This window comes from Haematobia irritans, chromosome 1, assembly GCF_050003625.1.
Source record: "Haematobia irritans isolate KBUSLIRL chromosome 1, ASM5000362v1, whole genome shotgun sequence".
NCBI classification, from domain to species: domain Eukaryota; kingdom Metazoa; phylum Arthropoda; class Insecta; order Diptera; family Muscidae; genus Haematobia; species Haematobia irritans.
Window position 1 is genome coordinate 252,608,916 of NC_134397.1, and position 215,684 is coordinate 252,824,599.

At 27.9% G+C, this 215,684-nt stretch overlaps 2 protein-coding genes and 1 long non-coding RNA gene across 5 annotated transcripts in view; 2 read left to right on the forward strand and 1 right to left on the reverse strand.

The window, feature by feature from the left end:
* LOC142220379 (uncharacterized) overlaps window positions 1-8,967 on the reverse strand; it is a 195,253-nt gene extending 186,286 nt beyond the window's left edge. For all 3 annotated transcript variants that reach the window (XM_075289482.1, XM_075289500.1, XM_075289491.1), the window contains exons 1-2: window positions 8,833-8,967; window positions 7,382-8,157 (exon numbers count right to left, since the gene is read on the reverse strand). The gene's annotated coding sequence lies outside the window, so the exon portion shown is untranslated. The remainder of the gene's footprint in view (window positions 1-7,381; window positions 8,158-8,832) is intronic.
* A 125-nt stretch (window positions 8,968-9,092) lies between these two features.
* Window positions 9,093-9,561, forward strand: LOC142220396 (uncharacterized). Its single transcript, XR_012717864.1, has 2 exons — window positions 9,093-9,228; window positions 9,308-9,561. It is a non-coding gene; the product is annotated as an uncharacterized LOC142220396 (long non-coding RNA).
* A 31,274-nt stretch (window positions 9,562-40,835) lies between these two features.
* LOC142220402 (protein Skeletor, isoforms B/C) lies at window positions 40,836-215,025 on the forward strand. Its single transcript, XM_075289517.1, has 12 exons — window positions 40,836-42,210; window positions 114,966-115,042; window positions 115,256-115,407; window positions 176,654-176,765; window positions 192,621-192,839; window positions 199,288-199,488; window positions 207,080-207,404; window positions 207,785-207,999; window positions 208,112-208,383; window positions 214,012-214,142; window positions 214,205-214,368; window positions 214,443-215,025. Exons 1-12 carry the CDS (start codon window positions 41,967-41,969, stop codon window positions 214,623-214,625), a joined length of 2,295 nt encoding a protein of 764 aa, XP_075145632.1. The 5' UTR covers window positions 40,836-41,966; the 3' UTR covers window positions 214,626-215,025.
* Window positions 215,026-215,684: the final 659 nt, after the last annotated feature.

Below are 215,684 nucleotides of genomic sequence, written 5' to 3' on the forward strand. Positions count from 1 at the left end.
GAATAGTGCACCAGTGGGAGGTTAAGGAGAAAACGGGGCCTATAAAATTTTTTGTATTTTGTATTTTTTTGCTTTTGTTCTATTATACATTTTCAACGGTGAAGTTACATTTTCAAATTCTATCACGCCACAAATATCAATCTATGTCTATTGTACTATACTTAGAAAATAAATAAAAATAAATAATACTGACTATATAAAAAAATGTACATACACATACAAAATACTAATAATTAGTATAAAAATTATATAATTATGACCTGAAGAAGCATACATGTTATTTTCGATATAAACGTAAAAAAAAAGTGATTTATTAATTTATTTTTTTTTTTATAAATATTAAACATTTTGTTAATATATTTCTTTATGGTAAACTATAAAGTGGATAAATTATAAGCAATTGTCTTCCGAACAAGTGTCACTAATGGATTTAAAATTGTGCTAAATGACTAAATAAAAATTAAATGTTAAAGATTTAATTTTATTATTACCCTAATGTTACCAATCAACCAGTTTCTTTTTTTAGTGATAACTTTTATAAATATTTCAATCTTTTTAATGGCTTGGTTGGTAGACACGCTTTGCTTATTAATCGGCATTTGATTTTTTAAAATCGAAATAAATAAAATAACTTTAAACTTTAAAAAATCGCCACATCAAAATTGAAGACTTCGATCCAGACTTTTTGATTCTTATGAAGAATCTCTACAAGTAATCTTTCAGGTGTCTAGACATTTAAGGCAAAACAATCAAGTCCATGAAATTGGTCTTATACCCTATATACATTACACTTCCAAAATCCACTGTAACTAGATTTCAACTATCATTTACTTCATAAAAAAAGGGATTCCAATCCACTGTAACTAGATTTCAACTATCATTTACTTTATAAAAAAGGGATTCCAATCCAGGTTAGGTTAGGTTAGGTATGGTGGCAGCCCGATATTTTCAGGCTCACTTAGACTATTCAGTCCATTGTAATACTGCAGTGGCGAACTTCTCACTTATCACTGAGTGCTGCACGATTCTGTGCAAGTCTCAAAAAAAAAAAAAAAAAAAATAAAAAAGCTGAATGTTATCAAAAAAAAAAAAACATTTCACAAATTGATTCATTTTTCAAGTTATTCTTAAACTGAAATCCTGGCTGGATCAGTGAAACTCTTTGTCTATACCAATATGGCAAATATATATTAATTATCACAAAATTGCTTAAATCATTTAAATTTTTATCGAATTTATTTCAATGATTGATATATGTCAGCTAATTGTTACAAATGTTTACTGGAAGTCATTAGTGTACTCCAAAAATCCAGCCAAAGGGAGCCATCGAGACATCTCATCTCACATTTCAGAAATAGAGAAGTTGTGAATATTCAACAAATATGAAGTTTCTGGTCCTCTGGGGTAGTGATAAGAGCTCGCCCGAAGCATCGGCTTCGACATTCGCCCAAAAATCGATAATTGGCCTTCGGCGTCAAGAAGCCGAGGCTTTTTGAACAATTTATTGAATTGTCCAAATGTTGAATTTGTCTCAGTTAAAACACCCAGTACAAATAATACGTAGAAAAAATTATAAAAAATCTGTTTTTGTCACTATAATATCAAATGAATTACCTTTTATTTTGGTATTTATGCATTTGTTAAAAAAAAATATTCTAACATTGAACTAAAAAACACCAAATTTATTTAATTACAAATTTGAGGAAAATAATCAGCTTCGGCCAATTATTGCTTTTTTTGCCGAACAACGACTTCGGCCAAACGAACCCGCTTCGGTTGAGCTCTAGTAGTGATATTATACCCACCTCGGTTTACGTCAAATATTCACCAAGGCTAGTAAACACATATGACTTCGAACAGGCCCTCAATAAAAGTTATTGGAAAATTTTGTCAAAATTTTATTTCTATAGAAAATTTTTATCATAATTTTATTTCTATAGAAAATTTTTATCATAATTTTATTTCTATAGAAAATTTGGTCAAAATTTTATTTCTTCAAAAAATATTGTCAAAATTTTATTTCTTCAAAAAATTTGGTCAACATTTTATTTCAATAGACAATTTTGTCAAAATTTTATTTCTATAGAAAATTTTGTCAAAATTTTATTTCTATAGAAAATTTGTCAAAATTTTATTTCTATAGAAAATTTGTCAAAATTTTATTTCTATAGAAAATTTTGTCAAAATTCTTTAGAAAATTTTGTCAAAATTTTATTTCTATAGAAAATTTTATTTCTATAGAAAATTTTGTGAATTTTTTTATTTCTATATTATTTTTATTTTATTTTTTATTTCTATAGAAATTTTTGTCAAAATTCTTTAGGAAATTTGTCGAAATTTTAATTCTACAGAAAATTTTGTCAATTTTTTTTTTCTACAGAAAATTTTGCCAAAGTTTTATTTCTAAAGAAAATTTTGTCAAAAATTTATTTCTAAAGAAAAATTTTGTCAAAATTTTATTTCTATAGAAAATTTTGTCAAAATCTTATTTCTATAGAAAATTTTTATCAAAATTTTATTTCTATAGAAAATTTGGTCAAAATTTTAGTTCTTCAAAAAATTTTGTCAAAATTTTATTTCTATAGAAAATGTTGTCAAAATTTTATTTCTATAGAAAATTTTGTCAACATTTTATTTCTTCAGGAAATTTGTCGAAAATTTTGTCAAAATGTTATTTCTCCAAAAAAAAGTTTTGACAAACCTTTATTTTCTAAAGAAAATTTTGTCAAAATTTTATTTCTATAGAAAATTTTGGTAAAATTTTATTCATTCATTCATTCATTTTACTTGTTCAGAAATTTTTGTCAAAATTTTATTTCTTCAGAAAATTTGGTCAAAATTTTATTTCTATAGAAAATTTTTTTTAAAATTTTATTTCTATAGAAAATTTTGTTAAATTTTATTTCTATAGAAAATTTTACAAAATTTTATTTCTGTAGAAAATTTTGTCAAAATTTTATTTCTATAGAAAATTTTGTCAAAATTTTATTTCTATAGAAAATTTTGTCAACATTTTATTTCTACAGAAAATTTTGTCAAAGTTTTATTTCTAAAGAAAATTTTGTCAAAAATTTATTTCTAAAGAAAATTTATGTCAAAATTTTATTTCTATAGAAAATTTTGTTAAAATCTTATTTCTATAGAAAATTTTGTTAAAATTTTATTTCTTCACAAAATTTTGTCAAAATTTTATTTCTATAAAAAATTTTTTATCAAAATTTTATTTCTATAGAAAATTTGGTCAAAATTTTATTTCTTCAAACAATTTTGCCAAAATTTTATTTCTATAGAAAATTTTGTTAAAATTTTATTTCTATAGAAAATTTTACAAAATTTTATTTCTGTAGACAATGTTGTCAAAATTTTATTTCTATAGAAAAGTTTGTCAGTTTTATTTCTAAAGAAAATGTTGTAAAAATTTTGTCAAAATTTTACTTATATAGAAAATTTGTCAATATTTGAATTCAAGAGAAAATTTTGTCAGTTTTATTTCTATAGAAAATTTCGTGAAAATTTTATTTCAATAGGAAATTTAGTCAAAATTTTATTTCTATAGAAAATTTTGTCAAAATTTTATTTCTATAGAAAATTTTTTTAAAATTGTATTTCTAAAGAAAATGTTGTCACAATTTTATTTCTGTAGAAAATTTTGTCAATATTTTATTTCTATAAAAAAATGTTGTCAACATTTTATTTCTGTAGAAAATTTTGTCAAAATTTTATTTCGATAGAATTTTTTTTTAATTTTAGTTCTATAGATAATTTTGTTAAAATTTTAGTTCTATAGAAAATTTTGTCAAAATTTTATTTCTGTAGAAAATTTTGTCAAAATTTTATTTCTATAGAAAATTTTGTCAAAATTTTATTTTTATAGAAAATTTTGTAAAATTTTTATTTCTATAGAAAATTTTGTCAACATTTTATTTCTATAGAAAATTTGGCAAAATTTTATTTCTATAAAAAATTTTTTCAAAACTTTATTTCTAAAGAAAATTTTGTCAAAATTTTGTTTCTATAGAAAATTTGTCAAATTTGTAATTATACAGAAAATTTTGTCAGTTTTATTTCTATAGAAAATTTTGTCAAAATTTTAATTCTACAGAAACTTTTGTCAAAATTTTATTTCTATAGAAAAGTTTGTCAAAATTTTATTTCTAAAGAAAATTTTGTCAAAATGTTATTTCTATAGAATATATTGTCAGAATTTTATATCTATAGAAAATTTTGTCAAAACTTTATTTCTAAAGAAAATTATGTCAGTTCTATTTCTAAAGAAAATTTTGTAAAAATTTTGTCAAAGTTTTATTTCTATAGAATATTTTGTCAAAATTTTATTTCTATTGAAAATTTGTCAAAATTTTAATTCTACAGAAACATTTGTCAAAATTTTATTTCTATAGAAAATTTTGGCAACATTTTACTTGTTCAGCAAATTTTGTCAAAATTTTATTTCTTCAGAAAATTTGGTCAAAATTTTATTTCTATAGAAAATTTCGTCAAAATTTTATTTCAATAGAAATATTTGTCACAATTTTATTTCTATAGAAAATTTGTCGAAATTTTAATTCTACAGAAAATTTTGTCAAAATTTTATTTCTATAGAACATTTTTATCAAAATTTTATTGCTATAGAAATTTTTATCAAAATTCTATTTCTACAGGAAATCTTGTCAAATTTTTATTTCTATAGAAAATTTCGTCAAAATATTATTTCTATAGAATATGTGGTCAACATTTTATTTCTATAGAAAATTTGTCGAAATGTTAATTCTACAGAAAATTTTGTCAAAATTTTATTTCTATAGAAAATTTTTATCAAAATTTTAATTCTACGGAAAATTTATCAAAATTTTATTTCTTAAAAAAAAAAAAAGTTTTGTCAAAATTTTATTTCTAAAGAAAATTTTGTCAAAATTTTATTTCTACAGAAATATTTGCCAAAATTTTATTTCTACAGAAAAGTTTGCCAAAATTTTATTTCTATAGAATATTTTGTCAAAATTGTATTTCTATCGAAAATTTGTCAAAATTTTATTTCTACAGAAAATTTTGTCAAAATTATATTTCTATAAAAAATTTTGTCAAAGTTTTATTTCTAAAGAAAAATTTGCAAAAAATTTCCATGCTATAGGAAATTTTATCAAAATTTTATTTCTTTTTTATTTTTCAGTTTCTTTGGTATTTCCTATATATTTTGTCCAAATTTCATTTCTGCAAGAAATTTCGTCAAAGATTCTTTGCAATAGGAACTTTTTTAAAATATCATTTCTATAGGAAATTTTGTCAAAAGTACATTACTAAAGAAAATTTTCTCAATACTTTTTCTATAGAAAATTTGTGAAGTTCCTCTTAGTTGAAGAGAAATATTTTGCAAAATCTACCAAAATATCAAGAACTCTACCAATTTACCAAACAGTAAATAATCTACCAAATTCGGTAGAATTCTACCAAGCATGATGGCAACTCTTGAAATGAAATACGCCACGATCAGCTGTTCAATTGTTAGCAATTTGTTGCTTAAAAGTGAAATAGATTGACTTTCACTGCGAAAACCTAACAGTTCCAGTCGAATAATCAATATCCATATTCATAACAATTTACGGACAATTTATCGAAAGAATTGATAATGTTTAATCGTACCTAAGAGCCAATATAAAATAAAAAACAGCTTCTCAAAAATTTAAACTAATTTTTTTTACTGAGATAGTTTGTGTTTGAATAATTATCAACGACTTGTATCGACTTGGCAACATATTGGTATTGGTATTGCATAATAATTTCCATGACAAAAACATTTTGGATAATGCAACAAATGTGGTGATCAATAATAGCAACCAAATCAGATAGCAGCTAAATAATTAATATAATAGTGCTAAACAAAATAAACTTCTCAAAAAAACTCATTTCATATCTATCGACAACAACAAAATTGTGCTGTCATCATCATCGTCTCTATATATCTCACCTGATGAATAGTGTGTGTAGCGTATGGCTTATGAACGTATGTGTTCTGGCTTAGCTACGTGGAATTTAACAAAACAAAATTGGAGTAAACTGCATATGGAGATTGAACTAAGTTAAAGATAAATACAAATCATTGAATAATTTATAGGAAAAAAAATACATTTATACTTTATGATTATTTGCATAATTCTCATGGCTATTTGGAAAGGTTAAAATAAAAAACAGGGGCGGCAAATAAAAAGTCATAACAAAAATAAAACACACACACACAGAGCCTTCGTGGGAATGTGAATTGTTATTGTTCTTGTTATTGCTGTTGCTGTTGGTTTTCTCCGTTGACAGCCCAAAAACAGAGCTGCCACCTTTCTTGTGCTAATGTAATCTAGTTTCATATGGCCTTGGTTGTCGGTCGATCCCCAACAACCTACAGTAACAACAAAAAAGAGACAACTAGAGAACGCAACAAACAAGGAAAGAAAGAGAAAAGGGGAGAATACAGAAAATAAAAACACAATGTACACACAAACGCTGACACAAAGGTATATCAAATGTGATCCACGTGTTTTTATCACACAACGACAAAAAGTCATATGGCACACCGCCGTCACTATCACTAAGCTTTTGTTTTTTTTTTTTTACAAAAATGCGAGATTTTCACATCAACGCCTTTTTGCAAAGTTGGGAGGGGAAATAAATCTTGCGAATATGTATATAATGATAAGGTTACTTTAGGAATGCACCAAAACAAATAGAGATGTAACAGATGTTTTTGCTTTCTTATAATAAAAACCTGCTAAAATGATATACTTAAAATTGCTATATACAAAGAAAATATACAACAACAAAAACATAACAAACATCCAATTGGTGAAAATCAAATGTCCCAAATATGTTTGTTACCAATTTTCCCCTAGTGAATGACAAATTGTTTCTGTATTTTTTTTTTTAAATTTTTATTTGGACAAAATAAAATATATAAAAAGAGATAACTTTGTATGCTTCTTCCTAAAGGTGAGTACTATGTTCGAGTTTTTCACCAAAACACTAAATTAAAAGTGCAAAAATGTATATGAAGACGATAATATTTTTATCAAGTCTCTTCAAATTATGGATGGAAAAGATCCATTGTATTGATTGCCAACCATTTAATATTTCGAAATTAATTGATTAAAAAAAGTAACCGTGAAAATAAGCTGGTTTTCAGCTTGAAAACTGAACATAGTACTCAGCTTAAGTCATAAATAATATTTTCTTTAGTGTAATTTACACAACAACATGTCACACAAGTTTTTCTTTCGATGTCTTGTTTTAATTTTTTTTTTTTTTTAATTTTATTGGAAGAGAATGGGAATCGAGTTGTCAAATCAATACTAATAATTTTCTTCTATTTTCGAACAAAGAATTAAGACAAACTTACCGCTTCCTTTTTGGTTTCTTAGTTTTGGATTTGTGTGGTGGTGTTGTTGCTTTTGGTGGTCTTCTCTTTTTCTTGCTTAGACAGCAGTAATTATTCGCAGTAGTCTTGCAGAGTAGTAAGAATAGATCTCCCGATTTGTTGCGCGTTTATGAGGGAGTATTTTATGTTGAATAGAGGGGGAGTTGCCCGAAAGTAAATACAAAGAGGGGGAGTAGTAGTAGTAGGAGAGTATATAGAAGGTGTAGGAGAAAATTGCAACGAAAGTAACGGTAACAAATGTGCAATGTAATGCTGTCGTTGCAATCGTTTTTGTTGAACCACCAAATTCTTCTTCTTCTTCTTTCTACTCTAAACTTGAGTTTCTTTTCTGCTCTAATATCCTCTGTTTGAAGGGGAGCGAATATTTCCTCAAATTTCCCGTATTCTACTTCTTCGCACACTCACACACAATCTCTGCTCTCACAATTTTGTACGTTTGTTGCTGATGATGATGTTATTTTGCAATATTTTTTTTCAAATTGCTTTTCGTATTTTGCTTCGCCTTATAAAAAAATTTCTTTTTTACACTGCAGCAAACACAAAAACTCAGATTTCCCCAACTTATTTCTTTGTTGTTTGGTTTTTTTTTTACAAAAAAATCTTTCTCGTATCTTTTATCACTTCGTTGAGTGCAAATGATTTTTTTTATAATCTTATTTTTTAAATTATTGTTTCGTGTTTTCTTCGATTTGTTTCAAATATTTGTGATATTTTTTTCTTTATGTCACGTTCTTCTTCTTTTTCGTTTTAGATTTATATGTTCACAATTATAATGAAATGTCAAACAGAAGGAAGAGGAAGAAAATGCAAAAAAATTACAAAAAAAACAAGAAATTAATATCGTGTAAAAAAAAATTAAAAGAAAAACACCAATACATATATCCCTTCTTATTGTGACGGAGATTAATTGCATGGACTTTTCCAATTGTAAACGTTGGCAATTTTAAGAAACGTGTTGTTGCAGTCGTTGTAGCTGCTGCTACTTTTGTGGGGAGATTACCAGTTTATTCAACTTGCGAAATCCCCACATGGAGTCTCTCACTAAATTTTTGCAAAATAAAAATATCTAAGAAAAAAACTGTTATTTGCTTGAACTTCTTCAAAAAAAAAATTAACTAAAAATTTCAGTAAAATATAATTAAAAAAAAAAAGAAATCGAAATGCCGACAAGGCAGCAAGCACACCAACAAAGCAGGCGTTGTTTTTTTTTATTCTACTCGTGAATTTCCAGTTCCCCTCCGCCCATACTACGTTTCTTGCAATGCTGTTTGTCTTTTGACAGTTGGTTGGTGTGTGCGTGCCTTGCTTTTTAGGCTTTTCGCTTGTGGGTTTGTGTATGTGTGTGTGTGAGTTTGCTATGAATTTTTATTTCTTCATGCTTTTCTCTTCTCAATCTTGCTTTGCTGGATTACTTTTCGTTTCGTTTCTCTTTTTACTATCTTCTTTCGTGATTCTTTTTACATATTCACGTTGCGTTTGCTGGTGGTGTTGTCGTCGACGTCGAATGTACTTCTTAGCAGGTTTTTTCATTGAATTATCTTAAATATTTAGTTGGACTTTTTCTTTTCGGCAAAATTAAAAAAATTATATTCTTTAAGTTGACAATATGAACAATATCTGGTCGACTTTCAAATGGTTTGTTAAAAAAAAAAAACTTTTATCGGTTGCCGATTGTTGAATTGTTACACCACACAAACTACTAATAGACATATAAAAAAACGACACTTGAATAATGCACACGTTGAATGATGTTGGTGATGAGGTGACGAGACGCCCGTCCCATTTCCTTCTTGCAGTTTTTATTTCACGTAACTATTTTTCTGTTTGATTTTTTTCTTTTTATTTTTGCTTAGTTCCCTTTAATTGAACAATTTTTTTTTGTTTTAGGGGTTTTGGGTTTTTTTATTCAGCGCAATGGAGCACACACGTTTTTCACGTTTCTTCGTTTTCAATTTGTTGGAATTTCTCTAGGGATTTTGGAATAGGTGTTTTATCCGAGCAATATATTAAACTAGTTGTAGTTGGTTTCTTTACATTGTTTTATTAAAAATGATTTTTAATATTTCTTGGTTGGGTTTCTTTGTTCACTTTTATTTCATGTGTGAAATAAAAAAAAAACTATATAAGCGTTAGTAAGAAAATCGTTTTCTTTCCGTGCACGACAATAGTAAATAAATGAACGAATCAATTCGGCTCTATGCAGAACGTGTGCATGTGGCAACACCACATGGATTGTGTTGCCATAGGTGTCAATTGTGATGATTCAATGAAAGACCATGAGGTCTGAGCAATCAAAGCTGATTAAGAGATAACGGCGTTGAGCCGCCACATTCATTGACAAAGTTATACTTAGGTCGTGTCAGAAAAATGCCTTCAATGTATTAAAATATTAAAAGGTAAATTAAAAGAAATTAAAAATCGACAAATTTTATCGATGATTCCATAAAGCATTAATTGTATTCCGGTCAATATTGAAGATTTTTATAGAAAAGTTGGAGAATGTCATAATAATGATAAGCTACCTGCTACAATTCATATTAAAAGTTGTCACTATGTCCAGTTTTCACACTTACATGTGACTGCACTTGCCTATATGGTTATTGACAGCAGTAAACTCCAATTGAAGTTTAAAAGAATAATTAAATTGTCAAGCAGTTAAGAGGCACCGGCAACGGCCAACGCAAAACCCAAACCTTTACGCCGTCGTATATATGTTGTGCAACTTTGTTTGACAAAATTTGCAAAGTTGTCGTATTGTTCTAATTATTATTGTAGTTGCCATCTAGTTTTCAAGGGGAATGACGGAATAGAACACGATTTGTTCGAAAGAAACAACAATAGTATGTTAAATTTGACGTTTATGTCATACTCGCATAAGCGCCATGTGAGTGAAAGGAACAAACAGACAGAGGGACCGTAATTTATTCTTACAACCTGAATCATGTGTTGCCACACTGGTCACTGTCATGTTCACATGTCCGCGAATAAGGTAGTATTTCTAATGTACACATTACACGCCAATACGTGTATTCAATTACAATTCAGATACATACATTTATCCATTCCAAAAACAATTATACCCAATAAACGCAAACGTTTGAAAAATGCTCAAATTCAACCAAGATTAGGGTTATATTAAAGTTGAGAACATATCCCATTTATTGTGCACATTATGAGTTAAGTCCGAAGGCATAATCGATACTGCTGCATGTTTATGGGATCGATAACACATTTACCGATTATTTAGTCATCGCCGACAAGTCGTATCGATCCGACACACTGTAAGATTCTATACAAACACTGACATTCCGTCCGGAATAACTGATAGTCGAAGCCGGAATTGAACCCACCACCTTGTGTATGCAAGGCGGGCATGCTAACCTTTGCACCACGGTGGCTCCCAAACTCTGGTATAAACTCTTGTATAATTTATTCGGCAAAGAGATAATCCCTGCCAGAATTTCAAAGCTAAATTTCATCTTCATCGCTACCACAGACACGTAAATGATACTACAACAATCGCCAACTGTGATGGGGGAAGCGTATCAAAAAGTACGAAATAACAATAGTGATGGCAAAATACCTTCATGTAGTATTTTGCCTTCACTATTATTACAAGAGCCATTTAATATTTTGTGAAGCGCTAAGCGCAACTAGCTTATTATAATTTATTTAATTAAAAACGAAAATGAAGTGCTGAAAACATAGTTATTTCGCTTAAAATTGTGAAAGGTATATTGGTGAGCCATTTTCGAATCGGGTTCGATTCCTGCTACGATGGAACACCAAAAATTTTTCAGCGGTGGATTATCCCACCTCAGTAAGTGTGTAAATATAACCATAGCGATAGGCGGTAGGCGAACACTTATTTACGTGTATTTCTTATGGGAAGCCCAAAATCCGCGACGGAATACCGTGACGGCTAGCGGCGTGTCGCTAAATTAAAACTTATTCTAACTCCTTGGCGAAAACTGGTATAGTGTTGCCATCGCTTATCAATTTTTTTTAACTCACCACTAGGAATTGCTGTTGCCTGGACACGTGTAGATTATTTTTTCCTGAAATAACTCAACAAATAACAAGCCATTGTATGTTTTTATTCAACTTCATTGTTTAATATTGTCAAAGCATGCTGTATTGACAACTAAAACGCTAGGAAACGTGAAAAAGGGAATTATTCGCCGTCAAGCTTATTGTATTTGCCGTTGCGGCAAAAATGTTTCGCCTACCGCCTATCGCTATGGTTATATTTACACACTAATGCTGGTGACATTTCTGAAGGTTTCAAAGCTTCTCTAAGTGATTACACTGGAATGTGGAACGCCGTTCGGACTCGGCTATAAAAAGGAGGTCCCTTGTCATTGAGCTTAATATGAACTCGGGCAGCACTCAGTGCTAAGAGAGAAGTTCACCACTGTGGTATCACAATGGACTGAATAGTCTAAGTGAGCCTGATATATCGGGTTGCCACATAACCTAAACAAACCTTCCCCCATCACAGTTGACGATTGTTGCAGTGTCACTTACGAGTCTGTGGTAGCGATGAGGATGAAATGGAACTTTTAAATGCTGGCAGGGTATATATTCTGGGTCGTGGTAAAATTCTGAGTCGATGTAAGTATGTCCGTCTGTCTGTTGAAATCACGCTAACATCCGAACGAATCATTCTATCGACTTAATGGCAACGGGAGAGAACGCCAGAGAATAAAAGAACATTAAATAGGCTAATTAATGAACTGAAACAGTTGACCAATAAATCCAAAAATAATACCATGTCTATGTATTTGGGCAATCTTTCATCAACTAAAGAGACAAATTATAGTCTTTGGAAAGCAACACGCCAATTTAATCAGACACCTCCAAAAATACCACCAATTAAAAAAGAAGATGGCACCAGGGCTCGATGAAATGAAGAGAAGGCTGAATTATTCGCAAATCACTTCTCAAACATATTCAAACCTTTAGATAGTAGAACTAGCAACGAAGATATTCGCCTAATAGATAAAATAGACAGTGTTAAGGCCGGTACTATGTTCATTCTTGCGAAAAATTTTTATGGAAACCATTATTTCGCACATAGAAAGCGGCGTTTTTTTAGGTAGCTTGGAGCGCTATTTTACAGGGAGCGAGATTGGATTAAGTTGGTGGTTGTTGCTTGTTTTTACAAAATAACATTTTATTTTTCCTTGGGCAATTGATCTGCTATTCCTTTGATGCTTTGTATAGTTTCGGAACAAAAATATGGTCCGTGTTTGATTTATAAACCCGCACAAATAGTTTTTAATAAATAAATTATTTCTTAATTCACATTGCAAATGGCGCCGTGCTATAAACGTCAGTTTTTCAACACGAAAAAACAAAGTATCACAAATGGAAAAAATTTCGCAAATTTTTCGCATTTTTTGGTTTTGTATGGAGTTTCAACGCGAAAACCGAACAGAGTACCGGCCTTTACTATAAAACCAGCAACTCTTAAAGAACTTGAATTCATTATTTCAAAGGATTTAAGTTCTAAAAAAGCTCCTGGGTATGACTTACTGACCGGAAATATATTTAAAAAACTCCCACAAGTAGCCACAAAAAATTATTATACATAATAAATGCATGCTTTAGACTTAGGCACGTTCCGCTCGAATGGAAAGTAGCTGAAATCATAGTTATCCAAAAACCTGACAAACCTGAAAACGAATTAACTTCTTTTAGGCCGATATCCCTGCTTCCAGTTATGTCAAAAATATTTGAAAAGCTTCTTCTAAAAAGATTACGACCAATTCTAAGCAGTAGACTTTTGATTCCAGATCACCAATTTGGTTTCAGGAATAACCACTCGACAATACAACAAGTGCATCGCATAGTCGATGTAGCAGAAATAGCTCTAGAAAAGAAATGCATTTGTTCCGCCGCATTCCTACACCCTCACAAAAAATCGCTTCTGTAACATATTTTCCCAAACATATTTTGCTTCAAGCATATACATTTTAGGGTATTGCCCAAACATTTATATGTTTGATCTCTACCAATATATAATATGTTTGAAAGCATATTGGCCTAAACAATATATGTTTGGGTAGTCTAAGTTCCAAACATTTTGTATTTTTGCATCCAAATTCAATATTGTTGTCTTCCAAAAAACAATATGTTATTATGTGACCATATAATATGTTTGGAAGCATTTTGCACCCAAAAATATTATATGCTTAAAAAAATTCTCCCAAACAATATTGTGCTCAAAATTTTATTTATTTATTTATATATTTACAATCATAATGAATTATGAAAATAAACAGGTAATATAGGTGCTAACAACGTAGGTTTTCGACCTGAATGCTCAAAATTTTGTTTCTGCCCAATTGTATATTCCCCGACATCTTTCTCACTTCCACGAGATTTTTTAGTTCTTAGCACCTTTTTCTGTAATACAAACATTGTAGAAGAAATTATTCAATTTTATGATTTTTTTTATTTTAATTTTACCTTTTGCCGGACGGGGATTCGAACAGCGGACCACACAGTTTGTACGGATCAAAGAAGTAGCTGATCAATTGCTCAAGGAAAAATAAAATGTTAATTTTGTAATAACAAGCAACGACCACCAACTTAATTCAATATCGCTCCCTGTTAAATAGCGCTCCAAGCTACTAAACACATATATGTTTATAGGCTATTTCTAAATTAATATATGTTTGCATCCAAGCATCTTATATTTACAAACATTTTATGTCCCAAACATAATATGTTCTAACATATTAACATATATGCCCCAAACATGTTATGCTAGTTTATGAACATTATATGCTTGCACTCAAAAATATTGTGTTTAAAAGTTTGTGTTCCAAACATATAATGTTTATAGCCAAACATATGAAAAACAGTCTTTTTCAACCGTGTAGATGTAGGCCAAGCTTTCGATAAAGTTTGGCATCAAGGGATTTTGGCTAAACTACAAAAAGATCTACCAAAAGAATTTTATGAAATTCTAAAATCATACCTTCAAGACAGATACTTCAGAGTAAGAATAGAAAGTAAATATTCAAAACTCTATCCAATAAAAGCTGGTGTACCCCAAGGGAGTGTACTTGGTCCAATATTGTATCTATTATACACTAGAGATATACCAACCCACAACGATGCAGTAATTGCAACATTTGCCGATGACACAGCCGTACTTACAATAGCAAATACAGAAAAAGAAGCCACAAATAAGTTACAAACGATTTTATCAAGCATCCTGCTTTGGATAAACAAGCGGAGAATGCACTTAAATGAGAGTAAATCGGTACACATGTTATTCACAAACAGGGAAATTATTCATACACCACTATACATAAACGGTACTGTAGTACCCTATGCAAATACAGCAAAATATCTGGGCATGACTCTTGACACCAAATTAAAATGGAAAGAGCATGTAAAGAAGAAAAATAAGGAAATGAAAATAAAATTCTCCGAGATATATTGGATGTTAGTGGACCACAGGGTATCAATACAAAATAAAATCTTACTATACAATCAGATAATTAAACCAGTGTGGACCTACGGAATTCAGCTCTGGGGTTGTGCTGCTAAAGAACACTTAGCGAAGATTCAAAAAACCCAAAACCAAATTCTTTGTACCATTACTCATGCCCCTTGGTACATTCGCAACCAGGACCTTCACCGTGACCTGGGAATTCGAACAATTGAGGAGGAAATAACCCTCAACGCACAAAAATATGCAGAAAAACTAGTACTGCATGAAAATTTGGACTTGAATAATATTGTCCGCAATTATCAATCTGACAGAAGGACAATTCCCATGGACTTAGTTCTTTCGAATATAATATAGAATTCATTATTTGAGCTTAGTAATTGTACTATACTCAACAAATATATACATACTTGGTTAAAATTTCTAGTATAAGACTTATACATTATGTTATCAAAAAATTACTAGATGAGTAAGGACTCAGTTGTAATAAATTCCAAATAAAAAAAAAAAATCTATCGACTTGAAGCTTGGCATAAGTAGTTGCTATTGATGTAGGTCGAATGGTATTGCAAATGGGCCATATCGGACTACTTTTACGTATAGCCCCCATATAAACCGACCCCTAGACTTGGCTTGCGTAGCCTCTTGGAGGAGAAAAATTCAACCGACCCGTTAAAATTTCGTATGTGGTGTAAGTATATGGTCTCTAACAACCATGCAAAAATTGGTCCATATCGGTCCATAATTATGTATAGCCCCCATATAAACCGATCCCCAGAGTTGACCTTCGGTGCCTCTTGAAGGAGCAAAACTCATCCGATCTGGTTGAAAATTAGTATGTGGAGTTAGAATATGGTCTCCAACAACCATTCAAAAATTGGTCCATATCAGTCCATAATTATATATAGCCCCCATATAAACCGATCCCCAGATTTGACCTCCGGAGCCTCTTGGAGGAGCAAAATTCATCCGATCTGGTTGAAATTTCATACGTGGAGTTAGTATATAGTATCTAACAAGCATGCAAAAATTGGTCCATATCGGTCCATAATTATATATAGCCCCATCATAAGCGTAGGAAGGCCTCTTGGGAGGGGGCTTAGACCCCCCAGAAAAATTTTAGCCCCCCCCCAGAATTTGAAACTCTATTTATGATTTTCCATTTTTCAATAAATGTCAATAGTTTTATAACAATTAAACAATTATATACAATCGAACAAAGTTCCGCTAAAGACTTTCACGAACAATCGAATTATTTGGGTTGTGGTAGAAGTTGCCGATGGCAATGTTTGAAGTCAGATATTTATGAAATAAAGCTGTGGTTGACCTTTTGATTGATTTAGTTTAGTCAATTTAATTAAAAAAATAGTAATTGATATTAAAACTATTCTTTCATAAATTAATATCTTAATAATGCTGCGAAAAAGCGTCGCCAAAAAAGTAGTGAAAATGTTCTTTTTGGGTCTAGAAGTGGTGCAAAATTGGCGGAGAAGTAATTAATGTAGTATGAGCTTGTCATAGGACAAATGTCCACCATTTCAACAGCCGTTGCAATGAATTTGCATCACTTCTTAAGGTGAGATCCGAATTCAGTGTTTTGAATGTGAATTAAAAAATTTTGTGATATTTTCCCAAATAAATATTTTTTTTATTGTTTTTATGATTTTTAATGCATTCTGACGCTTGTTTGAAACGTTTTTCCTCGAATAATTTCCAAAATTATCGATTTTTCTATAATGGATTTAGCAGTTTTAATGCAAAATTTGAATAATTTGTACCAATTTATTTATTCTTACTCTTTTTTTAAACTATTTGAAAAAAAAAGAAAACAAAAAATGACACACCAAAATATGAAAAAAATGAAGTAAAACAAACTTCCTGGGTAGTTAAAATAATTGAGGACATTTTTGGAAGTGCTTTTAAAGTTGTGCCTTTAGAACAACTCACAATTTCTGGGAAAAGTGTGGAACTACTTTTAGTTGCTTTATTATAAATTAATTGTCGAGTTATTTTGATGTCTAATTTTTATTCAATTTTATGAAATAAAACATTAATTGAACCTATAAGTTCAGTCTATAAATTTTAAGCTAGGGGGGCTATATTGGCAGCCCTGGATATGACGATTTCCAATGTTCTCGCTAATTGGCCTACAACCTTCTAGATTAATCTACTACTATCTGGTACGCACATATTTATCGGCTTATGCTCTTTGTCTTGGCTAATAATCTAGCGCATTATACTATCTGGTAGATGTCGTGCAGGCATAATGATCATATTACTACAACTATAACAATAAGTAAAACAAAAGGCGTTACTTTTACAATCAACGATTGGAAAACTAAAAACACAAAAGATGTTTAGGAAAATACTACAAAATAAAGAAATGACTCTAACATGTTATGACGTAATTTTATCGTTACAATTTGAAATTTAAATGAACGGAAACTAATTTAAATAAACTTAAATCTAGAAATATCACATTCGTAACAATAAAGGGTGATACGGTCAAAATTTTGTCAAGGGAAACGCGTGTAAATCGGTGAAGTCGTTTATTTAAAAAACCAAATTAAATTTCTTTTTCAAGTTCAATTAGTATAAAATTCAGGAAAAATATTCAGTTAGGCTTTCGCCTCACGCTTGACACATGCCATCAGATTTTGTACAGCCACCATGTCCGCCTTCTTCGCCGCAGAAAGCCAGTTTGCCTTGAACTGCTGCTCGTCCTTAGCAGTTTTTTGGTCTTCTTCAGGTTCCGCTTGACAATAGCCCAGTATTTCTCAATTGGGCGGAGCTCTGGCGTGTTGGGAGGGTTCTTGTCCTTGGGAACCACCTGCACGTTGTTGGCGGCGTACCACTCCATGGCCTTTTTACCGTAATGGCAAGATGCCAAATCCGGCCAAAACAGTACGGAACAACAGTGTTTCTTCAGGAAAGGCAGCAGACGTTTATTCAAACACTCTTTCACGTAAATTTCTTGGTTGACAGTCCCGGAAGCTGTGGAAATGCTGCTTTTCAAGCCACAGGTACAGATGGCTTGCCAAACCAGATATTTCTTTACGAACTTTGACAGTTTTATGTGCTTGAAAATATCTGCTACCTTTCCCCTTCCTTTTGCCGTATAAAACTCCTGTCCCGGAAGCTGCTTGTAGTCGGCTTTGACGTAGGTTTCGTCGTCCATTACCACGCAGTCAAACTTCGTCAGCATCGTCGTGTACAGCCTCCGGGATCGCGCTTTGGCCGTCGTATTTTGTTTATCATCGCGATTTGGAGTCACTACCTTCTTGTAAGTCGATAGTCCGGCTCGTTTTTTGGCTCGATGCACGGTTGTAGACGATACACGCAGCTTATTTGCGGCATCTCGGAGAGAGAGGTTAGGGTTTCGCTTGAAACTACCGGCAACTCTCTTTGTCGTCTCAGCGGCTTCCGGTTTTCGATTTCTCCCCGATCCAGACTTCCTGGCTGTCGACAAACGTTCCCCAAACACTTTAATTACATTTGTAACGGTTGATTTGGCAACTTTTAGCGATTTTGACAGCTTTGCGTGCGAGTAGCTCGGATTTTCGCGATGCGCGAGCAAAATTTTGATTCGCTGCTCTTCTTGCTTGGACGGCATTTTGACAACTGAAGAGTGAATTCCAAAATCAAAATAGGAGCAACATTCTACACACATACACCTTAAAAATGAGGGGTGTTCAGGTTTTTTAAATGCAAAATTGAAAGAAATACATCAAGTTTATATTGACCAAATTTTGACCGTATCACCCTTTAGCCCCCAACACATTTGACGGATGTGATATGGTATCGAAAATTTAGATCTACAAAGTGGTGCAGGGTATAATATAGTCGACCCCGCCCGACTTTAGACTTTCCTTACTTGTTAGGGTAGTGCTTTGTCAAAGTTTTCTCATAATATCTTCAACACCTTTTCAAGATTTCGTCCACATTTTGGCAAATTGGAAGCAATTCGCAAACAATTTGAAGATGTATTGACGATGAGCTTTTTCAAGTCAAGTTGAATTTATGTTGAAAATTACATTTACCCTTAAAGGCCGGTATGCACCTCTAGCGAAATTTTCGGTAGCAAAAATTTATTTAAGTCTACAACAAAAAAACAGGGCTGTGTAAACAAATTTTAAACCAGCTAATCGCTTTTAAAAATTGTGAATATATGTTCTAAATATTCCTCAAATAAATTGTTTATTATTTACAGACCTTTTAAAACTTTTACGCACACACTGATTGTAATAAATTAAATGTTTGCTGCCAAAATATGCCTTTGACAACCCTGTTATTTTCATTAGAGGTGCGTACCAGCTTACGAAATTGAACGCTACCGAAAATTTCGTTAGCATAAATAGCAATGCATTTCTTATGGGAATGAAATTTTTCGCTAGAGGTGCATACCGGCCTTAAACTGAAAAGTTGTTGCATTTAAAAAACGCTCATCCTGTGTTTAGTGGGATGGCACAAAGTACTGTATAGAAGTTTTTGATTAACTGTAAAAAGCAACCGAATGATGACTACCTTAAAGATTGTGTTATTATATTTTCGTCAGAGTTGTTTTATATTCATCTTTAGGTTGTATGTCACAAAGTCCTGTTGCAAGTGACGATAAAAATAAAAACTAACATTGTTGGTTTAGTTAGTTTAGTTAGTTGCAAGTTTATTGGGATGGCACAAAGTACTGTATAGAAGTTTTAGATTAACTGTAAAAAGCAACCGAATGATGACTACCTTAAAGATTGTGTTATTATATTTCCGCCAGAGTTGTTTTATATTTATCTTTAGGTTGATTTTGGTAACGGAAACGGGACCACATATGTCACAAAGTACTGTATCCAATGGCGATAAAAATAACAAAAATCAACATAGTGATGACTACTGTACTGTATGCGTTTTTTTTTCGATTAACTGTAAAAGCAACCAAATGATGACTACCTTAAACATCGTGTAATTATACTTCCGCCAGAGTTGCATATGTTCATCTTTAGGTTGTATGTCACAAAATACTGTAGCAAGTGACGATAAAAATAAAAACCAACATAGTGATGACTACCTTTACGTGAAGTGTTGTTGTTAGCACGTTATGTGATCACAAAGAAACCCAAAATCAACATAGTGATGATGACTTTAACACTGAGTACTAATAATTCTGCTATGACTCAGAGATGTATTTGTTCATCTTTGGGTTGTTTTGTAGACTGTAAGAAAACCAAATAACGGAGGTTTACATTTATGAGAGGGGAGAGAAATGTGGCTTAGGCAATGTTTCCATATTCTAAACTCTAAATACCCAGCAAAAACTAGGTAACCACATCTCATTACAATTGACATTACCAGGAGTAAAGCTGTCATTACACGTTCACCCAGAAAAAAGTGTCTTCGAAACTAAAGAAAAAAATGTTCATCAATTTAGTTTAGTCATTTTATTTCCACTCAGTTAATGTTTTGTGTGAAATAATAAAATTTACTTGTTTCAGTAAAAAATCCTAAACTGAAAGCAGTTAGGGATTGTTCATTAACTAGAATAGGGCATGGAATTTTACTAATACTGTTTTCTTCGCTGGGTATAAAAATTTACTACTGAAAAAGAAAATTTTATTCACTGATAACAAAGCATTCATAAAAATAAACAAAAACCGAACTAAAACCAAGTTTCCTCAAATTTAGTAAAATTTCTTATAAAACGATAATACTGACTTCCTTTATTATATAAAGCTTATCATACATACGAATAACACTTGGCATAGAAAAATATTTTAGTTCATTCGTACTAAGAAGTATTCAATCCTTTCAAAACTTAAGGAAACACACTTGTTAGAATATAGGAAAATTTCCTACATTTCTTTTATTTACCTGTAATCGATACCTGTCTTTGATGTAATCGATATGTTTGCGCGTGGGTTGTTTTTTTAGTTGGAATCGCGTTTTTATGGTATACGGAGAGATTGTTAAAAAATAATATAGTAAAATAATATTATAAAAACAAATAAAATATATAAAATATTTGTTATTTTAAATTAGTGAGAAAAATGTTCGTTTTTTGAAAATTGGTTTATAAAAAAGAAAACACCAGCAGAATAACAACCCCTTCATTCGACTTCATTTTGGAATCTTCAATTATCAGGTAATATTCAGTGACGCTAACCTTTTGTGAAAAAATTGGTTTTGGATTTTTTTTTTGTTTATATTTGTAGGTATTGAAATTGTAAAAGGTGGACAAAATTGCTAGGCAGCAAATTATTCAAAGTGAAAGGTACTACAAGAAGAAAAAATGTGTTTTAATATTTCAAGGCCAGTCAATGCTGTTGATTCTAAATAAATATATTTAATATATTAATAAAACATGTCTTTTATTGAAAGAAAAATTGCTTATATAAATACATAAAATTGTATTTAAAAACGAAGGTAAGCAGATCTAAATTTGAAGTAAAAGGTTTGTCACAAATATGTAAGATTTGTCCAAATGAATGAAAAAAGTTCAATAAAATCATTCCATATATGAATTCAATTCAGTTAATTTTTTTCATTCTGTAGTATAGTGGTACATAAATATAGGAAAATGTTAACTAATATACGGAATGCATTCTACGTAATTTCTACGAAAATCACATCATTCAAACAAATAAAAATGTCTTTGGCGCTATACGAAGTTCAACTTTCTTCACAATGAGTTCATTTTAACTTAAAGAAGGGGTCACTTTTTTCTGGGTGCATGGATTGCGTAGAAACTTCTACGAAAGACTGTCATCCACAATCGAATTACTTAGGTTGAGGTAATACTTACCGATGGTAAGATATTAACATCGTCCTCTAAATTTTAAGTTACTCCATACGTGGTATATATTAGACAAAAAATGTATATATAGATAACATAAGTCTACAAATAATTATGAATCGATATGGACTTTTGGACGGTACTTATAGAGCCAGAATTGAAATATGGGACCTATATATAATTATGAACTTGATATGGACCAATTTTTGTTCGATTTATCTGAGGGCTATATATAGACCGATATGACACTAGTTAGGCATGGTTGTTAAAGACCATATACTAGCACGATGTACCAAATATCAACTGACTAGGATGAAATTTGCTCCTCAAAGAGGCTCCAAAACCAAACCAAAATTTTCTATAGAAATAAAATTTTGACAAAATTTTCTATAGAAATAAAATTTTGACAAAATTTTCTATAGAAATAAAATTTTGACAAAATTTTCCATAGAAATAAAAATTTGACAAAATTTTTTTATAAAAATAAAATTTTGACAAAATTTTCTATAGAAATAAGAGTTTGTTTTAGACATACAATTTTGGCAAAATTGTCTATAGAAAAAAAAATTGTCAAAATTTTCTATAAAAAATTTCTATAGAAATTTTGACAAAATTTCATATAGAAATAAAATTTTGTGTTTTTTCGAAACTTTTATTTGAAATAAAATTTTGACAAAATTTTCTACAGAAATAAAATTTTGACAAAATTTCATATAGAAGTAAAATTTAAAAAAAAAATGTATAGAATTAAAATTTTGACAAAATTTTCTGTAGAAATAAAATATTTACAAAATTGTCTATAGAAATAAAATTTTGACAAAATTTTCTATAGAAATAAAAATTTGACAAAATTTTCTGTAGAAATAAAATGTTGACAAACTTTACTGTTGAAATAAAATATTGACACAATTTTCTATAGAAATAAACTTTTGACAAAATTTCATATAGAAATAAAATTTTGACCAAATTTTCTATAGAAATAAAATGTTGACAAACTTTTCTGTAGAAATAAAATTTTGATAATTTTTTCTTTAAAAATAAAATGTTGAAATTTTTGTTTCTATAGAAATACAATTTTGATAAATTTTTCTGTAGAAATAAAATAGTTACAAAAATTTCTATAGAAATAAATAGTTGACAAAAATTTCGATAGAAATACAATTTTTAAAAAATTTTCTATAGAAATAAAATTTTGACAAACTTTTCTATAGAAATAAAATTTTCTTTTAGAAGTACAATTTTGGCAAAATTGTCTATAGAAAAAAAATTGAAAAAATTTTCTATAGAAATAAATTTTTGATAAACTTTTCTATAGAAATAAAATTTTGACAAATTTTTCTATAGAATTTAAACGTTGACAAATTTTTCTGTAGAATTTAAATTTTGACAAAATTTTCTGTAGAATTAAAATTTTGACAACATTTTCTATAGAAATAAAATGTTGACAAAATTTTCCATAGAAATAAAATTTTGATAATTTTGTCTTTAAAAATAAAATGTTGAAATTTTTTTTCTATAGAAATAAAATTTTGATAAATTTTTCTGTAGAAATAAAATATTTACAAAAATTTCTATAGAAATAAATAGTTGACAAAAATTTCGATAGAAATACAATTTTTAAAACATTTTCTATAGAAATAAAATTTTGACAAACTTTTCTATAGAAATAAAATTTTGATAAACTTTTCTATAGAAATAAAATTTTGACAAATTTTTCTATAGAATTTAAATGTTGACAAATTTTTCTGTAGAATTTAAATTTTTACAAAATTTTCTGTAGAAGTAAAATTTGGCAACATTTTCTATAGAAATAAAATGTTGACAAAATTTTCCATAGAAATAAAAATTTGACAAAAATTTTTTTATAGAAATAAAATTTTGGCAACATTTTCTATAGAAATGAGATTTTGTTTTAGAAATACAATTTTGGCAAAATTTTCTATAGAAAAAAAATTTACAAAATTTTCTATAGAAATAAAATTTTGACAAAATTTCATATAGAAATAGAATTTTGACAAAATTTTCTGTAGAATTTAAATTTTGACAAAATTTTCTATAGAAATAAAATGTTGACAAAATTTTCTATAGAAATAAAATGTTGACAAAATTTTCTATAGAAATAAAATTTTGACAAAATTTTCTATAGAAATAAAATTTTGGCAAAATTTTTTATAGAAATAAAATTTTGACAAAATTTTCTATAGAAATAAAATTTTGACAAAATTTTCTATTGAAATAAAATGTTGACAAAATTTTCTATTGAAATAAAATTTTGACAAAATTTTCTATAGAAATAAATTTTTTCCATTTGTTTTGTTTTGTTATTGTTGGTTTTGTTCTTTAAGCATTGTTGTTGTTTTTTTATTTCAGCTTAAAACCATACATTGACTAAACTACAAGAGTAGCTTAACCAACAGAGGAAAAGAATGTTTGTCAAATTTATTTGGGCAAAGCCCTATAGACTGCAAGATGGTTGGATGGACGCACGTTTCGGAATTACCACATTCCTCATCAGCATCCTCTACTGATGAGGAATGTGGTAATTCCGAAACGTGCGTCCATCCAACCATCTTGCAGTCTATAGGGCTTTGCCCAAATAAATTTGACAAACATTCTTTTCCTCTGTTGGTTAAGCTACTCTTGTAGTTTAGTCAATGTATGGTTTTAAGCTGAAATAAAAAAAAAAACAACAACAACAATGCTTAAAGAACAAAACCAACAATAACAAAACAAAACAAATGGAAAAAGAAGAGGAGGCCCGCTCAAAATAAACCCAGCCATGTGAATTCAAATCGATGATTTGACAGTGGCATAGGAAAAGAGATATGTTTGTTTCGAATTTATTTCGGCATAAGCCGGCTATCAATGTAAAACCTTTTTTCGGAGGGTTCAAGTGTGGTTTTTGTTGGGTTTAATAAACTGCCTGAATTTATTCTGATAATTGGTTGATAGTTTTGCTGCAAGTAGAGGATGCTGATGAGGAATGTGGTAATTCCGAAACGTGCGTCCATCCAACCATCTTGCAGTCTATAGGGCTTTGCCCAAATAAATTTGACAAACATTCTTTTCCTCTGTTGGTTAAGCTACTCTTGTAGTTTAGTCAATGTATGGTTTTAAGCTGAAATAAAAAAAAAAACAACAACAACAATGCTTAAAGAACAAAACCAACAATAACAAAACAAAACAAATGGAAAAAGAAGAGGAGGCCCGCTCAAAATAAACCCAGCCATGTGAATTCAAATCGATGATTTGACAGTGGCATAGGAAAAGAGATATGTTTGTTTCGAATTTATTTCGGCATAAGCCGGCTATCAATGTAAAACCTTTTTTCGGAGGGTTCAAGTGTGGTTTTTGTTGGGTTTAATAAACTGCCTGAATTTATTCTGATAATTGGTTGATAGTTTTGCTGCAAGTAGAGGATGCTGATGAGGAATGTGGTAATTCCGAAACGTGCGTCCATCCAACCATCTTGCAGTCTATAGGGCTTTGCCCAAATAAATTTGACAAACATTCTTTTCCTCTGTTGGTTAAGCTACTCTTGTAGTTTAGTCAATGTATGGTTTTAAGCTGAAATAAAAAAACAACAGAAATAAAATTTTGGCAAATTTTTTTATAGAAATAAAATTTTGACAAAATTTTCTATAGAAATAAAATTTTGGCAAATTTTTTTATAGAAATAAAATTTTGACAAAATTTTCTATAGAAATAAAATGTTGACAAAATTTTCTATAGAAATAAAATTTTGACAAAATTTTCTACAGAAATAAAATTTTGACAAAATTTTCCATAGAAATAAAAATTTGACAAAATTTTTTTATAAAAATAAAATTTTGACAAAATTTTCTATAGAAATAAGAGTTTGTTTTAGACATACAATTTTGGCAAAATTGTCTATAGAAAAAAAATTGACAAAATTTTCTATATATAATTTTGAAAATATAGAAATTTTGACAAAATTTCATATAGAAATAAAATTTTGTGTTTTTTCGAAACTTTTATTTGAAATAAAATTTTGACAAAATTTTCTACAGAAATAAAATTTTGACAAAATTTCATATAGAAGTAAAATTAAAAAAAAAAATTTATAGAATTAAAATTTTGACAAAATTTTCTGTAGAAATAAAATATTTACAAAATTGTCTATAGAAATAAAATTTTGACAAAATTTTCTATAGAAATAAAAATTTGACAAACTTTTCTGTAGAAATAAAATGTTGACAAACTTTTCTGTTGAAATAAAATATTGACACAATTTTCTATAGAAATAAACTTTTGACAAAATTTCATATAGAAATAAAATTTTGACCAAATTTTCTATAGAAATAAAATGTTGACAAACTTTTCTGTAGAAATAAAATTTTGATAATTTTTTCTTTAAAAATAAAATGTTGAAATTTTTGTTTCTATAGAAATAAAATTTTGATAAATTTTTCTGTAGAAATAAAATATTTACAAAAATTTCTATAGAAATAAATAGTTGACAAAAATTTCGATAGAAATACAATTTTTAAAAAATTTTCTATAGAAATAAAATTTTGACAAACTTTTCTATAGAAATAAAATTTTGTTTTAGAAGTACAATTTTGGCAAAATTGTCTATAGAAAAAAAAATTGAAAAAATTTTCTATAGAAATAAATTTTTGATAAACATTTCTATAGAAATAACATTTTGACAAATTTTTCTATAGAATTTAAATGTTGAAAAATTTTTCTGTAGAATTTAAATTTTGACAAAATTTTCTGTAGAATTAAAATTTTGACAACATTTTCTATAGAAATAAAATGTTGACAAAATTTTCCATAGAAATAAAATTTTGATAATTATTTCTTTAAAAATAAAATGTTGAAATTTTTTTTCTATAGAAATAAAATTTTGATAAATCTTTCTGTAGAAATAAAATATTTACAAAAATTTCTATAGAAATAAATAGTTGACAAAAATTTCGATAGAAATACAATTTTTAAAAAATTTTCTATAGAAATAAAATTTTGACAAACTTTTCTATAGAAATAAAATTTTGAAAAATTTTTCTATAGAATTTAAATGTTGACAAATTTTTCTGTAGAATTTAAATTTTTACAAAATTTTCTGTAGAATTAAAATTTGGCAACATTTTCTATAGAAATAAAATGTTGACAAAATTTTCCATAGAAATAAAAATTTGACAAAATTTTTTTTATAGAAATAAAATTTTGGCAACATTTTCTATAGAAATGAGATTTTGTTTTAGAAATACAATTTTGGCAAAATTTTCTATAGAAAAAAAATTTACAAAATTTTCTATAGAAATAAAATTTTGACAAAATTTCATATAGAAATAGAATTTTGACAAAATTTTCTGTAGAATTTAAATTTTGACAAAATTTTCTATAGAAATAAAATGTTGACAAAATTTTCTATTGAAATAAAATTTTGACAAAATTTTCTATTGAAATAAAATTTTGACAAAATTTTCTATAGAAATAAAATTTTGGCAAATTTTTTTATAGAAATAAAATTTTGACAAAATTTTCTATAGAAATAAAATTTTGGCAAATTTTTTTATAGAAATAAAATTTTGACAAAATTTTCTATAGAAATAAAATGTTGACAAAATTTTCTATAGAAATAAAATTTTGACAAAATTTTCTATAGAAATAAATTTTTTCCAAATTTGCTATAGGAATAAAATTTTGACAAATTTTTCTATAGAAACAAAATTTGGACAAACTTTTCTGTAGAAATAAAATTTTGATAAAATTTTCTATAGAAATAAAATTTTGACAAAATTTTCTATAGAAGTAAAATTTTGAAAAAAAAATTTTATAGAAATAAAATTTTGGAGAAAGGGAGAAATTGTTAGACAATATGGGAGCCACCGTGGTGTAATGGTTAGTTTTACAGCGGTGGATTATCCCACCTCAGTAATGTTGGTGACATTTCTGAGGGTTTCAAAACTTCTTTAAGTAGTTTCACTGCAATGTGGAACGCCGTTCGGACTCGGCTATAAAAATGAGGTCCTTTGTCATTGAGCTTAACATGGAATCGGGCAGCACTCAGTGATAAGAGAGATGTTAATTACTGTGGTATCACAATGGACTGAATAGTCTAAGTGACTCTGATACATCGGGCTGCCACCTAATCTAACCTAACCTAAGACGATATAAGCATGTCTGTTGTAATCACGCTACAGTCTTCAATAATGGCGCTATCGTCCTGAAATCTGGCACATATTCATCTTTTGTCTGCACGCAGAATGTGGTGTGTATCAGTCCAAGGATTGGTTTAGCCTCCGTATAGCTATTTCTCCCGATTGGACTTCTTGAGCGTCTAAACATCTTTTAAAAACTTTTATTCCATCTGCCTGAAATTCAAAATCTAGAGGTATTTTGGGATCATAAATAAGTGTGCCGAATAGGGTGTGTATCGGTCCACGGTTTGATGTAGCCCCAAATAGCCCGATCTCCCGATTATAATTCTTGGGCTTCTAGATACCACAATTTTGACCTCTTAAGTACTCGTATGTAGACCTCCCAATTTTTATGAGATTTGCTTGAAATTCAAAATCAAGAGGTATTTTGGGTCCACACTTAAGTAAGTCGAATATGGGGCGTATCGATCGATTTTGATATACCCCCCATAGAGACCTATCTCCCGATTTGACTTCGAGACACCGCAATTTTTATGCGATTTGCTGGAAATTCAAAATTTAGAGGTATCATCGGTCTGTAAGTGGGTGTAGCGAATATGGCGGGGATCGGTCCATGATTGGGTATAGCGTCCATTTGTTAAGTCTCCCGATTTCCTTGTATATATGTTTGCTTGGCAGAGTATCTGTCATCAAATCCATTCTATATATGTACTTGCAAGTAACCTGGCAAAGAGTTTTCTACGGAAACAATTATATTTTTTGATTCATGGTGGTGAGTATTTAAGAGTCGGCCCGGCCGATCTTTAGTCCGTATATACTTGTTTTTTTTTTTTTTGTATGTCATCTTCCAGTTCATTTCTTTTTAAATTGGGCTTCTTCTCTCACGATGAAGTTTTTTTAACAATTTATTTTAAAGAAAGAAAATCTTTTGAAATGGGGGGCAAAATTTGATCTTATTTTTATTTTTTTTTCACTTTTGTTTTTAATAGTCACCGCTAAATACCATCTGGAAGTAAGCCATCCACATTTTCAATGTTTTACATGTCTACAAAGTTTTTATTTTTAATATACAAACATTTGTGGAACTTCAAATACCACATTTGATTAATAAAAAAATCACTTTAATTCAAACTAATTTTTGAAATTCTTAGTAATTTTATAATAGCCCTCCATCCAATTACACGAATTTTACCACCAGTTGCCCCTTTTTCTCGTTTTTTGATATCCATGCGCTTAAATTAAGGCATGTCTTAGTCCTGTCATGGCCAATAAGTGAATAAACCCACAAAAAGGTTCGATGTTCTCAATGCAATATTATGATGGAGTTGTAATGTCCGCCCCCTTTTGCTGGAAAAACTCACACACACACACTGATAAAAGAGTATATCATTGCTTGGCCTTGTATGTCAACAAAATATATATGAATTTACCGTTATATGTATATATTCTCCATGTATTTCATATGAATATTCATACCTTGGTATTGGTTGTTTATATGAATTGAAACTTGCGCTCTGAGATGTTTCCATTGTCATGCAATGCATATATTCACTCTCACTCAATGTTCTTACTCTCCCATTATAATGTTATATACCTCACCCTGTATTTGCTGGCAAAGCTTTTATGTTTGCGTGAGTGTGTGTGTTTGTTTGTATCAGGCAATGAGTAAGTTTTGTAGTAAAAATCATACCGTTAACTCACATGTAGCTGGGTCCAGTATTGCCAGTATTGCGGATATTTTGGGGACGGAATAGGGACAAAATTTCTGAGTTCGGAACTTGGGGAATTGATGGGGAATTTCCATAAATTTGTGGGGATTTTTTCGAGAAATCGGTTTAAACTTTTCTAACAAAATTTTATTTCTATAAGAAAGTTTGTCAAAATTCTATTTCTATAGAAAAATTTGTGAATATTTTATTTCTGTTGAAAATTTTGTCAACATTTTATTTCTATAGAAATTTTTTTCAAAATTTTATTTCTACAGAAAATTTTGTCAAAATTTTATTTCTATAGAAAATTTTGTCAAAAATTTTATTTCTATAGAAAATTTTGTCAAAATTTTATTTCAAAAGGAAATTTTGTCAAAATTTTATTTCTATAGAAATTTTTTGCAAAATTTTATTTCTATTCAAAATTTTGTCAAAAATTTTGTCAAAATTTTATTTCTGTAGAAGATTTTGTCAAAGTTTTATTTCTATAGAAAATTTTGTCTCAAATTCTATTTCTATAGAAAACTTTGTCAAAATTTTATTTCTATAGAAAATGTTGTCAACATTTTATTGCTATAGAAAATGTTGTCAACATTTTATTTCTATAGAAAATTTTGTTAATTTTTATTTCTGTAGAAAATTTTGTCAAAATTCTATTTCTATAGAAAATTTTTTCAAATATTTATTTCTATATAAAATGTTGTCAACATTTTATTGCTATAGAAAATTTTGTTAAATTTTATTTCTATAGAAAATTTTTTCAGAAATTTTTATTTCTATAGAAAATTTTGTCTGAAATTTATTTCTAATGAAAATTTTGTCAAAATTTTATTTCTATAGAAAAATTTGTCAAAATTTTATTTCTACAGAAAATTTTGTCAAAATTTTATTTCTATAGAAAGTTTTTGTCAAAAGTTTTTGTCAAAATTTTATTTCTATAGAAAATTTCGTCATAATTTTATTTCTATAGAAAATTTTGTCATAATTTTATTTCCATAGAAAATTCTGTCAAAATTTCATTTCTATAGAAAATTTTGTCAAAATTTTATTTCTATAGAAAATTTTGTCAAAATTTTATTTCTATAGAAAATTTTTTCAAAATTTTATTTCTATAGAAAATTTTTTCAAAATTTTATTTCTATAGAAAATTCTGGCAAAATTTTATTTCTATAGAAAATTTTGGCAAAATTTTATTTCTATAGAAAATTTTGGCAAAATTTTATTTCTATAGAAAATTTTGCAAAATTTTATTGCTATAGAAAATTTTGTCAAAATCTTATTCGATAGGAAATTTTGTCAAATTTTCATTTCTATAGAAAATTTTGCCACAATTGTATTTCTGTAGAAAATTTTGTCAAAATTTTATTTCTATAGAAAATTTTGTCATAATTTTATTTCCATAGAAAATTTGTCATAATTTTATTTCCATAGAAAAATTTGTCAAAATTTTATTTCTATAGAAAATGTTGTCAACATTTTATTTCTATAGAAAATTTTGTCAATTTTTATTTCTGTAGAAAATTTTGTCAAAATTCTATTTCTATAGAAAATTTTGTCAAACATTTATTTCTATATAAAATGTTGTCAACATTTTATTGCTATAGAAAATTTTGTTAAATTTTATTTCTATAGAAATTTTTTTCAGAAATGTTTATTTCTATAGAAAATTTTGTCAGAAATTTATTTCTATAGAAAATTTTGTCAAAATTTTATTTCTATAGAAAAATTTGTCAAAATTTTATTTCTACAGAAAATTTTGTCAAAATTTTATTTCTATTGAAAGTTTTTGTCAAAATTTTATTTCTATAGAAAGTTTTTGTCAAAATTTTATTTCTATAGAAAATTTCGTCATAATTTTATTTCTATAGAAAATTTTGTCATAATTTTATTTCCATAGAAAATTTTGTCAAAATTTCATTTCTATAGAAAATTTTGTCAAAATTTTATTTCTATAGAAAATTTTGTCAAAATTTTATTTCTATAGAAAATTTTTTCAAAATTTTATTTCTATAGAAAATTCTGGCAAAATTTTATTTCTATAGAAAATTTTGGCAAAATTTTATTTCTATAGAAAATTTTGGCAAAATTTTATTTCTATAGAAAATTTTGTCACAATTTTATTTCTGTAGAAAATTTTGTCAAAATTTTATTTCTATAGAAAATTTCGTCATAATTTTATTTCCATAGAAAATTTGTCATAATTTTATTTCCATAGAAAAATTTGTCAAAATTTTATTTCTATAGAAAATTTTGTCAAAATTTTATTTCTATAGAAAAATTTGTCAAAATTTTATTTCTACAGAAAATTTTGTCAAAATTTTAGTTCTATAGAAAATTTTGTCAAAATTTTATTTCTACAGAAAATTTTGTCAAAATTTTAGTTCTATAGAAAATTTTGTCAAAATTTTATTTCTACAGAAAGTTTTGTCAAAATTTTATTTCTATAGAATTTATTTTTCAAAATTTTACTTCTGTAGCAAATTTTGTCAAAATTTTATTTCTATAGAAAATTTTGTCAGAAATTTATTTCTATTGAAAATTTTGTAAAAATTTTATTTGTATAGAAAATTTTGTCAAAATTTTATTTCTATAGAAAATTTTGTAAAAATTTAATTTCCATAGAAAAATTTGTCAAAATTTTATTTCTATAGAAAATTTTGTCAAAATTTTATTTCTATAGAAAATTTTGTCAAAATTTTATTTCTATAGAAAATTTTGTCAAAATTTTATTTCTACAGAAAATTTTGTCAAAATTTTAGTTCTATAGAAAATTTTGTCAAAATTTTATTTCTACAGAAAGTTTTGTCAAAATTTTATTTCTATAGAATTTATTTTTCAAAATTTTACTTCTGTAACAAATTTTGTCAAAATTTTATTTCTATAGAAAATTTTGTCAGAAATTTATTTCTATTGAAAATTTTGTAAAAATTTTATTTGTATAGAAAATTTTGTCAAAATTTTATTTCTATAGAAAATTTTGTAAAAATTTAATTTCCATAGAAAAATTTGTCAAAATTTTATTTCTATAGAAAATTTTGTCAAAATTTTATTTCTATAGAAAATTTTGTCAAAATTTTATTTCTACAGAAAATTTTGTCAAAATTTTAGTTCTATAGAAAATTTTGTCAAAATTTTATTTCTACAGAAAGTTTTTTCAAAATTTTATTTCTATAGAATTTATTTTTCAAAATTTTACTTCTGTAGCAAATTTTGTCAACATTTTATTTCTATAGAAAATTTTGTCAGAAATTTATTTCTATTGAAAATTTTGTAAAAATTTTATTTGGATAGAAAATTTTGTAAAAATTTAATTTCCATAGAAAAATTTGTCAAAATTTTATTTCTATAGAAAATTTTGTCAAAATTTTATTTCTATAGAAAATTTTGTCAAAATTTTATTGCTACAGAAAATTTTGTCAAAATTTTATTGCTACAGAAAATTTTGTCAAAATTTTAGTTCTATAGAAAATTGTGTCAAAATTTTATTTCTACAGAAAGTTTTGTCAAAATTTTATTTCTATAGAATTTATTTTTCAAAATTTTACTTCTATAGCAAATTTTGTCAAAATTTTATTTCTATAGAAAATTTTGTCAGAAATTGATTTCTATTGAAAATTTTGTAAAAATTTTATTTCTATAGAAAATTTTGTCAGAAATTGATTTCTATTGAAAATTTTGTAAAAATTTTATTTGTATAGAAAATTTTGTCAAAATTTTATTTCTATAGAAAATTTTGTAAAAATTTAATTTCTATAGAAAATTTTGTCAAAATTTTATTTCTACAGAAAATTTTGTCAAAATTTTAGTTCTATAGAAAATTTTGTCAAAATTTTATTTCTACAGAAAGTTTTGTCAAAATTTTATTTCTATAGAATTTATTTTTCAAAATTTTACTTCTGTAGCAAATTTTGTCAAAATTTTATTTCTATAGAAAATTTTGTCAGAAATTTATTTTTATTGAAAATTTTGTAAAAATCTTATTTGTATAGAAAATTTTGTTAAAATTTTATTTCTATAGAAAATTTTGTAAAAATTTAATTTCTAATTTATTTCTATAGAAAATTTTGTCAAAATTTTATTTCTATAGAAAATTTTGTCAAAATTTTATTTCTACAGAAAATTTTGTCAAAATTTTAGTTCTATAGAAAATTTTGCCAAAATTTTATTTCTACAGAAAGTTTTTTCAAAATTTTATTTCTATAGAATTTATTTTTCAAAATTTTACTTCTGTAGCAAATTTTGTCAACATTTTATTTCTATAGAAAATTTTGTCAGAAATTTATTTCTATTGAAAATTTTGTAAAAATTTTATTTGGATAGAAAATTTTGTAAAAATTTAATTTCCATAGAAAAATTTGTCAAAATTTTATTTCTATAGAAAATTTTGTCAAAATTTTATTTCTATAGAAAATTTTGTCAAAATTTTATTGCTACAGAAAATTTTGTCAAAATTTTATTGCTACAGAAAATTTTGTCAAAATTTTAGTTCTATAGAAAATTGTGTCAAAATTTTATTTCTACAGAAAGTTTTGTCAAAATTTTATTTCTATAGAATTTATTTTTCAAAATTTTACTTCTATAGCAAATTTTGTCAAAATTTTATTTCTATAGAAAATTTTGTCAGAAATTGATTTCTATTGAAAATTTTGTAAAAATTTTATTTCTATAGAAAATTTTGTCAGAAATTGATTTCTATTGAAAATTTTGTAAAAATTTTATTTGTATAGAAAATTTTGTCAAAATTTTATTTCTATAGAAAATTTTGTAAAAATTTAATTTCTATAGAAAATTTTGTCAAAATTTTATTTCTACAGAAAATTTTGTCAAAATTTTAGTTCTATAGAAAATTTTGTCAAAATTTTATTTCTACAGAAAGTTTTGTCAAAATTTTATTTCTATAGAATTTATTTTTCAAAATTTTACTTCTGTAGCAAATTTTGTCAAAATTTTATTTCTATAGAAAATTTTGTCAGAAATTTATTTTTATTGAAAATTTTGTAAAAATCTTATTTGTATAGAAAATTTTGTTAAAATTTTATTTCTATAGAAAATTTTGTAAAAATTTAATTTCTATAGCAAACTTTGTCAAAATTTTATTTCTATAGAAAATTTTGTAAAAATTTTATTTCTATAGCAAACTTTGTCAAAATTTTATTTCTATAGAAAATTTTGTCAAAATTTTATTTCTACACAAATTGTTGTCAAAATTTTATTTCTATAGAATTTATTTTTCAAAATTTTACTTCTATAGAAAATTTTGTCAAATTTTATTTCTATAGAAATTTTTTTAGAAATTTCTTTCTATAGAAAATTTTGTCAAAATTTTATTTCTATAGAAAATTTTGTCAAAATTTTATTTCTACAGAAAATTTTGTCATAATTTTAGTTCTATAGAAAATTTTGTCAAAATTTTATTTCTATAGAATTTATTTTTCAAAATTTTACTTCTGTAGCAAATTTTGTCAAAATTTTATTTCTATAGAAAATTGTGTCAGAAATTTATTTCTTTTGAAAATTTTGTAAAAATTTTATTTGTATAGAAAATTTTGTCAAAATTTTATTTCTATAGAAAATTTTGTAAAAATTTAATTTCTATAGCAAACTTTGTCAAAATTTTATTTCTATAGAAAATTTTGTAAAAATTTTATTTCTATAGCAAACTTTGTCAAAATTTTATTTCTATAGAAAATTTTGTCAAAATTTTATTTCTACACAAATTGTTGTCAAAATTTTATTTCTATAGAACTTATTTTTCAAAATTTTACTTCTATAGAAAATTTTGTCAAATTTTATTTCTATAGAATTTTTTTTTAGAAATTTCTTTCTATAGAAAATTTTGTCAGAAATTTATTTCTATAGAAAATTTTTTAAAAATTTTATTTCTATAGAAAATTTTGTCAAAATTTTATTTCGATAGGAAATTTTGTCAAATCTTTATTTCTGTAGAAAATTTTGTCAAAATTTTATTTCTATAGAAAATGTTGTCAAAATTGTATTTCTGTAGAAAATTTTGTCAAAATTTTATTTCTGTAGAAAATTTTGTCATAATTTTATTTCTATAGAAAATTTGTCAAAATTTTATTTCTATTGAAAATTTTGTCATAATTTTATTTCCATAGAAAATTTTGTCATAATTTTATTTCCATAGAAAATTGTGTCAAAATTTTATTTCTATAGAAAATTTTCTCAAAATTGTATTTCTATTCATTTATGTTTTTTTTTTTTTTTTAAATAAACTTGTCAAAAATGTACTGTGAGGAATTTAAGTTTAAATTGGGTATTTTTGGGGATGAAAACATCACAAGTGCCAGAATAATACTGGCAACTCGGGCTGGTCATCGTTTACATTTCAATTCACCACAACCATTCTGGCCGAGATATTGTTTATATTTGTACATATATAGTATGTATTCCTATACCATGGGGGGAGTATGGTGAATTTCTCCATGTTGAGATCTAATAGCCCAATAGCTTATATCCTTGAATTATGTACTATTTCTTTTTGCTCTGGGTCGGTGTGTCGTAGTCCTTGTTCTTTTTTCGCATAATGCCTTAATAATTATTTTGTTAGTTTTTATTTTCTCTCTTATCTACCCAACCAGCAACAAAAACAACACCAACAACATAAGAAGAATCCTTGTGATTACACACTCAATCTGTTGTTGCCTCCTATGGACATGACTTTTTGTCCTGTTTGTTTGTTTTTTTTTGTCGGAATTTTTTGTTACTTACTACTGATACTATTGTTAATGTTGCTTTTGTTGGTGTTATGATACTTGTTAGCTTTGTTCAGTTTTGCCTTGTGGTTTCTTATGTAATTCATCCTTTGTGCTTGTGGTTTCTTATAAGGACCTCTTTTGTTTCATTGTAAGCCTTTTTTTATTCGTTATTTTTTTTTCATTTAATTTTAAATTGAGTTAAGAATGACTCAATGCCATGATGTCCGTGGTCATGTTAAGTTAATTAAATATAGAAAAATCTAACAAAAAAACTTTCTTTCAACTAGATTTAGTGTAAGGATTTTATGGGGTTGTTTGTGGATAAGAGACAAAAAATTCAGAATATACAGTGAAACCTTACAGATTTGGGAACTCTGAAAAGCGGGCTCTTATCACTTCACAAATTTTCAATAGAAATAAAATTTTGACAAAATCTTCTATTGGAATAAAATTTTGATACAATTTTCTATAGAAATACAATCTTGGCAAAATTCTCTATAGAAATAAAATTTTGACAAAATTCTCTATGGAAATACAATTTTGACAAAATTCTCTATAGAAATAAAATTATGCCAAATGTTTCTATAGAAATAAAATTTTGACAAAATTTTCTATAGAAATAAAATTTTGACACAATTTTCTGTAGAAATAAAATTTTGACAACATTTTCTATAGAAATAAAATTTTGACAAAATTTTTTATAGAAATAAAATTTTGACAAAATTTTCTATAGAAATAAAATGTTGACAAAATTTTCTACAGAAATAAAATTTTGACAAAATTTTCTATAGAATAAAATTTTGACAAAATTTTTTATAGAAATAAAATTTTGACAAAATTTTCCACAGAAATAGAATTTTGACAAAATGTTCTAGAGAAATAGAATTTTCACAAAATTTTCTATAGACATAAAAATTTGGTAAAAATTGACTATAGCAATAAAATTTTGACAAAAATTTCTAGAGAAATAGAATTTTGACAAAATTTTCTATAGAAATAAAATTTTACAAAATTTTCTATACACGTAACATTTTGACAAAATTTTCTATAGAAATAACATTTTGACAAAATTTTCTTTAGAAATAACATATTGACAAAATTTTCTATAGAAATAATATTTTGACAAAATTTTCTATAGAAATAAAGTTTTGACAAAATTTTCTATAGAAAAAAAAAATTTACAAAATTTTCTTTAGAAATAAAATTCTGACAAAATTTTCTATAGAAATAAAATTTTGATAAAATTTTCTATTGAAATAAAACTTTAACAAAATTTTCTATAGAAATAAAATTTTGACAAATTTGTCTATAGAAATAAAATTTTGACAAAAATTTTCTATAGAAATAAAATTTTGACAAAATTTTCTATAGAAATAAAATTCTGACAAAATTTTCTATAGAAATAAAATTTTGATAAAATTGTCAATAGAAATAAAATTTGGACAAGATTTTCAATAGAAATAATATTTTGACAAAATTTTCTATAGAAAAAAAATTTTGATAAAATTTTCTATTGAAATAAAATTTTGACAAAATTTTCTATAGAATAAAATTTGGACAAAATTTTTTATTGAAATAAAATTTTGACAAAATTTTTTATAGAAATAGAATTTTGACAAAATTTTCTACAGAAATAAAATTTGGACTAAATTTTCTATAGAAATAAAATTTGAATAAAATTTTCTGTTGAAATAAAATTTTGACAAAATTGTCTATAGCAATACAATTTTGCCAAAATTTTCTATTGAAATAAAACTTTGACAAAATTTTCTATAAACTGAAATTTTTACAAATTTTTCTATAACATAAAATTTTGACAAAATTTTCCAAAAAAGTAAAATTTTGACAAAATTTTCTATAGAAATAAAATTTTGACAAAATTTTCTATAGAAATAAAATTTTGACAAAATTTTCTATAGAAGTAAAATTTTGACAAAATATTCTATAGAAATAAAATTTTGACAAAATTTTCTATAGAAATAAAATTTTGACAAAATTTTCTATAGAAATAAAATTTTGACAATTTTTTCTATAGAAATAAAATTTTGACAAAATTTTCTACAGAAATACAATTTTGACAAAATTTTCTACAGAAATAAAATTTTGATTTTTCCTATAGAAATAATATTAAAAAAAAAATTATAGAATTAAAATTTTGCCAAAAATTTTGTACAGAAATAAACTTAAAAAAATGTTTGTATAGATACAAAATTAGCCAAAAATTTATAAATATTTAATATAGAAATAAAATTTTGCGATAAGTTTCTATAGAAATAGAAGTTTCACAATATAGAAATAAAATTTGGACAATATTTTCTATAGAAATGAAATTTTGACAAAATTTTCTTTAGAAATCAAATTTTGACAAAATTTTCTATAGAAATCAAATTTTGACAAAATTTTCTTTAGAAATCAAATTTTGACAAAATTTTCTATAGAAATAAAATTTTGACAAAATTTTCTTTAGAAGTAAAATTTTGACAAAATTTTCTATAGAAATACAATTTTGACAAAATTTTCTATAGAAATAAAATTTTGTTACAATTGTCTATAGAAATACAATTTTGCCAAAAATTTCTATTGAAATAAAACTTTGACAAAATTTTCTGTAGAAATAAAATTTTGACAAATTTTTCTATAGAAATAAAATTTTGTCAAAAATTTTCTATTAGAAATAAAATTTTGACAAAATTTTTCTATCGAAATAAAATCTTGACAAAATTTTCTATAGAAATAAATTTTTGACAAAATTTGGAAAAAAAAATTCTATAGAAATAAAATTTTGACAAAATTTTCTATAGAAATAAAATTTTGACAAAGTTTTCTATAGAAATAAAATTATGACAAAATTTTCCACAGAAATAACATTTTGACAAAAAGTTTATATAGAAATAAAATTTTCTATAGAAATAAAATTTTCTATAGAAATAAAATTTTGACAAACTTTTCTACAGAAATAAATTTTTGACAAAATTTTCTACAGAAATAAAATTTTGACAAAGTTTGCTATAGAAATAAAATTTTGACAAAATTTTCTATCGAAATAAAATCTTGACAAAATTTTCTATAGAAATAAATTTTTGACAAAATTTTCTATAGAAATAAAATTTTGAAAAAAAAAATCTATAGAAATAAAATTTTGACAAAGTTTGCTATAGAAATAAAATTGTGACAAAATTTTCTATAGAAATAAAATTTGGACAACATTTTCTATAGAAATAAAATTTTGATACAATTTTCTATTGAAATAAAATTTGGACAACATTTTCTATAGAAATACAAAAAATTTAATAGAAATTAAAATTGGACAAAATTTTCAATCAAAGCAAAATTTTGGAAAAATTTTAACTTTTAAATTATATTAATTTAATTTGATAAAATGGTCTGCTGGTACGAATTTTGGTTACAATTTTGAAAAAACGTTGGTCCAGAATAAAAATACATTGTGTCAACGCTGATAACAATGGACTGAATAGTCTAATAGAAAAGTGAGCCTGAAATATCAAGCTGCCATTAACCTAACCTAGCCTAATTATCACACGGTTGACTACTGTTCTACCCTATTTAACATATTATCACTACGAAAATAAAACCACTGTTCCGCCGCTATTCAATAAGTGAGACAATATTTTGTTTTTATTCCATTACACATGAATTGCATTTCTAGGCGTATAAACTAACAATACCCATAAGATTCTCATGTCTAGGATTATAAAGGAAGATGTATTGACGCTGTGTAACGTTATATTGTTGAAAATTTTGTACTGTGGTTGCTTTATACATTTTAGTCATAGTTTTTATGCTGAACCCAATAGTATAGAGTTTTAAACGAAGAACAACAAACAATAAAAACACCAACAAAACAAAAAAAAATAACTGCAATCGACAGGCATCAACCATCAGAATCAAGAACAACAAACATGGTTTAATACAAAAGGAATACACGAGGGGAGAAAACACGAGCATCATTTTCAGTTGAATGCTTTTGCGACAATAACAACAACTTCTGTTTATGTTGTTATTCATAACTCTGTGCATTTCCGCTTTTTTTGAGTGTTTGTGTAGTGGTAGTGGTGATGGCAATGGTGTGTTTGCGGTATTGGTGATTTTATATTTTTTCGTTAATACAAGACAATTTCTCTCACACACACATATATTCCCTTCCTGGATATATCATTTTATGCAACGAACTATCTCGCTCTCCATTGGCTTCAGCTCATTTCATGTATATATGGTCTCTTTATTTTCTTATAATCTCTTTACAGTTTTCCTGGATATATCAATTTATACAACTAACTGTCTCTCTCTATTTGCTTTAGCTCATTTCATTTATATGGTCTCTTTATTTTTTGTATACTCTCTTTACAGTTTGAAAGCTTTTCACCACCCCACAAATGACTTACTTGCCCACTGTGCTCTGATGGCTGTCTCTTTTGCTAACAGAATTGCTGGTAGAGCTGAATGCTTGTTTGTTTGAATGTTCATTGCTGTTATGTGTGTGGTGGAATTTTTATTTATGGTGCGGCGGCAGTGATTTAGAAATCTCTGGTGTACTGGAATTACAAGCATTTCGCTGGTTTTTGTGGGTTCTGCAACTCTTTAGTCCGATATCAACCGACCAACTAACCTGACGAGTGTTTTGGCATAAATAATATAACGCGAAGCGCGGTATTATATACGCACACGCACACACATATATATAATATCAAAATTTTAAATCTCTTCTTATTTACTTCTTGAAAATAAAAAAACGGAAAAAATTCATGAAAAAAATGTTTTAAGATATAAATAATTTTCTTAAAAAAAAAAAAAAAAAAAAAACAAAAAAATATTTTGCGAAACGGATAAATCTTACAAATACTTCTCCCAGATGAGGGAAAAAACTAATTTCGGGTTTCCTTAGAAATTTTATTTATTTTTTTATTTTTGTTCAACAAAAAAATAAAAGTGGAAAATTTGGTGTGAAAATTAAATTGAATAAAAATTCTATAAAAAAAAAAAATATATATGAAAAATTTTTATAAAAGTTTTAAAATTTGAAAATAAAAATTTTTGTTGTGTAAAAACTTCTGCTAAAGTCCTTAAGCGATACAAGAAAATTTATACATAAATTGTGAGAAAACAAGGAGGATTACACAATTACACACAAAACGCCATTTTGGATTTTTGTCTTTGGCTGGCTGGCTGGCTGTTTGCTGCTACTGTTTGCTCAATCCCCCTCCATCACCCTCTCGCCCGACAAAAGGACACAACCCACCTTCCCTATATATATATAGAGTAAGAGGAGCAAAAACCCCACAATAAAAGAGAGAGAGAAAGAGAGCTTGGGTTGCTCTAAAACATTAGCAACAGTAGCTGAAGCAAAGTGAAGGGAGTAGGAGAAGGATCCAACACCCCCATACTCGTTCACCACGAATCCCTCCCTTCATAGATAAATCAAAAAGCTTATCACCCCAAAAAAAAAAAAAAACAAAAAAAGGACGAGCCCACAAAAAAATTAAAGTTTGCCTATTTTTTTTTTGCGTTAAAATTTATAAATAAAACCATTAAAGACAACATAATTAATTCATCGAATATTTCGTTGTACTCATTATCGTTACACTGAAGATTCCCATGATATTTTGAGTATCTTGCTGCGCCTTTGTCAAAGTTTACATAGAATTTCTCTCATCACATTTCTGCATCACATGGTCGTTGGTGTCTAACATCACCAACACCAACACCACCACCACTACGTCGAAATGGTGTTTTATCAAAATTTCACATTATCATCAATTCTGGATTATGATGGTGATGATGATGCTCATGATTGCAAACCCACAGATGCATCATCATTTGGTCGCTTCAAACATCAACAATTTATGAAAACATCTCGTCAGGTCATCAACACGGCAATATGTAAAAAATTATCCTCATCATCATCATCATCTCTACTATATTGTGGATTACTAATTGCCGTAACGTTAAGTTGTTGCGTTAATAATGGTAAGTTACGTTATGTTTACAAATTTTCTTATTATGATCGTTTTTAAGATACAGCATTTGATTCTGTGAGGCAAAATAAAATAAATAGAAGTTTAGGAATTTTTAGGAATTGTGATGATGTATAAAATACACTTAAAAAAAATAAACTGTCATAACACACCAAGATTTCATGTATGAATGCAATTTTTGTGTAGCATAGAATACGCATTTCTCTGAAGCAAAGATTTTTTTTAGTTGTAGGCGTTTTGTTCTTACACTCAAAACAAAGTTTGTATGGATCCAAGGTTAGGTTAGGTATAGTGACAGCCAGATATTTTTGTGATCCTACACAGAAAAAAAATTCACGAAAACTTTTTCAATTAAGGTCTTAATAGAGTTTAAACAAACTTTTTAATTGAAACAAAAATCAAACAAAAACAAGTATATACGGCCGTAAGTTCGGCCAGGCCGAAGCTTATATACCCTCCACCATGGATTGCGTAGAAACTTCTACTGAAGACTGTCATCCACAATCGAATTACTTGGGTTGCGGTAACACTTGCCGATGGCAAGGTATCTTAAAACTTCCTAACACCGTAATATATACCATATATTAAACTAAAAAGGCCGATTAATTAAGTTTAAAGTTTCTATAGAAATAAAATTTGGAAAAAAATTTCTATACAATTAAAATTTCAAAAAAAAAAAAAATCTATAGAAATAAAATTTGGAAAAAATTTTCTATAGAAATAAAATTTGAAAAAAAAATTCTATAAAAATAAAATTTTGACAAAATTTTCTATAGAAATAAAATTTGGAAAAAATTTTCTATAGAAATAAAATTTGGAAAATTTTTTCTATAAAAATAAAATTTTGACAAAATTTTCTATAGAAATAAAATTTGGAAAATTTTTTCTATGGAAATAAAATTTTGACAAAATTTTCTATAGAAATAAAATTTCGAAAATTTTTTCTATGGAAATAAAATTTTGACAAAATTTTCTATAAAAATAAAATTTTGACAAAATTTTCTATAGAAATAAAATTTGGAAAATTTTTTCTATGGAAATAAAATTTTGACAAAATTTTCTATAGAAATAAAATTTTGACAAAATTTTCTAAAGAAATAACATTTTTACAATATTTTCTATAAAAATAAAATTTTGGTAGATTATTTTTGGCTCGAGTGGCAACCATGATTATTGAACCGATATGGATCAATTTTTGTGTGATTGGGGATCGGCTATATATAACTATAGACCGATACGGACCAATTTTGGCATGGTTATTAGCGGCCTTATACTAACACCACGTTGCAAATTTCAACCGGATCGGATGAATTTTGCTCCTCCAAGAGGCTCCGGAGATTAAATCTGGGGAACGGTTTATATGGGGGCTATATATAATTATGGACCGATATGGACCAATTCTTGCGTGTTTCGTAGAGAGCACATTCTTACACCATGTTCCAAATTTCAACCGGATCGGATGAATTTTGCTGCTCCAAGAGGCTCCGGAGGACAAATCTGGGGATCGATTTATATGGGTGCTATATATAATTATGGACCGATATGGACCAATTCTTGCTTGGTTGTTAGAGACCATATACTAACACCACCACCAAACACCAAATTTCAACCGGATCGGATGAAATTTGCTCCTCTACACAGAAAAAAATATCACCAAAATATTTCCAATTAAAAAGTTAATTGAAGTTGAAAATTTTTTCAATTAATAAATTAATTGATACAATTAACTTTTTAATCATGATAGAAACATTAAGTTAATTAAGTCAATGATTGAAATTTTTAAAATGTTTAATTAAAAAATTAATTGATACAATTAACTTTTTAATCAAATTCGGAAGACTAATTCAGTTAAAAAAAGTGCTGATTTTTGTTTACTTTTTTATTTAAAAATGTATTTCAAACAATCATTTGTTAATCCAAATAAAAACTCTAAGCCAATCTAACTAAGTAATTAAAAATAATTACCTTTTTTAATTAATAAATTAATTGCGTTTTGCAATCAACATCAATTAAATTTTTAATTGAATAAATTAAAAAATTAATTGAATTTTGCTGAAAAAATCAATTAATTTTTTAATCAAGAATTTTTTTATGCCCAATTAAAACTGTGATTGATACTATCATTTTCGTGATTGAAGACATTTCAATTAAAAAATTAATTGGATCAATTAATTTGGTGATTGAATCACAGAAAAAATTTTTGTGTGTAAAAGGCTCCGGAGGTCAAATCTGGGGATCGGCTTATATGGGGGCTATATATAATTATGGACCGATATGCACCAATTTTGGCATGGTTGTTAGAGACAATATACTAACACCACGTACCAAATTTCAATCGGATCGGATGACTTTTGCTCCTCTAAGAGGCTCCGGAGGTCAAATCTTGGGATAGGTTTATATGGGGGCTATATATAATTATGGGCCGATGTGGACCAATTTTTGCATGGTTATTAGAGAACATATACCAACACCATGTACCAAATTTCAGCCGGATCGAATGAAATTTGCTTCTCTTAGAGGATCTGCAAGCCAAATCGGGGGATCGGTTTATATGGGGGCTATATATAATTATAGACCGATGTGGACCAATTTTTGCATGGTTGTTAGAGACCATATACTAACACCATGTACCAAATTTCAGCCGGATCGGATAAAATTTGGTTCTCTTAGAGGCTCCGCAAGCCAAATCGGGGGATCAGTTTAAATGGGGTATATATGTAATTATGGACCGATATGGACCAATTTCTGCATAGTTGTTAGAGACGATATACTAACACCATGTACCAAATTTCAGCCGGATCGGATGAAATTTGCTTCTCTTAGAGCAATCGCAAGCCAAATTTGGGGGTCCGTTTATATGGGCGCTATACGTAAAAGTGGACCGATATGGCCAATTCGCAATACCATGCGACCTACATCAATAACAACTACTTGTGCCAAGTTTCAAGTCGATAGCTTGTTTCGTTCGGAAGTTAGCGTGATTTCAACAGACGGACATGCTCAGATCGACTCAGAATTTCACCACGACGCAGAATATATATACTTCATGGGGTCTTAGAGCAATATTTCGATGTGTTACAAACGGAATGACAAAGTTAATATACCCCCATCCTATGGTGGAGGGTATAAAAAGCGTCACCAAGTAAGTATGTGTTAGATGTGGAAGTGGTGCAAAATTGGAGCAGAAGCAATAAATTTAACATGGACTTGCCCTACACCAAAAAAAAATGTTGTCTTCAATTACGAAATTATTGATTCAATTAATTTTTAATTGGAATATCTTCAATCACAGAAATGATAGTATCGATTGAAAGTCAATTGATCTAATTAAAAAATTAATTAATACTATTGATTTTGTGATTGATTTTTGTTTTAATTTAAATATTTTTTTTTAATTTTCAATTAAATTCTTAATTGAATATTTTTTTAAACGCAATTAAGACTATAAACGTAAAAATTTTCGTGAATTTTATTGTTCCTTCTTTACAAATTTCATAACGACCACTTAAATTTCCAAATTCGAACTCGATTTCTTTAAGATAAGGTATTAACAAAAAAAAAAACATCTCCTATTTTGAAAGCTTTTTTGCTTTGTAGTCAAAATAACATACAAAAATTTTGAAGAATTTTTCAGTATTACAATTTGACCTTAGCAAAACGGAATTTTCTTTCATGTCAAGATATCCAGATTTAAGTCGAATAAAGGGTGATACGGTCAAAATTTGGTCAAGGGAAAACGCGTGTAAATCGGTGAAATCGTTTATTTAAAAAATCAAATTAAATTTCCTTTTCAAGTTCAATTAGTATAAAATTCAGGAAAAATATTCAGTTAGGCTTTCGCTTTTCCAAATCCGAATTGCCGGGCCTCACGCTTGGCACCTGCCATCAGATTTTGTACAGCCACCTTGTCCACCTTCTTCGCCGCAGAAAGCCAGTTTGCCTTGAACTGCCGCTCGTCCTTAGCAGTTTTTTGGTCTTCTTTAGTTTCCGCTTGACAATAGCCCAGTATTTCCCAATTGGGCGGAGCTCTGGCGTGTTGGGAGGGTTCTTGTCCTTGGGAACCACCTGCATGTTGTTGGCGGCGTACCACTCCATGGCCTTTTTACCGTAATGGCAAGATGCCAAATCCGGCCAAAACAGTACGGAACAACCGTGTTTCTTCAGGAAAGGCAACATACGTTTATTCAAACACTCTTCACGTAAATTTCTTGATTGACAGTCCCGGAAGCTATGAAAATGTTGCTTTTCAAGCCACAGGTACAGATGGCATGCCAAACCATATATTTCTTTGCGAACTTTGACAGTTTTATGAGCTTGAAAATATCTGCTACCTTTCCCCTTCCTTTTGCCGTATAAAACTCCTGTCCCGGATGCTGCTTGTAGTCGGCTTTGACGTAGGTTTCGTCGTCCATTACCAAGCAGTCAAACTTCGTTAGCATCGTCGTGTACAGCCTCCGGGATCGCGCTTTGGCCGTCGTATTTTGTTTATCATCGCGATTTGGAGTCACTACCTTCTTGTAAGTCGATAGTCCGGCTCGTTTTTGGCTCGATGCACGGTTGTAGACGATACACCCAGCTTATTTGCGGCATCTCGGAGAGAGAGGTTAGGGTTTCGCTTGAAACTACCGGCAACTCTCTTTGTCGTCTAAGCGGCTTCCGGTTTTCGATTTCCCCCCGATCCAGACTTCCTGGCTGTCGACAAACGTTCCCCAAGGTTGTATCAGGCTCACTTAGACTATTCAGTCCATTGTGATACCACAATGGTGAACTTCTCTCTTCTCACTGAGTGCTGCCCGATTCCATGTTAAGCTCAATGACAAGGGACCTCCTTTTTATAGCCGAGTCCGAACGGCGTTCCACATTGCAGTGGAACTACTTACAGAAGTTTTGAAACCCTCAGAAATGTCACCAGCATTACTGAGGTGGGATAATCCACCGCTGAAAAACTTTTTGGTGTTCGGTCAAAGCAGGAATCGAACCCACGACCTTGTGTATGCAAGGCGGGCATGATAACCATTGCACCACGGTGGCTCCCAAACGTTCCCCAAACACTTTGATTACATTTGTAACGGTTGATTTGGCAACTTTTAGCGATTTTGCCAGCTTTGCGTGCGAGTAGCTCGGATTTTCGCGATGCACAAGCAAAATTTTGATACGCTGCTCTTCTTGCTTGGACGGCATTAGGACCAACATTCTACACACACACACGTTCAAAATGAGGGGTGTTCAGATTTTTTAAATGCAAAATTGAAAGAAATTCGTCAAGTTTATATTGACCAAATTTTGACCGTATCACCCTTTAAAACAAACAAAACGACTTCATTGAATAGTTTATCGACTTTTGGGCAAGGAACAAAAAACTTTATATCAGAGAAATTTGTCTTCAATGCTTAGCACATATCGCATTCGTATTTTAAGGACAAGAAATCTTTAAACTCACAACAATTTTCTTTTAGTGTATTTAAAAATTACATATTTTTCTTAACAGAAACTTCAGCAAATTACAATAATTATATTTTGAAAATTTTATTCACATCGTTAGTATATCCACAAGTCATTACAATAATTATTCTTTATAGCAATGGGAATGATATGACATTAACAATATTTGCCCCTCAAATTTAAATGCTCAAAAAAAAATTTAGCTATTATTTTTATAGAAATTACTCTGAATTGACTATCGAAATTAAAACCAGTTTTCAAACAATTGATATCAGTTAATTACTCATTGAGTGACGGTAGAAATCAATCAATTGCAATGACAGAAAACAACATTTTGTCCCAATGATTTTGCCTTCAAAATTTATTTTGATATCTATAGAAAAATTTGTCAATATTTTATTTCTAAAGAAAATTTTGACAAAATTTTATTTCTATTAAAAATTTTGTCAAAATTTTATTTCTTTACAAAATTTTGTCAAATATTTATTTCTATAGAAAATTTTGTCAAAATTGTATTTCTATAGAAAATTTTGTCACAATTTTATTTCTATAGAAAATTTTGTCAAAATTTTATTTCTATAGAAAATTTTGTCAAAATTTTATTTCTATAGAAATTTTTGTCAAATTTTTATTTCTATAGAAAATTTTGTCACAATTTTATTTCTATAGAAAATTTTGTCAAAATTTTATTTCTATAGAAAATTTTGTCAAAATTTTATTTCTATAGAAATTTTTGTCAAATTTTTATTTCTATAGAAAATTTTGTCAAATTTTTATATTTTTAGAAAATTTTGTCAAAATTTTGAGAAAATTATTTCTATACAAAATTTGTCAAAATTTTATTTCTATAAAAATTTTTGGGAGAATTTTATTTTTATAGAAACTTTTGTCAAAATTGTATTTCTCCAAAAATTTTGGCAAAATTTTATTTTTCTAAAAATTTTGTCAAAATTTTATTACTATAGAAAATTTTGGCAAAATTTTATTTCTCTAAAAATTTTGTCAAAATTATATTACTTTGGAAAATTTTGTCAAAATTTTATTTCTATCGAAATTTTTTCAAACATATTTTCTATAGAAAAAAGAAAACGTCAACATTTTATTTCTATACACATAGACAGTTTTCACAAAATTTTATTTCTATAAAAATTTTTAGGAGAATTTTATTTTTATAGAAACTTTTGTCAAAATTTTATTTCTCTAACAGTTTTGGCAAAATTTTATTACTATAGAAAATTTTGGCAAAATTTTATTTATCAAAATTTTATTTCTATAGAGAATTTTATCAAAATTTTGTTTCTATAGAAAATTTTCTCAAAAATTTATTTTTACACAAAAATGTTGTCAAAATTATATAGAAAATTTTGTCAACATTTTATAATGTACAAAATTTTGTTAAAATTTTATTTCTATACAAAATTTTGTCAACATTTTTTTTCTATAGCAAATTTTGTCAAAATTTTATTTCTATAGAATTTTTTTTAAATTTTATTTCTATAGAAAATTTTATCACACTTTCATTCTATAAAAATTTTTATCAACATATTATTTTTATAAAAAATTTTGTCAAAGTTTTATTTCTATAGAAAATTTTGTCAACATTTTATTTCTATAGAAAATTTTCTCAAAATTGTATTTCTGTAGGAAATTTCGTCAAAATGTTATTTCTATAAAAAATTTTCTCAAAATTGTATTTCTATAAAAAACGTTCTCAAAATTTTCTATTGAAAATTTTGTCAAAATTTCATTTCTATAGGAAATGTTCTTAAAATATTATTTCTACAGAAATTTGTTTTTCATAATCTCTTTCTATAGAAAGTTTTGCCAAAACTTTATAGCTATAGAAATTTTTTGCAAAATTTCATTTCTATATATGTTGTTAAAATTTTATTTCTATATAAAATTTTGTTAAAATTTTATTTCTATATAAAATTTTGTTAAAATTTTATTTCTATATAAAATGTTGTTAAAATTTTGTTTCTATAGCAAATTTTGTCAAAATTTTATTTCTATAGCAAATTTTGTCAAAATTTTATTTCTATATAAAATTTTGTAAAAATTTTATTTCTATAGAAAATTTTATCACACTTTCATTCTATAAAAATTTTTATCAACATATTATTTTTATAAAAAATTTTGTCAAAGTTTTATTTCTATAGAAAATTTTGTCAACATTTTATTTCTATAGAAAATTTTCTCAAAATTGTATTTCTGTAGGAAATTTCGTCAAAATGTTATTTCTATAAAAAATTTTCTCAAAATTGTATTTCTATAAAAAACGTTCTCAAAATTTTCTATAGAAAATTTTGTCAAAATTTCATTTCTATAGGAAATGTTCTTAAAATATTATTTCTACAGAAATTTGTTTTTCATAATCTCTTTCTATAGAAAGTTTTGCCAAAACTTTATAGCTATAGAAATTTTTTGCAAAATTTCATTTCTATATATGTTGTTAAAATTTTATTTCTATATAAAATTTTGTTAAAATTTTATTTCTATATAAAATTTTGTTAAAATTTTATTTCTATAGAAAATTTTCTCAAAATTTTGTTTCTATAAAAAATGTTCTCAAAATTTTTTTTTATAGAAATTTAAGTCAAAATTTAATTTCTATAGGAAATGTTTTCAAAGTTTTATTTCTGTTTTTTAAAATTATATTTCTATAGAAAGTTTTGTCAAAATTTTATTTTGATAGGCAATTTTGTCAAAATTTTATTGCTATATAAAATTTGGCCAAAATTTTATTGCTATAGATTTTTTTTTGGAAAATTTTAATTCTATAGAAAATTATGTCAAAATTTTATTTCTATAGAACATTTTCTCAAAATTTTAATCTACAAAAATATTTTTTCGAAATTTTATTTCTATAAAAAATTTTGTCAAAATTTTATTTCTTGTTGTTGTTTTTGATTTCAGCTTAAAACCATGCATTGACTAAACTACAAGTGTAGCTTAACCAACAGAGGAAAAGTACGCTTGTCATGATGTGGTAATTCCGAAACGTGCGTCCATCCAACCATCGTGCAGTCTATAGGGCTTTGCCCAAACAAATTTGACAAACATTCTTTTCCTCTGTTGTTTAAGCTACACTTGTAGTTTAATCAATGCATGGTTTTTAAGTTTAAATAAAAAAAAAACAACAATGCTTAAAGAACAAACCCAACAATAACAAAACAAAACGAATGAAAAATTTTATTTCTATAGAAAATTTTGTCAACATTTTATTTCTATAGAATTTTTTTTTTAAATTTTCTATAGAAAATATTATCAACATATTATTTCTATAGAAAATTTCAAATATATATAGAAAACGTCAAAATTTTATTTCCATACACACTTTTATCAAACATTTATTTCTATAGCAAATTTTGTCAAAATTTTATTTCCATAGCAAATTTGGTCAAAATTTTATTTCTGTAGAAATTTTTTTCAAAATTTTATTTCTATAGATTTTTTTTTTCAAAATTTAATTTAATAGAAAATGTAGTCAAAATTTTATTTCTATAGCAAACTTTGTCAAAATTTTATTTCTATATCAAATTTTGTCAAAATTTTATTTCTATAGAAAATTTTGTCAAAATTTTATTTCTATAGCAAACTTTGTCAAAATTTAATTTCTATAGAAAATTTAGTCAAAATTTAATTTCTATAGAAAATTTAGTCAAAATGTTATTTCGATAGGAAATTTTGTCAAATTTTTATTTCTATGAAAATGTTGTCAAAATTTTATTTCTATAGAAAATTTTGTTAAAATTTTATTTCTATAAAAAATTTTGATAAAATTTTATTTCTACATAAAATTTTGTTAAAATTTTATTTCTATATACAATTTTGTCAACTTTTTTTCTATAGCAAATTTTGTCAAAATTTTATTTCTATAGACATTTTTTCAAAAATGCTTTTCTATAGAAAATTTTGTCAACATTTTATTTTTATAGAAAATTTCAAATATATATAGAAAACGTCATAATTTTATTTCTATACACACTTTTATCAAAAATTTATTTCTATATAAAATTTTGTCAAAATTTTATTTCTATAGAAATTTTTTTCAAAATTTTATTTCTATACAAAATTTTTTTCAAAATTTAATTCTATAGAAAATTTAGTCAAAATTTTATTTCTATAGCAAACTTTGTCAAAATTTTATTTCTATAGCAAATTTTGTCAAAATTTTATTTCTATAGAAAATTTTTTCAAAATTTTATTTCTATAGAAATTTTTTTCAAAATTTTATTTCTATAGAAAATTTTGTCAAAATTTTATTTCTATAGAAAATTCTGTCAAATTTTTATTTCGCCAAAATTTTTATTTCTATAGAAAATTTTGTTAAAATTTTATTTCTATAGAAAATTTGGTCAAAGTTTTTTTTTTCTATAGAAAATTTTGTCAAAATTTTACTCTCTAACAATTTAGTCAACATTTTTTTACAAAAAAAAATTTGGCAAAATTTTATTTCTATAGAAATTTTTTCAAAATTTTTTTTTTTCTACAGAAAATTTTGTCAATATATTATTTCTATAGAAAAATTCAAATGTATATAGAAAACGTCAAAATTTTATTTCTATACACAGTTTAATCAAAAATTTATTTCTATAGCAAATTTTGTCAAAATTTTATTTCTATAGCAAATTTTCTCAAAAATTTATTTCTATAGAAATTTTGTCAAATTTTATTTCTATAGAAAATTTTGTCAACATTTTATTTCTACAGAAATTTGTTTTTCAAAATTCTATTTCTATAGAAAGTTTTGTCAAACTTTTATTTTTATAGAAAATTTGTCAAAATTTTATTTTTATAGACAATTTTGTCAAAATTTTATTGCTATAGAAAATTTTGCCAAAATTTTATTGCTATAGAAATTTTTTGCAAAATTTTATTTCTATAGAAAATTTTGCCAAAATTTTATTTCTATAGAAAATTTTGTCAAGATTTTATTTCTATAGAAAATTTTCTCAAAATTTTAATCTACAAAGATATTTTTTCGAAATTTTATTTCTATAAAAACTTTTGTTAAAATTTTGTTTCTATAAAAACTTTATTTCTATAGAAAATTTTCTCAAAATTTTAATCTATAGAAAATCTTTAGAAACGGTCATCTTATTTTTCAGTGCAGAAATGTGATTGGTCCAAAAGAGGAATGGAAATTGGATTAACCATATCTGTATCCCTTAAAAATGACTTCATTTTAAAGAAGTAGCATCTTTGCCTCGGAATCAAAACAATATCCTTAAAGGAAGGTCAAACTCTTTGGATCCAATAAACTTTGTTTTTGAGCATATTGGATTGAAACGGGTTTGAAAAAAATTTGTTAACATTGCTTGTGTACTGAATTAATCAAAGCGTTCGTGTACTTTAACACAATATATACTCTCCTCAAATATTATGCAAATTTTAAATGTTTGCATAAAATATGATTTCAGTCATCATAATAATACTCATAAAATAATTGTTTTAATAATCCTTATAAATTACGATTAAGTTATTGTGGTATTAAATTACCAACAACAAAAAAAATACTTTTTAACCTTTTTGAATTTTGTAACAAACACACTTTCACTTCTCATTGCATTTCTTGTTGTAAATTTTGCAAATGAAATATGTAAACAAAATAAATTATAATTAAAATCATAATCAGTAATAATCTGAAATTATATCAGCCAACGGTTAATTGATCGATACAATTTGAAAAATTAAATAATAAAATTTATTTACAAATTGTTTATTATTTGAAAGTTAACACCTTGAAACAATCACTTTTGCAAATTCATTGATATAGCAATGGGAGTAGCCTCAAAATACCAAAAAAAAAACACTTTTTCGAATCATGATTGTTGTCAATTTTGTGACTTAATGTTTTAAAAGTACGAGTAATTTGTCAAAGTACTCGTGATTGTAAGAGCAAAGAAAATTCTAAAAGTTACAGGTTAAGAGAGTGTTGCGGTGTTGCTTGCACCTTTCACAAATTACAAATAATTGCCATAATAATCATTGAGTAATTAAACAAAAAAAAAAAAAAATACCAGTAATAACTACAATGTTTCAAGCATTTACACAAAACATTGAGCGGACACACTATTTCTCAAATGAATTTTATTTATATGTGTGAAAATAATTTTGGAAAAATTATATTTTAATTTAAAGTAAAATTCAAATATTAAAAACATTTTATCGAAAATGTTAAATGACTCACTACTTCAAATGGTAATAAATGGATTTGAGTTACGAAAACGGTTGCCACTTTAATTATTTTGATTTTCAAATTTTGAGAAAATTATCTATAGAAATACAATTTTGACAAAATTTTTTTATAGAAATAAAATTTTCGGAAAATTTCCAATAGAATTAAAATTTTGGCAAAATTATCTATAGAAATAAAATTTTGGCAACATTTTCTATAGAAATAAAATTTTGGCAAAATTTTCTATAGAAATAAAATTTCGACAAAATTTTTTATAGAAATAAAATTTTGAGAACTTTTTCTTAGAAATAAAATTTTGGGAAAATTTTTTATAGAAATAAAATTTTGACAACCTTTTCTATAGAAATAAAATTTTCACCAAATTTTCTATAGAATTAAAATTTTGAGAAAATTTGCAATAGAATTAAAATTTTGGCAAAATTTTCTATAGAAATAAAATTTTGGCAAAATTTTCTATAGAAGTAAAATTTTGGCAAAATTTTCTATAGAAATAAAATTTTGACAAAGTTTTCTATAGAAATAAAATTTCGACAAAATTTTTTATAGAAATAAAATTTTGAGAACTTTTTCTTAGAAATAAAATTTTGACAAAATTTTCTAAAGAATTAAAATTTTGGCAAAATTTTCTATAGAAATAAAATTGTTACAAAATTTTCTAGAATTAAAATTTTGAGAAAATTTCCTACAGAAATAAAATGTTGACAAAATTTTCTATAGAAATACAATTTTGACAAAATTTTCTATAGAAATAAAATTTTGGGAACATTTTTTTACTGAATTAAAATTTTGAGAAAATTTCCTATAGAAATAAAATTTTGGCAAAAATTTCTATAGAAATAAAATTTTGACAAAATTTTCTATAGAAATAAAATTTTGAAAAAATTTTCTATATAAACAAAATTTTGAGAAATTTTTCTTAGAAATAAAATTTTGACAAAACTTTTTATAGAAATACAATTTTGAGAAATTTTTCTATAGAAATAAAATTTTGACAAAATTTTCTATAGAAATAAAAATTTGACAAAATTTTCTATAGAAATAAAAATTTGACCAAATTTTCTATAGAAATAAAATTTTGACAAAATTTTCTATAGAAATAAAATTTTGACAAAATTTTCTATTGAATTAAAATTTTGAGAAAATTTCCTATAGAAATAAAATTTTGGCAAAATTTTCTATAGAAATAAAATTTTGACAAAACTTTTTATAGAAATACAATTTTGAGAAATTTTTCTTGGAAATACAATTTTGAGAAATTTTTCTTGGAAATAAAATTTTGACAAAATTTTCTATAGAAATAAAATTTTGACAAAATTTTCGATAGAAATAAAATTTGGGAAAAATTTTCTATAGAAATAAAATTTGGCAAAATTTTCTATAAAAATAAAATTTTGGCAAACTTTGCTATAGAAATAAAATTTTGACAAAACTTTTTATAGAAACACAATTTTGAGAAATTTTTCTATAGAAATAAAATTTTGACAAAATTTTCTATAGAAATAAAAATTTGACAAAATTTTCTATAGAAATAAAAATTTGACAAAATTTTCTATAGAAATAAAATTTTGACAAAATTTTCTATAGAAATAAAATTTTGACAAAATTTTCTATTGAATCAAATTTTGAGAAAATTTCCTATAGAAATAAAATTTTGGCAAAATTTTTTATAGAAATAAAATTTTGACAAAACTTTTTATAGAAATACAATTTTGCGAAATTTTTCTTGGAAATACAATTTTGAGAAATTTTTCTTGGAAATAAAATTTTGACAAAATTTTCTATAGAAATAAAATTTTGACAAAATTTTCGATAGAAATAAAATTTGGGAAAAATTTTCTATAGAAATAAAATTTGGCAAAATTTTCTATAAAAATAAAATTTTGGCAAAATTTTCTATAGAAATAAAATTTTGACAAAACATTTTATAGAAATACAACTTTGAGAATTTTTTCTGTAGAAATAAAATTTTGAGAAAATTTGCTATAGAAATAAAATTTTGAGAAAATTTTCTATAGAAATAAAATTTTGAGAAAATTTTCTATAGAAATAAAATTTTGAGAAAATTTTCTATAGAAATAAAATTTTGAGAAAATTTTCTATAGAAATAAAATTTTGACAAAATTTTCTATAGAAATAAAATTTTGACAAAACTTTTTATAGAAATACAATTTTGACAAAATTTTCTATAGAAATAAAATTTTGACAAAATTTTCGATAGAAATAAAATTTGGGAAAAATTTTCTATAGAAATAAAATTTGGCAAAATTTTCTATAAAAATAAAATTTTGGCAAACTTTGCTATAGAAATAAAATTTTGACAAAACATTTTATAGAAATACAACTTTGAGAATTTTTTCTATAGAAATAAAATTTTGAGAAAATTTCCATAAAAATAAAATTTTGGAAAAATTTTCTATAGAAATAAAATTTTGAGAAAATTTTCTATAGAAATAACATTTTGAGAAAATTTTCTATAGAAATAAAAATTTGACAAAACTTTTTATAGAAATAAAATTTGAGAAATTTTTCTTAGAAATAAAATTTTGACAAATTTTTTTAACAAAATTTTCTAAATAACTACTTTTTATGCCCTTCACCACTACTGTGGTACAGGGTATAATAAGTTTGTGCATTTGTATGTAACGCCAAGAAGGAAAATTCTGAGAAAATTCTGAGTCGATTTAGCGATGTCCGTCCGTCTGTCTATCTGTTCATGTATTTTTGTGTGCAAAGTACAGGTCGCAGTTTAAGTCCGATCGTCCTCAAATTTGACATAGGGTGGTTTTTTGGGATAGAGGCAATCGCTATCGATTTTGGAAAAAATCGGTTCCGATTTAGGTATAGTTCCCATATATATCGTTCATCCGATTTGCACTTATAAACCAGAGTTTCGCCCTGATTTGCTTTAAATTTTGCACCAGGAGTATGTTTAATAGTATCGTTAATTGTGCCAAAATTTGGTTGAAATCGGTTCAGATTTAGATATAGCTCCCATATATATCTTTCGCCCGATTTACACTCATATGACCACGGAGGCCAAAGTTATACTCCCAATTACGTGAAATTTTGCAAAGATTGCAGAATTATTATTCTAACTATGCATGTCAAATTTGGTCAAAATCGGTTCAGATTTAGATATAGCTTCCATGTATGTGTACACCAGAGTTGGGGAAATAGGGTAGAATGTTTCATATTTTAATCCCATTTTTAATGGCATTTTCCTCCAATTGACTTGATAGTTTCTACAGAGAATATATTTTTATATTCGCTTTTTAAGTGTGTCAAGTGTGATCTAATTTAGTTCAGATTTAAATAAATCCTCAATATAGTTGTTCTTCCGGTTTACACAAATATGACCAAAATGCCCACATTTTACACAAAATTCTGTGATGATTTCCCAATATCGTAATCATATCCTACACACTGTAATGCCAGACTTTCCGGAGAATGGTTGAGTTTTAAATAAGGCTCCGACTTGTGGAAATATTGCCCGACTTGGCCAAATAATATATCATAACCCACAAAACGTAGACCATATATCTTCAAATCGCTTAAGATATAGATATTTGAATATGGGCATATAAACCTTCATAATATAGTTCACAATTTCTTAAATTTTTAAAATTTTACCAATAATATGTCCACCGTGAACTTAGTATGGTAGTAAAGACATTTTTGCAATTTTGAACGCCAATTTTTTCCTTCAAAGCACAAACAAGTGAAGAAAAATAATTATGTCTAATACATTTTATTGGATTTATCGAAAAATATTTAATTATTTTTGTGAAATCGGTGCGGTTGTAATACAGTTTATTTAGAACTTGTTAAAATTAACCAAAATTTTCTAAAATAAACCAAAATTTCCCTTCCAATAGATCAACATTATTTTGTAACCTTGTAAACAATAAAAACAACTGTCATTGGAATAAATCTCTTAGCTATCAGACGAGCTGTTTAGAAATAATAACAACAATATCAGTCACCCTGTAAATCTAAATATTCTTCGGTATAAAGCAGCATTCATCATTAGAGTTAATAAATTTTTATTAAAATTTCCCCTGCTAATATTTCATTCACAGAGAATTTTATGGTTTTGTGAAATATAATTAAGGGTTATTAAAAAAAACAAAAACAAAAAAAAAAACAAGATCGATGAAACGTTTACTCCAAACGATTCTTTACTGTTATATAATAATTTTAAGATCATTGATCTTAAATGTTTTTTCAAATAAATTTACATTATTCAAATGACTTGCTGAATAGGAAATTAATGGCCATTGGTTGGAATAATTTATAGGTTTTCATTAGCTTTTGGTTTTTTTTCGATATTGGTAGTTTTAGCTTATAAGAGAATCCTATGGTTGTAAAGAAAACACAAAACACTTGCCTAATATTTTTCTTGGAAATGACATATTAACAATTTTGGGATATTTATATATAAAAAAATAAAATTAAAATTAAATATAAAAAAATAATTTTTTTTTCCTTGTATAAATTATTTTTTCAATGGCTTTATTGTCCAATTGTTCTTTATCAAAATTTTTGACAAAATGTTATTTCTCTAGAAAATTTTGTCAAAATTTTATTTCAGAAGAAAATGTTGTCAAAATTTTATTTCAGAAGAAAATTTTATCAAAATTTTAACTATATAGAAAATTTTGTCAAAAATTTATTTCTATAGGATTTTTTTTCAAAATTTTATTTTTAACGAAAAATTTGTCAAAATGTTATTTCTATAGAAAATGTTCTTAAAATTTTAATTTAATTTTGTCAAAATTTTATTTTTATAGAAAATTTTGTCAAAATTTTATTTCTATAGAAAATTTTGTCCAAATTTTATTTCTATAGAAAATTGTGTCAAAACTTTATTTCTATAGATTTTTTTTTGTTTTCAAAATTTTATTTCTATAGAAAATTTTATCAACATTTTATTTCTATAGAAAATTTTGTCAAAATTTTATTTCTATAGACCATTTTGTCAAAATTTTATTTTTATAGAAAATTTTGTCAGAATTTTCCATAGAAATAAAATTTTGATAAAATTTTATTTCTATAGAAAATTTTATGAAAATTTTATTTCAATAGAATATTTTGTCAAAATTTTATTTCTATAGGAAATTTTGTCAAAATTGATTTCTCTAGAAAATTTTGTCAAAATTTTATATTTATAAAACACATAGTCAAAACTTTATTTATATAGAATTTTTTTTTTTCAAAATTTTATTTTTAAAGAAAATTTTGTCAAAATTTTATTTCTATAGGAAATTTTGTCAAAATTTTATTTCTATAGAAAATGTCAAAATTTCATTTCTATAGAAAATTTTCTTAAAAAATTATTTCTCTAGAAAATGTTGACAAAAGTTTATTTCTATAGAAAATTTTGTCAAAATTTGATTTCTATAGAAAATTTTCTTAAAATTTTATTTCTCTAGAAAATGTTGACAAAAGTTTATTTCTACAGAAAAGTTTGTCAAAATTTTATTTCTATAGAAAATGTTGACAAAAGTTTATTTCTATAGAAAATGTTGACAAAAGTTTATTTCTATAGAAAATTTTGTCAAAATGTTATTTCTTTGAAAAATTTTGTCAACATTTTATTTCGTTGGAAAATGTTGTCAAAATTTTATTTCTTTGGAAAATTTTGTCAAAATTTTATTTCGATAGGATATTTTTTTTAAATTTTGTTTCTATAGAAAATTTTACCAAAATTTTATTTCTGTAAAAAATTTTGTCAAAATTTTATTTCTATAAAAAATTTTGTCAAAATTTTATTTCAATAGAATATTTTGTCAAAATTTTATTTCTATAGGAAATTTTGTAAAAAAATTTATTTCTCTAGAAAAGTTTGTCAAAATTTTATATTTATAAAACATTCAGTCAAAATTTTATTTCTATAGGTTTTTTTTCAAAATTTTATTTCTATAGAAAATTTTGTCAAAATTTTATTTCTATAGAAAATTTTGTTAAAATTTTATTTCTATAGAAAATTTTGTCAAAATTTTATTTTTATAGAAAATTTTGTCAAAATTTTATTTCTATAGAAAATTTTTTCAAAATTTGATTCCTATAGAAAATTTTCTTAAAATTTTATTTCTCTAGAAAAGTTTGTCAAAATTTTATTTATATAGAAAATTTTGTCAAAATGTTATTTCTTTAGAAAATTTTATCAAATTTTTATTTCTGTAGAAAATTTTGTCAAAATTTTATTTCTATAGGATTTTTTTTTTTAATTTTATTTCTATAGAATATTTTGTCAAAATTTTATTTCTATAGGAAATTTTGTAAAAAAATTTATTTCTCTAAAAAAGTTTGTCAAAATTTTATATTTATAAAACATTTAGTCAAAATTTTATTTCTATAGAAAATTTTGTCAAAATTTTATTTCTATAGAAAATTTTGACACAATTTTATTTCTAAAGAAAATTTTGTTAAAATTTTATTTCTATAGAAAATTTTGACACAATTTTATTTCTAAAGAAAATTTTGTCAAAATTTTATTTCTATAGAAAATTTTGTCAAAATTTTATTTCTATAGAAAATTTTGTCAAAATTTGATTCCTATAGAAAATTTTCTTAAAATTTTATTTCTCTAGAAAAGTTTGTCAAAATTTTATTTATATAGAAAATTTTGTCAAAATTTTATTTCTATAGAAGCTTTTATCAAAATTTTATTTCTATAGAAAATTTTGTCAAAATTTTATTTCTATAGGATTTTTTTTTAATTTTATTTCTATAGAAAATTTTGTCAAAATTTTATTTCTATAGGATTTTTTTTAAATTTTATTTGTAAAGAAAATTTTGTCAAAATTTTATTTGTATAGAATATTTTATCAAATATTTATTTCTATAGAAAGTTTTATCAACATTTTATTTCAATAGAATATTTGGTAAACATTTTATTTCCATAGAAAATTTTGTCAAAATTTTATTTCTATAGAAAATTTAGTCAAAATTTTATTTCTATAGAGAGTTTTGTCAAAATTTTATTTCTAAAGTTTTATCAACATTTAATTTCAATAGAACATTTGGTAAACATTTTATTTCCATAGAAAATTTTGTCAAAATTTTATTTCTATAGAAAATTTAGTCAAAATTTTATTTCTATAGAAAGTTTTGTCAAAATTTTATTTCTATAGAAAATTTTGGCAAAATTTTATTTCTATAGACAATTTTGACATTAAAAATTTTGTCATAATTTTATTGCTATAGAAAAGTTTGTAAAAATTTTATGTCAGTAGAAAGTTTTGTAAAAAAATTGTTTCTATAGAAAATTTTTTCAAAAGTTTATTTCTTTAAAAGATTTATTTCTATAGAAAATTGTGTCAAAATTTTATTTCTACAGAAAATTTTATCCAAATTTTATTTCTATAGAAAATCTTGTCTAAATTTTATTAAAATTTTATTTCTATAGAAAATTTTTTAAAAATTTTATTGCTATACAATATTTTGTCAAAATTTTATTTCTATAGAAGATTTTATCAAAATTTTATTTCTATAGAAAATTTTGTCAAAATTTTGTTTCTATAGAAATTTCCACATTAAAAATTTTGTCAAAATTTTATTTCTATAGAACATTTTGACAAAATTTTCTTTCTATAGACAATTTTCACATTAAAAATTTTGTATAAATTTTGTTTCTATAGAAAATTTTGTCAAAATTATATTTCAGTAGAAAGTTTTGTAAAAAATGTATTTCTGTAGAAATTTTGTCAAAAGTTTATTTCTATAGAAATTTTATTTCTATAGAAAATTGTTTCAAAATTTTATTTCTATAGAAAATTTTGTCAACATTCAATTTCTATAGAGAATTTTGTCAAATTTTTATTTCTATAAAAAAATTTGTCAATATTTTATTTCTATAGAAAATTGTGTCAAAATTTTATTTGTATAGAAAATGCTGTCAAAATTTTATTTCTATAGAAAATGTTGTCAAAATTTTATTTCTATGGAAAATTCTGTTAAAATTTTATTTCGTTGGAAAATTCTGTCAACAATTAATTTGTATAAAAAAAATTTGTCACCAATTAATTTCTATAAAAAATTTTGTCAAAATTTATTTCTATAGAAAATTTAATCAAAATTGTATTTCTATAGAAAATTTTGTCAAAATTTTATTTCTATAGAAAATGTATTAAAAATTTTAATTTTATAGAAAGTTTTGTCAAAATTTTATTTCTATAGAAAATTGTATCAAAATTTTATTAAAATTTTATTTCTATAGAATTTTTTTTTCAAAATTTTATTTTTATAGAAAATTTTGTCAAAATTTTATTTCTATAGAACATTTTGTCAAAATTTTATTTTTATAGAAAATTTTGTCAAAATTTTATTTCTATAGAACATTTTGTCAAAATTTTATTTTTATAGAAAATTTTGTCAAAATTTTATTTCTATAGGAAATTTTGTTAAGATTTTATTTCTTTTGAAAATTTTGTCAAAATTTTATTTCTATTGAAAATTGTGTCAAAATTTTATTTCTATAGAAAATTTTGTCAAAATTTTATTTCTTTGGAAAATTTTATCAAAATTTTATTTCTATAAACAATTTTGTCTAAATTTTATTTCTATAAAAAATTTTGTCAAATTGTTATTTCTATAGGAAATTTTGTTAAAATTTTATTTCTATAGAAAATTTTGTCAAAATTTTATATCTGTAAAAAATTTAGTCAAAAGTTTGTTTCTATAGAAAATTTTCTCAAATTTTATTTCTATAGAAAATGTTGTCAAAATTTTATTTCCATAGAATATTTTGTCAAAATTTTATTTTATAGAACATTTTCTCAAAATTTTAGTTCTATAGAAACATTTATCAAAATTTTATTTCTGTAGAAATGTTGTTAAAATTTTATTTCTATTAAAAATTGTGTAAAAATTTAATTTCTATAGAAGTTTTTGTTTTGGGTGTATTAGTTGTTATTTTATTTTTTTGTCAGAACCTTTCTGTCTGCGTTTTTCTTCACTGTGTTTTTGTCTCTAGATCTAATCAAGGATGCTGACTCATCGATCAGAATGTCTACAATACAATGAGCTTACACATTGAATTGTGTTTGCGTTTGTAAGAGTGCCATCATTATCGATCTGTGGCTTAGCCTTTAAAATCCCGGCACCTTATTGCCAAAACATAGACGTCAACACCAACTTGAGGTTTTAACTCCTCATGCCCCCTCATGAACATAGGTAGCCACAGCCGCAGCCACAGCATCCGCATCGTCATACAAAGACAATCATTACAAACATTCCCAATACCATAGGAGATTCTGGAAATGTTAATTGACTGACTTTAACACCTCATCCATGAAATGAAGGCCAACAACCTTTCACTCAAAAATATATTTTGTTGTTGGCCTTTTTTGTCCCCCCCCCAACACATTTGTAAGCTGTTTTTATGCTATGGCGGAAATTTTTGAAAGTTAGTAAAGCATGAGCACATGATGCAAGTAAATTTTGTTGAGAATCGTTTATCTTAAAATAATAAAATTGAAAAAATCTGGAGTTTGATCTGTATCACTATAAAAATTATAAATGGATGATCCCCATTGAATACAAAAAAAAAAACAAACTTACAGATTTTTTTTTTTCAAAAAAAAATTACCACCATGAAAATTTGAAATTTTCGCCTCAAATATTTTAAATGAAAAAAAAAAACATTGGCGTGATAAATAAAATTAGACGTACTTAATTTTATACATTTTTTGTGAATAATTTAGAGAGGAATTATCCAAAAATTTTACGTCTACAGTCTGCAGACAAACTCTTTGAAACTGGGTATGTAATTTTGCACTGAGCACGTATTAATTCAAAAATTAATATTTCTATAAAATAGAACTGCTTAATTCCACCTCCTCAGGACCCTCTTATGTTAGCTACGTTAATGCTCACGACTAGAGGTGTGCACATGAGTAATAGTTTACTCACGCTCACGCACACTCACGACTGAAAAATCATACTCACGCACACTCACGCACGATATTTTTTGGTAGGACTCACGCTCACGCACACTCACAAAAAGAAAATTTGTACTCACGCACGAAAACGTCGTGACTCAGGAAAAATACCGTGACTCACGAAAAATATCGTCACACACGAATAATTTTATGATTAATTTACCTTACCGAAGTGTCTGAAAACATGAGCAATATTAAAATCGAGATGTTATTAAACTCTTAACATCCCAGGTGTCACTAAAATTGTAATTGAATTTGACTCTTAATCGTTTTATGTTGGTGAGCAGGAATATTTTCGTGAGTGTAATTCGTTACTCACGCACACTCACGAAGATATTATTTTCGTGACTCACGCTCACTCACGACATTTTGGTTTGTTAATCACGCTCACGCACACTCACGCTGTTGTCATGAGCGTGACTCACGGCTCACGCACGAATCACGAACATTTTCGTGAGTCACGACAATTTCGTGTCACGTGCACACCTCTACTCACGACAATATGTTTTCAGTGTGATTTTTAATATTAATATAAAATATTCCTAACAAATTGAAATCAAATGATTTACAAATTACTTTTAATTAGCAAATTGTGTGACTATGATTTGATTAGAGTTGTACAATTGCATAAATGAAAATATGAATTTTACACAGGCAATCGAAATGAATTTAAATGATATGTCAACCAATAAGCCAACTGTCCATTTTGATTCAATAGATTTCAACTGTAAAGTCATAAAAAAAACACATTTATTGCCATTGTATTTCTCAATCTCATGTAAACGAATGAATGAATGAGTGGATGAATTGAAGGTGGTTGTAAAGTAACTTCACAGGCGCTCGCTCGCATCCATCCATATTTGAGTTCAAACCACCTCACACCCGACCACAAATGTAAACCAAAGTGGTTTTTAAAAATAAAACAAAAGCCGCCTAAAAGCTATGAATAAATTGTATTTTTCTGTTAGATATGCATGCAGACTATGCAAAACATTTAGTTGGTATACGAGTACAAGTTGTGCTAGAGTATATTGGGATGGAATTACATTTTTATATAATTAATAATTTTTTATTGTTATTTTTTCTTTAATTTATGATTAGCTCTGTTACAAAAAAGAATGAAAGATAAACTTGCCTTTCATTAATGTCTTTTTTGAAGGCATATAAAAACAAGTAAGGAAAGTCTAAAGTCGGGCGGGGCCGACTGTACACCCAGAAAAAAGTGACCCCTTCTTTAAGTTAAAATGAACTCATTGTGAAGAAAGTTGAACTTCGTATAGCGCCAAAGACATTTTTATTTGTTTGAACGATGTGATTTTCGTAGAAATTAGGAATAATGCATTCCATATATTAGTTAACATTTTCCTATATTTATATACCACTATACTACAGAATGAAAAAATTTAACTAATTTGAATTCATATATGGAATGATGTTATTGAAATTTTTTCATTCATTTCGACAAATCTTACACATTTGTGGTAAAACTTTTACTTCATAATTAGAACTGCTTATCTTCGTTTTTAAATACAATTTTATTTATTTCTATAAGAAATTTTATCTTCAATAAAAGACATGTTTTATTAATATATTGAATATATTTATTAAGAATCAACAGCATCGAATCTCTTTGAAATATTAGTTTATTAATCCACTATTTCCAATTTCCGTGTGATATTGTCAACTGTAAAACGCACTTTTTCTTCTTCTTGTACTTTTCACTTTTAATAAGTTGCTGCCTAACGATTTTGTCCTCCTTTTACAATTTCAATACCTACAAATATAAAAAATCATAAAACATTTTTGTTGCAAAAGGTTAGCGTCACTGAATATTACCTGATAATTGAAGATTCCAAAATGAAGACAAATGAAAGGGTTGTTATTCTGCTGGTGTTTTCTTTCTTTATACACTATCACAAACATTGATAGATTTATTTAAAAAAACGAAAATTTTTCTCACTAATTTAAAATAACAAATATTTTATATATTTTATTTGTTATTTATTATATTATTTTACCATATTATTTTTTAACAATTTCTCCGTATACCAAAACAACGCGATTCCAACTAAAAAAACAACCGACGCGCAAATATATCGATTACACCCACGCGCAAACACATCGATTACGATGACAGGTATCGATTACAGGTAGACAATAGAAATTTAGGAAAATTTCCTATATTCTAACAAGTGTGTTTCCTTAAGTTTTGAAAGGATTGCATACTTCTTAGTACGAATGAACTAAAATATTTTTCTATGCCAAGTGTTGTTCGTATGTATGAAAAACTTTCTATTATAAAGGAAGTCGCAATTATCATTTTATAAGAAATTTTACTAATTTTGAGGAAACTTGGTTTTAGTTCGGTTTTTGTTTATTTTTACGAATGCTTTGTTATCGGTGAATAAAATTTTCTTTTTCAGTAGTAAATTCTTATACCCAGCGAAGAAAATAGTATGAGTAAAATTCCATGCCTTATTCTAGTTAATGAACTATTCCTAACTGCTTACAGTTTAGGATTTTTTTACTGAAACGAGTAAATTTTATTATTTTTCACAAAAATTTACCTTAATGGAAATAAAATGGATAAACTATATTGATGAAAATTTTTTCCTTTAGTTTCGAAGGCACTTTTTTCTGGGTGTATTATACCCTACACCACTTTGTAGATCTAAATTTTCGTTACCATATCACATTCGTCAAATGTGTTGGGTGCTATATATAAAGGTTTGTCCCAAATACATACATTTAAATATCACTCGATTTGGACAGAATTTGATAGACTTCTACAAAATCTATAGACTCAAAATTTAAGTCGGCGAATGCACTAGGGAGGAACACAATGTTAGTAAAAAAATATGGGAAACATTTAAATCTGAAGCAATTTTAAGGAAACTTCGCAAAAGTTTATTTATGATTTATCGCACGATATATATGTATTCGAAGTTTAGGAAAATTAGAGTAATTTTTACAACTTTTCGACTAAGCAGTGGCGATATAACAAGGAAAATGTTGGTACTTTGAACATTTTTGTCGAAATCAGAAAAACATATATATGGGAGCTATATCTAAATCTGAACCGATTTCAATCAAATTTGGCACATATGACTATATTATTAATTGTACTCCTAGTGCAAAATTTCAACCAAATTGAGCCAAAACTCTAGCTTCTGGGGCCATATAAGTCCATATCGGGCGACAAATATATATGGAAGCTATATCTAAATCTGAACCGATTTCAATCAAATTTGGCACGCATAGCTACAATGCTAAATCTGCTCCCTGTGCAAAATTTCAACCAAATTGGGCCAAAACTCTAGCTTTTAGGACCATATTAGTTCATATCGGGCGAAAGATATATATGGGAGCTATATCTAAATCTGAACCGATTTCAATCAAATTTTGCACACTTGACTATACTACTAATTGTATTCTTAGGGCAAAATTTCAACCAAATACGGCCAAAAATCTGGCTTCTGGGGCCATATAAGACCATATCGGGCGAAAGATATATATGGGAGCTATATCTAAATCTGAACCGATTTCTTCCAAAATCAATAGGGTTCTTTTCTGACCCAAATTAGGAACATGTGCCAAATTTGAAGGCGATTGGGCTTAAATTGCGACCTAGACTTTGATCACAAAAATGTGTTCACAGACAGACGGGCGGACGGACGGACGGACAGACGGACATGGTTATATCGACTCAGGGACCCACCCTGAGCATTATTGCCAAAGACACCATGTGTCTATCTCGTCTCCTTCTGGGTGTTACAAACATATGCACTAACTTATAATACCCTGACCCACAGTGTGGCGCAGGGTATAAAAATATGGAAAACATTTAAATCTGAAGCAATTTTAAGGAAACTTCGCAAAAGTTTATTTATGATTTATCGCTCGATATATGTTATATGTATTATAAGTTTAGGAAAATTAGAGTCATTTTTACAACTTTTCGACTAAGCAGTGGCGATTTTACAAGGAAAATGTTGGTATTTTGACCATTTTTGTCGAAATCAGAAAAAACATATATATGGGAGCTATATCTAAATCTGAACCGATGTCAACCAAATTTGGCACGCATAGCTACAATGCTAATTCTACTCCCTGTGCAAAATTTCAACTAAAGTTAAAAATTGGCCTCTGTGGTCATATGAGTGTAAATCGGGCGAAAGCTGTATATGGGAGATATATCGAAATCTGAACCGATTTCAACCAAATTTGGCACGCATAGTTACAATGCTAATTCTACTGCCTATGCAAAATTTCAACTAAATCGGAGCAAAAAATTGGCCTCTGTGGGCAAATGAGAGTAAATCGGACGAAAGCTATATATGGGAGCTGTATCTAAATCTGAACCGATTTGGCTGATATTTTGCAAGTTTTTCGAGACTCATAAAATATTCGGATGTACGGAATTTGAGGTAGATTGGTTGATATACACGCCAATTATGACCAGATCGGTGAAAAATATATATGGCAGCTATATCTAAATCGGAACCGATTTTTTCCAAAATCAATAGGGATCGTCTTTGAGCCGAAGCAGGACTCTATACCAAATTTTAGGACAATCGGACTAAAACTGCGAGCTGTACTTTGCACACAAAAATACATCAACAGACAGACAGACAGACAGACGGACAGACGGACAGACAGACGGACATCGCTAAATCGACTCAGAATTTAATTCTAAGCCGATCCGTATACTAAAAGGTTGGTCTATGATTACTCCTTCTTGGCGTTACATACATATGCACAAACTTCCCCTCAAAAAAATTTGGAAGTTCTTCCAAAGGCACAACTTTAAAAGCACTTCCAGAAGATGTACTCCCAACGATGTTCTTTATTTTAACTACCCAGGAAGTTCTTTTAATTCAATTTTTTATAACTTGTTTTTTTTCATACTTGTAATGGGTAATTTTAACTTTTTTTGTTTCAAAATAGGTTAGAAACAGAGTAAGAATTCATAAAATGGTGCAAATCATTTAAATTTTGTCGACAAAAATGCTAAATCCAATCTGAAAAAATTCTGCATTTTTGAAAATATTGAAGTCAAACGTTTCCGACAAGCGTTAGAATCCATTAAAAATTATAAGAATTTATAAAAAATATTTATTTGACAAAATATCACAGAATTTTTTAATTTACATCCAAAACATTGAATTCGGATCACACCTAAAGAAGTGATGCAAATTCATTGCAACGGCTGCTGAAATGGAAGACTTCCCACCTATGACAATCCCATGTTAAATTCATCGCTTCTGCGTCAATTTTGCACCACTTCCGGATCCAAAAAGAACATTTTCATTACTTTTTTGGCGACGCTTTTTTTGCTGGGTTATTATACCCTGTACCACAGTAGTGGTGAAGGGTATAAAAGGTATATCTATAAAAATAAAATTTTTGGCCAAATTTTCCGTATATAAAATTTTGGCAAAATTTTCCGTATATAAAATTTTGGCAAAATTTTCCGTAGATAAAATTTTGGCAAAATTTTCTATAGAAATAAAATTTTGACAAAAATTTCTACAGAAATAAAATTTTGGCAGATTATTCTATAGAAATAAAATTTTGACAAAATTTTCTTTAAAAATAAAATTTTGAAAAAAATTCATATAGAAAAAATGTTGACAAAATTTTCTATAGAAATAAAATTTTAAGAACATTTTCTATAAAACAAAATTTTAAGAACATTTTCTATAAAATAAAATTTTAAGAAAATTTTCTATAGAAATAAAATTTTGACAAAATTTTCTAGAGAAGTAAAATTTTAAGAAAATTTTCTATAGAAATCAAATTTTGACAACAATTTCTATAGCAATGCAATTTCTCCAAAATCTTCTATAGAAATAAAATTTTGCCAAAATTTTCTATAGAAATTTTGACAAAATTTTCTATAGAAATAACATTTTGACAAAGTTTTCTATAGAAATAAAATTTTGGCAAAATTTTCTATAGAAATAAAATTTTGGCTAAATTTTCTATAGAAATAAAATTTTGACAAAATTTTCTATAGAAATAAAATTTTGGCAAAAGTTTGCATAGAAATACAGTTTTAAAAAAATTTTGCATAGAAATAAAATTTTGACAAAATTTTCTATAGAACTAAAATGTTGACAAAATTTTCTATAAAAATAAAATTTTGACAAAATTTTCTATAGAAATAAAATTTTCTTTTTGTTTTGTTATTGTTGGTTTTGTTCTTTAAGCATTGTTGTTGTTTTTATTGCAGCTTAAAACTATACATTGACTAAACTACAAGTGTAGCTTAACCAACAGAGAAAAATAATGTTTGTAAAATTTATTTGGGCAAAGCCCTATAGACTGCAAGATGGTTGGATGGACGCACGTTTCGGAATTACCACATTCCTCATCAGCATCCTCTACTTGCAGCAAACCTATCAACCAATTATCAGAATAAATTCAGGCAGTTCATTAAACCCAACAATGAACCACACTTGAACCTCCCGAAAAAAGGTTTTGTATGATAGCCGGCTTATGCCGAAATAATATAAAAGAGATATGTTTGTTTTGAATTTATTTCGGCATAAGCCGGCTATCATACAAAACCTTTTTTTCGGGAGGTTCAAGTGTGGTTAATTGTTGGGTTTAATGAACTGCCTGAATTTATTCTGATAATTGGTTGATAGTTTTGATGCAAGTAGAGGATGCTGATGAGGAATGTGGCAATTCCGAAACGTGCGTCCATCCAACCATCTTGCAGTCTATAGGGCTTTGCCCAAATATATTTGACAAACATTCTTTTCCTCTGTTGGTTAAGCTACACTTGTAGTTTAGTCAATGTATGGTTTTAAGCTGCAATAAAAACAACAACAATGAGAAATAAAATTTTGGCAAAAATTTCCATATGAATAAAATTTTGCCAAAGGTTAAGTTAGGTGGCAGCCCGATGTATCAGGCTCACTTAGACTCTTCAGTCCATTGGTGAACTTCTCTCTTATCACTGAGTGCTGCCCGATTCCATGTTAAGCTCAATGACAAGGGACCTCCTTTTTATAGCCGAGTCCGAACGGCGTTCCACATTACAGTGAAACCACTTAGAGAAGCTTGGACAATCCACCGCTTAAAAAACTTTTTGGTGTTCGGTCGAGGCAGGAATCGAACCCGCAACCTTGTGTATGCAAGGCGGGCATGCTAACCAATGCACCACGGTGGTTCCAAAATTTTCTATAGAAAGAAAATTTTGGCAAAATTTTCCATAGAAATAAAATTTTTACAAAATTTTGTATAGAAATAAAATTTTGTCAACATTTTGTATAAATTCTATATTGTTAAAAATTTTAATTTCAATTCCTTTATTGTAAGATCTACCTAGTCAAGAGATATTTATACACCCAAAAAATTTTCGCTTATAGGATGGCTCCTAATATATGATATAATAATATTCTTTCGAAGAAAAAACATTTTTGTTCATACTAACTACACAGAAAAAAATATCACCAAAATATTTCCAATTAAAAAGTTAATTGAAGTTGAAATTTTTTTCAATTAATAAATTAATTGGTACAATTAACTTTTTAATCAAGATAGAAACATTAAGTTAATTAAGTCAATGATTGAACATTTTAAAATTTTTAATTAAAAAGTTAATTGATACAATTAACTTATAATCAAATTCGGAAGACTAAGTCAGTTTATGATGATGATGAACATTTTTTTTAAATTTTTAGTTAACATTTTTTTTCAAACAATCAATTGTTAATCCAAATAAAAATTCTAAGCCAATTCAGAATGTAAATGAAAATAGTTACCTTTTTTAATTAATAAATTAATTGAGTTTTGCAATCAACATCAATTAAATTTTTAATTGAATCAATTAAAAAATTAATTGAAATTTGGCAATGAAATCAATTAATTTTTTAATCAAGAATTTTTTCTATGCCCAATTAAAACTGTGATTGATACTATCATTTTCGTGATTGAAGACATTTCAATTAAAAAATTAATTGGATCAATTAATTTCGTGATTGAATCAGAAATTTTTTTTTGTGTGTACAAGAATTTGATCAAAATAATAAATAAGAAGTATTTTTGAAATTTGGTCGATTTTGGTAAAATTTTCTTTAAATATTGGTATAATATTTTCGGCACGATTGGTAATCGTGCTTATGATTCGGAAAATTATATATAAAAATAAAATTTTGACAAAATTTTCTATAGAAATAAAATGTTTACAAATTTTCTATAAAAATAAAATGTTGACAATTTTTTCATAGAAATAACATTTTGGCAAAATATTTCATAGAAATAAAAATTTGACCAAATTTTTGTATAGAAATAAAATTTTGACAAAATTTTTTTATAGAAATAATATTTTGACAAAATTTTCCATGGAAATAAAATTTTGACAACATTTTCAATATAAATAAAATGTTGGCAAAATTTTCCATAGAAATATTTGTTTGGTAGATTTGTGGTAAAATTTTCTTCAAATTTTGATAGATTATTTTTGGCACGAGTGGTAACCGTGGTTACAATACATTGTGTTAAAGATCAAGCCTAGCCGGCTTCTAATTTGTTGCTCTAGAGCCACCAAAATGTAAAAATTATTAAAAATTGTGTTGAGTGAAAAAGTCCCTACATTGTGTCCCTACAAGACGCTAAATATTAGAAAAAAACCTATATGTAGGGAATTTCCCCTACTTCTGGCAACACTGAAGACGACTGATACAGAGAGTATTAAGAAAACAAGAGAACGAAACTGTCAAGCGAAACTGCGACAGTAAGTGGCAGTCATGAGGAAATTTCTCTAATATCATGCAGTTTTTGTCGATGCTTCTCTCAAATATCATACAGTTTGCGTCGGCGTCACCCAGTTCATTTCTCTGCAGGCCTTATGAAACGTAAGACAAATAGGATTTAGAACCTAATTTGTAGTAACAAATGTTCTTTTGTTCTTTTTTCTCTGACTGATACATATACAAATTAGAACTGAAGCACCAGAGAACTCTGCCAACAAAATATCATGCGTCGGCGTGTCTCTCAAATGTGCCGCCGTTTGCGTCGGAAAATATCATAACATTTGTGTTTTTCATAAATTTCTGTATTAAAACCCATAAAACGATTATAGAAAATTAAAATAAAACGTATGTATATGGTAAAGCGAACATTTATTATGGTTTTATGTGAATATTGCTGTTTTAATTTATTACTGGACAGAGCTGCTTTGGAAAAAATTTACAAATAAAACAATTTTTTCTCGTAGACCTCCATGTTACACCTTGACATTTGCTTTCTCTTTATAAGAGCACAAGGCTTAATTTTGTTATTCTCAATTATCTTTGACTGATATCTATTGCAAACCACTCTCTACATTCATACTGTTCTCTCAAGCAAAAGTATTTAACAGAGTTGCAGAAAGAGAATAGCCCTTTGGCAAATTCTCCGAGTTAGGAGAACAAGGCGTAGGATATGTTTAGAAGAATCTCCATACATACATAGTGTATGGGACAATATCTTTACGGTCCGTAGGGTAGTAGGTAATAGAGGTCTGCACAATTCCATTTGTAGATGCAGAGTACACGTGTACTTGCTAAATGAGTACATCTATTTGAGAGAGTCGCAAAACAATTGGTACACATTTTAATGAACACCAAAAGCCACGAGCAACTTCTTGTTGCTACTCTGATGTCTTCACTGCCAACAAACACATATTCCTCTTTCTCTCTTATTGAAGTGTACTCAGAGTGATCACGTCGAGTATGTTGCGAGAACAAAACTTCATAGAGTACTCCATGTACCACGTGCAGTTTCAGAAATACAAGAAAACAGTTACTCTCCATAATATATGCTTTCGGATTGATATAAAGAACGGCAAACGTTAAGGTAAGTGTATGACATACATAAATATATGAAATATGTGACATAAATACATATCTATGATTAATAATAATGGAAAGTTTAGCTTCGCACATAACTGATAAATACTTGTTGTACCACGTGAAGTGAAGAGAATCCATGTTGTACTTTTTCTCAAGAACTTACATTTTTATTGTTCCTTTTTTTCGGAACACATATTGTTTCGGATAAGTACTTGGTGGTGTTTGACAAGCAAGTGTTCTCTTCACTTCACTACTTGCGCTCTGAGAGAAAGACAGTGTATGTACTATATTCGGCAGCGAATTGCATACATGTAGTGAAAAGTTATTCGATGCAGACCTCTAGTAGGTAAGATGAGATTTAGTGAGAGTAAGAGCATCTCCCAATTTGGAGCAAGCTCAAAGAAGAGTTGTTAGGAGTGCTCTGCATAAATATCATAGACCAACAAATCTTTATGTAGATTTCTCGAGTAAAATTAACAGCGCTGTTAATTATCTACACACAGTGATTAAACATTACCGATTCACTAAGCATCTCTTTGGAGAATAAGCATTGCCGTAAAAATCAATCAATTTTTCTGTATTGTTAATAATTTACACAAAAGTATTGCAAGTTTTTGGCATTACACTCTAATGTTCGAGTGTTGTAGTATTTAAATCAATTACTCGTTTTGGCCAAGTTGATCGGGCATGAAATTGATATTCTGATAGTTTCCAAAACACTTTTTATATGCCACGCCACATAAACACAATATTTAATAGATTAGTCGTGTAGCGCTAGTCGGTATTATGTAAGAGAAGTGCGTGTAAAAAAAACCAAATGGACTTTTAAATCGAACAAAAACAAAAATGCCAAAATACACTCTTACTTTTCTTTTGAGCTCATGTTGATCAAATCTAAATTAAGGTCAACTTCTTCTTGTTGTACTCTAGGTCTGATGAATGCATACAAAGCAATGCGTAATTATAGACTTTTGTGTCACTGGAGGCAAATAAGACTCACGCACGTAGTAGTAGAAACAGGAGGTTTGGCAGGTTTACCCAAAAAAAATATATATTATCATTTTTTAGTGGAATTGTTTTTTTGTATAGCTTGTATGGTTATATTTTCGTAAATGCTTACATATGAGAATGAACCGGTAACGACCAGACAATGGCTTTATTACTAAACAACAAACAAACAAAAAGACAACAACAAATAGTTTCCTAAAGTTTTGTAGACATACTAAAAAAAACCTAAAGCAGACAATGTTGTGAGATAAAGTGATGGAAGTGGTATCGCCTAAAACTTAAACAAGGCCTACGAATGTCTGAGCGTGAGAGAGAGAGAGTGTGAGAAAATACTCCATTAGCAAGTCAAGTCAAACATATACGAAAGAATTTTAAAGTTTCAAAGGGTGGTACAAATGTAAGGCATAATATGAAATGTATTGTATATGGGAGACAGAGAGGGATCTAATAATTGACTTCAAAACTATGGAGAGATCGAAAAATGTTACTCTTCACTGTCAGTTCAATATTCAAACCGAAAATGGTCTCTTCAGGATACTTCACTATTCTTAAACAACAAACAAAATATGAAGAGAGCAAACAATGTTAGTTCAATTGATATGTCGATATGTCTTCCAATGAACCCATTGGATTTATGGTTGGATCACTTTTGTAGGTTGTTGGTATGATTAGCAATGAACTGCCTAACAGTTAAGTCTACTTACCATTGAAGCTCACAAAACAAAAGCTCCCTCTGCCCTCCCTCTGGTTAGCATACTTACTTACGTACTCTTATCTTCCAAACAGTGCAATATAGACAGCCAGTCAGACAAATGACTATCTTTTTTCATTACAATGCATTACATTTACTATGCGCGCGCACTAGGCATACACCTTCACATCATTAAACACAAGAGTATAACAGTGAGTGAACTAATTTATCTCCACCTCTCATTGTACGGATGACACACACACTCTCATCATAATAGTCATAGTGCAAAATTTTACTTACCAATTCATTGATTATAAAATGGAACAACAATGACTACTCTTTGTTTCTTCTTCTTCTTATGGCACCGATGGTAAAGGCAGTAAGTGGGTGGATGAATGCGTTTTTCGTATTGTTCGGTGTAGTAAGACTAGTTTGAATTTACCCATCGCTATTGTCGTGGTTGTCGTCTTACTTTAGTTTTTTTTTATATTTACTTACAACGAATTCGTCTCGCGTAATAACGGTGAGAGCTAATGGCAAAAACTTACATAACAATAATAAAAACAACAAAAACAACAGCAGCAGCAGTACACAATATCCGGCCGGCATTACAAATATGAGAGATTTTTTTTGTGGTAGTTTGATTTTGTGGTTTTTCGTTATTGCGATTAAATGCAGCCTTACAGCATTCTCTGATTGCCATGCAGTTCGCATTTGAACTCATTTTCCTTTTCATTCACATGCCTATAAGAGTTTATGCTCTGCATAAAAAAATTATTTTTTGTCAAAATTCATTTGTCGTTTTTAGCATTTTTCAGACACTTTTTTTTTGTTTTCGTTGTTGTTGAATTATTACGAAATAGTATAACCCAAAAAAGGAATAGGCAGACGCAGACAGCATTTACAATTCACAGTATGTTAGTTGGGCTCAATTTGATAACTCTCAGGCTATTTTCGTGGCATGTCATAGGGAGGCAAAAATAATTTTGAATCTTTGTTGTCTGTGGTATAGTATGAGTATAACAAACTATTAAAGCCACTATATGTTGCAATCGTTAGCATGTCTGCATTGTAAATAGAGAGTAATTGGTTTAATCCCACAAAAAAAAAAAAACAAAAAAAGTTAATCCTAGCTCTGGCACTATTTATAAATGTAAACATTTAATAATGTAAAAAAAAATTGAAACCAGAGTTAATTGAGAGGTGAGAACTGAGAATTCTTCCCATACCAACGAAAGAATGCTCTTCGTAAAAGAATGAAATATGTCATTGTTTTACAACCAGAGAACAACTTTGCATTAAATGATATGTTACTGTCACTCTCATTTTATCTAAGCTCAGCTTATGTTTTTCAAACTGTTTACTTTATGTTAAGTAAAAGGAACTACTACTACACAGAATATTTCAACAGTGTCTGGACCAATTAGTAATTTAAAAGCGAGGCCGGAGAGAATTGAGATTTCTTCGCATACAAATGAGACCGAAAGAATTATCTTCATTACAAGTAAGAGATGTTAGTCTCACTCTGATTTTATCTAAGCTTAGCTTATGTCTTTTAAACTGCATTCTTTATATAGACTAAAGTAGACAAATGCAACCTAGCATTTATCAAATTCTAGCCATATATCTACTTGATTAAATTACAAATAAATTAATAAATAACAAGTATATAGGGCCGTAAGTTCGGCCAGGCCGAATCTTATGTACCCTCCACCATGGATTTCATAGAAACTTGTACTAAAGACTGTCATCCATAATTGAATTACTTGGGTTGAGGTAAGACTTGCCGATGGCAAGGTATCTTAACCCTCTAATGCCCCAATTTTTTTGCCAGCTGATTACATTTACAATGTTAACGACACAAAAGCAAGAGAACTAAGCAAGAAAAATGTATACCGTAAAATTCAGCATATGCTGCAAAGCCTCTTTCAAATAATATTTCTTTTTATTTTGCCCATTTTTGTTGTCTTAAGGTGTGTTTTACTAAAAGCTTCCTTATTAAATGAAGCCCGCCTAAAGGCGGGCTTGGGCATTAGAGGGTTAAAACTTCTTAACCCCGTATTCTCAATTGTAAGTTAGTCCATACAGGGTATATATTAAACAAAAAAGGCCTTTTAAATATGTAAATAATTCAGTTTGACAAAATTTTTACAAAATTTTCTATAGAAATAAAATTTTTACAAAATTTTCTATAGCAATAAAATTTGACAAAATTTTATAAAGAAATAAAATTTTGACAAAATTTTCTACAGAAATAAAATCTACAAAATTTTCTATAGCAATAAATTTTGACAAAGTTTTCTATAGAAATAAAATTTTGACAAAATTTTCTATAGAAATAAAATGTTGACAAAATTTTCTATAGCAATAAAATTTTGACAACATTTTCTACAGAAATAAAATTTTGACAAAATTTTCTACAGAAATATAATTTTTACAAAATTTTCTATAGAAATAAAATTTTTAGAAAATTTTCTATAGAAATACAATTTTCGTAAAATTTTCTATAGGAATAAAATTTTGACAAAATTTTCTATAGTAATAAAATTGTGACAAAATTTTCTATAGTAATAAAATTTTGACAAAATTTTCTATAGTAATAAAATTTTTATTGTAGTTTTTGATTAAATTCGTAAATAATTCAGTTTGACAAAATTTTTACAAAATTTTCTATAGCAATAAAATTTGACAAAATTTTCTATAGAAATAAAATTTTGACAAAATTTTCTATAGAAATAAAATCTTTACAAAATTTTGTATAGTATTAAAATTTTGACAAAATTTTCTATAGAAATAAAATTTTGACAAAATTTTCTATAGAAATAAAATTTTGACAACATTTTCTATAGAAATAAAATTTTGACAAAATTTTCTATAGTAATAAAATTTGACAAAATTTTCTATAGAAATAAAATTTTGACAAAATTTTCTATAGAAATAAAATCTTTACAAAATTTTTTTATAGTATTAAAATTTTGACAAAATTTTCTATAGAAATAAAATTTTGACAAAATTTTCTATAGTAATATAATTTGGTAGATTATTTTTGGGGATCGGATATATATAACTATAGACCGATATGGCCCAATTTTGGCATGGTTGTTAGCGGCCATATACTAGCGCAATGTACCAAATTTCACCACGTACCAAATTTCAACCAGGTCGGATGCATTTTAAATAGGGGTTATATATAATTAAGACCGGTATGGACCAATTTTTGCATGATTGTTAGAGACCATATACTAACAACACGTACCCAAATTTCAACCGGATCGGGTGAATTTTGCTCTTCCAAGGGGCTCCGGAGGCCAAATCGGGGGATCGGTTTATATGAGGGCTACATATAATTATGGACCGATATGGATCAATGCCTGCATGGTTGTCAGAGACCATATACTAATACCACGTACCAAATTTAAACCGAATCGAATGAAATTTGTTTCTCTTAGAGGCTCCGCAAACCAAATCTGGGGATCGGTTTATATGGGGGCCATATATAATTATGGACCGATGTGAACCAAAATTTGCATGGCTGTTACAGACCATATACTTACACCATGTACCAAAGTTCAGCCGGATCGGATGAAATTTGCTTCTCTTAGAGGCTCCGCAAACCAAATCTGGGGATCGGTTTATATGGCGGCTATATATAACTTTGGACCGATTTCGACCAATTTTTGCATGGTTGTGAGATACCATATACTAACACCATGTACCAAATTTCAACCGAATCGGATGAATTTTGCTCATCCATGAGGCTCCGCAAGCCAAATCTGGGGATCGGTTTATATGGAGGCTATATATAATTATGGACCGATGTGGGCCAATATTTGCATAGTTGTTAGAGACCATATACTTATACCATGTACAAAATTTCAGCCGGATCGAATGAAATTTGCTTCTCTTAGAGGCTCCGCAAGCCAAATCTGGGGATCGGTTTATATGGGGGCTATATATGATTATGGACTGATGTGAACCAAAGTTTGCATGGCTGTTACAGACCATATACTTACACCATGTACCAAAGTTCAGCCGGATCGGATGAAATTTGCTTCTCTTAGAGGCTCCGCAAACCAAATCTGGGGATCGGTTTATATGGCGGCTATATATAACTTTGGACCGATTTCGACCAATTTTTGCATAGTTGTTAGAGACCATGTACTTACACCATGTACCAAATTTCAACCGAATCGGATGAATTTTGCTCATCCATGAGGCTCCGCAAGCCAAATCGGGGGATCGGTTTATATGGGGCTATATATAATTATGGACCGATGTGGACCAATTTTTGCATAGTTGTTAGAGACCATGTACTTACACCATGTTCCAAATTTCAGCCGGATCGAATGAAATTTGCTTCTCTTAGAGGATCACCATGCCAAATCTGGGGATTGGTTTATATGAGGGCTATATATAATTATGGACCGATTTGGACCAATTTTTGCATAGTTGTTAGAGACCATATACTTACACCATGTACAAAATTTCAGCCGGATCGAATGAAATTTGCTTCTCTTAGAGGCTCCGCAAGCCAAATCTGGGGATCGGTTTATATGGAGGCTATATATAATTATAGGCCGATTTGGACCAATTTTTGCATGGTTGTGAAAGACCATAGACTAACACCATGTACCAAATTTCAACTGGATTGGATGAATTTTGCTCCTCCAAGAGGCCCCGCAAGCCAAATCTGGGGATCGGTTTATATGGCGGCTATATATAATTATGGACCGTTGTGGACCATTTTTTGCATGTTTTTTAAGACAATCTACTAATACCATGTACCAAATTTCGGCCGAATCGGATGAAATTTGCTTCTCTTAGAGGCTCCGCAAGCCAAATCGGGGGATCGGTTTATATGGAGGCTATATATAATTATGGACCGATGTGGGCCAATATTTGCATAGTTGTTAGAGACCATATACTTATACCATGTACAAAATTTCAGCCGGATCGAATGAAATTTGCTTCTCTTAGAGGCTCCGCAAGCTAAATCTGGGGATCGGTTTATATGGGGGCTATATATGATTATGGACTGATGTGAACCAAAGTTTGCATTCTTAGAGGCTTCTTTATGGGGTCTTAGGTCAATATTTCGATGTGTTACAAACGGAATGACAAAGTTAATATACCCCCCATCCTATGGTGGAGGGTATAAATATACGATATTATATACGATATTTCGATGTGTTACAAACGGAATGGCAAACTAATTAAACCCCCATGACTATCCTACGGTCATGGTGGGTATAACTAATTGAGTTGATAAAAAGTTCTAATGGAATGTATTAAAAAATTAAGTTCCCAAGAAGTTCCCAAAAAATCAAATAAATAAGGTTGAAACAATTTCATTACAAATAAAAATTAATTCGAACAATGATTGAATCAGAAAAAAATTTTTCCAGTGTAGTTAAAAAAAAATAAACAATTTAAAATATTCCAATTACTCCATGCAAACTCCAAAAAAAACATTTCATTTATTTATTTTAGCTTAAAACTGAATCACTTTTCATCTCATTACACTTGCTGATCAATGGAATTCAGATCAAATAGCCGCTTTTGTATTGAACGTGCGAAAGTGATGTGATTTTGGTAATGAAGGCGTTTTCAATTGTTGTTTTTTGCTGATTTTAAGAAGCTGGTTTACAGTCAGCAACAATTTTTAGCCTTGTGAAATACAAACGTTTGAGAACAAGTTACTTTATTGGATGGAGATCGGTTTTAATGAAATGCCTTATTTATATGTTTTGTTTTTAATTCAATGGCCTAATTATGCGATATTAATTGAATTTATGGTATATGGAATAAGACGATCAATGATCGCTGGTGATACAGAGACTTGCTGTGTTTTTTCGGATATAAATGAAATTTTTGTTAAAATGTATTTATTTTTATTTATTTATTTATAATTATAGTTTTGAAAACTTTATCAAATTTAAGATTTTTTTTAGAAATTTTGATTTTATTCGATCTTTCTTTTTTATAATAATTTTCTATTTAATATTTTTTTTTATAAAAAATTTATAACTTAATGACCTACATTTTAATTCATTAATTAATTCCTATATTCCTACAAATTTAAAGTACAAAATGTTTATTATAAAGTCTATATCTTATTATAAAATTTTGCAATACTATCGTGGTGTTTTCCATCTACCCCTCGTTCTATTCTTCGAGCACACTCCATTTGAAATATTCCCATACTCGTATCTCTAGCGACAAATTGAATAATACGAAAAATATAAATTTAATATTGAGAGAATTGAAATTAGTAGCATGTAGCGTATTTGCATGGGGTGTTGATGGTGAAGAAATTATTTCGAATGCCACATAATAAAATTGCAGTGAACACGTCCCAACGTTTAGCTACGCATTTGGAAAACAACAACGCCCATTATAATCCACCCAACATTACCTATAAAACAGCGTGCGTTGCCCCCCCTCCCAACCCACTTTCACTACACTAGATTTTGTATGTTACTCTCTTTCATATCAATTTGTCTGGGCATCATGAGAGATAACATTTTTTTTGGTGGGGGGAGGCCTTTATTCTAATCCAGAGCAGATTGTTAGACAATTTGCTAAGATTAAATTAGCTCCCGGTAAAATGAGCGCCATATTATTTACCACTCTATTTTAATACTTATGGCTTGTATGTGTGTGTGTGTATACACTCTGAGTGAGTGAATGAATTTTGGGTCCTATTAAATGTATACATACATATATAGCATATCATGTTTCAGTGAGTATGTGCTATGGATGTGAGAGTAAATAAAGTAATCCATTAATCCAAATGTGACAAGAATTTCTCTCATCATCAACATTTACCACTAACGCGATGACTTGTCATTGCTACATTCATTGATATAAATATGTCCACATGCATGTATCACTGAGATAGCATACAGGTCCTTGGCACAGTGACTTTATTGCATAAAATAGAGTCATAGAATTTATGAAAAAAAATATTTATATATGATATTTGATTTTGTTCAAAAATTAAAGCATTTATAAAAATTTCAACCGGATCGGATGAATTTTGCTCCTCCAAGAAGCTCCAGAGGTCAAATCTGGGGATCGGTTTATATGGGGGCTATATATAATTATGGACGGATATGAACCAATTTTTCCATGATTATTAGAGATCATATACTAACACCACGTACAAAATTTCAACCAGATCGGATGAATTTTGCTCCTCCAAGAGGTTCCGGAGGTCAAATCCGGGGAACGGTTTATATGGGGTCTATACGTAAAACTGGTCCAATGTGGCCCATTTGTAATACCATCCGACCTACATCAATAACAACTACTTATGCCAAGTTTCTAGTCGATAGCTTGTTTCGTTCGGAATCGTGGTTTCCACAGACGGCTGTACGGACATATATGCTTACATCGACTCAGAATTTCACCACGACCCAGAATATATGGCATCTTCTAGCAATATTTCGATGTGTTTCAAACGGAATAACAAAGTTAATAATTATAAATATATAAAAATACAATAAATAATTATGATAAAATAAAATAATACAATAAAAAATTAATTGAGTTTTTCGATCAAAGTAAATTAATTTTTTAATGGAACCAATTTACTTTTGGAACGTAATTTTTATGCCCTCCACCATAGGATGGGGGGATATCCTATGTATAAAATTTACGTTCCAAAAATAAATTGGTTCCATTAAAAATTTAATTTACTTTGATCGAAAAACTCAATTAATTTTTTATTATACCCTCCATCATAGGATGGGGGTATATTAACTTTGTCATTCCGTTTGTAACACATCGAAATATTGCTCTAAGACCCCATAAAGTATATATATTCTGGGTCGTGGTGAAATTCTGAGTCGATCTAAGCATGTCCGTCCGTCCGTCCGTCTGTTGAAATCACGCTAACTTCCGAACGAAACAAGCTATCGACTTGAAACTTGGCACAAGTAGTTGTTATCGATGTAGGTCGGATGGAATTGAAAATGGGCCATATCGGTCCACTTTTACGTATAGCCCCCATATAAAGGGAGAAGCATATTTCTAACAGAAGCATATTTCATCCGATCCGGCTGAAATTTGGTATATGGTGTTGGTATATGGTCTGTAACAACCGTGCAAAAATTGGTTCACATCGGTCCATAATTATATATAGCCCCCATATAAACCGATCCCCAGATTTGGCTTGTGGAGCCTAAAAGAGAAGAAAATTTCATCCGATCCGGCTGAAATTTGGTACATGGTGTTGGTATAGGGTCTGTAACAACCGTGCAAAAATTGGTTCACATCGGTCCATAATTATATACAGCCCCCATATAAACCGATCCCCAGATTTGGCTTGCCGAGCCTCAAAGAGAAGAAAATTTCATCCGATCCGGCTGAAATTTGGTACATGATGTTGGTATATGGTCTCTAACAACCATGCAACAATTGGTCCATATCGGTCCTTAATTATATATAGCCTCCATATAAACCGATCCCCAGATTTGGTTTGTGGAGCCTCTAAGAGAAGCATATTTCATCCGATCCGGCTGAAATTTGGTACATGGTGTTGGTATATGGTCTCTAACAATCATGCAAAAATTGGTCCACATCGGTTCATAATTATATATAGCCGCCATATAAACCGATCCCCAGATTTGGCTTGCGAAGCCTCAAAGAGAAGCAAATTTCATCCGATCCGGCTGAATTTTGGTACATGATGTTGGTATATGGTCTCTAACAACCATGCAAAAATTGGTCCACATCGGTCCATAATTATATATAGACCCCATATAAACCGATCCCCAGATTTGGTTTGTGGAGCCTCTAGGTTAGGTTAGGTTAGGTGGCAGCCCATCAGGCTCACTTAGACTATTCAGTCCATTGTGATACCACATTGGTGAACTTCTCTCTTATCATTGAGTGCTGCCCGATTCCATGTTAAGCTCAATGACAAGGGACCTCCTTTTTATAGCCGAGTCCGAACGGCGTTCCACATTCCAGTGAAACCACTTAGAGAAGCTTTGAAACCCTCAGAAATGTCACCAGCATTACTGAGGTGGGATAATCCACCGCTGAAAAACTTTTTGGTGTTCGGTCGTAGCAGGAATCGAACCCACGACCTTGTGTATGCAAGGCGGGCATGCTAACCATTTTTGGCTTGCGAAGTCTCCAAGAGAAGCAAATTTCCATTCCATTCCATATCAGTTCATAATCATGGTTGCCACTGGAGCCAAAAATAATCTACCAAAATTTTATTTCTATAGAAAATTTTGTCAAAATTTTATTTCTAGAGAAAATTTTGTTAAAATTTTATTCGGTTCATAATAAAATTTTCATCATTGTCAGAATTTTATTTCTATAGAAAATTTTGTCAAAATTTTATTTCTATAGAAAATTTTGTTCAAATTTTATTCGGTTCATAATCATGGTTGCCACTCGAGCCAAAAATAATCTACCAAGATTTTATTTCTATAGAAAATTTTGTCAAAAGTTTATTTCTATAGAAAATTTTGTTAAAATTTTATTTCTGTAGAAATTTTTGTCAAAATTTTCTTTCTATAGAAAATTTTGTCAAAATTTTTATTTCTATAGAAAATTTTGTGAAAATTTTATTTCTATAGAAAATTTTGTTAAAATTTTATTTCTGTAGAAAATTTTGTAAAAATTTTATGTCTACTTTGTCAAACTGAATTATATACGTATTGGATTGATCTTTTTTGATTTAATATATACCACGTATGGACTTACATACAATTTAGAAGATGGTGTTAGGAGGTTTTAAGATACCTTGCCATCGGCCAGTGTTACCGCAACTTAAGTAATTCGATTCTGGATGGCAGTGTTTAGAAGAAGTTTCTACGCAATCCATGATGGAGGGTACATAAGCTTCGGCCTGGCCGAACTTACGGCCGCATATACTTGTTGTATTATTTTATTTTATCGTAATTATTTATGGTATTTTTATTTATTTATTTATTTTTTTACATATAGACGATATAACATATAGTTTTCTTGGGATTTTATATATCATTTTCTAAACTGATTTTATTGTTTTGTATTTGATTAAAAATTTTAATTGTAACAGATAATTATTTCGATTAATTTTTCAATTTCTTTCAAATTTTTAATTGAAAATATTTTTCTGTGTGACATAAGGTTTATAGGCGATAAATTTGTGCTTAGAGTTAGGTGATTTGACGTATTCAAAAATAGGAAATATAAGATTTAACAAATTACTATTAATGTAAAGAAGAGATTTTTGAAACAGGTCAAACTTTTTTCAGTGTAAGGAAACACTGTGTTCCATTCACCAGTCACCACAAAACAGCAGGTACATTTGTCTATAGAACAGAACTCTTCACCACAACCATATACATTGTTGTGGTATGCCTTTAGTTATGGTTTCGAGAGTGTGCCTACGTGTGGCTCTGTATGTGTGTGTATATTGGTGAATATGCCCTCAGACAAAGTTACCATTATTTCTCCCACCACCTTTTAACAATTTTGTGGTTTATTCCCCTCGATTCTATAGTGAATACGCAGGGAAAACTGACTCGTTTTAAGCATCCTTGAAACAACAACAACATTGCAATCGTATATATGTGACAACAACAACAATGTAAACAAAATAAAATACATATAAAACCACCCCCATATATACAATTCGTATTTATTCAGCAAAAAAAAAAAAACAAAGTCTCACAATGGGAGGCCAAATCAAACTCCCACCATTGAGCTTAAGTTTCTCGCAGTTTTTACCACATTTCATTGAATATCCTTCATTGCAGGTTGTTTATGTTGTTAAAAGTGTCTTTGCTTCTGGTTTCGATTTTGGGGGCTTTTTTTTCTGATTTGAAAACTTCATCGTTCAGCAATTTTCTAATCTTTTTGGATTTGCACCAAAACGTTTACTGCTCAACAATTCCAAGTTATCCTTGCCGACTTGGCCATTACATTAAATCCTCTCTTAATGTTATCACCATCACCATCATCACCGTCGTCGTCGTCAGCATCATTGTCGTTCGTCCTTGTTGCCCTTTCTTTGCCAAGAATAAAAAAGAATGCCAGAAATGTATGATTCCTGCTGAACGGCATGAAATCATTGGTTCCGCCTATAAAATCCCGCTGTGAAATATCCATAAATCATCATCATAAAATTCTACCACAAAAACGAAATGAAAAATATTTCCTTGGCTTCTTAGCCACTGTTGCATTTTACTTCCAAGCAATTCGTTTACTATATAAGCGTGTGATAGCTTTTTGATTTGAACAAACTTTACTGGTTTAGTTGAAGAGAATAGAGGAGGTGAGGAGGTCCTGTAGCTTTACTGATATGGTTTAGTGTAGCAAGTGGGGATTTATGATGGTATGGTCATTCTGGCCGGGGGGGTTAATAATAATAATTTGCACATTGATGATATCTTATCATCATTAGATCTTAACGAAAATTATTACAAATTATTTGTGTGTGTGCGTGATGTGAGTATGTATGTTGCCCAAAAGATTAAGGGAAGGGAATGGAATCATTAAGTTTGAGTTATAAAACTTTTACACTTCAATTTTCCCTTAGAGTAGGCAAACGATTTCCCCCTTTAATGCCATATTACGAATATTAATTTTACTTAAAGATCTCTCTTTTATGTTTCATGTACATTTCAAGTAAATCGGTTCAATTTTACCGATATAAAAAACAAGAGCAACTGGGCCTTAGTTCGTGTGATATTGTAACATTTGGGAAATTTCACATATCTTGCTTCTCACCTCCATGAACAGTTTCTGTATATTTATGTTATGGGAAGCTAAGAGCATGCCCCCCGCCCCCCAAATTATGATATAAAAACAACATATTTTGCTCTCAATAAATATCTTGAAGTTTTTGGCTCTCTCTGTATGTTTTGAAGCTCAACGATGAAGCACAATAGACAATACATCCTCCTAAATAGTAGAAGTGGCAACGAAACCCTCATAAACAAATAAAATACAGCAAGCCATAGTGTAAATGATCCCATATCTTGCTACTCTCTCACACTCTCAGGATGTGTCATATTATAAAATAGTTTAATCTCTTCATATTTTCGGGAAATTATGTTACAAGTAACTTCGTTGTTGGTATGTAAAATAACAGCTAGATTCACCGTAAGAACACTCTCTGTAGTGAGACATGCATTTGAATTCTGAAATAAGAGGGAACCTATGTTCTTCTCAAGAATTACCACTAAGTTTTAAGCTCTCTGGATATTAATGGGTTTATCTTATGAGAGAGCTAAGTGAGACATGCCAATCAATTCTGAAAATAAGAGGCAACCTATGTTCTTCTCAAGAATTACCACTAAGTTTTAAGCTCTCTGGATATTTTGAAACATGATCTCAAAATTGAGATTAACTTTATTCATATGGGTTGTGCATATGTGTGCCCTTTAGAAAACTGATTAGAATATGAAAATCCATAAGTGTTCAAGGGTTGCCTTTTATATTTCGGTATTCGAGAACAAAGAGAAATATTAATCATCAAAAATCGAGTTATTGTTTTTCAATCTATACACTTTTATATGCGTTTGAAACAATTATCGAAGAAATGTCGCCAATCTGATTGAGGTATCTTCAAAAATGTGCATTCCTGAGCGCATCAACTGCTTCTTTAGGTGTCGAAAAACGTTTATCTCTCTTTTTATTTTTTAAGTACGGGAGTACAAAGAAGTCACTCGCTGCCAAGTCAGGACTATGTGGCACATGACTAATCAAAATGATGTTTTGAGTGCTCAAAAATGCAGTTGTGCATTGTCATGGTGAAGAGTGGTCCGTCTTCGGCAGTTAGTTTTCCTGATTTCTTTGAAGACAACTGGCAAACAAATGGTTATGCACCACTCAGAATTGAATGTTCTATGTTATTCTTTTTTTTTCGAAAAAACAGGCGGTAATTTGCATGGAAGTGCTTTGAGAAAATTTTCTATAGACATCAAATGTTGACAAAATTTTTTCATAGAAACAAAATTTTGACAAAATTCCCTATAGAAGTAAAATTTTGAGAAAATTTTCTATAGAAATAAAATTTTGAAAAAATTTCCCACAGAAATAAAATTTTGACAAAATTTTCTATAGAAATAAAATTTTGACAAAATTTTTTTATAGAAATCAAATTTTGAAAAATTTTTATATAGATAAAATTTTGACAAAATTTTCTATAGAAATCAAATTTTGACAAAATTTCCCATAGAAATAAAATTTTGGCAAAATTCCCTATAGACGTAAAATTTTGAGAAAATTTTCTATAGAAAAAAAATTTTGACAAAATTTTCTATAGAAATAAAATTTTGACAAAATTTTCAATAGAAATAAATTTTTTTTGTTTTGTTATTGTTGGTTTTTGTTTGATTTCAGCTTAAAACCATACATTGACTAAACTACAAGTGTAGCTTAACCAACAGAGGTTGGTTAACCTCTGTTTTGACAAAATTCCCTATAGAAATAAAATTTTGACAAAATTCTATAGAAATAAAATTTTGACAAAAATTCCCATAGAAATAAAATTTTGACAAAATTTTCTATAGAAATCAAATTTTGACTAAATTTCCCATAGAAATAAAATTTTGACAAAATTCCCTATGGACGTAAAATTTTAACAAAATTTCCTATAGAAGTAAAATTTTGAGAAAATTTTCTATAGAAATCAAATTTTGACAAAATTTTCTATAAAAATAAAATTTTGACAAAATTTTCTATAGAAATAAAATGTTGACAAAATTCCCTAGAGAAGTAAAATTTTGAGAAAATTTTCTATAGAAATCAAATTTTGACAAAATTTTCCCATAAAAATAAAATTTTGACAAAATTCCCTATAGAAGTAAAATTTTGAGAAAATTTTCTATAGAAACACAATTTTGAGAAAATTTTCTATAGAAACACAATTTTGACAAAATTTTCTATAGAAATAAAATTTTGACAAAATTTTCTATAGAAATAAAATTTTGACAAAATTTTCTATAGAAATAAAATTTTGACAACATTTTCTATAGAAATAAAATTTTGACAAAATTTTCCCATAGAAATAAAATTTTGACAAAATTCCCTATAGAAGTAAAATTTTGAGAAAATTTTCTATAGAAACACAATTTTGACAAAATTTTCTATAGAAATAAAATTTTGACAAAATTTTCTATAGAAATAAAATTTTGACAAAATTTTCTATAGAAATAAAATTTTGACAAAATTTTCTATAGAAATAAAATTTTGACAACATTTTCTATAGAAATAAAATTTTGACAAAATTTTCCCATAGAAATAAAATTTTGACAAAATTCCCTAAGAAGCAAAATTTTGAGAAAATTGTCTATAGAAATAAAATGTTGACAACATTTTCTATAGAAATAAAATTTTGACAAACATTTCTATGGAAATGAAAATTTGACAAAATTTCTATGAATATAAAATTTTGACAAAATGTTCAATAGGAATAAAATTTTGAGAAAATTTTCTATAGAAATAAAATGTTAACAAAATTGTATCTAGAAATAAAATGTTGACAAAATTTTCTATGGAAATACAATTTTGAAAAAAATTTTCTATAGAAATACAATTTTGACTAAATTTTCTATAGAAATACAATTTAGCAAAACTTTCTATAGAAATAAAATTTTCAGATTTTTTTTTAGAAAATTTTCTATAGAAATAAAATTTTGACAAATTTTCTATAGCAAAAAAATTTTGACAAGGGTTTTTATAGAAATCTACATTTGACAACGTTTTCTATAGAAATCAAATTTTTTATAGAAATAAAATTTTTACAAAATTTCATATAGAAATAACACTTTGACAAGAGTTTTTATAGAAATAAAATTTTTAAAAAATTTCCATAGCAATAAAATGTTGACAAAATTTTCTATAGAAATGCAACTTTGAGAACATTATTTATAGAAAAACAATTTTGAGAAAATTTCTTATAGAAATAAAATTTTGACTAAGAGTTTCTATACAAATACAAATTTGACAACATTTTCTATAGAAATAAAATTTTGAGAAAATTTTCTATAGAAATAAAATTTTGAGAAAATTTTCTATAGAAGTAAAATTTTGACAAAATTTTCTATAGAAATAATATTTTCACAAAATTTTCTATAGAAATAAAATTTTGACAAAATTTTCTATAAATATAAAATGTTGACAAAATGTTCTATAGAATTAAAAATTTTACAAAATTTTCCAAAGAAATAACATTTTTACAAAATTTTCTATGAATATAAAATTTTGACAAAATGTTCAATAGGAATAAAATTTTGAGAAAATTTTCTATAGAAATAAAATACTGACAAAATTTTATATAGAAATAAAATGTTGACAAAATTTTATATAGAAATAATATGTTGACAAAATTTTCTATAGAGATAAAATTTTGACAAAATTTGCTATAGAAATAAAATTTTCAGATTTTTTTTTTGAGAAAATTTTCTATAGAAATAAAATTTGGAGAAAATTTTTCATAAATTCAATATTGTTAAAATTGTTACTTTACATGTGAAGTTATACTATTAAAGTCCATTGTAATCCCTTTGGTAGAATTCTACCAGATATGGCAGATTTTTTACTGTTTGGTAGATTTCCTATAACTAGAAATAAAATTTTGACAAAATTTCCTATATAAATTACATTTTGACAAGAGTTTCTATAGAAGTAAAATTTTGAGAAAATTTTCTATGCACAAATAATTTTGACATAATTTTCTATAGAAATGAAATTTTGATAAAGTTTCAATAGAAATAAAATTTTGACAAAATTTTCTATAGAAATAAAATTTTGACAAAATTTTCAAAAGAAATAAAATTTTGAGTAAATTTTCTATAGAAATAAAATTTTCAGAAAATTATCTATAAAAATAAAATTTTGACAAAATTTTCTATAGAAATAAAATTTTGACAAAATGTTCAATAGAAATAAAATTTTGACAAGAGTTTCCATGGAAATAGAATATTGAAAAAATTTCCATAGCACTAAAATGTTAACAAAATTTTCTATAGAAATAAAATTTTCACAAAATTTTCTATATAAATAAAATTTTCACAAAATTTTCTATATAAATACAATTTTGACAAAATTCTCTATAGAAATAAAATTTTGACTAAACTTTCTATAGAAATTAAATTTTGACAAAATTTTCCAAAGAAATAACATTTTGACAACATTTTCTATGTATATAAAATTTTGGCAAAATGTTCAATAGGAATAAAATTTTGAGAAAATTTTCTATAGAAATAAAAATTTTGACAAGTGTAAAATTTTGAGAAAATTTTTTATGCACAAAAAATTTTGACATAATTTTCTGTAGAAATGAAATTTTGCAAAAATTTCCTATATAAATAAAATTTTGACAAAATTAAATGCTATAGGAATAAAATTATGACAAAATTTTCTATAAAAATAAAATTTTGACAAAATTTTCTATAGAAATAAAATTTTGACAAAATGTTCTATAGAAATAAAATTTTGACAAGAATTTCTATAGAAGTAAAATTTTGACAAAATGTTCTATAGAAATAAAATTTTGACAAGAATTTCTATAGAATTAAAATTTTGAGAAAATTTTTTATGCACAAAAAATTTTGACATAATTTTCTATAGAAATGGAATTTTGATAAAATTTCCTATATAAAAAATTTCCTATAGAAATAAAATTTTGAATTTTTTTTTTTTAATAAAAATAAAAATTTTGAGAAAATTTTCCATAAATTCACGGACGAAACCGTAAATATTCCATTTTGATTTTTTGTAAACGTTTCCGTATCATTTTGTTTCCGTCCGTACACGATTTTGGAGCGTTAGTTTCTTTCTATTAGTACACGGACGAAAAAGACTGTTTTTCATATGTTTGGGTGTAAAAATAATATGTTTGGAACTCAAATTTTTAGCATACAATGTTCATAAACTAGCCTAACATGTTAATATGTTAGAACATATTATGTTTGGGACATAAACTGTTTGTAAATATAATAAGCTTAGATGCAAACATGTATTAATTTAGAAATAGCCTATAAACATACATGTGTTTAGAAAGAGAGACCTAGACAATATGCTGCAAGTAAAATAATGGAAGTAACCAATTGGCGCCGTAAAATTATATCCACACAAAGAAAATTTCATTAAAATTTTTTTCTACCAGTGTATACCCTAAGGTGAAACATAATATTTTTGAATTTTGAAACAAACAATATTTTGTATGGACCAATGCTGAATATATATATATATTTTGAATTTTGAAACAAACAATATTTTGTATGGACCAATGCTGAATATATATATGCTTGAAGCAAAATGTGTTTGGGGTATATGTTACAGAAGCGATTTTTTTTTAGGGTGTATAGAGCTGTTAGTTGGCAGATTGCTATACTAGGATTGTCCAATCCCTAATTATGAAAGGCAACCCCCGCATATTATATTTTTATCACCTCATTTATCCATTTGAATGTCTATTTAAAATTGTTATCTATCACAATAATCGCCAGGATATCTGGCTAAAGACGTCATAATAAAATTTAATTCAATTGAATTTACACATCTAAATTCATCATTTGATTAAACAATACCTACCATATCTATTTGATTATCTCTTCGAGTCTATACAATAAATAAACCAAATAAAGACATATAACTCTAATAAAATAAAAAAATATCATCATGATATATATAGTACGTGACTTGATTATAGGACATGAGTTTATAGCAACATTGAGTATGAGGGAGAAAAAGGTTCGGGCAGTTCTATATTGTTTTTTTTTCAGATAATTAAATTCGTTATAATCTTGCAGTAATTTATTTATATTATCAGTTCCATAGCCATCTCTAGCTCTCCATTGTCACATTACCAAACAACGACAATGACGGTGGCGGTGACAATGCTGATGCTTCTTATACGATTATCAAAAACAACAGGAGCAACAATACTCGTATACCAATACCATTAACCAGTATAGCAACAGGGATAACAGGGGGAAACTGATTAAGTCGTCGTCGTCGTCGACATCGTCATCGTTGTAGTCATTGTCAATGATATTAAAAAGTTCATTACTTCCTTCTTCTAAGCATCCAGCAAACAAAGCCGGTGAGGAAAATAACAAACGCAGCAATATTCCCCCCTTAAATGTAGCTTTGCAAAAATACATATGGATGCTTTGTCTTTGTTACATACATAAGCAAACATATTCTCTCATACTCTATCACTCTCTCTCTCTTTCTCATCTATAGACATATCTCCATGGTAGACAAGACAGTTAAGCATAGATATTCAGTTGAAGATAGGAAAACAATCTACTTAGCTTAAACTTAAAGCATTGAACAGAAAATAGGAAGTTGCTTAAGTAAGGTGTTATTATGAGGGGGAGGGGAGGCGAGGCGAGGGGGATGGAATGGGTAAAGGACCTTTCCACCCTTAAAATAAAGTCAGTTAAATATATGAACTACATAGTCAAGATATGGAATGAGAATTTCCAAATCGATGTCAATGTCGTTGGTAGCTTCCTTTAGACTTCCAGAGAGTGTTGGGGAGGGGTGGTGGATTAAATGAGGAAAAATCTTTACAGGAATACCCAAATAAATGATAATAACGATGAAACAAAATAGACAACCCCCCCCCTCCACCATAAATAGAAGAAGCGGCAACGAAAGACTCATAAACAAACAAAAAATATACAGCTCAGCCACCGAATAAAAAGACCCCATATCTGCCTGCTCTACCACACTTTCTCCCACTCTCTCTGTTTCTTTCTCCCACTCTGTTAAATTAGACATTTATTTTGGCTGACTCGATAAAAATCAAAGACCATGAATTGCTAACGTTATGAATTTAACTTAAACCGACCGTTTAAATATTGGAAATTCATGAACAATGGAAAAATTTAAATGAATAAAATAGGAGGAGGTGGACGAGGAGGAGGTAGTAAAGGTGGAGTGTTAATGGCTATGAATAAATTTGTCCTCTTCAAAATTAACCTAGGAGGCTTCACAATATCTTCATCCTGATGAATAGGAATTTGTGTTCAGTTTTTTAATTGGGCCAGTATTTAAAAGTTAACTAAAATGTTTATTTTAGATCATTAAAAAAAGTTTCCACATATATTTCTGTGGCTCATAAAAATGGGTATTTAGTAAAATGAAATTTTGAAAAGGTCTCAACCACAAGTTTTTAAGTATTAATTTAGAGAAGACGAAAAGAAACCAAAAATAATGAGGTTTTTTTTGTCTTGTTCGAGGGAATTGTTTATTATTGTGAGCTGGGAGGGTATTTCGTATAAGTTTCTTCTGAAATACTATTTGAAATTTGTTATTGAATTTTTTCGTAATAACCCCCAACTCCTGTATGTGTATATGCCTTACCAATAGCAATTAATTGTAAATAGGCATGGGACAATTTTAATTTTAGTTACCCCTTTCCACCATAACCACATCATTTAACGTTTGTAACACATCAAAATATTAGCCTCAGACCCTATGAAGTATGTAGATATATTCGGGAGTCGTGGTGAAATTCTGAGTCGATCTGGCAATGTCCGTCTGTTGAAACCACACTAACTTCCGAACTAAATAAGCCATCGCTTGGCACAAGTTGCTATTTATTGTTGATATAGGTCGGATGGCAATGCAAATGGGCCACGTTGGACCACTTTTGGCCATACGAAGGTTTTGAGTTATTTATTTATTTGTTTTTAATTTATTTGAATTGTACCACTAAATAAATATAATAAAATTTTTTACTATACTTCTTATTGACATTGTTTGATAAAATTTTCCATAGAAATAAAATTTTGACAAAATATTTTATAGAAATAAAATGTTGACAAAATTTTTTATAGAAATAAAATTTTGAGAAAACTTTCTAAAGAAATAAAATTTTAACAAAATATTATACAGAAATAGAATTTTGAAGAAAATTTTCTATAAAAATAAAATTTTGACAAAATTTTCTAAAGAAATAAAATTTTGACAAAATTTTCTATAGAAATAAAATTTTGAGAAAAGTTTCTATAGACATAAAATTTTGACAAATTTTTCTATACAAATATAAAATTTGACAACATTTACTATAGACATAAAGTTTTGACAAAATTTCCTATAGAAATAAAAATTTGAAAAAATTTTCTATAGAAATAAAATTTTGAAAAAATTTTCTATAGAAATAAAATTTTGAGAAAATATACTATAGAAATTTAATTTTTGACAAAATTTTCTATAGAAATCAAATCTTGAGAAAATTTTCTATAGAAATAAAATTTTGACAAAATTTTCTATAGAATAAAATTTTGAAAAAATTTTCTATAGAAATAACATTTTGACACAATCCTCTATAGAAATAAAATTTTGACAATGTTTTCTATAGAAATAAAATTTTAAATAAATTTTCTATAGAAATAAAATTTTGACAAAATTTGCTATTTAAATTTTGACAAAATTTTCTATAGAATTAAAATTTGGACAACATTTTCTAAAGAAATAAAATTTTAACAAAATTTACCATAAAAATAAAATTTAATAAAATGTGCTATATAAATTTAATTTTGACAACATTTTCTATAGATATAAAATTTTGATGAAATTTTCTATAGAAATAACATTTTGAGAAAAGTTTCTATAGAAATTAAAATTTCACAATTTTTTTTTGTAGAAATAAAATTTTGTCACAATTTTCTATAGAAATAAAATTTTGTCAAAATTTTCTATAGAAATAAAATTTTGACAACATTTATTATAGATATAAAATTTTGACAAAATTTTTCTATAGATATAAAATTTTGACAAAATTTTCTATAGAAATAATTTTTTTACAAAAATTTCTATAGAAATAAAATTTTGACAAAATTTTCTATAGAAATAAATTTTTTACAAAAATTTCTATAGAAATAAAATTTTGACAAAATTTTCTATAGAAATACAATTTTGACAAAATTTTCTATAGAATAAAATTTTGAGAAAAGATTCTATAGAAATAAATGTTTAATAAAATTTACTATAGAAATTTAATTTTTGACAACATTTTCTATAGAAATAAAATTTTGATAAAATTTTCTATAGAAATAAAATTTTCTATAGAAATAAAATTTTGACCAAATTTTCTAAGAAATAAAATTTTGACCAAATTTTCTATAGAAATAAAATTTTCACAAAAATTTCTATGGAAATAAAATTGTGAAAAAATTTTCTATAGAAATAAAATTGTGACAAAATTTTCTATAGAAATGAAAATTTGCGAAAATTTTCTATAGAAATAAAATTTTGACAAAATTTTCTATAGAAATAAAAGTTTGACAAAATTGTCAATAGAAATAAAAGTTTGACAAAATTGTCAATAGAAATAAAATTTTGACAAAATTTTCTATAGAAATAAAATTTTGGCAAAATTTTCTATTGAAATGAAATTTTGATCAAATTTTCTATAGAAATAAAATTTTGACAACAATTTCTATAGACATAAAACTTGACAAAATTTTCTATAGAAATAAAATTTTGACAAAATTTTCTATAGAAATAAAATTTTAACAAATTTTTCTATAGAAATAAAATGTTGACAACATTTTCAATAGAAATACAATTTTAACAAAATTTTCTATAGAAATAAAATTTTGACAAAAATTTTTATAGAAATAAAATTTTGGCAAACTTTTTCTATAGAAATAAAATTTTGACAAAATTTTCTATAGAAATAGATTTTTGACAAAAATTTCTATAGAAATAAAATTTTGACAACATTTTTTGTAGAAATAAAATTTTGACAACATTTTATATAGAAATAAATTTTTGACAAAAATTTCTATAGAAATAAAATTTTATAAATTAATGTTTCTTCAAGCTCGAGGTTTTTTAAATATTTTATTTATTGTTCCCAATATTTCGCGATAACGATATTGTATCGCTTCCTCAGGGGTCTACAATAGATTTATAGATATTACATTTTATAAATATCACAGTATTAGACATTTTATAATTTAAATAAATGTAAATATTAATTACTTTTAGTTAATAATTTAAAATGGTATTATAAAATAATATAATTGTACAAAATTCGGACAGACATATCTGTGTAATAAAAAAATGAAATCAAATTTTTACAAAATTTCTATTAAATTAAATTTTGACAAAATTTTCTATAGAAATAAAATTTTGACAAAATTTTCTATAGAAATTAAATGTTGACAAAATTTTCTATAAAAATTAAATGTTGACAAAATTTTCTATAGAAATAAAATTTTGACAAAATTTTCTATAGAAATAACATTTTAACAAAATGTCTATAGAAATAAAATTTTGGTTGATTATTTTTGTTTCAAGTTTCAAACCGCCATTGTAATGGTTCGCATTATTTTAGTACGCGATCAATAACTTCATATCTAAAAAGTGTTTGTGTGAAAGCTTATTATAGAATCACATGCTTTTTCTGACCTAATATTCAATTCCGGCTTGAAATTCCAGAAAATCGTGGTTTTCGCTCTGGCTTTTACAAAATAGAGATTTTCTTCCCGCGTGAACTTGTCTGTTTTGCCAAATTTGTAAAAGACCGTTAGGTTAGGTTAGGTTAGGTTAGGTTAGGTGGCAGCCCAATGTATCAGGCTCACTTAGACTATTCAGTCCATTATGATACCACAGTGGTGAACTCTCTCTTATCACTGAGTGCTGCCCGATTCTATGTTAAGCTCAATGACAAGGGACCTCCTTTTTATAGCCGAGTTCGAACGGCGTTCCACATTGTAGTGAAACCACTTAGGGAAGAAATGTCACCATCATTACTGAGGTGGGATAATCCACCGCTGAAAAACTTTTTGGTGTTCGGTCGAAGCAGGAATCGAACCCACGACCTTGTGTATGCAAGGCGGGCATGCTAACCATTGCACAACGGTGAAAAATGCAGTACTATAGTACTGCATTTTTCATTTGTCTTTATTTTGGAGTTAATTTTATATTTTCTCTGCGTGTAAAAGTTGCAACATTTCCATTCCCATGATAAAATGGAATATAGAAAAATATAAATTAAAATCATTTCGCCAAGTTACGGCATCCTATGCCACAGAATAAAACATAAAATTACAAAACTTTTGAGCTTCATTACAGAGACAGAGAGAGATAATATATGTGTGTGTGCGTGCGTTTGTTCTCATCTGCAAAACAACTTTTAAAAGTAAATACGACAACAAGTAAAAATAAATATTTGTCTAATATTCGTATTTAAATCACGGCAAACTCTGTTTGATGTACAAACGTATCTTCTGCATCAGGGAAATATGAAGTAAATATTCTCCACTATAACGTAACAAAACTCCACTTGAAATTGGTTCCGCTGTTTGTTTATGAATGTGAGGATGTGAGAAGATAGGAACATTTCTACCAACCATTCGTTTATTCACCACAACCAACCCCTCACACATAACCATGGAATAGACCATAACGCATTTACTCTATTAAACAAGACAAGAGAACAAGAGTGAGAAACAAAACCTAAAGCTATACATGTATGAATGATACTGTATGCTCATTGCCAACTCTCTCCCCTCTGATTTATAAAGTGAGGAGTTATGATGAGCCATGATTAGGGATTTAAGAGCCGACTTATAGTTATAGAAAAAAAATCGAAAAATAGAATTTCTATTATCTCCGAATTTTAATATTGACCAAAATCGACCAATCGACATTTTATAGTAACCAAAATCGGCTAATCAAATTTTAACGAAAAGGTCGAAAAGCATTGTGAGGGTTGCCTTTTAAATTTTGAAGTTGGGAAACACTTGTTGTTTGCAGCAACTGAAATTATTTATTTTGCAAAAAAAAAAAAAATTAATTAAATCGTGAATATTTCCGTACGACTACACAGAAAAAAATTTCGTAGTTAAACTAACGCTCCAGACGATCTGGCCGTCCTAGAAATACGTGGCGTAAGAAAACTCAATAAGTCATGGGAGGAAATTAAACAAATCAGCTGAAATAGAATACAATGGAATTTTCTTGTAAATGCCCTATGTTCCCAAGTGGAATGAATAAAGGAAAAAAACTAACGCTAAATTAAACTTATTTTTATTGCAAAAAATTGATTTGTTTGTAGTCAAATTTTATTATTCTTTGCGAAATTTTCCACAGCCCAATGAAAATTTCGTTTTTTAAGTATGTCTCAAACATTTTAAGAACTAAACGTGAGTATAAAGTTCAATGACCGTACACATAAGTTCAATATGAACTAAAACAAATGAAAATTTTCGTACGATTCCAAAAAAAAAGTAAGAATGAACTATTGTATGACAAAATTTTCCATAGAAATAAAATTTGACAAAATTTTCCATAGAAATAAAATTTGATAAAATTGTCTATAGAAATAAAATTTTGACAAAATTTTCTAAAGAAATAAAATTTTGACAAAATTTTCTAAAGAAATAAAATTTGAGTAAATTTTCTATAGAAATGAAATTTTGACAAAATTTTCTATAGAAATAAAATTTTGACAAAATTTTCTATAGAAATAAAATTTTGACAAAATTTTTTATCGAAATAAAATTTTGACAAAATTTTCTAAAGAAATAAAATTTTTACAAAATTTTCTAAAGAAATAAAATTTTTACAAAATTTTCTAAAGAAATAAACTTTTGAAAAAATTTTCCATAAAAATAAAATTTGAAGTAAATTTTCTATAGAAATAAAACTTTAACAAAATTTTCTATTGAAATAAAATTTTGACAAAATTTTCCATAGAAATACAATTTTGACAAAATTTTCTATAGAAATAAAATTTTTGCAAATTTTCTATAGAAATAAAATTTTGACAAAATTTTCTATAGAAATAAAATTTTGATAAAATTTTCTATAGAAATAAAATTTTGACAAAATTTTCTATAGAAATACAATATTGAGAAAATTCTTTATAGATAGAAAAATAAAATTTTAACAAAATAGCAATAAAATTTTGGCCAAACTCTATTTGAAACTAAATTTTGACAAAATTTTCTTTAGAAATAAAGTTTTGACCATTTTTTAGAAATAAAATGTTGACAAAATTCTCCATGAAAATAGAATTTTGAGTAAATTTTCTATAGAAATTAAATTTTGACAAAATTTTCTAAAGAAATAAGATTTTGACAAAATTGTCCATAGAAATAAAATTTGAACTAAGTTTTCTATAGAAATAAAACTTGAACAAAATTTTCTATAGAAATAAAATTTTGACAAAATTTTCCATAGAAATACAATTTTGACAAAATTTTCCATAGAAATACAATTTTGACAGAATTTTCTATAGAAATAAAATTTTGGCAAATTTTCTATAGAAATAAAATTTTGACAAAATTTTCTATAGAAATAAAATTTTGACAAAATTTTCTATAGAAATACAATATTGAGAAAATTCTTTATAGACAGAAAAATAAAATTTTGACAAAATAGCAATAAAATGTTGGCCAAACTCTATTTGAAACTAAATTTTGACAAAATTTTCTATAAAAATAAAGTTTTGACAATTTGTTAGAAATAAAATGTTGACAAAATTCTCCATGAATATAGAATTTTGAGTAAATTTTCTATAGAAATAAAATTTTGACAAAATTTTCTATAGAAATAAAATTTTGACAAAATTTTCTATAGAAATAAAATTTTGACAAAATTTTTTATCGAAATAAAATTTGGACAAAATTTTCTAAAGAAATAAAATTTTGACAAAATTTTCTAAAGAAATAAACTTTTGAAAAAATTTTCCATAGAAATAAAATTTGAAATAAGTTTTCTATAGAAATAAAACTTGAACAAAATTTTCTACAGAAATAAAGAAATTTTCTAACGAAATAAACTTTTGAAAAAATTTCCATTTGACAGAATTTTCTATAGAAATGAAATTTTGACAAAATTTTCTATAGAAATAAAATTTTCACAAAATTTTCTATGGAAATAAAATTTTGACAAAATTTTCTATGGAAATAAAATTTTGACAAAATTTTTTATAGAAATAAAATTTTGACAAAATTTTCTAAAGATTAAAATTTTGACTAAATTTTCTAAAGAAATAAACTTTTGAAAAAATTTTCCATAGAAATAAAATTTGAACTAAATTTTCTATAGAAATAAAACTTGAACAAAATTTTCTATAGAAATAAAAGTTTGACAATATTTTCCATAGAAATACAATTTTGACAAAATTTTCTATAGAAATAAAATTTTGCACAAATTTTCTATAGAAATAAAATTTTGACAAAATTTTCTATAGAAATAAAATTTTGACAAAATTTTCTAGAGAAATAAAATTTTGACAAAATTTTCTATTGAAATACAATATTGAGAAAATTCTTTATAGATAGAAAAATAAAATTTTGACAAAATAGCAATAAAATTTTGGCCAAACTCTATTTGAAACTAAATTTTGACAAAATTTTCTATAGAAATAAAGTTTTGACAATTTTTTTAGAAATAAAATGTTGACAAAATTCTCCATGAAAATAGAATTTTGAGTAATTTTTCTATATTAATAAAATTTTGACAAAATTTTCTAAAGAAATAAAATTTTGACAAAATTTTCCATAGGAATAAAATTTGATAAAATTTTCTATAGAAATTAAATTTTGACAAAATTTTCTAAAGAAATAAAATTTTGACAAAATTTTCTAAAGAAATAAAATTTTGACAAAATTTTCTAAAGAAATAAAATTTTGACAAAATTTTCTAAAGAAATAAAATTTTGACAAATTTTCTAAAGAAATAAACTTTTGAAAAAATTTTCCATAGAAATAAAATTTGACAGAATTTTCTATAGAAATAAACTTTTGAAAAAAATTTCCATAGAAATAAAACTTGATAGAATTTTCTATAGAAATAAAATTTTGAGAAAATTTTCTATAGAAATAAAATTTTGAGAAAATTTTCTATAGAAATAAAATTTTGACAAAATTTTCTAGAGAAATAAAATTTTGAGAAAATTTTCTAAAGAAATACAAGTTTGAAAAAAAAATTCCATAGAATTGAAATTTGATAAAATTTTCTATAGAAATAAAATTTTGACAAAATTTTCTATAGTAATAAAATTTTGACAAAATTTTCTAAAGAAATAAAATTTTTACAAAATTTTCTATAGAAATAAAATTTTGACAAAATTTTCTTTAGAAATGCAATATTGAGAAAATTCTCTATAGATTGAAAAATAAAATTTTGACAATATAGCAATAAAATGTTCGTCAAACTTTCTATTTGAAACTAAATTTTGACAAAATTTTCTATAGAAATAAAGTTTTGACAATTTTTTTTAGAAATAAAATGTTTGACAAAATTCTCCATGAAAATAAAATTTTGAGTAAATTTTCTATAGAAATAAAATTTTGACGAAAATTTTTCGATAGAAATAAAATTTGGAAAAAATTTTCTATAGAAATAAAATTTTGACCAAGTTTTCTATAGAAATTAAATTTTGACAAAATTTTCTAAAGAAATAAAATTTTGATAAAATTTTCTATAGTAATAAAATTTGGACAAAATTTTCTATAGAAATAAAATTTGGACAAAATTTTCTATAGAAATAAAATTTGGACAAAATGTTCTAAAAAAATAAAATTTTGACAAAATTTTCTATAGAAATAAAAATTTGGCAAAATTTTCTATAGAAATAAAATTTTCGCAAAATGTTCTATAGAAATAAAATTTTGACAAAATTTTCTACAGGAAAAAAATTTTGACAAAATTTTCTACAGAAATAAAATTTTGACAAAAGAGAAAAAATTATTTTTCAAAATTTGGAAGGTGAACTTCAATTGTATTCAATGAAATTAAATTAATTTTACAGAATTAAATAGCATGCAATGAATCTTTATGATCTGATGTTTCCAGTAATGTTGGTAATAATTCTGAATATTTTACTCATACCTTTACACCTGTTTGTTTCTCTAAATTCCCGTCTCATTTGGCATCCCTATATTAGATGAATGGCTGTTTTCCTTTTTTTTAATACACTTCATGTTTGCACATCCTTGTGTAGTGTATTTAGTGTAGTTTCACTTGATTCGCTTGTGATAGACATAAGTACAATTGATCCTACTCCCACTCCCATTCCCCCTGTTTCTTCACCCCTCACTCAACCATCAGCCCCTTAGCTATAGGATTTACGGGTGATGAAGGAACTGTGAGGTTAGAAAAAAATGATGATGATGATGATGTGCATCAAAGGGTTGGTTGTACGCTACGCTTCTCTAAGTTGTTCTGCAACTTGAACTCCAATTCTATGGTTGTCTATGGCTAGACAGCAACATATCTCTCATATAGCCATGGCTTCTTAGGGCTCAAAGTTTTAATAACATTTAAACCGTTTGTATTTGTCAAATAAACGATGGTATGGCAACGGAGGGCAGAACGCGAGGAGTGGGAGGAGGATGGGGGAACCATACAAATACTACACATCTCTAACAAGGTCCTTTGAAATATATAGAGGCAATCACAGGGGGGGAAATTGGAAACCATAACCATGGCTACCAGTTAAAAATTTGGACCGAGATTATATTGTCATTACTTTGGATTATCGACAAATGTTGTTATAATACCCAAAATGCGATTAAAAACGAAACGAAACGGAGATGGCAAAATTTTTAGAATAGAATTTCCAGTTTGCCAGTTTTCATTTGATTTCATTTCAAATCGTTCGTTTTGTGTCAAAACAAAGCAAAAGAGGAAAATTGTAAAGAGCCAAGGATTATAAGAAGGATTCATCGGCTGCAGCTGCTTAATTATAAGGATTAGATGCAAATTGTCATCAAAGCATAATTTTCAAAATCTCAGTGGAGTGAAAGTGAGAGAGAGAGAGTGGGAAAAAAACGAATGAGATAAATTGAGTCCATTATTAGCAAACAAAGATGAGTAACCATTTGGAATTCACATTTCACGAGTTATCATTCGGCATAATCAGTTCGAATATTAATATTGGCATAAGTACTCGATCCACTATTTGCAATTACATTAGGGTGGTCTACACAAAAAAGTAAAAATATTTGGGAAAAGGGACGATACAAAACCACGGTTGCTACTCGAGCTCAAAATACCAAAATTTTGAAAAAATTTTACCAAAAAATACTAAATCATAAACATCTTATTTTGCAAAATTTAATTTCTATAGAAAGTTTTGTCAAAATTTTATTTCTGTAGAAAATTTGCAAAAGTTTTTTTCTATAGAAAGTACCTATAGAAAATTTTGACAAAATTTTCTATAGAAATAAAGTTTTGACAAAATTGTCTATAGAAATAAAATATTAACAAAATGTTTAATAGAAATAACATTTTGTTCCCATAATAAAGTTTTGATAAAACTTTTTATCAAAATAAAATTTTGACAAAATTTTCTTTAGGAATACAATTTTCTATAGCAATAAAATTTTAACAAAAATTTTGACAGGAATAAAATTTTGATAAAAATTTGTATCAAAATAAAATTATCATATTAAAATATTAACAAAAATTTCTCTAGGAATAAAATTGTGACAAAATTTTCTGTACGATAAAATTTTGACAAAATTTTCTCTAGGAATAAAATTTTGACAAAATTTTCTCTAGGAATAAAATTTTGACAAAATTTTCGATAGAAATACAACAATGTTGGCAAAATTTTCTATCGAAATACAATTTTTATAAAATTTTTTATTGACATAAAATTTTGACAAAAGTTTCACTAGGAATAAAATTTTGACAAAAGTTTCTCTGGGGATAAAATCTTTACAAATTTATTTATCGAAATAAATTTTTGACAAAAGTTTCTCTAGGTATAAAATTTTGACAAAATTTTCTCTAGGGATAAAATTTTGACAAAATTTTCTATCGAAATAAAATTTTGACAAAATTTTCTCTAGGAATAAAATTTTGACAAAATTTTCTATCGAAATAAAATTTTGATAAAAGTTTTTATTGGCATAAAATTTTGACAAAAGTTTCACTAGGAATAAAATTTTGACAAAAGTTTCTCTAGGAATAAAATTTTTACAAAAATTTTTATCGAAATAAAATTATGACAAAATTTTCACTAGGAATAAAAATTTGACAAAACTTTTTCAAGGTATAACATTTTGACAAAATTTTCGATAGAAATAAAATTTTGACAAACATTTCTATAGAAATAAAATTTTGACAAAATTTTCTATAGAAATAAAATATTAACAAAATGTTCAATAGCAATAACATTTTGTTCTCATAATAAAGTTTTGATAAAAATTTTATCAAAATAAAATTTTGACAAAATTTGCTCTAGGTATAAAATTTTTATAAAATTTACTATACGATAAAATGTTGACCAAATTTTCTTTAGGAATAAAAATTTCTCTAGGAATAAAATTGTGACAAAATTTTCTGTACGATAAAATTTTGACAAAATTTCCTCTAGGAATAAAATTTTGACAAAATTTTCGATAGAAATACAAGGTTGGTAAAATTTTCTATAGGAATAAAATGTTGACAACATTTTTTTTACGAATAATATTTTGACAAAATTCTTTATAGGAATAATATTTTGACAAAATTTTCGCTAGGAATAATATTTTTTGTATCGAAATAAAGTTCTAACAAAATTTTGTATAGAAATAAAACTTTGACAAAATTTTTTATCGAAATAAAATTTTGACAAAATGTTTTCTATAAATAAAATATTGACAAAATTTTCTATAGTATAAAATTTTGAAAAAAAATTTGCATTAGAAATACAATGTTAGCAAATTTTTCTATCGAAATACAATTTTGATGAACTTTTTTATTGACATAAAATTTTGATAAAAGTTTCACTAAGAATAAAATTTTGACAAAAGTTTATCCAGGAATAAAATTTTTACAAAATTATTTATCGAAATAAAATTTTGACAATAATTTCACTAGGAATAAAATGTTGACAACATTTTCTCTAGGAATAACGTTTTGAAAAAATTTTCTATGGAAATAAAATTTTGACAAAATTTTCTCTAGGAATAAAATGTTGAAAATTTTGTGTATCGAAATAAAATTGTAACAAAATTTTGTATAGAAATAAGACTTTCACAAAATTTTGTATCGAAATAAAATTTTGACAAAATTTTCTATAGAATAAAATTTTGACTAAATTTGCGATAGAAATACAATGTTGGCAAATGTGTCTCTAGAAATAACGTTTTGACAAAATTTTTAATGGAAATACAATTTTGACAAAATTTTTCTATCGAAATTAAATTTTGATACAATTTTTAGGAAATAAAATTTAGACAAAATTTTCTCTAGGAATAAAATTTTGACAAAATTTTGCCAAAATTTTTTATCGAAATACAATTTTGATAAAATTTTTTATTGACATAAAATTTTGACAAAAGTTTCACTAAATATAAAATTTTGACAAAAGTTTCTCCAGGAATAAAATTTTGACAAAAGTTTCACTAGGAATAAAATTTTGACAAAAGTTCACTAGGAATAACATTTTGACAACATTTCCTCTAGGTATAAATTTTTACAAAATTATTTATCGAAATAAAATTTTGACAAAAGTTTCTCTAGGTATAAAATTTTGACAAAAGTTTCTCTAGGTATAAAATTTTGACAAAATTTTTCTATCGAAATAAAATTTTGATACAATTTTTATCGAAATAAACTTTTGACAAAATGTTCTCTAGGAATAAAATTTTGACAAAATTTTCGATAGAAATACAAATTGGCAACATTTGCTATCGAAATAAAATTTTGATAAAATTTTTTATTGACATAAAATTTTGACAAAGGTTCTCTAGGAATAAAATTTTGACAAAAGTTTCTCTAGGGATAAAATTTTTATAAAATTATTTATTGAAATAAAATGTTGACAAAAGTTTCACAAGGAATAAAATGTTGACAAAAGTTCACTAGGAATATAATTTTGACAAAAGTTTCTCTAGGGATAAAATTTTGACAAAAGTTTCACTTGGAATAAAATTTTGACAAAAGTTTCTCTAGGTATAAAATGTTTACAAAATTATTTATCGACATAAAATTTTGACAAAAGTTTCTATAGGTATAAAATTTTGACAAAATTTTTCTATCGAAATAAAATTTTGATACAATTTTTATCGAAATAAAATTTTGATACAATTTTTATCGAAATAAAATTTTGACAAAATTTTCTCTAGGAATAAAATTTTGACAAAAGTTTCGCTAGGAATAAAATTTTGACGAAAGTTTCTCTAGCTATAAAATTTTGACAAAATTTTCGATAGAAATAAAATTTTGACAAAATTTTCTATAGAAATAAAATTTTGATAAAATTTTCTATATTATAAAATATTGACAAAATTTGCGTTAGCTATACAATGATAGCAAAATTTTCTACAGGAATACAATTTTGACAACATTTTCTCAAGGAATAATATTTTTACATTATTTTCTATGGAAATAAAATTTTGACAAAATTTTTCTATCGAAATAAAATTTTCTCTAGGAATAAAATTTTGACAAACTTTTCGATAGAAATACAATGTTGACAACATTTTCTTTAGGAATAAAATGTTTGATTGGTAGGTTAGGTTAGGTGGCAGCCAGATTTATCAGGCTCACTTAGACTATTCAGTCCATTGTGATACCACAGTGGTGAACTTCTCTCTTATCACTGAGTGCTGCCCGATTCCATGTTAAGCTCAATGACAAGGGACCTCCTTTTTATAGCCGAGTCAGAACTGCGTTCCACATTGCAGTGAAACCACTTAGAGAAGCTTTGAAACCCTCAGCAATGTCACCGGCATTACTGAGGTGGGATAATCCACCGCTGAAAAACTTTTTTGGTGTTCGGTCGAAGCAGGAATCGAACCGACGACCTTGTGTATGCAAGGCGGGCATGCTAACCATTGCACCACGGTGTCTCCCATAGGAATAACATTGTGACAAAATTTTTTTATCGGATACAATTTTGATAAAATTTTCTCTAGGAATAAAATTTTGATAAAATTTTCTATACTATACAATTTTGACAACTTCCAATTGATTCAAATAATTTTTTAAATGGAATTGTCTGCAATCACAAAAATGATGATAGTATTAATCACAGTTTTAATTGGGCATACAAAAAATACTTGATTAAAAAATTCTATTAGCAAATTTAAATTAATTTTTTTTAAATTGATTCAATTAAAAATTGAATTGATGTTGATTGCAAAACTCAATTAATTTTTCATTAAAAACGTAACTATTTTCAATTACTTGCTCAACTGACTTGGTGTTTTTATTTTGATTAGAAAATTGATTGTTTGAAATAAATTTTAAAATAAAAATTAAACAATTTTCCATCGCTTTTCTTTAACTGACTTTGTCAACCGAGTTTGCTTTGAAAAGTTAATTGTATCAATTAATTTTTAATAAAAAATTTTAAAATTTTGAATCTGTGAGTTAAATTACTTTATGTTTCTATATTGATTAAGAAGTTATTTATATCAATTAATTTATTAATTGAAAAAAAATGTTCAACTTCAATCAACTTTTAGATTGGAAATTTTTTGGGGATATTTTTGGACTTTTGCTTCTGGGGCATTTGGAGAGAAAGGTTGACACTAAAAACAAACAAAGTGTCGACCATTTCGCTAGGAATGGGCCAAAATACCGCGGAGCCACTTTCGTGCAACGTGTAATGGGTTTGTCTCCAATACCAAATTCGAACAAATCTAAACTAGTTCTAAAACAAGTATATACGGCCGTAAGTTCGGCCAGGCCGAATATTATGTACCCTCCACCATGGATTGGGTAGAACTACTTGGGTTGTAGTATCTTAAAACTTCTTAACATCGTTTTCTAAATTGTGAGTTAGTCCATACGTGGTATATATTAGACAAAAAAGGTATGTATAGGTAAGTCTACAAATAATTACGAATCGACATGGACTTTTGCACGGTACGTAGAGAGCCAGAATTGTAATATGGGGGTCGCTTATATAGGGGCTATATAGAATTATGAACTTGATATGGACCAATTTTTGTGTAATTGGGGATCGATTTATCTGAGGGCTATATATAACTATACAATGTACCAAATTTCAACTGACTCGGATGAAATTCGCTCCTCCAAGAGGCTCCAAAACCAAATCACGGGGTCGGTTTATATGGGGGCTATATATGATTATGGACTGATATGGACTACTTTTGGCATGGTTGTTAAATATCATATACTACCACCACGTACCAAATTTCAACCATATCGGATGAATTTTGCTTCACCAAAAGGCACCAGAGGTCAAATCTGGGGATCGGTTTATATGGGGGCTATATATAATTATGGACCGACGTGGACCAATTTTTGCATGGTTGTTAGAGACCATATATTTTACTAACATCACGTACCAAATTTCAACCGAATCGGATGAATTTTGCTCTTCCAAGGGGCTCCGGCGGTCAAATCTGGGGATCGGTTTATACGGGGCCTATATATAATTATTGACCGATTTCGACCAAATTTTGCATGGGTATTTGAGGCCATATATTAAGACCACGTACCAAATTTCAACTGAATCAGATGAATTTTGGTCTTCCAAGAGGCTCCGGAGGTCAAATCTGGTAATCGGTTTATATGGGGGCTATATATAATTATGCACCGACGTGGACCAATTTTTGCATAGTTGTTAGAGACCATATACTAACACCATGTACCAAATTTCAGCCGGATCGGATGAAACTTTCTTCTCTTAGAGGCTCCACAAGCCAAATCTGGGCATCGGTTTATATGGGGGCTATATTTAATTATGGAACGATATGGACCAATTCTGACACGGTTATTAGAGACCATATACTAACACAATGTACCAAATTTCACCCGGATCGGATGAAATTTGCTTCTCTTATAGGCTCCGCAAGCCAAATCTGGGGATCGGTTTATATGGGGGCTATATATAATTATTGATCGATGTGGACCAATTTTTGCATGGTTGTTAGAGACCATATACTAACACCATGTACCAAATTTCAGCCGGATCGGATGAAATTTGCTTCTCTTAGAGGCTCCGCAAGCCAAATCTGGGGATCGGTTTATATGGGGGCTACATATAATTATGGACCGATATGGACCAATTCCTGCATGGTTGGCAGAGACCATATACTAATACCATGTAACAAATTTCAGCCGGATCGGATGAAATTTGCTTGTCCAAGAGGATTCGCAAGCCAAATTTGGGGGTCCGTTTTTATGGGGGCTATACGTAAATGTGGACCGATATGGCCCATTTGCAATACCATCCGACCTACATCAATAACAACTACTTGTGCCAAGTTTCAAGTCGATAGCTTGTTTCGTTCGGAAGTTAGCGTGATTTCAACAGACGGACGGACGGACGGACATGCTCAGATCGACTCAGAATTTCACCAGAATACTTTATGGGGTCTTAGAGCAATATTTCGATGTGTTACAAACGGAATGACAAAGGCAACATACCCCCATCCTATGGTGGAGGGCATAATATTATATTATTTCCGACATTTTTGCTTTTGTATAATAAAATATTAAAAACAAATAGTAAAAAAACAAATTTAAAACAAGTATATACGGCCGTAAGTTCGGCCAGGCCGAAGCTTATGTACCCTCCATCATGGATTGCGTAGAAACTTCTTCTAAACACTGCCATCCACAATCGAATTACTTAAGTTGCGGTAACGCTTGCCGATGGCAAGGTATCTTAAAACCTCCTAACACCATCTTCTAAATTGTATGTAAGTCCATACGTGGTATATATTAAATCAAAAAAGATCGATCCAATACGTATATAAGTCAGTTTGACAAAGTAGACATACAATTTTGACAAAATTTTCTATAGAAATAAAATTTTCACAAAATTTTCTATAGAAATAAAAATTTTGACAAAATATTCTATAGAAAGAAAATTTTGACAAAAATTTCTACAGAAATAAAATTTTAACAAAATTCTCTATAGAAATAAACTTTTGACAAAATTTTCTATAGAAATAAAATCTTGGTAGATTATTTGTGGCTCGAGTGGCAACCATGATTATGAACCGAATAAAATTTGAACAAAATTTTCTATAGAAATAAAATTTTGACAAAATTTTCTATAGAAATAAAATTTTGGTAGATTATTTTTGGCTCTAGTGGCAACCATGATTATGAACCGATATGGACCAATTTTTGTGTGATTGGACCAATTTTGGTATGGTTGTTAGCGACCATATACTAACACCACGTTTCTAATTTGAACCGGATCGGATGAATTTTGCTCCTCCAAGACGCTCCGGAGGTCAAATCTGGAGAACGTTTTATATGGGGGCTATATATAATTATGGACCGATATGGACCAATTCTGGCACGGTTGTTAAAGATCATATACTAACACCATGTTCCAAATTACAACCGGCTTGGATGAAATTTGCTTCTCTTGGAGACTTCGCAAGCCAAATCTGGGGATCGGTTTATATGGGGGCTATATGTAATTATGAACCGATGTGGACCAATTTTTGCATGGTTGTTAGAGACCGTATACCAACATCATGTACCAAATTTCAGCCGGATCGGATGAAATTTTTTTCTCTTTGAGGCTCCGCAGGCCAAATCTGGGGATCGGTTTATATGGGGCTATATATAATTATGGACCGATGTGGACCATTTTTTGCATGGTTGGTAGAGAGCATATACCAACACCATGTACCAAATTTCAGCCGGATCGGATGAAATTTGCTCCTCTTTTAGGCTCCGCAAGTCAAATCTGGGGATCGGTTTATATGGGGGCTATATATAATTATGGACCGATGTGGACCATTTTTCGCATGGTTGTTAGAGACCATATACCAACACCATGTACCAAATTTCAGCCGGATCGGATGAAATATGCTTCTGTTAGAGTCTCCACAAGCCAAATCTGAGGGTCCCTTTATATGGGGGCTATACGTAAAAGTGGACCGATATGGCCCATTTTCAATACCATCCGACCTACATCGATAACAACTACTTGTGCCAAGTTTCAAGTCGATAGCTTGTTTCGTTCGGAAGTTAGCGTGATTTCAACAGACGGACGGACGGACGGACGGACGGACGGACATGCTTAGATCGACTCAGAATTTCACCACGACCCAGAATATATATACTTTATGGGGTCTTAGAGCAATATTTCGATGTGTTACAAACGGAATGACAAAGTTAATATACCCCCATCCTATGATGGAGGGTATAAAAAATATAGCGCCTAACTTGTTGTTGTATACATATCAGCCACCCTATTGCAATCATGTAAACTCAACTACTGATTGCCAAGATTTTTTCCCATTTTATCTGTCATACTCCGTTGTTGTTATAACAACAGTAGCACTTGCCATTGTTCGAGTTTTCTTTTCTTTAAATATCCTGCACTTTGTGCAAACACATCGTTCGAAATGGAAAGGAGACGAAGAAAAAATATATTCATTTATTTTTTCATCATCACGACACGGCCCTTGCTAAATAAATATCCTTAAGCACGTATAGACACGTGTATGGGGGATACGTGGTAACATAGAATGATGCAGCTGTGATCCATTCACACAGTAACACTAGCAACCAAAAAGATGGAAAAAATTCAAAAAAAAAAAAAAATAAAGCGACCCGTGTAAAAATTGGGGGATCTGATTTGATATGGTTAGATCTGAGCCAAGATATGGTCAGATCTGAGCAGATCCGAAAAATGGTTATATCTGGTCAGATCTAAATACTATGAAATTGGATCTGATCAGATCTCAAAAATGAGACACATCTAATCAGATCTAATTTGATATAATTGTATATTATTTGATACAATTGTATCTTTCGAGATCTTTCAACACATAAAAGCCCATAATTTGTATATAAAATGAGATCAATTGTTTTATTTAATAATACAGACAAAAAGTATGTGCATAATAAATATGTTTAATTTAAATTGATCCATCAAAGCTATTTAAGAATATTGACAGTTGAGTTAGAGTGTTGTCCAAGGGTTTTTTCGTTTGTTTCTTCTGTTTTGGACTTAGACACGCGACTAAAGTATTACAGCGTTAAGGCAAACTGCAATGAAATTAAGTATAAAAACAATTATTAAACAAATATAGGAATAAACAAATATGGGAATATATTGAACTATGTAAGCATGTATTAGTATTGTTTTGAATCATTCTTCTTTAAGTTGCAATAAAAATTGCCATATAATTTTATGTTGCTTTTAATACTCACATTTAAAGTGTATTCGGGATTAGGTTAGGTATAGCGATAGGCTGTTATTTTAGGCTCATACATACTATTCAGACCATCATGACATCACAGTGATCAACATCTCACTTATCACTGACTGCTGCTCGATTCAATAATTAGCTCAATAACATGGGACCTCCTTGCTATAATCGAGTCCTATTGGCATTTCACGTTGCGCTGAAACAACTTAGAGAATCTTTGAAGCAGAAATGTCACCAACATTACTGCGAGGAGATAATCCACATCCGAAATAATTTTTGGTGTTGGTCGGAACTGGGATTGAACCCGTGACCTTTTGAATGCGAGGCGGGCATGTTAACCAGTACACCACTGAGGTTTCCTTTTTTTCCAAATCTAGAAAATGTAAAACAATATGAAAATGACTACTAAGGAAATAACAAATACAATCTACTTACCTACATAATCTCCGCAATAAAGGAAACGATATACACTTTATCAAAGGAACACATTTAAAACAATTATATTAAATTTCTTAATTTTATCAGCTAGTCTGGCGTTAAATTTGTTTAGAAGTGATGCCCCTGACGGCGTTGACATTTGACATAATGGCATTGAGGTTTAGACGTGTATTTCAAAAATCTTTTTAACTTGTTCATGATTTTTTTTTTATATTTTGGACCGTATTTAACCCCATATATAGTCCGATGTGATGTTATATCTACCATATCTTATTAGATATAGTGCTATATATGGTCCTATCCAAGCATATATTATTAGATATGCCAGATATAATTAGATATTATACTATATATGATGAGATCTGCAATTATATCTAACCAGATCTAACACCATATATAGCATATCTGTGCATATCTAATTATGTCTGAACCAATATCTGAACAGATCCAATTAGACCCAATTTGATATTATTAGATAGGATTCGATCCTCCAATTTTTACACGGGGATATATGAAATAACTCATGGTCGTCAGAGTCGACTATACGTGCTCTAATAGAAAAAATTTATGTTTCAAAATCGTGAACGGATGGTAACAAAATGAAACGGAAACGGTACCGAAAAATCAAAACGTAATGGTCAGAGTTTCGTCCACGGGCCTACACGATTTCATGTAGGGCTTTTCGCTTTTTTTTGGCCATGGTCAGAGTTTCGTCCACGGGCCTACACGATTTCATGTAGGGCTTTTCGTTTTTTTTGGCCATGAAAAGTTTTAAAATATTCGTTAAACATTCTTATGATGTGCAACTGTGCTAAGACGCATATAGAGCACGAATGTTAAGGACAAATTTCTTTGTAGTAGTTCAAAATTTCCCCAATTTCCCAATTTTTACAATTTACCAAAAATATGACATTTGTTTACAAATTCTAATTTGAACTTTGTTTCTTCAAAAGACGATTTTTTTTTTCACAGAGAAAAAATGAAATAGATCTAATAATTGTTTTTTTTTTAATTTTTCATTTTTAATAATTATTTTTATGATTTTTAATAATTTAAATTAATAATTTCCTTATTCTCATTATAATTTCAGCATATGGGCGTGCACCACCAGAGCCCTATTATGGTCGTTTTATCGGAGACTTTACAAACTTCGCCCATGGCATAAAGGTAAGCCCACAACTCTACATATACCACAAAATTTCGCTTAAAATATTTTCTTTTCTTTTTTGTTTTTTTTTTTCAATTATTCTGTGTTGTGGTTTTTATGGTCACAAAAATATATTTTAAATAACTTTTATTTCTATTCTCTTTCTCTCTCATCCATATCTCTGCATCTTCATGTATCTCCCCCCAAATAACAACAACAACAACATACAAAAGGGTTCCATTTATGCTGTGGACGAATCAACACTGTTCATAAAATCCTTTGCTTATGATGGCACAGGACCGGATGCCTTCTTTTGGGTTGGCAAAACACCACGTCCAAGTCCAGAAGGATTCATTATACCATATCCAGAGGACTATGTAGGAATGTAAGTAATAAACACACACAGACATAGACACTTCAAATATACATATATCTTACTTCTCTCAGTCACTCTCTTAGCCACTCTTCTAGGGTCTTTTGTTGTATTCATTCTCTTTCGTAGAGCTGAATTTTGTTTAATTTTCAGGGAGTTATTTTGTTGTTGTTGCTTTTGTTTTTCACCCAGAAAATATTAAGGATGTATAATTTCCTTCCGCATAAATGTGGTTTCATTTTCAACAAAAATTTGTTAATGCACTTTCCATTACGAAGGAGCCTTAGCATAGCGAAGAACACATAAAACAAAAATAAGTTGAAACGCATTTCCGTTACTTAACTTTCCGTCTGCTCTCTTGTGTTCTTACCACAGTTGGCACAGTTGGTAAAAGTCTAGAACAAATTTTCACAACGTTTTCCAAAGAAATATAATTTTAACAAAATTTTCCATAAAAAAATCTTTGACTAAATTTTCTATAAAAATAAAATTTTGAAAAATTTTCTATTAAAATAAAATTTTGAAAAAATTTTCTAGAAAAATAACAATTTTGAAAACATTTTCTATTAAAATAAAATTTTTGACAAAATTTTCTACAGAAATTAAATTTGGGCAAAATTTTCTATAAAAATTAAAATTTTGACAAAATTTTCTATAAAAATTAAAATTTTGACAAAATTTTCCATAGAAATACAATTTTGAAAAATTTTTCCAAAGAAATAAAATTTTCACAAAGTTTTCTATAGAACTAAATTTTGACAAAATTTTTCATAGAAATAAAATTTTGACAAAATTGTCCGAAGAACTAAAATGTTGACAAAATTTTTCATAGAAATAAAATTTTGATAAAATTTGCCAAAGAAATAAAATTTTGACAAAGTTTTCCAAAGAAATAAAATTTTGACAAAATTTTCTATAGAAATAAAATTTTGTCAAAAATTTTTATAGAAATAAAATTTTGTCAAAATTTTTTATAGAAATAACATTTTGACACAATTTTCTATAGAAATAAAATTCTGACAAACTCTTCTATAGAAATAAAATTTTGACGAAATTTTCTATAGAAATAGCATTTTGACAAACTTTCTATAGCAATTAAATTTGAGCAAAATTTTCTATAGCAATAAAATTTTGACAAAATTTTCTACACAAATAAAAATTTTCTATAGAAATACAATTTTTGAGAAAATTTTCCATAGACATAAAATTTTGACAAAATTTTCTATAGGAATAAAATTTTGACAAAATTTTCTATAGAAATAAAATTGTGTCAAAATTTTTTATAAAAACAACATTTTGGCACAATTTTCTATAGAAATAAAATTTTGACAAAATTTTCTATGGAAATAGAATATTGACAAAATTTTTTATAGAAATAAAATTTTGACAAACTTTTTTATAGAAATAAAATTTTGACAACACTTTCTATGGAAATAAAATATGTTATTGACAAAATTTTCTATAGAAAAAAATTTTCTATAGAAACAAAATTTTGACAAAATTTGACCAAACTTTCTACAGAAATAAAATTTGACAAAATTTTCTATAAAAAAAAATATTGACAAAATTTTCTATAGAAATAAAATTTTAACAAAATTTTCTATACCAATAACATTTTGACAACCTTTTTTTATAGAAATAAAATTTTCTATAAAAAAAAAATATTGACAAAATTTTCTATAGAAAAAAAAAATATCGACAAAATTTTCTATAGAAATAAAATTTTAACTAAATGTTCTATAGAAATCAAATTTTGACAAAAAATTCCCACATTTCTGTCACATTTGGCAAAATTTTTTATAGAAATGAAATTTCTAGAAAATTTTCTATATCAAAAAAAATTTTGACAAAATTTTTTAAAGAAATAAAATTTTAATAAAATATTCTATAGAAATAAATGTTATTTCTAAAGAAATAAAAATTTGACAAAATTCTCTATAGAAATAAAATTTGGAAAAAATTTTGCAAAAAAAATTTGACAAAATTTTCTATAGAAATAAGATTTTGATATTGTTTTTTTTGATATTATTATTATTTTTCTATATCAATAAAAACAATTTCTATGGAAATAAAATATTGACAAAATTTTCTATAGAAAAGAATTTCCCATAGAAATAAAATTTTGACAAAATTTTCTTTAGATTTAAAATGTGATCAAACTATATAGAAAGTTAGAAAAGTTAGAAATAAAATTTTAACAAAATTTTCTAGTGAAATAAAATTATGACAATGTTTTCTATAGAAATAAATGTTGACAAAATTGTCTATAGAAATAAAATTTTCTATACCAATAAAATTTTGACAACTTTTTTTTTATAGAAATAAAATCTCCAAAAAAACAAAAAATATTGACAAAATTTTCTATATCAATAAAATTTTAGTCCGTTTTTTTATGCCCTGTGTCACACTGTGGAACAGGGTATTATAAGTTTGTGCATATGTTTGCAACACCCAGAAGGACACGAGATAGACACATGGTGTCTTTGGCAAAAATGCTCAGGGTAGTCACCTGAGCAGAGTCGCGCCGCCGATTTTAGCCGTCGCCGACCCGTTTTTAGCAGTCGACGCCGCCGCCGAATATGTCGACTCATCTCGACTCAAATTTAGCCGCCAATTAATCTAAAATATTGATTTATATCAGAAAAATTTAATAATATTTGTTATAGTTTTTGCCAAAATTTTGAACTTTCCACCTTCAATGAATTAGTATCAAGTTGCTATAATAGTTTTACAAAAATTCAGCTCAAAAAATTTGAATGAAATGTAAATTTGATTGTAGGATTGGTTGTACAACTAATCTCATTACAATTCGGAAAACTTCAAATTGATTTTATAATAGATAATTTTGCGCCGCCGAATAGATAATTTTTTATCGGCTTAGCTGTCAAGCCGCCGCCGCCGGAGGCAAATATTTAGTGTCAGCCGCCGCCGACAAAAATGGGTCGGCTTCATTCTCTGCTCCTGAGTCGATATAGCCATGTCCCTCTGTCCGTGAACACATTTTTGTGATGTCGCAGTTTTAGTCCAATCGACTTCAAATTTGGCACAAATATGTGTTTTGGCTCAGAATAGAACCCTATTGATTTTGGAAGAAATCGGTTCAGATTTAGATATAGCTCCCATATATATATATTTCGCCCGATATGGACTAATACGGTCCCAGAAGCCAGAGTTTTATCCTAATTTTCTTAAAATTTTGTACAAAAAGAACAGTTAGTATTATAGTCAAGTGTGCCAAATTTTATTGAAATCGGTTCAGATTTAAATATAGCTTCCATATATATCTTTCGCCCGATATGGACTAATACGGTCCCAGAAGCCAGAGTTTTACCCCAAAGTCGTTGAAATTTTGCACTAGTAGTACAATTAGTAGTATAGTCAAGTGTGCCAAATTTTATTGAAATCGGTTCAGATTTAGATATATCTCCCATATATAGCTTTCGCCCGATTTACACTCAAATGACGACAGAGGCCAATTTTTAACTCCGATTTAGTTGAAATTTTGCACAGGGAGTAGAACTACGCAAATTGGTTCAGATTTATATATAGCTCCCATATATAGCTTTCGCCCGATTTACACTCATATTCAGATTTAGATATACCTCCCATATATAGCTTTCGCCCGATTTACACTCATATGACGACAGAGGCCAATTTTTAACTCCGATTTAGTTGAAATTTTGCACAGGGAATAGAATTACGCAAATTGGTTCAGATTAAGATATAGCTCCATTTTCCCGACCCAAAGTGGGTCGGGTTACGCTAGTTTTCTATAAAAATAAAGTTTTGACAAAATTTTCCATAGAAATAAAATTTTTGAAAAAATGTCTATAGAAACAAAATTTTCTATCGAAATAAAATTGTGACAAAAAAAAAGAATTTTTGTTTGGTAAAATTTTCTCCAAATTTTGGTTTGATTATTTTTGGCTCGAGTGGCAACTGTGGTTCTTACTCCCTGGCTTTGTGAATACGAAATGTGGTCGGCACTTCGTTGAATTGTTCCTTTGTCAGTGGTTATATTAACACGAATGCAATGGTGTGAGCTTAAAACATTATGTTAGCGATGGGTGGTGATGGAATGGGTGGTAGGCTTTCGTACTATGGCTACCATAAAGGTGAGTTTGAGTGAGCTGGGAGAGAGAGAGAGCGAGAGAGTGAGAGATAATGATTGAGTCATTTGGTAAAGGATTTATCATTGTACTAAAGAATTTTGTGGTTATTTTTATATTTCAATGCCTGAAATATTTCTACCACATCTTTTTAAATATCTTCTAGAGAAGAAAAGGTAAAAAATTGTATGTTTTATAGAATCATAATAAATTTCTCATAACATTTAATCCAATAAAGTGGATTATGACGCCTTTGAAGACTTTGGTAGGTAGAGCCAAGTAAAGAGGACAAATGACTTGTTCTGGGAGTCATGAATAATATGTAACACTCAAAATTTATGAATATCATAGCAATTCCATTAATTTATTGTATGAATGCATAACGCTTTGACAGATTTCAATTGGTTTGGATGGCGCTAGTCATTGCTTTGTTGCTGTTGCTTTTGTTGTGGACGGTTAAAATTCCCATATGTGTATGGCTGACTGAATGAATGAGAATAAGGTTTTGAATGTTGGAAATTATTGCTGTTGTTGCAACTCAAGCATTTCAAACATATTCGTTTGTTCGTTAATCCATTCACCCGTTCACACCCTGCTTTTACGGCCACCATCGTTCTATACCCAGATTTAACCATCATTCACGGAGGCAATGTCATTTAGTTGTTTGCGATGCTATATCGTTATGTCGCGTTACGCACGCTTTAATATTGAAACCACTTTGAGAAATTAAAAAGCATTTCTCATTTTTCACATGGCACATAGAGTCATCCAGCAGCCAGCAGCCAGCCGACATTCACCACCATTCACAGTTAATCAACCTCACCACAATGAAATCGAAAATGATGATGGTTTTTTCTTCGGCTTTGGTCCCAACATGAGTTTGAGTTTTGGTCCTTTTAATGTTTTCATTGTCCCATCATCAGGTGGCAAATAAGTGATGAAGGTAAATTACATTAGTTTTGGATGAGGAGATCGTAGGGAGGGGGGATTTCTATGGATTTAAGGTAAAATGGTAAGGCTATGACGTCTGAGTCCTTAAAATCTCGTTTCTGTTTTAACCCAAAAATCAATCCAAAAGAAAAAAAAAAACAACTTCTGCCTCCAGAACGAACTTATAGACAAACGAAGTTTTCTTTTATTATCAAATTTTCTGTTTAAAGGCAAATAATTCTCTGTATCGTCGCTATTGACCCCAACGAACTTTGTCAAACTTTGATTTCTATAGAAAATTTTGTCAAACTTTGATTTCTATAGAAAATTTTGTCAACATTTTATTTCTATTGAAAATTTTGTCAAAATTTTATTTCTATAGAAAATTTTGTCAAAGTTTTTATTGTTATAGAAAATTTTGTCAAAATTTTATTTCTATAGAAAATTTTGTCAAAATTGTATTTCTATAGAAAATTTTGTCAAAATTTTATTTCTATGGAAAATTTTGTTAAAATTTTATTTCTTAGAAAATTTTGTCAAAATTTTATTTCTATAGAAAATTTTGTGAAAATTTCATTTCTATAGAAAATTTTGTCAAAGTTTTTCTTTTTATAGAAAATTTTGTCAAAATTTTATTTCTATAGAAAATTTTGTCAAAATTTTATTTCTATAGAAAAATTTGTGAAAATTTTATTTCTATAGAAAATGTTGTCAAGTTTTTGTTGCTATAAAAAATTTTGTCAAAATTTTATTTGTATAGAAAATTTTGTCAGCATTTTATTTTTATAGAAAATTTTGTCAAAATTTTATTTCCATAGAAAATGTTTGTCAAAATTTTATTTCTATAAAAATTTTGCGAAAATTTTATTTCTACAGAAATTTTTGACAAAATTTTATTCTATAGAAAATTTTGTCAAAATTTTATTTCTATATAAAAATTTGTCAAAATTTTATTTTTATAGAAAATTTCGTCAAAAATTTTATTTCTATAGAAAATTTCGTCAAAATTTTATTTCTATAAAAAATTTTGTTAAAATTTTTTTTCTTAGAAAATTTTGTCAAAATTTTATTTCTATAGAAAATTTTGTGAAAATTTCATTTCTATAGAAAATTTTGTCAAAGTTTTTCTTGTTATAGAAAATTTTGTCAAAATTTTATTTCTATAGAAAATTTTGTCAAAATTTTATTTCTATAGAAAATTTTGTTAAAATTTTATTTCTTAGAAAATTTTGTCAAAATTTTATTTCTATAGAAAATTTTGTGAAAATTTCATTTCTATAGAAAATTTTGTCAAAATTTTATTTCTTAGAAAATTTTGTGAAAATTTTATTTCTATAGAAAATTTTGTCAAAGGTTTTGTTGCTATAGCAAAATTTGTCAAAATTTTCTTTCTATAGAAAATTTTGCCCAAATTTTATTTCTATAGAAAAATTTGTGAAAATTTTATTTCTATAGAAAATGTTGTCAAGTTTTTGTTGCTATAAAAAATTTTGTCAAAATTTCATTTCTATAGAAAATTTTGTCAACATTTTATTTTTATAGAAAATTTTGTCAAAATTTTATTTCTATAGAAAATGTTGTCAAAGTTTTTGTTGCTATAAAAAATTTTGTCAAAATTTCATTTCTATATAAAATTTTGTCAAAATTTTACTTCTATATAAAAATTTGTCAAAATTTTATTTTTATAGAAAATTTCGTCAAATTTTTTTTTCTATAGAAAATTTCGTCAAAATTTTATTTCTACAGAAAATTTTGATAAAATTTTAGTAGAAAATTTTGTCATTTTTTTTTGTAAATAGAAAATTTTGTCAAAGTTTTTGTTGCTATAGACAAATGTGTCAATATTTTATTTCTATTTACAATTTTATTTCTGTAGAAAATTTTATCAAAACATTTTTTCTGTAGAAAATTTTCCCAAATTTTACTTCTATAGAAAATTTTCAATAAAAATTTGTATTTCCACCAATCTACCAAACAATAAAAAATCAACCAATTTTGGTAGAATTCTACCTACTGTGGTAACCGTGAATGGGCCCGCAGAGCCATAACTCCTACACCGATGGTTTTTGTTGCTATAGACAAATTTGTCAATATTTTATTTCTACAGAAAATTTTGTCAATATTTTATTTCTACAGAAAATTTTGTCAAAATTTTATTTCAATAGAAAATTGTTTTCAAAAATTTATATCTATAGAAAATTTTGTCAAAATTTTATATCTATAGAAAATTTTGTCAAAATTTTATTTCTATTTAAAATTGTTTTAAAAATTTTATATCTGTAAAAAAATTTTGTCAAAATTTTATTTCTACAGAAAATTTTGTCAAAATTTTATTTCTATAGAAAATTTTGTCAAAATTTTATTTCTATAGAAAATTTCGTCAAAATTTTATTTCTATAGAAAATTTCGTCAAAATTTTATTTCTATAAAAAATTTTGTCAAAATTTTATTTCTATAGAAAATTTCGCCAAAATTTTATTTCTATAAAAATTTGGCTAAAATTTTATTTCTACTGAAAATTTTGACAAAATTTTATTTCTATACAAAATTTCGTCAAAATTTTATTTCTATAGAAAATTTTGTCAAAGTTTTTGTTGTTATAGAAAATTTTGTCAAAGTTTTATTTCTATAGAAAATTTTGTCAAAATTTTCTGTATTAAGCATTTGTACACCCAAAAGAAAAAAAAACAACTTCTGCCTGCAGAACGACAATTTTAGACCAACGAAGTTTTTAAAGGCAAATAAGTCTATATTTCGTCACTATTGACCCCAACGAACTTTGTCAAACTTTGATTTCTATAGAAAATTTTGTCAAAGTTTTATTTCTATAGAAAATTTTGTCAAAGTTTTTGTTGTTATAGAAAATTTTGTCAAAGTTTTATTTCTATAGAAAATTTTGTCAAAATTTTCTGTATTAAGCATTTGTACACCCAAAAGAAAAAAAAAACAACTTCTGCCTGCAGAACGACAATTTTAGACCAACGAAGTTTTTAAAGGCAAATAAGTCTATATTTCGTCACTATTGACCCCAACGAACTTTGTCAAACTTTGATTTCTATAGAAAATTTTGTCAAAGTTATATTTCTATAGAAAATTTTGTCAAAGTTTTATTTATATAGAAAATTTTGTCAAATAGAACAATTTTTGTCTATAGAAAAATATGTGAAAATGTAATTTCTGTAGAAATTTTTTTCAAAATTTTGTTTCTATAGCAAACTTTGTCAAAATTGTATTTCTATAGAAAAGTTCAGCTTAATTTTATTTCTATAGAAAAATTTGTAAAAATTTTAGTTCTATAGAAAATTTTGTCAAAATGTTGATTCTATAGAAAATTTTGTCAAAATTTTGATTCTATAGAAAATTTTCTCAAAAATGCTTTTTCTATTGAAAATTGTTTTCAAAATTTTATATCTATTCAAAAATTGCATCAAAATTTTATTTCTACAGAAAATTTTGTCAAAATTTTATTTCTATAGGAAATTTTGTCAAAATTTTATTTCTTAGAAAATTTTGTCAAAATTTTATTTCTGTAGAAAATTTTGTCAAAATTTTATTTCTATAGAAAATTTTGTCAAAATTTTATTTCTATAGAAAAATTTTATTTCTATAAAAAATGTTTTGTTGCTATAGAAAATTTTGTCAAAATTTTATTTCTACACAGAAAACAATTTCACTAAATTTTTTCCAATTAAAATTTTAATTGAGTTTTAAAAAATATTCGATTAAAAATTTAATTGATTCAACAAATTTTTTAATTGAAACAAAAATCAATCACAAAAATTAATAGCATCAATTAATTTTTTAATTGGATCAATTAATTTTTTTAGTTGATACTATCATTTCTATGATTGAAGACATTTCAATTAAAAAATTAATTGGATCAATTAATTTCAAGATTGAATCAGAAAAACATTTTTTTGTGTGTATAGAAAATTTTGTTAAAATTTTATTGCTATAGAAAATTTCGTCAACATTTTATTTCTATAGAAAATTTTGTCAAAATTTTATTTCCATAGCAAATTTTGTCAAAATTTTATATCTATAGAGAATTTTGTCAACATTTTATTTTTATTTAATTGAAAAATTGTTGGTGATAATTTTTTATCTGAATCCATAATTTTTGAGTGCATCACAGATAAACTAGACTATACATTACCTTCGAGTTTTTTTTTTACATTTATTTAAATTTGAAAGTATTAGGCTCTGTATTCTTTTTAATAAATCATAAAACATTATATGTATTCCAACTGTTCTCAGTGAATATTTGAGTTAAATCAAGGTTATTTCAGTGTATACAATCTACATTTCCAAAGAAAAGTTATTTTCACTCCATCAAGGTTGACTTGTTTATTTTTCTATTTTGTGTTTTTTTTTTTTCAATAAACTCTTTTGTTTGTCATAGTTTCTTCATAATTTTATATTGAATGAATAAGTGCACTATGGTAGCCTCATTTGCTTACGATTTTAATTTGTCACGATTACCTCGTTATGAGAGAGCGTAAGAGGATGAGAAGCAACAGGAGAAGAAAAAGTACACATCTTAAGATGTTTGTATTTAGTCTGTCTATTGTATTGTCATCTACTCTGTAGTATTATCTACTCTGCATTATATTAGTCTTGCTTTTCTTTGTTTTTTTTTGCATATATAAGCTTTTCTTTTTCTGTTTTCTTTCACAACTGCACTCAAGGTTAGGATATACAACTATTCAGTTAAAATGTCAACTACAGACATATGGGCTTGAATTGTGATTGGCCCTAATCCATGATTAGCAGCTATGAACATCATCACACACCACGACTATTTTGATATATTCACCTCAAAACTTGACTCAGTGTCACTGTAGTACCACTATACCACTATAGGGTATCTCTTTGCTGAGTATTAGTGTGAATGAGTGAGTGTAATGACATACAAATGATAATGAGTACAATGAGAATTCATATGCACATACACTTATGCTCTCACAGTTCAACAGTTCTCTAAAGCAACATGTGATAAAGAGGCCTATCTATGATTTGTATTTAGAGGTGTATGTGTTTATATCCGTGATTTAACCGTTATCTTGAATGTCTCTCATTAAAGTGGGTTAAAATGTTAAAAGGTTACATTAGTAAATGGATATCTTAAGTGCCCTTTTATAATTTATACACTCAAAAAAATAATACCGTGAAAATCATCCCAGAAGTGCATTCAAAGAAAAAATCTTTTCCTCTGGAATGAAATTGTAGACAAATAAAATACTTGCCATTTGTTAAAAGGCATTTTCTTTAAAAGAAAATAAATTTGAGTTTTTGGCAAGCATTGTTTCCATTTTATGTATTTGCTTTTATAAAAAAAAATAATTTAATGTGATAATATATCAAACGTCTTTCGAAACTTGACCACTATTGAGAGATGTTCACTTTTCAAAGTGACCAAGTTTTTGAAGTTTAGCTTCATTAATTCACTTTGAAGAAATTTTTGAGATTGTTTTCTAATGGGCGAATAAGTCATTAAAATACTCACACCCAGAGAAGGAATATGATCACCTTCTGAGAGCAACCCTTCCTTATCCCTTCATTGTCCCAGTCTCAACTGGGGACAATGAAGACCACGTCATCCAGAGCCTTGGAGACGACTTTGGACTTAAGATCTATGGCAACCGTGGCCAAAAATAATCTACAAAAATTTTACAAAAAAAAAAAAAACTACCAAACAAAAATATCTTATTTTGCAAAATTTCTTTCAATAGAAAAAATTCTCAAAATTTTATTTCAATAGAAAAAATTCTCAAAATTTTATTTCTATAGAAATTTTTGTCAAAATTTTATTTCTTTAGAAAAATTTACCAAAATTTACTTCTATAGAAATTTTTCTCAAAATTTTATGTCTATAGAAATGTTTGTCAAAATTTTATTACTATAGAAAATTTTGCCAAAATTTTATTTCTATAGAAAATGTTATCAAAATTTTATTTCTATAGAAAATTTTCTCAGTTTTTGTTCTATAGAAAATTTTGTCAAAATTTTATTGGTATAGAAAATTTTCTCAATATTTTTTTTCTATAGAAAATTTTCTAAACATTTTATTCCTATATAATTTCTTAAAACTTTATTCCTATAGAAAATTTTGTCAAAATGATATTTATTTGATAAATTTTGTCACAATTTTATTTGTTTAGGAAACGTTGTCAAAATTTTATTTCTATATAAAATTTTCTTAAAATTTTACCTGTATAGAAAATTTTGTCAAAATGTTATATCTATAGACAATTTTCTAAATATGTTATTTCTATATAAAATTTTCTTAAAACTATAGAAAATTTTGTCAAAATTTTATTTCTATAGAAAATTTTGTCAAAATTTTATTTCTATAGAAAATGTTCTCATTTTTTTTATAGAAAATTTTTTTTAAAATTTTACTGCTATAGAAAATTTTCCCAAAATTTTATTTCTGTAAACAATTTTCTTTAAATTTTATTTCTATAGAAAATTTTGTTAAAATTTTATTTCTATAGAATTTTTTCTCCAAATTTTATTTTTATAGAAAATTTTGTTAAAATTTTATATCACTAGAAAATTTTGTCAAAATTTTATTTCTTTGGAAAATTTTGTAAAAATTTGATTTCTCAGAAAATTTTCTAAAAATGTTATTTCTATAGAAAATTTTATAACTATAGAAAATTTTGTCAAAATTTTATTACTATACAAAATTTTGTCAAAATTTTATATCTATAGAGTATTTTCTAAAAATTTTATTTCCGTAAACAATTTTCTTTAAATTTTATTTCTATAGAAAATTTTATTGCTATAGAAAATTTTCTCAAAATTTTATTTCTGTAAACAATTTTCTTTAAATTTTATTTCTATAGAAAATTTTCTTAAAATGTTATTGCTATAGAAAATTTTCTCAAAATTTTATTGGTATAGAAAATTTTCTCAACATTTTTTTCCTATAGAAAATTTTCTCAAAATGTTATTTTTGTAAACAATTTTCTTAAAATTTCATTTCTATAGAAAATTTTGTCAAAATTTTATTTTTATAGAAATTTTTCTTCAAATTTTATTTCTTTAGAAAGTTTTCTAAAAATTTTATTTCTATATAAAACTTTCTAAAAATTTTATTTCTGGAAACAATTTTCTTTAAATTTTGTTTCATTAGAAATTTTTCTTAAAATTTTATTGCTATAGAAAATTTTCTCAAAATTTTGTTGGTATAGAAAATTTTCTCAATATTTTTTTTCTATAGAAAATTTTCTCAAAATGTTATTTCTGTAAACAATTTTCTTAAAATTTTATTTCTATAGAATATTTTGTCAAAATTTTATTTCTATAGAAAATTTTGTAAAAATTTTATATCTATAGAAAATTTTCTAAAAATTTTATTTCTATATAAATTTTTTTTTAATTTTATTGCTATCGAAAATTTTCTCAAAATTTTATTTCTGTAAACAATTTTCTTTAAATTTTATTTCAATAGAAAATTTTGTTCTATAGAAAATTTTCTTCAAATTGTTTTGCTATAGAAAATTTTCTCAAAATTTTATTTCTGTAAACAATTTTCTTTAAATTTTATTTCAATAGAAAATTTTATTAACATTTTATTTCTATAGAAATTTTTCTCCAAATTTTATTTCTATAGAAATTTTTCTCCATTTTTTTTTTGTAGAAAATTTTGTTAAAATTTTATATCACTAGAAAATTTTGTCAAAATTTTAGTTTTTGGAAAATTTTGTAAAAATTTGATTTCTCTAGAAAATTTTGTCAAAATTTTATTTCTATAGAAAATTTTCTTAAAATTTTTTTGCTATAGAAAATTTTCTCAAAATTTTATTTCTGGAAACAATTTTCTTTAAATTTTGTTTCTATAGAAATTTTTCTTAAAATTTTATTGCCATAGAAAATTTTCTCAAAATTTTATTGGTATAAAAAATTTTCTCAATATTTTTTTTCTATAGAAAATTTTCTCAAAATGTTATTTCTGTAAACAATTTTCTTAAAATTTTATTTCTATAGAATATTTTGTCAAAATTTTATTTTGACAAAATATTAAGATTTTATTTCTTTAGAAAATTTTCTAAAAATTTTAATTCTCTAGACAATTTTCTAAAATTTTATTGCTATAGAAAATTTTCTCAATATTTTTTTGGTATAGAAAATTTTCTCAATACTTTTTTTCTATAGAAAATTTTCTAAAAATTTTATTTCTATAGAACATTTTCTAAAAATTTTTTTGCTATAGAAAATTTTCTTAAAATTTTTTTGCTATAGAAAATTTTCTCAAAATTTTATTTCTGGAAACAATTTTCTTAAAATTTTGTTTCTATAGAATTTTTTCTTAAAATTTTATTGCTATAGAAAATTTTCTTAAAATTTTATTGCTATAGAAAATTTTCTCAAAATGTTATTCCTGTAAACAATTTTCTTAAAATTTTATTTCTATATAAAATTTTGTTAAAATTTTATTTCTATAGAAATTTTTCTCCAAATTTTATTTTTATAGAAAATTTTGTTAAAATTTTATATCACTAGAAAAGTTTGTTAAAATTTTATTTCTTTGGGAAATTTTGTAAAAATTTAATTTTTCTAGAAAATTTTGTCAAAATTTTATATCACTAGACAACTTTGTGAAAATTTTATTTCTTTAGTCACACTGTATATGTAAAAGCTTATTTTGAGGAATTTACATCTTTGTTATAACATTTTTTTTAATTAAGAAAACAATTTTTATTTTGAATAAAAATATCATAATTTTAAAAAATTCGCATCATTGGTTTCAACATCCTTAAAGGAAGATGAAAATCTTTCCATCCATGTCAATTTTTTTCCTGTGCACAGAAACGCATGTCCTTTGAAGCATAGCCCCTCATTCACTTGCTTACTATTTGGAGGATTTTTTTAATCCCTTCTATATCAACTTGGTCATGTTGGTAATGCATTTTATTATATTTGGATATGGAATATGTGTTTGTGTATCCCTGGGGTGTGTGTGAGTGCGTGTTTTTTTTTCCTGTTTTACTCCTTCTTGGCATGCTTCCTTTTTGCACACTTAATCCTTTGGATTAGTTTCTCTTTTTTATTCAATTGTATACTCACCATAATGACAACGACGATGATGATTATGATGATGACATTCAAGGCGAACAATTTTGATTTGAGTTTTTATTGTTGTTTTGTTGGTTCATTCATGTTGTCACCAAGTTTTCCAAGTTCTTGAATATATCATCCAATCGTTGAATGTCATACATAGTTCGTTTTAGTGTTTTAGCTTATATTTATTGGCTAATCGGCCCCGTTTTTTCTTCTTTTTATTCTTCGCTTCGGCTCAATGCCACAGTTCAAAATTTATAGAAAATCGAAAGCTTTAAAGAAAAATCATAATCACGGCATTGCTTGACAAGTGTTTTTGACTTAAGTTTCACTTTTTCGTTATGTCATGGTTTTTGGTTTAGAAATTCATGTTGACGAGATTGCATGAAAAAAAAAAACAGATAAACTAAAATGAAAATGATTGCAAGTTTGTGGCAATATACAATAATGGAAGATATTAGAGTGAGTACAAAGCAATTAAGTCGACCAAAAAAAATTTTTTTGAAGAAAAAATATAATAGAGAAGAGATTTTGAATTGTCAGCTATAATTTTCCCTCTGCTTTAATCTGTCCATTGACTACATCCCAGTTGTAAGCTATTCAAACGACTGACTTTATTAATAAACAATGATTACAAGAGTTATTCATTTTAACATTCATTCATACATGCCAAACTTAACATTATCTTACAAGAGAATTCTAACAGTAATAGGAGTATGCTCTAACCTCTCCTATAAATACACTAAAAGCATATGCATCCCCATTAACAGTGCTCTATTTTTTAGCATAGATCACCAATAACATAGAGATGACAATCTACACATTATTATATTGATTAAATGTATCAGTTTGAGAAGCACAACCACTCCATAATTAAAGATCCACAGTAATTGACTGTTTGCAAGTGAGAGTGAGTGTCTTGTAAATGAGAGTCCGTAAACTTTTGCATTCTACAATAGCTTTTCAGCCTCGCTGTGGTAGAAGTCTAAACAGAGAACGATTTCTATAGAAAATTTTGTTATTTCTATAGAAAATTTTGTCAAAAATTTATTTATATAAAAATTTTTGTCAAAATTATATTTCTATAGAAAATTTTGTAAACAATTTATTTCTATAAAAAAATTTCTGAAAATTTTATTTCTATAGAAAATTTTGTCAAAATTTTATTTCTATAAAAAATGTTGTCCAAAATGTATGTTTATGTTTAATTTTGCCAAAATTTTCTTTCTATAGAAAACTTTGTCAAAATTTTATTTCTATAGAAAATCTTGCCAAAATTTTATTTTTATAGAAAATTTTGTCAAAATTTTATATTTACAGAAAATTTTGTCAAAATTGTATTTCTATAGAAAATTTTGTCAACATTTTATTTCTATAGAAAATTTTGTCAAAATTTTATTTCTGTAGAAAATTTTGTCATTTTCGGCATAAGCCGGCTATCATACAAAACCTTTTTTCGGAGGGTTCAAGTGTGGTTCATTGTTGGGTTTAATGAACTGCCTGAATTTATTCTGATAATTGGTTGATAGTTTTGCTGCAAGTAGGGGATGCCGATGAGGAATGTGGTAATTCCGAAACGTGCGTCCATCCAACCATCTTGCAGTCTATAGGGCTTTGCCCAAATAAATTTGACAAACATTCTTTTCCTCTGTTGGTTAAGCTACACTTGTAGTTAATCAATGTATGGTTTTAAGCTGCAATAAAAAACAACAACAAAATTTTATTTCTATAGAAAATTTTGTCAGAATTTTATTTCTATAGCTGAGATCAAAACAACAAATATGATTGAAGTACAAACCAACAATAACAAAACAAAACGAAAATTGTATTTCTATAGAAAATTTAGTAAAAAATGTATTTCTATAGAAAATTTTTTTCAAAATTTTATTTCTATAGAACATTTTGTAAAAATTTTATTTCTATAGAAAATTTTGTCAAAATTTTATTTCTTTAGAAAATTTTGTCAAAATTTTATTTCTATAGAACCTTTTGTCAGTATTTTATTTCTGTAAAAAAATTGTAAAAATTTGATTTCTTTGGTAAATTTAATTTCTATAAATAATGTTGTCCTAAATTTATGTTTATATTTAATCTTGCCAAAATTTTATTTCTATAGAAAATTTTGTCAAAATTTTATTTTTAAAGAAAATTTTGTTAAAATTTTATTTCAATAGAAAATTTTATTTCTATAGAATATTTTCTCAAAATTTTATTTCTATAAAAAATTTTGTCAAAATTTTATATTTACAGAAAATTTTGTCAACATTTTATTTCTATAGAAAATTTTGTCAGAATTTTATTTCTATAGAAAATTTTGTCAAAATTTTATATTTACAGAAAATTTTGTCAAAATTGTATTTCTTTAGAAATTGTTGTTAACATTTTATTTCTATAGAAAATTTTGTCAACATTTTATTTCTATAGAAAATTTTGTCAAAATTTTATTTCTATAACAAATTTTGTCAAACTTATATTTCTATAGAAAATTTTGTAAAAAATTTATTGCTAGAAAAAATTTTCTCAAAATTTTATTTCTATAGAAAATTTTGTCAAAATTGTATTTCTATAGAAAATTTTGTCAAAATTTTATTTCTATAGAAAATTTTGTCAACATTTTATTTCTATAGAAAATTTTGTCAAAATTTTATTTCTATAAAAATTTTCTCTAAATTATATTTCTATAGAAAATTTTGTAAAAAATTTATTTCTATAAAAATTTTCTCAAAATTTTATTTCTATAAAAAATTTTCTCAAAATTTTATTTCTATAACAAATTTTGTCAACGCAATTGTTTTTAAGCTGAGATCAAAACAACAAATATGATCGAAGTACAAACCAATAATAACAAAACAAAACGAAAATTGTATTTCTATAGAAAATTTTGTAAAAAGTGTATTTCTATAGAAAACTTTCTCAAAATTTTATTTCTATAGAAAATTTTGTAAAAATTTTATTTCTATAGAATATTTTCTCAAAATTTTTTATTTATATAGAAACTTTTGTTAAAATTTTATTTCTATAGAATATTTTCTCAAAATTTTTATTTCTATTGAAACTTTTGTCAAAATTTTATTTCTATAACAATTTTTGTTAAAATTTTATTTCTATAAAAAATTTTGTAAAAATTTTATTTCTATAAAAAATTTGGTCCAAATTTTATGTTTATATTTAATCTTGCCAGAATTTTATTTCTATAGAAAATTTTGTCAAAAACTTTTGTCAAACTTTTGTCAAAATTTTTTTTCTATAAAAAATGTTGTCAAAATTTTATATTTACAGAAAATTTTGTCAAAATTTTATTTCTATAGAAAATTGTCAACATTTTATTTCTATAGAAAAATTTGTTAGAATTTTATTTCTATAGAAAATTTTGTCAAAATTTTATATTTACAGAATATTTTGTCAAAATTGTATTTGTTTAAAAATTTTTGTCATAATTTTATTTCTATAGAAAATTTAGTCAACATTTTAGTTATATAGCTGAGATCAAAACAGCAAATATGATTGAAGTACAAACCAACAATAACAAAACAAAACGAAATTTGTATTTCTATAAAAAATTTATTTCTATAGAAAATTTTCTCAAAATTGTATTTCTATAAAAAATTTATTTCTATAGAAAATTTTCTCAAAATTTTATTTCTATAAAAAATTTTGTAAAAATTGTAATTCTTTGGAAAATTTTATTTCTATAAAAAATGTCCAAATTTTATGTTTATGTTTAATCTTGCAAAAATTTTATTTCTATAGCAATTTTGTCAAAATTTTATGTTTATATAAAATCTTGCCAAAATTTTATTTTTATAGAACATTTTAGTTATTATTTATTTTTATAGAAAATTTTGTCAAAATTTTATATTTACAGAAAATTTTGTCAAAATTGTATTTGTTTAGAAAATTTTGTCATAATTTTATTTCTATAACAACTTTTGTCAAAATTTTATTTCTATAAACAATTTTTGTAAAAATTTTATTTTTTGGAAAATTTTATTTCTATAAAAATTGTTGTCCAAATTTTATGTTTATGTTTAATCTTGCCAAAATTTTATTTCTATCGAAAATTTTGTTAAAATTGTATTTCTATAGAAATTTTTGTCAACATTTGATTTCTATAGAAAAGTTTGTCAACATTTCATTTCCATAGAAAATTTTTTCAAAATTTTATGTCTATAGAAAATTTTGTAAAAATTTTATTTCAATAGAATATTTTCTCGAAATTTTATTTCTATAGAAACTTTTGTCAAAATTTTATTTCTTTGGAAAATTGTATTTCTTTAAAAAATGTTGTCCACATTTTATGTTTATGTTTAATCTTGCCAAAATTTTATTTCTATAGAAAATTTTGGCAAACCTTTATATTTACAGAAAATTTTGTCAAAATTTTATTTCTATAGAAAATTTTGTCAGAATTTTATTTCCGTCTATCCGTCCGTCTGCCTGTGAACACATTTTTGGAATTAAAGTCTAGTTGCAATTTTAGTCCAATCGACTACAAGTTTAGCAGTAGTATATATTTTGAGTCAGAATAGTGCCCTATTGAGTTTAGTTTTAGTTATAGCACCCATATATATCTTTCGCCCGATATCTACTATCTTTACCCCTAGAAGCCACAATTTCAACTTGATTTTCTTTAAATTTTGCAAAAGGAATGCAATTGATAGTGTCATATAGTGTGCCAAATTTGATGGAAATCAGTTCAGATTTAGATATAGCTCACATGTATATCTTTCGCCCGATATGAACTTATATGGCAGCAGAAGCCAGAGTTTTACCCTGATTTGACTTAAATTTTTTACAGGGAGTAGAACTATCGTTCTGGATATGGATGCCAATTTTGATTGAAATCGGCTCAGATTTAAATATATGTCCCATATATATATTTCTCCCGATTTTCACTCATATGACCACTGAGGTCATTGTTTCTCTCCGATTTACGTGCAAATTTTGAGTAGAAAAAATATTCACAATAAGGTTGCTGAATTTGGTTGAAATTAGTTCAGATTTATATATATATATATATATATATATATATATATATATATATATATATATATATATATATATATATATATATATATATATATATATATATATATATATATATATATATATATATATATATATATATATATATATATATATATATATATATATATATATATATATATATATCTCACAGAGGCCATAGTTTGACTCCGATTTACGTTTGGTCAAAAACAACATAGATTTAGGCAAAGTCCTTATATATATGTTCCTGGGTCGAAAACCTTTATCGTTAGTACCTCCCACATTTGTTATCATAATTTATTACGATTTTAAATTTTTCAATAAATAAAAAAATATATTCCTCCAATTTTGGAATTTATTTTTTTTTTTTCGACTAAATGTTCATAATTTATACAATTTTATTAATTCTTACTCTGTTTTTAAAGTAAAAATTATTACTTGGAAATATGAAAAAAGCGAGTTATACAAAAATTTAATCAAAATAACTTCCTGGATAGTTAAAATAAAACAAGTATATACGGCCGTAAGTTCGGCCAGGTCGAATCTTATGTACCCTTCACCATGGATTGCGTAGAAATTTCTACGAAAGACTGTCATCCACAATCGAATTACTTCGGTTGTGGTGGTATATAGTCCATAGGTGGTATATATCAAACTAAAAAGTTATATATAGATAAGTCTACGAATCGATATGGACTTTTTGTACGATAATTAGATAGCCAGAATTGAAATATGGGAGTCGTTTATATGGGGGGTTGGGGATCGATTTATCTGAGGGCTATATATAACTATAGACCGATATGGACCTAGTTAGGCATGGATGTTAACGGCCATATACTAGCATAATGTACCAAAATTCAACTGACTCGGATGAAATTTGCTCCTCCAAGTCTCGGGATCGGTTTATATGGGGGCTATATATGATTATGGACCGATGTGGACCAATTTTTGCATGTATTTTAGAGACCATATACCAACACCATGTTCCAAATTTCAGCCGGATCGGATAAAATTTGCTTCTCTTAGAGGCTCGGCAAGACAAATCGGGGGATCGGTTTATATGGGGGCTATATATAATTATGGACCGATGTGGACCAATTTTTGCATGGTTGTTAGAGACCATATACCAACACCATGTTCCAAATTTCAGCCGGATCGGATGAAATTTGCTTCTCTTAGAGGCTCGGCAAGCCAAATCGGGGGATCGGTTTATATGGGGGCTATATATAATTATGGACCGATGTGGACCAATTTTTGCATGGATGTTTGAGGCCATATATTAATACCACATACCAAATTTCAACCGAATCGGTTGAGTTTTGCTCTTCCACGAGGCTCCGGAGGTCAAATCTGGGGTTTATATGGGGGCTATATATAATTATGGACCGATGTGGACCAATTTTTGCATGGATGTTAGAGACCATATACCAACACCAGGTACCAAATTTCAACCGGATCGGATGAACTTTGCTTCTCTTAGAGGCCCGGCAAGCCAAATTTGGGGGTCCGTTTATATGGAGGCTATACGTAAAAGTGGACCGATAGGGTTCATTTGCAATACCATCTGACCTACATCAATAACAACTACTTGTGCCAAGTTTCAAGTCGATAGCTTGTTTCGTTCGGAAGTTAGCGTGATTTCAACAGACGGGCGGACGGACGGACATGTTCAGATCGACTCAGAATTTTACCACGACCCAGAATATATATACTTCATGGGGTCTGATGTGCCTAACGTAGTGGATTACACTTTGGCGAGACCACTTTTCGACAAAAAGTTTGAGACTCTAATTCCCAACAGTGAGGCGTGGTGTACACGGACCCCGGGGAATAAAAGATATATATAGATTTCTACACTGATGGCTCCAAATTGGATGGTCAAGTGGTTTTCGGAGTATATTCTAAAGATCTGGAACTTCGAATAGCGAAAAGAATACCTGATCACTGTAGTGTTTTTCAGGCTGAAATATTAGCAATAAGAGAAGTGGTGAATTGGCTGAGAAGTAATGCTCCAAGCAATATTGGCATTAATATATACTCAGACAGTCAAACTGCAATAAAATCCTTGGACTCTGAGTTCCTCAACTCGAAAACGGCCATCGACTGCCGCAAATCTCTCAATGAGATGGCTGAGCAGCACAATATTCACCTAATATGGGTGCCTGGCCATAGGAACATAACGGGGAACTGCGAAGCAGATGAGTTAGCAAGGCAAGGAACTACCTTACATATTCCAGGGGAACTAGAATCTGTTGGTATGCCTCTGGCTACCTGCAAGCTCTTACTGCGTGAGAAGGCTGTCATGATGGCAAATGTTCGATGGGAGAATTGCAAGGGTTGTAACGACACCAAGCAAATATGGCCCCATTTAAACTTAAACCGCACACTAGATATGCTAGTGTTATCGAGATGCCAGATATCACTCCTGATATCTGCTATAACGAGTCGCTGCCTGATAGGCGATTTTGCAAAAACTATTGGCGCGAAGTATAATGACTATTGTATGAGCTGTCATGATGCGGAGGAAAAGGAATCAATTAAACACCTCTTGTGTGATTTTCCTGCATTTTGTGTAAAGCGCAAGCAAGTTTTAGGAGCATATAGCTTCAGATTACTGGCGGATCTGGAAAACGTTAACTTTAGCAGTCTGTTAATGTTTTTGGAACAACCTAACCTAACCTAACCTAACCTATGGGGTCTTAGAGCAATATTTCAATGTGTTACAAACGGAATGACAAAGTTAATATACCCCCATCCTATGGTGGAGGGTATAAAAATATCTTTGGGAGGAAATTTTTGAAAGTGTCTTTAGAACAACTACCAAAATTTTTGCTGGCTATCTATTGCCATTAACACTCATAAACAAATTGCTTTATATCAATTATATGTAAAGGATATATTTCCAGGATATCATACAGGATTCATTTAGAGTTCAAAGATTTTTATCTATATTGAGAGCATGCGTCCAAAATATAAAAAAAAATGAAAATGCTTTGCAGCTAATAGTAAATCCCTGTAACACACATCACATAATTGGCAATAAGACCAGTGTTCGTTCCACATGACTATCGTCGTTATTCTTTTTTTTTCAATACTTTTGTTGGCTCTAATTTCCATAACCTTGCTTTGGTTCTCGGTTTTGTTTTTTGTTTTGTGATTTTGTCAAGGTGATTGTTATCATTTTCCATTCATGTTTGCTGTCATATACCAAACAAACAGAGACTTTTCTACTCATCATACTCATATTTCTGCTAGACGAACTTTCCACTGCCATAGACTACGGCTAATGCATTCGTAACATCATCATCATCATCAGGACAACAAAAACACGTAAACCCCTAACCGGGAGAAATATGAAATTTAATAAATGTATAACATGTCCTTTCATTGTTTTGGTTTCGATGGATGTGCTAGTGTAGCCTCCTTGGCCACGCAACAATTCCTCCGTTACCCATACCTCGGCTTAAGATACAAAATCTTTCTCCCTTGGCCCATGCCATTGAAGGATTTTTTTTTCGTTTTTGTCTTTGGCCAACATTATGCCAATGGAGAAAGGACAACATAACAAAAGCCTAGCGTTTCAGTTTTTTTTTGAGTAATGCATGTAAAAGCGTAAAAGCGTGCAATCATGGAATTTAACAGACAGAGCGTTGGTCCGCCCAACCGCCACCGTCGCCGCACGACTCACTCATTCATTCGAAAAACGCCTTATGATGGGTGTTTTTCATGTTCTCACCCAAATGACAGAATTATGAAGCGAACGAACTAATAAAGTCCGACACGTGGCATTAACAATGAAACGCATTAAAGTCGTTTACAATACCCAACAACAAGAACCATGGGGAAGACTATCCGATTTTATGGAAGTGGAGTAGCAATGGCAATTCAGGGAAGCTTTAGCGGCGTCAATACAAACTGTCAGCCTAAGTTTGACTTTAATACATTTGTACAGATACCTATAATTTAATATACCCCCTTCCCCTGCCATTTTTACACTCAGTTGTATCCTAGTATTGTAAATTACACAAAAAAACAAAGATCCTTACAAATTATTATTCCTTTGCAGAGAAATCATATCAATGCCTTCCAGACCAAGGGATTATGATTATTAATTATTGTCAGTTTAATTAATTGAGGAAGCGACAAAACTGTCGCTAAAGAAAATTGTTCTTTTCTTCGAATTTGGAATTTTAAGTATATATAATGTTCACTTATCCACATAAATAAAAGTTTCCATAGAAATAACATTTTAACAAACATTTTTATAGAAATAACATTTTTACAAAATTTTCCAAAGAAATAAAATTTTGACCAAATTTTCTATAAAAATAAAAGTTTGAAAAATATATTCTATAGAAAGAACAATTTTGACAAAATTTCCTACAGAAATAAAAGTTTGACAAAATTTTCTATAGAAAGAAAAATTTTGACAAAATTTTCCATAGACATAAATTTTTGACATAATTTTCTATAGAAATACATTTTTGACAAAATTTTCTATAGAAATACAATTTGGACAAAATTTTCTATAAATATACAATTTTGACAAAAATTTCTATAGAAATAAAATTTTTGCCAAAAATTTCTATAGAAATAAAATTTTGACACAATTTTTTATGGAAACAAAATGTTGACAAAAATGTTTATAGAAATAACATTTTGACAAAATTTTCCAAAGAAATAAAATTTTGACCAAATTTTCTATAAAAATAAAAGTTTGACAAAATTTTCTATAGAAATAAAAGTTGGACAAAATTTTGACAAAATTTTCTATATTATTTCTATTTTTGACAAAATTTTCTATAAATATAAAATTTTGACAAGATTTTCTATAAACATAAAATTTTGACAAAATGTTCTATAGACATAAAATTTTGACACAATTTTTTATAGAAATAAAATTTTGACAAAAATGTTTATAGAAATAAAATGTTGACAAAAATGTTTATAGAAATAAAATTTTGACAAAACTTTCTATAGAAATAAAATTTATTTATTTATTTCTATTTTAAATTTGTTTATTTATTTGTACAGAAATAAAATTTTGACAAAATTCTCTATAGAAAAAAAAAATTGACAAAATTTTCTATAGAAATAAAATTTTGACAACATTTTCTATAGAAATAAAATTTTGAGAAAATTCTCTATAGAAATAAAATTTTGACAAACTTTTCTAGAAAAAAAATTTTTTTGACAAAATTTTCTATAGAAATAAACTTTTGACAATAAAATGTTGATAAAATTTTCGAGAAAAATAAAATTTTGATAAAATGGTTTATGGAAATAAAATTTTGACAAAATTTTGCTACAGAAATAAAATTTTTATAAAATTTTGCTATAGAAATGAAATTGTGACGAAATTTTGCTATATAAATAAAATTTTGACAAAATTTTCTATAAAAATAAAATTTTGACAAAATTTTCTATAGAAATAAAATTTTAACCAAATTTTCCGATAGAAATAAAATTTTCAAAAATTTTGCTATAGAAAAAAAATATTTTGATAAAATTTTCTATAGAAATAAAATTTTGACAAAATTTTCTGTAGAAGTAAAATTTTGACAAAATTTTCCTATAGAAAACCAAAATTTGATAAAATTTTCTATAGAAATAAAATTTTCTATAGAAATAAAATTTTGATAACATTGACAACATTAAGCTACACTTGTAGTTTAGTCAATGCATAGGTTAGGTTTGGTTAGGTTATGTGGCAGCCCGATGTATCAGGCTCACTTAGACTATTCAGTCCATTGTGATACCACATTGGTGAACTTCTCCCTTATCACTGAGGGCTGCCCGATTCCATGTTAAGCTCAATGACAAGGGACCTCCTTTTTATAGCCGAGTCCGAACGGCGTTCCACATTACAGTGAACCCATTTAGAGAAGCTTTGAAACCCTCAGAAATATCACCAGCATTACTGAGGTGGGATAATCCACCGCTGAAAAACTTTTTGGTGTTCGGTCGTAGCAGGAATCGAACCCACGACCTTGTGTATGCAAGGCGGGCATGCTAACCATTGCACCACGGTGGCTCCCCATGGTTTTAGCTGAAATCAAAAAAAAAAAATAAAAAAAAAACAACAACAATGATTAAAAAACAAAACCAACAATAACAAAACAAAACGAATGAAAAAAGCACGCTCAAAATAGACCCAACCAACTGGACTCAAATCGATGATTTGACGGTGGCAAAGGAAAAGAGATATGTTTGTACGAATTTATTTCGGCATAAGCCTATCATCATGGCTATCATGTAAAACTTTTTTTCGGAAGGTTCAAGTGTGGTTCATTGTTGGGTTTAATGAACTGCCTGAATTTATTCTGATAATTGGTTGATAGTTTTGCTGAAAGTAGAGGATGCTGATGAGGAATGTGGTAATTCCGAAACGTGCGTCCATCCAACCATCTTGCAGTCTATAGGGCTTTGCCCAAATAAATTTGACAAACATTCTCTTCCTCTGTTGGTTAAGCTACACTTGTAGTTTAGTCAATGCATGGTTTTAAGCTGAAATCAAAAAAACAACAACAATAAAATTTTGAATTTTTTCTATAGAAATACAATATTGAGAAAATTCTCTATAGAAATAAAATTTTGACAAAATTTTCTACAGAATTAAAATCTTGACAATAAAAAAATTTTGACAAAATTTTTAATAGAAATAAATTTTTGACAACATTTTCTATAGAAATACAATCTGGACAAAATTTTCTATAAATATGAAATTTTGACAAGATTTTCTATAGAAATAAAATTTTGACAAAATTTTGGTACATAAATAAAACTTTGACAAAATCTTTTATAGAAATACAATTTTGACAACATTTTCTACAGAAATAAAATTTTGACAAAATTTTCTATATAAATAAAATTTTGACCAAATTTTCTACGGAAATAAAATTTTGACAAAATTTTGCTGTTGAAATAAAATTTTGACAAACTTTTGCTATAGAAATAAAATTTTAACAAAATTTTCTATAGAAATAAAATTTCTACAAAATTTTGCTATAAAAATTAAATTTTGACAATATTTTGCTATAGAAATAAAATTTTGACAGAATTTTCTGTAGAAATAAAATTTTGACAAAATGTTGCTATAGAAAACCAAAATTTGATAAAATTTTCTATAGTAATAAAATTTTGACAAAACTTTCTATAGAAATAAAATTTTGACAAAATTTAGCCATAGAAATCAAATTTTGACAATATTTTGGTATAGAAATTATATTTTGTAAAAAAATTTCTATAGAAATAAAATTTTGACAAAATTTTCTATAGAAATAAAATTTCGACAAAATTTTGCTATAGAAATTAAATTTTGACAATAATTAATACATTTTGACAAAATTTTGCTATAAAAAAAATATTTTGATAAAATTATCTATAGAAATAAAATTTTGACAGAATTTTACATAGAAATAAAATTGCTATAGAAAACCAAAATTTGATAAAATTTTCTATAGTAATAAAATTTTGACAAAACTTTCTATAGAAATAAAATTTTGACAAAATTTTGCCATAGAAATCAAATTTTGACAATATTTTGGTATAGAAATTATATTTTGTAAAAAAATTTCTATAGAAATAAAATTTTGACAAAATTTTCTATAGAAATAAAATTTCGACAAAATTTTGCTATAGAAATTAAATTTTGACAATAATTAATACATTTTGACAAAATTTTGCTATAAAAAATATTTTCATAAAATTATCTATAGAAATAAAATGTTGACAGAATTTTCCATAGAAATAAAATTTTGACAAAATGTTGCTATAGAAAACCAAAATTTGATAAAATTTTCTATAGTAATAAAATTTTGACAAAACTTTCTATAGAAATAAAATTTTGACAAAATTTTTCTATAGAAATTAAATTTTGACAATATTTTGCTATAGAAATTAAATTTTGTAAAAAACTTTTTATGGAAATAAAATTTTGACAAAACTTTATATAGAAATAACATTTTGACTAAATTTTCTACGGAAATAAAATTTAGACAAAATTTTCTATAGAAATAAAATTTTGACAACATTTTGCTATCGAAATAAAATTTTGACAAACTTTTCCAATAGAAATAAAATTTAGACAAAATTTTTCTATAGAAAAAATATGTTGATAAAATTTTCTATAGAAATAAAATTTTTACAAAATTTTGCTATAGAAATAAAATTTTGCTATAGAAAAAAAATATTTTGATAAAATTTTCTATAGAAATAAAATTTTGACAAAATTTTCTGTAGATATAAAATTTTGACAAAATTTTGCTATAGAAAACCAAAATTTGATAAAATTTTCTATAGAAATAACATTTTGACAAAATTTTCTATAGAAATAAAATTGATAAAATTTTCTATAGAAAAAAAATTGATAAAATTTTCTATAGAAATAAAATTTTGACAAAATTTTCTATGGAAAGAAAATTTTGACAACATTTTGCTTTAGTAAAAAATGTTGATAAAATTTTTGACAAAATTTTCTATAGAAATAAAATTCATAAGATTTGCTATAGAAATAAAATTTTGACAAAACTTTCTATAGAAATAAAATTTTGACAAAATTTTCTGTAGAAATAAAATTTTGGCAAAAGTTTCTATAGAAATAAAAGTTTTCAAACTTTTGCGATCGAAATAAAATTTTGACAAAATTTTGCTAGAGAAACAAAACTTTTGCTATAAAAAAAGAGATATTTTGATAAAATTTTCTATAGAAATAAAGTTTTGACAAAATTTTCTGTAGAAATAAAATTTTGACTAACTTTCTCAATAGAAATAAAATTTTGACAAAATTTTCTATAGAAATAACATTTTGACAAAATTTTGCTATAGAAATTAAATTTTGACAATATTTTGCTATAGAAATAAAATTTTGACAAAATTTTGCTATAGAAATAAAATTTTCAAAAATTTTGCTATAGAAAAAAATATTTTGATAAAATTTTCTATAGAAATAAAGTTTTGACAAAATTTTCTGTATAAATAAAATTTTGACAAAATTTGGCTATATTTGATAACATTATCTATAGAAATAAAATTTTGACAAATTTTTCTATAGAAAAAAATTGATAAAATTTTATATAGAAATAACGTTTTGAAAACAAAAAATTCTATAGAAATAAATTTTTGACAAAATTTTGCAAAAAAAAGTTGACCACATTTTTTTATAAATAAAGTTTTGACAAAATTTTCTAAAAGAAATGTTGACAACATTTTTAACAGAAATGAAAATTTTCTACAAAAATAAAATGTTGACAAAATTTTCTATAGAAATAAATTTTGACAAAATATTATACAAAAATAAAATTTTGACAACATTTTCTTGCGTTGACTAAACTACAAGAGTAGCTTAACCAACAGAGGAAAAGAATGCTTGTCAAGATTATTTGGACAAAGCCTTATAAACGGCAAGATTGTTGGATGTACGCACGTTTCGGAATTACCACATTCCTTATCAGCATCCTCTACTTGCAGGAAAACTATCAACCAATTATCATAATAAATTCGGGTAATTCAGTCAACCCAAAGTGAAATACACTTGAATTTTGACAAACTTTTACTATAGAAATAAAATGTTGACACAATTTTCTATAGAAATGAAATTTTCACACAATTTTCTATAGAAATGAAATTTTGGCAAAATTATCTATAGAAAGGAAATTTTGACAAAATTTTCCATAGAAAAAAAATTATGACAAAATTTTCTATAGAAATACAATTACGACAAAAATTTTTGTAGAAAGAAAATTTTGACAAAATTTTGCTATAAAAAAATTGGAATAAATTTTGCTATAGAAATAAAAATTTGACAAAATTTTGCAGGAAATATAAAATTTTGACAAAATTTTGTAAGAGAAATAAAATTTTGACAAAAATTCTCTACAGAAATGAAATTTTGACAAACATTTCTATAGAAATAAAATTTTGACAAAATTTGCTACAGAAATGAACTATTGAATCTTTCAAAAAAACGGGACAAGGTACTGAGTCGATTCCTCCAGAATTTATCTGTTTTCCACTGTTTAAAAAACAAAATACCAATTAAATGTAAATCGAAGAAATATTTACAAAAGATTTTATAATTTAATCACCATATTAATAGAACATAATATTGGTGTTTGGAGTTTTGCTGTCAGTCGAATGGGGGGTATTGCGTAGTGTTTTTATACGGGGGAATATCTTAAATGTCCATGTTGAAATATCCATATACTTTAAAATTCCATGAAGTGGCAAATGAAACATAAAAACATCAAATTCAATTTGAAATGCAAATGAATCTAACCATCCAATACTATGGAAACAAAAGGATATTCTGGCTACCAGCTCAGTCACTCATTCATTTTTATTCATGAAGGATACTCATCAAAAACGTTGAATAATCGCTGGTTGGCTGCTGTTAGCATGACAACCAATACAAATACCAGAGTATTTGAGGAATATCGACATGACGACAATATTACATACATTCCCCCTGGCTGCCCCTGCTCCTCCTAAAACAAAAATGGAGCAGCAGCGACTACAGGAAAAGAACAAATAGCTTTGCAAATATGTTCGTTAAGCATGCTTCCCAATGTTTTTTTCGCTTTGTCTTGTCTTAATCTCCTCCTGTCGAGATGCGTAGCTATCCCTTTTTTCTGATGTTGAAAATTCTAATTAAATTACTTCAGCTCATGCTTAATGCAACCATTGTCACGTTGCGGTAGTTAAGGGGGTGCAGCATTATGAAGCTGACACAGCTGTAAGAGGAGTTACAAAAAGGATTCACCATTCGTTGCAATATCGCAGGTCATTGATGGTAAGGGAATGATTCAGGAAGTCTCATTTTCTAAAATTTTATTTCAAAATTTATTTTCAAATTTTTATTTCTATTGAAAATTTTGGCAAAATTTTATTTCTATAGAAAATTTTCTCAAAATTTTATTTCTATGGAAAATTTTGTAAAAATTTTATTTCTATAATAAATTTTGTCAAAATTTTATTTCTATGGAAAATTTTGTCAAAACTTTATTTCTATAGAAAAACTTTTTTCTAACGAAAATGTTGTCAAAATTTTATTTCTGTAGAAATGTTTTCTTAAAATTTTATTTATATAGAAAATTTTCTTAAAATTTTATTCATATAGAAAATGTTGGCAAAATTTTATTTCTATAGAAAATGTTCTCAAAATGTTATTTCTATGGAATATTTTGTAAAAATTTTATTTCTATGGAAAATTTTGTGAAAATGTTATTTCTATAAAAATTTTTGTAAAAATTTTATTTCTATAGAAAATTTTGTAAACATTATATTTCTATAGAAAATTTTGTCAACATTTTTTTTCGATGGAAAATGTTGTCCAAATTTTATTTCTATAGAACATTTTCTCAAAATTGTATTTCTACAGAAAATGTTGTCAAAATTTTATTTCTATAGAATATTTTGTCAAAATTTTATTTCTATGGAAAATTTTGTAAAAATATGTTTATAGAAAATTTTGTCAAAATTTTATTTCTATAGAAAATTTTGTCAACATTTTATTTCTATAGAAAATTTTGTCAAGATTATATTTCTATAGAATTTTTTTTCTAACGAAAATTTTGTCAAAATTTTATTTCTATAGAAAGTTTTCTTAAAATTGTATTTCTATAGAAAGATTTATACAGGAAAATTTCTTAAAATTGTATTTCTATAGAAATTTTAATTATGTAGAAAATTTTGTCAAAATTTTACTTTTATAGAAAATTTTATCAACATTTTATTTCTGTAAAAAATTTTGTCAAAATTTTATTTCTTAGAAAATTTTGTCAAAATTTTATTTCTACAGAAAATTTTGTGAAAATTTTATATCTACAGAAGGGCAACCGAGTCACCGTGGTGCAATGGTTAGCATGCCCGCCTGGCATACACAAGGAGGTGGGTTCGATTCCTGCTTCGACCGAACACCAAAAGGTTTTTCAACGGTGGATTATCCCCCCTCAGTAATGGTGGTGACATTTCTGAGGGTTTCAAAGCCTCTCTAAGTGGTTTCACTGTAATGTGGAACGTCGTTGGGACTCGCCTATAAAAAGGAGGTCCCTTGTCATTGAGTTTAACATAGAATCGGGCAGCACTCAGTGATAAGAGAGAAGTTCACCAATGTGGTATCACAATGGACTGAATAGTCTAAGTGAGCCTGATACATCGTACTGCCACCTAACCTAACCTAACCTATATCTATAGAAAATTTTGTTAAAAATTTTATATCTATAGAAAATTTTCTTAAAATATTATTTATATAGAAAATTTTGTCACAATTTTATTGCTATAGAAAATTTTTTTATTCAATTTTTTTGTTTTAGAAAATTTTCTCAAAATTTTATTTCTCAAAATTTTATTTTTTATATAAAATTTTATTGCTATAGCAATATTCTGTCAAAATTTGATTTCTATAGCAAAATTTTGTCAATTTTTTTTCTTAGAAAATTTTGTCAAAGTTTTATTTTTGTAGAACATTTTGTCAAAATTTTATTTCTATAGAAAATTTTCTCAAAATTTTATTTCGATAGAAAATTTGTCAAAATTTTATTTTTTACAGAAAATTTTATTTCTATAGAAAATTTTCTCAAAATTTTATTTCTATAGAAAATTTTGTCAAAATTTATTTCTAGACAATTTTGTCAAAATTTATTTCTATAGAAAATTTTGTCAAAATTGTATTTCTATAGAAAATTTTGTCAAAATTGTATTTCTATAGAAAATTTTGTCAAAATTTTATTTCTATAGAAAATTGTGTCAAAGTTTTATTACTATAACAAACTTTTGTCAAAATTTTATTTCTATGGAAAATTCGGTCAAAATTTTATTTCTATAGAAAATTTTGTCGAAATTTTATTTCTATAGAAAATTTGGTAAAATTTGTATTCCTTCCTGGTGAGGTCATTGTTTTTTTTATACCCTCCACCATAGGATGGGGGGTATATTAACTTTGTCATTCCGTTTGTAACACATCGAAATATTGCTCTAAGACCCCATAAAGTATATATATTCTGGGTCGTGGTGAAATTCTGAGTCGATCTGAGCATGTCCGTCCGTCCGTCCGTCTGTTGAAATCACGCTAACTTCCCAACGAAACAAGCTATCGACTTGAAACTTGGCACAAGTAGTTGTTATTGATGTAGGTCGGATGGTATTGAAAATGGGCCATATCGGTCCACTTTTACGTATAGCCCCCATATAAACGGACCCCCAAATTTGGCTTGCGAGGCCTCTAAGAGAAGCAAATTTCATCCGATCCGGCTGAAATTTGGTACATGATGTTATGGCCTGTTCCTGTATATCGAACGAAAACTCATTCGAAAGAAAGGCAGTCACTCGAATTCGAATGAATTTGGGTTTTTCTATTTTTGAAAGTTCGTTTCGTTTGTAGGAGAATGCATTGATTATCCAAAATGAGTATTTTCAAGTTTTTGGCCTGAGAATTCAGTCAAATGTTAATAATGTTTTTACTTTTTTCTTGACACTTATTGTATATGTTCGTTTATTACTCGACAACAAAATATGAAGTGACTTGCCTTTCGAAATAGAAGAACAAAAATCAATTTTCTTTCGTTTGGAATACGAAAGAAACCTTTCGTTCTATATACAGGAACAGGCCATTAGTATGGGGGCTATATATAATTATCCACATCGGTCCATAATTATATATAGCCCCCATATAAACCGATCCCCCGATTTGGCTTGCGAAGCCTCTAAGAGAAGCAAATTTCATCCGATCCGGCTGAAATTTGGTACATGGTGTTAGTATATGGTCTCTAATAACCATGCAAAAATTGGTCCACATCGGTCCATAATTATATATAGACCCCATATAAACCGATCCCCCGATTTGACTTGCGAGGCTTATAAGAGAAGCAAATTTCATCCGATCCGGCTGAAATTTGGTACATGGTGTTAGTATATGGTCTCTAATACCATGCAAAAATTGGTCCACATCGGTCCATAATTATATAGCCCCCATATAAACCGATCCCCCGATTTGCCTTGCGAAGCCTCTAAGAGAAGCAAATTTCATCCGATCCGGCTGAAATTTGGTACATGGTGTTAGTATATGGTCTCTAATAACCATGCAAAAATTGGTCCACATCGGTCCATAATTATATATAGCCCCCATATAAACCGATCCCCCGATTTGGCTTGCGTGGCCTCTAAGAGAAGCAAATTTCATTCAATCCGGCTGAAATTTGGTACATGGTGTTAGTGTGTGGTCTCTAATAACCATGCAAAAATTGGTCCACATCGGTCCATAATTATATATAGCCCCCATTTAAACCGATCACCAGATTTGACCTCCGGAGCCTGTTGGAAGACCAAAATTCATCTGATTCAGTTGAAATTTGGTACATGGTGTTAATATATGGCCTCAAACTCCCATGCAAAAATTGGTCGGTATCGGTCCATAATTATATATAGGCCCCATATAAATCGATCCCCAGATTTGACCTCCAGAGCCCGTTGGAAGAGCAAAATTCTTCCCATTCGGTTGAAATTTGGTACGTGATATTAGTATATGGTATCCAACAACCATGCAGGAATTGGTTCCTATCAGTCCATAATTATATATCGTTCCCATATAAACCGATCCCCAGATTTGACCTCCGGTGCCTTTTGGAGAAGCAAAATTCATCCGATCTGCTTGAAATTTGGTACGTGGTGATAGTATATGATACCACAACCCAAGTAATTCGATTGTGGATGACAGTCTTTAGTAGATGTTTCTACGCAATCCATGGTGGAGGGTTTATAAGCTTCGGCCTGGCCGAACTTACGGCCGTATATACTTGTTTTTTTTTTTTTTGAGTTTAGTAGACGAATTTCTCTGATACCAAGTTCTTTTCTTGACCACATATCGACAATGTATTCAATTGTTTTGGGTGTAGGATATTTTTTCACCACTCATCAGTAGCCTGTACTCATTAACGATTAAAGCTAGCATTATTGTGATGCGATTCTGGGATGTCCATGCACATCCATACACACGCACACACATATCCATGCACCAGTTGATTATCACCTCATAAAACTGTGTCTAAATTGGATACATTCGGATGATAGCATCGTCATCATCTGTCTCTTTGTTATGCTCACCAAGTATTTACTCACATTTACACTCAGCTGTACTCACATGAAGAAGAGGGCTTGTCAGCATCTGTAATACACAATGCTATAATAACAACAATAACAAAAACGTAACATCATTACCAGTCAATGACATAGTGACAACTCTAACGGTACTTTTGTTAAACACCAGCAACAATGCCACATAAACACGTTTATCACGCTCACTCAGTCAACACTCATTAATGTTTCATTAGTCAGTGGCGTTAATCACTCAGGCTCCCACACACACACACACACACACATACACAAGATACTGAATCACATAGTCAAGCTATTGACAAAGCTTTGATATCATCAGAAAAATCGTTGTTATCATTGAGGGTGGCTGGCTATGTGATAATGAGGCTCGTTTTACAAAAGAGTTGTACATACAAGAGAGGGGTAGACTGATGAGGTTAGTCGATACTCATAAAGAAATAAAAATACGAAATAAATCCTTTTACAGCAAATTGTGATTGTTTAAAATTTTGAAATCAGTTTGTTTTTGAAATTAGAATTCAAGTCATTACAAAGTCACATTACAAAGCAGTGACATTTTAAGTATCCAACTGATTGAACCAACCTCGTTACAGTAAATATACAACATCAGTTGTAAATGAAAACGCAAAAAAAGAGTTGTTAAGATAATGAGTTTTGTCATTGACAACACAAAGGAACTTTTAAAATCATTATTCAATTAAATATTCCATTGCTGAATCCATCTCACCCAAACCTTCTCTTTAAGCGTAAAGTATTTGAGTGAATGCGTGAGGGAGAGAGAAAGAGAGACAATAGAGAATGAAATTTGTATAATTTTGGATGTTTTCCGGTTCCTGGTTAAATGACATTGAAATAAAAAAAATTAAATAAAAATTTACATACCCATAGAGAACGACACACACACACACGTCGATACACACACAATGTAATATGACCATAATGTCCTTGTGTTTTATTTACAATGCTTTAGAGCCTGTTGCTGGTGTCTCTCAACTCTATTCAGTTTTCTTTGTGACCTCTGTCGTACTGTGTACATGCCTGACTGCCGGTGTTGATATCTTTCCCACACACACACACACACACACACACACATTAGAGAGTATTATACACGTAAGTGTATATCTCTATCTGCATTAGTCTCTGCCAATCGTTCACTGTCATTATCATTCATATCCTTAACGAGTATTTTTCTCCCAACACAGGTTGTGTCTGTCTGTAGAGCCATGCCTATCTCAGCCATGAGATTCATATGTTGTAAGGGTGATTTTTTTTCTCTGTTACGAGATGTTTTTCTGCAGTTTTCTTGGGCTCTATAAAACTCCCCCAATTTACGTGTGTGCCTTGAGAATAAATAGAAGGGAATTGTGAAAGTCATGTTCATGGTTATATCTCTTCCCCTTGTTAGTTCGTAATGTTGTTGGCATATGGCTTGATGAAATTTGGCATTTTTATCATTTTTGTCACCCTTGCAAAATGTGAAACCAAAGTTCATGCTTCCTTATCGAATTGAAGACATCGCCATTGATATGGTCACAGTCCGTCAGAGTTAGACACCATTAAATCTTCTACTAATGAAGTTGTATTAATTTTTTCCGGTATAAAAGAAATCTATCTAAATCGAAAAGGTCTGTGGGGTATATTTTGGGATATAATTAGAAATTTGATTACTTGCAATTACTTTTTTAGCAGTCAATGTCCTTTTATTATAGTTATCTGGAGTGAAAACTGGTGTCTTGAAAAATTTTTCAACATTTTATTTCAATAGAAAATTTTGTCAAAATTGTATTTATTTCTATAGAATTTTTTTTCTAACGAAAATTTTTTTCTTAGAAAATTTTGTGAAAATTTTATTTCTATAGAAAATTTTGTCAAAATTTTATTTCTATAGAAAATTTTGTCAAAATTTTATTTCTATAGAAAATTTTGTCAAAATTTTATTTCTATAGAAAATTTTGTGGAAACTGACAAGTTTGAGAGGATTCACTACACTTGCAAAACGTTTATTACTTATTCGCGATCTGTATTATCTTACACAGTACGAACCTGTAGGTTTTATACGGATGAAATAAACAAATTTATTAAATTAAATTTTAGTAAATGTTACTGATTTTATATCATAACTTCGCATAGCGCTAAAGACATTTCAACACTATCGAATTCCAATTTATTTCTTCGAAATATGAAATTTTCTTACACAAAACAAATAAAAAACAAATTTATTATTTTAATATTTTTTCTCAATTTGTCATAAAGTACCAACTTATTTGTATTATGTTCATGGTTGCCACAGTGGGTAGAATTTTTCCAAAAATGGCAGATTTACTGTTTGGTAGATTGGTGGAATTCTTAATGTTTTGGTAGATTTTGCCAAGTATTCCTCTCCAACTAAGATGTACTTCATAAATGCTCTATATAAAATACAATTTTGATAAAATTTTCTTTAAAAAAATAAAATTTTGACAAAATTTTCTTTAGAGAAAAAATTTTGACAAAATTTTCTTTAGAAATAAAATTTTCTTTAGAAATAAAATTTTTATTTCCATTTTCGCAAAATAGAAATAAAATTGTAAAAACAAAATTTTAACAAAATTTTCTATAGAAATTATATGTTGACGAAATTTTCTTTAGAAATAAAATGTTGACAAATTTTCTGTAGAAATAAAATGTTGACAAAATTTTATATAGAAATAAAATTTTGACAAATTATTCTATAGAAATAAAATTTTGACAAAATTTTTTATCGAAATAAAATTTGGACAAAATTTTCTAAAGAAATAAAATTTTGACAAAATATTTGATACAAAAATAAATTTTACCAAAATTTTCTATATAAAAAAATGTTCGTGTTGTTTGATAGTTGACCTTTAAACCTGTTAATTATATTAGTTTAGTTCGGTTTAAGGTCATATGAATAAAAACAGATGTTGGAAGTAAAATTTTGATAAAATATTTGATAAAAAAATAAATTTTACCAAAATTTTCTATACAAAAAAATTTTGTTGTTTTTTGATCTTTAAACCTGTTAATTATATTTGTTTAGATCGGCTTAAGGTCATATGAATAAAAACATATGTTGTTGTTTTTGTTTAGTTGTATTTTTATTTAAAATTATCCGATATTTCGAGACATCTCCGATGTTTGTCTTCAGGGAAATTTTTTAAATAAATTTAGTAAATAAATATAAAGAAAAAAATTGACAAAATTTTCTGTAGAAATAAAATTTTAACAAAATTTTTGTAGAAATAAACAAATTATTCTATAGAAATAAAATTTGGACAAATTTTCTATAGAACCAAATTTTGACAATATTTAGAAATAAAATTTTGACAAAATTTCTACAGGAATACAATTTTGACAAAATTTTCTATAGAAATAAAATGTTAACAAAATTTTCTATAGAAATAAAATTTTGCCAAAATTTTCTACAGAAATAAATTTTTGACAAACGTTTCGATAGAAATAAATTTTTGACAAACGTTTTGATAGAAATAAATTTTTGACAAAATTTTCTATAGTAAAAGAATTTTCACAAAATTTTCGATAGAAATAAAATTTTGACAAAATTTTCCATAGAAATAAAATTTTGACAAAATTTTCCATAGAAATAAAATTTTGACAAAATTTTCTACAGAAATAAAATTTTGGCAAAATTTTCTAAATAAATAAAATCTTGAGTAAATTTTCTATAAAAATAACATTTTGACAAAATTTTCTATAAAAATAAAATTTTTACAAAATTTTCTTTAGAAGTACAATTGTAACAAAATTTTCTATAGAAATAAAATTTTGGTAAAATTTTCTATAGAACTACAATTGTGACAAAATTTTCTACAAAAATAAAATTTTGCCAAATTTTCTACAAAAATATAATTTTGAGTAAATTTTCTAAAAAATATAATTTTGAGTAAATTTTCTATAGAAATACAATTTTAACAAAATTTTCTATAGAAATACAATTTTAACAAAATTTTCTATAGAAATAAAATTTTGACAAAATTTTCTAAAGAAATAAAATTTTGAGTAAATTTTCTATAGAAATACAATTGCACCAAAATTTTCTATAGAAATCAAATATTGATAAAATTTTCTATAGAAATACAATTTTAACAAAATTTTCTATAGAAATAAAATTTTGACAAAATTTTCTAAAGAAATTAAATTTTGGGTAAATTTTCTATAGAAATAAAATTTCGACAAAATTTTCTATAGAAATAAAATTTTTACAAAATTTTCTATAGAAATAAAATTTCGACAAAATTTTCTTTAGAAATAAAAATTTTTGCAAAATTTTCTCTACGAAAAAAATTTGGACAAAATTTTCTTAAAAATAAAATTTTGAATAAATTTTCTATAGAATAAAATTTTGAGTAAATTTTCTATAGATATAAAATTTTTATAAAATTTTGACAAAATTTTCTAAAGAAATAAAATATTTCGGCATAAGCTGGCCATCATAAACTTTTTTTCGGAAGGTTCAAGTGTGGTTCATTGTTGGGTTTAATGAACTGCCTGAATTTATTCTGATAATTGGTTGATAGTTTTGCTGCAAGTACACTGAAAAAAAGCATACTCGGTTCCAAAGATTTTGTCTTTACTTTAAAAAAATTGGTATTGATTCCGAGCCAAAGAAGCGGAGAATACAAGTAAGGATACTTTTAAGACACAATTTTCTTTTAAATTTAGGTTTTGTTTACTTGCTTCTAGCAAGCAAATTTTAATTTTTCGCTTTCTCAGATTTTTTTCTTCATATGCTATCAAAGTCCTTTAAAAACGAGTTAAAGGCAACTTTATTTTCCAAATTAGGACTCGACTTCCAGTAGAAATTATGCTATGTTTGAAGTAAAAAACTTCTTTAAAATAAAGTTTTGAAAAACATGTCCTATATTTGAACGATTTTTTGCTTTGTAGTCAAGATGCAAAAAGACAACAAATTTAAAGATAATGTCATTAAATTTAAAGATTTTTTCTGAATTATTAAAGTCAAGTTGACCTTAGCCTATAAATTTTTCCTTTCATGTTAAGATACCCATTTTTAAGTCAAATCACTTAATTATAAGGACAATACCTTCATTGAAAAGTTTATCGACTTTTGGACAAGGAAAATAACTTTATTTTAGAGAAATGCGTCTTCTATGCTAAGTAAAATTTGTATTCGTATTTTAAAGACATGAAATCTTTGACCTCACGACAATATTTTTTTCAGTGTAGAGGATGCTGATGAGGAATGTGGCAATTCCGAAACGTGCGTCCATCCAACCATTTTACAGTCTATAGGGCTTTGCCCAAATAAATTTGATAAACATTCTTTTCCTCTGTTGGTTAACCTACACTTGTAGTTTAGTCAATGCATGGTTTTAAGCTGAAAAAAACAACAACAATGCTTAAAGAACAAAACCAACAATAACAAAACAAAAAGAAGGGAAATAACATTTTTACAAAATTTTCTATAGAAATAAAATTTTGACAAAATTTTCTTTAGAAATAAAATTTTTTACAAAATTTTCTATACGAATACAATTTTAACAAAATTTTCTTAAAAATAAAATTTTGAATAAATTTGCTATAGAAATAAAATTGTGATAAAATTTTCTACAGAAATAAAATGTTGACTAAATTTTCTTTAGAAATAAAATTTGAATAAAATTTTCTATACAAATAACATTTTGATAAAATTTTCTGTAGAAATAAAATTATTACTAACTTTTTGGTAGAAATAAATTTTTAGGTAAAATTTTCTATAAAAATACAAATTAAATTAATTAGTAAATTATTTTTGATTAAATTTTCTAAAATGTATGAATACACTGTGAGAGGGTGAGCGAAAGAGAGTGATACACTTGCATAACTGTGTGATACGCATGTATTTTAGACTTACATTGTAAGCAGTTTGAATATTAAAAGACAGATACACTCTCATGCTCTCTCTCTCTCTTTACCACACCGTTTGTAAACAACATCAACTGGTAATAACATTTACAACACACAATTGTGGTCCTCGAATTCAAGCAAATTTCCAATGCAAATCAAATATTATACACTAAAAAAAGCATGCACGGTTCCAAAGATTTTGTCTTTGCTCTAAAAATTTTGGTGTTCATTCCGAGCCAAAGAAGCGGAGAATACAAGTAAGGACACTTTTAAGACACAATTTTCTTTTAAATTTTGGTTTTGTGTACTTGCTTCTATGAAGCAAATTTTAATTTTTCGTTTTTTCAGCTTTTTTTTTTCTTCATATGCTATCAAAGTCCTTCAAAAACGAGTTAACGACAACTTTATTTTCCAAATTCAGACTCGACTTCTAGTAGAAATTATGCTATGTTTGAAGTAAAAAACGTCTTTAAAATAAAGTGTTGAAAAACATGTCCTATGTTTGAACGAATTTTTTGTTTTGTAGCCAAGATGCAAACAGACAACAAATTTAAAGAGAATTTCATTAAATTTAAAGAATTTTTCTGAATTATTAAGGCCAAATTGATCTTAGCCCAAATATTTTTTCTTTCATGTTATGATACCCAGTTTTAAGTGAAATCACTTAATTATAAAGACAATACGACTTCATTGAAAAGTTTATCGACTTTTGGATAAGGAAAAAAACTTTATATTAGAGAAATGCGTATTCTATGCTAAGCAAAATTTGCATTCGTAGTTTAAAGACTTGAAATCCTTGACCTCACGACAATATTTTTTTATGTGTATATAGCATTTTCAATTGAAATGCAATCATATAGAATATATTTACAATTGAATCAGAATTTCATAAAATTTGTAAATTTAAACCATGGTACTCTTATGGTACTAAAGATATTTTTGCAACTTTTAACTCCAATTTGGTCCTTCAAACTTCTAAATTTACTTAAACAAGTGAAAACAATTATGTTAAATATGTCTAATAAATTTTCTTCAATTTGTCGTAAAATATTTACTTATTTTTGTGAAATCAGATTGATATCTTCGTTTGCAATACAGTTTAGTTCGAATTTTCTAAAACTATTTTCAAATTGATTTTTGAGTGCACCTAAAATTGTGGTCAAAGGTTAATACGGTGGATGATCCATTTTATCCATCTTGGGCAATTGGTTTTCCTGATTTCTTGGAAGACAAGTGGAAAACACTCGATTTGACTTCTGAATCCTCAAGGAAGAACAAATTTCATACGATCTGGTAGAAATGTGGTTCTCTCATTACATGCGGAAATAGGATCATATCAGATAGATTCCATATACTAATAGAAAAAAAAATAGTGAGCCACCGTGGTGAAATGGTTAGCCTGCCCGCCTTCAAAAGTTTTTCAGCGGTGGATTATTCCACCTCAGTAATGCTGGTGACATTCAAAGCTTCTCTAAGTGGTTTCACTGCAATGTGGAACGCCGTTCGGACTCGGCTATAAAAAGGAGGTCCCTTGTCAATGAAATGGAAACTTTCACGAAAAATCAAAAAGGAATGTTCACGGTTTCGTCCACGGGCATTCACGATTTCATAAATGGCTTTTTCTTTGGACATGAAAAGTCTTAAAATATTCGTTAGATGTTCTTATGGAAACCGTGTCGGTGCTGCAATGTGGTAAGGCGATTGTTAACGTCAGGCTTTAGTAGAACTTCGTACGCAATCCTGGATGAACTTTCGGCCATAACTATATCCTTGTTTGTTTCATAGCATCCCCAACGTCACCCTACGTTTCACTTTCAATGCCAATCATTATTATTAAAATTAAAATTTTTTCTTATTAAATACAAACGCTTCTATGATTGTATAACCACTCACTGCTATCGATAACAAAGATTTTTACAAATCTTTAAAATCTATTCCAGTAAATAATCCCCCAGTTTTTATTCAAAGTAAAAAAAGTATTTTTCATAGATTTCCCCTGAGGCTACAACAAATCGATATGGTTCTCAATTATGCTTTGTCAGGCAAGTCTATTTAATCTGCTATGATTTTTTTGCTCTTCTTTTCTTTGATGAATGTAAAATTACTATGTGAAATATACACTGATGGTAATATTTGAAATCTACTACTACTACTACGATATGGTCGTATCACTTTAATTGTTCATGCAACATATGGAAAAAAAATCATGGGGAATAAAACTCAATGATTGGTGATGTGTGGTTGATTTATTCCTTTCTTCAATGGGGGGGGGGGGGAGAAAAGCCTTTTTAAAATTATTATACTGTACCCTGATATAGTCATCATCATCATCATCCCTCAATGGAGTATGTTTTTTTCGCATTTTTGCTTGGTCCATATTGCCACAAAAACCATTGAAATTATAATAATGGCAAATATTTTAAATCACTCTCTCTATACTTGAAAAATGTTTTGCCACAAGGCATGTTTATTTCACTAATGATGCGAAAATATTACCACTGTGGTTAAAGAGGACAAAACTTTGCGTAATTATTATAATATTTTATAAAGGTTTTAACATTTTATTTATGAGAATAACAACAGATAGAATGTCTGTTCAAGTCTTGAGAATACGGGCTATAATTGATAACAGGTTTTATTATGGCTTTGTTTGTCTTCGGAAATCGAAGACAATCGAATTTTTCTTACAGAGTACTTGTATACAGAACTATGCTCTGATTAGAGGTCTGCATCGAATAACTTTTCACTACATGTATGCAATTCGCTGTCGAATATAGTACATACACTGTCTTTCTCTCAGAGCGCAAGTAGTGAAGTGAAGAGAACACTTGCTTGTCAAATACCACCAAGTACTTATCCGAAACAATATGTGTTCCGAAAAAAGGAACAATAAAAATGTAAGTACTTGAGAAAAAGTACAACATGGATTCTCTTCACTTCACGTGGTACCACAAGTATTTCTCAGTTATGTGCGAAGCAAAACTTTCCATTATTATTAATCATAGATATGTATGTATGTCACATATTTCATATATTTATGTATGTCACACACTTACCTTAACGTTTGCCGTTCTTTATAACAAACCAAAACATATATTATGGAGAGTAACTATTATGTTTGTATTTCTGAAACTGCACGTGGTACATGGAGTACTCTATGAAGTTTTGTTCTCGCAACATACTCGACGTGATCACTCTGAGTACACTTCAATAAGAGAGAAAGAGGAATATGTGAATATGTGAGGAATACATCAGAGTAGCAACTAGAAGTTACTCGTGGCTTTTGGTGTTCATCAAAATGTGTACCAATAATTTTGCGACTCTCTCAAATAGATGTACTCATGTAGCAAGTACACGTGTACTCTGCATTTACAAATGGAATTGTGCAGACCTCTAGCTCTGATTTCTTGCTGAAATGTTAAGAAATTTATTACAAGAGATATACATGTTACTAACACAATATCAATATCCTATACAGAAAATGTTATGATGAGCATAATACTCATATTAGCCCATAAACAGTTAATAATACAGCAAAGAGTTATCTAACAAAGAACATAGCATGCAAATAACATGAGATGCCTCTTATTGGAAACTGAGATTGAGATACATAACGTTATAAGCAAGGCTGCCAATTTTGCCGATTTATCGGCATTTTGACGATTTTTTATTCAAAAAAATAGCAAAAGTCGATTTTTGCCTCAAAAATGACAATAATAGCTCCGTTCAAAAATGTTGAATAGAAGCAACAGAGTTTTGCAAGAAATTTCATACATGTAGGAGCTATACCTCATTTTACATCTACAGTATTAGTATCACGGTTGCCACTCATGCCAAAAATAATCCACCAAAATTTTAAGAAAATTTTACCAAAAACCTACCAAATAAAACAAAAAAAAACAATGTTTTGAAGTTTTTGATCAAATTTTTGTGGTTAGTATACAAAAAATGTTGTTTTATTATTTCTATAGATAATTTTGACCAAATTTTATTTCCATAGAAAATTTTGTCAAAATTTTATTTCTATATATAATTTTGACCAAATTTTATTTCCATAGAAAATTTTGTCAAAATTTTATTTCTATATATAATTTTGAACAAATTTTATTTCTATAGAAAATATTGTCCAAATGTTATTTCTATAGAAATTTTTTTCAAAATTTTATTTCTATCGAAAATTTTCTCAAAATTTTATTTCTATAGAAAATTTTGTCAAAATTGTATTTCTATAGAAATTTTGGTCAAAATGTTATTTCTATAGAAATTATGGTCAAAATGTTATTTCTATAGAAAATTTTTTCCAAATTTTTTTCTATAGAAAATTTAGTCAAAATTTTATTTCAATAGAAAATTTAGTCAGAATTTTATTTATGTAGAAGACTTTCTCAAAACTTTATATCTGTAGAAAATTTTTCCACATTTTTATTTCTATCGAACATTCTTGCAAAAATTTATTTCTATAGAACATTTTTGACATTTTTTTTCTAGAGTAAATTCTTGCAAAATTTTATTTCTAAGAAAAAGTTGTCAAAATTTTATTGCTATAGAAAATTTTGTCAAAATTTTATTTCTATAGAAATTTTGTTAACATTTTATTTCTATAGAAAATTTTGTCAAAATTTTATTTCTATAGATAATTTTGTCCAAATTTTGTTTCTATAGAAAATTTTGTCAAAATGTTATTTCTATAGAAAATTCTGTCCAAATGTTTTTCTATAGAAAATTCTTGCAAAATTTTATTTCTAAGAAAAAGTTGTCAAAATTTGATTGCTATAGAAAATTTTGTCCAAATGTTTTTTCTAAAAAAAATTTTTTCAAAATTTTATTTCTATAGAGAATTTTGTCAAAATTTTATTTCTATAGATAATTTAGACCAAATTTTATATCTATAGATAATTTTGACCATATTTTATTTCTATAGAAAATTTGGTCAAAATGCTATTTCTATAGAAAATTTCGTTAAAATTTTATTTATGTGGAAGACTTTCTCAAAACTTTGTATCTGTAGAAAATTTTTGCACATTTTTATTTCCATAGAACATTCTTGCAAAAATTTATTTCTATAGAACATTTTTGGCAATTTTAATTTCTATAGTAAATTCTTGCAAAATTTTATTTCTAAGAAAATTTTTGCAAAAATTTCATTTCTGTGGAAAATTTTGTGAAAATTTTATTTCTATAGAAGATTTTGTTAAAACTTTAATCATAATTTTTTTTACTTTTATACCCTCCACCATAGGATGGGGGTATATTAAGTTTGTCATTCCGTTTGTAACACATCGAAATATTGCACTAAGACCCCATAAAGTATATATTCTGGGTCGTGATGAAATTCTGAGTCGATCTGAGCATGTCCGTCCGTCCGTCCGTCTGTTGAAATCACGCTAACTTCCGAACGAAACAAGCTATCGACTTGAAACTTGGCACAAGTAGTTGTTATTGATGTAGGTCGGATGGTATTGCAAATGGGCCATATCGGTCCACTTTTACGTATAGGCCCCATATAAACGGACCCCCAAATTTGGCTTGCGAGGCCTCTAAGAGAAGAAAATTACATCCGATCCGGCTGAAATTTGGTACATGGTGTTAGTATAGGGTCTCTAACAACTATGCAAAAATTGGTCCACATCGATCAATAATTATCTATAGCCCCCATATAAACCGATCCCCCGATTTGGCTTGCGGAGCCTCTAAGGGAAGCAAAGTTCATCCGATCCGGCTGAAATTTGTTACATGGTGTCAGCATATGATCTTTAACAACTATGCAAAACTTGGTCAACATCGGTCCATAATTATATATAGCCCCCATATAAACCGATCCCCCGATTTGGCTTGCGGAGCCTCTAAGAGAAGAAAATTACATCCGATCCGGCTGGAATTCGGTACATGGTGTCAGCATATGATCTTTAACAACTATGCAAAAATTGGTCCACATCGGTCCATAACTATGTATAGCCCCCATATAAACCGATCCCCCGATTTGGCTTGCGGAGCCTCTAAGAGATCCGACTGAAATTTGCTACATGGTGTTAGTATATGGTCTCTAATGACGATCACCAGATTTGACCTCCGGAGCCTCTTGGTAGACCAAAATTCATCTGATTCAGTTGATATTTGGTACGTGGTGTTAATATATGGCCTCAAACACCCATGCAAAAATTGGTCGAAATCGGTCCATAATTATATATAGGCCCCATATAAACCGAACCCCAGATTTGACCTCCGGAGCCCCTTGGAAAATTCATACGATTCGGTTGAAAGCATGCATGAATTGGTTCATATCAGTCCATAATTACATATAGACCCCATATAAACCGATCCCCAGATTTGACTTCCAGTGCCATTTTTGGAGAAACAAAATTCATCCGATCTGGTTGAAATTTGGTACGTGGTTGTAGTATATGATATATAACAACCATGCCAAAAGTGGTGCATATCAGTCCATAATCATATATAGCCCTCATATAAACCGATCCCGAGATTTGGTTTTGGAGCCTCGTGGAGGAGCAAATTTCATCCGAGTCAGTTGAAATTTGGTACATTGTGCTAGTATATGTCCGTTAACAACTATGCCTAACTAGGTCCATATCGGTCTATAGTTATATATAGCCCTCAGATAAATCGATCCCCAATCATATAAAAATTGGTCCATATCAAGTTCATAATTCTATATAGCCCCCATATAAGCGACCCGCATATTTCAATTCTGGCTCCCTACGTACCGTGCAAAAGTTCATATTGATTCGTAATTATTTGTAGACTTACCTACACATACCTTTTTTGTCTAATATATACCACGTATGGACTAACTCACAATTTAGAAAACGATTTAAGATACCACAACCCAAGTAATTCGATTGTAGATGACAGTCTTTCGTAGAATTTTCTACGCAATCCATGGTGGAGGGTACATAAGATTCGGCCTGGCCGAACTTACGGCCATATATACGTGTTTTTTTTTTACAAAACTGAATTCACTATGTTTTTGTTGTTGAAATGCATAGTTATGTATGTTAATCTTCTGTTCTTTATATGAAATAAATATTTTTATTTTTTAATCAAAAAATTAATTTGGTTTTAATATTATTTACATTGCATATTTTTTGACGATTTCTAAAATAGAAGTGACAATTATGACGATTTCTTCGGAAAGAAGTGTCGATTTTTCTTGAAATTTTATTGTGTGTTCTACACATGAAAGAGTAATAGAGAGTAAGAGTGCGATGTATAAAGGTTTATGTGTATCATTGAGAGAACCAATTGAGTATAGCAAGCAATGATAGTAACATTTTAGAGAGATCATCATGACTCCACTTTACATTAGCAATAACAGTAGGTTGCAATGGGAAAATATCAGCTATCACGTAGTGGATTTCAACTAACTCTAACATACTTCAAATGTGGTATTAGTACTAAAACCTTAGTGTCTGCAACTCTACAGCTTTGTTTATGTTCTAACAGAAGTCATTACAATGACCAAAAACTAATGTAACTCAGTTTGTTTGCTACAATCTTAAGTTAAATCAAAATAAACCCAGAGTTAGTCAATTTTATTTTAAAGTAATAATATTCAATGTAAAGTTTGTAAACCAAAAAAAAAAAACCGTTGTTAAAGGCAAATAAAAAAAATTTAAATTTTTAAATTATTAACTTTTGTACTAAATCTGGCTCTTGTCGGTATAGATGCCGAGCCAAAGAAGCGGAGAATTGAAATAAGGATACTTTTAAGATACAATTCTCTTTTAAATTTAAGTTTTTCGTACTTGATTCTAGGAATTTTAATTTATTCGTTTTTCAGAGTTTTTCTTCATGTGCTATCAAAGTCCCTATGATAATTGTCATTCTCATAACCACTCTTCAGAACCACTGTCCATGAACCATCCTAAAAAGAAACAAATTTACTTCATCACATATGTATCATTAGATTTATGACCATTGAAAAATCAAATGACGTACACTTAAAGCTACCCTTGAAATATATGTATGTAAGACTTTTAAATTTTGTTTCTTTAACGTTGTAACTTCACACCAAATCAAATGGAAATGCGTCAAAGCGGCGATATGACAAACCTCAACTCAAGGACAAACAAATGAAACGAAAAAAAAAACAACAACAAATAAATAAATCGTATCAATCCAAATAGAAGCAGTTGATGTTGAGCTGTTGTGTTCAATGGCGATACCATTATCGACCATCAACCAGCGTATGTGACACTCCAAGTACTTTTAGGTTACACAAGAAGGTCATTTATTTCCAACTTCCATTCCATTCGCATTTATTCTCGAATTTCTAGCTTCGAGATGAAGACAAAAACAAACAAAAAACAAGTATATACGGCAGTAAGTTCGGCAAGGCCGAATCTTATGTACCCTCCACCATGGATTGCATAGAAACTTGTACTAAAGACTGTCATCAACAATCGAATTACTTGGGTAGCGATTACACTTGCCCATGGCACGGTATCTTAAAACTTCGTAACACCGTCTTCTCAATTGTAAGTTTTCCATACGGGGGGCCGATTAAATACGTATATAATTCAGTTTAACAAAATTTTCTATAGAAATACAATTTTGACAAAATTTTCTATAGAAATAAAATTTTGACAAAATTTTCTATAGAAACAAAATTTTGACAAAATTTTCTATAAAAATAAAATTTTGACAAAATTTTCTATAGTAATAAAATTTTGACAAAATTTTCAATAGAAATAAAATTTTGACACAATTTTCTATAGTAATAAAATTTTGACAAAATTTTCAATATAAATAAAATTTTGACAAAATTTTATATAAATAAAATTTTGGTAGATTATTTTTGGGGATCGGCTATATATAACTATAGACCGATATGGACCAATTTTGGCATTATTTTTAGCGGCCATATAACATACTAACGCAATGTACCAAATTTCACCACGTACTAAATTTCAACCGGATCGGATTTTTGCTCCTCCAAGAGCTCCGGAGGCCAAATCTGGGGATCGGTTTAAATGGGGGTTATATATAATTAAGACCAGTATGGACAAATTTTTGCATGGTTGTTAGAGTCCACATACTAACACCACGTACCAAATTTCAACTGAATCGGATGAATTTTGCTCTTCCAAGGGTCTCCGGAGGTCAAATCTGGGTATCGGCTTATATGGGGGCTACATATAATTATGGACCGATATGGACCAATTCCTGTACGGTTGTTAGAGACCACATACTAACACCACGTACCAAATTTCAACTGAATCGGATGAATTTTGCTCTTCTAAAGGTCTCCGGAGGTCAAATCTGGTGATCGGTTTATATGGTGGCTATATATAATTATGGACCGATGTGGACCAATTCCTGTACGGTTGTTAGAGACCACATACTAACACCATGTACCAAATTTCAACTCAATCGGATAAATTTTTCTCATCCATGAGGCTCCGGAAGTCAAATCTGAGGATCGGTTTATATGGGGGCTACATATAATTATGGACCGATATGGACCAATTCCTGTACGGTTGTTAGAGACCACATACTAACACCACGTACCAAATTTCAACTGAATCGGATGAATTTTGCTCTTCCAAAGGTCTCCGGAGGTCAAATCTGGGGATCGGTTTATATGGAGGCTACATATAATTATGGACCGATATGGACCAATTCCTGTACGGTTGTTAGAGACCACATACTAACACCACGTACCAAATTTCAACTGAATCGGATGAATTTTGCTCATCCATGAGGCTCCGGAGGTCAAATCTGGGGATCGGTTTATATGGGGGCTATATATAATTATGGACCGATATGGACCAATTCCTGTACGGTTGTTAGAGACCACATACTAACACCACGTACCAAATTTCAACTGAATCGGATGAATTTTGCTCATCCATGAGGCTCCGGAGGTCAAATCTGGGGATCGGTTTATATGGGGGCTATATATAATTATGGACCGATATGGACCAATTCCTGTACGGTTGTTAGAGACCACATACTAACACCACGTACCAAATTTCAACTGAATCGGATAAATTTTTCTCATCCATGAGGCTCCGGAAGTCAAATCTGGGGATCGGTGTATGTGGGGGCTACATATAATTATGGACCGATATGGACCACTTCCTGTACGGTTGTTAGAGACCACATGCTAACACCATGTACCAAAATTTCAACTGAATCGGATGAATTTTGCTCTTCCAAAGGTCTCCGGAGGTCAAATCTGGGGATGGGTTTATATGGGAGCTATATACAATTATGGACCGATATGGACCAATTCCTGTACGCTTGTTAGAGACCACATACTAACAACACGTACCAAATTTCAACTGAATCGCATTAATTTTGCTCATCCATGAGGCTCCGGATGTCAAATCTGGGGACCGGTTTATATGGGGGCTATATATAATTATGGACCGATGTGGACCAATTTTTGCATAGTTTTTAGAGACCATATACTATCACCATGTACCAAATTTCAGTCGGATCGGGTGAATTTTGCTCTTCCAAGGGGCTCCGCAAGCCAAATCTGAGCGTCGGTTTATATGGGGGCTATACGTACAAGTGGTCCGATATGGCCCACCATGTACCAAATTACAGTCGGATCGGATGAATTTTGCTCATCCATGAGGCTCCGCAAGCCAAATCTGGGGATCGGTTTATATGGGGGCTATATATAATTATGGACCGATGTGGACCAACTTTTGCATGGTTGTTAGAGACCATATACTAACACCATGTACCAAATTTCGGATCGGATGACATTTGCTTCTCTTAGAGGCTCCGCAAGCGAAATCTGGGGATCGGTTTATATGGGGGCTATATATAATTATGAACCGATGTGGGCTAATTTTTGCATGGTTGTTAGAGACCATATACTAGGTTTAGGTTAGGTGGCAGCCTGATATATCAGGCTCACATTGGTGAACTTCTCCCTTATCACTGAGGGCTGCCCGATTCCATGTTAAGCTCAATGACAAGGGACCTCCTTTTTATAGCCGAGTCGGAACGGCGTTCCACATTGCAGTGAAACCACTTAAAGAAGCTTTGAAACCCTCAGAAATGTCACCAGCATTACTGAGGTGGGATAATCCACCGCTGAAAAACTATTTGGTGTTCGGTCGAAGCAGAAATCGAACCCACGACCTTGTGTATGCAAGGCGGGCATGCTAACCATTGCACCACGGTGGCTCCCGACCGTATACTAACACCATGTACCAAATTTCAGTCGATCGTATGAAATTTGCATCTCTTAGAGGCTCCGCAAGCCAAATCTGAGCGTCGGTTTATATGGGGGCTATACGTAAAAATGGTCCTATACGTAAAAATGGTCCGATATGGCCCATTTGCACTACCATCCGACCTACATCAATAACAACTACTTGTGCCAAGTTTCAAGCCGATAGCTTGTTTCGTTCGGAGTTAGGGGGATTTCAACAGACGGGCGGACATTCGGACGGACGACTCAGAATTTCACCACGACCCAGAATATATATACTTTATGAGGTCTTACAGCAATATTTCAATGTGTTACAAACGGAATGGCAAAGTTAATATACTCCCCATCCTATGGTGGAGGGTATAAAAATACAAATGGATGCTTTACGTTAGTCAATAATGCAAGCGGTGACTTTTGATATTACACTTGAGAAAGAGAGATACACAGTGGGGTATTGCATTGAAGATTCTCAATTAGGAACATTTTTGGTAGTTCAATTATAAATTAAAGGATTCAGAAAACTCCACTTCATCCCCGGATCTCTATAGAATTGGCCTAATTTCAAAAAAAAAAATAGTAGCCAAATAAACTTGAATTTGATTAAGCCGTGGCAGAACTTTCCAATAAATATCCCATATGTAAACTAAACCGTTGATTTAATATAAATCAAAAGGATCCATATTTTTGCTACTTTACTACACGCTCACCAAAAATCGCTTCTCTAACATATACTCCCAAACATATTTTGCTTCAAGCATATATATTTTTGGGTATTGCCCAAACATTTATATGTTTGATTTCTTCCAATATATAATATGTTTGAAAGCATATTGGTCTAAACAATATATGTTTGGGTAGTCTAAGTTCCAAACATTTTGTATTTTTGCATCCAAATTCAATAATGTTGTCTTCCAAAAAACAATATGTTATTATGTGACCATATAATATGTTTGGAAGCATTTTGCACCCAAAAATATTATATGCTTAAAAAAAATTCTCCCAAACAATATTGTGTTCAAAATTTTATTTATTTATTTATATATAATGAATCATAATGAATTATGAAAATAAACAGGTAATATAGGTGCTAACAACATAGGTTTTCGACCTGAATGCTCAAAATTTTGTTTCTGCCCAATTGTATATTCCCCCACATCTTTCTCACTTCCACGAGATTTTTTAGTTCTTAGCACCTTTTTCTGTAATACAAACATTGTAGAAGAAATTATTCAATTGTATGATTTTTTTTTATTTTAATTTTACCTTTTGCCGGACGGGGATTCGAACAGCGGACCACACAGTTTGTAAGGATCAAAGAAGTAGCTGATCAATTGCCCAAGGAAAAATAAAATGTTAATTTTATAAGAACAAGCAACAACCACCAACTTAATTCAATATCGCTCCCTGTTAAATAGCGCTCCAAGCTACTAAACACATATATGTTTATAGGCTATTTCTAAATTAATATATGTTTGCATCCAAGCATATTATATTTACAAACATTTTATGTCCCAAACATAATATGTTCTAACATATTAACATATATGTCCCAAACATGTTATGCTAGTTTATGAACATTATATGCTTGCACTCAAAAATATTGTGTTTAAAAATTTGTGTTCCAAACATATAATGTTTATAGCCAAACATATGAAAAACAGTCTTTTTCATCCGTGTAGGATTCCGATAAAAAATACCACAAAAGAAATTCTTCCACTGTCTTGACTTTACGTGATTATTTAAGTTGAATAGAAGGTTCCCTTATTGAGGTTCTTTATTCCGTTAAATAAGAGAAATTGAGGATGTGACTATAAACCATATATGTATGAGTCTGAAGGTTTGAGTGTATGAGAGTGAGTTTGTGTGAGCGCGTGTATGAGTGTAAACAAATAATAGTTGTCACTTTTGTCAATTTAGTCCTCTGGGAGGAAATTTGCAAAGTTTTTCTATGATTTGTTTACTTTTATATCGTACTCATACATCCACTACTACCTCCACCTCACCCCTCACCTTTCGAGAGAAAAGAGCCGTCAATGAGAAATAGAGATTGTCGGACAAACATACACTCACTCACTCACATGTTTATTGGGGTTCTCTTGGCTTCGAGTCATGTCCTGTTATTGGAGGCATAACAAATAAAAGAAAACAAAAACACTAACATTTATTATTATTTATTCTCCATCTCCCGGGCTTTTGAGAGTGTTGTTGCAATCAGCATAGGAAAATTGGGTATCCATCGTCTTTAGGTTATATTTGTAAGATCGACAAAAGTGAATTTGTGTGTGTGTGTTGCTTTCCTTTTTATTTTATTCTATTGATTTGTGCTCTTTAATTTTCCCTTATTTTTTTTACATGGATTTGTTGTTTGTGTATGATTGTTGTTGTTGTGGTTTCTTTGTATCAGTACGCCACTATTGTTAGTTGATGCGGTTATATGAGGGAGATTCTTCAGTTGTTTTTATTTCATTTCTCTAAAACCCAATTATATTAAAAGGCCTTCAAAGGCATCATCAGCCCAGTTAGATGTCTCAAGTACTTTAAGGTGACAATTATTATGGCAAAGAATAAAGTATCGACAACAATCGGAGATGGTATTTATTCTAGAGTAAAATGCTACATTTTTATTATGAAAAAATTTCGAAAAAAAAAACATTTTAAGAATTTCGTAATGAAATTATTTCTAAAAAATTTTTCGAAGAAGTTTTTTCTATAAAAATTGCTGCTCTGGGAAATAATCCTCCAAGAAATAAGAGCCCAATACGGAAAAGCTACACTTAAAAAAAAATTGAACTCTCTATTTCACTAAAGCCAATTTATCTTTGTTTTAGTTCATGGAATTATTATGTTTGGAGAAAGTTTCCTTTACTGTAATAATTTTTTGCGTACGTTAGTTAAATTAACTATAAAACGGGGAAAAAATTATACACAAATTAAGCATTATGATTTACTAAATTCGCATTTCTCACAAAATAGTTCATTATTTCTTTAAATTTGTAAATTTTACTACAAATGTGTCTATTATGAACTTCGTATGTCACTAAAGACATTCTTGCAATTTTGAACTCCATTTTTTTCCTTCAAAGTTCAAAATTTTCTTTAACAAGTGAAAAAAATTAATTATGTCTAATAAATTTTCTTGCATTGGTTGAAAATTATTTACTTATTTTTGTGATGCCAGCGTTTGTAATACTGTTTAGTTAAAATTTTCTAAAAATATTCAAAATTTTCTAAAATTAACCAAAAGTTTTCTTCCTGGTGGGTTCAGAGTTTTTTTTCAGATTATAAAGCCCCAAATCTCCATATTGATAATAAAAACAACGATATCTGTTTCTGTTATCTATAAAAAATGTTAACGAAACTTTTTTAAGAACATTTACCGGCGAAATTTTTTCTATAAAAATTACTTAAATTTTTTTTTCTACAAAAATCTCTTGACCGATATTTTTTCTATAAAAATTCCTTGACGAAATTTTATCTATAAAATTTTCTTGACAAAATTTTTTCCAAAAAAACAAATTTTTTGTTAAAATATTTTCTATAACAAATTTCTTGATGAAACGTTTTCTGTGAAAATTTCTTAGCGAATTTTTTTTGAACATTTTTTCAATAAAATTTTTTAAAATAAATTTTTTCTATCAAAACTTTTTGGCCAAATAGAAAAAATTTATATAAAAATTCTGTATGAATAAATATTCTGCATTAGAAATTTCTTGACAAATTGTTTTCTAAAAATATTCTATAAAATTTTTTTCGAAACATTTCCAAGAAAAAGTTGCTGACGATTTTGTTACTGAATTTTTTATATTAAAAATTTATTGTTGAAATTTTTTCTTAATGTTTTTCATAAAAATTTCTTATAAGCATTTCGTAATACATTTGTCAAAGCAAAACGTTTTTTTGTTTGTAAAATTGATATAAAATTTGGATGGCCAAAAAAGTCTAACTTTTCTTCTTAATGATTTTTTTTCTATAAAAATTTCTTGATGACTTATTTTCTATGAACTTTTCTTGATGGCCAAAAAAGTCTAACTTTTCTTCTTGATGAATTTTTTCCTATAAAAATTTCTTGATGACTTACGTATTTTCTGTTAACATTTCTTAAATATTTTTTTGTAAAAATTTCGTGACGAAATCTGTTGACTTTTTCTATAAAAATTTATTGACGATATGTTTTCTCTTAAAAATTTTTGAATAACAAAATTTCTTGATGAAACTTTTACAATAAAAATTTCTTAGCGAAACTTTGAACATTTAAAAAAAAAAAAAATTCTAGACTAAATTTTTTCTATCAAAACTTTTGGCAAAATACAAAAAATTTACATAAACATGTTTAACGAATATTCTGCTATGAAAATTTCTTGAAATTTTTTTTTTCATAAATATTTTTCATAAAAAAATTTCTAGAAACATTTTATGGAAACATTTTCTACAAAAAGTTTTTGATGATTTTATTATGGATTTTTTTATTATAATATTCCTGTTAAAACTTTTTCTACAAAAATTGTTAATGTTTTTGATAAAAATTTCTTATAAGTAGTTCGTAATTCATTTGTCAAAGAAAAATATTTTTTTTTAGTAATATTAATATGAAATGTATATGCTCAAAAAAGATGAATGAATTCTTGCTGAATTTTTTCCTATGAAAATTTCTTGACGGCTTTTTGCTATGAACATTTCTTCAATATTTTTATGTAAAACTTTTACTCAAATTTTTCTGTAAGAATTTCGTGAGAACATATTTTTCTTGATGATTTTTTTCTATAAAAATTTTTTGAAGAAGCGTTTTGTTGTTAAAAACTTTTGGCGAAATACAAAAAATTTACATAAATATGTTTAACGAATATTCTGCTATGAAAATTTCTTGAAAAAATTTTTTTAAAAAATATTTTTCATAAAAAAAATTTCTAGAAACATTTTATGGAAACATTTTATACAAAAAGTTTTTGATGAATATACCCTTCTACTACTGTGGTACAGGGTATAATAAGTTTGTGCATTTGTATGTAACGCCAAGAAGGAAAAGTCTGAGACCCATTGTTTAGTATACCGATCGTCTTAGAATTAAATTCTGAGTCGATTTAGCGATGTCCGTCTGTCTGTCCGGCTGTCTGTCTGTTGATGTATTTTTGTGTGCAAAGTACAGCTCGCAGTTTTAGTCCGATTGTCCTAAAATTTGGTATAGGGTCCTGTTTCGGCTCAAAGACGATCCCTATTGATTTTGGAAAAAATCGGTTCAGATTTAAATATAGCTGCCATATATATTTTTCATCGATGTGGTCATAATTGGCGTGTATATCAACCGATCTTCCTCAAATTCCGTACATCCGAATATTTTATGAGTCTCGAAAAACTTGCAAAATATCAGCCAAATCGGTTCAGATTTAGATATAGCTCCCATATATAGATTTCGCCCGATTTACACTCATTTGCCCACAGAGGCCAAGTTTTTGCTCCGATTTAGTTGAAATTTTGCACAGGGAGTAGAATTAGCATTATAGATATGCGTGCCAAATTTGGTTGAAATCGGTTCAGATTTAGATATAGCTCCCATATATAGCTTTCGCCCGATTTACACTCAAATGACCACAGAGGCCAATTTTTTGCTCCGATTTAGTTGAAATTTTGCACAGGGAGTATAATTAGCATTGTAGCTATGCGTGCCAAATTTGGTTGAAATCGGTTCAGATTTAGATATATCTCCCATATATAGCTTTCGCCCGATTTACACTCAAATGACCACAGAGGCCAATCTTTTACTCCGATTTAATTGAAATTTGGCACAGGGAGTATAATTAGCATTGTAGCTATGCGTGCCAAATTTGGTGGAAATCGATTCAGATTTAGATATATCTCCCATATATAGCTTTCGCCCGATTTACTCATATGACCACAGAGGCCAATTTTTTGCTCCGATTTAGTTTTTTTGCACAGGGAGTAGAATTAGCATTGTTGCTATGCGTGCCAAATTAGGTTGAAATCGGTTCAGATTTAGATATATCTCCCATATATAGCTTTCGCCCGATTTATACTCATATGACCACAGAGGCCAATTTTTAACTCCGATTTGGTTGAAATTTTGCACAGGGAGTAGAATTAGCATTTTTGCTATGCGTGCCAAAGTTGGTTGAAATCGGTTCAGATTTAGATATAGCTCCCATATATATGTTTTTCTGATTTCGACAAAAATGGTCAAAATACCAACATTTTCCTTGTAAAATCGCTACTGCTTAGTCGAAAAGTTGTAAAAATGACACTAATTTTCCTAAACTTCTAATACATATATATATATCGAGCGATAAATCATAAATAAACTTTTGCGAAGTTTCCCTAAAATTGCTTCAGATTTAAATGTTTTCCATATTTTTTTACTAACATTGTGTTCCACCCTAGTGCATTAGCCGCCTTAAATTTTGAGTCTATAGATTTTGTAGAAGTCTATCAAATTCTGTCCAGATCGAGTGATATTTAAATGTATGTATTTGGGACAAACCTTTATATATAGACCCCAACACATTTGAAGGATGTGATATGGTATCGAAAATTTAGATCTACAAAGTGGTGCAGGGTATAATATAGTCGGCCCCGCCCGACTTTAGACTTTCCTTACTTGTTTTTTACTAACATTGTGTTCCACCCTAGTCCATTAGCCGACTTAAATTTTGAGTCTATAGATTTTGTAAAAGTCTATCAAATTCTGTCCAAATCGAGTGATATTTAAATGTATGTATTTAGGACAATCCTTTATATATAGCACCCAACACATTTGACAGATGTGATATGGTATCGAAAATTTAGATCTACAATGTGGTGCAGGGTATAATACAGTCGGCCCCGCCCGACTTTAGACTTTCCTTACTTGTTTTATTATGGATTTTGTTATTATAATTTTCCTGTTAAAACTTTTTCTACAAAAACTGTTAATGTTTTTGATAAAAATGAATTTTTGCTGAATGTTTTCCTATTAAAATTTCTTGACGGCTTTTTGCAATGAACATTTTTTGAATATTTTTCTGTAAAACATTTACTCAAATTTGTATGTAAGAATTTCGTGATATTTGTATACCCTCCACCATAGGATGGTGGAGGGTATATATATATATATATATATATATATATATATATATATATATATATATATATATATATATATATATATATATATATATATATATATATATATATATATATATATATATATATATATATATATATATATATATATATATATATATATATATATATATATATATATATATATATATATATTGTGGGTCGTAGTGAAATTCTGAGTCGATCTGAGCATGTCCGTCCGTCCGTCTGTTGACACAAGTAGTTGTTATTGATGTAGGTCGGACGGTATTGCAAATGGGCCATATCGGTCCACTTTTACGTATAGAACCCATATAAACGGACCCCCAAATTTGGCTTGTGAGGCCTCTAAGAGAAGAAAATGTCATCCGATCCGGCTGAAATTTGGTACATGGTGTTAGTATATGGTCTCTAACAACCATGCAAAAATTGGTCCACCTCGGTCCATAATTATATATAGCCCGCATATAAACCGATCACCAGATTTGACCTCCGGAGCCTCTTAGAATACCAAAATTCATCTGATTCAGTTGACATTTAGTACGTGATGTTAATATATGGCCTCAAACACCCATGCAAAAATTGGTCGATATCGGTCCATAATTATATATAGGCCCCATATAAACCGGTCCCCAGATTTGACCTCCGGAGCACCTTGGAAGAGCAAAATTCTTCCCATTCTGTTGAAATTTGGTAAGTGATGTTAGTATAGGGTATCCAACAACCATGCAGGAATTGGTTCCTATCAGTCCATAATAATATATAGCTCCCATATAAACCTATCCCCAGATTTGACCTCCGGTGCCTTTTGGAGAAGCAAAATTCATCCGATCTGATTGAAATTTGGTACGTGGTGGTAGCATATGATATTTAACAACCATGTGAGTTGAAATTTGTGGATGACAGTTTTTCGTGGAAGTTTCTACGCAATCCATGGTGGAGGGTACATAAGATTCGGCCTGGCCGTATATACTTGTTTTTTTTTTTTTGATATTTTTTTTCTATATTTTTTTTTTTTGAAGAAACGTTTTGTTGTTAAACATTTTTCTATAAAAAATTTCTTTATGAAACTGTGAAAATGAAAATTTCTTAGAGAAATGAAAATTTCTTAAATTTGTAGAAATTCTGCAAATTTCTACAAATTTATTCTGCAATGAACATTTCTTTTTCATTTCAAAATTTTCTGGAATATTACAAAAAAAAAAAAAATTTTTGTTTGAGTATTTTCTCTTGACGAAATCGTATTCTTGACGATTGGTGATTTTTTCCATAAAAAATATTTTGATGAATACTTTTCTTTACTATGATGAAATCTTTAAAATTTTTTCCTACAAACATTTCGGAACGAACATTTGGCTTATAAAAATTTCTTTCGAATAGTTGTCTTATAAAAATCTATTCTTTTTCCAAAAAACGTAATTTATTTTATTTGTTTTTTCTGTGTAAAATATTTCTATGTAAATTTCTTGCCGAGACTTATTCTATAAAATTATGCAAAAATGTTTTCTTACAAAATTTTTTTCTACAAAAGTCATAACGTAAGTTTGATATTTTGGAAATTTTTTCTAGAACATTTTTTGTATTTTTTTTCTAATTTCATTATAAGTACACATAATACAAATAATATCACCAAAATTTGTCCAGTTAAAATTTTAATTGAGTTCTTAAAAAAAATTAATTGGTTCAACAAAATTTTTAATTGAAACAAAAATCAATCACAGATATTAATAGTTTCGATAAAATTTTTAATTTGATTAAATAATTTTTGATTGACGTGTACATTTGTCTTATAAAAATCTTCTCTTTTTCCAAAAAAAAAAAAAAACGTAATTTATTTTATTTGTTTTTTCTGTGTAAAATATTTCTATGTAAATTTCTTTCCGAGACTTATTCTATAAAATTATGCAAAAATGTTTTCTTACAAAATTTTTTTCTACAAAAGTCATAAAGTAAGTTTGACATTTTGGAAATTTTTTTGTATTTTTTTTTCTAACTTCATTATAAGTACACATAATACAAATAATATCACCAAAATTTGTCCGGTTAAAATTTTAATTGAATTCTTAAAAAAAAATTAATTGGTTCAACAAAATTTTTAATTGAAACAAAAATCCATCACAGATATTAATAGTATCGATAAAATTTTTAATTTGATTAAATAATTTTTAATTGACGTTAGTGATTGATACTATCATTTCTGTGATTAAAGAAAATGCAATTAAAAATCAATTAGATCAATTAATTTCGTAATTAAGGAGGAAAAATATTTTTTCTGTGTATATCGCAATTCATGTGTCAATGAAAACTGTTGTTTTTTTTTTATAAAATTAATATAAAATATGGGTCGTCAAATTGTCTAACACTGGTGATGGCTTTCCTGCGGCGTCATGTTTAGGATTTTCACTTCAAGCATGCCTTCCTCTCGACAAATGAAGACTATAAGGCTTTTAAATAAATGTTCATTCATTATGAGAGGACAAAGCATTTGAAATTGTTGTTATTTTGTTTTTCCATTTGTGAACTATAATTTACACTCTCAATGAACTCTAGTATCTGTGGCGTGACAGACAACAAGTTTGCCATAAATAAATAAAATTAATGATAGAAATGTTTGGGGTCTTGGTGGTTTAGTTCGCTGGTTACAAGCTGGTTTATTTTATTTTCTTACAAAAAATAGTTAAAATTATTTTCCCAAGTTTTTCCTATGGTGTCTCACGATATCAGATTTCTAACAACAGAAGACAAAAAAACTAATTTAAAAAACATAAATATTTCATCATAATTTAAACTTGTTGTTGATGAATTTTAATAGAAATATAGTCGAGAGGAGTTTTTATAAGATATCTAATTTTTCTTTTTTTTTTCTTTGTTTGTTTACTTTTAGTGAACCCCCCATTTTGAAAGCTCATAATAATACGGATATCATACTGCGCCTACCCATGGGCAAAAGGATTAAGGATATAAGATGGCTCTCTGTGTGGTGCAGACGTTTTACGGTATTTATTTCCTTTATTCATATTTCATTTAGACATATATGCGTGTGTGTGTGCGAGGTTGTAGAAATAAATTTTTAAGAAAATTTTCTATAGAAATAAAATTTTTGGTAAAATCTTCTATAGAAATAAAATTTTGACAAAATTTTCTATTGAAATTAAATTTTGACAAAATTTTCTATAGAAATAAAATTTCATCGAACTTTTTTACAAAATAAAATTTTGAGAAAATTTCCTATAGAAATAAAATTTTGACAAAATTGTCTATAGAAATAAAACTTTTGCAACATTTTCTATAGAAATAAAATTTTGACAAAATTTTCTATAGAAATAAAATTTTTGGTAAAATCTTCTATAGAAATAAAATTTTGATAAAAGTTCCTATAGAAATAAAATTAAAAAAAATTTCTATAGAAATCTAAAGTTTTTCTATAGAAATTAAATTTTGACAAAATTGTCTATAGAAATAAAACTTTTACAACATTTTCTATAGAAATAAAATTTTGACAAAATTTTCTATAGAAATAAATTTTTTGGTAAAATCTTCTATAGAAAGAAAATTTTGATAAAAGTTCCTATAGAAATAAAATTAAAAAAAAAAAAAAATCTATAGAAATCTAAAGTTTTTCTATAGAAATTAATTTTTGACAAAATTGTCTATAGAAATAAAACTTTTACAACATTTTCTATAGAAGTAAAATTTTTGGTAAAATCTTCTATAGAAATAAAATTTTCTATAGAAATCTAAAGCAATAAATTTTTGCAAACTTTTCTATAGAAATTAAGTTTTGACAAAATTTTCTATAGAAATAAAATTTTTACGACATTTTCTACAGACATAAAATTTTGACAAAATTTTCTATAGAAATAAAATTTCGATGAAATTTTCTATAGAAATAAAATTTTGACACAATTTTCTACAGAAATAAAATTTTGACAAAATTTTCTATAGAAATAAAATTTTGACAAAATTTTCTAGCAATAAATTTTTGCAAACTTTTCTATAGAAATACAATTTGACAAAATTTTCTATAGAAATAAAATTGTGACAAAATTTTGCTATAGAAATAAAATTTTGACAACATACATGTTTGACAAAATTTTCTAAAGCAATAAATTTTTGCAAACTTCTCTATAGAAATAAAATTTTGATAAAATTTTCTATAGAAATACAAATTTGAGAACATTTTCTATAGAAACAAAATTTTGAGAAAATTTTCTATAGAAAAATAATTTTGAGAAAATTTTCTATAGAAATAAAATTTTGACAAAATTTTCTATAGAAATAAAAATTTGACAAAATTTTCTATAGAAATAAAATGTTATTTAATTATACAATTATTTTTCGAGCTTTATGGACAGATATAGATTAAGGAACATGGTTAATAGAGCCATTGAAAAGAAAACGCCAGATACAAATCTATACACGCCTGGACTGTACATGTTTCGGTTCGGGCGAATGAACCTTTCCACAGCCTTTAGTATAGATCTGGCTGGGAGAGATAACTCAATTTTGGGCCCTTTATGCTAACTCCTTATGGAGAAAACATTTGGGAAATTTCCTCTTACAAATTGAATCATCTTTTCTCCCACTGTACATCATCTTTTCATATAACTTACAAGTCCCTTAATCTTATTTTTATTTCGTTTTGTTACATAGTAATGCAACAACACGAAATTTATTTTTAGAAAGCTAATTTGTTAGAATTCACCTAAGTGGTGAACAGTCGAACAATGCTTATTGTTTCTACAGTCAACTACAACATATGACAATTAACAGAAACTGGTTTCCAGGATACAACAACAATTCTAACGCGTACATTAGTCGTGTTTTTCCTAGTTTTACGACGGGCTCATCGTTGCTTATTATATTACATGTTAGCCTGATACTGAAACAGGCAATTGACGTCCAAATGCATTATATCTAATTATACAATTATTTTTCGAGCTTCATGGACAGATATAGATTAAGGAACATGGTTAATAGAGCCATTGAAAAGAAAACGCCAGATACCAATCTATACACGCCTGGACTGTACATGTTTCGGTTCGGGCGAATGAACCTTTCCACAGCCTTTAGTATAGATCTGGCTGGGAGAGATAACTCAATTTTGGGCCCTTTATTTTATTTGTTGTTTTGATCTCAGCTTAAAACCATTGCGTTGACTAAACTACAAGAGTCGCTGAACCAACAGATGAAAAGAATTTTTATCAAATTTTTTTTTGCAAAGCCCTATGGGCTGCAAGATGGACGTTTCGGAATTGCCACATTCCTCATCAGCATCCTCTACTTGCAGCAAAACTATAAACTAATTATCAGAATAAATTCGGGTAATTCACTCAACCCAAAGTAAATAAATTTTTGCATACTTTTTTATAGAAATAAAATTTTGACAAAATTATGCTATAGAAATAAAGTTTTGACAAATTTTTCTATAGAAATAAAATTTTAAAAAATTTTCTAAAGAAATACATTTTTGACAAAATTTTCTAAGAAATAAAATGTTGACAAATTATTTCTATGAAATAAAATTTTGACAACATTTTCTATCGAAATAAATTTTTCACAAAATTTTCTAAAGGAATAAATTTTTCACCAAATTTTCTAAAAAATAATTTTTTGACAAAATTTTCTAGCAATAAATTTTTGCAAATTTTTCTATAGAAAAAAATTTTGACAGAATTTTCTAAAGAAATAAAATTTTCATCAAATTTTCTATGAAAACAAAATTTTCTACAGAAATAATATTTTGACAAAATTTTCTAAAGAAATTAATTTTTGAAAAAATTTTCTACAAAAATAACATTTCGATGAAATATTCTATATATATAAAATTTTGACAAAATTTTCTAAAGCAATAAATTTTTGCAAATTTTTCTTTAGAAATAAAATTTTGGCAAAATTTTCTATAGAAATAAAATTTCGATGAAATTTTCTATAGAAATCAAATGTTGACAGAATTTTCTATAGGAATAAAATTTTGACAAAATTTTCTAACGAAATAAATTTTTGACAGAATTTTCTAAAGCAATAAATATTTGCAAATCTTTCGTTAGAAATAAAATTTTGACAAAATTTTCTATGGAAATAAAATTTTGAAAACATTTTCCATAGAAATAAAATTTTGACAAAATTTTCTATAGACATAAAATTGTGACAAAAGTTTGCTATGAAATAAAATTTTAACGTACATGTTTGATAAAATTTTCTAAAGCAATACATTTTTGCAAACTTTTCTATAGAAATAAAATGTTGATAAAATTTTCTATAGAAATACTAATTTGAGAAAATTTTCTATAGAAATAAAATTTTTGACAAAATTTTCTACTGAATTAAATTTTGACAAAATTTTCTAAAGAAATTAATTTTTGAAAAAAAAAATTCTACAAAAATAACATTTCGATAAAATTTTCTATAGAAATAAAATTTTGACAAAATTTTCTATAGAAATAAAATTTTGACAAATTTTTCTATAGAAATAAAAAAATAAATACAATAAAATTTTGGCAAAATTTTCTATAGAAATAAAATTTTGACAAAATTTTCCATAGAAATAAAATTTTGACAAAATTTTCTAAAGCAATAATTTTTTCACAAAATTTTCCAGCAATAAATTTTAGCAAACTTTTCTATAGAAATAAAATTTTGATAAAATTTTCTAAAGAATTAAAATTTTGCAAAATTTTCTATAGAAATAAAATTTTGCTATAGAAATAAAATTTTCTATAGAAATAAAGTTTTGACAAAATTTTCTATTGAAATAAAATTTTGATAAAATTTTCTATAGAAATGAAATTTTGACAAAATTTTCTAACGAAATAAATTTTTGACAGAATTTTCTAAAGCAATAAATATTTGCAAATCTTTCGTTAGAAATAAAATTTTGACAAAATTTTCTATGGAAATAAAATTTTGAAAACATTTTCCATAGAAATAAAATTTTGACAAAATTTTCTATAGACATAAAATTGTGACAAAAGTTTGCTATGAAATAAAATTTTAACGTACATGTTTGATAAAATTTTCTAAAGCAATACATTTTTGCAAACTTTTCTATAGAAATAAAATGTTGATAAAATTTTCTATAGAAATACTAATTTGAGAAAATTTTCTATAGAAATAAAATTTTTGACAAAATTTTCTACTGAATTAAATTTTGACAAAATTTTCTAAAGAAATTAATTTTTGAAAAAAAAAAATTCTACAAAAATAACATTTCGATAAAATTTTCTATAGAAATAAAATTTTGACAAAATTTTCTATAGAAATAAAATTTTGACAAATTTTTCTATAGAAATAAAAAAATAAATACAATAAAATTTTGGCAAAATTTTCTATAGAAATAAAATTTTGACAAAATTTTCCATAGAAATAAAATTTTGACAAAATTTTCTAAAGCAATAATTTTTTCACAAAATTTTCCAGCAATAAATTTTAGCAAACTTTTCTATAGAAATAAAATTTTGATAAAATTTTCTAAAGAATTAAAATTTTGCAAAATTTTCTATAGAAATAAAATTTTCTATAGAAATAAAGTTTTGACAAAATTTTCTATTGAAATAAAATTTTGATAAAATTTTCTATAGAAATGAAATTTTGACAAAATTTTCTATTGAAATAAAATTTTGATAAAATTTTCTATAGAAATAAAATTTTGACAAAATTTTGCTATAGAAATAAAATTTTCTATAGAAATACTAATTTGACAAAATTTTCTAAAGAAATAAAATTTTGACAAAATTTTCTATAGAAATAAATTTTTGACAATATTTTCTAAAGAAATAAATTTTTGACAAAATTATCTAAAGAAATTAATTTTTGACAAAATTTTCTATAGAAATAAAATTTTGACAAAATTTTCTACACAAATAAAATTTTGGCAAAATTTTCTATAGAAATCAAATGTTGGCAAAATTTTCTATAGAAATACAATTTTAACAAACTTTTCCATAGAAGTATAATTTTGACAAAATTTTCTATTGAAATAAAATTATAACAAAATTTTCTATAGAAAAAAAATTTTGACAACATTTTCTACAAAAATAAAATGTCGATGAAATTTTCTATAGAAATAAAATTTTGATGAAATTTTCTATAGAAATAAAATTTTGATGAAATTTTCTATAGAAATAAAATTTTAACGAAATTTTCTATAGAAATAAAATTTTAACAAAATTTTCCATAGAAATATAATTTTGACAAAATTTTCTATTGAAATAAAATTATAACAAAATTTTCTATTGAAATAAAATGTTGACAAAATTTTCCATAGAAATAAAATTTTTACAAAATTGTCTACAAAAATAAAATTTCCATGGAATTTTCTATAGAAATAAGATTTCGATGAAATTTTCTATAGAAATAAAATTTTGACAAAATCTTTTGACAAAAGATTGACTTCCTAGAATCAAGTACTTAAAACTTAAGCAGCAAAAAAACGTCGCCAAAAAAAGTAGGGTAAATGTTCTTTTTGGATCCGGAATTGGTGCAAACTTGGCTCAGAAGCGATGAATTTAACATGGACTTGAACTTAACATGGGACGGAGGACCACCATTTCAAGAGCCGTTGTACTGAATATGCATCACTTCTTGAGGTGTGATCCGAATTCAGTGTTTTGAATTTGAATTAAAAAATTTTGCGAAATAAATAATTTTTATGTTTAATGCATTATTTTATGTCTGAAACGTTTGATTTCAAATATTTTCAAAAATTTTTTCTAGAATGTATTTAGCATTTTTTCGACAAAATTTACATAATTTGTACCATTTACAAATATTGAAAAAGCGAATTATAAAATATTGAATGAAAAGAACTTCATGTTTAGTTAAAATAAAGAATATCTTTTGGATAATATTTTTGGTGCTTTTAAAATTGTGCCAAATTGTTTTGCTGGGTTAAATTAGAGATTTGTGTCCCAAAAAATATCCTTACTTCAATTCTCCGCTTACTTGACTAGAAATTAATACCAAAATCATTAGTGTAAAGTCAAAATCTTTAGAACCGGTCATGCTTTTTTATCAGTGTATGAATAAAACCTACATGGAATATAATCTCATGGATTACATTCCAAATATAGATGCATATATTTCCAAGAATATTAAATAAAAATTTTTCTTTATGATTTTTCTTTATTATGGTCACAAAGTAAATTCTTCAATGTACAAATTAATCCGAATATTTTCAAAAGATTGAACATTGATTTGAAATTTGAAGATACATATCGAAATCACTAAGGATGAATTGAAATTTCATAAAATCCCTTTTAATTAAAGAGCACATACATGGTTTAGGCCAAAGAGGACGACAACGTATAACATGGCCAAGATGTATGTCCACATATATTCCCTCGTCTAGGCATAGGGGCAGGGCGGGTAATTCCACAGCACCACATATTATGGTGAACACGAGGGAACTGGGTAAATATTTTAAAGATGGCGTCGTCGTCGTTGTGCTCTTCTTCCTTATTGCTATGTAGTAGTCGTTTGTCAGCAGCAGCAGTCATTTCTTGTAGTCGTCGTAGTAATAATAAAATTTACGGCAGACATTTTTGATTAATACAAGTGCTACTCACTCACTCACAGCCCCAACAAGCACTTTAGGATGTGTGAACAGTGTGTGTGGGTGTGCGTTTATGGTCTCCCCAAATTAGCACACTAATACTCATAGTCAAATGGGGAGAAATGAACTCTTGGTCCTGCGTCTGTGTGTGTGTGTGAGAATGAGTGTGGGAGTATGTAAATGCGGGAGTGTAAATTTGAATACATAAAACAACAAACTCAAAATACTACGAATGCAATCAACACACATTCACGAACACATTTTATGCATTTAACGTGGAGAGTTTTTTTTTGGGGGGGTATAAGAAAAGTGTTGCCAGATTGTATGGAAATTTGAACATAAGTGCAAATTTGCACCAAATTTAAAACGAATACAAATATAATTAGAATATTTTGCTAAAAATTGAGCTATGATAATATATTTGTTGCTACATAAAAAAAAATCAGATTCAACCGCAATCACACATCGATTTGGATATAATAACAACATTGATCTGTAAAACAACAAAATATGCCAACATTGAAAAAAAAAATATTGTCGCATTTTTATACCCTCCACCATATGAGGGGGGTATATTGACTTTGCCATTCCGTTTGTAACACATCGAAATATTGCTCTAAGACCCCATAAAGTATATATTTTGGGTCGTGGCGATTTAAATTTAAAATGAATACAAATATAATTAAAATATTTTGCTAAAACTTGAGCTATGATAATATACTTGTTGCTACACAGAAAAAAAAGTTTTCAGATTCAATCGCAATCACACATCGATTTGGGTATAATAACGTATAACAACATTGATCTGTAAAACAACAAAATATGCCAACATTGAAAAAAAAAATATTTTCGCATTTTTATACCCTCCACCATAGGATGGGGGTATATTAACTTTGTCATTCCGTTTGTAACACATCGAAATATTGCTCTAAGACCCCATAAAGTACATATATATTCTGAGTCGTGGTGAAATTCTGAGTCGATCTAAGCATGTCCGTCCGACCGTCTGTTGAAATCACGCTAACTTCCGAACGAAACAAGCTATCGCCTTGAAACTTGGCACAAGAAGTTGCTATTGACGTTGGTCGCATGGTACTGCAAATGGGCCATATCGGTTCACTTTTACGTATAGCCCCCATATAAACGGACCCCCCAGATTTGGCTTGCGGAGCCTCTAAGAGAAGCGTATTTATCCGATCTGGCTGAAATTTGGTACATGGTGTTGGTATATGGTCTCTAACAACCATGCAAAAATTGGTCCACATCGGTCCATAATTATATATAGCCCCAAGATAAACCGAACCGCTGATTTGACTTGCGGAGCCTCTAAGAGAAGCAAATTTCATCCGATTCGGTTGAAATTTTGTACGTGGTGTTCTCTAACAACCATGCCAGAATTAAGAATTTGACAAAATTTTCTGTAGAAATGAAATTTTGACAAAATATTTTGTAGAAATAGAATTTTCACAACATTTCCTATAGGAATACAATTTTGGCAAAATTTTCTATAGGAATCAAATTTTGACAACATTTTCTTTAGAAATCAAATGTTAACAAAATTTTCTATAGATATAAAACTTTGAGAAAATTTTCTATAGAAATAAAATGTTGGCAAAATCTTCTATAGAAATAAATTTTTGACAAAAAAATCTAGAGAACTAACATTTTGACAAACGTTTCTATAGAAGTAAATTTTTGACAAAATTTTCAATAGAAATAAAATGTTGACAATTTTTTCTATAAAAATAAAATTTGGACAACATTTTCTATAGAAATAATTTTTGTTTGGCAAAATTTTCTATAGAAATAAAGTTTTGACAAAATTTTCAATAGAAATATAATGTTGACAAAATTTTCTATAGAAAAAAAAAATTGGCAAAATTTTCTATAGAAATAAATTTTTGACAAAATTTTCAATAGAAATAAAATGTTGACAAAATTATCTATAGAAATAAATTTTTGGCAAAATTTTCTATAGAAATAGAATTTTGACAAAATTTTCTACAGAAATAAAAATTGACAAAATTTTTTTATAGAAATAAAATGTTGACAAACGTTTCTATAGAAATAAAATTTTCCATTTGTTTTGTTTTGTTATTGTTGGTTTTGTTCTTTAAGCATTGTTGTCGTTTTTTTATTTCAGCTTAAAACCATACATTGACTAAACTACAAGAGTAGCTTAACCAACAGAGGAAAAGAATGTTTGTCAAATTTATTTGGGCAAAGCCCTATAGACTGCAAGATGGTTGGATGGACGCACGTTTCGGAATTACCACATTCCTCATCAGCATCCTCTACTTGCAGCAAAACTATCAACCAATTATCAGAATAAATTCAGGCAGTTTATTAAACCCAACAAAAACCACACTTGAACCCTCCGAAAAAAGGTTTTACATTGATAGCCGGCTTATGCCGAAATAAACTCGAAACAAACATATCTCTTTTCCTATGCCACTGTCAAATCATCGATTTGAATTCACATGGCTGGGTTTATTTTGAGCGTGCCTCCTCTTCTTTTTCCATTTGTTTTGTTTTGTTATTGTTGGTTTTGTTCTTTAAGCATTGTTGTCGTTTTTTTATTTCAGCTTAAAACCATACATTGACTAAACTACAAGAGTAGCTTAACCAACAGAGGAAAAGAATGTTTGTCAAATTTATTTGGGCAAAGCCCTATAGACTGCAAGATGGTTGGATGGACGCACGTTTCGGAATTACCACATTCCTCATCAGCATCCTCTACTTGCAGCAAAACTATCAACCAATTATCAGAATAAATTCAGGCAGTTTATTAAACCCTGTTGGTTAAGCTACTCTTGTAGTTTAGTCAATGTATGGTTTTAAGCTGAAATAAAAAAAAAACGACAACAAAATAAAATTTTGACAAAATTTTCTATAGAAATTTTTGACAAAATTTTCAATAGAAATAAAATGTTAACAAAATTTTCTATAGAAATAAAAAAAATTTTTTTTTTGAGAAAAGTTTCTATAGAACTAAAATTTTGACAAACGTTTCTATTGAAATAAATTTTTGACAAAATTTTCTATAGAAATAAAATTTTAACAAAATTTTCCATAGAAATTAAATTATGACAAAATTTTCCATAGAAATAAAACTTAGACAAATTTTTCAATAGAAATAAAATTTTAAAAAATTTTTCTATAAAATGTTGACACAATTTTCTATAGAAATAAAATGTTCACAAACATGGTGTTGGTATATGGTCTCTAACAACCATGCAAAAATTGGTCCACATCCCTCCATAATTATATATACCCCAAGATAAACCGATCCGCAGATTTGGCTTGCGGAGCCTCTGAGAGAGGCAAATTTCATCCGATTCGGTTGAAATTTTGTACGTGGTGTTAGTATATGGTCTCTAACAACCATGCCAGAAATAAGAATTTGACAAAATTTTCTGTAGAAATGAAATTTTGACAAAATATTTTGTAGAAATAAAATTTTCCCAAAATTTTCTATAGGAATAAAATTTTGGCAAAATTTTCTATAGGAATGAAATTTTGACAAAATTTTCTATATAGAAATAAAATTTTGACAAAATTTTCTATATAGAAATAATTATTGGCAAAAGTTTCTACAGGAATAAAATTTTGACAAAATTTTCTGTAGAAATGAAATTTTGACAAAATATTTTGTAGAAATGAAATTTTGACACAATTTTCTATAAGAATAAAATGTTGGCAAAATTTTCTATAGAAATACAATTTTGACAAAATTTTCTATAGAAATAAAATTTTGACAAACGTTTCTGTAGAAATGAAATTTTTCTTTATATAGAAATAACATTTTGACAAAATTTTCTATATAGAAATACTTTTTTGACGAAAGTTTCTACAGGAATAAAATGTTAACAAAATTTTCTATAGAAATAAAGTTTTGAGAAAATTATCTATAGAACTAAAATTTTGCCAAAATTTTCTATAGAAATAAATTTTTGACAAAATTTTCTATAGAAATAAAATTTTGACAAAATTTTCTACAGAAATAAAATGTTAACAAAATTTTCCATAGAAATTAAAATTTGACAAAATTTTCCATAGAAATAAAACTTTGACAAAATTTTCAATAGAAATAAAATTTAAAAAAAAAATCTATAAAATTTTTGACAAAATTTTCTATATAGAAATTCTATATAGAAATAAAAAAAAAATTTTGAGAAAAGTTTCTATAGAACTAAAATTTTGACAAACGTTTCTATTGAAATAAATTTTTGACAAAAGTTTCTATAGTCATAAAATTTTCACAAAATTTTCTATAGAAATACAATTTTAACAAAATTTTCCATAGAAATTAAATTTTGACAAAATTTAAATAAAAAAAAAAAATTTTTGAGAAAAGTTTCTATAGAACTAAAATTTTGACAAACGTTTCTATTGAAATAAATTTTTGACAAAAGTTTCTATAGTAATAAAATTTTCACAAAATTTTCTATAGAAATAAAATGTTAGCAAAATTTTCTATAGAAATAAAATTTTGAGAAAATTATCTATAGAACTAAAATTTTGCCAAAATTTTCTATAGAAATAAGTTTTTGACAAAGTTATCTATAGAACTAAAATTTTGACAAACGTTTCTATAGAAATAAATTTTTGACAAAATTTTCTATAGTAAAAGAATTTTCACAAAATTTTCTATAGAACTAAAATTTTGACAAACGTTTCTATTGAAATAAATTTTTAACAAAATTTTCTATAGTAATAAAATTTTCACAAAATTTTCTATAGAAATAAAATTTTAACAAAATTTTCCATAGAAATTAAATTTTGACAAAATTTTCCATAGAAATAATACTTTGACAAAATTTTTAATAGAAATAAAATTTAAAAAAAATTTTTCTTTAAAATGTTGACACAATTTTCTATAGAAATAAAATTTTCTATAGAAATAAAATTTGGACAAAATTTTCTATAGGAATATAATTTTGGCAAAATTTTCTATAGGAGTATAATTTTCACAAAATTTTTATAGAAATAAAATTTTCAATTTTTTTTTAAATACGATTTTTGTTTGGTAGTTTTTTTTTGTAAAATGTTCTCCCATTTTTTGGCTTGAGTGGCAATCGTGTTTTTAACTCATTTACCATACAATCTGGCAATATCATATTGCAATGTTTTAAAATACATTTTGTATTGCATACTTACATGCTGTATTTCAGTCTGTGTTTGGTTGTACAACTGATATAGCCAGACAATAGGTCTTACACATTGTTGTTTTTTAAAATCCCTAACAAACATGCAACAAATCCCCCCCAAAACTCCCCAACAAATTTATATATTCACCACTGCAGTGAGAAAAGCAAAGAGAGCAAGAGGGAGAGAGTAAGAGATTAAAGTTGAATCTCTTTTTCAATGGCAATGACTTATACACCACATAAAAAGCTTTTTTCCCCACAACTTACTCTTAATACGGAAACTTACTCACAAAACCATTGACAACCACCCATTCAATCAACCAACACCCAAGAAGAACCAACCAACTCCTTTAAACTGTCCCAACCTTCCCCATCTACTTGGTATTTTTCTCCACCATTCATCCGTCAAGGACTCCATACTCCATTAAAACAAAACCAAAAAAAAAAAAATAATATTTAGAAAATATTGTATATGGGATAAATGCGCGCGCAATTTTTCGGTGGTTTGTTGGCTCTTTTGGAATCCATTCAAGTTTATTCAGTCCATCGGAATAACATACAGGCGTAAAGAGAAATACATGCGTATATATTTACGTATATGAAAACAAATACTATTGCATATGTCTGTATTATATATAAATATTTTGTTAGTATATAAGCGTAATTAATGTTATCTACCATATATGTATATACAATTTAATGCAAGGAAACCGAACTGTGTACTTGAAGGATTTATGTGGCCGAAGTTTGCATTGTGTGTGTTTGTTGGGATAGGGGGGAGCCTACAAATATTAACTGAACCAAAATAAAACACTTCTCATTATTGGTATATATGATCTTGTTCTTGCATCAAGACGCATAGGTGTATGCCAGTATGTTTTTTGTAAATATAATAATTTTAATGCATATGCAAAACTCATTCGTATATATCATTTCGATGCATACATAATTATGTCGTTGAAACCATAAGTGTGAATCGCATTTAAAATTTAAAAATGTCCATTCATCTGGATACTCCATATGATGACAATAGCATTACTTAATTAATTTTTATTTGTATAGAACATTTTTCGAAATTTTATTTCTAAAGAAAATTTTGTTAAAATGTTATTTTTCAGAAATTTTTGTAAAAATTTTATTTCTAAGAAAATTTTGTCAAAATTTTTCTTCCTATAGAAAATTTTGTCAAAATTTTATTTCTATAGAAAATTTTATTTTCCATTTTTTATTTCTATAGAAAATTTTGTCAAAATTTTAATTATATATAAAATTTTTCTTTCTACAGAAAATTTTGTCAAAATTTTTCTTTCTATAGAAAATTTTGTGAAAATTGTATTTTCAAAGAAAATTTTTGTCAAAATTTTATTTCTATAGAAAATTTTGTCAAAACTTTATTTCTATAGAAAAATTTGTCCAAATCTTATTTTTATAAAAAATTTTATCAAAATTTTATCTATATAAAAAAGTTTGTCAACATTTTTCTTTCTATAGAAAATTTTGTCAAACTTGTATTTCTATAGAATATTTTGTCTAAATTTTATTTATATATAAGATTTTGTCAAAATTTTTCTTTCTACAGAAAATTTTGTCAAAATTTTTCTTTCTATAGAAAATTTTGTGAAAATTGTATTTTCAAAGAAAATTTTTGTCAAAATTTTATTTCTATAGAAAATTTTATCGAAACTTTATTTCTATAGCAAATGTTGTCAAAATTTTATTTCTACAGAATATTTTGTCAAAAATTTATTTCTAAGAATATTTTGTCAAAATTTTATTTCTATAGAAAATTTTGTCAAAATTGTATTAGTATACAAAATTTTGACAAAATTGTATTTCTATACAAAATTTTTTCAAAATTTTATATAAAATTTTGCCCGTGAACTTCACGGACAGACGGACATGGCTATATCGACTCAGGTGCCCACCCTGAGCATTTTTGCCGAAGACACCATGTGTCTATCTCGTCTCCTTCTGGGTGTTGCAAACATATGCACTAACAATCAAAGATAATAAAAGAGGAAGATGGGAGATTGGCTACTGAGCACATCAAACCATCCCAGCTAGCATTTTTTTCGTTTTTTAAGCACTTTCGAGTCTTTTTCGAGTCTACTTGGCGATTAAAAAGGCAGAATATGAGCTCATTTTATGAACATAAAAGACTCTTTTGTCGGGAGAAAAACGTGACTACCCGCGACTCTTCTTTATAAATCATATATGAGTCTTCTTCTATATTAATTTAGAGTCTTTTTCGACTCATTTTTTAGTAGCATTAAAGTCTTTTTTGAATCGTTTTTTGATCAGTTTTAGTCTTAATATACCTCATCTGCGATTCTTTTCCGAGTCGTTTTTCAATTATGATTATAATCCCTTACGAGTCTTTAATTGATCACATATTACTCTATTTATGAGTCACTTATGAGTCATTTAATAGTCATATTTCTAATCGCAAATGACTCTTCTAAGTACATTTTTGAGTCGGTTTTCTGAACCCTTTCCCTTTAATTAATAATACGTGTTTTTTTATTAATATAAATATTTAATATTAATATTTGTATTATAATTATTTTAATTAAAATACTTAGTATTTAATAACAAAATTATAAATAACAATCATTTGTAAATATTTCTTTAAATAAAAAAAAAACAATTAATTTTAATAAAATTAAATAAAAATATATATATACTTAATCACTTATTTTCGTTTTTGTCAAAAAATCCTTAGCATGGACAAAATGTTTTTGTAATACGACATTCATTTCCCTGTCTGTCGTTTCGTATTTAAGATGACATATATCTAAAAATATATAAGTGATTTTCTTGTAATAAAATTTAATTATTATTTGTATTATAAATATTTACTTACTTTTAATTAAAGTTATTATGAAAGATTTTTCAGCACTGGGCTTAGTGCTAGTCCCCTTCCAGCCATATAATGTAGCCAGTTCATCGGAATATACTTTCCGAACTGAATATCTTAAAAATTGTGCGTGTCCTTCTCCGCTGGTTTTTGCTGTAACCTCTTTCTAAAAAATGTAAACTGTGTTAAGAAAAATTATAAATTATCAATTTTATTTGTTAGTTTGTTTCGTCGTCTTTCATACTTACAATTTGTTTCAGCTTTTCTTCATTTTCCTGTAGCAAATTCTCAAATTCATTTAAATCGTTCCATTTAATAATAAAATGGAAGTTTCTGACAATATTATAGAGATTGCCCCGTTAAAATTGTGATTTAAATAAAAAAAACACTTGCAATAACTCTGTAAGATCATTATTTGATCACCAAAAGTACTCGAAGATGACTCCTTTAGACGATTTTAAATCGAACACATTTTATGCCCTTTAGCGCGAGCCATTTTCGTGCCATTTTTTGGTCCCGTAACTGTTTAAGCAGTTTTTGATTACCAAAAGTACTCGAAGATGACTCCTCTAGACGGTTTTTGTTAGATTTTTGTTATTTTTTGTTGTATTTTATAACGAACTCATTTTACGCCCATTAGCGCGAGTCATTTTCGTATCGTATTATAATCACATAACTGACATAGCAGTTTTTGATCTCCTAAAGTACTCGAATATGACTCATTTACATGATTTTTGTTAAAACAATCACCCAAATGCTAGCTGGGATTTACCACATTAGTTTAATACTCGAACCAAACGCGTATACGACAGGTATTGACATAGCATTAAAATGTACATAAAAAGAAACTAAGAGCACGAAATAAATTTCCATAAAGGGGAAAATGTAATTTTTTTGTTGTTGCCTAAAATTTATCATTGTTTCATTAAGAAATTTAAATTTTTCATTTAAAAAATAAAAACTAAAAACAACTAAAAGGTTACAAACATGTATTAAACTAATCTGGTAAATGCAACATTTGGTATGACGCAAGCCAATCTCCCATCTTTCTCTTTTATTATCTTTGCTAACAATAATACCCTGCTCCACAATGTGTCGTAATCATTTCCTGATCTTGAACACTGGCTGTTGTTTTGACTCCGTTTGATACCATTACTTGTGAAGTTTCAATTTCATGAATTGTGAACGTCGTTCATGATTATATCTACGAATGTTTATGATTAGTTTAATTCATATGGATCTTATGCATTAAATAAATTAATTATATGTTTTGTTTTGCTTTTACTTTCAGGTCGATTTTGGAGAAGTTTTTATACCACCCGGTCTGGATGTCCCCAAGCCTCGTGTTTTACCTGAATTCAAACGTCTTGCACATGGTTTACGTTCCAGCAATATTAGTGTATTGGATGCCAAAACATTTTATATTCCTAATTTACATTATGATGGTGCAGGTCCAGATGCCTACTTTTGGGTCGGAAATGGTTCAGAGCCAAATATTATGGGTATTAAGGTAAGAAGGATAGTAGTGATATCATAAAGGATATAGATAAGAAAGAAGCCAAAGAGAATTTCCAAAAACAAAGTATGAAAAAAAAAAAAAACAACCGTTTGTATTCAATAAAAGTGGCTCTCTATTTCCAAAAGTTTCCACTGAACTAGTTGCATAATTTTCGGCGAATACATGTTAAAGTATGGAATTCATTTAAGGAAAAGTAAAGGGTGATTCTTTTGAGGTTAGGATTTTCATGCATTAGTATTTGACAGATCACGTGGGATTTCAGACATGGTGTCAAAGAGAAAGATGCTCAGTATGCTTTGACATTTCATCATGAATAGACTTACGATCTGCCACAACGTCGAATTTTCAGTGAATGGGCCCTAGAAAAGTTGGCAGAAAATCCGCTTTTTTATCGACAAATTTTGTTCAGCGATGAGGCTCATTTCTGGTTGAATGGCTACGTAAATAAGCAAAATTGCCGCATTTGGAGTGAAGAGCAACCAGAAGCCGTTCAAGAACTGCCCATGCATCCCGAAAAATGCACTGTTTGGTGTGGTTTGTACGCTGGTGGAATCATTGGACCGTATTTTTTCAAAGATGCTGTTGGACGCAACGTTACGGTGAATGGCGATCGCTATCGTTCGATGCTAACAAACTTTTTGTTGCCAAAAATGGAAGAACTGAACTTGGTTGACATGTGGTTTCAACAAGATGGCGCTACATGCCACACAGCTCGCGATTCTATGGCCATTTTGAGGGAAAACTTCGGAGAACAATTCATCTCAAGAAATGGACCGGTAAGTTGGCCACCAAGATCATGCGATTTGACGCCTTTAGACTATTTTTTGTGGGGCTACGTCAAGTCTAAAGTCTACAGAAATAAGCCAGCAACTATTCCAGCTTTGGAAGACAACATTTCCGAAGAAATTCGGGCTATTCCGGCCGAAATGCTCGAAAAAGTTGCCCAAAATTGGACTTTCCGAATGGACCACCTAAGACGCAGCCGCGGTCAACATTTAAATGAAATTATCTTCAAAAAGTAAATGTCATGGACCAATCTAACGTTTCAAATAAAGAACCGATGAGATTTTGCAAATTTTATGCGTTTTTTTTTTTTTTAAAGTTATCAAGCTCTTAACAAATCACCCTTTATATATAAAATGTTGTTACAATTGTGAGACATGTCTAAGCCATGGCACTGTATGTCACACAACTACCAATGGTACTAATTTCCATATTTATGGTCTATATAACCATTTGTGTTAGCCCGAAAGCATGCACACATTTTCAATTGGAATTTTCATAAAAAGGAAAATTGTATTGCCTTCTCGGTTGCCAATCGTGCACTGAAAAAAATATTGTCGTGAGGTCTAAGATTTCTTTCGTCTTGAAAATACGAATGCAAATTTTGCTTAGCATAGAAGACACATTTCTCAAATATACATTTTTTTTCTTTGTCCAATAGTCGATAAACTTTTCAATGAAGTCGTATTATCCTTATAATTAAGTTATTTCACTTAAATATCGGTATCATAACATGAAAAAAAATTTTGGGCTAAGGTCAACTTAACTTTATATAATTCAGAAAAATTCTTTAAATTTAACGAAATTGTCTTTCAATTTGTTGTCTTTTTCTTTTTGCATCTGGACTACAATGCAAAAAATCGTTCAAAAATAGGACATGTTTTTCAACACTTTATTTTAAAGACGTTTTTTTACTTGAAACATAGCATAATTTCTACTGGAAGTCGAGTCTTAATTTGGAAAATAAAGTTGTCGTTAACTCGTTTTTAAAGGGCTTTGATAGCATATGAAGGAAAAAAAAACTGAAAAAACGAAAAATTAAAATTTGCTTCCTAGAAGCAAGTACATAAAACCCAAATTTTAAAGAAAATTGTGTCTAGTATTCTCTGCTTCTTTGGCTCGGAATCAATACCAACATTTTTACACCGCGCATGCTGTTTTTTCAGTGTGCCAAAAATATTCTAACAAAACTTGACAATTTCCAAAATTTACCAAATTACAAAAAAAAAATATTTTGAAGTTTGTCAACATTTTATTTCTATAGAAAATTTTGTCAAAATTTTATTTCTATAGAAAATTTGGTCAAAATGTTTTTTCTAGAATATTTTGTTAAGATTGTATTTTTTCAATATAGATTTTTTATCAAAATATTATTTCTATAGAAAATTTTGTCAAAATTTTATTTCTGTAGAAAATTTTGTTAATATTTTATTTCTATAGAAAATTTTGTCAATATTTTATTTCTATAGAAAATTTTGTCAAGATTTTATTTCTATAGAAAATTTTGTCAAAAGTTTTTTTCTATTTTGGAAATTTTGCAAAAATGTTATTTCTATCCGAAATTTTGTAAAAATGTTATTTCTATCCAAAATTTTTATTTCTATAGAAAATTTTGTCACCATTTTTTTTCTATAGAAAATTTTGTCAAAAAATTATTTTCTACATTTTCTCCGCTGTCTTGTTACTTCGCTGTCTGTTTTTCTACTGGTGATTACTTTCTCTTGTGTTTTGAATATATCGGCATACGATACAAAAACACAAGAGAAAGTAATCACCAGTAGAAAAACAGACAGCGAAGTAACAAGACAGCGGAGAAAATGTAAAGTACAATAGATAGTTTCATTTTATTTTGTGAATTTTGTAATTAATTTTTGTACAATTTTGTAATTTGTAGCTTTGAAAATGGTTCTGACGAAGTCAACCGAAATATCGGAAAATAAAAAACAAGAAACCAACAATTTCAAGTTTAATTTATAGACCTACTAGCGTAACCCGGCCCGCTTCGGTGCGCCTTCCAAAGCGTATTTGTAGGAATATTTTGCGTTAAGTTAGTCAATCATATCCTTCGTGCTGAAAACAAATTCGAAAAGATTTGAATTCTTTCAAACAAATCCGACTACGTGCTTTTTCGTTTATAGGTACAAATACGACGGATATGCATATGTAAAACGGTTCGTCTTGAAAAATGTCGGGGAGAGGGTGTACCCTTTCCTCCAAATTTTTTAAATAATGTTCTGTATTCAAGTAGTTGGACAATCTTCTATATTTCTTGTGAATTTTAAGGGTGGTTTGTCAAGGAAAGGTATCCTTCTTCTCAACATATCTGAAAATTGAGCACTACATTATAATAACATATAAAGAATTACTGTTTCCCATCCAATAAATCGGAAAAAGCAAAAGTAGTAAAAAAGTTTACCACATTAATATTTGCTAAAATGTTGGAAAATTATGCACCCTCTACGTTGGCTGCCAATTTCATGTAAATTTAAGTTCTTTACTAAAAAGAAGTCAGGCAGAAGCCTGTGCATAAAATATGTCATAAAATTATGTATCGAGTTCCCATTTACAGAAAACCCTCTACTTCCAATTTAAGAAAAAAAAAACGGACAAAAGGGAACCCTCTCCCCACCTTCGCTCTACTCCGACCTGATATCGAACTATCACGTACCCTATATTAATTTCACAAACTATTCAATGGTCCCTATAAATTCTATCGAAGTAAATCGACAAAGTTTATTTCAATTTTCCTCTTCCCCAACCAGATATCGAAAAATCATATACCTACTAATCATCAATCATGTATACATTTACTCACCTCCTCCCACGTTCCCTGTAAATTTCAAGTAGATCGGAGATGTTTAAATTTTGCTCTATTGTTTTAAAGGGACGTCACTTTTCCCGATACAATATCGACAAACACCGTAGTGAATAGCATCCCTAACTTTCCCTGAAAATTCTTGAAACTTTCCTTCAAGTGTGGGGCAAGGAAGGTTGCCTCTACGTTCATAACCTTCCCCCACTGCTTTTGTTAATTTCAAGAAAACTTAAGAATTTTTGTTTTTAGAGGAGGACCTCCTCCCCGACCAAATATCGAAATGTGATGTAGCGTATCTTTTGTAAACGTCCCAGAAAATGTAAAGCAAATTATAAGCCTAAAGGGGCGACCCCTATTCCATTCAAATAGCACAAAATCAGGTATCAACTATTAATATAGTAAACTTTCCCCAGTCCTCTGTAAATTTAAAGTAACTCGGTAAAGTTTAATTGTTTCTCTGTATGTACTTAAGAGAAGCGGATGTCTCCCTATGCCCTTTTATTTTTATTAAAAAATCAGGAACCTGATATAAATTTCATAACTCACCCATTTGTTCCGTAAAATTTCAGTCGGGGGAGTTTAGTTTTGTTTTCACTGTACTTTAAAAAAAAGTCGGGCAAAGGGGTGGCGCCCCTCCCCGACCAAATATCGAAAAATAATGTAGCAGATTTTTGTCTAGATGCCAACCCCAACATTCTATGAAAATTTCAAGCAAATCGCATAATTTTGTTCCAAGTTTCAAAAAGAAGGGCAAGGGGAGGGGGGGACCTCCCCCGTCCACATATGAAATCATCAGGTACCCCATATTAATTCCATAACCTCACCGCATGTTCTCTGTAAATCTCAGATAATATAGAGAATTTTAGTTTTTTCACTGTACTTTAAAAAAAGTCGAACAAAGGGGAGGTCCCCCCCGCCACCAAATATCGAAATATAAAGTAGCGGATCTTTGTCTAGATGCCAACCCCAACCTTCAATGAAAATTTCAAGCAAATCGGTCAACTTTGGTCCAATTTTCAAAAAGTCCGCCAAAGGGGAGGTCCCCCTCCGCGACCAGGTGTCAAAAAATGAGGTACCCTATTTTCACCACATGAACGCCCCTACGATCTCTGAAAGTTTCAAGTAAATCGGATCAGCCGTTTCGGAGCCAACTCGGTACATACAAACAAACAATCAAACAAACAAACATAGATTGAATTTTATATATATAGATAGCCGAGATTGTGAGATAAAAAATCAAAATTTTATTTATATAGCAAATGTTGTCAAAAAATTTTTCTATAGAAAATTGTCTCACAATTTTATTTCTATCCAGAATTTTTTAAAAATGTTAATTTTATCCAAATTTGTCAAAATTTTATTTCTATAGAAAATCTTGTCAAAACCTTATTTCTGTAGAAAATTTTGTCAAAATTTTATTTCTACAGAAAAGTTTGTCAAATTTTTATGTCCATAGAAAATTTTGTCCAAATTTTTTTTCTATACAAATTTTTGTCAAAATTTTATTTCTATAAAAAATTTTGTCAAATTTTATTTCTATACAAAATTTTGTCAAAATTTTATTTCTATAGAAAATTTTGTCAAAACTTTATTTCTATAGAAAATTTTGTCAAAATTTTTTTTCTATAGAATTTTTTTTTTAATTTTATCTCTATAGAAAATTTTGTAAAAGTTTTATTTCTATATAAAAATTTGTCAAAATTTTATTTCTATAGAAAATGTTCTCACAGTTTTAGTTCCATCCAAAATTTTGTAAAAATTTTAAAAATTTTGTCAAAATTTTATTTCCACAGAAAATTTTGTCAAATTTTGTTTTATTTCTATAGAAAATTTTGTCAAAATTTTATTTCTATAAAAAATTATGTAAATTTTATTTCTATAAAAAATTTTGTCAAAATGTTATTTCTATAGAAAATGTTGTCAAACTTTTATTCCTATAGAAAAGTTTGTCAAAATTTAATTATACCCTGTGTCACACTGTGGAACAGGGTATTATAAGTTAGTGCATATGTTGGAACACCCAGAAGGAGACGAGATAGACACATGGTGTCTTTGGCAAAAATGCTCAGAGTGGGCTCCTGAGTTGATATAGCCATGTCCGTCTGTCTGTGAACACATTTTTGTGATGAAAGTCCAGTTTTAGTCGAATCGACTTCAAATTTGTCACAAGTATGTGTTTTGGCTCAGAATAGAACCATATTGATTTTGGAAGGAATCGGTTCAGATTTAGCTATAGCTCCCATATATATGTTTTTCTGATTTCGACAAAAATGGTCAAAATACCAACATTTTCCTTTGTAAAATCGCCACTGCTTAGTCGAAAAGTTGTAAAAATTTCTCTAATTTTCCTAAACTTCTATTACATATATATAGAGCGATAAATCATAAAAAAATGTTTGCGAAGTTTCCTTAAAATTGCTTCAGATTTAAATGTTTCCCATATTTTTTTTTACTAACATTGTGTTCCACCCAAGTGCATTAGCCGACTTAAATTTTGAGTCTAGAGATTTTGTAGAGGTCTATCAAATTCTGTCCAGATCGAGTGATATATTAATGTATGTATTTAGGACAAACCTTTATATATAGCACCCAACACATTTGGCGGATGTGATATGCTATCGAAAATTTTGATCTACAAAGTGGTACAGGGTATAATATAGTCAGCTTCGGCCGACTTTAGACTTTCCTTACTTGTTTTTTTTTTTATATATTATTTGAGCACCACCTGCCATTGCAAGTGACACATTTTGTGCTACTCTTTAGAAACTTTCAACGGTAAAGCCACCGTTGAGGATTCTGTACCTAGAAAACTAACTAATTTGATTGTCCTTTTCGTTTCAGGTCCCCAATGAGATCGGTTCACTAGACCCCCTGCGTGGCTATCAAGGTGAAGATATAGAAATACAACTGCCTGGTAAACTAACAGTTTACGATATTGATTGGTTAGCCGTTTGGTGTGTGGAATATCGTCATAATTTCGGTCATGTCTATATACCCAAAGATTTGGATGTACCACCGGCATTGGGACAAACGAAAATAACCGTAAGTTTGAAATGCATAGAACTATGCCATGTTTCCCATTTAGATTGATTTTTATATTAGACGTTAACTGTTTAGTTGACCTATAACCAGAATATTTTCCCAATTTAGTTGTCATCAACTAATCACTCCAACATTCCTAAAACATATTCCCCACATACCCTCCTTAACATCCATCGTTCCATTTGTGACAATGACTTTGACATATAAGAACTTTTTTTTTTGAAGAGGACTTTATGAACTTGAATCCCAAAATTCCAATATATAGAAGGTAAGCAATGGTTTTCAAACTGTATGAGAATATACAGTTTAGTAAAACAAAAAATAAAAGGCGAATTGTATATTTCCATAACACGAACCTAAGGAGTTTCACTTTTATGTTAAAATAAATTAAATTGTTTTAAATTAGATTACATTAAATTATTTTTATAATAAATTATATTACAATTAGCGAATTTAAATTAATTTAAGCCAAACTAATTTGATATGCCAAAAATTGTGTAAACGTAATTATAGTGATGGGCGGTATGTGGTAGGCGAACACTTGTTTGCTTGTATTTCATAAGGGAAGCCCAAAATATATGATGGAGATCCACGACGCCTAGCGGCGTGTAGCAGATAGGCGAACACAAAATTGCGTCCATTTCTTTGCGAAGCTCAAAATAAGAATCTATACTGATTCCTTGGCGGATAGTGTTGCCTTTGCTTAAAAAATTCTTAAGCTAACCACTAGGCACTATTGTTGCCTATCCACGTGGAGTTGCCAATGATTCCGAATTTTTTAACCCGTCTCTAGGCATTATTATACCCTCCACCATAGGATGGGGGGTATATTAACTTTGTCATTCCGTTTGTAACACATCGAAATATTGCTCTAAGACCCCATAAATTATATATATTCTGGGTCGTGGTGAAATTCTGAGTCGATCTGAGCATGTCCGTCCGTCCGTCCGTCTGTTGAAATCACGCTAACTTCCGAACGAAACAAGCTATCGACTTGAAACTTGGCACAAGTAGTTGTTATTGATGTAGGTCGGATGGTATTGCAAATGGGCCATATCGGTCCACTTTTACGTATAGGCCCCATATAAACGGACCCCCAGATTTGGCTTGTAGACCCTCTAAGAGAAGCAAATTTCATCCGATCCGGCTGAAATTTGGTACATTGTGCTAATATAGGGTCTCTAACAACCATGGAAAAATTGGTCCACATCGGTCCATAATTATATATAGCCCCCATATAAACCGATCCCCCGATTTGGCTTTCGAAGCCTCTAAGAGAAGCAAATTTCATCCGATCCGGCTGAAATTTGGTACATGGTGTTAGTATATGGTCTTTAACAACCATGCACAAATTGGTCCACATCGGTCCATAATTATATATAACCCCCATATAAACCGATCCATAGATTTGACCTCCGGTGCCTTTTGGAGAAGCAAAATTTATCCGATCTGGTTGAAATTTGGTACGGGGTGGTAGTATATGATATTTAACAGCCTTGCCAAAAGTGGTCCATATCAGTCCATAATCATATATAGCCCCCATATAAACCGATCCCGAGATTTGGTTTTGGAGCCTCATGGTACGTTTAGAAGAAGTTTCTACGCAATCCATGGTGGAGGGTACATAAGCTTCGGCCTGGCCGAACTTACGGCCGTATATACTTGTTTTTAATTGGCAATGTGCCATTAATTTTATCCTAGAATATATCAACTTAAAATATGGAATTACATGTTTTTATTCTACTCCAAGGTGGAATATTTGAAGGATACATTTTTAGCGACATAGTTCCGCCTATCGTCCCACGACATTCTTGCGTTTACAAACAATCTTAGACCACCACAAATAAAGGTGCGAATTTAGGGATAGACATCGATGACAATTATGAATTTGGGCAGAGTAAACTGGGAATTAGTTACCTCCTCGGTGCTGATTGTTTGGATGACTGACACTAGAGTAGAAGCCAATTTCGAATTTGCATAGAGCTAACTAGGAGTTATAGAGCTTCGTCACCGAAGACACGTTTGCCAATACCTTACTGGCAACGTTTGCTCCGGGCGCAGAAAAACTACTAAAGGATATTTTTTAATGGTGTGGAACAGATCTGTCTGATCTTCCGAGTAGGGAAAAAGAATCTGATAGAAACCCAGGCTGACCCTGGTATCCTAACTATCGCTAAGAAGAATGATGAACTTGTAGCCACACGTAAGTGAGAAAAGTCGTAGAAAGCATCTGGACAAATCTCATCTCTCTGATAGACACCATCAATCCCGAGTAGGGAATAAGATCCTAACAGAAATAATGAGTGGCCGTAGTACCTTAAGTCTAGCTATGAAGATCGGTAAAATCCTAAGATCCTGACAGGGATTCAGAGTCTCTCTAAGAAGTTCGGTGAACTTGTGGCTAAATCTAAGCGAAATAAGTCAGACACGCATCTGAAAGAGTCAGAGCTTTCTGATAGACGCCTTCATTCCCGAGTAGGAAATAATATCCTTATGAAATTACGTGTGGCTACGATGAACTTGTAGCCACACGTAAGCGAGAAAAGTCGTTCAAGCATTTGGAGTAATCTGATCTCTCTGATGGATACCATCATTTCCGAGTAGGGAATAAGATCCTGATAGAAAAACTGATCGGCCTTAGTCTCGCTAAGAAGACCGACGAACTTGTAGCCGCTCGTAAGCGAGGACATCATACTAGCATGCGTCTGATCTACGTCGTGGTAGGTCCACGATTTCAAATTTCACAAACCCCAGGGGGAAATATAATATCTTCATTTCGTTTGGGGGCCCGAAATCCGTAGGATCGATGTATGGCCACCGGTTGTCACAAAAGACTGCAAGGGATTTGGCATGACTTAATATAGTGGAATGGTGTAGACCACTCAAACTATACAATCTTCACGAGAAAACCCGGCTGACCATGAGATCCTGACTCTCGTTAAGAAGATTGATGAATTTTTAGCCACACGTACGCGAGATAAGTCGTTCAAGCATCTGAAATAGTCTAATTTCTCTGATGGAGCCCATCATAGGGAATAAGATCCTGACAGAAAAATTGTCTGATCTTAGTCTCGTCAAAAATATCGATGAACTTTTAGTCATACGGAAGCAAGGGAAGCCATACTAATATCTGGAAGAATCTGATCTCGGATACAAGCGGCGATCCCATCCTCAAGGGGAAATATAATATTTGCTTTTCATTTGGGGGTGAAATTCCGAAGAACCGTACTCGTATAGTGGGTGGACACGGCTTATTACAAACGACTTTTAGGTGCCTTAGTATGTCTTCAAAAGGTTGGAGGAGACATCAGAGAAGCTCGAAAATCTATTAATCATGTGATCAGATACATTATTGATTAAGTGAATTAATTCACCATATTGAGGACGAAGTACACTGTTGCCGTTCAGAGAGCAATTTCCCCGGGACATTCCATGAAGATGGAGAATGACTCGAATGATCGGAAGAAGTCGAGGAATAATTAATCACGTGATCATGTGCATATAGGGAATGTAACTGTGATGTCTCAGCTGCAATCGAATAACTCTCGGAATGTTAATAACTGCATCCCACTTCTGAATCCAAGAATACAAAATGAATGTCTGAAAAGTGGGAATTCTTAAATCTCTAACAATCATGCAAAAATTGGTCCACATCGGTCCATAATTATATATAGCCCCCATATAGACCGATCCTTAGATTCAGCTTGAGGAGCCTCAAAGAGAAGCAAATTTCCTCCGATCCAGCTGAAATTTGGAACATGGTGTTGCTATATAGTCTCTAATAATCGGGCAAAAATTGGTCCGCATCGGTCGATAATTATATATAGCCCCCATATAGACCGATCCCCTGATTTGGCTTGCGGAGCCTCAAACAGAAGCAAATTTCATCCGATTCGGCTGAAATTTGGTACATGGTGTTGGTATATAGTCTCTAACAATCGTGCAAAAATTGGTACACATCGGTCCATAATTATACATAGCCCCCATATAGACCGATCTCCAGATTTAGATTGCGGAGCCTCAAAGAGAAGCAAGTTTCCTCCGATCCGGCTGAAATTTGGTACATGGTGTTGATATATAGTCTCTAACAATCGGGCAAAAATTGGTCCGCATCGGTCCATATTTATATATAGACCCCAGATAAACCGATCCCCAGATTTGGCTTGCGGAGCCTCAAACAGAAGCAAATTTCATCCGATCCGGCTGAAATTTGGTACATGGTGTTAGTATATGGTCTCTAACAACCATGCCAGAATTGGCCCACATCGGTCCATATTTATATAGCCCCCATATAAACCGATCCCCAGATTTGGCTTACGGAGCCTCAAAGAGAAGCAAATTTCATCCGATCCGGTTAAAATTTGGAACATGGTGTTGGTATATGGTCTCCAACAACCCTGCAAAAATTGGCCCACATAGGTCCATAATTATATATAGCTCCCATATAAACCGATCCCCAGATTTGGCTTGCGGAGCCTCAAACAGAAGCAAATTTCATCCGATCTGGCTGAAATTTGGTACATGGTGTTGGTATATAGTCTCTAACAATCGGGCAAAAATTGGCCCACATCGGTCCATAATTATATATAGTTCCTATATAAACCGATCCCCAGATTTGGCTTGCGGAGCCTCTAAGAGAAGCATAGTTCATCCGATCTGGCTGAAATTTGGTACAGGCCGTTGGTATATGGAATGTAACAACCATGCAAAAGTGGTCCACATCGGTTCATAATTATATAAGCCCCCATGTAGACCGATCCTCAGATTTATCTTGCGGAGCCTCTAAGACAAGCAAATTTCATCCGATCCGGCTGAAATTTGGTATATGGTGTTGGTCTATAGTCCATATCGGTTCATAATTATATATAGCTCCCATATAAACCGATCCACAGACTTGACCTTCGGAGCCTCTCGAAGGAGCAAAATTCAACCAATCCGATTGAAATTTGAAACATTTCGCCTGTGTATGGTCGATAATAACCATGCTTAAATTGGTCCGTATCGATCTATATTATATATAGCCCCCAAATGAACCGATCCCCCCGATTGCCACTCGAGCCAAAAATAATCTACCAAAATTTTATTGCCATAAAAATTTTGTCAAAAATTTATTTCTATAGAAAATTTTGTCAACATTTTTTTTCTATAGAAAATTGCGTCAGAATTTTATGTCTGTAGAAAATTTTGTCAAAATGATATTTTGTAAAATCTTCCAAAACATCAAGAATTCTACCAGTCTACCAAACAGTAAAAAATCTGTCATTTTTGGTAGACTCGTGTTTATATTTGTATATAGGCCCCATATAAAGCGAACCCCATATTTCAATTCTGGCTTTATAATTACCGCACAAAATTTCATAAAGGTTCGTAATTATTTCTTCCCTATAAAGGGTGATACGGTCAAAATTTGGTCAAGGGAAAACGCGTGTAAATCGGTGAAATCGTTTATTTAAAAAATCAAATTAAATTTCTTTTTCAAGTTCAATTAGTATAAAATTCAGGAAAAATATTCAGTTAGGCTTTCGCTTTTCCAAATCCGAATTGCCGGGCCTCACGCTTGACACATGCCATCAGATTTTGTACAGCCACCATGTCCGCCTTCTTCGCCGCAGAAAGCCAGTTTGCCTTGAACTGCTGCTCGTCCTTAGCAGTTTTTTGGTCTTCTTCAGGTTCCGCTTGACAATAGCCCAGTATTTCTCAATTGGGCGGAGCTCTGGCGTGTTGGGAGGGTTCTAGTCCTTGGGAACCACCTGCACGTTGTTGGCGGCGTACCACTCCATGGCCTTTTTACCGTAATGACAAGATGCCAAATCCGGCCAAAACAGTACGGAACAACAGTGTTTCTTCAGGAAAGGCAGCAGACGTTTATTCAAACACTCTTTCACGTAAATTTCTTGGTTGACAGTCCCGGAAGCTATGGAAATGCTGCTTTTCCAGATATTTCTTTGCGAACTTTGACAGATTTATGTGCTTGAAAATATCTGCTACCTTTCCCCTTCCTTTTGCCGTATAAAAATCCTGTCCCGGAAGCTCCTTGTAGTCGGCTTTGACGTAGGTTTGGTCGTCCATTACCACGCAGTCAAACTTCGTCAGCATCGTCGTGTACAGCCTCCGGGATCGCGCTTCGACCGTCGTATTTTGTTTATCATCGCGATTTGGAGTCACTACCTTCTTGTAAGTCGATAGTCCGGCTCGATGACCGGTTGTAGACGATACACCCAGCTTATTTGCGGCATCTCGGAGAGAGAGGTTAGGGTTTCGCTTGAAACTACCGGCAACTCTCTTTGTCGTCTCAGCGGCTTCCGGTTTTCGATTTCCCCCCGATCCAGACTTCCTGGCTGTCGACAAACGTTCCCCAAACACTTTAATTACATTTGTAACGGTTGATTTGGCAACTTTTAGCGATTTTGCCAGCTTTGCGTGCGAGTAGCTCGGATTTTCACGATGCGCGAGCAAAATTTTGATACGCTGCTCTTCTTGCTTGGACGGCATTTTGACAACTGAAGAGTGAATTCCAAAATCAAAATAGGAGCAACATTCTACACACACACACCTTCAAAATGAGGGGTGTTCAGGTTTTTTAAATGCAAAATTGAAAGAAATACGTCAAGTTTATATTGACCAAATTTTGACCGTATCACCCTTTATACCGGTCAAGAACTGAATATGTACGTATCTAATCGACCTTTCTTTTGTCTACTATATATCCCGCATGGACTAACTTACAATTTAGAAGAAGTTTTAAAATGCCTTGCCATCGACTGCAATCCAAGTAATTTAATTGTTAATGACCGTCTTTAGTAGAAGTTTCTACGCAATCCATGGTGGAGGGTACATAAGATTCGGCCTGGAGGAAATTACGTATATACTTGTTTAAACTCACTTTTACTGGGCAATTATTTTATCTCCAAATAAAATTACAAATAACAAGAAATTAAATATATTTCATTGAAATAGAATATTATAACACAACACCAGATTGATATCAAAAACACTCAGAAATTTTTGGACGTTTTTTTTCGCGACGCTCAAATATAAATTTTTGCCATAATTGATGGAATACTCCATTAAAACTATAAAATATAGCAAAATCTTTTAAAGGACTTCTAGGAGAGAGTAGAATAAATTTTAATATGTTTCAGTTTCACTGACTTAAGGCAAAAATATTCGCATTTATTGTAATTCAAACTAATAATAATAATAAAGTGTATAATTTTAACTTTTATGAAAACTCTTACCTTCTATTTATATTTGGGAAAAATAAACGACTTTTAACGAATTCATTTAACATAATCAACATTGTATATTTGTATTATTCTCTATTGTCTATTTTGTATTTAAATCACATCAATTCGACTCAACTCAACCACGTCAAACATTATAAATTTATAAAAAAAAAATAAATAAAAAATCATTAGCCTCCATGGTGGTATTCTCCTGTAAGTAAATACCAATAGTATTTTAGTATTCTAAACATAAATCATTATTAGTTCATTTTTTTAAATCATAATTTTATATTAATTTTATTATTATTATAATTTAAAATAAACTATAAGATTTTCTTAATTTCATCTCAATTTCATCATTTCAGACTACAACTTCACCACGACCTATATATGCCAATTGCCGTGAGATTATACCGAATAAATTGCAAGTGAAATGGGAGCTACAAGGTGAATATATACAAATCGATTTGATAGGACGCATAGCCGAAGATCAATATATGGCCTTTGGTATGTCGGGGGCCAATGGACGGGCTCAAATGTCTCAATCGGATGTTGTGGTGGCATTCTATGATTCCACCACTCGCGTCTTCAGGGCAGAGGATTATTTCATCACCGATTTATCACAGTGTGATGGTCGCAATGGGGCTTGTCCCGATGAAAGGTTGGGAGGACGTAATGATGTTGTTGTATGTAAGTAAACTGAATAAGATTTTGGTAGAAACTACACAGAAAAAAATTTCACGAAATTTTTTCTTTTTCAAATTAAAGTCTTGATTGAGTTTTAAAAATATTCAATTAAAAATTTCAAAAAAAATCAAAAAATTTTTTAATTGAAACAAAAATCAAACACAAAAATGAATAGTAGCAATTAATTGTTTAATTGTATCAATTAAATTGTTAGTTGACTTTCAACTAAATTTTTAATTGATACTATCATTTGAAGCAATTTCACATTAAAATTAAAAAAATTTTAATTAATTAATTTCGTAATTGAATCAGAAAAAAAAAATTTTTGTGTGTATTGGAACTTTTTTTTATCCTATTTTCTTTTTTCTTTTTGTTTTCTTCAGTGAGTGGTGATAGGAAAAATGGTGTTACCACCATTCGCTATAAGCGGCTCTTGCAAACCAATGAACATATCTATGATCGGGCTTTACCCACTGACCGAGAGGTGTCCATTATTGCGGCCATAGGACCTTTGAATAATCGCAAAGAAGCCAATGCCCATACTCATACCGGAACAGATCATGTGGTCGATGATATACGTATTAATTTCTCTTCAAGGGTAAATAATCATTGTTCTCGTGCTCTATCTCTTTCTCTTTTATATTATATGTGGTGAATTATTAATTCATATCCTCTCTCTCTCTCTCTCTCTCTTACTGTTTCTCTTTTAGAGTGATAACGACTGCACAAAATCCTTGTATAATATCAAAGATGAATCCGGCCCCGCGCCTTGGCCTACACGTAGAATATCCAATGAATATTCATTCACAGCTCGTATTGGTGCCACTGGTGGTAAACGAGGCTATTCAGCCATTACTGGTAGTCCCTCTTGGGGTATTGCTTGGTATATCAATGATTTACTGATACCTGAAATCACCGTGGAACGTGGTAAAACCTATGAGTTCCTGGTCGAAGGTGGTGATAATCCTAGCCAACCGGCAAGGTAAGTAAGCAAAAAAGCTAATAGTAACAAGTATATACCGCCGTAAGTTCGACCAGGCCGAATTTTATGTACCCTCCACCATGGACCATATACTAACACCACGTACCAAATTTCAACTGGATCGGATATTTATAATTATGGACCGATGTGAACCAATTTTTGCATGGTTGTTGGAGACCATAGACTAACAAAATTTCAACCGGATCGGATGAATTTTCTTCCTCCAAGAGGCTCTGCAAGCCAAATCTGGGGGTCGGTTTATATGGGGGCTATATATAATTATGGACCGATATGGACCAATTTTTGCATGGTTGTTAGAGACCTTATACTTACACCACGTACCAAATTTCAACCGGATCGGATGAATTTTGCTCCTCCAAGAGGCTCCGGAGTTCAAATCTGGAGATCGGTTTATATGGCGGCTATATATAATTATGGACCTATATGGACCAAGGTTATTAGAGACCATATACTAACACCACATACCAAATTTCAACTGGATCGGATAAATGTTGCTCCTCAAAGAGGCTCCGCAAGCCAAATCTGGGGGTCCGTTTATATGGGGGCTATACGTAAAAGTGGTCTAATATGGCCCATTTGCAAAAACATTCGATCTAAATCAATAACAACTACGTATGACAAGTTTCAAATCGATAGCTTGTTTCGTTCGGAAGTTTGCGTTATTTCAACAGATGGACGGGCATGCTCAGATCGACTCAGAATTTCACCACGACCCAGAATATATATACTTTATGGGGTCTTAGAGCATTATTTCGATGTGTTACAAACGGAATGACAAAGTTAATATACCCCCCATCCTATGGTGGAGGGTATAAACATTACGTTCCAAAATTGTGAACGGATGGTAACAAAATGAAACGGAAATATTCACAAAAAATTAAAACAAAATGTGTTCACGGTTTCGTCCAAGGGTGTTAACGATTTCATGAACGTTTTTCGTTCATTATCATCATTTTATCGTTGTCAGCAGTGTTGCCAGTATTAGGGATTTTTTCCCAAATTTGGGATATTTTTCGTGAATGGGAACGAAGTTGGGGATTTGGTAAGGAATTTCCATAAATTTGGGGATTTTTTTTCGAGAAATTGTTTTAATCTTTTTCAACAAAATTTGATTTCTATCGGAAATTTCGTCAAAATTCTATTTCTATAGAAGATTTTGTCAAAATTTTATTTCAATAGAAAATTTTGTCAAAATTTTATTTTTATAGAAAATTTTATTTCTATTGAAAATTTTGTCAAAATTTTATTTCTACTGAAAATTTTGTTAATTTTTTTATAGAAAATTTTGTCAAAATTTTATTGTTATAGAAAATTTTATTTTTATAGAAAATTTTATTTCTATAGAAAATTTTGTTTAAATTTTATTTCTATAGAAGATTTTGTCTAAATTTTATTTCCATAGAAAATTTTACTAAAATTTTATTTTTATAGAAAATTTTGTTAATTTTTTTTTTCTATAGAAAATTTTGTCAAAATTTTATTTTTATAGAAAATTTTGTCATAATTAAACAAAAATATTGTCAAAATTGTATTTCTGTCAACATTTTATTTCTGTAGAAAATTTATTTCTATAGAAAATTTTGTCAAAATTTTACTTCCATAGAAAATTTTGTCAAAATTTTATTTCTATAGAAGATTTAGTCAAATTTTTATTTCTGTAAATTTTTTTCTCTAAATTTTATTTCTATAGAAAATTTTGTTAAAATATTATTTTTATACAAAATTTAGTTAAATTTTTTTTCTATAGAAAATTTTGTAAAAATTTTATTTCTATAGAAAATTTTGCCAAAATTTTATTTGTCTATTTATCTTATTTCTGTCGAAAATTTTGATAAAATTGCTTTTCTATAAAAAAATTTGTCAAAATTTTATGTCTATAGAAAATTTTGATAAAAAATTTTCTATAGAAAATTTTGTCAAAATTTTATTTCTATAAAAGATTTTGTCAGTATTAGGGATTTTTCCCCAAAGTGGGGATATTTTTCGTGAATGGGAACGAAGTTGGATATTTGGTAAGGAATTTCCATATATTTGGGGATTTTTTTTCGGGAAATCGGTTTAATCTTTTTCAACAAAATTAGATTTCTTTCGAAAATTTCGTCAAAATTCTATTCCTATGAAAATTTTGCCAAAATTTTATTTTTATAGAAAATTTTGTTAAAATTTTTTTCTATAGAAGATTTTGTCAAAATTTGATTTCAGCATTGTTGTTGTTTTTATTGCAGCTTAAAACCATACATTGACTAAACTACACGTGTAGCTTAACCAACAGAGGAAAAGAATGTTTGTCAAATTTATTTGGGCAAAGCCCTATAGACTGCAAGATGGTTGGATGGACGCACGTTTCGGAATTACCACATTCCTCATCAGCATCCTCTACTACTACTCTACTGCAGCAAAACTATCAACCAATTATCAGAATAAATTCAGGCAGTTCATTAAACCCAACAATGAACCACACTTGAACCTCCCGAAAAAAGATTTTGTATGATAGCCGAAATAAATTCAAAACAAACATATCTCTTTTCGGGAGGTTCAAGTGTGGTTCATTGTTGGGTTTAATGAATGAACAATGCTTAAAGAACAAAACCAACAATAACAAAACAAAAATTTTATTTCAATAGAAAATTTTTTCAAATTTTATTTCTGTCGAAAATTTTGTTAAAATTGTTTTTCTATAGAAAATTTTGTCAAAATTTTATTTTTATAGTAAATTTTATTTCTATAGAAAATTTTGCCAAAATTTTATTTCTATAGAAGATTTTGTTAAAATTTGCATAGAAATTTTTTTTTTCTATAGAAAATTTTGTCAAAATTTTATTTTTATTGAAAATTTTCTATAGAAAATTTTGTCTAAATTTTATTTCCATAGAAAATTTTGTTAAAATTCTATTTTTATAGAAAATTTTGTTAAATTTTTTTTCTATACAAAACTTTATCAAAATTTTATTTTTGTAGAAAATTTTGTCATAATTAAAAAAAAAATTCAAAATTTTATTTCTGTCAACATTTTATTTCTGTAGAAAATTTATTTCTATAGAAAAAATTTCTTTCTATAGAAAATTTTGTCAAAATTTTATTTCTATAGAAAATGTTGTCAAAATTTTATTTCTATAGAAGATTTTGTCAAATTTTTATTTCTGTAAAATTGTCTAAATTTTATTTCTATAGAAAATTTTGTTAAAATTTCATTTTTATAGAAAATTTTTTTAGTTTTTTTTCTATAGAAAATTTTGTCAAAATTTTATTTCTGTCAAAAATTTTGTTAAAATTGCTTTTCTATAGAAAATTTTGTTAAAATTTTATTTCTAAAGAAAATTTTATTTTCATAGAAAATTTGTCAAAAAATTTTATTTCTATAGAAGATTTTGTCAAAATTTTATTTTTCTAGAAAATTTTTTCAAAATTGTATTTCTATAGAAAATATTGTCAACATTTTATTTCTATAGAAAATTTTATTTTTATAGTACATTTTTTCAAAATTTTATTTCTATAGAAGATTTTGTCAAAATTGTATTTCTATAGAAAATATTGTCAAAATTTTATTTCTATAGAAAATTTTATTTTTATAGAACATTTTTTTCAAAATTTCATTTTTATAGAAAATTTTTTCAAAATTTAATTTCTATAGAAAATTTTGTCAAAGTTTTATTTCTGTAGAAAATTTTTTAAAAATTTATTTCTTTAGAAAATTTTGTCAAAATTTTATTTCTATAGAAAATTTTGTCAAAATTTTATTTCTATAGAATATTTTGTCAAAGTTTTATTTCTGTAGAAAATTTTGTAAAAATTTATTTATTTGTAAAAATTTCTTTCTATAGAACATTTTGGCAAAATTTTATTTGTATAAAAAATCTTGTCATAATTAAAAAAAAAAATTTTAAAATTTTATTTCTATTGAAAATTTTGCCAAAATTTTATTTGTATAGAAAAGTTTGTTAAAGATTTATTTCTATAGAAACTTTTGACAAAACGTTATTTCTATAGAAAATTCTGTCAACATTTCATTTCTATAGAAGATTTGGTTAAAATTGTATTTCTATAGAAAATATTGTCAAAATTTTATTTCTATTGAAAATTTTATTTTTATAGAACATTTTTTCAAAATTTTATTTCTATAGAAGATTTTGTCAAAATTTTATTTCTATAGAAAATTTTATTTTTATAGAACATTTTTTTCAAAATTTAATTTTTTTAGAAAATTTTTTCAAAATTTAATTTCTATAGAAAATTTTGTCAAAGTTTTATTTCTGTAGAAATTTTTTTAAAAATTTATTTCTTTAGAAATTTTTGCCAAAATTTTATTTCTATAGAAAATTTTGTCAAAATTTTATTTCTATAGAATATTTTGTCAAAGTTTTATTTCTGTAGAAAATTTTGTAAAAATTTATTTATTTGTCAAAAATTTCTTTCTATAGAACATTTTGGCAAAATTTTATTTTTATAGAAAATCTTGTCATAATTAAAAAAAATGTTAAAATTTTATTTCTATTGAAAGTTTTGCCAAAATTGTATTTGTATAGAAAAGTTTGTTAAAGATTTATTTCTATAGAAAATTTGTACAAAACGTTATTTCTATAGAAAATTCTGTCAACTTTCATTTTTATAGAAGATATTGTCAATTTGTTATTTCTGTAGAAAAGTTTGTAAAAATTTTATTTCTGTAGAAAATTTTGTGAGAATTTTTTTTCTATAGAAAATTTTGTCAAATATTTATTTGTAAATAGAAAATTTTCTCAAAATTTTATTTCTATATAGAAAATTTTGCCAGAAGTTTATTTCTATAGAAAATTTATGAAGTACCTCTTTGCAAAATCTACCAAAACATCAAAAATTATACCAATCTAACAAACAATAAAACATCTACTATTTCTGGTAGAATTCTACCAACTTTGGCAACGTGTGTAGCACACAATTTTACTATTTGAATATTTAGAAGTAAATTTTCGTACAAATTCCCATTTTCATATCTCCAGCACTTGGAAGACGATCACCAGTCTCCCTTCAAAGCTTCTCTAAGTGATTTCACTGCAATGTGGAACGCCGTTCGGACTCGGCTATGAAAAGGAGGTCCCTTGTCATTGAGCCTAACATGGAATCGGGCAGCACTCAGTGGTAAAATAGAAGTTCACCAATGTGGTATCACAATGGACTGAATAGTCTAAGTGAGCCTGATACATCGGGCTGCCACCTAACCTAACCTAACCTATCACCCGTCTCCTGGTGTAGTGGTTCGAAATCGTGATCTTATTGCAGCTTGCTGGATTTGACAAAATTTTAATTTTTTAATTATTACTGATTTTCTACTGTAGAACCTTATCTTTATTTTTTAAAAAACTTGTCAAAAATGTATTGGGGGTTTTTGTAAGGAATTTAAATTTAAATTGGGGATTTTTGGGGACGAAAACATCATAATTTGGGGATAAGAGCCAAAAAATACTGGCAATGTTGGTTGTCAGATTGACATCGCTTGTTCTCCGTTTGACACAACATGCTTGTTGATTCACTTTTATGAACGGATCGTTTGCAAATGAGCACGCCGTTCATGATTTTTTCTATAGAATTGGCTTTTTTATGGATTTAATGTAAAACTATGCTCTTTTACAGATACCATCCATTGTATATTACTGATTCGCCCGAAGGAGGTATTGGCCAAAAATCTGCTCTGGAAATGAGTAAACAAAAAGTTTATGCTGGTGTTGAATTCGATGAGGATGGCAATCCTATACCCACTGCTGGTAAGTGAAAAGAAAATGTGATAAGGCAGTAATTTCACATAGACTCTGTCCCTCTCTTACAGCTGGTCGCTATTGTGAATGGGAACACATTAACATTGATCGCTCTGCGGACAGTGATACATTCGAAGACTTTATGAAGACATTAACGCTGAAATGCGAGGAAGGGGAGCCAGGCTATATGAACTGGACAGTGCCAATGGATGCACCCGATACTTTGTATTATCAGGTAAGTTAAGCAGAGGGAGATTTTGGGATTGTAGAAGGGGATGTAATATTATATCATATTAATTTCTTTTACAGTGTTTCACACACAATAATCTGGGCTGGAAAATCAATGTAGTCGATATGGGTGCATCAACGGCTAGCACAAGAATACCAATCCTGTCACCAGTATGGTTTACCATAGTCCTCACTATGATGATGAGCCTAAGCTTTAGCCTACAACTGAAAAGGATTTTCACACAGGGGGCAAATATTGCCTGATAGTAATCATGGATGACACAGTCATTGCTATTAACATCATTGCTATCATCCTCAACTAATGACAATAAATATTTTGTAATTTATCAGAGTTTTTAAGAAGGAATTATAATTGAAATGTATTTTAATATTTTTTTGTTTTTTTTTATAAAAAATTTTAATTTTTTTTGCTAGCTAGGAAATTGGTAAAAAATGATGAACAAAAAAGAGAAGTGACAATAATTTGAAGAATTTGTAATTATAACAGAAAAACAAACCAACAAAGCATTATTAAAAAAGAAAAACCGTAATATACATATGACAAATAACATAACCGGAAACTCGCATCAATTATTAGAATTTTAGGTCCTTGCTTAACCAAATTAAAGAAAACAAAATCCATAAATCCAAAAATTTTCTGAAACAAACATTCATAATAACACAACAAGGACAAAAATCATGGTTAAATAAAAAAAATGGAATAAATAGCATATCAAACTCTGATAAATTATAAAACAAACAAAAACAACCAATAACCATAAAAAAAATCCAAAAGACATATTTAACTGATAATATTTTTGAAATAATCCAAGCGAGCCAGGCTATATCCATTAAAAAAAAAAAACTTTTAAAAGTTTTATTTTTCTTTAAGTCAACTAGAAAAACACACATATCTTGACAATAATTTTTTTTCTTGGTTTTTTAATAAAAAACAATGAATTAATTGAGAATATATACAGACAATAATTTTTCCAGAAGTATTTTTTTCTGGACTTAAAAAGCAAAAACAAAACCGATGCACAATAATCAAATTCATATATACACTCCAATATACAAACTGTAAGGGCTTAATCTAATTTTATTAAATACACAATGAAATGTATAAAGAGTCATAAGAAAACAAAATACACAGAAACAAAAATATAGTTGGTAAATTTAAATGAAATTTTAACAGTAGACCTCATCACACTTACAATCATTTTCAGATATAAACGATAAAATTTCAAATTTATTTTTGTCAAAATTTTATTTCTATAGAAAATTTTATTACAATTTAATTTCTCTAGAAAATTTTGTCAAAAT

Excerpts from the sequence above, each read along its gene's own strand:
- LOC142220402 (XM_075289517.1), top strand. The coding sequence starts at position 41,967 with ATGGTGTTTTATCAAAATTTCACATTATCATCAATTCTGGATTATGAT. Across the intron at positions 207,405-207,784 it reads ACGTAATGATGTTGTTGTAT|TGAGTGGTGATAGGAAAAAT; the intron begins GTAAGTAAACTG and ends TGTTTTCTTCAG. Across the intron at positions 214,143-214,204 it reads CAATCCTATACCCACTGCTG|CTGGTCGCTATTGTGAATGG; the intron begins GTAAGTGAAAAG and ends CCTCTCTTACAG.